This window comes from Rousettus aegyptiacus, unplaced genomic scaffold (assembly GCF_014176215.1).
Source record: "Rousettus aegyptiacus isolate mRouAeg1 unplaced genomic scaffold, mRouAeg1.p scaffold_m13_p_2, whole genome shotgun sequence".
In the NCBI taxonomy this organism is placed as follows: domain Eukaryota; kingdom Metazoa; phylum Chordata; class Mammalia; order Chiroptera; family Pteropodidae; genus Rousettus; species Rousettus aegyptiacus.
The window spans coordinates 5,590,588-5,878,945 of NW_023416295.1; the positions used below are offsets into that span (position 1 = coordinate 5,590,588).

Genomic DNA, 288,358 nt, shown 5'->3' on the forward strand with positions numbered 1-288,358 from the left:
CACTGGGGCATAAAGCCAAAGACCATGAAAACTGTGTCCAGCAGCGGGTGAGGAGCGCGGGGGCGCCCAGAGGGTGCACCGCTCACCGGAGGGGCCCCGACACTCCGTCAGGTCTGCTGCTAACTGCTGACCGACGGTGAGCAGGTCTGCCGATATTTTGGGAGCCTCAGTTTCCCCACCTGTAAAATGTCTATGGACACCTGTGACGATCCCGTGAGGCCGTGCCCCGTACCCAATTGTGGGAAACGTTCCATAAATGGAGCTACAGCTTTGGGGAGAAGGACTTGAGAGGAAACTGCAAAATTTTGTATTTGATTCTTTCTATATTTCGACATGCCTCTCTTTTTTTCTCACATCGAGACGATATTACTTTAATAATTAGAGAAATAAAACTTAACTATCTCAAAGTCTTTAAATTTGTATTTAGGGAAAGGCTGGCTTAAAATTTGCATACTTTAGGCAAGAAATCTTTCAAACCAGACTGAAAAGGAAGGGAGATTTAACCCTGCCACACTGTTTCAAACGTCAAGATAATTTTTTCTTTTTTTAAAAACGGTGTATTTTTATACCATTCTTATTATCCTTCCGAATATTTCCCGTGTTATACCTTTGCCATCTGTGAGCATTTTCACGTAGTTCTCCTCCTTACGTCCTATTCCGTGCCGCTCTATTTTTTGAGCCTAATTCCATTTTCCCTCCACGGGTCCGAGTAGCCTCCATCGTAATTATTTGCAGTGGCGCCAGCGCATGCCACCAGACTGATGTGATACACTGCGGTGCTTCACGCCTCTCCGTCGCGCCTCGCTGATAATGCACCTGGCGCTAAGAGCTCTGCTGGGCACAGGGGGTCAGAGGTCAGCCGGAACGGGTTCCTGCTCGTGGGAAGATCGCAGAGAAAGGGGCTGGTCAGTCAGTGGACGGGGCTGGGGAGCAGTCAGATGAGTCGCGCTGCCGATGCTTTTCTCACAGATGCAAAGCAGCTTTTTACACGGTCTAGTGAGGTCGCCTTCTTTTAATAGTATTTGATTCAAATGATCCCTTCCCCCGCTTTGCTATTCTGATCGTGATGTTTTTATCATGGTTGTAGCAGTTATTTTTAAATTATGGTGAAATACACATACCATAAAAATGACCATCATGACCATTTTTAAATGCAACCCTACTACATTCGAAGAAGGAACAACTGAGAGAAACCAGTAAAAACTACTCAGGTGAACACTGGAAGCTGTTCCAGGCAGTGGTTAAGTGGCAGAGGGTCAGCCTTAGATCACCTGGGAGGTGCCCAGGTGATCTAAGGCTATCATAGGGTCACGGGACCGAGAAGCCAGGGTTGGAGGAGCTAATTGTGCAGACTCAGGATGGCTGGCCAGCTTCACCACGCGGGGCCTCGAAGCTGATGGGCAGTCAGGTCAAGCTGCAGGCTGGGGACAGCTAGGGTGAGCTGACTACGAGTAAAGGGAGAGAAAGGTCTAGGCAGCAGGGCTCAGGAATCTATAACCTTCCAACTCTAGGGTAGCCAGAAAAGGGCCCCATCCTTGAGCAGAGCAGTTTGGTCATGTGTATCAAAACCCTTATTGTGTGGGTTAATTTTATGTGTCAGCCTGGCTGGGCTATGGTGCCCAGATGTTTGTTCAAATGTTATTCTGGATGTTTCTGTGCAGCTGTTTTTTTTTTTTTTTTTGGGGGGGGGCGGGGTGAGATTAACATTTAGATAGGTGGACTTTAAATAAAGCAGATTGTCCTCCGCAATGCGGTTGGGCCTCATCCAATCAGTTGAAGGCCTGAACAGAAAAAGACTGCCCCTGGATTTGAATTTCAACTTTTCCCTGAGTCTGCAGCCTGCTGGCTCACCCTACAGATTTTGGACTATCCAAGACTCTGCGATCATGCGAGCAGCTTCCTTAAAATAAATCTCTCTCTCTATGTACATGCGTCCTCTCAGTTCCCTTTCTCTGGAGAACTCTAATACACCTTAAAAGCCAGTCCCTTCTTTACCCTAGGACATGATCTTCGTTTGGCCAGGGTAGTGTTGTCGCTGGGGAAATGGCATCCTCGGACAGCAGAGGCTCCCTCTGGCTGGCTCCTCCCCCTGGCATCGGAGGAAGTGGTCCTAGGTAGAGCACCAGGGAGCTACCCTTTGGCGTGGCAGAGCCCGCCGCCCATGAGGTTCTCCAGACCTCCCCGGGGCTAGTGCAGGAGTTGGAAGTGTTGACCGAGGATGCTGGCCACTGTCATTAAACTCTGCAGTGGCAATGGTGTCCCTCTGGAAAGGACACCGTGAGACATAGAGGTGGATGGCTGGTGGTGAGGGTCAGCTTGGCCCTGAGTGGCCCAGGGCCCCCACCGCTCCAGAATGGCGAGGTCAGCAGCCTGGGCAGCCAGGCGCCAGAGCCAGGAATGGCGAGGAGGCCAGATTAAGGCAGAGCAGAACAATCACGTGGACAGGAAGTTCAGGATGGCAGTCGACCTATGGCTTAGAGAAAGTAATTTGCTGCAGGAACACATGGTGCTGGCTACTAAAAAAAAAAAGAAAAAGGGAAATTTCAATATATGTGTAGATCGGGAGGTGCCCTGAGAGATAGGCAATCATTCGTTAAGGGGCCACCCCCTTATAGGGTCCCCGTTTGCCAAAAGGAACTCTGTGCTGGAGGGGAGGAGTGATAAACGGCTCCTGGAGCTATTATATCTTTACTTGTGTTTGGAAATGCGGCTGAGTCATAACTCCAAGGCTGGGCACTGCCCGCGGCTGAGGCCCCTGTGTCCCCTCCGCTCTTGGGAGCCACCCTTTGTGTTAAGGCACACACGGAAGAGGATTCTGTTCCCCAGGGTTCATTGCTGGCTCCCCATTATTGCCGTGGCTATTTCCTCTGGGCAGTGATAAAACCGGGAACAGGGTGGGAGCTGGGGGCCGGGGCGCGCACGTGCCAGAGGAAGGCAAGGCTGAAACACCTGCAGAGCTCGCACACGTCGGTGTCAGTACAAACACGTGGGTCTCCCGGCCCGATTCCCTGGCCTCCCTGTCCTGGTTTGTAGTTTCTTTTGGCTGGATGCACCGTGTGTGTCATCGTGAGCGGCCATACATCCTTTTGGGACAAATGTGTGTGTGTGTGTGGGGGGCGGGGTAAAGGCCTATGAGGAGACACATGCGAAAACTCTTCCTTGTTTCATAAACCCTGCTCGAGAGTCATTCCCTGTCTGCGGCAGGACAGAACCTCTCATGCCGTCCGCTTCTGAGCCCAGCCTGGGACTGGGCTGGCATCTAGTGTGGCAGGGGAGCTCTGACTGAGGAGCCTACAACGTGCCTGTCCTCGGGCCACCAGGAGGGAGCGTCAGTCAGGCGAATGCGCCCCTGTCCCCCCACCCCCACCCCGCCCCCCAGATGGGCTCCTCCTCTCCGTGGACCCCGTGCCGGGGCTCCTCAGCACACAGCAGGTAGGCTCACGGGCGTGGGTGGGGCAAGGCCACGTGACCCTCGGGGCAGTTCGGTCCCTCACCCTCCCAGTGGCGATGGCTGGAAAACAACCCCTGCGCATTGCGGGGTGCGAGTCGGCACCTCCAGATCTGGACTGACAGATTTCACGTGACAGACCTCGCCTCGGTCCTTCTCGGGATAAATGCCTTTTTTTTTTTTTTTTTTTAATAACTACATTTTTAAGGCTTGGTTAACAGTATTCTCCAGCTACTCAATGCTAAAGATTCTCAGAGGCAGGAAGAATAAAAAAGAAAAGGCAAACTCAGCCACGGGGAGGTGGGGAGGTCTGGCCCTTTTAGTCCCCGGCTTCCGGGAAGGCAATTTCACAGCAAGACCGGTTGCTGGAAGCCACTGGGGTGAAGCCGAAGCTGCAATTAACCTTGAGCCATCTCAAAATAAGGGCTGAAGCATGAGGCAATCATTTAATTTACCGTTTACCCAAACCCGCAGCTCCGAACAGTCGAGCGATGCCCACCCGGCCGACTCGTCGCCAACCTGCCCCCGCCCAGGCCGTGCAGAGAGCCACGCTCTCACCTTTCCTCCCAGTGATTCATCCAACAAATACTTTGAAAGCCTGCTCCAGGCCAGGAGTGGGGACACGGGCCCTGGAATGCGGCCGTGTGGCTGGACGTTGGGGTCAGGCAGGAGGGGTACTTAGCTGAGACCTAGAGCAACCCAGTTAGGAAAACATCCTCCCGGCGAGGGTGACAGCCGGTGGGGGGCGGGGGCAGACGACAGCCGCATACTGCTCCCTCTTTCCATCCTCCTCCTTCTCGAACAGAGGCCCCGTACCCCGAACTTAAAAAAGAGTTGAATTCACGTGACTGGTGTTGAGGAGAGAGTATCCATCGGTTTAATTAACCCCGAGGGTACATTTGTGCCCAGCGGAGGCTTGCATGGCCGACCCGGTAACCCCATTTGTGGTAACAAGGGGGCATATTTCTAAGGAAAGAGCCTTTGGGGGCCCCTGTCTGCTATGAAAACAGTTATTCCTGAGGGGAGAGGGTTGTCCCTAGTGATGAGCATTTACAGGAAGGAGAAGGAGTGGCCCCAGGCCCGGAAGGGCAGGTTGGCCTGGCTGAGCCTCAGGATTGGATCGGTTCAGCCCCGGGAGCCAGGAGCAAGGGCAGGGGCAGCGAGGGTCAGCCTCGGCCCTGGCCTGCCCTCCGAGGTCTCTCATTTTGAGTGCCCCCCCGCCCGGCCTCAAGAGAAGCCCTGACTCAGCCCATTAGCCCGTGGGCGCTTCCGGTCCCAGAGCTCACCTTCAGCCACTGTGAGAGGGAAGAGGCCCAGGTAGGGTGTAGGTGGGTCAGGGGTTGGGCTGGAGGAGACGAGATGCCCAGCCCCTCCAGGCCCCCAGCCGCTGGCTCACCTCGCCATCTTCTGTACCCTCTGTCCAGTAGAGGCACCCAAGACTGGCCACCCACCCAGCCGGTCCCCAAGTCCTTCTGGCTCAGCCTCACACCGCCCTGCTGCCCCCCGGTACCCCCACCCCGCCCCCCATCTCTTGCTAACAGCAGTCTCTGGAAAGGACGGTGTCAGGAATGCTGAGTGCAACTCAGGGGGCGGCTTTGGCACTTCCCCCCCCCCCCGCCCCCCACTCTCTCTCTGCCGGGGCCTCTGCCTGGTCTCGGCGGCACTGGCAGCTCCGGGGGTTCCTGTGGCCTCTAGAACTCAGCAGAGATTCCTGTTTCTGTGCGGTTTCCATCGGCAGGAGCCTGTGGGAAGGGCAGTAAGGCCCAGGGAAGGGAAGGGCCCGCGGGCTGGTTCCTCTGACCTCTCTACACAGTGAGGGAAAGACATCTGAGGGAGTAGGGGTGCAGGGGTGTGGCTTCGGGCCCGGGCCCTGGAATGCCCCTACCCCCACCTCCGTACCCAGCTCCCCAAGGCCCTGCAGCTGAGGTGTGGGCCCGCTCGGCCAGTGGCTTGCTTGGGGCTCACGCATGAAAGACTTCCCTAGTCTGCAAAAAGGTGGGACACAGAAGGCCAGACCAGCCACCACGGCGCAGTCCTCTGATTCGGGGACTCCGAGGGTGTCAGCCGCATCGGGCACGGTGCCAGCCCCGTGTTTTGCTGCAGGAGGGTGGCTTCTCTGTCTTGAACGCTCTGCCTTCTGGGGACTGTGTGGCCAGGAAGAGCTGGTGGGGGCAGCTGGGGTGCCTGGCGCTCGGGAGGCGGGCCGGGTCTGAAACCGGTCAGGCCTCTCTCCCCGAGGAGGTTTCCTGGATCTGAAAGGTCATGGGAAAGGCCCCTTCTAGATTCTAAAGACCCGAGCGATCCATCAAGGCCAGTCTGTGGCATTTGGTGCCAAGGAAGAAGAAACAATTTTTTTTTCCTGCTTGGCAGGTCCAGTTTCTGTTTTAGGAAGCTGATATCTGAGCCAAACCATTTTACTAACTTCCTTCCCTATCTCTTTCTCCTCCGCCCTACCTTCTCCACAGCAAACTGCTAAGATAGGACACGGTCCTCAAGTCATCCTGAGTCACACATCCCCTCAAACACCTTCACCCAACAGTTCTCGAAACTAGTTCCTTAAATGTGTGTACGAGTTTCCTCTCTTAGTCTGACAACTGATACTTCTCAGGTAGCAGGTCCCCCTCCCTTGGGCTCTGAGGTTATCAGATGTGGTGGCTGCATTCCCCTGGGTATTTTGACACCTCACCTCTGGTCCCAGCAATATACTACTGTGCTTCCTTGCCAGGGGCTGGGCCTCAGACAAGGAGCCTTCGCAGGATACCCCGTCCCTGCCCGGGGCTTAGGACGCCTCCTTTGGCTGGCTAGGGGCCCCGAGGGGAGCAGGCGAGGCTCTCCCTGATGTCAGGCTGGCAACTGCTCTGCAGACTCCCTGTCCACGGAGGCTGGAGAGAGGGAGAGAGAACTCCGTCGACGTCAGGACGGGAACCTCTGCGAGGATGCCCTTCACTGCGCTGGGCCGCAGAGCCCAGAACGGTGCGCACCGCAGGCCAGCCCGACAGGTCCCAGGGGCTTACAGACGGACGGGGACCCGCTTCCCTGTGCGCCCTGGGAACTTTCAGGGGAGCGGCTTGGTGTGGGGCACAGTGGGCACGCCCTGGCTGGAGCTCACCCTGCACAGGGAGGCGCGCGCAGCCTGTCGCCTGCCCTGGCCCGCCTCTGCCTCTCGGGGTGTGTGCGTGCTTGTGCGCGTGTGCGCGTGTGTGCGTGCGTGTGTGTGTAAGCCAACAACACAGGGACTCGTCTCCCTGGGCCACTGCTCGGCCCCCCACACAAGAGCACGATGGCACTGAAAAATGGTGTTTTTGAAATTCGTATTCAATGGGGTGTCTTGTATTTTTATTTTGCTCCATCCGGCAACCCCCGAGGTGGGGTTCTCTTCATGCTGAGCTGCCCTGGGCGCCGTCAGGCCGGACTCCCTCAGGCCACCCACAGGGGCAGGAAGTGCCCAGTTCCTAACTAGCGGCGCTTGAGCTGATGCCACGGTCAGGGACCAGGCCACCAGGTCGTCCTGGAGACCTTCGCGGGGAAGTGACCCGAGAAGTTCCAGATGACGCTGCCCAGGAGCGCTGCGCGGGGCCTGGGGACGGGCGACTTTGTATTTCAGGCGATGCAAACCCCTTCTTCTCCGCCCGCCCTTCTCTTTCTTCTCTTCCTGTAGCCAAAGGTGCCCGCGTCGCGGTCTGGATTCTTCGCTGCTTCCTTCATCCAAGCTCTTCCCAGTTCTTTCCCTTACAACCTCTCGCTAGCACCTTTGCAACGTGGCCTCTGCTTTATCTGAAAGACTCTTGCCCGTGGGTTTCCTCGAACTTGTACCGAGGGACCCGGCTTTGGCGTCCAGACAATTCTCTCTCGGCCTACGCGCGGAATCTGTTTCTGGTGGGAAACCCACTGGGTGGCTGTACTTATAGAGTCCATACTGAGAACTGAGTCTGGAACGAGACGTCCAACCCTCTCTGATCTGTTCTGCAACTGGCCAGCTTGTCTGTGCTCCCTCTGCCCGGCGGGCTTATACAACAAGGGCCAGGAGAGAAAGCCTGGGTGTGCCAAACGATAACTGAGCGGAATCACATTACATAAATCCCATTACGGTTCGCGGTGTTGCACAATGGCCCCGGGAGCAGGCAGGCGTCCAGGATCAGGGCTTTCCTAGGTGGTGGGGGGTGGGGGATAGGTGGGAAAGCCTCTCCCTCACCTCTCAGCCCCGCCCCAGCTAAGCCAAGCTCTCCTGAGCCGCCCTGGGGTCTTGGTTTAGTCACCCAACAGCGGTCACCCTTCCTCCACTCCGGGCAGCACTGCAGACTTGCAGAGGTCTTGCCACCAAAAACCAGACCCCCTGGAAGGAGCCAGGAGGAGGAGGGCGGCCGCGTGTGTGCACCTGAGGCCTCCGGGGGGACAGACTCCTGTTTTTCCCATCTGTTAATTCATTTCAGACGCAGCTGGGCATTTGAACACCAAGGTCCACCGAGGAGGCATGGGATTTTGATCTCCAAGAGAGTCTTGATCGATGGGGAAATGAGAATAACTTTCCTCAGGCCAGCGTCTTGCAAAATCCTGTCGCATTCTTGGCGTGCCCCCACACCCTGCGGGGAACGATCTCCTTTTGGCACTGTGGGGCTGAGTCCTGTGCTGAAAGAGAACGTCCTTTTCTGACTCTGCGTTCAACTCACCAAACGGTCTGAAGATCCCACAGGTTTCCCGCCCTGAGTGTTACCCTTAGTGTTGACCGAATGCACAGGTGTGAAGGTGGCTTCCTGAACAAACGTGCCGTGCAGGTCACGGTGCCGGGCTCCCGCGGGGTCTCGAGGTGGGGCACCGACCCCCAGCCCGAGTGAAGGCCAGGAAGCCAGACTCAGCAGCAAGCCATGGGTGTGTGAGGGGACCCGGGGGGAGCAGGGGTGGGGTCAGGATGAAACGCGGGGGGCGAGGTGAGCAGGAGCACAGGGGCGGAGGAAAGGGCCCGGGAAGCTGCACCGCGTGGCCAGAAGGGTCAAGAAAAGTGAGACCAGGCTCTCGCCTGGGAGAAGACGAACCAGAAGACGGTGGGGATCAGGATGGCCGCCCGGCCCGCCCTGCCCTCCCCGCCCCTTGCTCATCAGCCGTGGCGCTTGTTATCGGCTGAGCCCAGTGTCGGCATGGCGGCGTTCCAAGCCCCCCAGCCGAGGCCTGCTGCTGCCCGTCCTCACGCAGGGGCCGGGTGGGAAGAGGGACAGACAGCGGTGGAGCCACCGCCGGGGGAGCTGACGCTGGCCCGGGGACATCGGTCCCGGGGTGGCTGAAAGCGGGTAGAAGGAAGAACAGAATCTACACCAGAAGTGGGATCGATGCTCGTGAAGTGACCTAGTCAAGCCGTTAACGCGGAGCCCTGGCTTCTCCGGGGGGGAGACCGTCTGTTACGTCAAAGGATTTTACTAAGAACCGAGGGCGCGGACCTGAGGCTGACGGCCGGCCTGGCGGGGCGTGGGGAGAGAGGTCATCGCTTGGTCTCTGGCAGGTGGAGTGAGGGCGGGCGGCGGGGTTCGTGTACGGGAGGGGGTCGACGGGCGGCGGAGGCGCCCTGGCCAGGCCCGAGCAGACGGGAGCAGGCAGGACAATGGGACGCACAGGACGTGGTCTCAGCATTCGGCGCGGGCGCAGTGGGGCACCGACAACACGACTTGCCGCCTCCGCCGGGACAGGCGCCGGGAGCTGCGGGTGGCCGTCAGGCTGCGTCCCGGCTGGGTGTCCACTGTCGACGTTGGAGGACCCGGAGTCGGCCGGGGCCTTGACCCCGTCAGGGCTAAAACCGCTTGTTCTTGAAAGTGACGTCGACGTCGCCGGCAAGAACGTCGGCTGCTGCTCGGCCCTTCCACCCCACGACGCGTCGGAAGCCTCCGCCTGGCCGACACGCGCGTGATAAATCTTCCCCAAAGACAGGCTCGCACTTAAAATCGGTGCAAGGCAGAGGGCCGCCCTGGTGGCCATTTCGGTAAAACTAGGATGTCGTGGAAGTTGCCCTAAATGCAACTCTTGGGAGGTCCAGGCCTACAGAACTTGAAACCACGTTTAACTCAACGGCATTGGGTCGAACCGGCAAAAACCGCGAGGCCACCTAAACCCTCCGCCTGGCAACAGAGCGCTTTGCACACATTGAACCGATCGCCTTTCGGTGACGGAGTGTTAATGTCCAACAAGATACGTGTGAAACAACAAATGACTGAAGTCGGCAGAACCCCTAAAACTGCTCCCCATCGAGTCACCCTCCCCCCCGAGTCCCGAGCAGCCTGGCTTTCCTCTCGCTCCGCGCCCGACGGGCCTGCTGCTCTGAACCGGGTTTAGGCGCGTTTGGATCCAGTCGTGAGCAGACGGCGGAGTTCTCAGATGTTTTTCATGCTGCCGTCTGACCTGCTCCTCTGTTACTTTTCCTATTTGAATAGGGATTAGAGTCTTATCTGGCCTGCTCATATCCTTTTAATTTCCTCTTGAAAATTAAAAAAAAAAAAAAACCACTTTGTACATTTCTGATGCAAGGCATACATATTTTTTCTGGCATCTGAAAAATACTTTCACCGCCCCACCCCGACCCCGCCCCTTGCCCCCGCCCCTTGGTCGAAATGCGTTTGGAAACGACCCCCACAGTAGTTTCTGGTCCTCGCGGCACACCTGACAAGCGGCTGACCCCGCTCGGCACCGAGGGTCGGGGTACCGAACCGCGGTCAGAGATCACAATCGTTTTGAGATTCCTACTCTGAAATCTCACAGGAAACACGGCTTTTCCCAGTCGGAAATCTTGCCCCAAGAGCTTGCAGACGCGAGCGGGGGGGGGGGGGGGGGACTCGGTGTCAGGTCTGCAAGCCGGGGTCAGGTCTGGCCACGTGAGCGAGCGCAGGCCGGGGTTCGGGGGTGGTGGCCGAGCTCGGGGGTTTCCCAGGAGCAGGTGGGAGCCGGGCCCTTTCCGGGTTCGTTGCTGCGGCTGCCGCACTGGATTCTAGGCATCGGCAGACCAGGAGCTGGCCCGCACGCCGCTGCCGCTCCTGCGGGAAGAGGAGGCACCGGGCTCGCCCCGCCTGCAGCCTGAAAGGCGGGCGTGGGGCAGGGATGGGCCGCAGCTGTTTCCCGCACGTCGGGCCGTCTGGGGGGAAGCCGGATGGTCTTCCGGGCTGGGAGGAAATGAAAAGCAGCCGTCAGTGCAGATGCCCAGGAGAAGTTTGACCGTGCAAACACAGAAAGTGAAAGCACCTGAAATTCTTTTGTTAAACCAAGATTGGCAGACCTGAAACCTTTTGAGGGCACTGGCAGAAACCGGAAGTACCCTTACCTGGCTCTGTTAGCGCTTACGAATTTACAGCGACACGCGGCTTAGAATCTAAGACACAATTCCCTCTCATGGCTCCGAGTGACATGGGAGCATGACATCTCAAGCAAACAAGTTAAGGCGCCCTTCTGCTCTTCACCCCAAGGAGGAAGCAGATTGGCGAAGGAATGAATCTATCGGAGACCTGGGGCGCGTAGCAGGAACAGGACTGGGGGAGCTCGTTTTCTACGCTCCTGCCTAAACGGGGGGGGGGGGGGCGGGGGGGGGGCACCCGGCTCAGTGGAGATGTGGACCCAGGGGGCGGAGAGAGACTCACGCATCCAGCAGGCGTGAACGGGGTGTCTCGCCGCGCCGGACCCCGGCTCAGGCGTCAGGGACGCGGCCCGGGCGAGCACATCCCGGAGAGGCAGGCGGCTGCTGCCCTGGTCAGCCTTTGCAACTGACCCAGAAGGCTCTCCCGTCGTGCGGACACCAGTCGTCTGCCTAGCAAGGACTCGGCGGGGGGGCGCGCCGCGGCAAGCATGTGCCCCCCCTTCCTGAGACTGAGACCTACGAAATGGTCGTTCTTGAATGTCAGTCCCAGTAGGGAAGACAAGCTGCCACCTAACCGGCCGGGGGGGCGGGGGCGGGAAACACTGCGTGTGCGTGTGTCTGTCTGCCTGTCTGTCTGTCTGCAGTGTGTCTCTCAGTCTGGGGCCAAAAGAGGGAAAACGTCCCCTCGGAGGTAACACCGTGAGCAAGGTCAGGAGGCAGAACAAAGTATTACTTATACTGCATTGTTACTGCAAGATTTAAGGCGCCGCAGGAAAATGCAGGGAACAGGGTGTCCTGAGAAGCTTCCAGAGGTTGCAGGGAGGGGTCAACTGGAAGGACCCCGAGGGCAGGGTTTGATTGGGTTTTATCCCTAAGGATAACAGGAGTCACAGAAATGACATTCCGTGACGTGGGGGAAGGGTCACTCTGGCTACGGTCGTGGAGGGTGGACCGCGGCAGGGAGAAGCAGGAGTCTCTCCCGGGCCGGGCGCGGGGAGGTGGACGCAAGGCCAAGGGAGGAGAGCAGGTGGAGGGGACAGGGCTCGGCGGTCCAGGGGTGGGATTCCGGCTCGGGGGTTTGGGGTAAACGCCATTCCCTGAAGCAGGGGCTCAGAGGACGGTGGCGGTCATCTGGGAAGCGCTGAACTAGGGGTGCTGTGGCGACACATCCGGTGCCTTTGGGGGGCGAGTCTGGGCTGTAGCTGGAGACGTGGGCGTCAGCAGGGTGTAAAGGAGCCCAGAGACCAAGCAGGCTGGGCCCAGGCCTCGAACAGGGCCTGCAGAACACGGCGTCAGGAGGGCGGGGGGCGAGAGTCAGGGGGCCAGCCCACCGTAGCAGCAGACGTGGAGGTGGGACGGCCACCAGGAGGGCGAGTGAAGTGCCGGACGCAGCCAGGGGAGCAGCTGGAGCGGGAGGACACGGGAAGACACGGGAGCCCAGGCCCCCCGAGGCCGGAGACGGAGCGGAAGTGATGCAGCAACCTTGGGACCGGGCGGGAGGCGGGAGGAGCGGGGATCCAGAGTCCACAGAGCAGAGCGGGAGGCCGAGTGAGGATCGGACGGGAAGAGGAGGGGCGGGGGAGGGGAGCACACACGGGGTGTGGGGGCGAGGGCGGCCCGCGCGCTGCAGGGGGGCCACTGCTTGTGCTTTCCCCCTTTCTTTCTTGACTATAAAACCAGTGTTTATCACGAGAAGTTAGAAAAGTACGTGGACTGTATAGACTGTCCTGCCCTCCCAATGCCTAGCCACGCCAGTATTAACAGTTGATATCTTTTTAGAAAATGAATATACTATACACACACACACACACACACACACACACACACACACACTTGGGATCCTTGTAAGTGGCCAGCAAGCTAATTTATAATTTGCTTTTGCTTTTCATTTAGCGATACATCGTGAGGCTCTTCCTGTACATTCGATATTCTCCTAAAACATCATTTTCAATACCGTTTTACATGGATATATACTTAGGTAATCAGTCTCCTACTTTGGGAATTTCCTATTTTATCAATAACGTGGTGATAAATACCTGTGTGTGTGTGTGTGTGTGTGTGTGTACATATATGCGAAATTCTGATTCCTTCTCAGTAGAAAATCCTAGAAGTGAGGTCACCGACTCCAAAAGCACTAGTGTCTAGAATGTGTGCAGTGCGTATTGTCAGGGTGTCCCCGAGATCACGAGGGTCTCGATTCATCGACACCCCTGCAACCCCGAGTTCCAGGAGGGTGCTGGTGGCGCACTGAGTCACGTGAACTCCTCGAAGAGGCTGACCTGAGAACCCGGGGAGTTCACTTCCTGCTGCCCTGGACTCCGCCATCAGCCACTGGCCACGTCGCACCCGCTGTCGCCGGCCCCCACGGGGAGCTCGCTCTGGGTGCTCGAGGGCAGGAGTCACGTCTCGGTAATTTCTGCGCCCCTCGCGATCGGCACACCACGCGGTGCACAGTGACATACACACTTCTGGACTGGAGGGAGACGGCGGAGGGTAAATGGTCCCTCGTTACGGGAAAATGAGGGACCACTGCCACAATTGGGGGGCAGCCGCATGCGCTGCCCAGTCATGAAAAAAGTCGTCGTCTTCTACAAAGTAGAACGTCTGACTAAAGAACTAACTGTGGCCACTGGTTAGATCTTATGTTGATTAGATTCCCCGTATCCTTATCTCTGATTAAGACACCCTCATGTCAATGCTGCCCTCTGTGAAGCCAGCGTTTTAAAATTTTAAAAAGATTTTTTAAATGATGTCTTGGTATCTTCTTTCTCATGCCAAACAAGATGAATTTTATCAGTTTCTATAACTACTTCCATTAAAAAATATGTTATATTTATAAACTAGATTTACTAGTAGTTGACAGTTGGCTATATTCTGGATAAAAAAAACAACAACAAAAACCTTCACAAAATCCCTTGGATATAAGTGATATTTTGGGGACAATTTGTGAATATTAATATTCTACATATTATTAAATTGTTAACTTTCTTAGGTGTGCTACTGTGGTTAGATACAGGATGTTCTTATTCTTAGATGTATGCTGAAAATCTGCAATCTGTTTTCAAACAGTTCAGCAAAAGAATTATCGACATGTGGGTCAATTATATAGTAGGCGCATAGGAAGCGAGAGCGTGAGCGAGCGTGAGCGAGCGTGAGTGTGCATGTGCGAGCGTGAGTGTGCAAAGGCGGCAAAATGCTAACAGTTGGAAGCTCTTCATTGTCATATGCTTTTGACTCTTCTGTAGGTTAAAAAATGCTGGTCATAGGTATAAGAGAAAAAAGCATGACATTAGTTTGTACATTAGGAATTAAAAATAAAAACCTTGAAATATGCAGTATATGATGGCTAGTTTTGAAACCAAATCCAACATCTCGGAGCACTGACCCACGCATGGCATGAACCTGGAAAAGGTGGGCGGCAGAACTTGGCAAGATCTGGGCGCTGGGGGCCCCCCGCACCCCCAGCGTCCGCGCGGGGAGCTTCACAGGGCAGGCGCTGCTGTGATTTCTTTGCTGCTGTATCCCCTGCACCTGGCTGTTCACTGTACATCACTGTGGAGTAAAAACTGGAAACAACCAAACTGCCCAGCCACAGGGGATGACTAAGTAAAATACAGCATAGTAATTTGAAATAGTTTATGGCCAACGTGTGTTGGAGGAAGAAATGTAGGCTTGTTGGCCGCCCTCTCTAACCTCCGTTCTCATCTGTTTCTCTCCAGCGTTCTCTCTAGACAGGGGAAGAGGCCGCTCGGACCATGAAGAGGCTGTCTCCTGCCCACGCTGGCCTGCCCGGCCTCCAGGTCCCCAGGGAGGCCAGAGGATCTGGGTAAGCCGGCAAAAGTTATATTTATGTAAACAGGGCAAAAGAAGGCTATGGAGAATGAAGAAGGCTTGGCAACTAAAAATGCTTACAGTCGCTTTAAAAATTCATCTAATCGTAAGTTGATTTGATGTCTTGACCTGTGAGACTCCATCCCAACAAAGAGTCTGGTGCTATGGTAGGCGCTGCAGAAATGCTCCTTCTGGCCCTTTCTTTTGGAATTACACAGGCCCGCATGTGGCTTCTCCTGGAGAAACAGCCCCGGAGAGCCTGAAATGCAACCACTTACTTCACGTTTTTGGAAGAAGAAACCTGGGTGGGCAGCGGGAGACTCAACCTACCTTCAAACATCTCCGAAAGATAAACGATAAAGAGATAAATGCTTTTCAATACGAACGCTTTATTGCGAAAATGTAAACACATACACCTTACACTGCAGTTAATCAAGCTTAAGAAAATACAACCCAGCCTCCGTTAGCCCGAACTTACACTGGGTACCCGTTCCTGTGGCCGCCAGGGGTGACAGGCCGGCGCAGGGGCTCGGCGCCACTCCACTGCACGCTGGCCGGCCCCTTCCGCCTTGTCTTGCCCGTGTTGGTCATGATCTGGGGGCAGGAAAGAGGAAACAAGATGCAGAAGTCACCTATCAGATGACCGCATTTGAAAAATGAATCTATGGAGTAAGAGCCTTTGCTAACGAATGAGGAAGGATCAGGACATGGGTGATTCGGATACACAGAAGTTTTGAGGGAGAGCCCTTTAGGTTCTCATATTATACCATTTAGCACTATAAATTCAAGAAAGAAATCAAATCATGGGAAAAAGAGACGAGACTAGTTTGATACAGTAACATCACATCTCTAGAGAGGACCGACTTTTGAAAGTGAGATGGGGAAAAAGACAAACAAATTTGGTTTCCTGAATAATTAACATTGCCACATGCATAGTGAGTAAAAGATAAGCCGAATCAACAGGCAGACGACAGAGAAGAAATATTTGCAGCGAATTTAACAGATCAAAGGTTAAAATTTTTATTACATAAGGTGCTCGTATAACTCAATAAGTAAAACACTAAATAGGTAATTGAGCAAAGAATTCAAATAGCCAAGTCATGAAATAACAAGTATTACCAGAAAATAGAGAAAAGTATCAACCTTATAAGTGAGGGACAGAGTGAAGAAATAAAATGGAGTACTAAAATCGAGAAGGCTGAGGCCTGAGGAAAAGATTCTATTCTTGTTTTAACCAGCCTGGGAACTTAAACGTTTGAACTTCCCAGTCCGACGTCAATGCCTGGATCCACCTCAGACCTCCAGATAACCCCGATTACCCTCCGAAGGACTGAGGGAGCATGTTCACGGAGCCAGACCACTGGTCGTTCAGAGGATTACATCTCGGACCAACCCCAAGGCTAACAATGCAGGTCTGAGTCTTCTCAAGAATGTGCTTTTTTCTGGTGAAACCCTCAGCTTTTCTTTCTTCTTTGGAACACTCTGGGAATTGCCTAGTTCTGTTTCTGGTTTGCAAACCCTAAGACCCTTAAAAAAATCTTTTTCACTTATTTCTAGCCAAAGACTGCTGACTCTTTTTTGAGTTTGCTCGACACAGGTAATTAGAAACTACAATTTTACCAAAAAGGAATCATCATTCTTCGATTATTAAATAAGCAGCAGTTAAAGAAATGATCCCATCCACTGCTGGCAGTAGTTCAAAACAGTAGTGGCATGTGAATTTCAGAAAGCTCTTTTGGAAAGTAATTGGCATTTTATATCGAGTTGCAAGCATGTTCATATCCTTGGGTGTCAATCCTAGTGAAAGAATCCAAAATATGAAAAATGTTAAATAAAGTTGCTTGTTACAAAATTATAGAGTAAAACTAGAACAATCTAACTGTCTAGTAATAGGGGAATAATTAAGTAAAACATAGCATATTCATCTGAAATATTATAGAGCCATTTACAATGATAAAGACTAGTTTAGAAAAACAAAACGAAAGAAAAATGTTTACTTAAAACAGTAAATAAAAGTGAAGTGATAATCCTAAACATAAATGATGCTTTCGATTATGCTAAAAGTACACAAAAAGAGTGGGAAGATTTTGCGAGACACTAAAATGATTACGGTCGCCGCAGAGGATAATAGAAGCAAGAACAATTTACTCTGTGTGCTTCTGAGGGCTGGAGGAGGAGGAAAGGACCAGTTTCCTGTGGCAAAGATCACAGGCCTGACCGGTGCTGAGGGGAGTGGGCGGCTGGGCCCAACCCCCACCGCTAGGGGGTGTGGGGTGGGGAGCGTGAAGGGAGAAAGACCGGAGGTGAGAGAAGGCGGGGGGGGGGGGTGCTCTCCCCTCTCGGAGGGAGTGGGACGTGAGCTTTCCACGCAAGAACTCACACACAGGCCCTGGGGAAGGGTCCCGAGTGAAGGGAGGCAAGCGTGCAGGGCTCTGCACGTGGCCCGTGGCCCGTGGCCCGTGGCCCGTGGCAGGCCCGGCGTCTCAGAGCAGCCACTTTCCAGAGGGCGTTTCCTGTCCACCGTACAACCTGCTGCCCTCACAGGGAGAGCCATGGTGTGGCTCATGGGGTCTCTGGGCCCCTCGGTTGCAAAAGAGCTTGTCTAGGCTGGAAAGATCTGAAGCAGTATCTGGTCCAACGACTTGCTGTCTAAGCTGAGTTCCGTAGATATGCTTCGGGGATGCTGGGAGAAAGAAGAGAAAGGGTTCCTGGCATCTACCTTACTCATCCAGGGAACTCGGCTTTTACCTGTGTTCCAGATGGAGATTGTGTTTGAAAGAAGGTTCTGCCACTAAAAAAAAATGCAGCATATTTAACTGCAATTTAAAAAATGCAGTACATGATACAGCTGATTGTAATTTATTTGGTAGTGAAAGATGGTCAACACATGTCAATTTAGGTAAAAAATGTTTCCCATTTCCTAGTTTCTTCGTATTAGTAAATCGCTTAAAGAAATTATGACATTATAAAACAGCATGAATATTACAGCAGTGTCTGGTTATTCTTCAGCTTTCAGGTTATTCTGTGTACGTGCATGTGTGTGTGTGTGCATGTGCATGTGCACGTGCGTGTGTGCATGCAGGCGTGTGCACATGTGTGCGCCCCTGTGTGCATGTGTCCATGTGTGTGCATGCGGGGGTGCGTGTGCACGTGCATGTGCACATGTGCGTGCGTGCGGGCGGCCGTGTGCACGCGTGCGTGTGTGTGCGTGGATGTGTGCGTGCAGGAGTGTGCATGTGTGTGCTTGTGTGCATGTGGGTGTGTGCGTGCGTGTGCGCGCGTGTACACCTGAAGGCTGAAGCAGACACTGCTGGCTGTCTCCCCAACAGTCACTCTCTTTCTTGACCAGCAATACTCTGATTTTGTTGGCACAAAATGCGTCTACTTTAAAGCACGCACTCTCCCAGACACCCGTGCAGCTGGGAGCCTTGTTCAGACCAGCGAAAAGTAAGTGGAGGTCCCGAGAGGGCGCTTTGGAGGGGGCGGCGCTGGCTGGCCTGCATCTTTGCTCCCTTCCCGACTTCGTCGGGAATTTGTGCCGGGAGCCGCGTCCATCATCTGGTGATCATGAGGCTCCTGTGGATGAAGGGCTGACGCAGGAAGGCAGAACCGCCTCACCTCGGGGCTCAGGAAACTACAGCTCCGAGGCCCAGCAGGGGCCCTGGCAAGGCCTTCACTGTGGTTTTGTAAACAGTCGGCTATTTTAACTGTAAACACTTAATGCTACTGTTTCTTCCCACTCCGACTCCCTCCCGCTGTTCCTTTCTATGTGACCGAAAACTAAATGGGAGGCCAAAGGAAATTTCTAATCTGTCAATAAGAAGAAAATTTGATCCGATATGTTACAGGAAGGACTGACTTATTTTCTTTTCTGCCTGCATAGAAAAACTACAAAGTCATCATATATGTAAAGACAACCGAAGGACAAAAAATATGCGAAAAAAATCTACAAAGTGTGCTGAGCAGCTAGTTTACAAAACCATTACTTTCTGTTTGTGGTATCTGCCAGTTATTAAAATTTGAATTTGACTGTGGTTGGTTTTCTCAGTGTCATTCTAAATGAAGTATTCGCTTTTATACCTACCTTTGTATTCCTTTATTTTAAAGAATGCCTCCCAAACCCCATGAACTGGGGGTCCCACAAAACCTAGATTTCCCCTCCTTACTGATAAGGCAGGATCCTCTGCTATTTGCTTCCCCTTCTACAAAATGCAGTTGTGACAGCATTTACCCACGGCTGTTGGGAGGATTCCGTTAAATGGACTCAGACGTGTGAAGGAGCCAGCACAGGGCTTGTCCATGACACGTGCGGAGCTAAAGTCATGCCTATTACCTCTGTTAAAGGCAACTGCAAATAAGTTTAAGCTTTAAAACAAAAAAAACTGAGATTGAAACAAAAAACTATGATTAAATATCTCTACGCCCTTTTAACTAACACGACGAAGACATTTAAATCAGGGCATTCTTCTTAGGAAGAATTAAACGATTATTCGGCACAACATGGGTGATATTTAAAAATTCAGAAACGACCAAGCAAGGAGAAGGTGGTGAGATCGCCCGTCCTCATCTGCTGGTGATCAAAGGCTGAAGAAACGAGGCATGCTGCTTGGCACGGGAATCATGAGCGAGCAGTGCGTTTGACCGAGGTATTGACGCGCTCGTGCGAGCTAAGGAGCAGCGACTCGTGCTCTCGTCCCAAGCCCTCTGAGGTCCCTCCGGTCCTCGGCATTTGTGCGGCCTGGCTCGGCAGCGTAGCGGAGCTGTGTGCTGGCACCGGGTGGCGAGGGCCGCAGCGTGGCTTTGCGGGGAGTGGGTGGCTGCGAATGCTCAGCAGGCGGCAAGCTCCGGGGCCCGGGAACCCTGGGGTCGGCCTCCCGCCACCCCTGAGCACCCTGGGGGGCCTCCCCTGCCCCACTGCTTACCTCCGCTCCCACCCCCGAGCCAGCAGTTTTTCAGTCATTGGTGTGGACAATAACCGATTCCCGAGGTTACGGGAAGGCAGTCTGGGGCAGGGCCTGGACTATCCGGAACCCGCATTTGGTGGCCGGGGACTCTCGGAAGCCCTGGGCCAGCTCTGACGTCACAGGACAACACCTGCTGCCCCCTTACCACTCCCTAGTCAACAGGATGTGATCTGTCTTCTTGAGCGAACTCCTTGAAGGCAGCATCCTGCTGTGTCTTAGGCAGATAACGTCCATTCCAAAAAACTTGAGTATGATTTTCTGATATGATGTTTCAAAAAGTCAACATCTTTGGACGGATATCGAAGAATCCACAATCTGTGCCTAGTAGAATACGTTAGAATGGGAGGCAGGAATCGTGATCCGGGGCGTGTGATCTCCAGTGAAACGCCTTCTAGTTTTGGCCGGCTGTACCGTTGGGCAGACGCAGTCATGCAGACGTGAGCTGACGGCCCTTGCACGCGCCACTGCAGCCAAAGGCGTCCTCTCCTGGCCGGCTGGCAGCTCCCTCCTGACTCGCCCTTCCGTCTTCCGCAGGCGGGCAGTGACCCGTGGCTCGCAGAATTCTGATTCTGACCCCGTCACGGACGTGTGGCCCCGCAGGCCTTCAGATGCGCGAACGCTCCTCCCTTCCGTTTTCCGTGGCGCTGTGTCCTCCTGTTCCCCTCGAGCCTCTCCGACTCCATCTTCTGTCCTCGGGGACCCCTCTCCTTCCGCCCTCCCCCGACATGCTGGCTCCGCCCTCTGTGCTCAGCCCCCCCAACTCTCTCCTTCGCCCTCTGCTTCAGTGGGCAATGTCATCTGCTCTGATGGTTTCGGCCGTCACCCATGTGCGGATGACTCCCGAATCCACCGCAGTCTCCTTTCTAATGGATAAGGCGCACAGAAATTTGGAAGCTGGACGGGGAAGTGATGCCTGGGAAGGCTGGGCAGACGAGGTACGATGAAGGCCCCCGACGAGTGCCTTTCAGTTATATTCTAACCCCTCTTCTGTTCGCCAGCAGGCCTATTTGTAACAGGTGGCTAGGGCCACCGTACATTTCAGGCCTACTGGAAGCAAACTGGCTGACACGGGACTTCTCATACACACAGTATCGTAACGGACAAACCGAACCCTACGTGTTACTGCAAATAACCATCAACGGTCCAGCTCCGCGCGGCCTTCCAGCCCCGACCCGCTTCACGTGGTACTCACCCCCAGGTACTCCGTGGTCAGAAGCTTCTCTCCCGAGAGTTCTCCGAGCTGGGGCTGGATCAGTTCGTCTTTGTCCAGGTCAGCCTCCATGCTGTCATGGTCCTCCTGTTTCAAAGGAGACAGTGGTGAAAGCTCTGGACCCCCTGCCACGAGTTCCCTGCCACGAGGCGAGAAGGCCTTGGCCCGACCTCAGCAACTCGTGGGTCCGCGTGCCCAAAGTCTGCCCCTTGTTTGTGACCTCTCCACGAAGGCAGCAGGGAGCATGGCGGCCCACTTCCTGGGGAGCTGGGGGCCGGGCGGACACGTCCATGGCACCAATGGGAGAAGGTTCAATGGCACGCGGCAGCCCAGCCCACCCCAAGGCTCGGGATTTCTCCCTCGCTGTGTTCAAGGCACCACGTGACCAACCGAATCGGTACGTCTACAAATAACTATTAAGCGCCTTCTTGTGCACAGGCCTTACAGGAGGCACGAAACTCTAGGCTAGGCTCGCTTGTCTCAAGTGGCTTACAGTCAACAAGTAAGAAGACTCAGCAAAAAGAGGAGAGTTGTTTGGCTTTGGGGGACATGGGGACATGGGTGGACCTGTTTTCCCTATTCTTCCCAATTAAGTACAACCCAAAATGCTGGACATAAGCATAAGAGGCCCTGAAAGATGCAGAGAAGGAGGCAGGTCAGGGTGCACCAGGCACAGCGGTGGAAAGTGCTGAGTCCCCTGGGCTTTCTTTTTGCCTTACAGTTTCCAGACTTATAGCTGAAGAGGCCAGCAGCCCAGAAACGTGAGTGGTAAAGACGAAAAATGTTCCCCAGAAGTCTGGCCCCTCAGGGAGCCAAAGGCCTGGGGAAGGGGGAGCCTAGCATGACAGACCTTTTAGAAAATAACCAAACACCATGGAAATCATTGTCGCTTCACCCCCGACCCCACCAGTGAGGGGCGCAGGGAGCCTAGACGTCTACCCTCACCAGGTTATGACGAGGCACCCCAACGCTCTCAGCTGGGGTGACATCAGAGGACAATTAAGGAGGGGGAATTTCACCCTTGCTGGGAGGTGATGAGGACCGACTGCCACCCCGAGGTGAGAATGGAGACCACATGGAGGGCAGAGACTGCCACCCCCACTTGGCAGTAACAAGATGTGCCCCTCTCCACGATGGGACGGTGTCAGAGGGGGCCTCTGGAGAGTCAAGACTTTTACTACTGCTTGCCGTGATCCCGTGGCGTCGGGGAGGCCATGCGGGGAGCAGCAACGAGGCATTCCTACCCCTTCTGGGCAGGGAGGTATTAGTGGGGGCCCAGTAGGGACCCTGAACTCCCACCCCTGCCCTGAAGAAACAGGAGCTCCTCCCTCCTCCCACCACTGCTGGGCATCGACAGAGGACAGGGGGGAACCTGGACCCCACCCCCACCTGGCTGCAATGCGAGGGGCCCTGAGCCCTGCCAGAGCAGTGTCAGAAAAAGCATCTGAAACCAGGTTTAACTAAGATCGAAAGTCTCCTAACAACACCCAAAATATCAGGGGGGCCAGGGAGCTCTAAAAGTTACTGAAAAGCCTCATTAGATGCCAACACCAAGACAACAGAGAGGCCACCTGACAGATCTTAAAGCAGCCATCAAGAAAATGCTTCAACGAGCAATTGCGAAGAAACCAAATTTAGACACATTAAAAATAGAAAGTTTCAACATAGAAAAAGAAGAACAAAACCCCCTGAAACATGCAAATGGAAGGAAGTAATAAAGAGCAGAAATTAACGACAAGGAAAACAACACAATAGAGACGGAAATTTGTCAAGCCTCTAGCGAGACTGACACCCCCCCCCCCCTCAAAACGAAGACACAATGACTAATACTGGGAATGAAACAGGACATATCACTGCAGACCCTGTGGGTATCAAAAAGGTAATAAGGAGTTACTACAAGTGTACACACATAAATTTGACAATTAGATAAAAACACACATTATTACATGCCTCTGAATGTGAAATAGAGAATTTGAGTAGTCCTAAAACTATTAAGGAAATTAAATTCGTAATTTTAAAATTTACTAAAAAGAAATCTCCAGGCTCAAATGGTTTTACTGGAGAATTCTTCCAAACTTTTATAAAAGTGACACCAATTCTACACAACGTCTTCGACAAAACAGAAGAGGAAGGATTATTTTTTAATTCATTTTATGAAGCTGGTATTACTCTGGTACCACAAACCAGGCACAAACACAGTACCATAAAAAGAGAAATACAGAAAAATATCTTTCATGAATAAAGATGCAAAAATCCTTAACAATTAAGTTAAAAGGAAAGGCAAAAAAATCCTTAACAAAATATTAGCAAATAGAACAGAGCAATGGATCAGTATGTTGAAAGAATTAAATGCCATGACCATGTGTGGTTTGTTCTAGTGATGTAAATCTGGTTAAATATTTAAAATTTAATCATTATAACCCACAAGATTAACAGGTTTATGAAGAAAAGAACCACACGATCATATTAATAAATGTCGAAAACACATGGAAAAATTCAACATTCATGACAAAAACTCTCAAAAAATTAGGAATAGAGTGGTACTTCATAACACCTACGAAAAAACTACAGCTCACATACTTGATGGTGAAAGACCGGATGATTCCCCCACTGCGATCAGGAACAAGGCAAGGATTTCCACTCTCACCATTCTTTTTTCAATACAGCACTAGAAGTTCTAGCCAGAGCAATAAGACAAAAAAAAAAAAAAAAAAAAGGGAAATAAAAGCATGTAGGGTCAGAAAGGAAGAAACAGAACTGTCTCTCTTTGCAGAGGACATGACTGTCTGTCACGCAGATAATCGCAGGGAATTGACGCCCCAAACTCTTAGGACTAATAACTGAGTTCGGCTAGGTCACAGGATACAAGGCAAACATACAAAAATCAATCTCTATATGCTAGCAATGAACTTAAATTAAGACACTGAAATTAAAAATACAGTAGCATTTACAATTGCTCACAAAAATGAAAACAGAACTACTTAGGAATAAATCCAATAAAACGTATAGAATTCGTATGCTGATTATTACAAAACGCTAATAAAAGAAATCAAAGAGGAAAGAAATGTATGGAAAGACACACCTTGTTCATGAATTGGAAGATTTAACATAGTTAAGATATTGATTCTCCCGAAATTGATATATTAGTTTAATGTAATTTCTATCAAAATCCCAGCAAGATTTTTCAATAGATATATAAAAAATTGTTCAAAAATTTATATAGAAAGGCCAAAGAAACTAGACTAGCTAAGACAATTTTGAAAAAAAAAAAAAAAAAAGGAATAAGATGGAAGAAATCACTCCACCTAATTTCAAGACTTCATACAGGCAGATAGACGTATAATCAATGGAACATAATAGAGAACTTCAAAACAGACCCACGCAAATATGTTCAATCGATTCTTGACAAAGCAATTCAATGCAGAAAGGGCCGCCTTTTCAACGAATAGGGTGAGGGCAATTGGACATACATTGGAGGGCAGGAGAAATGAACCTCTATCTAATTCTCGCATCTAATACAAAAATTAACTCAACATAAATCATGGACTTAAATGTAAAGTTATCAAGTTGTTAGAAAATGTAGGAGAAAATCTTCAGGATCCGTGGGGAGGCAAAGGGTTCTTAATTCTTGACACCAAAAGCACAATCCATAAAAGGAAAAATTCGATAAACTGCATTTTAGCGAAACCTAAAAAATCTTTTGCTCTGTGAAAAGCCCTGTTAAGAGGATGAAAATTAAAGTTCTAGACGGGGAGAAAATATTTGGAAACCACATATCTGACAAAGGACTAGTCTCTAATTACATAAAAAGTATAAAGAACTCTCAAAACTCAACAGTAAACAACCCAAACGATATAATTAGCCAATGGGCTAAGACATGAAGAGGCATTTCACGAAAGACGATGTATGGACGGGAAATAGGCACACGAAAACGTTTAACATCACCAGCCTTCAGGGAAGCGCAGAGAAACTGGGTCACTAACACGCAGCTAGTGGGAACACAAAACTGGCACCGCCACTCAGGAAAGTAGGTGCATGTTTCGGTTTCTTAAGAAAGCGAAACATGTACCTACTATACACAACCCAGCAATTACGCCATTGGGCGTTTACCTCAGGGGAATGGAGACCTGTCACACAAACATCTGTATGCAAACGGTCACAGCGGCTTTATTCACGATATCCAGAAACTGGTAACAACGGACGCCCTTTCACGGGAGATGGTCAAACAAACTGGTCCGGCCACACCGCATACGACCGATACACACAATCTCCAGTGAGTTACGTTGTGTGAAGAAAGCCGGCCCTCAACGGTTATGGGCTACGAGATTCCATTTATGTGCCATTCTTGAAACGACGGACTGTGGACACGGAGAACAGATTAGTAGTTGCCCGGGGTTAAGGAGGAAATGGGGGCGGGAGGGCAGTGGGTTCGGCTGTAAAAGGGATCCCTGGGGTGATGGAAGTCTTCTGGATCTTGAATGGACCCAAGTTGCCCTCCTGGCTATGATATTATAGTACAGTTTTGCAACACGATAGCATCAGATGGAACTGGGTAATGGGTACATGGGACTTTTCTGTATCATTTCTAACAATGTGAATCTACAATGACCGCAAAATAAAACGTTTCAAATACAAAAAAAGAGGTGTTAAGAACAAAATAACAGTGTGTAGGAGATGTCACGAGTCTGTGTATAATCGAACACATGTGGTACGGGACCCGAGGCACTCTTTCCCGCCCCCTGCTAGGACTTTGAGATCACAACGTCCTTTGCGGATTAAATGAGAAAGGTCAGTAAAAATCAGGCGGGACCTGGTTGGTGAGGAGGGAGCTGGCTGTGGAAGCGAGGAAGGGGGAGGGATGGGCGGGCCCTGCAGGCAGCGGGCAGTCCGAGTGCTGGCCCGGTCTCCAGCCATCACGCCTTGGTGGCAATGGTCCCTGAGTTTGTCTAACCAATCCTTCCCGATACCTTGACCACTCAACAACCTGTAACCTGTAATTTCGCTCCTCTAAACCTGCCAACAGGAAGAGGAAGCTCTACTCTGTAAATGTGAGTATCCGCCCTGTATTTTCCAACCAATTTCTAGTTATTCCGGATGCCCCAGTCTTTTGTGAAGTTGATTTAGCTGAGTCCGAAGGCTCCAACTTCCAGGAGGACCGCCGCCGCTGGGTAGGGCTGGTGCAGGGGGTGCCGCCCGGCCCTTCGGGGCCTTTTTAGGGTACAGACGGTCAGCATCGCCTGCTATCAGTTGGTGGTGTGCTCCCAGGATGGGCTGTCTTAAGAAAAGAGGATGTGACTTACTCTAGGTGGTCCCTGAAGGCAGGCCAGACCAGCAGACTGAGAGGCAGGTTCCAGACCAACCCAGAGCCTCTTCTGACAACCAGCCTGTCCTCCTGGTGGGACAAGCTGCTGAGGAGCTGCTATTGCCGCCATCTGGGAGCAGTCACGTGACACCCTCCTGTCACAGAACCTCGAGGAGCCCACCTGACACGTCCACGGCACTTCGCATCTCCCCTCTCATAATGACTCAGTGGATCCTTTCATCATCCCGATTTTGTCTGAGGTGGAAACCGAGCCTGAGAGAAGGGACAAGTCCACCGTGACAGCCAGGCCCTGGGGCTTGGGGCGGCCCCTTTCTGCCCAGCTCTCTTTGGCTCAGCCACTTGGGGCCTCGCAGAGAAGCCCGTGTCTGAGGAGGTTCGGGCTGCACTGACTGGGGTCTTCTGAGGTCCGAGGGTCCCCGGGGCCTGGTTGAGACCGAGGTGCAGAGGAAGGCCAGAGCGGCATGCTGCGGTCCGCGGGCCCCTTCCTCTCTCCTCCCGTCCTGTCGGATCACAAGTGGAGAATCTACTCTTGTGCTACCCGGAACACCGGCTTCACGGTCAACCTAACCCCTCGTCCTGCTCCCCCCTCCACAGCCGGGGCGGCCGCCTTCTCCTTCTGCGGCTTCACCTGAGCGGGCAGCTCTGCCAAGTGCGCGCCTACCCACCATCCTGAAGTTTCACTCGGGGTCCCTTAGAGGCGACGCCATCTGTGAGGCCCCACCTGAGGTCAGCTCTGGGACAGCGAGGTTAAGATTTACACCGCGGCCCCGGCTTAGAGTTCAGTGCGCTAAAATACCAACCCCTTAGTGATCGAGTAGTGTGTGCAGGACATATTATCACAGGAAAGGGGCTGCCCCCTGTGAACAAAGGCAGCGGGCTCTGTGGTCAGAGTGAGTGGCAGGGCGCTCTGGGCAGTGGGGTAGTATTTCAGCTCCTTTCCAGGGGGTGAAGCCTTAGAGGCACCAGCTGGAAATGGGCAAATGAATGATAATTTCACGGAGGAACGGGTGATACACCACTTCCCTGCCAGGATGGAAGATAAAACGCCAGGAAACAAAGCAAATGACCACATTCCATTTCAGCGAGAGAAATAAATGGTCTGTGGCAACCCTCAGCCGACACTGGGGGAAGTATTTCTTCACCCTGGATGACAGGTACATATGCAAGACACTTGCCTGCAAACCAAGCTATACATATGCAAACCACAAGCAAAAGCCTGTTTAGTGACTTGTTCAAAACAAGTTAGTTAAGAGATGCACTGAAATATTTATTCAATTATTTTTTTTTTAGTTAAAACAAGTTGAAGTTGTTTTTTTATTAAAAGTACTTTATAGTTAAATGTATTGGTAATCGATAGGCCTTCCCTAACCTCCAAAACACAGGTCAGGTTCTGCATTTGGTCCGTAACCGACACAACCCTTCAACCGAAGTCAACCTGCAGGCGCAGGCCACCCCGTCTCCACCTGGAGGATCTCTGCTGGCGAAACCAGGCGAAGGCTGCTGGTGTGCTCGGGGAGGGGGCGCTGACGTAAAATGCACACACTGAGAACGGACTCGAGACGCACTCATTTTAAACGGCCCTTCTTGGTTAAGAAAGCTTGGCGCGGAGGCCCTTCTCTGGGCACATGTGATTCCCGTCAGTGCCGAGGTTTCTCGGCGCGGCAAGAGGGATCACCTCGCTGACTCCTTGGAAATCGTGACTGACTGATGACGGACGTTTCTTAAGTTCTCTGACTTTACAAAGCCATGTACTGGATAGCTATAAACTAGTCACCGTCATGGTTTGCCCGGGAAACGCTAATATTGGTGAAAAGGCAATGAGGGTGTCGTTAGCACCCCCGAAATGTGAGGAGCAAAAAAGCAAAGCGAGCTGTACTGGGCGAGCTGGAAAGTGTGATTTACGGACGAGGAGCGAGGGCCTGACTGCCAGCAAGGCCCGGGGAGCCGCGCAGAGGGAGACGCAGCGGGGTGCAGATGCCACGGGACGTGGCGGGTGGGAAGGGAGAGCGGGGAGCCCGCCGAGAACGCAGGCGCCTGTCTCCCTGTGTCGGCCGGTGCCAAGTGGCCTAGAACGACGGAGCACGTAGGAGATCTTTCTGACACGGCAAATCCAGGGCGCGTTCGGTGGTAACTCCCGGCTGCGCCGTCCCGTCCGGGAGGCGGGCGACGGCTTTCCACGCACTTCCCTCGATTCAAGTGGGGAGACTTCCACTCGGCTCGCGCAAGTGCGTGCAGCCGAGGGGGGTGACGAGTCCCAGCGCCAGCGGCCCGGCGTGAGGACGTGAGGACGGAGCACTGGCCCTCCGCGTCACTCGCTTGTCCGGGCTGCCTGGGAATGCCACACGAAACGTATTTTGAAAGCTACTTTGTGAAGCAAGGAGGTGATGGATAAGGAAATGCTTTAAGAGTAAATGCCTCATTGGGGTGGGTTTTTAAATACCATTGTTGGAAGGAATTTTACTAAAATTACTGGTCTTTATGTGCTTTAGCAGAATGCATCAGATTACCATGGCAGAGCTTACTGATAAGTGATTATTTCAAGAAATTAAGAATGCCTCCTAAAAAAGGCACTTGAGCCGAGATGAACTTAGATGTTCTGCTATGAAGCTTCCCCATAGCAGCCTGGTGACCTTACGACCCTACAAGATTCTTAACTAGAGGCTTTAGATACATAATACTCCAGACGAACCAGATTCTAAGCAATTGGCCTGAAAACAAAACTAAGGTGAACTACTAAATGCATTTGAAAACTCAGATTCGTACAGATATAATGCAGAGGGCAGAATGTATTCAAGTGGTTTTACATATGACAAGTGAAAGTATCGAGTGCGTTTTCCACTTGAAATAACTGTAAGACTTCTACCAGCAGTTTAAATTTGAGACGCCTTAGAACACTGAATTGTAAATCCCACTCTTTGTAAAAACAGGGGAAAAAAACACTCCACCGGGGAGAGAGAGGGTGGACCAGGTGACCAGGCAGGCAGAGTGGCCGACATGCTCCCTCCCCCAGGGGAGTAGGCCCGTCCCCTTTGTGCGGCTTTCTGGGACTGCGTGCCCAGGGCTGAGGATGGAGCCGGTGCCGACTCCCTGAGGCTGCAGCGTGATGCTCAGAAGTTGTTCTAGCCAGCAGCTGCCCCATTCGCGAAACGCACGGGGTAGCGAGGCTGGCCTGCCGACCAGCCCCGTCAGTGACTAACCGCACGACAGAAACCCGAAGGCGTGAGGGCTTTACTTCCTCGAGCTTCTGACCCACTGCCTGTACTGCTCCATTTGCTTCCTTTTTTCTGAAGTCTAAGTGCAAACAGCAAGGTACATGGCAAAGACTTCAAAGCCGCTCTATGAAAAGCCGAGCTCATTAAGATACGGAAAACGCAGAATCGGAGGAGACATGGAGGCTCCGTGGGACCAGAAGTGACAGATGGTAGAAGGTTTCTGTGGGACAGAGAGAGGAAGACGACATTATAACAGTGTCCAGACACTGTGCCTCATACGGGCCGGAGGACCTCGGCCACCCTGAATCGTGGTCCCTTCTGAACAGGGGTCACATGAGCGTGATCAGGGGACGGGGCTCAGGGGTTCAAAAGACCCAAGGACCAAGTCTGGGTGTGTCCCCTACCCCAGAGTGGGTTGGGGTGGGGCTGGCTAGCAAGAAACCACCACGGGAGCGAGAACAGGAAACACACCCTGACATGATGAAGGTATTTTCTTCCTGGCCAGCAAGACCGTCACGAGGAAAAAACTATTATTCAATAAACCACGTATATTTTGAAAGAATGCTTAGATGGACTTCAAAGTCCTCACAAGTTCTTTATGAAACAGATTTGAAAAGTAAGAATTTGTCAGTGTTTCTTAAGCTCCTGGGGAGGGAGTTGAGGATTAGGGTGGAAGGAATTTAAATTCGGTTTTTCAGGAAAAACCTCGCAGGCCAGCTGTTATCGGAGGGTGCCCTGGGAACAGCCTCCATCTCTTCCTTCTACCTGCAGAGGGTCCGGCTTCCCTTCTCCCTGCTTCCCACCCCCAGCTCCATCCTGGCCGCGCACTGGCCTTGGCCCCAGCCCTGGCCGGCACGCCAGGTGCCTCTGCGCCAGAAGCCTGTGGTTCGCATCCCCCTCCGCTGCCTCTAGGTTACGGTGATGATGAGAAACTCAGCGCTAACATGCACCGAGGCCGTGCTAGCACAGTACAGGGGTCATTTCGTTCTGTCCTCACAGTCACCTGACTAAATGGGTATTTGTATTCTTACTTTACAGATGAGAACACTGAGGCCCGAAGAGGTTAACCGACTTGCCCAAGGCCACACAGTTACTACGGGGTGGGGCGGGACTCGCTCTCACCCAAGCAGTCTGATCACTGGACCATTTTCTCGGTATTTACATGCAACCGCTCATCCTTTCGACATTCAGCAAGTATTTGTCATTTCCTAGGGTCTCCGGGGGCTGTACAGGGATCTGCTCTCTGTCGCCTTGGACTTGGAACGAGGACACAGCACACGTGATCACACACATACATGACGTGAGACGAGAATTTGGTCCGAGACCCCAGCGAGCTGCAACGGGCTGGCCTGCCGAGGAGCTGTCCATCAGGGACGAAGGCCGCGTCCCAGCCCTGCTGTTGGCGGCCGCCCCGCTGTCCCGGATTAGACCAGTCTGCGCAGCTCCGGGAGAAGGAGCGAGTGGACACTTCTGCACGGACAGAAAGGAGGCAAAGGGGACTATCGTTTTTTTGTGTGTCTGTTCCGTGCTGCAGATTAACCAATTCATCTCCAAATCAATGTTATGATTATTTAATCCTCATTTTTATAGATGAAGAAACAGCTAGTGACATGAAAGAAAATACAGAGGTAGACCGGGGTCTCGCCGAGTGGGGCTTCGGGTGCCGCCGGGGGCAATTTAACTTCATTAGGTGGTGGTGGGGAGCATGGAAATGTTTTTAAAAGCATCACGCGAGAGCCTGTGTAAGGGGTTCAGCCCCCTTGGGGAGCGATTCGGCAGAGTCCAGTACAGATGAGACCCTGGCGCCCCGCGACTCGGCAATTCAAGGTCCAGGCGGGGACCTCAGAGAAGCGCTCCCCGTGTTCACAAGGAGACGCGGGCAGAGGAGCTCCTGGCCGCACCGTGAAGAACAGGCGCGACTTGCCGCCTCTCACAAAGGAACGGGTAGAACGCAGCGACCGACCGCTGTTATGCGGGCGACCTCGGCGACCTTGGTTGGGCCCGAGTATCGGTATGAATACATCTCTGACATGCGATGCTGAGTGAAAACGGCAACCCAGCGCGTGAGTCATGCAGTATGGAGCCATTTATGTAAGACGATGAGCTAAAAGACAAAGTGTATATTGTATGTGGAGGCATCGAGGTGTTAGAAAAGCGCAGAACCCCCTGTGGAACGTGCGCCGGCTTCAGGACAGCGACTGATTCTGGGGACGGAGGGGGGCCGCAGAGGGACGGAGGCGCGGATCCAGCGCTTGTTTTATCGTTTTCCGAATTTTCTGGAATTTAGAAATTAAGCTTGCGTCCCTGCGTGACCCGAGCTCTGCTTGAGGACGATGGTCTGGTGGCCACGTGCAGGACAGGCTGGGGAGGGAACGGACTGCGGCCGGGCAACCAGGAGAGAGGGGAGACGAGGCATAAGCCAGGGTGCGGAGCCCAAAAGGAAATGAAGGGGGAGACGGAAGCGACTTTCAGGATGACGAGCCACGGTCGGGAGGGCAGGGAGAAGGGACAGTCGCAGATCGCCGCGCGGGTCAGAGGTGGGTGCCTGGGGCGCGCAGGCGCCTGACTGGCCTCGCGGTCTGGGCCGGCGCCCACCTGCAAGCCGGAGCCGCTTCCTGAACGCGTCCCGTGTCAGACACTGAGCTGAGCGCTCGCGGCGCTACTCACGGCAGGGAGGGACCGGCCCGTTTAGAGAAACCGAGGCTCGTACGTGGCAGAGTCAGGACCCAGCTGGGGTCCCTGATTCTAAGGGGGTGATGTTTGGCTGAGGTCAGAGGCCTCCTCGGCCTAGAAGTTCCCGAGGTCCACAGGCGACCTGGTCCCAGTGCTGCAGGGCACGGTTCACATCCTGGAATGACGAGGCCCGTCGGGGACTTACCGAATTCGCCGGCAGGTTTATTTTTCACTGTGAAACAGCAAATTGGCCCTCTGAGTGATTATCACTTAATACAAAAGGAGCGACAATGTCTCTTCTCACTTCATACCTTCTTACAGCTTCCAGAAGCTAGCGACCTTCCTCCCAGAGGCCCCAGGCGACCTGACCTTGACTGTCTCCTTGACCCCACATCCTGCTTCACTTCCGGCTGCTCCTAGACCTCTCCCCAGCACGCTCTGCCTCAGGGCCTCACGTGTGCCGCCTCGGCCACCACGTGCTCACTCCCTCATGCCCTCCCCTACTTTGTCCTTCAAGGCACACGCCACCATTGGACGTACTATGTTTCTATTTCCTCCTTTGTTGAAGGTCTGCTTTCTTCCGACGGAATATCGGTTTTGCTTATTGCCGTATCTCCAGGGCCTAGAACAGTGCCTGACCCCGACGGCTTCCGGTATGAGGAACACGAGTGGGTCAGGCGGGTCCCCTCTCCAGAAATCAAGAAACACGATGTGACAAATTCATTAAAAACGATCATTTCAGGACACTTGCAGGGAACTTGAGAAGCGTCTGCACATTGGGAAAGCACTACCACGATCGGGCCAGCATGGTGCGTCGTGGTCTACCTGCCTGGGGGAGTTCCCTTCTGTTTCGGGCAGTAAAACTCACAGCTTTACTGGCTGAAGGTGCAGCCCGGGCAGAGGACAAGTGACAGGGCAGCTAGAAACGAAGGGGGTATCGGGACGCAAGAGAGCCCTCCAAGGACCGAGGTAACAAAACCCACCACCTCGGACCCTAAAAATCCCACCACCTCTGACCCTAAGGCCCAGACGCTCGCAGAAACCCCAAGGGGCCCGCAGGACATTGCACGCTTGGGGAAACTTGCAAACGTTCTGTACCTTTACATGCATTCCTCAAACTACACGCAGCTCAAGGGGCGGGAGGAGGAAACCTTCCTGGCTTGAGGTATGTAAACCTAATCTCTGTCCAGATCTCTGACAGACTGTGAAACTACACAGGGAGACCCACAGGGCGGGATCCGGCAGAGACACCTTGGCTGCCAGACGCAGTGGGGAGAGAGATTTCACAGTTAAGAGACCAGGCGAGCGAACTGCTTACCAAGACGGGGGAACACAGCATGACCCGGAATCACTGTGGCGTTCTCTGCGAGGCCCGCGTTTCAAACGAGCACTGCTAGGCAGGGCGGAGGAACGGAAGAGTGTGATGAGCCTCAGGAAAGGCCAAAGCAGCCAGCAGGACCAGCTCTGAGTGGGCCCAGATGCTGCACTGAGCAGACAGAGACACTTCAAAAACAGAGACTTCAAACTACCAAATTGTTCAAAGCTTTAAAGAAAAATTGTACTCAACGGTTAACAGAAAACATACTAAAAATGAGTGAAAAACAGGAAATCTCAACGGGGAAATGGACGCTAGAAAAAGAAACCACACGGAAATTCTAGAGCTGAAAGGACAAGAACTGAGATGAAAAAAAGTCAGTAGATGTGCTCATGTGCTCGGCAGATGCGAGACGGCAGAAGCATCGGTTAACCGGAAGATGGATCGATAGACAGTAACGGGCTCAAGGAACAGAGAGAGGACGCATTGAAGAAAAATCTTCAGAACAAGCCTCAGAGGTCTTTCTGACAACATCAAGTATTGTAATATATGTATAATTGGATTTCAAGGAGGAGAGGAGAGGGAGAGGAAGGGGCAAAAAAAATACTTGAATAAATAATATAAGAACACTTCCTGAATCTGGTGAAAAACTGTAACTTATAGACCCAAGAAGCTCAATGAATCCTAAAAACGATATATACAAAGAAATCCACACTTAGGCATTGCATAAGCAAACTGCTGAGAGCCAAAGATAAGGAGAGAAGCTTAAAAAGAAAAAAAAAAATACCTACCACATACAAGGAAACAGTGATAAGTGATAAATAATAGCTGAATTCTTATCAAAAACAATGGAAGCCAAAAGACAGTGGAGTGACATGTTCGGAGTGTGAAGGAGAAAAGCCCGTTGACCAAGAGGCCCGTCTCCAGTGAAAACGACCAGTGAAAGCATCCTTCAGGCGTGAAAGCGAGAGAGACAGTTCTAGATTTTTAAAGAGTGAGAGCATTTGATTGTTACTAGACCTAAATTACCAGAAATGCTAAAAGCGGTGTTTCGGGCAAAAGGGGTCCGACCTCGGATGACGACTTCACACAGGAAGGAACGGAGAGCGCCGGACACGGCCGCCGCGTGGGTGGACACGCAGAGACGGTCTTCGCCCGAGTCTCCTAAAGGCGTGTGGCTATGCAAAGCGCGGGCGCACGGCGCTGGCTTGATAACAAATACAGACGCCGTGTAAAGGGCCACGGGAGCACGAAGGCGGAACAGAAATGCGGTGTCTTCTGTTTTCCCAGAAACGAATCAGTGGCAACTCGAAGCGGACTGTGGCGAGTAAAGGACACGTCCCTAGAACCAACTTAGAAAAAAAGAAAAAGGCAAATACGGCTAAAAAGCCGAGGATTTAAAATGGTGCGGTAAAAATATTTGTTGACTACCAAAGAAAGAACAGAAGAACAGACAGATGAGATACACAGAAAACGGCAAATGGCAGAATTAAACTCAACCACGTTGACAATCACACTAAATGTGAATGGTTGTTAAACGAATTTGAAAAAGAACAATGTTGGAGGACTCGTATTTCGAAATGTACTCTAAAGCTCTAACAGTCAAGATCGCGTGCCGGCAGCATCGAGACGGACCTGTAGGTCACGTGAGGAGAAACGAGAGTCCAGAAATACGGGCTTACGTTTCTGCTGAATTAGTTTCTTTACGGAGGCACGAATGTGACAAAGTAATTCAATGGATCGAAGCACGGTCTTTTCAACAAGTGGTACTGGGGCAACTGGATATTCACATGCAAAAAGATAAATTTAGATCCTTACCTCATACCATAGACGGAAATTAACTAAAAATGATCCTAAAACTAAATTAAGCGCTAAACATATAAAACCCTCAGAGGGAAACCTAGGAGAGAATCTTTGCAATGTTGGTTTGGGCCGATGGTTTTCAGCTAGGGGTGATTTTGCCTCCCAGGGGACATTTAGCTATGTCTGGAAACAGTTTTGGTTGTCACAACTTTGGAGTGGGGTGGATACTACCGGCATCCAGTGGGTAGAGGCTGAGGATGCTGTTGAACATCTCATAATTCACAGAAAAATCTGGCCCGAAATGCCAATAGTGCCACAGCTGATAAACTCTGGGTTGGTCCGAGGGTTCTGAGATACAACAACAAAAGCACGAGCCATAAAAGAAAAAAAAGAAGATATATAAGACTTCATCCAAATAGAACACTTTTGAGCTTCAGAAAACACCATTAAGAAAATGAGAAAGCAAGGCACAAATTGGGAGAAAATGTTTGCAAACCACATATCAGAACAAGGACTGGTGTCGGGGACATCTGAAGAACTCTCACGACTCAATAATGAGACGACAAACAATCCCAGTTCAAAAAGTGGGCAAAATACTTGAGTAGATATTTCACCACAGAAGGTACACAAATAGCTAGTGTTACGGGTTGAAACTGTGTAACCCGAAAAGATATGTTGAAGTCCTGATCCCCAGTGCCTCGGAAGGTGACCTCGACTGGAATAAGGTTTTTGCAGATGTAATTAGTTAAGATGAGCTCATACTGGAGTCAGGTGAGGGCTCAATCTAATAGGACTGGTGTCCTTATAAGAAGAGGATGCAAAGACATATTAGGTGAGAAGGCCATGTGACAAGAGAGGCAGAGCCTGGAGTCACACAGGGGCCAGCCGAGGTCTGCCGAGGATGGCCAGCAGCCCCAGGGGCTACGAGAAAGGCATGGGACAGGTTCTCTCCTAGTGCACTAAGGCAGGTTCTCTCCTAGTGCACTAAGGTCCTGCCCACACCTGGATTTTGGACTTCTAGCTTCCAGAACTGTGAGACAATAAATCTCAATTGTTTTAAGCCCCCCAGTTCGTAGCGCTTTGTTACAAGAACCCTAGAAATCTAACACGGCCTGCAAACATATAAAAAGATGCTCGACATCATTCGTTGTTAGAGAAACACAAGTTTAAAACACAACGTAATATCACTTGACACCTACCAGGACAGCTCGAACTAAAACAGACAACAACAAGCTTCAGAGAAGATGTGGATAAACTGGCTCCTTCAGTTCCTGGTGGAAATGTAAAAATAGGTAGAGCCCCTTTGGAAAAGAATTTATGCATTTCTTTAAAAGTTGAACATAAATTTGCTCTACCCGCCTCCCCAGGAATTCCACTGCTGGGTAACTAACCCAAGGGAAACGAAAATGAACGAACACAAAGACTTGCGCTTAAGTGTTCATAGCCGCGCTGTTTAAAACAGTCAAAAAAAAAAATACAAAAAACAAAAAAACCCGGAAACGATGCACATTGTTTCAACCAGTGAACGGACAAAAAGTGGTTTATCCACATGAGGGACTAATACTCAGCAATAAAGAGAAATGGACAACTGTTACATGCTCCGACACGGTTAATCCTCAAAAACATCATACCCAGCGAAAGCTACCAGATGCAAAAGACTACGTACCATGCGAAAATGGTCAGAAGACAAAGACCTAGAGAGAGAACAGATTTCTCACTGCTTCGGGCCCGGTGGGCAAGGGAAGGGCCGGCAGGGGACCGGCTATGACGGGTGTAAGGGACCTTTCCAAAGCGAGGGGAATGAACCATGTGCAACTCTGCACGTGCATGAACATCACGGAAACGCACACTTAAAACAGGTGCATTTTATGGTATGTAAATTATACCTCAAAGAAACTGCTCACATGTGTAAGAACACTACATAAACACTCCAGTCAAAGGCAGAGATTGTCGGAACAGATAAAAACAAACAAACAAACAAAAAGCAGTCCAGCTGTCTGCTGTCTACAAGAGAAGCACTTTGAATTCAACAGACACAGACAGGTTGACAGTGAAAGAATGGAAAAAGATATACCGAGCCATGAATATGCAGTAAGCATAGGAGAGCTGGAGGGGCTGTATTAACGGCAGACACCGGGAACGTGACCGAGGCACGGAGGACATTTCCTAACGATACAGGGTCGACATTGGGGTGACAGAACAATTACAAATATACATGCCGAGAACACAGGAACTCCGAAACAGAGGGAGCGAAGCCGACAGAGCTGGAAGGAGAAGGAAGCGCATCTGCAATCACAGTCGGAAGTGTTTGTCATTCCTCTCTCAGCAACTGCTGGAACGAGGAAACAGACATCGGTAAGGACATGGAGGAGTCCCTGGCCCATGACAGGTGCTCGAGAAACATCTTAAATGGATGAGCTCCCGCTAAATCAGTTTGGTAAGATTCTTCTAGCATGATCGACCTGGGTCAAGTAGGAGGAAACAAACAAACAAAAAAGGCGCTGCCGACCGAGCACGGACCGCGCGCCCCCTGCACTCTCTCAGGCTTTACCCGGGTCATGTCATTCGCCTCTTACCTGGATGTTAGAAAAAAATAAAGCTGCTGAAACTCAAAGCGAGGGTAGACCCTGGTAAGGGATTCCGATTGAAATAGGTGCTTGGCCTTTGCCCCTTGGCAAGGTTGACATGGTAACGGGTATCTATTTAGATGGCTAGAACTCTAACTTCAAGTGGAGAAAACATCTTTCTTAGTTTTCTGTCTTTTTTTTGCGGGGGGGGGGGGGGGAGGTGGGGAACCACAGAATGTTATTTTGTTTTGCATGCAAAGGTTATCTTAAAATGCTGTCTTCTGAGATGACTCTCGTGGTGTGGTGGCTTCACAGCCACGGGCCCTCCCCAGCCAGCACCCTTTGGCAGTGTGGTCGGCCGGCTTCCTACCCCCTTCCATCTGGGCTGGTCGTGACTCTGACTAATAGGATGTGGCAGAAGTGAGGCCCTGACACTTCCTGGGGCCTCGGCCTCAAGGGGCCTGAGGGGGTTCTCAGAAACTCAGTGACGATGGTGCTGTGAAAATACCCAGGACACCCGCCAGAGGCCAGAGGCCACATGCAAGAGGCTCTGCTGCCGGCATCAACTGCCGGACCCTGACAGAGGCCACCGTGGACCTTCCCGCCCACCTGACCTCCGGCCAGATGCAGCCACAGGAGTGGGTCTGGGTGAAGCCAGCTGAGGACCCTGCCCAGCTGACACAGAGAATGGGGAGGAAGAGATTTGCTTTTTTAAGCCACCAAGATGTGGGGTGGTTTCTATCAGTGGGCAAAGGCTAAGTGGTACACACACAGGCATCGCCCTGAGCAAATGAGCCAGACACATCCTGTGTGATTCTATTGACACAAATTTCAAGAACAGGACGAGAACTTAAGGGGCGGGGGGGCTCCGGAGATGCGGGCTCTGATGACCTGGCGGCGCTCCTGCAGCCCTGTGCACGCTGGGAGGAGCCTCTGGGGCATGACGAGGTGCCTCTGCCTGCTGCGCTCCTTTGGAGCAGCTCTCTGCAGAGAGGCGCTCTCGGGGCTGCTGCGCAAGGAAGGGCCCGCCACGCGCCTTGACTCGGTGCCCCCCCGTCAACAACCAGCGTGGGCCGTGACGGCTCGGGAGCGGGCGCTGTCCCTGCCCTCGTGGCACCTGTGGTCCGGTTCACTAGTGGAGAATAAAAGGCAGTGCGAAGAAACAGCAGCTAAAAAAAAGATGAATCGATCATGACAGAGAAAATCAAAATGCCAAAAAGTAGCGCACGATCGGCTGCTGAATGAACCGCGTCGACTCATCCTCTGCGGCTGTCGCCCACGCAGCCGCGCTAGCTTTCGCTTTGCTTCCGGTTTGTCCTCTTTCGGGTGCACTCACTCGGCTTCTCCCTCTGAAGGTCTGACTTACACCTCTGTGACTGCTCTTGGCAGCAGATCGCGGCTGAAGTCCCACACATCGCCACGACCCACAGCTGCATATGAATGTCTGTTTTGTAACAGAAAACTGCTTGCTGTCTGATACGGCGGGCATATTCGATATTTTACATATCGTGTGGCGCACGGAATTTAGATACGAACTGGCTCAGTTTGAGTCCTTGCAAGTCACGGTGGCGTAAGCGAGGGCCTCGCTCACCGCCCGGAGCACGGATGTCTTCACTCCTGAAGACAGAAAGGACGGCAGGCCACGTCCTCCTCCGGAGACTAAGACGTCAAGCATTTCAGCTCTGAGCTCCACGTCATGGCGATTTGACTGGGTGAGCGGAAACAGGTTTATTACATAAAAGTTGTAAAATGAAATGAGGTAGAATGCACTGAAGTACAACGAATAGGTCAAAATTAGAAATATATATGTCTCACTCCAAAAAAGTACTATTATTCCAAAAATCTGTGATAACAGGAAAAAGCCACGCACTGCTTTGGTATTTATTTAAAAAAAAAAAATTAGATAAGATTGCTGTAGAGCATTGGCCAACCATTTCTGCATCTGTTCCCATGGAAACCGATGTTGGACAAATAAGGTTTGTGAATGCCTGAGAATCATGAGATGTCTCCGAGACCTCACCTTGTTTTGAGCCACCCGACGTCTGTTTCCATAGAAACTAGAGTGGAAACGGGGGCAGTGGCCATGAGTCAGCCTGTTGGGTAGCTCATTGAAGCCAAGGTCAGACTGCACAGGAGCAGTGTTGTAGAAATAAATGAATTTAGAAAAAAAAAGCAAAAGCCTTAATTGGTAACAGTTGTTTTTTTATGGACTTGGTTAAATAATGGAAAGGCCCAGCAGGCAACACAGACATAAGGCAGACGATTCTTTGCCAATTAGGTAACGGAATTAAAAGTGAATCCTCACGGTGCCAAGCAAGCTGACCACAGCGGGGCTGGGCGGAGGTGACAAAGTGCCCTTGGTGCTTCGTCCACGTACCTGAGGCAGCTTCGGGTGGGGTGGACCAGCTCACAGGTTACATATGAAGGTGGCCGAAGAGGAAGGAGGCCATGGCCCGAGCACTCGACAGCAAGCCTTGGTCTGTGGGCTGCTCGGGCACTGGGGGAAGCCGGTCAGGAGCCGACTGGGTTCTAGGCCCCAGCAGCTTCCGCTCCGGCCAGACGAGAGTACGTGCTGCCCGCGTACAATCAAGCCCCCTCCAAGCCTGTGTCCCCCGTTTCTGTTAAAGGCATCACCATCCTGCCAGCTTTCTAGGGTCCGAGGTTCCAGCCTTCGGTTCCTAATGACACGCCCTGTTAGCTACCTGTCCCTGCCGGTTTTACCTCCGGAGTGGGCCCTGCCATAGGCGAAGTGAGCCATCCTTGCTTGGCGTCAGGCCCGCGCTCTTGGCTCATGCCGCCCCGGCCGGGGTGCCCGCCCCGCCGCCGCTGAGATCTGGAACCTCGCAGCTCAAACACTCTCTTACAGGCTAAGGGTTAAAATAAAACTTCCTTTGGAAAGAGCTTCGGCCTTTATCAGCTGGAGGCCGAAGGGGAAGGGGCTCAATGTGAATCTCGTCACCAGATGACAAGGTACGAGGATGGCAGTAGCTGTCCCGGCCTGGCACCCGGGCAGAGCAATGAGGGCGTGAAGGAAGCGGGAACCATCACAGGGACGGTCCCAGGCCGTGCGAGGTCCCCGGAGCTGCTACATGCGTGCAGAGCCCATTTCAGAGGGGAAAGGGGGACGAGGCTAGAAGGTCGGCGGGGCCAGGCTGTGGAGCCTCGTGGATGAACTGTGTCTTTTACTTTCTCTATTTTGACGCTTTGACATCTCAAGCCTTCCTGACCGTGGAGGCCTATCTGTCCCAGGTTGGCCAGTTCCTAGAGATAATAACTCACCGGGGAGCACACCTTTCAAATGCAAACCAACCAGTCCAGAGTCCACCCTCTAACCAGCAGACTCACAGTCTAGGCCATTGTCCGCCAGCCCCAGTCAGCTAGGGACAGCCCCTATGCCCAGAGCCCTGAGGCTATTCAAACTCCCAGCGTAAACCAGCTTAGCCTGTCCTGCCCTCTCTTGCCCCGGACACCAATGTGGCACAGGCTCTTGGCCACCTAGCCCTTCTCTCTCTGCCTCCTGACCCTGGCGCTTCCCTGCAGAGCCCCCAGGGTGTGGGCCCCCAGGGTGTGGCCACCCATGCCTCTCAGGAACCAGAAGTAACAAACTCTCTTTCCAAAGACAATTAATTGTCTTCTGACCTGTGAGCCTACTGAACCTTGATTTCTATTAAGACGCTCTACTGTGAAATACCCAAGGCCACATTCTGACCTGAAGCTCCTCCGCGGGTGCTTCCGCCCAGGCCCCTGGCAGATGGGGCGCCAGGTGCAGAAACACGGGCACTCGATGTGGCTCCCCACGGCCGGCCATGGTGGGCCTGAGGCTGACGACAGTGGTGAAGTCGATGACGATGGAGAATCGCGGTGCTGACAGTGGGCGCTAACATTCGGCAGGGGCTCACAATGTCCCCGGGGACAGGGCCGAGTGCCTGGATGCAAATCATCCCTTAGTGATGCCAGACGGACTTCACAGAGGCCAGGATCGTTCCACTGCCCGAGGCTGCCCTTTCTTTGGACACTGTTTCTACCCAGGGCCTTATATTGCTAAACGCCTCTAAAGAGACCATTATATTAAGTTGCACCTTGAAAAATCAATGATGTGGAATTTTTTTTTTTTTTTAAAGGAACAAGACTCAGTTCCCTGCTTTCTACATTGATGCTTTAGGGAAATATGGTTAAAAAAAATAAAAAGTCTGGCCTTCCTGTGTCACACACAGGCAACCACACGAGAGGGTCACTGGGGTCGCTGACTGCAGCCACCTCGGGGGTCGATCCGCCAGTCACCCTCCTCGCTGCACCAGCTCTGCTCCCTCGGGTGAACATGTGCGTGTCACGCTGGGCCCCGCGGGGCGGGTGGAGGCGGAACGGACAAGAAAAAACGAAATGAAACGAATTCCAGCCCCAGGAGAAGGTGAAAAACCCTCTTACCCGTTAGATGAACTCCGAGTGCATTTTCATACCCAGGCTCATAAACGCTGTAGAGAACACAACCGTAAACCGATGGTTCTCCAAGGGTGAACCTGGGGGACCTGGAGGCTCGAGACCCACTCAGGGGGTCCGTAAAGTCTAAACTATGTTCGCAAAACTATGTTATTTTATATACCACGTGTATTTACCATAGTTATAAGTACGAAATTATTTTAATGTATTTAATTACATTATTTTTCACTCTTTCTTATGATACAGTGACGTTTTCTAGAGGCTACATGTGATGATATATCACTCTGATAGCTAGTTTAATGTATGTTTGAATATTCTTGTGTTCTCTAGATTTTCATAACTAAGTTTGCTCTCAGTACATCTATTTCGTTTAGATCTACTATAACAGATAGGCTTCTTTCTCGCCCAATAAATTGTTATTTTGAAATCTTGAAGTTTTCCTTTTCCTATGTAGCAAGTGACTAAAAGTACACTTACTGTTTTATTTTTAGAATTAAAAAAACAAAACAAAACTTAGTCCTAAGTTTAAAAATTTTCTCTAAAACTTTAAAAACGTAAGACTCGTTTATTCTAAAATAAAAGATAAAAGAAAATTTGTTTATAATATCTTTTCTCATATTTTTAAGGATGGATCACTTGCTTCAAAAACAGAGCTTGGAGGACTCACTTTCTCCACTTGTATAAGCTGCTGATGTGGAAAGATGCTGAAAAAAATGAAACGGACTTATCAGAAAGTTCTCTGACTCATGGAAGGGAGGAATCTATTCAGGGGAGAAAGTGCAAATAAGGAATGTAAATATGACGGAAGCTATCTTCCTCTCAGTTTTATAGACGTCAATAATTTATCTTAATGGGTCTTATGTAACAGTACATATTTGAATAATATTATATGCCAGTTAATTTGAGGTATAATTTTGAGATCAATTATTCACTATCTAAAGAAAAAGGATTCAAGTATTTTAAACATAGACGTGATGAATTCTTCAAAAGTGAAAAATGGAGAATTTGTTGTAACCTTTCAAACTAGATTTAAAAGCCACTGAAGCTGCCTGATGGGTATACGAGAACTCTCTGTATTATTTTTTTCTGTAAATCCTAAATTATCGTGCCCTACCAAAAAAAAAAAAACCATTAAAAAAAACAAAGCCACTGGAGAACCTCGAAGGGTGAGTTAGTGTCATGCCTTGAAGAAACACGCACAGCTTGTACAGTTGATGCCGCTGAGTGCCGGCTGGACGGAGAGTTAGAAAAAGAAATTACAGCATGCTACCTTCCGATAACACAGTAGCCTGCTGGATAAAGACCAAGCGGCGGACGCGGGTGCTGAGTTAATAGCTCATCTGCAGAGGTGTGCCTGGCCTTGCTCTTCCCGTCGTCGTACTCATCCGGCATCCACAGTGACTCGTTATCACTGTTCTTTTATGGAAATGCTTGGCAACCAAACACGAGCCAGGCTGGCTGAGCTACTTATCGCCGCGGCTTTCCTGGCTTATGCCGGAACAGTGGCGCTGACCTCCGCACCAACGGCACAAAGGCGGGGAAGGGTGAGCCCGCTGGTGCCCGCGCATCAGTTAGGGCGATGCCGCCGGGCTCCAGGGGCAGGCGCGGTGTTCTCCACTGCCGCCAGGGAGGGGGGTGACAGGCGAAGCCGACAGACAGAGGGGTGAGAGGAAGGTGACAGATGCAGGAAGATAGCTGAGAGAAGGAGCAGGAATTAACTTTTTTCAGTCTCGACTCTTGTGGCCCATGTTTAAAAAACATTCTGTGGAACAAAACGGGACGTATGCGAAGGTTATCTGGAGGAAAAGCATTCCTGAATTATCTGAGCTGCAAGCTGAACGAGGCACTTTTTCCAAAGAACACCACATGGCGATGAGAGAAAGTGGATGTGAGGATTCCACAATTTTCTAATGCAGACATTACAGAGATTTGCAAAAATAAAATACAATGCTGCTATTGTTTTTAGATTCTTTCTAATTTAGCAAATATTTATAAGCTAAATACGCATTAATTTTTAAGAGTGCAAAAGTGTCCTGAAACCAAAAATCTGAGAACAGTTACTTTGAACCTTAAACATTATATATATTTTCTATGCCTAGAATAGACTACATGTAAAATTTAGCATTAAAGGAAACCTTAGAACGAAAATCCCAGAGGCTATAAAAGAAAAACCAACATAATTCAATATAGTTATCTTTTTAAAATTTTTTAAGATTTAAGGCAAAAGATTTTATAAGGATCAAGTCAATAAATATATCTTTAAAATATCTGCAATGGAGGTGAAAAAGGGTTACTATCTACATTATACAGAGAATTCAGGCAAATCGATGTGAAGAGACAAATACATTTAAAGGGAGAAGGGATGCGAATAGGAAATTGCAGCATAGGAAATCCGAATCTCCCACAAAGCAAACACAAAGACATTCAAACTCCCTACTCAGTGGAGATGCAAAATCAAAATGAAGCGGAGACAGCTCTTTCCCGCCACGAGGCTGGCAGAAAGAACACGAGCGCGCTCTCTGAGCATTCGGAAGTTCCGCAGCACTTCCTGTTTCTAGCACAGTCACGAACCTATCATTTATTCTCTATTATTTGCTGACTGCTTGTGTGTTCCTCCTAAGAGACAAAGCAGCGCAGTGGCCGACAGTGTGGACGGCCGAGCGGGACCGCCGGGGGTCGACTCCCGGTGCCATCACTTACTTAGCTGTGTGACCTTGGCAAGTGATCTTTTCCCCCTCGGTTTCCCCACCTGTGAGACGAGGCTCACAGCGGCACCTACCGAGGGCTGTGGTGAGGAGCAGATGAGTGAAGACGTGCAGGGTGCCCAGAGCAGCGCCTGGCACTTGGCGCTGCTCCACCCACATGGGCAGCGCGACTGGGCTGTTATCAGCTCGCCCATCTGGATTTTAAACCATCGCTACCCTTGCGTTTCTTCCGCCTACCTTCCCCATTACTTCCTGGAACAGTGTTATTTCAAGATCTTTAGATATTTGTTGGATAAATAAATGAATGACTCTTAGATGTGAGACGTCCCTGGAGAAGGAAATTGCTGAGCCTGATTGTCATTTAACATGGCAACGGGCAAGTCAAAGTCCATGGCTGATTTCACCTGGCATTTAAGACTATTTTGTTAAGGGGAGAGACTATGTGTCTTGAAATCAGGCCTCTAGAATAGTACAGGGAGGCCTTCCCTCTCCACTTAACGAAGATGAGCCAGACACAGAGGACACAGTCTTAGGCGGTAATAAGCAAACTTGAGTCATTTGAGGTGAGGACATTATCTCGGGGCTCCAGAGCCTTGTGACGCACCATCAGCCCTTTGGGAACACACGACATATATTCGACATGAAAATAAATTGTGTCAAACAACACGTTTCTTCACAGCACCAGAGGAGATGCGCTGGAACCCTTCACTTGTCGCTGTCACTTGCCCGTCCTCTTGTGTGTCCTGCGCAAGCTGATCTAATGACGGTTTTATCTCTCCGGAGGTTTTCAGGGGTCTGCAGCCCGGCAGAAGACGAGGACACCTGCCCGGGGCCATCTTCCCCCTCCTCCGGCCCTGCACGCTCCGCTTCCCCCCCTCAGCTGGAGCCCTCCCAGCAGCACTTCACTTACACGCTCAGGTCTCCCTCAAACCCAAAAACGGCACAAAGCAAAACAAAACGGCACAAAGCAAAAACGCCCTGGTCAGCTGCCATCCAACCCTCTTCTCTTGCTCTTTGCCAGATTTGTGGGGAGAGCTGCCTGCGCTGGTCGGCTCCACCCCATTCCCTCGCGCCCCACGCTCTCTGCACCCACCCCGGCGTCTGCCCCCGTAGTCTACAGAAACGCCCAGCACCGGCTCCGCCCTCTCGGCCACGCGTCGTTCGTAAGGATGTTGTGTGTATGTGTGCATCTTTCTGAAACAGACTCATACTGTTCACATTACTTTTCAATTTCCTTTTTCCATGTGACATTATATCCTGGACAGTCTCCGAGTTAGGAGAAAAAAAACCAAAACACTTACAATTTTAACTTTGGCATGTAAATAAATGTACGCGTATTCAGACATAATTAAGTGCTAACAAGCGGAAAAAGTCATTACGTTTTTTAGAAATCAGAGGAGACAGTGAGGTTTTGCGCCTGGGGGTCCCCTTGCGGGTTTCCAGGGAGGCGGCCAGGGCACAGGTGTCAGCCCGGGCAGCACGAAGCAAATGAGGCCGGGCGGCCTCTGGCCTCGGCCGGCTGAGCCGTCGGGTCTGCAGAGGCACCGAGCAGCCAACCGAAAACGACGGCTCCACTATCTCTGTTTTGGGTCTAAATAGTGAATTTTAAAAGGATTTTACATTGCTAAGCAAGATGACGTGTGACTCTGAGACCCGAGAGTAACTGTGCCGCCTCTTTCCGAGTCGGCACTTCGGGAGGTGACGCCCACGTTCCAACAACAGTGCCACTAGCTCAAACAATTTTTGGAAAATCTCCTTTAGTCTGAGCATCTTTCACTGTCTTGTTTCACTGTGATTTTAAAAGGCAGTTTTAAAAGCAACACCTGGCCTCGGAGAAAGCTGAGTGAAACCCAGACAAGCTCAGCCTGCCTGGGGAGCCCTTGCTGACCCCTGCCGCGTACCACCGGGGTCATGAGGGAGGGCGTCCAGGACCTGCCGACCTGAGTTCATCACCAAAAGTCAAGCTATGGCCCCAGATGGCAGATCCTCTCCCTAGGACTTCCCAGCTACACCCCTTCTAGGACATGAAGGTGGCCTCTCGTGCAGTGCTCAGAAGACTGGGTCAGGAGCGGCGGTGGGGGGTGGGGGGGGTGGGGAGTGGGTCTCTCCAGATGTTGGCAAACGATGGCCCCCCCGGGCCAAGAGGCCTGTTTTGGGAAGTCCCATAAGCTAAGAACTATTTTCGCATTTTCAAATACTTGAAAAAAAATTTTAGCGACACATAAAAATCACATGAAATTCAAGTTCTTAGCGTCCATAAAGTTTCATGGCAATACAGCCATTTTCATCTATTTATGTACTGCCGATGGCCACTCTGCATTGAAATGGCAGATTTCTGGGACTGAAACAGACTGTGTGGCCCGCAAAGCCTAAAACATTTACGATCTTTTACAGAAAAAGCCTGCCGATTCCTGTTCTACACCAGATTTTACCGCCATTGACTCTCTGGTGAGCTCAGGCTGTCTCCTCCCCTCTCTGGGTCCACTGCTGTGGGCCCGCAGGCCCGTCTGGGGTCCAGAAGGCGCTTGTCAGACAGGGCTGTGAGCGAGGACACTTGCTGGAGCCAACTACGGCCCACGAAGAAAGTGGCAGGTGGGGGGCGGGGGGGAGGGCTCCCCGAGGAGGGCCGTTCGCTGGCAGATGTTGGCACCGCTGTCCGTTTGGCGGAGGGCTCTTCAATGAGCCATCTCCCCCATGGACAGGAACCTTTTAAATGGCTAGACCACAAGTCCAAAAAAAAATACAGCTTCCAGCATCCACTCCCCACGGAGTAGGAGGGACGCAAATCACTGATCACCACAGAGAACCAGACAGCACAGCGCGTATGTCTTTTCTAGATCTCAGGGAAAAAAAAACAATGAAAAGAAGAGGCTTCTCATCTGAAAGTCCACCTACAGCCTAGGAGTCACCATTCTTCACGCCATTTCAGGAGACTCACATGTGTGACTTCTGAACCTTCAGGCTCTAGATAACCACCAGCTAGCAGAGTTTCCCCAGCCGAGGAAACCCATATCAAAAAGATGCAAATAACAGTGAAGTGGTTAGTTCCCCCAGCTCAGAAACGAGCCCCTGGCAGGGAGCCTGCCGCCCAGTGTCACCACCCCTGAGGAAGACAGCTGGCGGCTCATGTCCCTTCAAAACACAACTCTCAGGTCTGAAGAACGGTTATCTTTCAACCTGCCACAAATTCCGAGTGCCACACAGTGTGGCCTCCCAGGTTGGCTGCAGCACCCCAGCCAAGGCGCAGCAAACGGTCCCTCAGACACAGCCACCCACAGTTCCCCCGGCCTGACCCTCCTGCCACTGGGGTCTAACTGTGGTCCCACGGCCTGGCTGCTCTGCTCATGAGCCCTGAGCAGGACGCTGAGACCACTGACCCCGGAGAGGACTGGAAGCTTCCACGCCTTCCCTCCTGGAGCCCGGCCGCTGACCGGTGAGAAGTCCAGGCCGGACCCCTGAACGAGCAGCGCTCGCGTGGCTCACGTGGCCAGAGGCTGCGCCGTGGAGGGCGTGAGGCCGGCCCGGCCCGGGAAAGCGGCCACGCGACTCCCCGAGTGAGCCCAGCAGAAAACCACCCAGCTGAGCGCTGGCCAACCTACGGAACTGTAAAAAAATAATGTGGCAGGGATCGAAATCCCCGTTTCCGGAGTGACTTTTCAAGGTAAGGGCGAGACTCAGAATCGTTGGGCACAAGTTCCCCATGTGGCATCAAGAGCCACCAACTTACTTCATCATCTTCGTCTTCGTCATCGTCAGATTCGAGAACTGCATCCAGTAGCTCTTCTATTAGAAAAAAAAAAGAAACAAAATAAACAAAATAAACCCAATAAATAGCTGCAAAAACAGCCGGGAGACTTGGTCAACGAAACCCCTGAGCCGCTGCAGACGTGTGGAACACGCTGACGAGAGCTGGGCTCCCACAGAACGAGCGTGCTCCCGTGCCGTTCCCGCCAGTTCCGTGTCATCCTAAGCACTTTTAAGTAGCGCCCTCCAATTGTCATCAAAACACGCTAGGAGCAGCATGAGAGAAATTAAAAGCCAACGTGCGATTCCAGAGGAATGGGAGGAAAGTGAGCTCGCGCGGCGGCCAGGCACCGTGTCCCACACCGCCCCGTGCTGTTCCGCTTCACCCCTACGGCGATGTTGCCGGCTCTGACCTCCATTTTCTAGCCAAGAGCAAATGGAGAGGAAAAGGGACTTGTTTATGGTCACGCAGCCAGGAAATGACCGGATCGAGATTCAAACCGAATCTACTTTTAAATCCCATGATTTTTCCACAGAGGACGGGGGCGGTGGGGCCGTGCCAGCCACAGTCCCTGGAGGCCGCTGCGGTTCACCGCTAGAGCGCCGGAGTCCACGCGGATGCTCTGATCACACTCACCGCTTCCGGATGATCGGCGTTCACTCCTGAACGCACGGCTCCTGGCTCGTCCGGCTGCCTCTGCCCCCCACTGCACTGGCCTGAGTCCTTGGGGACGGAGCACCCCACACCCTTTTTGCACCTGCCTTATTGGAACCCTTGTTTCTTGAACAGTTGACATGAAAGTGAAGAAAGCGGGAGAGAAGAGGAAAGAGGGAGCCACGTCGGGAGCAGGAGGACGAGGACACCGAAGACCCTTCTTGAAGAGGCCGGTGGCAGATTCGCCTACGCGTAATTACATCCCCGCACCATGTCCTAGACAAGGCCACACGGAGACCCCAGGACGCCGCCGAACCTCAACGCAGCCTTCCGTCTAAAGGGAAAGGCTCCCCTGCCACGGCAGGACTCCGACTTCTGTCCCCAGCTGCTAGGGGCTCGCGTGGCTCCACGCCCATCATGAGCCACGCCGCTGCCATGGACTCTATTTGGCCAAGAAAGCCGCTCTGCAGACAGGAGGACGTTCTGTCCTTCTGCACCTGGGCCGAAGCCTGATCACCTCGCTTCCGTTCCCCACTGCACCCTCGGTAAAGGGCTTTCAAGCAAGTAGCTTTGCAATATGGAGATGCTGCTAAACTCACCAGAGACAAACCTTCCATTTCTTTCCGCGTCTTAAGACACTTCGAGGGCCACCGGCTAGTGCAGCTGCTCTCCCCTCCCTCGAGCCTGCTCGCTCCCACTCATCCTGTCCTGTGAACTGGAGTACCCTATAAACCTCGGCTCCTCCTCTCCAGGATGACGGGGACATGAGCTTGGTCCCCAAGCCGTTCCTGGAGTTGTGGCACCCCACAAGGTGTGCCACACTGACATCTCGCATCGACAGCCCTGCCTTTCCTGAGGGCCCAGCGGGTGAGGCCGGCTCTGCCCTGCTCCTGCCCAGTGACCTGCCAGACCTCCCTGTCCTCTCCTCAGTTACTGGTGAGTGTCCGCTGGTCCCCTAGCTGAGCACTAAGGTTACTGATGAACTTCCCGTGGCTGCTGGTGGCTGCTCGCCTCTGCCTGTCACATTACGGGGCTGGAGTCTCCCCTTCACCTGAGCAGCCCGACCCGCCTGTGGGTTGGGTCCCTAGGTAGCCAGAGGTCCTGCACTTGGAGAGGGTTGAGCTGGGCCTGAATATACGAAAACCCACGTATGTGTTTTCGTGTTCGCTAAAAGATCAGTGCTCTAAATACAGATGGCGGCAATGCCACTTCACGTATCTTAAACTAGCAAACGGCTAACTCCTACTCTGCTATTAATTTCCGCCCGAGGACAAAGACGGGACTGGACAGAAACTGTCCAGCTCTCCCTGCTCCAGGTCCCATCGCGATGCTGGTGGGTTGATGTTGACTTGATGCTGATGACGCTTATGCTAAGGTATTTGTGTGTGTATCTCTGTTCCTCCATCCAAACAAACGTTCGGTGACTTTCTAGTTCTGTTTCAAAGTAGCAGACTCCTGGGTATTCACCTCTGGGCCCTACCATTGTCTTGTGGATACAGAATAACTTAGATACTTGAGATTAAAAAAAGAAATACTTCAGATACTCTTTATTTAAATTGGAACTCACTGAGCTAAGCAGGTATTTCCTAAGCCTTTCCTGAATACACAAGGCTTAAAGCCTTAGCTCTGCCCAGCTAACTTCTTTGCCAAAGCACGTCCCCCTACAGAAATGTAAACTGACCCCCCGCCCCCACATTCTTTGGCATGCTGCTCCGAGGGCCAGTTTTATGTAAGAGAAAGAGATATTTTGTAGCCAGAGAGCGATGGGGCCTCGCCCTGCCTCTTGGCTGCCAGGGAGGTGGGCACACTGACAGGGAAATGGAGGTGGCGAGCCTCGATAAGACTGAAACAGAGTCGGCCTCGAAGAAGGGCCCAAGTGCGAGCCTGCAGTTGCAGAGGGCCCCTGGCTCACGAGGGAGGTGTCAGCAGAGCTGGGGGCCATGGAACAGAAGGGGAGCATCTCTTCTCCGCATCGCCCATCCTCCCAGATGGCAGTCCAGCCAGAGGAGGTTGGGGAGCAGCCCCCGCAGGACGGAGAGCAAGGTTTTATTTCTCTTAATTTTGAATATGCCCGCCCCGCAGAATGGGGGTTCAGAGTCAGAAACTATGTTGTTGAAAATAAGGTTCTATTCTTTGCCCACCTGAATTTGGGGTGAATTATACTGGCTCCAGAAAAAGCAGAAGGAAGGACATTCGAAGGAAAATGGGCCCCGAGTCTGAGGGGGACGAGTCTCCCAGCTGCCTCCTGGGGACCAGGCGCCCCCGTGACGTCTGCGGTCTGCTCCCCAATTTTCGCATCCGTCCCAGGCTACAGGTGGTATCGCCTGGAAGCTTCACACACTATTTACTCCCAGGGTTCCCCCAGAGCTTCTGGTTTAATTGAGGTGAGGATTTCCAAAGCTCCCAGGGGACCGCCCTGTGTAGCTCGGCCGTGAACCATGAGCTGGAAGGGCCGCCTTCGGGCTTCTGGCCCCTTCTGCCTGGCCCTGGTCAAGCTGCTGGCGTGGGGTCATGGCAGAGATCAAGAGACTGATGAGCTGCCTTTGTGTGCGGGACAGGATCTGCACACCTGGATTTTCAGAGACGTGGACTGCTGGGTGTCGGAGAACGGCAGGGAGGAGGGCGTGAGGGACGAGCTTGGCCCTGGACGCTGGCGGTGCCGCGTGCCTCTGGCATGTGCATGAGTCAGGTTCAAGGTGTGAGGAGTCCACAGAAAAAGCGAGGAGCTTCCCCACCACCCCCGGTTCCTATCCAAGGCTTCTCATACTAGCCTTTCCTGCTTATTAGGGCCTATGGGTTGCCATGGTAACAGAGGAAGCCGAACAGAACGGGGATCACATCCTCCCATGCTGTCGGTTGGCAACACAAGTTCTTCTGGAGGGAATGAACGAAGGCTGGAGGATGACAACATTGCTCATGGCGGTGCTAGAAAGGCTGGCCTCTGCCCCCCTTATGTGATCTAGGACCCCGCAGAGGACACTTCCAAGGTGGGAGATTCGGACGGGAAGCTGCGTGAAGGGAACTCGCGTTGGAGGAGGGCTTCTGTGACTGCCTGGGAACTCCTTCTGCTGACCACGAGCCCAGAGCGGGATGAGAGATTGTCTGTCTCGGGACGATCCGGCCTTAACTGCCTGGCTGAGCCTGTGTCTACGGGTTCACCTGGGCCTCTGGAATGAATTCCAAGACGTGGCAACCCCCTCTACGAAAGCTCGCTGTCTTTCCGGCACGTGTGAAAGAGTCAAAAGGTAGACCACAGATTCTTGCCTCACACAAACCTGAGTTCAGCTGCTTGATGATAAACTCGATCTGGCGGGCCGTCTCGGCGCTGCCTTCTCTGAGGAAGCAGCGAAGGATGTCTTCCATTCCCTAGGGCGTCGGAGAGAGGAGCCATTAATACCTCAGTGGTTTTTTGGGGGGCTGACAACAGTTCCGTGGGGTGCTTTCAGCTAATCCCTCCAAAATACTTTCTTATACAAGCACGATAAAAATCCCTTGGCTCAATACTAAACATTCCTTTTCTTCTCTTTATAATTCACAGTGAAATTATTTTCTTATTGATTATCTGACCTAATTATAACATATTTAGGAAAAAAACTTACAAAAGTTTACATAAGCATGCCCGTTACATGGTAGAGTTCTTCTCTGCATCAATGAGCAGTTTTGGCAATATGTTTTTTTTTTTTTGGTGGGGTGTGGAGGGTAATTTTTTTGCTGTGTTTTCCCTCGATTTCTACACTGCCTTCTGGATTTTAGGGCCAAATATGGCCTTTGAAAAGTAAAACCGTATGTTCGGAGAAGTAAATGAGGAAATAAAACCTCAGTTGAAACAGTCATCATTCTATTTCTACCAAAAGAATCATAAAGCCACTGCGCTGTGCATTATTTACTTCCTTATAAAATACCGACATCGTAATTTTCAGTACCAACTAACTCTAACGGAATTCCAGGGGAACGTCGAGGTTAGCACCCATTTCCCCCTCTTCCTCCTTCCCTGCAGGGTCTGAATGCATGTGTATGGCTGGAGGGGAGGAGTCCTTCTCGCCACCATGAAGGAGAAGCATTATCTAATAATGACCCCACAGGCCAGCGGCAGAATCCACCGGTGCAGCCAGGAAATGGATGCAGCGACAGGGGCCCCTGGCCGCGGGGAGCCTAGAGCTGGTGCCGGGACCTTCCCATTCTACGAGCCAACACGTCCCTGCTTCGCGAAGGCCGGGCTGGACTCGACAGCTCTGAAACGGAATCGAAGACACGCAGCTCTGAACGTGGTGAGTTTTCCTTCACCTAAAGCAGAGCGTTGTCGCCTTCTGGAAAGGTTGCGTCTAGACTGTAATTCTAGCTCCCCTGGGAATGAACAGTGTGACTCTGGTCAGATTACGTAACCCCTCCCAGCTGATTTCCTCAACTACCAGACGAGGATGACAACTGGAATGAACACGAGATTAAAACAAATAATGAAGTCTATAACCGGGCGTGGGCTCCGTAGATGTATACACTTGTCAAATGCATCGAACTGAACTGGTAGGGCGAATGCATGTCCCTGAGTGCACATTACACCTAAAAGCAGCAGACCAAGCATGGCTGGTAGTATCACCTCCACCAGCTGTTTGCTGTTCCGTTTGGTCACTACCAGAACGTGTGCAGTGGTTTGACTGTCCGGCTTCTCCCTGCCGCCACAATTCCTCCGGGAATCCCGGAGGTGAATTTAAGTGATGATTTTCTCCATTTCATCGTTTTCCAGCTAAGCTTCTGCTACTACGAAATCCATAAGCGTTCTCCAAACTCTAAATTTAAATGAGTCATTAAAAAAGGAAAAGAAAAGAATGTCTACAACTTTCCAAAAATAAACCTGCTGGGAACTCTCTGAAACTGGTGCGTAATCACTGAGGAGCTAGGGATCCCCTGAGAACCAGATTCTCATCAGAAAATCGCAAACGTGTATCTGGCCTGTGACGTCGGGGAGTTCGTGCGCTCCCAGAAAGCCGCTGCGCGGAGCCGGGGCTGCTCTGCTCTGTGGCGGGGATGGGGCCGACACACGCGTCCGGGGCGTTTCTTACCATCGCTCTCGCCTCCTCACGGATGGCTGGGATGGAGAGGATGCTGTACAGCGCTCCGTTCACGTACGGCTGTATCTGTAGATTGGAGGGAGAAAACGCGGTCATTTGCAAGTTCTCAAACACTATACCGCTGCGTGATCAAACGCCCTTGAGGACACTGGCTAACGAGGAGAGAGTGTCCCCGTCCTCACAGCTCTCTGAATGCCAGGCATCTCCCCCTGCACGCCCCAGGGACAGCCACGACGAGGAGTTTGGAAGCAAATTCACCACTCCCTCGCAGAGCTCACTCCTGCTGCATTTTATGGCCTGATTCGTGCCACCCTGGTCACTCGGGCTCGACGCTCTGGAGCCATCACAGATCCGCTCTCCTTTCGCTCTCCTTTGTGGGGTCTCCAGGCTCTTGGACAGGAAACTTTCTCTTCCAGACACACTGCCACTGTCTTTGTGCAGACGACACATCCACAACCGAGGCTCCATCGCATCTCCAAAGGAGTCCCAGCCCCTGATGTCCCAGCCTTTAATCCGAGCCTCGCATGACGGCCAAAATTCCACGACATGGGCCAAGTGAGGCCACTGCCCGCCTTGGACGCCGTCCGCGGAGTCCCCCTGGACAGTCCTTCCCCCTCAGGTCAGCGCGTGGGACCCCTCGGGGTTTGGCTTCTATCACTTCCCTCCGCTCCTCCGTCCCCGCCGCCATGGAGCTCACACCGCGGGGTCACCCCACGCCACTCTGTGACAGGCCGGGGCCCTGGTCCTGGCGGCGTCCCCCTGGGGAGCTATGATCTGGAGCTCCCTGCAGACTCACCTGGGAGGGAGCCTCTCCCGACCTGACAGGGCTCTGCTCTGCTCCTGCGCGGCCGGCCCTCCCCGCGGCACGGTTTTACATGTCTATGTCCACGCCCCCCTCCCCATGACGACCTCTTCAAGGACAGGACCCACGCTTGCCTCGGACAGGCACCCCCAACCCCAGGCCCGCCCGGGACGTGGTGCGTGAGGGCGCTCGACACACGGGGCTGAACTTTATCACTTTTCAGTTTTTCTAAACTCATGGGCAAAGAAGGGCACCTGATAGTCATTTTTATTTTTGTTTTCCTGACTACTAGAGAAACAAAACATCTTTTTGGGTTTTTAGGCCATCAAAACGTACTATTCTGTAAATTGCCCGTTCACATATAGCCTTTACTCTTTTTTCCTCTTTTCTTTTTTGCTTCGATTTGACTTTTACTTATTAATTTATAGGAGTTCTTCACATATTAGGGCTAGCAGACTTTTGACTTTGGTTATGGCATCTATTTCCATACAAAAAAACTTAATGTTTGTATCATCAAACACGTGCGTCTTCCCGTTGTGGCTTCTACACTTTGTCTGGCACAGGATACGTGCTGTAGCATTTATTTGTGCAGCAAACACATTCGTAGGCTCTAAAACACACATAGGTAGATTTTCCAGCTCTTTTTCAAAGCGACTGCAAGGGCCGGATGGCTAATGGCGAGATGGGAACCCTCTGGTCTCACCTGGTCCCCACACGCGAAACCAGCCTTTCCCGTTAGAGAGGAATGCGCGCCCCACAGGCTGCAGCCGAATGCACAGACTTCTTCAGGTCTAGGAGTAAGTAGTTAAGCGCTCCCTGGTTTTAAAATACAAACGCGGCCCGGGTCGCCAGGAAAGCGCGATGTGGAAGAAATGAACAGGCTGGGGGCGTCTGTCCGAACCCGGAACAGACGCGTGGAAACCGAGCGCTTCGCTTGGCCCAGCGGTGCTCGGTCCCGTCCTGCGAAGACGGCCCTGCGGCTGAGCTGGCAAAGGGGTCGGATTTTCGTGGAGGCTTTGGCTCTGGGGGCCAAGCGATGCCACAGTTTGTGCAAAGGCGTTTGCAGGGAGCGGGTGAGCAACAGCGCATATCGTTTATTAGTTTTGTTAGTTGACCCAGACCTCTTTTATTTAAAAAGGACTTGAGACCTGTAAGCTAAAAAACTTAAGAGAATCACACCACCACTGGGGAGGACATCGCGCCCGCGGGAGCTGGAACAGCCCCTCCGGTGGACGTTTTCCAGGACTCGGCCCGAGACTGAAGTACGGGCTGGGCCCGCCGAGAGGAGTGTCGAGGCACGCGGGGAAGTGCGGGGATGTCCCCGAGGACCGCCGTGGCCGCAGAGCTGGAGGCAGCCAGAGTGGAACCCCCAGGGGAGCAGATAAACGAAATGGGGGGGTGGCCTGCGAACAGGGGCCCGTTTGGCAGCAGTGAGAGTTCAGGGACTAAGTGCAAAGAAAGCAACGGAGAAAGGTCCTAACGACGCTTCGGAAAGGGGAAGAAATGTAACGAGCGCTAGAGCGCGACACTAGTTACACGAATTAAGCACACACACACAGCATTAAACACACGTTCAGGCTGTGCACGTGTCCACGGCACACGTGAAACACGACGGGGGCGTGTCACCGAGGAGGGAGGAATGAGAGGTGCCGGGCGGGAAGGGTAACGGACCAGAGGGAGCTGGCAGGGGCGCGAGGGCGGCGTGCCCGCGAGCGAGCACTGGAACAACGACCTTCTGCTTCTGCGGGCTAGGATTCGGACACAGGAGAGCTCGGATGTAGCTTCCTTCCGCGAACACCCCGGGGAGGGAGGGCGCACCAGCCCCCGGCCCCGCCCCCGGCCCCGCCCCCGGCCCCGCCCCCGCCCCCGGCCCCCGGCCCCCGGCGCTGGCTGAGTACCTACCTCGTGGTTTTCATGGCCCAGCAGATCCGAAAGAACCTTCAGCACGAGGCCGGCTGCCTTGGCACACATGTTCTTCCCTTAAGAAAAACAAAAACAAAAACCATGACATGTCCAAACTCAACGGCACAGTTTCAAGTCAGGCCGACTTGAATACAAATCTGGGCTCCTCTGGCTTATGAGCTATGTGACCTTAAGTGAGATGCGTAAGCAGTTTGGGCCCCGTTTTCTTCCTCTGGGGTTCGCCTGGAGATTATTTATTTGCATCCACCTCAAAGGGGAATGCAGAAATAAATCACTCGGTATAGGCTGGCACACTCCAAGGGCCCAGCAAGCGGGGGCGGCCATTCGTATTCGGGCAGAGCACAGAGCTGTTCACCGCCGTGAGCGCGCCGTGAATCACAGAGCAACGTTCTGCCTCTCAGGGGCCCAGACCATCATCGTCGAAATCACATGGGTATTCTCAGCAATCGAAACATCATTATAACACTCACTGCAAATCAACTGATCATAATAGGAAAAGCTGACTGTAATCGAACAACTGTTTTAAAGTTGGCTGATTTGCGCGGGCTATTTTTTTAAAAAGAAGATTCAAATAGTCGTTCGCTCAGTCAACAACACATAGGTGCTTCAGATTACAAAGCTTCCGAGGGTGATAACTCACACCCCTGAGCAATTTACCCAGGTAACCTTCTCCCAGCACTGGGGCTGCTCAGACTGGGGTCAGCCGCAGGCTGGACTTGGCACCTCCTCTAAAGAAGCCTCTCCCATCCCAGGTACCACGTCGTTTAGATGGGACAGAACCTGTAGGCAAGCTAAAATCACTGCCTCCACCGACCAGGCACACAAATGACTTGTGCTGTCCGCCTCTGGGGCTGGAGTGGGGACAACCGCGGTGACCAAGGGCAGGCAGCACGGGTCCAACTCCCTGCTCCGCCACCCCCGCGAGCCTCTCAAATCTCGGGACTATACCTCTCTGTCTTCGAATGCGAGCGATCAGAATTCTAAGCTTCCCACTTTTGAAGAATGTAATAAAGATGAAAAAATAAATAAAAAACTAATTTAATTTCCTCTTAATGCAGGTGCTACATACATCTATGGAAAACTCTCTTCCTGAGTCCGGGATGGTATTTTGGCTTCAGGGATTTGACAGCTTTCTACCTGGCTGGAAATGCTTTCTCTACGAAGGAAACGAAAGGTGAGCCCCATCGGGCTCGTCGTGGGTAACCCGGATTTGAGGTCGGGACCGCGTCCCCTCCCCCGCACCCAGGGGAGGGGACATGGGGGCGGGAGGCTGTGAGACCTGCACTCCGGAGGCAGAGGTTCATGAGCAAAGCCGCCGAGTACTCCAGCGTGTAGTCAGACAGGCAGTCGGGGTCTTTCAGAGTGTCGACCAGCCAGAGGACGAGGCCGTCTCGAATCATGGCTGTCTGCAGCGGACGCCTAGGGTGAAACGGCCTACAGTGAGTTAAGGCTGGCGGGAAAAGGTCCATTCAAGAGGCCGCAGCGTGCCAGAAAAGACAGAGCGCACAGGAAACACGGACCCGGAGGAACGGTTTGCTGTCGGACCCCCACGGCTGAAACGACAACGAAAAACTCCTCACCTTCGACGACCACGGTTAGGGTTTAAAGGAAGAGAACGCAGGAAGGAGGCCTCCCACTTTGAAAGTCTCCATTTCGATATTTAACATCGGCGGAGTATTACTTCAAATATTTAATAAGCATTTATGCACAGCTTTCGGTCTGCTTAACCCAGGAAGTAGCCACAGGAAGGGTTCACCGACAGAGTTTTACTCAACGCCAGTCTATTTATAATCCAGCTTAGGTACTTTGAGTTGTGTAAAAATAAAGAAAGAAAAATGAAAAACCCGGCTCGACATCATTTTGATGCGGATCTCTAGAAGAATAATGCGGCGACCTGGGTAACGCAATTTACACGTCCAGGTATGACGTCTTAACGAAATCCGACGCCTCGTCGGAGTGTGTCGTGTGCCCGTCGTCAGGCCAGCCTTGGGGACTGACGAGACCTACGTGCGGGGTCACCATGGGGAGTCGCCTGCACCTCTGAAAACCCAGACCCCACGGAGGAAGCACCGCTGCACGTGTCCTGGTGACCAGGGTCTGACGGAGACACGGCCCCCTGGGTGGGACCTGCCCGTCCTGTTTCTAAGTCCTGGACCTCCGGACCAGGGCCACTGAGGAGGCTACTGCGAAGACTGTGCTTTTCTGGTCAGCCTGGTCGCTTTCAGTGTCACTTGTACAGACCCTGGAACGCTGCAGAAACAGGCAGCCCGTTTCCAGGACAGAAAGCTTAAACGACTGTTCGGAGGAAACGAAAAAACTGGCAGTGACTATCTGCGTTTCTAGGCAGAAGCATTTTCTCACCGTAGCTTATCTCTGTTACTTCGCTGTCACTGCGGAATTTCTAAAAAATTTTCCAAATACGGTCACTATCACACTATGTTATCTTTATAAACAAGCAAAAATGTTCAGATAATTGGAGGAAGTAATAACTCTTGGAGATGACATAATTCTTTTCAGTGCAGAGTCAGAACAAGAAATCTTCATTGGCAAATAGTGGACACGAAATACCTACAACTTCCCATCACTAAACGTACGAGGCACCCATGGAATGTGTCCCTTGGCAGGCTCCGGGCGGTTAGGGAGAGCCAGCCACATCTGACGGGAAGAACGTGTGTTCAGAAGAGGACTGAGGGCTCCAGGCGCTAGAACTCCCCACGAAGTCGGAGCGGGAGCAGGGCCGTGAGGGAACACAGCTCCCGGACAGCAGGCCAGGACGACAGGCGACCGTGTCCACACAGAGGCCCGTGTGCACACGCTCAGGGCGGCAGAACACATGATGGCCAAAAAGCGGGAACAGCCCAGACACCCACCACCTGCCGAATGGGCGAGCAGGGTGCGGCTGCGACCCGGCGGAACCTCAAAGCCACCGTGCCGAGCGAACGGAGCCGGTCGCCAGAGGACACGCGTATCTGATTCCATGTACGTCGCATGTCCAGGACAGGCAGGTGGCCAGAGAGCGGGGTGGCGGCGCCCTGGGGCCCTCGGAAGGAGGGGCGACAGCGGGCAGGACGTGTCTTTTAGTGGTGATGGACATGTCTGAAGATTAGACTGTGGTGGCGGTTGCACAACTCTGTAAATACGCTAAAAATCCTTCGGCTGTACACCTAAAAGGTGAATTTTGTGGTATGTGAAGTACACCACAATAAAGCTATCCACTAAAAAAAAAAAAAAAAAAAAAAGAATAGCAAGCCCTCTGGGAGGGCGCCAGACCTGGTTCGGGAAGGGGCGCCTGGTCTTACATTTCTGAAGGGGAGCAGGTCCCCGGTCAGGACAGGGCCAAGGCTGAGACCACGGGGTGTGTCGCGGGACGTGTGGAGAGACACCTGCAGGCTCCGGCCCCGTGGCCTGGGACGCACACTATGCGGCACCTGGCTGGCACCAGGCGACGCTCTTAAAATATCTTCCTCCAACCAAAGCAGCTTGAGCAGCGCCGTTCAGGGGACCGGAGATGAGCTTTCTAGCCCTATTTTGGAAAGTCACCCAGCCCGTCCTCACTGTTGGCTGAAAAACATCATCTGCCTTTTGAGCTGTCATTGGGACTATATAAGAACGCAGTAGAGGCGTGTAAAAACCCCAAATTAATTTCAAGGAGCCACCACCGCGACCTACTGCGCAGCCAGCACCTGAGACTGAGCTTCTGCAGGGCCCCGAGGACGTTCTCCCGCGTGGCGGTGTCCCGGTCCTCCTCCCTCAGCCGCTCCTCCAGCATCCGCAGCATCTTCGTGCTCTGGGCGACGTAGAGCCGACCTAGCGACACGACCGGACGCGAGCAGGTCAGAGAGGGAAAGAACCGAGCTCGAGTTCAGTTCAGGCCCCCGAACCACGTTCTGTGAAAATTCTGCACGTAACACGTGTAGATTCTCTCTGATTTCAGGTTCTAAAAAGCTTATTCAAACATATTTCTTCTGTAGAGTTGGTCATTTTCTATCAACTGTCTAATGGACAGAAACCACTCTTCTTGTATCTAAACATAATTCATCACTATGTCCTTGTGGGGAGCACTGTCCTTTGTTGACCTGAAATCTTAAACCCCAAAACCAGGTCTATGAGGAGCAGGAGGGTGGGAACCTGTGGGTGTGTTAAGGGTGGAAAATTTTCAAATGGCCAACTTCTGCTTCCATTGTTTAATGTTAAACAGGGTGTAGTTATCCTGTGTAAAGATACGCCAATGGCCGGCCTCAGCTTCTGTAAATGTGCTTGCTTGCTGGAGGGGGTTTTGGGGCTTTTTAAGCGATCCCCTCTAGAGGCTCAGGACTGATCTCTTCTAACCCTGCTTGGTAGAGAGTCAGTCACGCCGGCTCACAATTCATTTCAATTGGCTCCGTGGGTCTTAGATTTGATCGTACCATACAACAGGTGACAAGCCTGTTACTGTTCGCCAAGGCCACCAAGGCCACCAAGTGGTGCTTTCCAGACACACTCGCTCCTTCTAGATGTGCCCAAGGCCTGGAGAAGCAGCTGGGGCCCTACCCAGAACCCTGTGGTAAGCCTTGAATTGTCACCAGCCTGTTCCTGACTGGTGTCTTGATATAGATGATGCTAATTTCAGACATAAATGTCAACAGTGTCATGTGAATGGTCCCTGGCGTGTGTCCTGGCTTGTGATAAATGTTTGCTAGATGGTTGGGAAAATGACATGTGAATGAAAGAACAAACTTTTGGAGCATTAAGTGTCATAATGTGAAAACCCCTTTTATTCCTGGTAAAAAGAGCTCAAACAAATGAGAACTTACAGAGGATAATGGCACTTTGTAAAATCGTTTTGAACTCAGTAATGGTGGTATATTAACTTTGGAATTTTCAGATCCTCTTGATTTAAGAGGTTACAGTCTTTTGAATAAAATGGTGCAGTGTTTATTGGGATCAGCTTTAATTATTTCCCCAGCCTCATTTTGCCTTAAGTGGAAAATACCAGAAAATGCATTACCTGTTATACACTTAAGAGCAAGTTAAAAAGCACTATGTTACAAAACCAGAAACCTTATAAAACAAAATCAGAAGGCTTACAAAAGAGACCTCAAAAACGCAAACGTTTGCTACGACATAAACTATATCAGTAAGACAACCTCCAATTTTCACACACGCACACAAACAAATCCTCAGATACATTTTAAACAGGAATAAATTGAGGAAATATAGCATCTCTAAGGCACTCAAGGAAGAACACCCATTTTCAAAGGAAAAAAAAAAAAAACCCGCACGAGGAGGACCTAGCTCTGCCCCCCGAGGACAGGACGAGCCGGGGCCTTACCTCCCGCCAGGGACGCGAAGGCGTTGACGAGCCTGGCCATGTACTGCCGCACCACCTCGCTCCTCGAGTGCAGCAGCTGGAGCACGCTCCTCTGTGGAGAGAGGCGTCCGAGGAGGAAAAACGAGGCAGTTAAAGAAAAGCGAGCGACCGAACGCATCCCCTCCCCGGCTGCGGCGTCCTCCTCCTCCGCGCGAATTCCTCAGGGGTGAAACAAACGGACCGAAACCCATCGGTTCATCTGGAAATCTTGATTTCCAAATGATTTTTTTTTTTTCAGAGAGTCAGTAAGCACCAGTTATTATTCAAACTTCTGAATTGAAAGAATCCTACAAAGCATTAGGACAGTGACTGACAGGAAAGCAGCAGTACCGTTTGCCGCGACTGTTGCCGCCGATGTTTTGCGGGTTAGAACGATGGATCCAACACACGCGTCTAATTTTGCTCCCTGCAAACCATGGTTCAGGATGACACACATTCTCAGGGTCAGAGAGACCAGCACGAGAAACCATGAGAACACAGGTTTGGAAGCGGGAATGCAGATGGCAAGAGACGGAGCAGACCCAAGAATGTCACGTGGGCAATGGGCAGTGACCGGATTTACATCGCCTGAGCAGAAGGCTCAAGGACGGGGGGCCGGCAGGCACAGGCGGCCGGGGCCTCTACGCCAAAGTAGGGGGAAGTGCCTGCGTGCAGCAGGAGCGCTGAGCAGAGGCGCCCGGTCCCGGCCCCCTGCCCGCCTCCCAGAACCCTGCCGGCCAGACCCTTACCCTTTAGGAAGGAGATAAGATGACTCTTCTTGGAGGAAAATGACCAGTCCATGGGGAAGAGCTACAGACCCTGCAATCGGCAGCTCCTCCAGGTAGCCCACCTGGCTCGCCCTCAGTGGAGGCCTGCGGAGACAGGCCCCACCTGCACGCTCAGAACTTCTGGCGGCTTTGCAGTCCCAGGAGATAGCCAAGGTCTGCCAGCAACCCAAGGGGAGTTTCTGACATGGCAAGCAGGGCCAAAACAAACCATGTGTGGGGTGGGGGTGGGGGAGCAAACTTGGAGGAAAATGAGACTGTGCAGGAATAAGAAAACTAAACCTAAACAAAAATTCGTCACTGACATCCTCAGAGATGTAAGAAGCTATATAGTATCCATGAAACAACAGAATGCTACCAAAAAAAAAGGAGAAAGAAATGAGAAATTCAACAGAATGGTTGAAAAGTAAAGATTGAGAAAACCTCTCGGAAAGTACAGCAAAAAGAAAAATTTGGAAAACATGAGATCAAAGGTAAGAAAAATTAGAGAACCAGTTCAAGAGGTCCTATACATGGGAAGAGCGATCAGAGCGAGGAAATCATCAACAAATTGCTCAAGAAAAGTTCCCAGAACCAAAGCTGTCACACTGAAAGGGCTCGAAACAGTGACTCAAAACACGCCTCATGAAAGACATCGCTGGGAACTTTATTAACATGGGCGACAAAGAGAAGATTCGACATGCTTCTAGAGAGAAAAACGGGTCACATACGGAGCGATTAGAATGGCTTTGAACTTCCCAACAGAAATACTGAAACCTAGAGACAACGGAGCGATATTCCCAAAATTCTGAAGGAGAATTCTGTCCAGCCTAGAATTCTCTACAAAGAATAAAATAATTTTCAGACATACAGTCTTGAAAAATACACTCCCCACCCATCCTTTCTCTGCAAGCTATTAACTAGAGAACGTGTTCCCTCGACCGAGAGAGTGAGGCAAGAAAGGAAACCGTATGGGCCCCACAAAGAGGTACAGCTCAGGAGCGGGGTGGAGGGAATTCGCAGAAGTCTGGTGAGGAGAGATGTCTGCGTGGCAGCTGTGCACCAGACGGAGAGGGCTGCCAGCCCGGGCTGAACTGCGCTGACTCAAGGCAGTGACATATTGAAGGCTGCTGTCCCCAAGATGCCTAATGTCACGGCATCGTCTTTATGCAGCTAAAATGTTTATTGAGATACAGCATCCATACAGAAAACTGCACTGATCCTAAGTGCACAGCTCAATGAGTTTTCGCAGAGTGAACATGCAGGTGACCAGTAACCAGATGAAGAAACAACATTCTGGGCCCCACGAGCCTTTTTTGGGGTCCCCTTCCGAACCCTGGGAAAGAGCTGGCCTGGCTTCTAACACTACAGGTTAGTTTTGTCTGTCTCTGAGTTCTTTTCTAGGTGAAACCACACGGTATGCTTTAAGTCTGACTTTTTCATTTAACACTACGTTTGTGAGATTCGCCCATGTTGTGTATTGTGTGTTTTTTCTCATTGTTTAGTGTATACCATTTTACAAATACATCACGGGTAATTTATCCATTCTGCTGTTGGCGGACATTTGTGTCTTGGTTGCCGTGAGCAGTGCTGCTGGGAACATTCCCGTGCATCTTTAGGGGGCGCAGGGGCACAGGTCTGTTGGGGTTACACTTCAGAGCGGTTTTGCTGGGATGCAGAGTAGGCGCTTTCGGTAAATACTGCCGGTGTTCCGAAGCGGTAAACCGTGTAACATATTTAAACAGGGTACAGAATTCCTGGCTGAGGGGAGCCCAGACTTTTATCTGTACTGGGATAGCCTTGACCATGTGCTGACGAGGTTCCAGCTCCCCGTCCCACACTCTGCTGTGGGGGTCAGCTGTGGGCAGTCTTTTCACCCCACAGAAGTGTTCTCGTGTGCTCAGCTCCTGAGAACTAGAAGTTCTCATACCAGATGAGCCTAAAAACCAAAATTACAGAGCAGCTCACCACTCCCCTCAACCCTACATACATATTGCTGCCCAATAACTGGTACCTGGCCGATGTTTTCGGCCCTGCCAGATGCTCTGTGTGTCCCAGGACCCTCTCCTGGCCTTGACTACCAATGTCCCGGAGGGGATCACTAGCCCAGGGAAGCTACGTCCCATTAGGAGCCAGTGATTTTGTTCATGTCATCTCCTGGGTGCCTTCATTGACGTGGAAGGGGCCAGCGTCCTTTTCATGGAGAACAAGGTTTGTGCTTGCTACTCAGTAACCACTGCCTCACTCAGGGCACACGCGCAGCTGGGGGAACTATAAAGAAAAGCAAGGCACTGACTCAGAGAAGAGTCAGGACATGTACAGCCCTGTTCGGTGCAGCGTTAGTCACGACAACCGAAAGGCAGAGGCGCCAAGAGCAGCGTTCATTGACGGATGAATGGACAACGAACTGTGGGAGATGCGTGTAGTGGAATATTATCCGGCCTGAAAAAGCAAGGCCCTTCTGACACATGCTACGACACGGATGAACTTTAAGGACATCATGCTACGAGAAATAAACCCTGTCACCGAAATATGGCATGACTGCACTTATGGGAGGCACCTGGGGTAGTGGAAGTCAGAGAGGCGGAGAGAAGGGGGGGCAGGGCGGGGAGGGGGGAGCAGCTGCGTGGTGACTGCAGTTTGCGTTCTGCAAGGTGAGCAGGAGTCTGGGGACCTGCGGCAGGACGATGTGACTGTGCCCGGCACGCCTGGCCGTGCACCTAAACGTGGGCGAGGCGGTATATTCGATTTTAGGTGTACTTCCCCACAAAAAAAGTCGGGATGACGGAAGGAAAGGGGGTGCAACCTAGAAGCCCCGAGTTACTGTTTCTGTTTCCTAGTCCGAGTGGTGGAAACGTGGCTATTTTAGTATTACTCTTTAAACTGGTCATGTATTTTTCTCCACTCCTCTGTGTGAGTGATCTCTCTCCCAACCAACCGAAAACGTGATTCTAGATGAGGTGAAATTCCTTAAATTTAAGGAACCGTGTCTTCGTGTAACTGCATATATTATGCTAAATAGGCAAGACTGTCAAGTGTGAAAAATGTGTTATCACAGCACCTCCAGCCGCCCGAAACAAAAATGATCAGTAACGCGAAAACGCTCAATTCACTGCAATTTGATTAGATTCGATTCTCAAACAGTGATTCTCAAAGTGTGGTCAGGGACCAGCAGTATCAGTGTCACCTGAAAAAAAACTTGTTGGCGATGCTGATCCTCAGGCCCCTGGACCCAATGAATGAAAAATGCAGGGAGCAGGCGTCCGCGTGCTCGTGAGCTCTCTGGGATAGTGCTGCAGGCCGACAACCACTCAGCCAGGTGAACGCGCCAACTAGCTCAATTTCCTGACTGGAACGGCCAATTTATTTTGGCGTCCTGGTGATACGGCATCCACGTGACACAAGGAGTCTGCCTGCTCTGCAGATTCTGACATCTTAAGATCATTCGAGCTCTTTCCTTATTAAAAAAAATAAACCATGGCAATGAAAAATAATGACTTGAAGAAGAAATGACTTCGTCAATGGTTATAGAGATTTGAGCGTTTGGACAAATACATATCACAAAACCTAACACACCTTTCATTAAAGGAACATTATTTTTTATATACAACCAAGAAAGAAGAAAACACTGCCAATTAAATTATATTGCAAACACTGACTGCAAGACACATTCTGATTTCAGAAATGCGAAGATGGGGGGGGCATGTATCTTAGAGTCAATGAGATACAGTATTTCAGAAAGAATAAGTATTGAATTTACTCTTTGAATGTGAGTTTCTAAGTCATGCAATATATTATCCAGCTGCTGGCTTCAATGCCATCACAAACACAAAGAGAAAAAAGGAAAAGAAAAGAAGTCAAGAATTTGAGAGACTATTTTTCAAAATTAACACAATTTTTCTTACGGGAACAGTAAGACTACATTCAGAGACTAAAGCGGCCACTCAGAACTGCGGACTGTTACCACCCGGGGGCGCAGCAGGTTAACCCGAATCCGCTCCGGCGGGGAACGGTCCCATCCGTGATCTGAAAGGCACTGACACCCCCCTCGGTGCCCACGGTGAAGCTCAACAACAGGGAGAGAACTGTTAGACGATTTGGGGTAAATACCCATCTGAGATGATGAAACGCAGGGTCTGCATTATACATGCCAGATCTCGAGCCTCCCGCCCAGCGAAGCCTGGTGCCGACAGCAGGTAAGGGAGGTGGGCAGCGCGGAGAACGGCCGTGTCCTGGGCCCCGTGCTGGGCCCTGGGTTAAGTGCTCGTCACATGTGCCCACATGCAATCACGACACCTCCCTGAGGCAGGGGCTGGCTCCCCCTGAGACGGGGACCTCCCTGAGACTGCGTGACTTGCTTAAGGCCGCTGGCTACCGGGTGCTTGCAAAGAGGTTTGAACCTGGCTCATCTCACTGCAAATCCCACGCTCTCCCCGACAGACCTGTCTGGTCCAAAGCTGTATACAAATCCAGCAGGCCCAGGTGGGAAAAAAAACCCCAAAAGACCAGAATCTGTTTATCTATCTTGCCCATCGTAAATCATGCTGATTTTTCAGGACTCACAGTGAGCTGGGGGATGAGGAGAAGATTTGGGAATTTGAGCAAAAAAAAAAAAAAAGGCAGGAAAGAGCTCAGAGTGGAATCGAGCAGTCTCCTTTGCTCAGGACTCTGTTGGAAGTGAAAAGCGGGCCAACGTCCAGCGCGAAGAGCAGATCTCGGGAGCTGACAGAAGCTCAAGGTGGATGTAGCCACGATCGCCAAACTGAAAACGAGCAGACATGAAGGCCCCCTCCCGCCCCATCCGCTAAGCTCGGTCCCTAGAAATGGGGTCCGTCTCTCCCCGACCTGGCTGTGGCTGTGACAGTCCAAGAGGTCGTTGCTGACGTAGGCCTGCAGCACGGTCTCCCTCTGCTCGCCGGGGTGGGAGGTGGTCAGGCGCTGGAGAGAAGACAAGCAAAACCAGTCAGTGCGAACGCGGCGGAAACGTCCGCGGAGCGGGCGTGTTTTCTAAACAGCGGCACCAGAGACCACACGTTCGAGCGAACAAGGTAAGTAACATCCCCGGGGGCTGGTTAAGCAGCCGACCAGTCCATCGATAAGACATTACGATGTGTGCGTCCACATGGGTGACGTGGGGGAGGCAGGAGTCAGTTTACAAGTACGAACTCTCCAGGGAGGGAAGTGGCTGGGTGCCTGGACTGTGAGCGCGCAGACAAGGGAGAGAGAGCTCACCGACGCCTGATCCAAGAAGGGGGTCAGAGTCGGCCCCTGAAGGATGAGCAGACCCGCCGGCCAGAGTCCATGGGGCCCTGAGTGTGGTGAGGGACGTGTGGGCCGGCTCAGGGAGCTGTAGAAATGCAGGATGCGTTTGTGCTGAGCTCGACGGGTAGGGCGCAAGGCAGCTTGTAGAGGGCTTTGAAGGAACACCATGCCAACGACCAGACTGCACCCTAGAGGGACTGGCACAGCAATACTGTGTGTGTGCGGGGGGGGGGGGGGGGCTGAGTAGAATTTTGTAGATTTTGAAAAGGCTGTTACGTAAGTCAGAATTTACTTCATGCCTGTAGGTCGAGAAGAAAAACGTTGCATGGGAAGCATGTGAAGTGGTTTGTGCTTATGCGTGCGGGTGTGTACAAGTGTGAGTTAGGATATAAGAAAGCCAGGTAACTAATGTGAGTGAATGTCCCTGCTTTCCAGGAAAAGCTTACTCCATAAAGGTCCCTGACACTGCAGGCCCTGCTCTGGCCAAGGAGAGGCTGCCTGTGTGGAGGAGTGTGTGAAGGGAACAGGGAGGCCAGCGGGCCCCCCGGAAGTGAGAGGAGGCCTCCAGAGGCAGCTGGCGCTGACAGACGGGACCCACGGGGCCAAGGAGGGAGGCCGTGAGGAGAGAGGGGACTCTCTGTATGTTTTTTGTTTGTTTGTTTGTTTTTAGGCAAGGCAACTCTTGGTTGACCTCACAGTTTGCAAGGACCTTGTCAGCTTACAATCCCTTATTTTTTATTTTTTACACCTGTAGCACCTGGTCTTCCTAGGTGGTCTCCCATCCGAGCACTGACCAGGCCCGGCCCTGCTCAGCTTCCGAGATCAGACGGGGTCGAGCTTGTTCAGGGTGGCGCGGACTATATTAAAGGAGGGTGGTGCCAGGAGTGTCACACCTTTGGGGTACGGTCCTCCTGTTGAGTTCACTAAGGTCAGGTCAGGTGGGGAAAGGGAAGGGGCTGGAGTGGGGGCATTGGGGATGGACACAGAGAAAATCATTAGAGACATATTTACTTTTCCCAATTATTCTGTGACCATGTCATTCATCAGCCAAGGAATACCCGGTCTCACCAGGAGGCTCAGCGGCATGGCATGGACTGACCGGAGGTGCTGGGTGGACGAATTAAGAGCCAAAGACATGCGTTTGGTAATTCAAGCAGGGAGAAGCGAACACTCGGGGTAGGGACTGGCCCCTGGAGGTCGCTCAGGCCGCCCCACCGCTCTGCTCCGCCCACGCCAACGAAGCCAGAGCGGACCTCACCCCCCGACCACGGCCTGGCCACAGCGTCCTCAGAGCGCTCACGCCACAGGGCCCGGTCCAGGAAGCACTGCTAACACCGGAAGGGCAAGCCGGGTGTCTCCTTTTTCTACCCGGAGACGGGGCAAGTGCTCGAAGGCATTTAGATGCCGACGTACCCTGAAGTTTGGGGACCTGTGAAGGAGTCTGACGCTACTCCAGGCTGGGTCAGAATGGACTGCTCGGTTAAGGAGCCAACCAGCGTCGGCTGAGGCCTGCGGCTCTCGGAGCTGAGGGGGTTCCCAGGGCCTTTCAGGGAGTCTACGTGGTCACAATTATTGTCACAGTCCTTGTAAGCTGTGATTCGTCTTTTTCATGGTCACGCTCTCAGAGACTATGGGAAGGGTGGTGACACTGTGACCAATCGAATATACTGTGACAAGTGCAGGAACAGATCCAAGACTCCAGTTGTTCTCCATGAAGCTGGACATGAAAAAAATTTTAAAAAATGTAAAACAATACCACTCTTCTGATTTTTTTTTTTTTGCTTTGAAAATAGTTTTTTTTTTTTTTTAATTAAAAATGGGTCATTTATGTTACATTCTGGGTTTATTATTGCACATTCTTAACGACTTAATAAATATATTTTAAAAATTTTTCTCGGTTTTCATTTTTAACATAGTAAATGCTGGTAGTGTGAACTCATGTAAACTAAAGCTTTTTGGGGTCATCAGTAACTTCTGGTCTGGGACCAAAAGTCTTGAGAGTCACGGACTTAACCGTGGTCAATCTGAAGACTGGGAAGGACAGCAACAGCTTGGCCTAGGCTTTATTTTCCTACAGACTTGCCAACAGGTTTCCAGCCCGCCGTGGCCCGTCTGTGAGCCGTCTGTGAGCCCCAAATGCAGAGCGCTCCGTGGGGGGGTGTCCTGTGGGGACGACTCCACACAGGACGTCATAAGGAGGCGGCTCGTGCCCAGAAAGGGCCAGAAGACGGGGAGTCTCCGGGGCCTCAAAACCGCTTGTGTGACATCCCTGGGCGAAGGCAGTGGCAAAGGTGACGTCAGTAGAGGAGTTTTTGTTTTTTGTTTTTTTTTTAAAGGGACAAGTCCGTCTTCTGAGGTTTTTACCTTTAGCTCTTGGTGTCAGCAAGCAGGAGGAAGGAAGATTTTTAGCAGACAGGCTGAAAGATACAAGCCGGGCAGCCGGTCCAGTAAAACCAGCGCGGTCGTCTGTTTTCTTAACGTCGAGGGAAAGGTACGTACCCAGCGCAGAGCCTGCAGCAGGAAGGCTTTCAGGCGGTCGCTCCCCCAAATCAGATCCTTCTTCAGTTTCTCATAGTCCAAGGAGGGCAGTAACGGGACATCCTTCGACTTCCTGCTCAGCAACACGGGTTCCAGGAGGAAGAAAAGGGCGGAAGAGCAAGGTCATTATACCTCGTGAGCGTCAGGGCACCCGACCGAGAGCCCCGCGGGCAGACGGACCGGCGGGGGCCCGGCCGTCGCCTCTGGGCGCCCTGGGTTAGGGCCAGGCCCGCACAGAGAACGCCGGGTTCCCGGCGCGCCTGCCCAGTGCCCGCTCGCTCGGCTCTGCCTTTTGCTCCGTGAACTCGGGTTCTGTGTAGCGCTCTCCCGAAGCGGGGACGCCCTGCCCACACAGGTCTACGGGGACGCCCTGCCCACGGCTGTGTGCGCAGCGGTCACACCGGGCACCACGGCCCCGCGCGCAGCTGTCACCCTGGGCACCACGTCTGTGTGTGCAGTGTGTCACACCGGGTGCCATGTCCCCGTGCGGGGCACCACGTCCCCCTGCGCGGTGTGTCACACCGGGCACCACGGCCCCATGCGCAGCTGTCAGCACTGGTAAGGCTGAGAACACAAATTCCTGTGAATCTACGATTGTTTCAAAATAAACTAAAAATCAAAACAAAAAAACGATCCTTCTAATACTGTGTAGAGAATACTAATACTCCCTGCGCGATAATAAATGGGGATTCCTGAAGAGTGGGCGAAAAGACTAAGGATGGAGGATTCCATCTGATTTTAAAGGTGAAGTAGAAACTGAGATAACACCTCCAGGAGGCAGGAATTTGGGTACTTTAAATTTTCTTCTTCATATGTTTCTACAGCATTCAAATTTTCTGTAACGAGCATGTATTACATAGGAAAAATCACGTGCCAGTTTCTTAAATCTTAGTTTTTAAAAGACAAAATGAGATCCTCTTACAAGGCAGGGAAGAAAAGGCCAGAAAAGAGGGCAACAAACCAGACCTCAGGGACCACCGGTGGGGAGGAGCGTCTTCTAATTTACATATCATACGGTAAACCCGCGTACATGGGCACGCTGATTATCCTGACACCTTTCTTCCTGAGGCAGACACTACCGCGAGTTTAGACACTAATACGGACACTGTTTAAAATTCCAATGATAAATAACTGGCCCGTGTTCTTCAAAAGTGTCAAGACCATGAAAGACTAAGACTGAAGAACGATTTCGAATGAAAGGAAACAAAGAGATGATGACGAAACTGACACACGATCCTGGGTGGAATTCTGGACTTGGCAAAGGACACGCTAGGACGACCGGTAACGACGAGAATGGCGTCCACAGATTAGACGGCCCCGGATCAGCATTAATGATTTTGATAACTGCCCTGAGCTCGTGTAAATTATTAACACTGGGGGCCCTAGGTGACGGGCATAGGGAAATTCTCTGGACTATTTTTGCAACTCTGGAAGTATTTCAAAATTTAAAAACTGTTTGTAATTTAAAATTTAAACAGGCTCTTGTTCTAGACCTAAACAGTTCCACCTGTAGGGCCAAGTCTGATAACACTCTATATAGCTCAGGTGCTTCTTGGTGAGGAAGAAACCCTGTCATATTTGGGCTATTTTACTTGCCAATAATGGCAATACTACCAACGAAATTTACTGCCACCTTCGCTGCTCGACAGCCCTTCATTTCTGGGGCCCGGCCACTCCCCCGCTGTCCAAGAAGACACCACCTTTGTCCTCTTAACCCCCTCCGGCAACTTTACTCTCCCTTTGCTCTCCCTCTGCAGGTGACCTTGCCTCTTATGTCACTGGGAAGAGCGTTAGCAAACGCCCAGAGAGTTTATCAAATTCTCACCGCTGTGCTAGGTGCTTTTTACACATTAACTCATTTTAACCTTTACAACTATCCTATAATACAGTTACTATCATTGTTCTCATTCTACAATGGAGGCTCGGAGAAGTCATATAAAAGTCTAAAGTCACAGAACTGGGGGCAGAGGGCTGGATTTTGACCCCAGCAGCTTGTGCTCATATGCGCTACATTACACGACCACTGTCCAGAGAATAAAGTGCGGGGCAGGCCCGAGGGGGGAGGAAGGTCGCATCCGCCTCAGGTGTCCGCGTAATCTCACAGCCCCACCCCCAAACCTGGCTCGGAGAGCCACCGGGACCCACCCTGGTCCCCGTGCCCAGGCCAAAGGTTCCCCCCTTCCTCGCCGTTGCAACACACATGGCTGATGGAGTCTGTACGCATCAGATACCCTCATGGTGACAACCTGCTCGGGCATTCACAGAGCCACCCCGTGCCCAGTCACGGTGCGAGCCCGCAGGGGACGTCACATTCAGGCACTGCGACGTTGCTGACTGCCCTGCGTAGCAGATAAAATTGATTTCTAGAGAATAAAATAGGATCTATTCAAAAGTTTTTTCCATTTGAGGCTATCTCACCAAAATAAATAGAATTAACATTAAAAGATACTTCTACTTTAACAATAGCACTTATAATTTACTGGTTTTTCCTTGAATGTCCACATGGAGCTCTAGCTAATCAAAGGCATTCCTCTACGCTAGGTTGTTAAGATGAACGCGGACTAAGGTTACTTTGAATTCCAGTTTAACCCACAGCTGTTTCCCACAATAAAAACTCCGAAGAGCAATTACTTACATGGGCGCCAAGGAGGCTCTTAACATGGTCGAGGCCTGGGGGGGCGAGGGGAGAGGGGCAGAAGAAAACAGACCGCGTTAGACATGACGGCAAGGCCTCCGGGCTGCATCCCTGTAACGGCACAAATTCAACAGATGCGCAAAGTTTGTGACCGACTGTGATTCTCCAACCGTAGTGACAGACGCTTTAAAAATTAGCCAAATCAAGGTCGGCCAATACACTACTCATGCATTTCCCGAGCCGGCCATTCCTGGTTCGTGGCTATTCTACCCCAAGGGACACTTTATAAAAAAACGGTGAGTTCTCCCCCTCCGAACTCCCAGAGGCACTTAAAGTTGCTATTACCGGCAATAGTGTATTAAACATGGACTAAAATGGCAACAGCCAAACGCTGTGTGTTGCGCTCGTTTGGAGAGATTCAAATCTACCGTACAGAGATACTTTGAGAAAACGATGGGAACGAATGTGGGCCGCACAGGTGCTACGTGACACTTCAGGCATTGCGGTCACGCTTTCTTTCTGTTTTTTAAAGCTCTCATCTGTTAGAGATGATATTGAATGACCTGCAGGTAAAACGACGTGATGTTTGGAATAGGTTTATAAAGAACTCCAGGGGGGAAAAAAAGGAGAGAAGAAAGTAAACCTCCTTCGTCTGCGGAGTCCCTCCTGGAGGGGCAGGCGGGGGTACTCTGTCCCCTCACTGCCACCGCAGCTTTTGAACGGTCACTATCCACACTCATCACATGGATCCGGGATTATTTTGCAATCATTTCTGTGTCTTTCCCTTTCGGCAGACGCTGGGTTCCATAAGGGCCAGAGATAAGTCGCCCTGGCGTCCCTAGCACCTGCTACAGCCCTTGGACATACGAGGTACTCCAACCACCATCCGTTGAATGAATGAATGGGTGAATGAATGAATGCTGACTTCACAAAGCGGGCACTCCAGAACCCCTGATTTGATAGATCGCCCTGGGTTGATGACCCTGCCCCCCTCCCTCTGCAGTGTGTACAGACCACGGGGACCCCCACCTTGGAGACGTCAAACCCAGCGTTTAAATGGCTCATGACCATGCATGTTTTTATATTTTTAACCTTTGATTATTATTATTATTTTTTAAATTAAAGGAATTACCTACTCCTGGTACTGGTTTGAATAACAAGGCATCCAAAAAATAAGTTTGGAATGTCAACTAAATTATTCACTTAACTCATTAAGAGGACCGAAAATCCAAGATAATGAACCCAGTGAGTCAAATAAGGACGTGGCCATATGAAGATATTAGCATAATATGCATAAAAAATATTTAAAATTAGTGAGATTGGCTAATTCATAATTCCACAAATAAAATTCACCGACACCCCCTTTTTCAGTTAAGAAATGCTTTCTATCTTTTAAAACACTGCTTCTTTTTTGCTAAACTCTGTATCATTCTATTTGCCTTGTGACGAAATTAACTGAAAAGCAGTGATAACTGACCCTTTTGTGAGGACAGCCAATAAGTTCAACATTAATGAGACTTCATTATCTAATCAAGTATTGTAAAAAAGCCTTTAAGAGAGAAGGCGGCTGCGGCAGTTTCATTTATCGGGTGCTCTGTCTGCCCCGTCCCCGCCCGCCACCAGAGACGCGAGGACGGACGAGGCTAAAGTCCTCCTCTCCTCTCGGAGAGCTCGCCACCCACAGGGGAGACCTGAGGACCGAGCGCCTCTGCTCGCCTGCTTCCTCGTCTGAAAAGTCAGGGCAAATGACAGCGCCTGCCTCGCAGGACTGCTACGAAGGTTCGGTTAATCACCACTGGCCTCCCCGTTCTTTACACCCCCGAAGTGCCAGGTCCTGCTAATCCTCCGCCTCGGTCTCTCTCCGGTCTGCCACCTCCGCCAGCCCCCAGGCCAGGGCGCCCAGCGCGCTTCTGACGGCTTCTAATAGTCACGGTGCCTGGTGCCTGGCGACACTTGCTGAGCTCACTGTGGCTTGACCCTCTCCGTCAGGTCCCTCCCCCACCCGCCTTCCACACTCAGCCCAAGGCGGTCTTCCTCAGAGCCAAAGTTGTTCCGGCCACTTCCCTCGCCGCCCCCCCCAGCCCACCCATCCACTCCTGAAGTTGCTCCTCGCACACCCCAATGCTCCAGTCCCTCGGGCCCTGCAGCTCCCCGGGGGCTGTGCCTCTGCCCCCCAGCTCCTCTCCCTGGTGGACCTCTGCCCTCCCTCCAGCCTCCCACATTCTTCCTCCTGCAGAACTGGGGAGACCACTCACAACACTGCCCGCCTCCCGACTCCTCAGAGCCCGGGCAAGCTTGGGCCGCATTCTGTTCGCAGCATTTTCACCGTGTACGGAGTCTACGTTTTTCTCTCCTTCTAGCCGTTTTCACCAACCTCCCCCCCCCCCCCGCCCGGGGACGTTTTGCCCCCAGAGGACATTTGCAATGTCTGGAGACATTTTTGGTAGTCGCACCTGGGGTTGGTGCTACTGGCTTCTAATGGCTAGAGGCCTGGGAAGCTGCTAAGCATCCTACAGAGCACGGGCCAGTCCCCCTGAAAGAGATTTATCTGGCCTAAAAACATCGACACTGCCAAGGCCGAAAAACTGCTTTAGACACGGGTTTGTTTTTTGTTAATCACCTTTTTATCTAATTGAGTTTTAGCCCAGTGCAGAGTAGATACTCAAAAACTCTTTTTCTGAAAGGAACTGACTCACACAAGGGCTTGCATTACAGCTGTGACTCCCGAGGAGAGCCCGCGGGGGCCCCCGCAGCGGGGCAGACGCACCCCCACTGGAGCACCCCGGAAGGCAGCACGGCTTCCGCCGCCTCCGGGCCTCCGTGCGGAGCAACCCCGCCGCAGGGCGGCCGGAGCTGAGAAGGACTGAGCTCCAGTTTGTTATGAAGTCAAGTTCACCTTAACACTGACGGCCAGGTACACACCTGGAGGGCTCGCAGCAGGCTACGGCCACCGCTTCTGTCCCTGGGTGGTGTCATCAACGACAACACCTGGACACTCAGGGGCTGCTCCGATTCGCTGGACTCGGGTTCTACCTAAGTCGCCCCTGCCAGCTGCAGGTGCCGCTCTGTGTGTGGGTGGCGTGGGCGCAAGTCCAACCGGCCAGGAAGGAAAAGCCCGTGAGGAGAGGCTCCGAAACCATGGGTCAGTCAGGGCTGTGGATGGAGGAGCCCCAGGAGGCGTCCCCCGGCGAGGGGGGCCCCGACTGCAGCCCTCGGCTCGGCTGCGGACGCAGGAGGGCTGTGCGTGCAGGCTGCAGGGCTGCGAGAGAAGTGCGAACGGATCCGGAAGCGGAGCCGAGGGGTGGAACGGGAATGGCCGAGGGCCCAAATGTGCCGCTTAGTCCTACAGAAGCTTCTCAGGCCGCCTGCTTCACCGCTCTGAGCGCCTGTGACTGAGCAGGGAGCCAGCAGCACGCGCGCCCGGGGAAGTGCCCGGGGCAGGGCCGCGAGGGCTTCTTGGGGCTTCTGTGACTAGAGCTGAGCCTGGAGGGACGATGGGCATCAGGTCACGGAAGGCTGTGGACTCTCTGCCAAGCACCTGGACCTGAAGCAACGACAGGTATTAGGTGAGGGAGTAACGTGATCGGATGCCTGCGTGCACCTAATCCTTCCCGAAATACGAGGGCGCAAGGAAATAAGGCGCACCCAGAAAAGCCACTCCAGCTCCCGTGTGAATGAGCAATCAAAAAGGCGAGAGCTTTGGGACTGAGACCAGGCGGGAAGTGTTGCTGTGAGCAGGGAGAGCCAGGGGGAGGGAGGAAGCCGCTCAGATCCCCTGACTGCCTGAGCCCTGTGCAAAGGGGAGGGGAGAGACTCGGCGGGGGGGGGGGGGGGGGTTCCAGGCGTTCCCAGGAGTGTCATTCACCAGACAGGAAATACAGGAGGAAAGACCACCTGTCTGGAGTAAAGATGAGACTGAGAAAACGTGTCGTGTTTGTCGGACATTTATGGGGCAAAGGCCAACCAGTGCGGGTTTGGAAGTCAGGGGAGAGGTCTGAGCCTGGTACCGTCACCCTCTGTCGATCACGGCCCTACCGACTGGCGGGATTAAAGGTGGTCCAGCCCTCATGTCACCAGGGACAGTCTGGGTATGTGACAGACCCAGGGAGAGGCGAGCCAGGCCTGTAACTCCCCCTCGACACACGGAGCGCGGGGCTCAGAAAGGCGGCTCCGCTGTGTGGCGGCACCGTGGGCCGAAGGCAGGCTTCTCGCCAAGATGCCTTAAGGAAGCTGCGTAAGGGAGAGTCCAAGGGCCGAAGATGTTGACCTTCAAGCCAGAGCCGTGGTACCTACACAGGAAGCCGCAGGAAGCCTCCCCCAGCGGAGCAATGTCACGGCAGGGTTTCCTGAAGGACGCACCAGGCTGCCCTACAAAGGGGCCCACCCCACCCTCCCAGCCCCTGGGGCTGTTTGTTGCTCACGAAGATGGCTGATCTTGGCAGCAGATGCCTTCTAAGATTCACATATCCTGGACCTGTAACATATTTAGTGCTATCACTCCTGGAAGTACTTTAACTTGCATTTCCAATGAGCTTCACTTGGAGTTATTGAAGAAAAGGAGGATTAATTCCCAAACGAGCTGTTTTTCCAGATAAGGATATATCAAAATGGAAACTCCCCCATCAAATGAATCCACAAACCCACAGGTGCCACTCGGTGGGGCTTGGGGTTCACCCGGGGGGCTGTGCTCAGATTTCCACCTTTAGACTGTTTCTGTATTCATGCGTGCCCAGCACAAACAGGGGGCTAAGAAGAGAAAGAAAGAGCGAGATGCTTTCAAATGCTACTTGGAGCATGCAAAAAAAAAAAAGGATGCTGCATCACTAGAAACAGCAAAAGATTAAAAAGCCACCTAAACGTCTGCTGGAGGACGGGTTACATGTACCACGCTGTTCAGATTAACACTCCAGGTGATGAGGAGAACATAAACATGCCCAAAGGATACGGGAGACCCTGAAAAAGGTGCTGTTAAGAGACAGTCGCAGAACACTGTGCGTAATTCACCTTGATTACGTATGAATTTTAAAGGTCTGGAAGGGTGGACGTGAAAGAGCGTCAACAGGGTCACAGAAAGGAAGGTGAGCTGGGCTGGGCGTCGGGGAGGGAGGGTCCGCGCTCCGCTCCATTCACTACTAAATCGTTACCTATTTTCCAGCGAACACATGTTCACGTATGACTTGTGTCATCTCGGAAAACAAAAAACTCTGAACTCTCGTGCCCTGAGGAAGAAGTTTCTCCTCTTACTCCTAGGAATAGACTCCTGATGGTATAAAAGCAGATTCATCTGCTGATTGGGCAAGGACTGCAGAACAGCAAACCTGAGGTTAGGGCATTGACACACCTAAGGTTAGAGTCACACCCTAAGCTGGGAAGGGGTTACCTGGGAGGATCTCTCCTCAAAAAAAAAAAAAAAAACGAAACCAGTCCCGCCACTATCGATCCTTCCGGGAGGACCCAGACGGGGCTGCCAGCTCGGATGAGGCCTAAGGCCGGCAGATTTCCAGTCACAGCTACGTCAGCATGAACCAGGTAGGATGGAGACACACTCCCTCCCACTCCCGGTGTTCCTTCCAAAGGGCCTCCAGCGGTGTGACCTTTACCTGCCTCGCCCACTCTGGGCAAGGAGCCTGCCCAGGGAGCACAGGCTCGAGCTGCTCCTGGTGCTGGCGGTGGGCTGGCGCTTTGCCGGGAGGGGAGAGTTCTTTAATTCTAGGGTTCAAAAGTAGAAAGCTGTCAGTGTCTGGATGTACCCAAATTCCATCGATAAGCCTCTGAAAGGCTTAAAAAAGAGAATGTTCTGGTCTGAAGATGTACGTTATCTCTTGCAGATAACCACTTGTCATGCTTAAGAAAGAATGTTTCGTTATTCAGACCACCTGGCATCTGCGATCCAGACCACTGGACATCCGGAACATTCTATCCTGAGCCAATCTGCGGGCCAAGAATGCAGGACTGACTTTTTTCAAACATGTGCTTTTTACTGTTAAAACGCTCAGTTTTTCTTTCTCCTCTGGAACATTCTGGGTAGTCCCTTGCTGTGTCTTCAATTTGCAAATCCTAGGACCTTTGAATAAACCGCTGTCATTTTTATTTAAAAAAAAAAAGAAAGAAACCCACCTGCCTACACATAAAATCCGTATTCTCCCACACGAGCTCCGCCAGGCTCAGCAGGGGTATTTTCAGCTACTTTTCCCTTTATCCTTTTGTCCCATTTTTCAACTGGTTTACAACTCAGCAGAAGAGAAGGGAGCTATTTACTGAGCCATTCTGAGTTTTCCACTGTGAAGGAGGTTGCAGAAGGCCAGGTTTTTAACAGCCAGATTTTAAAAACGGTATCAAAAGTACTAAACTTTATAGATACATCAGTGCATGACCCGGCCCCGGCCAAACTCTTTTCTCAGAGTGCAGTAAACAGGAACACTTGAAGTCGAGAGCACCCGCAAGGAGACAAAGATCAAGATCACGCCAGGAAAGAGCCCGGTCTGTTCGCGCCTGTTCATCTCGAAACTGACGGTATTCTGTTTGGACCTGGAGTAGAATGTATTTCCTTCTTGTCTTTCCAAATCCTAAACCCTATCGGTTCGGTCGTGAGACATTCTAACGTCTTCCTACCTTATAAATCTGACGTCATACATCAACTTTAGCCATGCCTACTCAACTGTAATATTCTTTCAGACTTTTATGGTGGTCCCATATCTACTTAGCATCTTGCAGAAAAAAATATTAGGAACAATAAACGGTTATCGGCAGCTTTTACTGCCCATCCCTAAGGCACTGGCTTTGTGCTTAGGTAAACGAAGCCCCTCGCCTCTCCCCTGGCTTCGAAGGCTTGGAATCCGACCCGCAAACCGCAAAGGCACGGTGACGGCTGGGACGGCGCCTCCCGGCAGACGACGCTGATGGGACGAGACGTGCCATGCGCCGTGTCCTGGTCCCTTTTAACCTGCCCCTCATTACGATGCTGTCGGTGTTAAATAAGCCGGATGTATCGCTCCACCAACAGAAAATGGAAATGCGAGGATTCTCCTCCATGCAAGACAGGATGGGATTTTATAACATGAACCCGAAATACACTAAATATTTGCCGATTGTAAAAAAACAGATGGAAGGGAGGGAAGCAAGGAGTGGGTCCACTGGACACAGACCCCGCTGCACTCGTCCCTGCTGACAAGCCATCGCTTCTGGTAGACACGTGCCTCTCCTTGGCTGGCTGGCAGCCACCGCCCAGCACACGCAGGAGCCCACCCAGCCGGACCTCGGGGTGTGGCGTGAAGCCCCTCGTCCCGGAGGGCCCACGAGGAGGTTCCTTTCCTGAAACCCGGATGTTTCTGTGTGCTTCACTGACATTTTAAAAATCCCTGGTTCTCTAAGATTTGCTCACGCCGAAAGCACCGTGGCACGTCCTGACGCACAGACTGCGCTACATACCCCTGCGTGGCCTCGGGGATGGGGTCCAGGATGTTTGCGCGCCACCTGCCCTCACGCCCTTCCTGTGAAGACCCCCGAGGGAGGCCGCCCGCAGGTCTCGGGGCCAGAGCAACCATGCAAAGCAACTGCGTGACCCAGTCGTCTTTAAACGATGTGCTTACACTAGTTTTTAAAAGTTCTCATCGCAATACACCTCGTGGGAAGCCCGGCGACAGTGGAGGGGTCTGTGGGGGGACGTGTAGTGGACTGTGGGCATCTGCTGTACTGTCCTACCTTCTAGGTTGCATGTGTTGTATAACTTCTAGATGCAGCAAGTGTTACATAATAAAATTATGTAACTATTCTCTCTACCGTCATAAGTAAATCACGTGACCTTTTCTGTACAAGCTGCTGCTGAGCTCAGAACAAAACCTGCCACCGCCTCTCCAGGTGGACGGCAACTTACGGCACATGCCGTGGTCCTGGCCTTGGCCTTGGCTCTCTTTTACCAGTCCTATCCTTATTTTCCTTTAACCGCAGTTTTTATTTTTTTCTCACCCCCGTTACGGATGCACTGTCATGCAACCCTGGGGAAGGTTTGGGTGTGGAAGGTGCTGGTTTGCTACAGGCGTGTACTGTGAAGTGGCTCCCACGTCGCCTCACAGTTACCTTGTCCTCCGTGGTGAGGACATCTGAGATCTATTCTCTCAGGGGCGCAGCACCTCACACAGCACAGCCAGCCACAGGCGCCGGGCTGCACGCTGGGCCCCCAGCACGCGCGCGTCCCGTAAGCAGAGCCCTGCACCCGTGAGCAGTACCTCTCCATCTTTCTCACCGCAACCCCCTGGAAACCACCCACCTACTCACTGTTCTCGAGTTCTAAGCACTATTTCGTCTTTATTTTCTCGCTTCTCGTATTCGCGTTTTCTCGTGTTATGACGGTAAGCTGCTTCGGCCCTACTTGAGAATAAAGTAGGGTACGAACACTTTTTAACACTTACAGAGACCCTGACAGGCATGTGTACACCCTCAGGCCCCAGCCCTGACGACGGTGGCCTCTGGGGTGCCTGGCAGCGCCCTCCTCATCAAACACACCGCGCTGCGCCCCCTCAGCCCCTGGGCCAGACAGCAGGGGCTGTGAGCATCAGTGACGTGGGTCCAGGAACTCTGGAAAGTTCCCTGGGAAGCGCGGGGTGCTCATGCGCTGGTCTGGACCCCAGATCCACCCCACAGGACTGTGGACGAGCTGTCATAAGGACACACCACCTGTGCAAGGTTCTGGCCCGAGACTCTAATCACGAAGAAACATCAAACACAGAAGAAGAAATGTTCTATTTTTAAAAGAAGGGAAGGGCTATGTTCTCCTAAAATATCAGTGTGATGAAAGTCAAAGACAGATTAGGGGAATGTTTGGGAGTAAAGGAGGCTAAAGAGTCGGAACAACTCAACGCACAGCCGGACCTCGGGCTGCCGGGGCGGGGACCTAAAGGCACCGAGGACTCAACTCACAAACCCCGAAAGCGCACAGATTAGATAGGAAGGCACACCAACGTTAAATTTACTGACGTCATCTACGGCCACGCCACCCTGAATGCGCTTGATCCCGTCTGATCTTGGAAGCTAAGCAGGGTTGGGGCTGGTTAGTACTTGGATGGGAGACCACCTAGGAAGACCAGGTGCTGTAGGCATAAAAAATAAAAAAAATAAGGGATTGTAGCTGACAAAGACCTTGCAATCTGTGAGGTCAAATTCACTGAAGTCAATAATGACATGATTCTGTAAGATAACGTTCTGATTAAGAAATATTCTGCACTGAAGAACTTAGGGCGAAAGGGCCATAGTGGATATAGTATGTCCTTGAACAGTTCAGAAAACAGACCATGTGTGTAGAGAAAGCAAACAAACAAACAAACAAACGGGGACGCTGCCAACGGCCTGTGAATGCGGGTAAAGCACACACAAGTGTCCTTTGTGCTATTTTTGTAACTTTTCTGTGCTTGAAATTATTCCAAGAGTTAAAAAAGAAAAAAAGAAGCCCCCTTACGTTAGACTATACAATTTCCAATGTGGAGGTTACTTTAAAAATAAAGTTTCATTCGTTTCCTATTGATTTGCTCATTGGTTCCAGCCCTTGGCCCCCCATTGAGCCCCTCCAAAGGGAAGAGCGACCCCCGGCCCCAGGAGGCAGAGCTCACTCTTCAGAACATCTCTCTGTACCTTCTGGGAGTTTACAGACACCTCTGAAATGTCAAGGTCATTTTCTCCTGGTCTTTCATGTTTCCAGTTATTTTACATCGGGGGTGCGGGGTGGGGGAGCAGACCACGGACAGAGCCTCACCGTCCCGGGCCTCGTGAAGTCCACGCTGTGCACCAGGCTCTGCCGCACCTGGTTGCTGAAGAGGCGGGCGCAGACGCTCTGCAGGTACTCCGGCGTGATCTGCAAAGAGGGCGTGAGGATGGGGGTGGTGAGAGGCGCAGCCGGCCCCGGCTGGGGCGCCCCGGCATGTAAGCTCCCTCTCCACAGCTCCCTGCCAGGCGCGGAGGCGAAACTTACTCTGTCGTCAGAACTCTCGGGGTTCCAAGCACTGAGCCCGACAGAAAAAACGGCTCCCGTGACTCCTGGTCTGATGGTGGGGATCGCACTGTAAATTACGTGATTCCCCTGCATGTACTCCCATGGCCACGCACAATAAACTGACTGTAAACCGCCTTGTTGTTGCTAATTCAGGCAATCAAGTCACTGCAGTGCAAAGGACACGGGGCTTAAAATCGGACGATCTGGTCTCAAGCCGTGGACTCCAGAGAAGACCGACAGCTCTGCCTCTCGCCCTCGTGGCTTGAGCGAGCAGCGTCGGCCTCCAGGCCGCGGCGAGGCGGGCGAAAGAGGTCACGGATATGCCCGGCACCCGGCAGCGGCTTGGGAAACGCTTACTGCGCGAGTGACAGAGACATTTTTATAAATTAGCAAGTGCTTGACAGCGCGAGGCTGAATTATTATTCCCATCGACGCCGCTGTATTACGGAGCTTCTCTACCGTCTCTCCTAACTCTCTCGTTAGCGACTGTAATTCGGGATTGACACATGACGTCTAAAGCAGTAATCTGAAATTTTTTGCTTTCCACTTTTTAACAAAAATAATACGTATGCTTAAAATGTCCAAGAGTCAGTGCTGCCGGTCCCCGCCAACCCACCCTGGAGGAGACCGTCGTGAACCGCTGAGCGCCCTCCAGCCTACGCCTGAGTGTCGAAGGGGACTTGATGTCCTCTCCCTCCCCCTCCCTCCCTCTGCCCCATGACAGCAGGACCACTCTTGGGACTGGTGTCTGGAAAGGGCTGGAAGAGCGGGGCTAGTCCCTGACCACCTCTCCACACTCAGGTATAAGCAACCCAGACAAAGAAGGGCCCCATCCCGAGGCTGCGCCTCCTACAGTATCCTGAGCCCATTTCTTCTGTGGATTCCTATGGTATCAAAATTTAAACGTTCCTTTTCACTCTGTATTTGTAACCTTTCCTTTTACACCTGTTCCTTCCCTACAACCTATAAACACGTTCAAATATATTTCATATTTAAAAAAGTATCTTCCCCTTTGTCTGCCCTAGGTCTTCATCTGTCGACCCCCCCCCCAACATTCCTCCTTCACAGCCACGGTCCTCGAAAGGACAGCCCACTCCAGCTGTCTCCCTGCCCTTCGCCCTCTAGGATGCTGTAATCGAACCTCCATCCGCCTCACTCCGCAGACGCTCACATGACAAAGGCCCCGATGCCCTTCTAAATGTCAAAAAAAAAAAAAAACTTAGGCACTTTTCAGTCCTGATTTTCTAGAGTCTTCTGCGGCTTTCGAGGCTTTGGATCAACCCCTCATTCCTGAACGGTTCTTTCCTCTGCCAGCAGAACCACTTCTCTAAGAAGGAAACTGAGTAAAGGGCACGAACACACGGTTGACTAAAACACAAAATATAAACGGCCAATAAACACATGTAAATATATTCAGCCTCCTACATCCTTAAAGAAATACAGATCGAAACATTCAGAATACTAAGTTCTGCTTACCAAACCGGCAGAGATTTCAAAGCATAATCTCGTCTAGTACTGGGAAATGTGTGGAGAAACAGACACGCTGATTGATATACTGCCGGGGGTGGGAGGCGGGCATTGCTGAAATCTTAGGAGAAATGATTTGATAACATATATCAAAACTTTAATGCCCATAACCTAGCAATTCCACTCTCAGTATCTCACCTACATTCAAAGGCCTAGCGTGTGTACAAGAACGCTCACCGTAACGTTTTTTGTTACAGCAAACAAAAAAAATCTCGATGCTCATCATCAGGCTGCTGACCAGCTGGGGTTCGCCCTTACGATGGAATAATGTACGAGCAGTGAAAAGAATGAGGAAAGAGTGCCAAGATGTATCGAAAGTAAAAGAGCAGGTTCCAGAAGAGTGGCGACTCATGGGATCCCAAGTAAGGACGTGTGGGTGGCGTGCACGCGCGTGTTGCGTGCACACACACACCGGCGTACGCACGGAGATGTTCCAAAGTAACACACAGGAAGATGTTGATCTTGACTGTCGATGCAGAGGTGAGGCTAAGCAATTATGATAAAGGTGGCCACTCAAATTAGTGAAGGAAGAAGTAAATAGTTGTGGCTCAAATGGTTATCTTTTCTTGCGGGGGCGGGGAGTAGATTTCTCCCTAACGTCATCTATCAAAATAAATTCTGTACGGATTAAAGATTTAAAGGTCAAGTTAGAACAATTAAAAACTAGGTAACCAAACAACAGAAGAAAAGTAAGGTGAGTGTTTCGGCTCATTCGGGGGGAAAAACTGTTTTAATAACACTGTGAAAAGGCAGAATGGGTAAAGGGAAAAACTAACAGGTTTGACTACATAATCATGTAAACTTTACTAAAATCAAGAAACATTAAATTAAAAAGCCAGCAAGAAACAGGAAAATATTTACAAAAGACGATCTGAGAATGACCCGTGTCTAAATGCCACATCCAGAGCTAAATTCCTGACTCTCCCCTGAGCCTGCCCCACCCAAGCCTCCTCCGTCTCAGCTGGGGGCAGTGCCATCTTTCCGGGGGCTTAGGCCAAACACTCGGAGTCATCCTTGACTGCCACCTCTGTCCCTGTCTCTCCCCAGCTCCCATCCAGCAGGATACACTGCTGGCTCCACCTCCCAGCACACTGGGTGACCACTTCTCCCACGGCCCTGCGACCACCAGACCAGCCGGGCCTCCTCGCACGACTGCAAGACGCTGACCCTGCCGCCGTCCCCGTCTCCGAGGTGACCCTGGCCCCGCCGTAAGCTGTCCTAGAGCAGCGGCCAGGTGGTCCCCTCAGGCACAGCAGGCGAGACCAGGCCCTTCCGCTGTCCTGCTCCCAGGCCGACTAGTAGGACAGGGCCCCTCCTCGCCACGGCCTTGGCCCCCCACGACCTGCTGCGTCCTCGATCCCGCCCAAATGCCCAACAGTAGGGACCTGACACTAAGCGAACTGTGCTTCGCCACACAATGGAAAACTTCTCCCACCACTAAATAAGCGAGGCGTCGTGAAATAATAACAGCCAATGACATCAGCATTAAGGAAAAAGGCAGATTAGAAGACTGTGTGTGACCTGGAGTCCGTTTTTGGAAAACACGTATCTAAGGAATGTAAGCGTGTGGCATGTCAACTAGAGTTTATTACAAGAGTTTATTATATTTTTGAAATTTTCTACGGTACACGTTATCTAGTCGTCATATTTCTGAGGCACCAAAAGAATTTTATGGGTGATGCGATTCCATAAAGCTTCACACGCACAGGCGCAAGGACAAGTGAAGCTGGGGCGATCAGAATGACACGGCGAGACCGCACGGGCGCCCGCCCCCTGGTGGGGACATCGTGCGAAAAGCCGCTGGGCAGAGCGAACGAGGCCCTCGCTGCATTGTTTTTTTAAGAAAGCACCGGACCTGCCATCACATCCATTTTTAAAAGCTGGATTCCACCAAGAGATGTTATTCTACTTTATAATTTTTATGAAGTCAAAGCGCTGGAGTCATTCCTATCCGAGTCGGGGACAGGACAAGGGTGCCCGCGATCACATTATTCAACAATGCCCCACGGTCTTAGTCAGTGAGAAAAACATGTGGTGACATAGAACGAAAAAAGCAAAACAAAAACACCACTATTTAAAGATGGTACGACTGCCCGTCGGAACATGGAGACTCGATCGAGAGATTCCGTCGGATTAGCAGAAAGGCAGCTGGGTCTGGATACGAAATCGACACAGAAGAACCCACAGCTTCCTATCTTACCCGCGGGATGTCGCCCCCTCATTTTTATACTTCTACATAGTATTTTTTTTTTTTTTTGGTATCGATTCATCCTTTGCTAACATCAAGAATGAGGTGGAGAAATAAAGACGAGGTGGGCAACACGTCAGGAAAAGTGGCTAAACTACTGCCGGCAGCGTGAGCAGCAGTGTGGGGGGTGGGTTCAGTCTCCTGGGTGCAGGTCGGCTCTGCGAAACCGGGGCAGGTGTCACGGCTGGGGGGTGCCGGGAATCCCTGTTAACACGGCCCTCGCCCACGCTACAGCTTGGTCTCCAAAAAGACGCGAACGACCGGGGGTCTGGCTTACCATCTTGCCGCTGACCGTGGCCTCCAGGGAGTCCACCAGCTCGGCCGTGACCCCGATGAGGTTGTGGTAGTCCGCCTGGATCTTATTGTACCGCTTCAGGTACGTCATCGACCTACGCTCAGCTTCTATCAGCTGCTGGTGGAGCTGCTGCAACATTTCTAGGAAGACGATTCATATTTATGTTAAAACAAAACAGTTAAAAAACCCCATGAAATACAAAATCATGAATACTATGTCTACGGTCATAAACATTTGGTTGTAACAATGAATTCAGCACTGTTCGTGTTTCACACTTTATTTCATACATTGAATTACAAAGTGCTTTGTAATTGTTGATTTTTTTTTTTTTTATGTCTTTTCTCTGGTAGTTCAACTGAATCATCTCTGGTTTTCCTAACAAAATCTATGCCCTTGAGCGAATCCCATGCAATTTCTTTTTGTTCTTCTCTTTATGAACAAGAAACAAACAACATTTCTTTCTACACTGAGATCACACGATAGTTGAACCAAACCTGCATCGTCTTCTGCTGTTGCCCTATGAGGCCGTTTGGGGACCAGCTCATAACCACAGGACGGTTCTTTGTTTTGAGTAAATGTTGGGGCTGCTCGACCGATGCTGAAGAAAACTAGAATTTAGAAGATTCCAGGCGCTCCTGCTGCCAGTGTGACAAAGCATAAAGCACCCCACTGGGCCTTTGGGAAGGCTCTAGGCTCCTCTCAGAATCCCCGCCACGTCCTCCCATGGGCAGCACTCGATGGCCGAGCCGCGCGGGGCGTCATCGGTATCGACGCGCCTGCCCCGTTCTACTCCGCCCCTTCGCCGGAATGCTACACATTTTGGATGGAAGAAATCCAAGTTCGCTAACCCTCTATTGTCCCAATCTAGGCTCCGTGTAATGTCTAAAGTCTTCGTGTTAGAACATATCTCATGTATACAGAGCGAGGTTTTAAAATTATAAAGATCCAGGCTCGAATCCATACTTTACCACTTGCTTGCTCGGGAACCTGGGGCAAAATATGTAACTTCTCTGATTCTCACTTCTTAACCTATAAAATGGGGGAAGTGATAATGATCTTGAAGAATTATTGTGAGGAATAAATGACAGACATAACCCAAAGTGCCTAGCCTTGAAAAAGTGGCAGAAGGGTTATAAATCCTGAAGCAATGGTATGCAAACTTTGGAATACACCAGAATCGTCCAAAAATAAAGACGATCAAGACTCACTGTCAAAGACAGATTTCGTGGACCCAGGGGCGGGGGGCGGGGCTGAGTATATATATTGTCAACAAACTCCCCCAGTGGCTGACTGACGCATGTCATAGGTTTAAAAGCCACCGTTCTCAGTTGTCTGGCACATTCCTCCTAATTTGTGCCCTAAACAGCTAGGAGGATCGCCCACACTCACACTGTATTTCAAAAACTTGTTTTTTATTGATGTGCAGAAGTAAAATATTTTAACTCTTAAAAACCCAAATATCACACAATAACAAACTATTATTATTTACTATTATCATTTAGCACCCGTGAAATCTCAGTATTGAAAGATAACTTTAAAAAGGAATTTGTACAAATTTAAATCCGGTACTTGAACTTCTGGAGAACATTCCCAGAAATCGTTTCTCAAGCTTCCTAACATTTTCAGGGAGAGGGAATCACTGCCTTCTCCCTACGCTGGGTATTAGGAAAGCTTTCTCATATGTACGAAATTCAACATTCTATAAACTGGAACGTCCAACAATGAAAAGTATACATAATACTGATAATCCCATTTTGTGGTGATAAACATTAGCGAGTATCTGTGTGAACTTTCTCAGCATGTCCCAAGCGGCAGATAAAGAATAAAGAACCAAAACCCATTAGCTGGGTCAAATGACTTCCCAGATCGGTAACGCCAACGTCACCAAAACAGCCCCTCTCTAGAGGGCTCACAGAGGAACTCTTCCCCTCGGAAACTCGCTGGGCAGTGAACTCAGTGTAAGGGGCTGCTTGTGGAACTTCTGCCTTGGGAACTCAGAACTGGTATCGACAACAATTTCAGAGTATTGCGGTACGGCTGAGGGAGAAGAGGGAGAAGAGCCAGCGGCTGAGACGTTCGCGACCGTTTCAGACACACCACTTGGCACAACAGCCCGCTCTCCCGACCTCACCTCGCAGACACCTCGGCTGGCTACAAACAGGAACTGACCGTTACTGTGAGCTATTTGAGTCGCAGCTCAAAACACACACTTTACTTCTGAGCACTGAACAGGACTTGGACTCTTTTTTCTCTCCTGTAAGACGTTCTATGAGACAAGGACATCTGAGCCAAGATGCCGTGGGAGAGCTCGACTTTTAACAGAGATGTTATTTTAATGAGCTTAGTCATGGCAGTGAGGTGCACTGAGATTCTTCACACTTCACAAGTCCAAAGAACTGCACCCCAAGTTTTAAACGAGACACACGCACGACTGAAAGAACGGCAGGGGGGTCACCCCGGCGCGCGGGGGGACAGGCACACAGCGGCGGGCGGGCTCCCGCTCCGAAACTCTCCTCCTCCTTTTAGGTGCATTGCTTTTTTTGTTTCTTTTTTAAAGAGTAGATGAGATTTAATTTTAGAGACCTCTTAGTTGTTCAAGACCAAATGGTACATTTTAAAATATGGAATTGTTTTTCTAAGCTAGTATAAAAACCTAAGATCGACCACTTTGTCTTCACAATAGGATAGATTCTTTCTACTTTATATTCAGATACAAATCGACTTTTGGGTATTTTGCTAATCGACAAATTCTAATGAAGAAAAGTTATGATTTATAACCATAAATGTAGGTCATCATTTTTAAAAATACGATTTTGGGCTCTAAACTCTAGAAAAATCATCAGTCGCTCATTTTCTGATGGGGCCAAATCAATTAATGCCAGAAATGCTAAAAGATACTGTTTCTGTATCTTTTTTTCAGACAGATAGGTGAAAATAATAATCTAACGTGCTGAATTGCCAACCTGTTTTTATTCTAGCACCATTTTTTCATGTTGGAACTTCCTACTCCACGTACTTTCCCCGCCCTCTCAAAAGCTTATGGGAATCCCAAGTGCTCCGTGGTGCAAACCTCTAATCTCCATGGCAACGCAGCAGTGCGGGGGGTGGGGGGTTGTTCCTCAGGTACAGACACAGAGTGTGCCTGCCAGACTCACTCCTGTTTGGCTATCCTAAGAAAACTCAAAATAAGACTTAAAAGAGGCTTGAAAAGCTTGGTCTCCTTGCTGAAATTCAAACGAAAGCTCTGTAGGAAAACACGGGCTCTTCTGTTTGTCCTTCTCCTCCCATGTTTATTTTGTCTGCAGAATTGGGCCACTTATCAGAGACGTAACTGTTCCTGGCAGACAGTTATCCTCAGAAACTGCAGGGTACACTGGGGTGACAGGGGCTGGCGGGTAGCCAGGAACTGGGCAGCAGATCCTCACCCCGTTCCCTTACCCAGCGCCATGGAGTCCAGCGCCCGAATCTGAAAAGGGACTAAGGAGACTGAGTCCAGGACAAAGGCAGTTTTCTGGGACCCAAAGGATGCGGGTGGGGTGGCGGCTTTAACATGTGACTGCAAAGTCTTTGCCCACCTCCCATCAGAGGGTTCGGGCTGTAACCCTCCTCCTCTGGATGGCGGCCGGCCTCAGGAACCGGCTTCTAACAAAGAGAATGCAGCAGAGACAACAATGACTTACTTCCAAGGCTGGGTTAGAAAAGGTGACAGAGCTGCCAATGGCTCTCTCTGTGGACATTGACCCTGGGAACCCCGGAGAGTCCACACAGGTGTTCTAGTCAAGGGCCTTTGCTGAGAACCCAGTTGACAGCCAGCACCAGCCACCAGACTTGTGCACCCAGCTCCGACTGCACCCACGGGACACCCCAAGGGAGAACCGCCTAACTGGGCCGGAGTCCCCACGCCATGCAAGTCGATGATGATGGTGACGACGATGACGTCAAGGAGGAGGAGGAGGAGGAGGAATGGACGCCGTGTTTTATGCCCCTAAGCCCGGGGCAGTCTGCCAGGCGGCTGCAGAGACGGCAGCAGCAGGGCCGGGCGAAGTGCCCCGCTGGGAGCCGCAGGGCAAGACCCACATGCCTGGCCCGGTTCCCGACGCCCACCGTGCTGGCTACGAGAACGCTGGCCCGGGCCCCACGCCAGCCGGGGCCAGGAGCCGGACCAACGCCGCAGGGAGCAGGCCCGGGGGCTGAAGGGACCCCCTGCGACTGATCCTCGGACGGACAGAGCTGTGCTGGGGGCACAGTGACCTCAGAGAGCTCCAAGGCTGCAGCCTGGAGACCCTCGGAACACTCTGTGCTGACCCCGGGAGGCCACGGCTGCACCTCTGCTCCTCCGTGAAGGGCCAGCTGGGCCTGTCCCCACTGAGCTCCAGGAGGGGCTGCACGGCCGGCAGAGCCAGAATGCAGCACTGTTGGGCTGGGGATATCAAAGGCTACAGAGGACGAAAACGAACACGCGAACTCCTCCTCGGAAGCTCCGGAAGGCTCCCGCGTGCCGACGCTAAAGCACGGCTCGCCGTCGGCAACCTGGAAGGCGAGAGCTGAGCCGCCTCCCAACGCTCCGTCTTTAGGAAACTTTACTTCTCTATTAAGAAACGTGGAGAAACTAGGAGGGCAGGACGTTTTGAATCCTGGCTAAGGGCGCTCGCTCGGCTAGGAAAAGGGTAAATGCGCTATTTCACGTGGTGAAACGCCACCTGCTGGGAACCGAGGGTGATGCGCCAACAGGCGCCCAGGCCTGACGCAGTCACACACTTTGCCGCGTAATCCCTTAAGGGGTTTTCATGACGCGGTACCAAAGACGAAACTCAGGCAGAGAGCCCCCCAGCTCTGGACACCAGTTTCATGGTAACTAAAGTTTTTCCCACCTTTCTGAAAAATGAACGGTTCTGGTAAATATCGCTAACCATGGAAAACCATCTGATACTAAACAATTACGAGTGGCATTCCTCCTTTGTAAAAAATGGAAAAGCGTTATGAGAACGGGCACTCCATACTGCCACTGAGATAAGACCCCGTTAGGTGGGTTCGAGGTGAAGGTGAAAGACGAAAATCAACCTTTCCCCGCCCCAGCGAGGCCGCGTCGTAACTAGGCTGCAGCCGTCACGTCGGCAGTGCTGGGATTCTCCGCACTTCACGTCTGTCACCCAACAGGCAAGATGAAGCTAACAATACCAGCCTTCTTGAAAAGTGGGCCTCAAGGAATCACGGATACAAACGATTGCAGAGTACTTCTTAAATATTTAGGCTTTAAAGCCCTCACTTTCCAAGTCTGTGGAACTCTATCTCATTACTTAAAACTTGCATTGGCAAAGTTGCTACTAAAAAGTTTTAATCAAGATGATTTACCTTTGTGACTCTGTCCATTCTCCTTCTGGGATGGAAAAGAAGTTCAGGAAAAGGCACTCGGCGTGCAGTTCCCAGGGTATCTCACGCTGGGGGGCCGGGTCCGAGGAACAGCCCCGGCATGGTGGAAGGAGAATTCTCAGGATGGTGAAGGCCACCTCGTGCCGCCACAAACAGCCAAGACAGTTACTGACTTCCCTACACGTGGACGGCTCGCTTTCAGGCAAATCCTCTTCTCTCCACTCAATCACTTCCGTGAGCGTCCGAGTCCTGTACTATTTCAACGGTCCCCTAACTGGCCTCCTCGCCTAACCCTTCAAAAGACCTTCCCCACTGCTACCGACACATTCTAGTAAAAATGCAAATCTGGCCTCACACCCTTCAACTCTGTAACTTCAATGCTAACGCTTTCGCCGAAGGCCACTGAGATGGGGGTGAGACCGGCTTCGCACGGCGACTCCGGGGCTGGACGGCCTGGGCTGTGACCTCGGCTCCCACGCGCCCGGCCACACGGCTGAAGGCAAGGCAGGCATTTAACCTGTGTTGGGTGGGCTTCTTAATTTTTTAGCTATAGCTTTTTTGAGATGCAATTCACATATTATATAATTCACCCATTTAAAGTGTACATTTCAGTGGTTTTTCAGTATAATCGGAGTTGTGCAACCATCACTATGATCAACTGTAGAACATTTTCATTGCCCTGAAAAAGGAACCCCGTATGCGTTTACGGTCACCCCCGCGCCCCGCCCGCTCCAGCCCTAGGCGACCACTAACCTACTGCCTTATAGACTGGCCTCTCTGGGCCTTTCATACAAATGGAATCGTGCAACGTGCAGCCTTTTGGGTCCGGCTTCCTTTACGTAGCATCGTGTTTTCAAGATTCATACAGGTGATAGCGTGTCTCAGTAAACCATTCCTTTTTTATTGCCAAATAATATTCCGGTGCAGGATATACATTTTGTTTATCCGTTCATCAGTTGAGGGACACTTGGGTTGTTTCCGAATTTTGGCTATTCTGAATAATGCTGCTATGAACGGTCCTGTATGAGCTCCCGCGCATGCTTTTACTTCTCTTGGGTATAAAGCTAGCTAGAGCATACGGTAACTCTATATTTAACTTTTGAGGAAACAACCTGTTTTGAAAGACTATTTAACGAGATGGGGAAACATTCTCTTCATTTGATAAAAATATTAAAAGATACATATACAGGTAGAGGTATCTTCCTTTTTGTAGACATTACAAACTTTTGGTGTACCTATGTATAAAAATGCGTTTATGTTTTCCAAATTTTCTAGAAGGAATATGATCAAATTCAGAATCAGCAATAAAAAAAGAGCGATTAAAAAAAAAAATGTAACCATGACCGTGTTATCCTCCTGCTTAAAACATGCCGAAGGCCCCTGCTCACCTGCGGGACCTGACACGCACCTCCGGCCCCTGCCCACTCCCTGACTTTGTCCCAACCCCGCTCCAGCGGTGCCCAGTTCTTCACGGTTTCCCCCGCAGACTGGCTCGGGGCGTTCGCCTGGGCTGTTCCCTCCACCTGGAGTTCCGAGCCTTCATTCTGTCTGCCTCACAGACTCCTGTTCTATTATTTAAAACCCCAACTTGGCTAAGAGAGCTATGTCTTGGGCTTTTCCTTGGATCCTAGCACAATATTCAACTTAACATATGTGTTGAACTGAACGTGAAAATATATTTCCACGGAACAAGGAAAAGAAAGGAATATTTATAGTTACCTGCTTAATTTCAGTGTATTTGCTTCAAAACACGTTGAACAGGATGAAAGGTGTTTGCAAACTACAATGTGAACAGCTAACTGCTATCAAGCACTTACTATATGCTGGACTATTTTAAGCAAGTTTCATGTATTAATTCAACCTTCATATTATCTTTCCGAAGTGGGTGCTATTATTAATATGATTTAGTATGTAAGTCATTTCTTTAAGTTTAAGCTGGGAAATATTTTTTACAAGAGTATTAAAATAATCCTAAGCCAGGTTGGGAAAGCTCTAATTTCACTAAAAACTGCCATTTTATATGGAACTTTAAGAGGAAAGAAGACTGGCTACGCAAACGTCACGGGTTGCGGGTGGAGGGAACAAAACCGTGAGGTCACAGGAGCAGAGAGAAAAGCTGCAGCCCAGGCCGACTGCGGACAGTCCCCGGGGAGGTGAGGCACTGAAGGCCGAGGCAGCTCAAGAAGAAACGCATCACCGAATCCCAGGGACGAGGGTCCGGTCCGCAGTCCTATGCTTTGGAATTAGAAAGGAAGCAGGTCCTATGTGGTGAAGTGGCCTCGATTTTTCATTAAATTAAACCAAACAGCAATTTTGTCATTCAAAAGGGTATTTCTTGTTATGAAGTAACTTTTGATCCATTCTCATTCAGAATAAAAAAGAGAAAGGCGCCCTTAAAGACTAACTGGGCTCCAGGAAACCAACTCCAGGGGGCGGCGACCTCCGTCCCACCCCAGCTTGGACGGGCTCCCTTTATACCTGTTGCCTGCACTCTGTGCACTTAGCATCCTTCATAACTCTCGAAAGTGTCCAGAGTAGAACTGGATCATGATGATGGCTGCACAACTCTGTATGTTTCCTTAAAATCATTAAATTTTATACTTACAATGGGTAAATGTTATGGTTTGTAAATTATACCTCAATGAAGTTGCTTTTTAAAAAGTCCCAATTTGAAGGACAAGTCATATGATCATTCAAACCATAAGCCGGGGCCTCGAAACCTTAACAGTAGTTGGCTGGCCCTCCAGAAAGGAAAAATTATTCCAAAAAGTTCTTTTCCCAAAAGACAAGCTTTAAAAAAAATTTTTTTCCTACTAAGATAGCTTCTAGGCACGTGATATAAAAATAAGACCCTAGCGCGTCTCAGAAACCCAATGCCAGAGAAGGCAACTCATCATAGGCCTGGGCACAGCCTCCCACAAATGCTTCATTTGCTTCGTGAACATGAATGTGGCACTACCAATTAACCCTGCTCAAGAGGCAGCCCAACGCCAGACGCGGTCTCTGTCTGCTTCGAAAGGATACATACAACGTGAAAAGCTTTGGTGTGTCGCCGGCTTTGAAAACTAAAGCCAGGAACTTTTCCAACTTCGACTTTAAATCTGGAGTCCAAGAATCCTGAAAGGAAAACAAACAAACAAACAAACACAAAACAAAGAAAATAAATAAAAACACGAGGTCACTAAATGCCGGCAGTATCATCAAGTCACGGCCATTCGGGTTAAGGTAACAGTTACTGAAATCAAAAGCGAGCCGTCTTGCCGGTGGTGTGATGCTGTGAAAAAAACCAATTTTAGGACATCTGACCCATTCATTTGTAGAAAGTTCCAGTGCATACAGCAAGAAGAAAGAATAGCGTTCTTTCATAAACGGGAAAAAAGTAAACCTGTGTGTGGTTTGAACATTTCACGTGATTTAAACACAAGCATGACGAGTAACCTGATTAGGCTGACTACCAGAATGAATTCATCACGGTTCAAGCATAGGGGGCACCCGCAGGCACACGCAAGCATCACGAAGCTACTCGGTCTCCCCCAAAAAGGGCCTCATTGCCATAAACCTCATCTAGATAAGAAAAAGACAGTTGCTGTTATTGCACCAAATACTCCATCGTGTCCAGGTTATGAGATACATTTAGCTTGATTTGTCCCCTAAAGTAAATGATCTCAATAGTGCTAATTGAGAAGAAAAAATAATAATGACTTAAGTAGTAAAAGAGAAAAGTGTGACAGGCAGCAATCTTTCTCAGGACAATTATCCTTATAGTCTTCATATAAAAAAAATATCTACTACCCAAACCAAGAAGTTGCACCAAAAAAAGAAGCTATATCACTAAAACTTCATACCCACTGACCTCTGAGCTCCCGTCCCCACCTGCCCCGGGCCTTCTCGCCGTTCCCCGCCCTCTTCCCCTTTGGCGCATAGATTCTGCCCTGCCTCCCACCCACACAGCCTACTTGTCATCTGACTTTCAAAACAACACTGCCGGAAAAGTCATATATTGTAAAAGATTCTGTAATCCCCTGCCACAGCACGATAACTTTATTTATAACGTGTGTGGTGTGGGCTGAAATGTGTCTCCTAAAAGATATGTTGAAGTCCTGATCTCCGCAGACTGGGAGATCACTGGGAGCGGGGTCATTGCAGATGAAATTAGTTCAGATGAGCTTGTACCGGAGTAGGGTGGGCTCTTAATCCAGTGTGACTGGCGTCCTCACACGAAGGGAATTTAGACACAGACACAGAGAGAAGATGCCCATGTAAAGAGCAGAGACTGGAATCACGCTGCCACAGGCCAAGGGACGCCTTCGACTGGAAGAGACGAGGAGGGCTCCTCCCCTAGAAGCCTCGTGGGCAGTGTGGTCCTGACCCGTGGATCTCAGACTTCCGGCCTCCTAAGCTGAGAGATGATGCATTTCTGTTGTGTTAAGCTGCCCGGCATGCGACGCCCCCTTGAGCCACCACTCCAGGCTCTCAGAAAAGAACCACGAGAAAGGACCGCTATGCTGGCCAAGATGGACCAAGAGATCTTAAAAAGCCGAATAAAATGAAACGTTTGGGCTCCCTAGACACACTGTAGTGCAGTCAGTCACCGTCTTTAAAGCCTGAGAAAAATGACAACGTTCCACGATGAAGGAACAGCGATCGGACTGATGGCCAACTCCAAAACAGCCACCGTGATCAAACTTCAGTGTACTAGAAGGAGGAACTGCAAACCTCGTACCCTGAAGCCTGTCTGAGAAAGCAATAAAGATGTCTTCAGACAAACAAGAACTGAAAGAAGAGCTTCTTAACTAAAGAGGATGTTCAAGGAACACACCTAAGGGGAGCAGGAAACGACCCCGGGTGCAAGGTCCTCGCGCGGACGGAGGAGTGAGCAAGAATACTGGCAAATGTAAAGGTCAAGCTAGACGCAAACGGCCTGCAAGAAACGGCACAGACGTCTAAGGTGCGGGGGGAAAGAACCAACGCATTTCGCAATAACAGCACGTGAGCTGGAAAGGGGACAAATGACATTAATGCATTCTAAGGCCCTTTCACTGGTGAGGAAGAGGACAAAGATGTTAACTTTAGATTTTATTATGTGCACGGGCTAAAGGATCGCTGGGGACCACTGGGAGAACCTACGGAGGGGGCAGCAACAGGGGGGACATGGGACGCAAGGGCTCCACGAGCACGGCCGGTCTCCATACTGCGGACCCGCGCTCCGCCTCCCGCCTCCGAAGGGCCGGCGCCCCTCACCCTGGTCCACGCTGCGCCCACACGGCTGTGTCACAATCTTCATAAACGGAATTCTTCGCAGTGGGAGAACTGACTAAAGTCCCCCTTCAACGGTCATCGCCGTCCTGACCATTTTATACTTCACCCTCCTCCGGGAGGAGAAGGCAGTGAAACTAAGTGTGGCCTGAGCCAGCAGACAAGCACAGACTGAACCGGCTACTCTGCAGCGAGCCAGCTGTCCCGGCTCTGCCGGCCACCCGACCTTCGGATTGCCGGCTGCCCTGTGACGGAGGCGGGAACGGACGTGCACTGGGTCTGGAAGAAGAACTACGTCCATGCTCCGTGGCGGTGGGAGAAGCTCCATGCAAATTCTCGGCAACAGTGTAGGCTCTTTAGAAAAAGCAATCTAATCACATCAAAATATTTCAGTCTCTAAATACATTTCAATACTACGCTCAGTAGGACATGTTAATGTTAGTAAATCAACAAAAATTACTGTAATAAGCAAATCTTGTTAATAAATATGCTGAAGTGTTAACTAAAATGAAGTATCATGATGAAAAGAGCTTTGACAAATAGTCTGAAAAAATTAAAAGCACAGCATCAGGTAAATATATGCCAAGTGAGAACTTTAGTACAAATTAAAATATACATGGCCAGCAATTGTATAAAGCACTCTAGCTCTCTTTCAGGCTACTAATTTTTAGTGTGGTTGAATAAATTATCCTCCCAACACCAAAAAAGTGTCCTTGGAATGATTTCAGAGATTAGTATTTTAAAAATATTTATGCCAGTCCAGATTAACAAATCTTGGTACAACCAAAAAAAAAAAATAGCATTTTATGATACAAGAAAGACTTGTTAAAGCAAATTACCCGAATAGTCTTAAAGTATAACATAAGCAAATTTCAGTCTCTTCCGGCATCATTCAGAAGCCAGCAGTGTGAACACGGCGGAGCCACAGTGCTCATCCTGCCAGACACAGGAGGTTCGAGGCTGTCACTCACCTGGAAGAGCTCTTTGAAGGACGGGTGTGCCCTGGGGTTGGGAACAAAGGGCAGGGCATAGAAAGGGAGGAACTCAGTAGTCTGGCTCAGCGCGGCCCCTTTGGTCTCCAGGTAGGTTTTGAAGTAAGAAACCCTTTCATCCAGGTCCTCTTTGTCCTGCGAGGAAGGGAAGACACTCGTCTGAGCTCCCGTGCGTGACGCGGGCAGCCTCCCGCCGGGCCTCGCCAGCACGCTGTCTGCCGTCATTCTAACAGCACCCCCAATGCTCTCCCTCCACGAATAGCATGTTCAATATGCTGCCTTTTCCTCTTTTACCATGTTCTCATATCCTTAGGATTCTTCATAAATATCATTTTTAATGGCAGGACAGAACCTCATCCTGTGGGCCTATCACAATTGATTTAGCCAAATCCCCATTATTAGACATGTACGTTGTTCCCATTCTTCAGAGATGATAAACAGTAGTGAATCTCATGATTCGATTAGGAGAGGTTTCTAGAGCTGGAAACGGAAGTTTCCACACCATATTCTTTCCTTTGTCTCGCCCGCTTCGCTGATTCCCTGTGAAACGCAAGGCCAGTTCCTCCCAGCGTTTCCATTTCCTCCTGGCCTCAGTGGGAGGGCGGGACGAGCTGAGCAGCTCAGCCTGGGGTTTGGCTCAGCCTTGGGGTTTGGCTCAGCCCGGGGTTTGGCGCCTCTCTCCCTGGACCACGTGGCCTGACCAGTGCCGTCCGGCCCCCGCCCCACAGTGTGCACCGGGGAAGCCTGTTCTCATCAGCGCATCTCACTGCGCCTACGTTGTGAAGCCTCTTCTGACCACCAGACTCAAATATGTACATTTACTGATTTTTTTAAAAAAAATCTTATATCAAAACAGAAAAATTAGAAAACGGAAATAAATACAAAGAAAATGAACATTTCCCATGATTGTACCCACACGAGCACTGTGCTCAGGAACAGCTTTTCCAAAATGGCCATTACCTGCTCCCTCCATTGCTGACCGCCCCTTCGGCCTCCGACATTTTAGTAAGTTAACACAGGTCCTTCCGTGTTACAGGAAAGGCCTGGAGAAGCCACCAAACGCATGCACGTGGCCACACGTCAGCTTGGACCCGCTCGCCAGAGCAACCTGCAAAGGCCTCTCTTTTCCTCACGCCTCCGGGCCCGCCCGGAAAAGACCGCGGAAGCTCAATTCGACCTGCCACGCAAAGGGACTTTCACAAATGGGCATATTCCCACTCTTTATGCTTGTGTGTCTCCCCTAATACAAGGACTAACATCCATACCCCTTAGCAAGGATAAGACGGTCATAAAATTAAATGGATGCGCATTTGGAAACCGTAACAGCTAACGTTGTCCCTTAACGAGCCGTTGGGACCAACCCGCAGCACCAGGTGACCTACAGGCCTCCCCACGGGCTGCTTCAGAAGGTAGATGGCGAAGTGGATGTGAAGATAGAACTCCAGCTTCCGGGCGAGGGCGTCGCCATCTCGGAGGGAGCTGGGGACGTGCTCCTCCCACGAAGCGAAGAACGCCTTCTGGTCTCCGCTGTCAAACGCAGCGATGAGGTCCCTCTGCAGAGAAGACACCAGACTGAACCCCGTCAAAGGGGGCGCCCTTTCTCCCCGTGCCCCAAATTCTCACAACCTCCGCAGTATCTCAGAGACCCCACAGACCCCGGGCTTCACTGTAAGGGAAACCAAGGCCCCCCTTCGGACAGAAGGGACAGAAAACTGGGGAGCCGGGGGTTTCGAGCTCCTGGGGCTGAGGTCCCCGCAGACCGGCCCTGGTCTGGGCGTCGTAAGGAACAGACCGGCCCTGGTCTGGGCGTCGTAAGGAACAGCCGAGCCGTTTAAGTCTCTGAAATGGGAGGATTCAGGCACAGGCCAAAGACTGCGGCTGGAGAACTCAGAGGCACGTGACCACAGCGCCCTTGGGACCTGCTGACCCCCCACGGCAGGTGCAAATGGGCCTGACCCAGAGCCCAGCCAGGCCTCAGCGGAGCGGACCTTACGTGCCCGGCAGCTGGCAGCACAGCTGCCAAGTCCCCGGGTCGCCCAAGCGCATACACAGGAAACCAGGCGACCCCGGGCCCGGGAGCTGGGTGCTGCTGCCATCTGCCCCGCCGCTAGGACCATGTCCCCTGAGACGGTGCTGTGGGAGGCGACTGCCGTCCCCCATACAGTGACTGCGCCCTTCAGTTACGGAACAGAGCGGCCCAGGCTGGAGCCGGAGGAGGGACACAGGCTGGGGGCCACGGCGGCCTCGGAGCGGTGCGAGTCTGACCACGCGGGGCAGAGGCGGTCCCCGACGCCCCGTGCATCGACGAAACACAGACTTCTAGAGAAAGGAGGTGGCGCGCGTCATGTCACCCGCCTCCCAGGAGAATGACAACTGACCCGCCACAAATACCTGCCACCTAATTCTGTGGATTTGGGGACAAGTTGAAAGAACTTCCTAATGGTCCAGACCAATGTGGCAGCGGCTGTGAGTCCAGGGGCCTGAGGCTGCGGGGACACTGGGCAGAGGGCACAGGCCCGCCTTGACTCCACGGGCCACTCGATGGTGCCCCCACTCAATGGCCAGGCCACGCGGGGACTCAGGGACCAGGAGCAGGCCGGCAGTGGCTGTGGTCTAACTTCCAGCTACTCAGCAGTCCTCTCAAAGCAAGTGTCAGATCTGTCTTGGACGTAAGTACATTGAAACAAATAAATGAACGTTCTCTTGTCACTGGATGTCGTCACTGGGAACCGACCTAGAACGTTGTTGCTGATGGGATGGAGGCGTCAAACAAGGGCTGAAAGGGCTTTGAAGGTCCTTTCCAACCCTGAGAGTGGCGGACCCATCGTGGGCCTCCCTGTGATAGGACGCTGCCTTGTCGGTACGACTCTTGCTCCCTCCTCCCCAAACCGGCCTGCGATCACCGATCACCGTGAGGGCGAGGACATTGCTGTGTTCACCTCTTCGTCCCAGCGCGTAGAATTAATAACCTACGGCTGCGCAGGACAGGGACCGCGTCTGCCTCAGTTTCCAAGCGCTGCTCGGTTTCCCTTTTCTCTCAAGAAATGTACGCGGAAGATCCTACGTTACCACCCATTTCATAGGGAGGGTACGGAGACTTAAAGAGACGTTAGTGATTCCCCCATTAACGCCTGCGACGTCTACAAGTCACTCTGATCAGGTCACCGGAAAAAAATTACAACAGTCTCAAATGGTAGCATTTTTTGTAAGTTGGGAACATCTTGCTTATCTACAGAGATTTAAAAAAAGTAAAGTGTTACCTGGATTGTCAACGATTTGGAGTCCCGTAAAGAGCCGCCTGCTGTTTTAGATAATGGTTTTCCTTTTATTTTGCATTCTTTTGAAAATGTTTTCAAGGTGTCTTCGAACTCAGCAAAATCTAAATACTGTAAAAAAAAAAAAAAAAGAACATAAATATATATATTTCTCTGTTTTAACATCAACGAAGTAACTGTTTTTGATGTATCTGTACCTGCTCTATATTATCACCAGCTCCTATTGGGGCTAATGGACTGTCACTTCAGAAACAGTAATTTGGGATCCGGCTTAGAATTTACTTATCCATGTACATGCACACTAAAAGCCCAGAAAGACAGTATCATGGAAAACGCTTCTTTACAGAAAATAAGTTTGTCTTCAGAAGGAAAATGTCAGTTGCTACATTTATTATCATTATTAATAGAAAATAAATCAAGTGTGCGCAGCAGTCTGATAAAGGCAGGAGGGACGGGCCCAAGGCCTGGTGGCTTTGGGTCCAGTCGGTCTCTGGGAATTAGGTACTGGGAATGGTGGGACAGGAAATAACACCTGCCCCAGAGAACAGGGGACAAGGGGCAAGGCCGTCGGCGACCTTCGGGCGCGGCACGAGCGATCATCACCCCGAGACGCCCCTCTCCCCTGCAACACATGCTTACGGTAAAAGATTCAAATAGTGTAGAAGTATGAACAGTGAATTTCCCTGCTCCATTCCCGCTAATGGGTTAGAACAGTATCTGGCGCGTGACCGCGGTTCTCCCCACTTCTCCGCCGTCCTTCTCAGTGTGAGTCAGTCACCCTTTCCATGTCCTCCTCCTCTAACTGTGGCTATACCCCTAGCCCTGTCCCCAGGCTCCCGCTGTGACACATTTAAGAACTGATCCACGGTCACGCCAACAAACTCCAGTGCTGCCTCTCCAGGGTGGAGGCCTCGTCCTCGATGCCTACGGGACAGTTTAATCACACAGTAAGACGACAGCACTATGTGCCAGCCCGCATCAACAGCGATAGGGAACAGAAAACGTAAGGCCCGGGTCCTGTCCCTCAAAACGTCCCTAAATGTCCATTAACAGGCACGCCTTAAATAATTACAATGCAGCCACATGATGAATACTCCACAGCATGAAAAAGTGTGAGGATCACAGGAAGATGTTCACACTACAATACTGTTGATAGATAAAGGGCCAGCTACGGAACTATGTGTATGGTACCATCCCATTCTGTAAAGCAAACTACAGATGTGAATATATTTTGACTATACACAGAAAAAAGTCTGGAAAGATACTGTTCTAACCCAGTAGCAGGAATGGAGCAGGGAAATTCACTATTTATACTTCTATACTATTTGAATCTTTTACCATAAGCATGTGCTGCTTTCATTATTTTCTTTAAAAGAATTCTAAAAAGTGGCTTTAAGATTTCAGTTTATTTATGAAAACAAAATAGAAACACTTGAAAAATTATATAATGAGAAACAGATAATTATACTGTAACGACAGAAGAAACATTATGAGGCACCACAGACTTTGTTGCATTGTAAATACGAGCTTTACAAGTTTTCAAGGTCTCTTTGTGACCCATGGTATAACACACCTACCTCTTTCACTAGTCCAAGTAATTCGGATTCATGAGCCAGAATATCCCCCATATTGAAACGTTACTATTAATTCTCACAGCAAAAATCTCTACAAGGCAAAAATATAAAACAAAAGTTTTCATTTCAACCATCTGTGAAATTACACACACACACACACACACACACACACACACACACACAAGGTGGCAATGGTGGGCAGAATAATGGCCCCCAAAGATGTCCATGTCCCAATGCCCAGAATCTATGAACGTGCTGGGTTGAATGGCAAGGGGGGTTTAAGGCTCCAGGTGGACTAAGGGTTGCCAGTCATGACCTTAATGGGGAGAGTCGCCTGGATCACCTGTTGGGCCCAATGTAAGCACAGGGGTCCTTAGAAAGGAAAGCGAGAACCAGAAGACTCAGGATCAGATGCAGGTGAGAAAGACTCCACCAGCCACTTCTGGCACCGAAGATGGAGGAAGGGCCAGGGGCCAAGGAATACAGGCACCTTCTAGAAGCTGGAAAAGGCAAGGAAGAGATTCTCCTCCAGAGTGTCTGGGAAGGACTGAGTCCTACGAACACCTTGATTTTAGCCCAGTCTGAGACACATTTCAGAATGTGACCTTCAGAACTGTAAGATAATAAAACTACATTGTTTCAAGCCATTAAGTTTGTGGTAATTTATTACAGCAGCAGTAGGAAATAAGGTGGCTAAAATCAAAAGTAATTCTTCTATGTAATTAGGAACAGTAATTCTGTATTTAAAATGAATGCAGACAAGGACTAGAGGCTGGTGTAAATGAGAAGGTCATGTATTGCTGGTGAGATTGTGGAAGATAATTTTCCATATTTAGAGTTTTCTAATGTGTTATAATGTGGCGTGTATACTTCAAACAGTCAGGACCACAGGGAGTAGTTAGAACAGAATAAGAGTTTAATGATAAGCTCATTTCATTGAAGGAAGGATCAGCATTGGAATTGATCTATGCAAATAAACACGTCACTGATCCTTTGCTCCGCCTCCAAGTAAAAATATTAAACATTCAGAAAGAGTCTGCGCAATTTTGCTGTTTTCGCCAGCCACTTTTGGTGTGAGTTAGGTTAATCTGGGGGAGGCTTTTCCAGGAGAGGAAACAAGAAGAGGAAACAAGTGTAAGTAACATGGCCAGAGCGCTGAAGCTAAGCCACCTCAATGAGGGGGGCGGGGAGGTGCATGAGGCGGTTGTAGGGCTCATTCCTTCCCGGACACTGGAGGAGAATCTCTTCCTTGCCTTTTCCGGCTTCTAGAAGCTGCCTGTATTCCCTGGCCCCTGGCCCTTCCTCCATCTTCGGTGCCAGAAGTGGCTCTGAAGCCAGCTACAGAACTATGTGTATGGTGCCATCCCATTTTGCAAAGCAAACTACAGAGGTGGAGAGGCAGACAGTGAGCCAGGAGCTACAGTCTTCAAGAGAAAAGACTCTGCCGACAGGTGACGCCTCAAGGAGGGATGGCAAATGGTAGAGCCAATGGCGTGTACTTCAAAGGAGAGGAGAGGAGCAGTGAGAAGCAGGGAGGTCACCTACCTAGCATGCCACCTTCAGGCCTGCCAGACCCAAAAAGTGCGAGGAGAGAGACAGCTACTCTTCGAGGACCACCCATCTGTCCAGGCTTCCCCTGGGCCAGCCCCCTTCCCTCCCCCCGCCCCTGTCTCTCTCTGCTCCCTTCTAGCACTGCCATGCTAGTGCCACCAGCAGTGAACTCCCAGCCATGTCCCCACGCCACATGCTCTTCCTAAGCCCTGCGTCTGGTGTCCTCACCCCACCTCATGGGCAAACTTGATTCCTCACACTTAGTTCAGACTCCGTCTCCCTCAGGAAGTCTTCCATGAACCTTTCCTCTTCCTTCCCCATCGAGGCAATTCTCTCTCCTCTGGGGTACCTCTGTACCCTACATCTACTTCTCCTGTTACACTCATCACCCTGTTCACAAAGGCAGGAAGCGGTGCTCAACCTTGTATCTCCAGAACCAAGCAGAGTGCCTGGCAGGCAGGACAGGTACCCAAGACGTCTGGCAAACAGACGAAACCCAAGCAGAGGGAACAGCTTTGGGAAGGCCCTGGAATAAAACTGTTGTTGAGAACTCAAGCTCGTTCCCTCTCAGGGCCTTTGCACATATTGTTCTCTCTGCCTGTAATGCTTCTCCTCCCCCCCACCCCCACCACGTCCTTTCTTCATCTGACCAACCTCTGTACTTAATAAACGTCACTTCCTCAGAGGAGCTCTTCACCACCATCATTTGAAGACGATTCTGCTCTGATCATGTCAGTGAAGGTAAGCCACTCACTGCTGAGTATTCCATTACTCTGACATTCTTAGAAATTACAGAATTTTCTCTAAACCTTTATATCGTAATAGGTTCATTTACCGAGGGTTTAATTTCTACCAGGCAACTTTCAAAAGGCTTCACGTTAAATTTTCACAATAAACCTAACAGATGAATGTGATTTATATTCTCCTTTTACCGATGAGGCAACTGAGGCTCAGGGAGGTCGAGGTGCTCTCTCAATAACTCAGCTAGTAAGTGACAAAGTCGGAACTTAAATCCAGACATTAACCACTACACTTTGAGTATTTATTACTCAGAGTTTGGACCACCTGAATCAGAACCACCTGCTTGCTGGCGCAAAAGGAAACTTGGAGCACCACCCCGATCTCGCTGAACACCACGGCAGACACGGCGCCCATAAATTGTTTTCAGCAAGCTCTCTAGATGATTTTTACACACATTCAAGTTCGAGAACCACCGATCCACTTTTTGCAGAAACTAGAGAAAACTTCTGTCACTTTTGAGGGCTGCAGCGGCAGCTTCTGACTTTCTACATAACAGAGTTTTTCACTAAGGGTAAGACTATGGGATTTGTCTGGAAGATGGATTTGCATAGCAAGCGTCCTGTTTTTGCTTGGACTGGATGAAACCTGAACTTAACCGGGGTCCTTGGAAAGAGGGTTAGCTGATGGAGATAACGGAAGGGATGGATCTAAAAGTCCCAGGCCTCTCGTTCGCGCCGCCCACTACCCAGCTGGAGGACCCGGGGACCCCTCTAAGTGTGGCCAACTGTGGCAAATACCAGGAGCTACTTGCAGGAAGCAGCTGGGCCTGTCCTCGGCGTGTCCAGGCGGCTGCCTCGGGGCCACGCCGCAGTGAGAGCCCTGGACCCTCGGCGAGAGGGTGGGATGTCTTGCAGCGGCTGCCGAGCGGGCGCATCGGGCTTCTCCTGTGGGGCGAGGGCGAGGGAGAGCCTCGGTCCTCGGGCCCCACAGCCGCCGCTCCCGCGCGGGGAACGCAGGCTCCGGGGTGGCCAGGCCGCTCCCGGAGACGCGCCTACCTGCTGCTCCGCCGCTGGAATCCGCGCCGACGCGGCCCGGCCGCCCTGTCTCCGGCCGTCGCCCCGGCAACCGCCGCCGCCAGCTCAGCGTCACGTGGGGGAGGCGCAGCCAATTACGGGACGCGGTCGGCGCGGAGCATCGTGGGAGGAAAAGTAGGACCCCTGGGAGGTCGCGCGGACGACGTTCCCTGCGGCGGAAGTGGAGCTGGCGGTCGCGGTCCGGTGTCCGCTGGGGGTCGCACCCTGCGCGGCTCCGTCTCCCGCCCTCCCTTCCACGACTTCCCCTTCTGTCTTTTCCACAAACGTTGCGCCTGTCGCTGTTCCTGGCTCTGCGGATGAGCCCGAGGCAGCCTCAGCCCCCGACCTCAAGGGGCTCGTGTCACAGGGAAAGCGGACCCCGCACGAGAAGGTTACAGTCAGTGTAGTGTCTGCGGGAAAGATCTGCCTTAAAGCCCCAGGCGCCAGGATTCCACCCCACTGCAGCAGTTTTCAGGGATTTTAGAGAAATTTTTATTTTCCCTACTTGAGATTTTTTTTTTTTTTTTTTTTAAATAACGGAAATCCTTCTTCTTGCACGTGGTGCTTTGGAACTGAAGTTCACCAGCAACGAACAAACACCTTCCCAACTCTTGGCTGGGGATGTGGCTAGAGATGGGGGGAAAATGCTTCCTTTTTAGACATTGCGGCTCGGTGGTGGGGGCTACCGTCCTTCCATCTCCATGCTTGCAACAAGGTGGAGACGGCCAAGGCCAGAGACAGGAGACAGGGCATGGAGAAGGAAGGTGAGCCTGCCCTTGAAGAGTCCTGAGATGGTCTGTGGCCACCATCTCCTTAGCCCCCAGCCCCGCCAGTGCTCTTTTGAGATCTGAGATTGTCTTCAGAGAAAAGCTGTATTTAGCTGGAAGAGACACCGTGTCCAAGTAATATGTATCGAAAATAATTTCCCTGTTCATAGTAATAAAAGTTAACATTTATTGTCAACTCACTGTGTGCCAGGGATTCCTGGACAAAATACAAGGCACACAGTTAAATTTTAATTTCAGGTAAGTTTTTAGTGTAAGTATATCCCAAGTATTGCTTTATTTTATTGTGCATACGTTACATAATATTATCCTGGATTTATATTTGCTAAGTATTGCGACTCTGCATTCCGATCATTGTGCAAAGTGAATTACGTAGGTTATTTTATTGCGTTCTCATACAACATCTGTGAGGTGGAGAACACTTTCAGGATTTTACAAATTAACAGTGTTTACCTGAGCCCTATGCTCCCAGAAAACAGTGACAGTTAAATCCCCATACCCTTTTGTGTTCTGAGAAGTGGCTTACCAAAAAGAACTGCCCTTCATTGCATGACTTAGATAAGACTCACTGCCCACTCAAGATCGTTAACCTATTTAACCTGGTGTGAGTACAAAGAATACTTCTGTCACAAAGGCAAAACTGCTTAGAGCTGAAGCTTTGTTTGGGCGGTACCCTAATTGATCCTGCTGCCTATGTTCCATGAGTTCAGAGCACTGAACCAGCTGCCTAACCTTCCTGTTTCTTAGGTCTTGCCAAAGCATCCCATTGGCCCTAAATGGGATGTCCTTGTTTGACCACTTCATTTTCCTCAAACTGCCAGTAGGCCCAAGATGACTTTCTAAAATATTTAATAATGAAAAAAATTGAACGTGTGCAAAAGTAGAGAATCATTTAATGAATCCACATAAATCCATCATTCAAATTCTAGGATTATCAAGATATTGCCCTTGGGAAAAACGACACCAAATTCAATTCTTGGAGTACACAGAACATTTCAGGGGAGCAAACCAGCCATGTGCTGGACATTGAAGGGACTAACAGCTCTTCTTTCAGGGAGGGACAAATCTGAGTCTTCTGCAGCCAACAGCCCTCTGTGGGCCGCAGCTCTTGACCACCTTCGGGGTGGGAGGCCATGCATCTCTGTGGTATGCTACATAGCTCTTGAATGAATTCATCTTTGCAGCTGTAACAGGCAACTGCCTGGCCCCTGTCTCTACTGACGGGCAAAGAGCTGAGACCACAAGCAGAGGAAGAGGGTGTAACACCATCCCCCAAGAGAAGGAGCTGGTAAATGGCACCCCCTGAGTTAGGTGAGGCGAAGCCACCTAAATTAAGCTCTGTAAGGCTGACCCGCTCGGACAAACCTAGCAGCCAGCTGGACTGAGCTGTCCCGGAGCTGTGGCAGGAGGAGTTCAGACCAACGGCGTGTCTCTGAGTAAGCACAGGGCCTGGATTTAATCAGCGGGTTGGACAAGGAACATACCGAAGTGCCAGGCATGGATCAAAAGATAAACTGCTGCTAGACGCTGCTTCTGCAAAAAAAAAAAAAAAACATTCCTTCCAGGAAAGTTACAATTTGGTTATTGCCCAAAGCTCACGATGTATGGGGGATTCAGATCCATCTGTCTTCCTGGCCCAGAGTCTACAACAGAGGTGGAGGAGCTGTGTTTTAGTGTCTCCCACGGGCTGCTTGATTTCTTGGAAGGAAGGAGCTGTCAGCAGAGCAGGAAACCAAGGAGGCCTGAAAGTGGGGGAGACCAGAGTTTCATCTTGGCCTTGAGTGCTGTCCTCTCTTTGCTCTGTCCCAGGGATGTGAGTCATGGCCCAGCTTCCAGTAGGTCTATGGCCTGGGCGAAGTTGACAAAAAGACCCAGGCCTTAAAATGGACTTCCAGACTAGCAAATCTGGATCCAAGATCGTTTCAAAACAAGTACACCTTCGTGAGAGATCAGCGGTGCTCATCAGTGGTGTTCTTAGCGACAGACTCAAGGGTTTTTTTTGTTTCTGTTTTTGTTTTTTTTTAGTGAGGAATATCGCTAATTTCTAAGCAAGTTTAAAAAGGCACAATGCAGGCCATGTGATGGGAGCACAGAAGGTGGTACGCTGGCCTCAAATGGATGAGTGGGTACTAAAGTGATTGAATTTGGATGGTTTCCTGGTGGGTCTACACACCTGGAGGACCAGCCAACATGGCACACGTAGAACGTCTTGAGTTATGTGGCCGTCCCTGTGTTTTGGATGAAACGGTCCGGGTGGGACCACTAAGCATGTCCTGGCCTCTCACTGTTGTCTGAGACTAAACACTGGGCCTACGTGTCCCAAACCGACTTCACAATATCATTTATTGCATTCATGGTGGGATCTACATGTGGACTAGAGAGGGGCGTGTATGTGACAAAGTGATAACTGGGCTACTAAATAAATAGTTGGATTAATCTTAATAAGAATAATAGTTCATGACGCTAAAGGTCCACATAGCACCATTAAATCTCCCCTTGTACCCTTCTCCCCACCAATAGAGAATGACCCAAGAGCCTGATCTGCTGAACCTGAGGTCGACGGTAAGATGTTGACTTTCTGCGCGTTGGGATGAAGCTTTGTTCTCCTGACACACAGGAAGCCAAAAGTGAACCTGCGGGCGGTGAGGAGAGAATTTGGAAGGCCTGGCCCGCTGGCTTTCCAAGTGTGGTCCCTAGAGCTGCCGCAGCAGCATCACCTGGCACCTGGGAAAAGCGCATCCTCAGCCCCTCCGAGACCTGAGACCCGCTGAGTCGGAAAGCCTGGGAGTGGGCGCAGCAATCTGGGCGATGGGGCGGGGAGGGAGGCTGATGCTCTGGTGTGGGACCCGCTGGACTGAGGGTCTGCGGGAGAGCCCGGGAGCCTCTGGGGCCCCCAGGCAGGACCTGCCGGAGAGAGGGGGCTCTGGGCGGGCGCGGGAGCGAGCCTCCCTCCCCCCTCCCGCCTCTCCCCCAACGCCCCGCCTGTCTCCCCCTCGCACCCCCGCCCCGGGCCTGGCGCCCCGCGGGGGATAAATCTCTCAGCACGAGCAGCGGGCCGCGCCGCCCGAGGAAGCCGCCCAGACGCTGCGCGCCCGGCGGGCGCGGGGGCCCGGTGGCGCTGGTGGCCGCCGCCGCCCCAAGAAGGAACGAGGCCGGGCGGAGTTTCCACCCAGCGACCCCAAATCGGGACGAACCGGGGGTCTCGGGGAGGGTCTTAAGGCAGCAGCCACCACCCCAGTCCGGGCCGGCCCCGCCGGGGCGGAAGGTCGGCTGCCACCTGGCCCCAGGCGCAGCCCCGCCTGTCGCGGGGCGTCACTTCCAGGAACCCGGACCCCGGCGGTGCCAGCGCAGCGGTCGGAGCGCGGACCGGTTCCCAGAAATCACACGCGCTCTGGAGCGGAGAGATGGTCCCCACCCGGCGGCTCGGGCACCGCTGTTTCCCGGCCATCACTGACCCCCAGGCCACCGCAGCCCCCGGACACCGCCTCCCCGCCCCCCCTCTCCCCCTCCCCGTGCCCTGCCGCGACCCTGGAGAGGAAGTCGGGGCGAAGACTTCGGAATGGCCTCGGGCACAGCCGCGCGGGCCGCCCGCCCCCTTCCTTCCTTGCAGGCTCTCACTGCAAGCTCCCTCCCTTTCGTGGGGGGCCCTGCTGGTTCACTCCCGGCCTCAGCTTCTTACAAAGTCAGACCGGAACTCCTCCGGGGCCAGTAACAGAAGCCCTCTCAAAACAGCTTAAGCCAAAGGACTCTGTTGGCTCCCATCGCAGGGAAGTCAGAGGTGGAACCTGCCCCCCCCCCCCACCAAGACAGAACCGGGGAGCAGGACCCCAGAAACGGACCTCAGTTGCGCACATGTCTCTTTTCTAGGCTCTGTATGGGACCCGGCCTGAAAGTCAGTTCTCGCTGGTGCGCGGCCTGGACCATGTGAGCCCAGATCAGTGGGTGGGAGGGTCCTCCCTAGAGTCTGGGGACCCCATGTCTGATTCCAGTCCTTCCTGAGGAGGCTGCACCCTGACCTTAGCTTTCTAAAACAACTCTGAGTGGGGAGGACTGGGGAATCTCCTTTGTTGAGAATGTTGCAAAGAAGAGTCTTCAATTGGCACTGGCATCCTGGAGGGCAGAGCTGGTTTCATCCCCGCAGGAAGAGAGGAGGATCGCAGATACAAGCCCCAGCTTCCAGCTCTGCGACCCCTTCTTCTCTCCCACTGTAAGGCAGGGGAGTGGCCTGGTTCTCCTTTGACTCTAAGCCTGGACCAGGTCCCAGGAGAGCTGGCCAGGATCTGGGGGGAGGTGCTGAAGCAGGCAGACATGTTGGTGTAGCCTGCAGTATAAGCAGCATCTTGTCCAGGCTCAAATAGTTCTGGTAAATACAGTTAAGTGACCCCCTCCCATGAGTATTCACAGCCCCTGCTTTGAGAAGATCCAAGAAAAAAGCGATCCGATAGAGTCAGCATGGGTCGCTGACAACGAAGGTACCAGGCCGGCCCTGCATACCTACCTGCAGATCTGATGAACAGAAGGAAATAAATGTCCGTCTTATTCAAACTGCTATCACTTTGGCTGTTCAAAGACGTGTGGTCAAATCTAATTCGCACTAATATATAGCTTCTCAGAGCCCCTCGCACCATTCCCTGTGGGGGGCTTCTTGGGTGGGGACACCGAGTTCTCTTTATAGATGGACACGGGGTGAAAATCCGCAAGAATGCCCGGTCGCTGGGGGCTGAGGCAGAGGGGCCGCTGACATCTGCCTGGATGAGCCACACGCATCTGCCGAGTAGCACTTCCGGTGCTGAAACTGGTTTGGGAGAACGGGGTGAAGGCGTCCAGTGATGGGCCTAAGAGGTGGAGCCTTGAGAGGGGTCCTGGGAGTATCAGGAGGCTGGCCGTGGTCCTCGGGGAAGGTGGGGCTGCTGGCTGACCCGCCGCATCTAGGGGTCCTCTGGATGGTGGCGCACATGGTGGCCCTGCTCCCACAGTGTCTGGGCCTTGGTTTGGACCTTGAGCCTTTCGCGTCTAAGCTGTCTGGGTCTTTGCAAAGGCCAGGTCTCAGACCAGGCCAGCCGTGGCCACCCAGCCACCCAGCCAGGCCGTTTGCCATCTCCCCTGACCAGTGCCAAACCCAGAACACGGGTCTGAGGGAAAAGCAAAGACGAGGGACAATTTTCCCTCTCCGGCCCTCCTCCTGTCCTCGGGAGCCCTGGGCTCTGGTCTGTTCTGACTCACATGCTCCAGAACCCTCTGTGCTGTGTAAATGTGTGTGTGCCTGTCTAGAGGGAGGGAACAGAGGCTGTGGCCAGGCAATGTTCCTCACTTGCACTTGAAAGTCTAACTCTAACTTGCTCCCAAGCCTCTAATCAGGCACTCCTGGGGACAGGGGAGGGGGTGGCACAGTGGAGCCCAAGCTGTGGGAGGGGTCCTCTCCCGGGAGGCCCTCGGAGGCCTCCACTTACTCCCTTCCAGGAACCCTGAGGGCTGCAGGCGCCAGCTAGGGGAGCCCATTCATTTTCTCTGCCTGCTCAGCTCTCACATGGCCTTATAGGGTAGGGGCTGTGAGCAGCAAGGCCGAGAGGCCAGGCCTGCTGGGAGGAGCAGGCAGGGAGGGCCCCGAGGGGCTCATGCTGAGGCTGCCTGGCCGCCCTGGGTGCTGAGTCTCTACCTTATTAGACACCCCTTTTATTAACATGTTTTATATTTTCTTTCCTGTTCTAAAATAAAATTCTCAGATACTATAGCCTACTTACCCACTCGACTTACAAATAACCATTATAATGTCCTAACTGTAATAGAAATAAAAGGAAAGCAATTTATTAATTGCCGTAACAAAAGACCACAGACTTTGGGACCCACACGACAGAAATGTACTTTATTGCAGTTCTAGAGGCTGGAAGTCCAAATTCAAGGCGCGGGCAGGGTCGGTTTGCAGACAGCCGGCTTTTCCCTGTGTTCCCACGTGGTTGTCCCTTGCTCTGTGTGTTGGCTGTGTCTTAATCTCCTCTCGTTGAAAGGACACCAGTCATATTGGATGAGCTCCCACTCATACGACTGCATTTTAACTTAGCTACCACTCGAAAGGCCCTTTCTCCATATACAGTCATCTTCTGACATGCTGGAGGTTAGGACTTCAACATACGAATTTTGGGGGGACATAATCAACCCCTAACACCCCTCCTCGGTGGCTCCTCTGGAAGTACTCTTTTGGTATCAAATGCTGAATTCAGCTCCAAGCAGTTCACGTTTTGCTTAAGCAAAGAGAATAACTTACTGCTCATGCAGCTTCATAGTCTGGAGGCAGAGGCACAGCTGGATTCAGGGCTCGCGAGATGCCATTTGGGTCTGCCTCTTAGCTCGGGTTCTCTGGGTTGGTGACAGATTCAGGCTCCACGTGGTGGAAGGCTCAGCGGGAGGCCACGTCAGCATGGAAGAGGGAGTGGTTTTCAGAAGCCGGAACAGATGTCCCAGAATTAGGTCTCGCTGGCTCCTATTGGCCTGACCTGGGCCATGTGCTCTTTCCTGAACCTGTGGCCCTGGCCTGTGGACGGAGGGTCCTAATTCACATCTGGGCTAAGCTGGGGAGGTCACCAGCGTCCTCAAGGAGAAACAGAGGTGCAGACATCAGTTACCAAAAGGAATGCAAATAGTGGCTGGGCTGCAAACGTTTCAGAAGTTCACTAGAGAATGGGTGAAGAAACGTGCTTCTTAGGTCTTCTTGAATATGGTATCAAAGTATGAGCTAAATCTGGTCGTCTCCAAATCTGATTTCCCAGTTTGGGTGGTCCCGTTGGCTTCCCCGTCAGACGCGGCGCTCATCCATTTTCCTTATTCGTGTCAGCTTCGTGGCCAGAGCTGACGTCTTGAACCAGCGGTTTGACAATGTTGAGGGGCTGAGCACAGGTTGTGTGTCCTCGCTTGGGGCTGGACTGGGACCTATCAAGACTCCTTGGCCACATTAAAAATACATTTTTAAGCCACAAAATAAATATAAGGAAGTCTAACAACTTTTTCATTTCCCCCTCCCCTCCCCCCGCAAAGATTATTTAAATTACAAATATACGTTGATCCAATTATTTTAAGAAAAACAGAATTGTTTTTTCCTGGGTCTCTGCTTTGATGGTTCCAGCAGGCATCTGGCCTGCTCCTTGCTTGACCTGGGATGGTGGCCCTCTTGCCTTCCGCTTGCTGCTGGCTGAGGTGCCACTCACCTGAGTTGACACAGTTCCCCTTAGAGCACAGGCAGAGGAGAGGCTGAAGCATCCCCGTTCGGGCCACTGTGGGGACGGCCTGAGGCCTGGAGATGCAAGACTGACCAGATGGCGTCTACTCACACGCACCGTCTGCTTGGGTAATGCGACCTGCACCCATTTCCCTGGGTCACTGTAGGTTGCAGAGCTCAGGCTGGGGGGCCAGGCGGGGTGCCTCCCAGCATGAGTGGCACGTCACGGCTGGCCCTGCTGGCTCTCCTAACCTCTTGGCTCCTCAGTGTGCCAATCACTGGGCTCTGGGAAAGACGGCAAGAAACATCTCACAAAAAATGGGCTGTGGCCAGAGTTCGACACATCCAAAGTCCTTTTCGATGGTGAACAGCAATTGCCGCGCTGCGTGCAGGAGGGCCTGGAGACAGGGAGCCCGGCCGGCCTGGTGCCATGCGTCACGTCTGCTACAGGCAGACCTGTCCGAGGGGCCACGGCAGAATGGCACTCCCACTTCCCGACATCGATTTCATTTCTGGGCACCTCTCCTTTGGGAAATACATTCTGTCTCCAAGTATGTTCACCCTCTATTGGTCCTGAGACTTCCTTCTTCTGAGGAGGGCTTTTGCTGATGGCCGTGCCGTCGGAGGGGTGCTGGGCTCCTCGCTTTCCCTGTGTCCACGCCCCATCTAAAGAGCCCGGGGACTCAGGGCTTCTGGAGGCCACTTTGCGTAGGACAGTGTTTCCCAGTGTGGTTTCAGGGCCATCTGTGTCAGAATCATCCAGGTGCCAGCAGATAAACGTGCTGGATTTCTGAGTGGGGCTCCAGGGCTCCTGAATCACTGCTGTAATGGCTAAACTAGAAGCAAAAGCAAAAACAAAGACAAAAGAAACAGGTTTTGTAGTCAGATGGATCTGGGTTACCGTGTGCCCTTATCTTTTCTAAGCCTCATTTTCTGTAAAATGGGGGTAGAAATATTTACTTCACTATAGATTGTGAGGATTAAAAATGGTAATGTGAATAAAGTGGTAAACAGTGCCTAGCACACAGGAGCTAATTTATGTTTGGCACTACTTATTATCTGTCCACCCATCTATCTGGCCACCTGTCTGTCCATCCTTCCATTGGTCCATTTAATACTTACTGAGCGCCTACAATGAGCCAGGAACTGCTCTAGGCACTAGGAATACAAGTCATCAGAAACAAACCCCTTCTCCCCATGAAGTTTAGATGCTAATAGTGGGAGACAGACAATAAACGAACGTAATAAATGCCATGGAGGAAAAAAAGTCAGGATCAAGGGCATCACCAGCCTCCTCAAGCTAAAGCAATGATTTAATCTGAAACCAATAGATTATTTATCAAACGCTTTGACAGAAACCTTGGGGGATAATTTGGGGCTTGCTGTTAGAGACTGGCTGGGAAATGAAAATCGGATCCACTGGAGAATGGGGAGTCACCTTGCCAAGCAAGGGTCACACCTTGCCCGAGGGCTGCTCGGAGGAGACTGACTGCTGGAGGTGGCATTGAGGTGTAAGTCCACATCCCCACCAAGCTTCTCCTCCAGAAACAAAGAAAGGAACTTGCTTAGGGACCCGTCACCCCCTCTTATTTTGGAGAGGCTAGTCATCCCCCACAGAAGTGGAAAGCCTTGGACATTTGTAAACTTCTTAAATCTTTACGGCATGAATCAGGGCTTCTGAGAGAAGATCATGGCACAAGAGTCAGAAGCCACTCACACCAGGTCATGGGCATACGGCTTGATGGGAAACTCACCATTCGACTCTTTGCCAACTCCCAGCTCTGGGTAATAATGCTCAAGATCTTTGAACGCAATTATCTCCCGGATGCGATTTTATTGTAAATAAATAACTCACCGATTTGGAAAACCGAGTGCTCACACCAAAGAAACTGTACAGATCCCAGCAAAGAGATGAAAAATGCCCGACAGTGGGCTGTGCTGGATTTGAAAATACTGCTCCTGTCAACAGTCCCTCTCCGGAAAGGTATACTGGCCGAGGCACATGGAGGAAGACCAACTTGCAGCAGAGCATGGATGCAGGATAGGCAAAGAAATGCCTCTTGGCCATTCGTTTGTTGCCCGTTGGGATCAAACGAGCCCGGAAAATCAGCCAGAGACCAGCTTGATGAAAAGATGAACTGAAAATACAACTGTAAAAAATGACTCTGTCGAATATCAAGTGTAAATGAGAGATCAGGGCCATACCATTAGGGGTCAAATAAAACGCAGTGAATGCCTACATTAGTGAACAGTCCTTAGCAGGCGCATTTAGTCACTGTGCTGCAGGAGATGAATAAAAAGACATCGGGCCTCTGGAGAAGGCGGCTCCAAGGCAGATAAATTCATTGCCTCGTCCGTGCTCGGGGACTCTGTCCCAGCTGTTCTCTTAGAGCCCAGTCGTGGCTCTCACCATTCTTGACAATCTAGGTAGTCAATGAAGATGTGGTCACATATCATGTGCTAGAGTGATAATGCTGAGTGAGACCAATGAGAAGGAAGATAGGCAAGTCAATGGGGCGACGGAAGATAAAACGGCGGGGGTGGGGGGACCTACTGAGTGCAGGGAAAGCAGGAAGACCTAGTCCAGCTCTGGTAGGAGACACTGGGGAGAGTTTCTCGGAGGAAGTCTCTATGAACTGAGACCTAAAGACCTGGAGAGAGAGGGTAGGGTGAAGAGGAAGGTGCTTCAGGCAGAGAGAATGAATGACATGTGCAAAGGCCAGGAGGCGATGGCAAGCCTGAATTTTTGGAGGAAATGCGAGTAGATCTGAGTGTGACTCGGAGTGGTGAGATGGGAGGCTGTAGAGGCGAGCAGCAACTGAAGCCTTGCAATAGCTTCGTACAACGTATTTGGGCGTTATTCCACGAAGAACCACAGAGCTGATTTTAAGCAGGAGACTGATTTCCATTTTAAAAGATTGGTTTTGGAGAATGGATTAAAGCGGGCCAAGGCTAGAGGCAGATAGACAAGTGCTTGCACTAGGGGCAGTAAACAATGGAGGAAAGGGGTGGATGGACTGCAGAGGTATTTGAGAGGCTAAACATCGAGTCAAGGGCAAAGCCTGGGTTTCTGGTGTGGACCGCCCGATGGAGGTGTTCTCATTAGCCTCAAGGAGAAGTAGAGGCGGCTGGATGTGCTTTGTAAGTGCCCGCGATGCAGCCCAAATGGGGATGCCTAGTGAATGGCTGGAGGTGCATGCCAGGAGCTCAGATGAGGGATTGTGAGGAGTGTGGGTCGGGAGTCACCAGCACAAGGACAGTGAATGACGGTATGGGATGCATGAAATTGCTTGGAGGGTGAGCAGACTGAGAAGACCAAAGGCCAAATTCTGAGAAGGCTAAGGGTTAAAAAGCAGTCCGAGGGAGTGGGACCTGTCAAAGAGCCCAAGAATCCCTGCACAAAGAAAGGCTCAAATACAAATATTTATTGCGTCTTTTAAACGAAAAGGAGGTCATAGACAGGAGGGAAAGACTTGCCAATAGAGGACAATCGGGTGACAGCCAGAGGGAGGGCGGTGAAGGGCTAAAGTAGTACAGGTTAGTTAGTGGTCGATAGAGGGTCTCGGGGATGGGAAGCACGGCGTGGGGAACTCAGACAGTAGTAAGGTAATGGCTGTGTGCGGGGTTAGGGGGAAGGTTATCAATGTGACCACCTCATAAACTGTATAAACATCTAACCGATGTACTGTATACTTAAAAAACTAATTTAAAAAAAAGCTGGCTAAAAAAAAAAATGCTAAAAAAAAAAAAGTTAGAGCCCAAACCACTTATCTGCAGATAGGGAGAAAGGCTGGATTCCAGGTTTAGGTCCAGTCCAAGAAATCAATTTCCTCCCATCTGGGCATCTCAGTGACATTATTTGGTAGTAACTGCTGCCATTCTCCCTTGTTTTTTCTATCGAATGTGTAAATTCTGGCTCCTACCCTGTCTTCATACATGATTTTATTTCATCCAGTTCTATTGATTTCTTTGCTCCTTAAGTTCTCTATGCTATGCATACCCTAGGAAAACTCCTAGGGATAAAAACCATCAGAAAAACATAGTTTCACCATAATCTGATCCAAGTGTCCATTTTACTTTATTTTGTAGCTTGCATTTTTTAAAGGTAGAACCTCAGGATTTTAGAAGATACAAATTCTAAATTGTGTTGCCCACCAGGAACTAGCCCTGACTGCTCCCTGAAATTCAGTCTATTATTTTTGGAAGGAATTCAGTAACGTTGGCCCGAGGCCAGTGGCTGTTACCACCTCTCCCAGACTACTCAATTTTGGACAGTGACATCATTGAGGGACTTCTGTTCTTTAAACATTTCATATATTAAAGGAAATGTTAGAGACGACTCTGTCTGAAATGCAAATGATGCTAAGATTGAACAGGAAGGATATAGCTAATGAGAGTTTAGGAAATGAGATCATCTGATATTGAGGAAACAAGGAATTTATAAAGGAGGGGATACAATAAAATTAACCAGAGTCGAGCCGTCCTCTGGGATCAGTAACCTTAACACCGGGACCTAACAACAAAGCTGTGGTAGATGAATGTGTTAGCATTGATCTATCCAGCAGTTTATTTTCTCTAATGGTTTTTGTTTTTTCAGACTCTTAAGGCTAGATCCTAAATTAAGAAGTGAAAGAGTAAAGGGTGGAACAAGGAACCGTTCATGTATAAACGTTAGAAATTGCCTACTTTAATTTTACACGATCGAAGGCCGAGACACAGAAACCTTACACAACCCCCAGATCTTGCTTATTGCCACATCCAGTAAATCAGAGAGGTTGGTTTCATGTGCTGGGAACACAAGGGGTAGTTGTCAGAATAACAACCCAGCCGGCTTATTTCGAAAGGCCAGCATCCAAGGGTTGTTAATATAAAAATCAAACTTGCACTTGTCAAAACGCATCAAATTGTATATACTTCAAAATTTATTACATTTAAATTATACCTTAATTAAAAAATTATGAAAAAAGGAGAAATAAAAAAAAGGTACATTATCAGATTCTGTGGCTAAATGAAATTAATTTATACGTATTGTCTTTAACAAGGTCAAAAGCAGGAAATGATAAGCAAAACTTATTGGGGAAAAAAAAAAAAAAGCTTCCAAACTGTCTAAACAGACTCCATTTCCCTAGGTTCATTAAAGAGACTTCACCGAGTGATGGGACCCCACACCGTCGATACCATTAAGAAAAATGAAAAGAATTCTTGGAGTGATGAACCAGGGTTGATTTTTTTCTTTCTCATTTTTTTTCTTATGTTTTCCATTACTTTTTAAATACTCTATAAAACAGTCTAACTTTATCATCAATATGAAAGCCATGCATATTCATCCCAGCAATCAAGGATTTAGCTCTTTGGGTTTAGGCATTTTATGGTGGCGGGCGGGGGAAGGGAAAGGGTATTAGACTCATTTCTTTAAAATCCAGGCTGAAAAACAAATAAATAAAAAGTTCTTGTCCATCTGGAGATTTTAATATATTTATTTGAAAACCGAGTTCTGTGAAAGAGCACACTAGTCATACACCTTCTCTTCAAGCAGAGAATCGAGGACAGGGCTCTTCAGGTCGGCACGGATGCGATGGTTCATGCGGTGGACAGGTGTCGGCACGGCCTTCCTCACGGCGTCTGCAGTGCCAGCCTGGGCCCTCTTCCTCAGATGAGCAAGGACATCCTGGGGGCGGGAGGGAAGGGAACATAGGGTCTTTCTTTATTTTAAAAACATTCTTTATTTTTCTTTAAAACTACTAGCTGTTTAAATCTAAAACTAGCCCCTAACTTTGCTTATGGAATCCCAATATGCAAGTTTGTGCTCGGATAGGTTATTTTTCACACTTCTATTGGACTGAATATCCCTTTGAAAACCAAATCTCCAACTAAAAGCTTCTAAGCCATCTCGTAGTTAACTGCCTTGAGGATGTAGTCAGGGGTTTTCAGCAAGACAGTGCGAAAGGCTGAAGGGGGCTAACGTGAGTCAGTTCTGCGGAGGGATGAGTGTGCTCATGGTATTTACACTGCCAGGTGCAAGCTCGGTGAACTTAGGAAACCATCAAGGGCTGAAAGAGAATTTTCAAGATCAAGTTCAGATGGCAGTGAGTTAGTATAAATCTCTCTAAGGTCCAAATTGTCTTTGAGGTTTGAATATATTTTCCTACTGCTGGCAAGGTTTCTGTCTTAATATTATCTCTGACATTGCTGCAAAAGCTTCCACTCATTGCTAGTCAGCGTACAACATTCATGGTGCTAGATTTGCAACCTGACATTTAAATGTATTCTTCTTTTGTGATAATGTAATAAATGATCCTGTTTTTATTTTCTTTAGAGTTGAATAAATTCTTATTTGTCTGATGATGTATTTGTACTAGGGTGGAATTAAGAGAATCTTGATTATACATTTTATATGCATCTTCAAATATGTAATGACCATTCAAAAAATACGGGAAGTATGACAATTTTGTTAAATTAGATTATTCCAATCTTTTGAATCTAAAGATCCCCTTGCAACAATGTTAGAACGCTGGCACAATAACCATCTTTTTCAAGCGAACAAAGCTTTAGGTTATAGTGTAACTGACCCCAAAGTACCTATAAGCACTGTTTCTTATACACATTAGATGTTCCATAGCTTCACTGAATAAATGAATGTAAGGCTTTTAGTGCCAAAATTATTGCCAAAGGAAAGGGAGAGATAAGAATCAGTGAAAAGCCTAGACCTGTGCTACGCAAAGTATAATCTACGGACCAGAGCTGGTCCATGAACTATCCACAACAAGGAGCTTGTATCAAAACGTAAATCGACTCCATCGCTGAGCCGACTGTCAACTTCTGGGGAGAGGGGGAAGCGAGGCTTTTTTGATAAAAGCAGCACCGAGCAGATTCATGTCCTGGGGCGAGCTCTCTCCCTCCTCATGGACTCAGGGAAACGGTGTGCAGACCAGATACTTTGAATAGTACTGGTGGCACACTATAGGGGAGAGAGCCGAGGAAGAAAGGAAGGGTAGCTGGTGGTTATGATTGCACGAAAAGGTCAAAAAAAGGGAGAGTTTTAATACCCTTCAGGTGAGCAGGGATCACGCACAGAAGCAAGGGAAAAGCGAGACAGTGTTCCTACACCAAACAACTGTGTGAAGCATCTGTGAAGCGCTGGCAGAGATTTCCCTTTACGTCCGACTTTGTTCCACACACACCTCTGGTCCTTAATCATCGATATACTCGAATGGTTCTGGGGGTTCTGGCTCTTGTTCCTCCTCTTCGATTTTTGGGCCATGGGCTGCCACAGGTTCTACCAGCTCTTCGATGTCTTCGCTGGTATCCTTCAGGATGATGATGCCTCCAATGGAGAGCTGTCAACACAGAGCAGGGGATGAAGTGCCACAAGCTTCGCTCACGTTCCAGTTACTCCAGAACCTGGAGCGCGTTATTTGTTAAATGACGCCTTAAACCACCTGCATGACGTGGAAGCAAAGAACTGGGACAGAACTACACTGGACTAGGTGAGAGTCAGGAAGCCTGGGCATCTGTACCTGCGTGACACTACACTGGTGACCTAACCAGACTGTTCACCTGTAAGAAGGGGCTAAGATCATCCCGATCTAGTTTTTAAGGCTAGTCTGAGGCCTGAATGAGGAAAGCAATGTCAATGTGCCTTATGAAAGATAAAGGTAACCGTAATCTCTGAAGAGTATTTCCAAACTTAACCAAGTGGCTCTGGGTGTTAGGTACTGTTCTATTTGGATGATGCATCCCAGTTTAAGAACAGTGTTTTCCAGTACTACCCTCAATCTGATTGCAGGGAGAGTGTTTGCTGTCCAAATACGCTGTTCTCATATCATATTGAGTACTACGCTTTGCTACTCAATGTGTGGTCATGGACCACAGCATCATGACCACCTGGGAGCTTGTTAGAAATGCAGAAAACCTGGCCCTATCCTAGATTTACGGAATCTGCATTTTTAACAGGATGTCCAGGTGACTTGTATGCACATTAAAGTTTGCAAAGCACACTAGTCTAATAGACACTTTATTATTTGTAAGAAAGCCATAATTTTGGATGCAAAAGACAATCTATAAAGGAAAAGTCAATTTTTTCTCCAGCAATTTCAGAATGACGGCAAGAACATAGATATCAGAGATTTTTCACTTTAATCTACAAATCCCTGTGATGTAAGACAATGCAGACACAGCAATCCTATTAAGCCCTCTCCCAAACATATTAGCAGAAGGCAAATTCAAACGCTGAACGAGTCACCCATCTCTGGTGTGCTAATCTTATTCTATTTGCTTGCCTGTGTTATAGGAAATGGAAAGTTGCTTCTGTAATTAAATCAATCAATAGTGGCAGGGCACATCTGGAAAAAACATATTTCTACCGAGGCACATTACTGGAAAGGAAAAGAAGCCCAAGAACATTAGTTAAATGGTTCACATGTGTATAAGCATCTCCGCAGTTCAACCTAATCTGATTTTGTACTCATCAGAACTCTGCCCTGCCACGCCGTAAACCCGGTGCGCCTTCGTGAATTTCTAACTACTTTCCTTCTGTCAACACACACATATCCATACGCATTAATCTAGAACTCCTTCCCTTAAAGAGTTTTGCTTTTCTTGAAGGGGAGCCATTTTATGAATGGACCTTGCCTTTACTACCAAGATTCACCCAAGAACAGTTAGAGTATTTGGCCAGTGTCCTAATCCTCTATGGCCTAACAGTTTACTTGCGCCTTTTAAAGGACCAAATGGAAATGAATCTTCTACAAAACCGAAGAAAACACCCATGTTCACAAAAGGACTTCCCACATTTTGGAAACATACGGCTCCAGGTTATAACTGACCTATTTCATGCTTAGGTAGAAGGAAATAATCCAACTCAAATCCTGTAATATAATCAACATACGGAAAGAGCTTTTCCTAGCTGCATGGTTTAGGCTTATTAATATCTTTCTTGTAAGTTAGCAAGTCCATAATCTCTAAACAGAGAATAAGACATATGACATTGTTTTCTGAGCAGGCCAGCGACAACTGAAGACACAGGCTACGGAACATTTCCTGTCGCCAAGCACTCCACATCTCTTTAAGACATCTTTTAAGATGTACAGAAGGCAGAGTGGGAATGCTATCCATTTTCAAAACTATGGTTGCCTTTTTCAAATGCAGTATCTGAGCGAGGGTCCAGTGACGCTGCCAGTGAGGACATGGGAGCGAGTGAGGGGGCGCCCCTTTCTTCACTGCGTACACACAGAGGCAACCTTGTCTTTTTTCTTTGAGATACAATTCATATAACGAATTCTTTTAAAGTACACGGTTCAGTAGTTTTTTATATTCAAAGTTGTGTGACCACTTCCACTGTCTAATTCGAGAACACATTCATCAATCTAAAAGAAACCCTGCGTCCATTAACAGTCATTCTCCACTGCCCCTACTCCCATTCCCTGGCAACCAAATGTATCTTCAGCCTGTAAGGATGTGCCTGTTCCAGACACGTAATATAAACGGAATCATACAGTATGTGGCCTTTTGTGTGTGGCGTTTTCCACTTAGCATAATGTTGTCAAGGTTCACACATGTAGCATGTATTAGTGCTTTCTTTCTTTTTTTGGCTGAACAACATTCCATTGCACGCATTACACTTTGTTTATCCACTTACCAGTTTATAAACATTTGTTTTTAACTTTTCAACTATCATGTATAAAGTTGATATAAATACAAGTGTACAAGTTTGATGTGGACATAGTTTCCATTCTCTTGGGTATATATATACCTAGGAGTGGAGCTGCTGGGTCATATGATGATAGGTCTACACTTAACTTTTTGATGAACTGCCATCTGGCTTCTACAGAATCTGAAACAGTTTCCATTCCCATGGTACTATACAAGGGGTATAGTACCAACTTCCAACATCTGTGCCAACTTTAATCTACAAATCTATCGGTTCTCTTTGATTACAGCCATCCTAGGATGTAGTATCTCCTTGTGGTTTTGATTTACATTCCCCTAATGACCAATGAGGTGGAGCATCTTTTCGTGTGTTTATTGGCTATTTGTATAACTTCTTTGGAGAAGGGTCTATTAAAAATCCTTCGCCCATTCTAAAAATAGGTTGTCTTTTGTTGAGTTATATGAGTTTTTAAAATGTATTTTGGATATGCCTCTGATCAGATATATGATTTGGAAATATTTTCTCCTATTCTGTAGATTACCTTTTTCACTTTTTTGGGAGTATGTGACTTTTGCAAACACAGACATTTTTAATTTGATAGTTTATCTTTTTTTTTTTTTCCTGCTTGTGCCTTAGATGTCATATATAAGAAAACGCCAGCTGATTCCAGGTCACAAAGTTTTTACACATGTATGTTATTTTCTAAAGGTTTTATAGTTTTAGCTCTTACATTTAAGTCTGATCCATTTGCAGTTAATTTTTATATATATGAGGTAGGGGGTCCAACTTAATTCTTTTGCAGGTGAATATCCGGTTGTTCCAGCACCGTTTCTTGGCCATCCTCATTGAATGGTCTTAGCATTCTTGCCAAAAATCAACTGACTATAAATGCATGGGTTTATTTCTGGACTCTCAACTTCATCCCACTGATCTATATGTGTATTCTTATACCAGTGCCACACAGTCTTGATTACTGTAGCTTTATAAGTTTTGAAATTAAGAAGTGCTGTTCTTCCAACTTCGTTCTTTTTTCAAAATTGTTTTGGCTATTCTGGGTCCCCTGTGTTTCCATATGAATTTGAGGATCAGCTGGCTAATTTCTGTGAAGTCAGCTGGGATTTTGTTAAGGACTATGCTGAATCTGTAGATCAAATTGGGGAGTACTGCCATCTTAATAATATCAAACCTTCCAGTCCATGAACATTGATTATTGGTCTGTAGTTTTCTTTCTTGTGAGACCTTTGCCTGGTTTACTATCAGATTAACACTTGCCTCAGCGAGTGAGTCAGGCAGTGTGCCAGAGGAGTTGCACTTCCCTGAAAATCTTGTGCTCCACATATCCATCCGTCCTTCCCTCCCTCCTTCCATCTTCTTTCCTTTTTGCTTGCTCAGTTTAGGTAAAAGTTTGTCAATTTTGTTGATCTTTTAAAAGAATCAGCTTTTGGTTTTGTTGATTTTCCCTATTGTTTTCCTATTCTCTAGGTAATTAATTTCTGCTCTAATCTTTTTGTTGAATTTTGGTTTACTTTGCACTTCTAGTTTGTTAAGGTGGAGGCCGTCATTTTTTGAGGTCTTATTTATTTAATATCTTTTAAAATATAGGCGTTTGCAGCTCCACATTCCCCTCCTAGCACCGCATTCGCAGAATCCCGTAAGTTTTGGCATGTTGTTTTCGTTTTCATTCCCCTCAAAAAATTTTCTAATACTCCATGTGAATTCTTCCTTGACCCACTGGTTATTTAGAAGTGCTGTTTCTTTCCACACGTTTGTGATTTCCCCACCTTTCCTTCTGATATTGCTAATTTCATTCCACTGTGGTTGGAGAATAAAGTTTGACTTCAATTCCCTTAAAGTTACTGAGACTTGTTTAGTTGGTTTACATTACTATTCAAGTCTTTTTCTGCCTAGTTATTTTGTTATTGAAACTGGGGTACTGAAGCCTCCAACTATTATTGTCTATTTCTCACAATTGTTTGCTTCATGTATTTCGGGGCTCTGTTATTAGGTGCATATGTTTATAATTATTATATTTTCTTTTCCAGTGTACTATTTTAATTCCCTCTTGTTTCTTTTAGTCGATTTTTTGAGTTATTTTCTTAGTGGTTGCCTTAGGGGTTACAATTAACATCTTAATCTAATTTGAAAAACAGCAACTTAATTTCAATAGTGTAAAAAACTTCACTCCAATATAGCTGTTTTCCGACTCCTTTGTGTTACTGTGTTATGGACTGAATGTGTCTTCCTCTAATTTATGTTACAATAATAACCCCTAAAGAGGTATTATTAGGAGGTAGGATTTAGGAGGCAATTAGGTCATGAGGGTGAAGCCCTCATGAACAGAATTAGTGCCCTCACGCAGCAGTCCCGGGGACAGGTTTCATGGAAGACACTTTTTCCATGGACTGGGGGCAGGCGGGTGGTGATGGTTTCAGGATGATTCAAGTGCATTACATTTATTATGCACTTTATTTCTATTGTTATCGTTACACTGTAATATATAATGAAATAATTTCACAACTCACCGTAATGCAGGGAGCCTTGTTTTCCTGCAACTAGACGGTCCCTTTTAAGGGCGATGGGAGACAGTGACACCCGATGTGTGTTGCTTAGTCCAGCCTACTCTGTAATCTCATTTTAGTTGCTGTCACTGCAGAAAACCCTGCTTCACAAAGACAGGGTACTGGAAATGCAAGCAGGCTTTTCAGTGCTTTTGTGGCAATCTCAGGATATTCCGCCTTGACTTTAATCCAGAATGTATGGAGATCTGAAGTTGCCTCGAACATATTTTTAAGGCCACCGTCATTTGTGATCTCAAGCAGCTGATCCTCTTCTAGCATGGACAAAGTCGGTTCACCTGGCTTATTCATAAATGGGTGGTGGATTCATCCCTTCCCAGTTTGGGGGTCTTTTGTGCTTGGGAAGTAGTGCTCAAACTCTTTTGAAAGCTGAGCTAGGTGATCATGCACCAGTTGGGAGAAAGGCCCAGGCTCAGTCTCTTTTAAAATCTCTGCTAATGTTTGAAACATGTCAAAAGTCCCAATGTTCACTTGTCGCCCTCATAATTCCAAGTTGGCTTTGAATGCAGCTGCTTTATCCGCTGACTAGAACACAACTGTCCTTCCCTGACGTGACAGATTGCGTTGGTTAAGCAGGTTGAATATGTCACACGATTAAGCAAGTTTTGCGACCTTGAAGTGTGGGGCCAGTGGTGACTGTTTTTCTAAAAGAAATCTCTGGAAAGGCTCTCATCACTCAAAAACTCTGGCCAGTGATCAGTTTAGAAAGCCTCCTTAGTTCTGCGTATAAAAGACGTGTGTGCTCTGCGTCCATCTCCCCACAGAGCTGCACGAGCAGATGTGAGTTTAGGGCATGCACTTTAATGTGCTTGATAATTTTAATCACATCCTGCAAAACGTTATATTCAGGTGACATTTTTCGGCTAGCCAGCATTTCTCTATGGATGACACAGTGTGTAGACTCAGATTCAGAAGTGACCTCTTTGACCCCTGTAGTGAAACCAGAAAGCCATCCGGTCACGGCAGACGCTCTGTCCATGCGTGTACTGACACAAAATGACCAATTAAGTTTTCCTGATATGCAATCATGCAAAGACTTGAAGAATTCTGCAGCTGTGCAGTTGGCTGGCAACAAAAGTGCTCATAACATATCCTCATGCACATCATCCTGAAAAACAGAGCGTATAAAAACAAGCATTGTTGCCTTGCTGTCGACATCAGCAGATTCATCAACCTGGATTGCAAACCATGGTGACTCATTAATCCTCTCTAACAATGTCTTCTATTTTATCATTCATCTAGTTATGGCGCTAGCCGAAAGAGGAACACGTGCCACCTTCTGAACTGCAGCCCCTACTGAAAGTTCATGACAAATGTCCTTAGCAGTGGGCGAGATCAACTCTTCACCAACAGTAAAGGGCTTCCTAGCTTTAGCAAAGCAGCCACTAAGAATGATGCTCTCAGTGCAGCCGCCTATGATGAAGTGGTGGCCTTCAATCATTGCTTCTGTTCTTCATGTTCAGGTTTTTATTTTTTGAAAAAACTTCAAAGGCTTGTATTTTAACGCAGGGTGCTTGGTCTCCATGTGGTGAAGCGTTGTGAAGGTTTCATGGCTTTGCTGGATAGCCAGTGGTCACATATTATACAAACTGGGCTTGGGGAAGTGCATCACCTGTTGCCATGAACCAGTCATTTCAGCAGGACTCCTGATATCTTCTTTTAAATGCAGCTCTTTGTTGGCAGTCTCAGCGTCTTCCACTGTCTCATCGTCGGGTCTTTCCCACTTTCAAAGAAGCCTTCCAGGGACGTCTGTTTTTTACCCATTTTGGCTAGGGTTAGCTGTGGGCTTACTAAACTGTGACTGTGACGAGTATGTGGGCCTGCGGACTAAAATGAGTGTCGGATTCTGACTTAAGGCCTCCCACCAGATGCAACTGTACAACTTGCCACATAAAGGCTGCCACCAGATATGGATTGCCACTTGGCACTCACGCTGATAGTGTTTTGATATGAGTCTGCAAGCAACTGATTTATTACGGTCTCTGTTAGTCAAACCTCGCTGCTAATGTTAACCTGTCTTTGCATCCGCTCCCCAGCGCCAGCATCGCCGCCTGGATCCCTCGCACGTGCCGTTCACAACGAGGCTGGTGCTCCTATGAGAATCTAATGCCTGAGGATCCGGGGTGGAGCTGAGACAGTGACGGTAGCACTGGGGAGCGGCTGCAAATACGATGAAGCTTCTTTGCTCAACTGCCTGCCACTCACCTCCCGCTGTGCGGCCTGGTTCCTAACAGTGCTGGTCTGAGACCAGCGGTTGGGGTCCCTGCCTTATAAGAACAGACGTGAAGAGAACTTGCTTCCTCTCTCTCCGCTCTCTGTCATGTGAGGAAGAGGGCTACATGTAAACTAGGGTGAGGGCCTTTACTCGAAACCTGATTATACTGGCACCCCGATCTTGTATTTCAATCTTCTAGAACCATGAGAAATAAATGCTTGCTGTTTAAGGCACCCAGTCTTAAATAGTAGGTGGCAATTTGCTATAGCAGCCAGAACCAAGACACACTGGAATGCAAATTACATTTTTATGCAGTGTGTACACATCAGCACCAATTTATAATTGCTTTATACAGTCGTCTTTTAAATCTGTTAGGAGAAAAAAGAACTACAAACAAAAACACATTTACATTATCTTTTATATTTATCTGTACAGTTATATATACCAGTGCTCTTTATTTTTTCATGTGGATTCAAGTTACTGTACAGTGGTGCCCTTTCGTTTTAGCCTGAAGGGTTCACTTTCATATTTCTTGTATAGCAGGTTGGCTAGTGACAAATTCTCTTAGTTTTCATTTGGGGATGTCTTAATTTCGTCTTCATTTTTAAAGGATAATTTTGTTGGCTACAGAATTCTTGGTTGGAGAGTCTTTCAGCACTTTGAATGTCATCTACTGCTTTCTGGCCTCCACGGTTTCTGACGGCAAATCAGCTGTTGATCTTATCGAGGGTCCTGGTACATGATGAATCGTTTCTCTCTTGCTGCTCTCAAGATTCCCTTCTTGTCTTTCAACACTTTGATTCTGATGTGTCTAAATGTTAATCAATGACCCTTGGATTCGTTGAACATCTTGGATATGTACATTTTTATTCGTAAAATATGGGAAGTTTTCAGCCATTATTTCTTCAAATATCCTTCTATTCTTTTCCTTTATTAGGATCTCATTTATCTCACTCTGTGAATGCTGGGATGCTTGACAGTGTTCCACGTGTCTCTGAGGCTGTTCATTTTTCTTCATCCTTTTTTTAGGGTTGTTCCTCAAATGACCTATCTTCAAGTTTGCTCATGTCTGCTCAAATAAGCTACTGAACGCCTCTAATCAATTTTTCATTTCGTTTACTCTATTTTCAACTCAAGAATGTCTATTTGATTATTTTTTATAAGTTCTATCTTTTTAGTGATACTCATGACTTGTTGAAACCTCATTCTCATACTTTCCTTTAGTTCTTTAAACATATTTTAAATAGTTGATTTAGTCTGCCTATTAATTCCAACAAGTAGGTTTCCTCAAAAAGTTTCTATTAATTGCTTTTTTCTCTGTATATGAGCCATATTTTTCTTTGCTTGTTTTGTAATTTTTTGTTGAAACCTTGACACTTAAGTGATATTATGTAGCAACTCTAGAAGTCAGATTCTGCTCCCTTCCCAAGTTTGTTTTGCGACTTTTCTGAACTACTACGGAGTCTGTATTTTCTGTTGTATGTCACCACTGAAGTTTCTCAGTGGCCAAGTATTGACTGGACAGGGATTCCTTAAACCCCAGAACAAATAAGTCTCCCAGTCAGTGCTGGCGGGCTCTGTGTGTGTTGGGACTCACGTTCAATAGCCGGCCAGGTAGTTGGCAAATTTTCATTTCTTGCTTGCACAGAGGCAGTCTTTTGACTCATAGATGGGACAAGCTTCCTGTTTAGTTTCTTGTCCTTTTGCAGCTTCCTCTGACTTATTTTGAGCAAAGGCTTAAAGATCATTCAATTTCCATCTAAGACATACCAATCTCCTCATATGGCCTCATGACATGGAGCATATAATTTGCTGTCTTTAGTTCTTCATAACTGTTGAAAACACACTGGATGTTTAAAGTACTCACTAGTTGTATATACTACTATATATCTGTTCTGAGTATATCCCGCTTCGACTGTCAGGAACAGTTTCTAGAAGCTGTTGGAATATATTCTCTGTAAATATTCCACTCAGATGCACTGGGTTGCAGATTAGACAGTGACTACATTTAAAGTATCCACTGGTGGTGCTATCAATTCAATGCTATAGACCAAGTAGTGTTAATATCCTAGTAATGCAAGATTAATAGGAGGCGGGAGAAGATCTTCAAACTATTCCCTCCCTCCTGGCCTGACTGCCTGCTACTTAAAGCTATCCGGTGACGTATCACTACCACTGAGTACTGAGAAATTACCATATGCCAAACATTGTTTTAGGTGTTTTATATATAATGACCTATTTAATCTTCACAGCTCCTTTCCTAGGGGCTCCGTATGCAGCACCATCATGCCAATTTTACAGATGAAGAAACTGAAACATGAAGAGATTAAACAACTTGTCTTGGTCACACAGTTAAGAAATGACAGAGCTGGAATTTAAACTCAGTTCGGCCCTATTTAAGCTCTTTACCACTAAACACAGCCATCTTCTAACTCCTGCTCTCTCCTGTAGCTGATAATCTAGTCAGGTAAGACCCTGGCTCATAAGTGTATGTAAGAGTTGCCTTCCACTCACCACCATCGGAGACCACCTTCAAGTTGATGAGAAAGGGTTTACTTTTCTATAAGGATCTAGAAATCTCATCTATGAAACAGTCTACATTAGAATAAATTAAATGGCATGATGATCCTTTTCTAATTATAAAAGTCAATGCTCTAAGTGCCTGTGTATTAACTGCATTTTCTTGTTTAATCTTTGCCAAATCCCTATGAGTTAAGGAAGATAATTCTTATTTTACAGTAGAGGAAATTGAGAGAGGTTTAGCTCCTGACCTAAAGTCACACAGACTGTAAATGGAAGAATCAGGACGCAAACTCAAGATGTCTGACTCCAGAGTCTATGCTCCTAATTGCCATGCTATATGGGGAGCTTTTATGGCATAAGCCTCTGGTAGATGAAGGATATTTGCAGGGTTACACAAACGAAGAAAAGCTCCCCCATATCTATACGGAATGGAAGAAATGTTCTCTTTTTTGCTAAGAGATTTATTAGTACTAAAGAGCTTTCCCCAGTGTTTTGGAGATTTATGCTTTTCTGTCGATATTCCATCACCCTATGGATTAATGTCCCACGGGTATATAGCTGAGGGCCACAGGTAACTCACTGGTTTGAAAGGCTGGTATCTGCAGGTCTCTGGCATGGTGAGGACCTTGAGCTGGGCAGGCATAGCTCGGGCCGGGTTATCCAATAACTGGAAATTGGGCTCGGGTTCTTTTTTCTTCTCTTTTTCTTCCTTTTTCTCTGCCTCATCCTAGAAAAGATTGAAAAATAGCCCAATAAAGGTTCAGTCTGTTCTACATCACTGAATAATGTTTGATAAGTTTACTCAGCAACTATTAGGTACAAAAGGGAGTTAGGATTAGCTATCACGGTTTAGTTTAGGAGGTACAACTAAAGTAATATCAGACTAAGAGGAGGGAGAGGGTAACTCTGCTTAGAGGTGAAAATGGTATTTAACTTGGTTTAAAAGAATGAGGTTTTTCTGCCAGCAGAGATCAGCAGAGTCTATTTAAGAAAATGAACTATTTCCATTGCCATTTCCTCCAAAAACTCATTCCTGATTTGTACCATGAAATATTCTATTCTTCCCACAAATGAATATAATTTCTAAAGTCTCTTCCAATTAAAATTATATGAGTCTCTATGCTTGGAAAAAGAAAATTATTTAAAGAAAGCCAAGAGCAAGGTATAATAATGCTCAAGAATCAATACCATGACAGAGACAGATAAATCAACCCATACGACCACCAAGTTATTACCCACCACTTCCATTTTTTCCTCCTCTTTTTTTTCTTTTTCTTTTTCCTTCTTTTTAGCCTTGGCAGTAATAGATAACACAGCTGTGGAAACCTAAAGGAAGTAAACAGAGTAAATTGTTGTCAATCCCTTATCTACATACCAATGTACAAGTCCAAGGAGAATATAGTCCTACAATCCCATTCTATTTCCTGGAAGTACATATCACAAAGAACAAAATAACCAAGAAACAAATGAGAAAAGCAAGCAGGACATTTATTCACAAAATTTACTATTTGGTCATCAGGTAAAGCTTTAGTTCCTGGAGGCTTGTGTCCAACAGAGCTCTAATTTTTTTTTGATCTGAAGCTTACCTTGGTTGTGAATTTGCTATTATGAACTTTTGAGACAGAGTTCTAGGTGCTTTGCACTTTTTTACTTTACAGGAAAAGCACTAGAAAACAAAAAAATTCCCTCCAAATCTGGTCGTAAAGATACTCTCACTGGACTAGATGCCCTACACCCAGGCACATAATGGTAATACATAGCGGGCGAGTGATTAGCCTGGAATTACCCTCCTTGATGGGTCTCATTGAAACCAAAGGTGAAACAGGGACTTTGAAAGGCTGCATAGTATTGGGATAAACTGACTTTGTTTCAGACCCAAAAGCGGAGGGTCTGAATCATAGCTGATGAAACAAGATGATGTCATCAAATGATATTTATCACCTACCACCCTCAAATTAGGCCAATTACATGCTATCCCTACTTACACACAAATGTACAGCAAATAATCAAGGATAACTGGCTAATATGAAACATTATCTTGGGAGAAGGAACCATTCTTCTAAACACGAGGTGTTTCCTGTAGGGTCATTTTACTGAGAAAACTTCAGGGGCAAGTGCAGCTCTCTAAGTCACCACGGTTTGATTTCACACATAACAACACGTGTCAGACATTATTGGTAGAGTATAAATTGGTTACATCTATTTTGAAAGGAAATATAGTTAATACTTATGAAAAGAAATAATGTACATTACTTTTGATCAAGCAATTCCACATCTAAGGTCCCAAGCTATAGATATATATATGATAAAGACTCTTATTCCAGTTTCATTTTTAACAGTGTAAAATTAGAAATAGAAATAATTTTAAATGTCCATCAGATAAGGAACTGGTAAGACAAATGGTGGTATACACATAAAGAGATTACTCTGCAGCTTTGGAAAAAAATAAGATCCATATATAATGAAAATTTTAAAGATAAATTGTTTAAGTAAAAACAATAAGATGCAAAACAATATGTAGAGAATAATTCAATTTGTGGAATAAAAAGTATTGATATGTGCAGAGAAAACATTTGGATTCACAAATTGTGATTCCTTCAACATGGCACTTGAATGCCTAGGAGAGACAGAGTTTTTACTTTACATTCTTGTGTAATATTAGATTTTTACCATAAGAAGGATTACTTAAAAAAAAAAAAAGCCTAATTTAAAATATAAAAATATTTAAAACAAACCCAAGTAAAAGACTAAGCATCTCCTATACATAAGTAGAAATTCTGCTCAAAGGAAGAAGTAACCTACCTTTTCCTTTTCTTTTTCTTTTGGTACTTCCAGAGGGGCAGGATACGCAAATGTGGATGGTTTACAGTTTGATTTATACTGAACTTTAGGCATCTGAAGAAAATAAAAGAATTTCCCCCCTCCATTAAAATAATCAAAATCAAGATTTAAGTATTACATGCTTTCAACAAGCTGATAAATGCAAATAGAAGCCAGAAGTTTCAATCTAGGCTAAATTTTCAACTACAGCCTATTCATTTATGTTATTCCTCCCTTAAAGGCATTTGTCTTCTTTCAGTGAATTAGTTTTGTGGTGCTGCTTTATTGAACTACCTGCGGTTCCCTATACTTGCCTGAAGCTCTGTGCCTTTGAACAGGCATCCCTTGTAGCTCATCTTTACAGACCATGCGCCCTGTTTCAGTGGGTTAAGTCTCACTCATGGTGTGAGCATCAGAGATCATCAGCTGTTCCTTCCTTTGTAAAGAGTTATCTGATTATCCACCAGCCTGCATACCTAACTTCCATGTCCCTTCCATGCACCACAACAACAATATAAATTTGTATATGGTTTCTACATCATATATTCACACCTTACAAGAGTCTAACATGAGCCTAATGGAAAAGTCTTCATCACATACTGACCAGGTTTAAAGTTCTCTAGTCTGAACTTTTCTGTTTACTCAGTTTGTATGGAAAAGAATGGTAATAAGCATCACATACACTAGGACAAGAAATCTTGTCTTTCTATCCACTTTCATTGTAAAGAATGGAAACAGAGATCATAAAATTGTGCGGCAGAGGAAAAGAGTCCCTCAAGATGATACAGAATGTTTAACCACAATGTTAAAGGTTAGGGACTGGAAAATCAAGATTTTTTATTCTGAGATATAGAACTACTCAATATTTACAATTGTGAGTAGTTTAATACTGACACACTTAAAAGATAATTTGCTTGACAGCTATACTGAAAGAAATCAATTCAATGAAATACTCAATCTTTATCAGCCATTTTTCTGGCCTAAAATTTCTGCACTCTGAAAACTTCTAACAGAACATTTTAACAACAGTGACAATCAGATGTAGGAGTTACTTAAGGGTTAAAAGACCTCTGACAGGATGGAAGAGCAAGCTGAATCGTCAGGCCACATGACTGAAAGAGACTTAAGCATAAATCTCTTAAAAAGAAAAAAAAGGATAGTTTAATGCCTGAGGTTGTGTCACCTTAGCCCTCGACATATGTGACTAGTTTCTTCCTGTCAGATTCCCTGGCTCCTTGCTGTTGGCCTTATTTTCTGCCACTGCCAAAGGGAGACCCTCTCATTATGTTTCCCCTTCGGTGCTAATACTTTCTTCCATTACACACTCTAGCATCAGATAACTCTGAACCGTGTCCCTGTCTCAAACCTTCATCCTTATTAAGATTTCATGTGTGCTCCTCCTTCTTTGCCCAGATTATTGCAATAGCATTGCAATGCATTTCCACTGACACCAGAATGATGTTTTTAGAATGCAAACCTCATGTTCCTCAACAGCTCCCACAGATGTTTAGCATTAAATGAAGCTAGAGTAATCTATAATGCCTTTTCAGGCCTTCCTATTCTGCCCCTTCTCTCACCACTCCCTCTTGATTGATTTACCCGGGGTTACAAAGTTAGCACGGAGACCTGATTTTCAAAACTTCCACCAACACATTCCACTCAACAAGGTGATGACTTAATGTGAAGGGGAAACACGTTATTGATGAGATGCCACTTCATCTTTAAAATTTCATGAAAATCCCTGTAAGTGGGTGGTAAACAGAATATAGTAAAGGAGATACACTATAAAACTGAGGTCTCACAAACATACCTTTAAGTCCTTGTTAAGGCCAATCACACAGGTAGGGGTATAAGCCAGTGACAGGAAGTGTGAAAGAGGAAACCAGAACCAGAACTGGGTAAAGACAAGGACACCAACCACAGAAGGCATATGGGTGTGCCCCGTCCTGGACTGCAAGGAGATTGTGACATTATGACCACCTGTAGAAAAAGGAGAAATGATGACTATAAATCCAGTAGCTCAATAATAAAGATTTCTAAGTACTGCACTAAAGAAGCATGTGGTGATTATTTTAAGAGTACAGTTCATAAAATCTAATATGGAGTTCCTGAAATTTGTTAGGTAGTGAGCAATTTAAGGTCTCTAAAACTGGAAGTATTTTAACTGGACTCAGGGTAAATCTAGGTCTTTCTATATAGGTAGATATTTTTCAAAAACTAAACCTGAGATGTCAAAACTGTATGCTAAATTAAATATTAATCTATATTATACATTGGCTTTTAATGTACTAATAAAAAATAAAATTTCAATACACATTATATTTGCAAACAAAAGCAAAGAGGCAAGAGATAGATTGTCTGCTTAGTTTCACTCTTCTTGTTTTAAACACATCTGAATGCAGGCAGCTCCAACATTAACTAGCCTTATGACCTTGGACAAATCACTTTACCTCCAAAAATCTTTTTCCTCTTTGGCAAAATGAAGGTTTGAACTTGAACACTTGAACTAGAGCACTACCACTAACAAAAGAAAAATTTTAGTCTTCAATCCTGATTCAATTGAAATTATTTTGAGGAAGCATAATACATAAAACAATGAAAGCACAGCTAATTTTAATCAGAAGTTTGGGCTGTTGAGAGGGTATGTGGCTTGGAACCTGACCTGTTCAGCTACCTCTTGCCACATCCCCTAGATTATCCCTTGAGGGAGTACAGATTCAAGCATAAGTTAGACAGCTGGGCCTTTGTAAGACTGAGATTCTAGGAGGCTATTAGGGGTTGCAGACTGGAAAGCCTTTAGGAACCAGCCAGGTAAATGAATGCAAAAACTTGGGCTGGAAGCAACCTGGCAAGTTCACGTCCTATTTAAAGAAGACATGTTACTAGGGATGTAGGTCTAGAGTCATAAGGAAATCTTGTTTTTAAAAGTAGAATCGAAGACTTGAGTCTGAATTTTGAACAAAATTTTGCTAGGCAGACAAAACAAAGCATGTGTTTAGGTCAGATCTAACCCATGGGCTACTAGGTTGTTGCCTTTCGTCTCTATGGTAACGGTGTCAGTGCTGAACCCCAGAACTCTGAGATACAAATCTTTTAGTTTCCATACTAAAACTATACAATGGGACTTGTCTGTGCCTAGTCACCATCCTAATATTTCCAATTTTGGATTACTTCTGCTCACATTTCACTTCCCTTAACCTCTCAATCTCAGTATCTCACGGATGCCTTCACATTTTGCAGGAAGTGCGTACCAGCTTTACTCAACCAAAGAGCGTTTAAAGTTTTTATAAGAATCAGGGTTCTACTATTCAACCAAAGAATCTAGATTTTTTAATTGCTTTGCTATGGATATCTAAGATTTTAACTGGAAAAAAATCAGGCACATTTTGTTTCTCCAACAAAAATGAGTTATATACATTTATTATCTGCTTGTATTCGTCCCTCCTTTAGCCTTTGCATTCACTGAATGTTTACTATATACTGAGAATTTTGAATAAAATACTAAAAAGGATCCCAAGGAGCCTCCAGTCTATTAGAGAAGACAGATAACTAGATAATTAAAATAAGGCATAAAAGTATTATGATGTAAACCCGGGTACTACTGGGAACATACAATTAAGCCTGGTACTTAACCCCGGGTAGAGACTGGCTGGGGCAGAAGAGGAGGAGGAAAGGTTTCTTAGAGAATGTGATATTTGATCTAAGTTTTGAAGCTAAATTTCTTTTTATTTTAATGAAACCTATTTTCTTCAGACTTAGAAACTAAACTAGCCTCTTGTTCTATTATAAAACAAAGAAGAGTTTTTCCTATTGGTAATGTTTACAGTTTTACAAACTTCAATCATAAGCCTTAATCTTCAGCTTTTCTCCCTGAAGAGATCAAATCATTGTGTGAGTTCTCATAACTTCACCGATCGATGCCTTTGAAGTTGTCCTCTCCAGATTTTCTCAATTACCACCAACTTCTGAGAGATAGACCGCAAGACTATACATTTTTCTAATGCAATTGCAGCACAGTTTTGTAGGGTAGGATATTAAAGTAAAATGGGGGTAAGAGAATAACTTTATACTCATACTAGTGAACACGACAGTACAGACTTTTATGAACTAACCACTAAAATACTGAATGCAAGAGCCAATATAATAGAGAAATAGAGAAATGCAATGGAAGTATCAAACTTGATGGGACCATGACAAATAAATAAACACTTGTAAAATAAAGAGTTGGAAGGAGACAGGGGCTGAAAGAAGAAGGAAGGAGGGGAAAACAGAGAGAACTTCTAGTAAAGGTGGCCGAATAAAGCTGAAACGGAATTCTCCTCCCCTAATTCTAGCAAAAACTCTAACACAATGAAAACTAGCAAGAAACTGTAGTTGACTAAATGAACACATAAAGGGTTGTAGTCTGAAACTACAAACTCTGAAAAGTGGCAGCTAAAAGGAAAAAAGATTGTGGAATAGTAAAATGTCATTCCTAAATCCTATTCAAAATCTAATTATCGAAAGTGGCCAATCTGTAAAGTCTCTATACTATATGATTCTAGGAAAAACTAAAGCTATAGAGACAATAAAATGATCGGTGGTTGCCAGGGGATAGCAGGTAGGGAGGGAAGGATGAAAATGTGGAACACAGAATTTTTAGGGCAGTGAAACTACTCTGTATGACACTGTAATGGTGGATACATATTATTATGCATTTGTCAAAACCCATACAGACTGATGCTGAATATAAACTAAGGACTGATAAAATCCAGCCAATTAAATGTCAAGCGTTAGTACAGCACCCAGGAAAAAGAAGTAGCAATGAAAGAAATGGTGGTAAGCACTGAATCCATTTAAATATAAAATTAAGACTAAACTGTGAGAACTAGGACTTTACGAGCGAATGTGAATGTTATAAACCATGACAATGTGAACATAATATAAAAATACCGAAAGGTGGTAAGGAAGGAGGAGAGAGAAGCTATGGCACATCAATTTCTGTGTTGTTTATACACAGGAGAGAATACCATCGAGAAGTGAAATGGTTTACTTTATCTAAAGTAACTAGAGAATATTTTTCTTATTTACATATAGCTGCGAGGAACTGTGTTTACGAAGAGAGAAAAACAAAATTGTATCTAACACTAAAAATCTAAGCAGAAAACTCTCAACTTCTTGGAAAATTAAAACGAAATACCCCACTATACAAGTGGATTAAAAGAGAATATTTGCCTCGAAGGCTTAGAAAAGAGCACTGGTGTCCTAAGATAAGAAAAAGCAAACAAAAGGTCCGAGCAAAAATAATTAGAGGAAGAAAGAGCAGCATATAAACAAACAAAAAGAGAACTCTCTAGCAAATCCAATAAGAAAAAGAAAAAAATAAAACAAATTAGAAAGAAGATTTAAAAAAAGACCATATAAAAGAGATTATCTAAAATTACTAAACAAGGACACCAAAAACCTTGATATGGTTAAAAAACACAGCAAGTAGAAAACCTAAAGTTATTTAACAAAATAAACTTAAATGCAGATGGCTAATAAATTTGAGAAAATGTTCATCTAATAATAGAACTACTATGAAGACCTTGAGATAATATTCTTTACCTTTTAAATTAACAAATATTAATAAAAAAGATTATATTTTACACGGCGAAGGTAGTGTAAGAACAGGAACCACATACTGGCATAATGAAATACGCTTGTTCTCTTCTACCCTACTGTCACCAGCAACAACAGTTAAGAAGTATGTCAAACGGACTTCAAGCCCAAGGAACTAAGGCACACCGTTCCACCGTGGAAGGGCAGCCCCTTTCTTCTGAAATAAACCACGCTGTAGTGGTGAAGAGCATGAATTCAGAAGCCAGACAGCCCAGTGCGCTATGCATTTATTAGGCAAATATTCCAGGTATCTTATTTTAGGATGACTTGGTTGCTGGAATTTGTCTCAAACATATTTTTTTCCTCGAAAACTCTCCAATGTCAACTGTTTAAAACTAATGTATGTTAATAAAATTACAGGAAAAAAACCAGCCACCACTCTCTGAATACTAAGAGACAGGCACCATTCTAATGGGTTTACATGTATCTTTAATCTTCCCAACACCATGCGGTAGACTTGATAAGACAGGAAAACAGCCAGAAAGGGGGAAATAACTTCTTAAGGTTATATAGCTAGTACCGTAAAGCAGGGGTCCTCAGACCCCAGGCCGCGGATCAGTATGGGTCCACGGCCTGTTAGGCATTGGGCTGCAGAGCAGGAGGTGAGCACCAGGAAAGCGAGCAAAGTTGCATCTGTATTTGCGGCTGCTCCCCAGTGCTACCAACACCACCTCAGCTCTGCCTCAGCTCCTCAGGCATTAGGAGCAAAGGTTCTTGGTGCCAAAAAGTTTGGGGATCACTGCTGTAAAGGGACTGGAATTCAAACCCTAACAGTCTACACTCTTAGCAACTCTACCAAATTATTTCTATGAACGGTAGGCTCCAAATTTTCTCCAGGTATAATTTACCCCAGATTCAATTTCTACCACATCATGCAGTTAATTCACTGGATCTAGTTTAAATAGAAGACTTAAAACAGAAGACTTAAAAACATTTACCTGCGTCCAATATTCCCTGGGCCAGAATAGCGCCAAACTTGGCCATGACATCATCATGTTTATCATTGATGACTTTGGAATACAGCTGTCTGAACTGATTCACCTGAAGGAACAAGAAAAAGAATTATAGTCTAATTCTCTTCATTTGCTGTGTCATTTTAGGGTAAGGAATGGGTTGCTCAATTGGTAATGAAACTTGACTTCTGAATTTCATGACATTCAACAGGAGAGGGATACGGACCAGATTTGAATGCAACACAGTTCATGGTTGAAATCACGGTGTTAAGATTTTTCTGGTATGGGAGCACCAGCTCTGTTTTCAATCCTCATTCCACAGTGGATGATTCAGACTCGAGGAAATGTTGAACGCAATTTCGCATGCCACCACTGTTAGCCAGGAGGCTTAAATAGTTCAAGGGAACAGTAAGGCTTTCATGGCACTGTGAATTACAGCTATTCTGCTCACCGTCGACCTTACAGATTTCTTTACAGGCACGGTCCTTCACGTTTACCTTAAAGTAAACTACCCTTCAGTGAAATCGTGTGAAGTATGTTTTGGATTGAGTGTATTCATTTATCCACATTTTCATTATGCGTACAAATTTTTTGAGGACATGACACAATAATTACTCTTATCAAAGGGAACAAACCAAAATGAAACATGTGCTGACTCATTTAGGATGGGATTACTGGTAATTTTTGTTTGCTTCTTTATTCTTTTCTGCATTTTCTAAAATTAATATATACTGCTTTTACAATTAGAAAATACTATTTATGAAATACACATTCTTAACACATTTGTGATTCCTTTAAAACTATTTTTATGTTTCTTCTACATCTTACACTTCTGTTTTCCCACCAGTGCTTTTCAAATGGTAGGCACCCAGGAAGAAGTCTGCTTGTTCAAGAAGCACCTGGAGCTCCCCAAATCTGCCAAAAGCAGAAAATATTGAATTTGAGTTCCCTAATGTGATGTCTTTACATGCATTAAATATTCCTTCAGACTCTCTTCCCCCCTTCATTCATTTTGGTCTAGCATTTCATATTATGATATAGTGCAGAATCAGAACCCCCTGGCTTATAAATACCTCTGCTCTAGTAAGATGTTTGGGTAAGTTATTTAGCTTTTGAGTCTCAATTTTTCATCTCTACAGATCACAAAACTACCTTACATGACTGTTGTACGGATTATATGAGGTAACATGTATGTAAAGTGTAAAAAGTATTTTATATAGAGTTCAATAAGCATATATTTTGTATATAGTTCGATATGTAGTTCAATGGCTATATTACCACGTCAAGGCAGAATCCTACTAGTCCTCTGATTATTTTGGCAACCTAAATGCTGCTAACAAAATTATGTTCCTTAAACATGGTTCTCATTTTCATTCATAGGCAGCAACAGAATGTGATGGAAAAAACTAAGAACTCTGCCACCACTCAGCATATAAGCATTAGTATGATATTTACTTCTCTAGCTCTTATTTTTTCTAACTATAAAACCCAGCATGATTAGATCATCACAAAATTCTCTTCTAGTTTTAAAAATTCTAAGGTTTGATGCTTTTATTCTGGTTCAACAGGTCAAATTCCTTTGATTCTGAACTTATTTTAGATGAACACTTAATTAATTACCTTTTATAGGCTAGAAATTTTATGTGCTAAAAGATTTATGAAATATTTCAAGATCTTATAAAAATAAACAATGGACAAAGCACTGTATATACAATACAAAGAATTTAAATATAAAATTGCATCTAAAACAACAGGCAAACATTCAATGAAATTGAAAAGTGGATTAAAAAAAATTGATGCTAATATCTAATGGGCTCGCCTAATTAATATTGTTTACTACTTTAAAAAGTTAGTTTTTAATCATTAGACATTTTTTCTTCACATTTTATTACTTATGTAGCAGTAACTTATATCTCATTATTATGAATCTTCATAAAAAATTATTAGTTTAGGTTAGGATAGTATCTTAAATTTGGAAGTCAACTTTGAGATCATCTGGTGTAATACTCCACTCTACAAATGTGAAAACGGAAGTAAGACAGGGGAAATGACTGGCTTGCTTGCGGTCACAAATGACTAACTGCAATCGTGACCAGAATCATGATTTTCTGACTCAATTTCATTGTTATGAATAGTATGCTCCTCACATAAAACAGTAGAATTTGGAGGAGAAAAATCATATTAATTTCCTGTTTTATATTATGATAATCTCACAGAAGAGACAATTAAATTTTAAGCGACTCTATGATCCAAGCATTCTGTTCTGCATGATTATTTAAAACCTGCCTTCTCCAAATTCATGCATTTTTAACTTGCCATGTTTTTAACTCTATATCTTACACTGCTGGGGGAAAAACATACTCTTATATGTCAGAGAGAAAAATAAAGAACGGGGAGAAGGAAATCAAGTTCCTTGGAGTCATTTCTGATGGTGCTCACAGGCCATCTATGTCTTGCTCTTTCTGTTTTCCTGAACGCAGAACTGTGGGATCAGTTTTTGAGGTTCAGGCTTTTTTTTTTCTTTTTCTGTGACATGACATCTGCTCTTATGAGTTGAATCATAGGTCTCTATTTCTATGAAGTTCTTGGGGCCAGAAGAATTTTGGAATTCAGAATTTAGAAAGTTAACATGGTGCATACACCACATCTTATGCAATACTCTCAGTGGACTGCGGGGGCAATATCCCATAACCGAACGAGTTACTATTTCTGAAGCAGCAAAATGACTGAATAGTAACACTAAATGGATAAAAGTTATAAATGAGTTCACATTGGGTCAGGTTCTGCAGCTGCATGAGTCCTTAAAAACAAACTTCCTTTAGTTTTCAGAGCTTTTTGGATTTTGGAATTGCAGGTAAAGGGCAATACACGTATGTAATTTCTTTGTGGCTAGCTCTCAAATCTCTTTCTTTTCCTATGTTCTCATCTTATGTCCGAACTCAACATGCCTAAGATGAGAATTTTAGATATTCCCATCAACACTATCAAGATTTCCCCATTAGCAATATCCCAAATAATATTTTTAGCTCCCTTCTCAATTTTATTAGTATTATTTTGTTCATAGTAGTTGCTTGCAGCCCTTTATATTACCAAGTCCCTATCTTAAGGTAATGGTAAGGAAATATAAATCACTACTTACAAATGTGTTATGCTGTAAAATATCACCATGTAATATAAGATTTCATGTTTATAATTTCATCTTATAAAGGTTCACATATTTCACTACGGAAATACTTCTAGGTTACCATGATGGTTCACAAAAGCCTAATCTACTCAAGCTATGATTTCAGAACTGCAAAACCGTATTCATCTTGGCCAAATATGATCCCACTGTCAAAAAGCGCATCTTGTTTGTGGTGGGAGAAGCTTCCTTGCCGCAGACCGCAGGCCAGTATTAGGCGAGGAGGAGCACAAGATCCTGTTCTTACACTATAATATTTTTATCTGATTCTATATATGATACTTACTATGTACATGTCCTAAATACCTACTAAAGGTAGATTTCATTTAATAAAAACAAAAAACAAAAAAACAAGAGGTAAGTCCTTCATAAGGAGTACAGTTGGATTCTCTAGAGAAAATAGCTCCAAGGACCTATTCTAGTTAATGTCCAAAGGACACGATTCTAGTTAAATCGTTTGGAACCCCTGGTCTAAGGGCTTTCTAAACTGTGTTTGTAACTGCCCAGGGGTATATGCGTGTTCCTGGGTTTATGTTTGTGAGAGTGAGTGAGCACAAAACTGCCAAGAAAAGCAAAAATGTAGTGGAGTTACCTAAACTAAGACAACAATATGTAGAGCTAGGTGTTAAGACAACATTCTGTAAAAGGATGTGATGTGTATTATGATTATATAAAAACATTTCCTTTGGAAATTTCCATTGTAAATCTCACAAAATATCTGAAAAAAATGTCCCTTTTGGATTCTTTCAAGAGGGACTATAATCTTGATGAAATTAATACCTAACTTTTGATTTCGAAGCATTCCACTTTATTTCATGGACTAATATACAACTTTGTGACAAGTGTTCTGTAGCCTTGAGAAATTCTTTTCAAGCTTCACAGCTTTTTCTTCTCAGTAAAATGTCACATACCGCCCCAAAAGAATGTCAGTGTTCTCATATTAGCCATTATCAGATAAGAGATGACAGAAACTATGGTTCACAAAGCTCTTTATCATGTGCTTAATAGCAGAAAACAATGAAACAGAACTTAAACTTTAAGAATTCATGTGCCGAATAACAACATCACTCTAAGGGACAGCGTTTTCTAAAAGAACATTTGATTTTTATATTGTCGAACACAGTTTTGCTTTTGTAGTCAGTGGGGATACACACTTGACTTTCTCCACCAAGTCTATATTAATAGCAAAGGCTACCAGCCATAACAACATTTCGGCATTCTTAATTAATACCCAACATTCTGACACAAGATGGAAGTGTGTCCCACGTATTCACATCAGCCAAGACTTGGTTCAACAATATTTTATGAAATGATTTAATAATACTAATGATTTAAACTGCTGTATATTTTTTAGAACAAATTACACAGCCTACCCCACCCCACCCTCGTTCCAAAGGATGCTGCCATTGTTGGTGTAGAGTTTATGACTGTAAAATCATTGAAATCTTAGAGCAGAGGATAGGAAGTTGGTAAAACATTTATCTTGTTCACAATACAAATAACATGAAACTGACACGTGAAGTCAAAGTGAATAAATATCTATATATTACCATTAGGGGAAGTGCACTCCATAGCCTAAATTTCCTTCTTGAATGCCATTACTCTCAGTTGGATAACCTCCAACTGAAAATGACCAGAAGATCAAAAACAAAAATAAAAGATGCAAAAGCTACTCATAATATAACTGTTATATTTAAAAACGAAAACTAAAAAGAAATGTGGTCTGTTTGAAAAAATGTTTGTTATAGAAGACAGAATAACATTATTAAAGCAGGAAGAGATGTCTGATTCTATCTTTGCAATAATACAATTTTTCGAAGTTTTAATGATTTTGACACAGAGGAGAGGAACGCTGAATAAAAGAAACAAAACTGATAGCGACTGCTTAGAAACTGAAATTTATTAAGTAAAGTTCCATAAAATGAGAACAAATAATCAATCTACTTTGCTGAAAATGAGGATGTTCTACACCTGCTCGATGAGGCAGAAGACAGTGTGCCAATGTTTTTTTCTGTTGTCAATTTCTTGACTGCTTCTCATATAGGAGCAGAATACAAGGCTGTTAATTACCCTAATTTTAAGTTAAGAATGAAAAGATATCCCAACGCAATCCATAGATTCAATGCAATCCCTATCACAACACCAATGGCATTTGTTCGAGCTAGAACAAATAATCCTAAAATTTATATGGAACCTTTAATAAAAGACCCAGAATAGCCACAGCAATCTTGAGAAAGAACAACAAAGTTGGAGGTATCACACTACATGATATCAAACTATACTATAAGCCTACAGTAATCAAAACGGCATGGTACTGGCATAGAAACAGATACACTGATCGATGATACAGAATAGAGAGCCCAGAAGCAAATCCATGGCTATACACTCACGTAATATGTGACAAAGGAGGCAAGAATATACAGTGGGGTAAAGACAGTCTCTTCAATAAATGGTGTTGGGAAAAATGGACAGATGCATGCAAAAAAAAAAAAAAAAGAAACTGGACCACCTTCTTATATCATATGCAAGAACAGACTCCAAATGGATTAAAGACTTAAACATAAGACCTGAAACTATAAAACTCATGGAAGAAAATATAGGCAGTAATCTCTCTGATACTGCTACTAGTAACGTCTTTTTGGACAACTCCTCAGGCAAGAGAAATGAAAGGAAAAATAAGCAAATGGGACGACATCAAACTAAAAAGTTTTTGCACAGCAAAGGAAACCATCATAAAAATGAAAAAACAACCAACCAACTGAATGGGAGAAGATATTTGCTTATGATACGTCGGATAAGAGGTTAATTTCCAAAATATATTAAAAACTCATACAACTCAACAACAGAAAAACAAACAATTCTATTAAAAAATGGGCAGAAGATCTGAACAGATATTTCTCCAAAGAGGAAATACAGATGGCCAATAGATATCTGAAAAGATGCTCAAGATCACTAATCATCAGAGAAATACAAATTGTTTTAGCAATGAGATACGACCTCACACCGGTCAGAATGGCTGTCGTCAATAAGTCAAAAAATAACAAGTGCTGGCGAGGATGTGGAGAAGAGGGAATCCCCATACACTGTTGGTGGGATTGCAAACTGGTATAGCCACTATGGAAAACAGTCTGGAGGTATCTCGAAAAATTAAAAATGGATATACCTTTTGATCCAGTAATTACCCAAAGAAAACCAAAACAATAATTTGTAAATATCTATGCATCCCTATGTTCATGGCAGCACTATTCACAATAGCCAAGATATGGGAGCAACTGAAATGCCCATCAACAGACAATTGGATAAAGAAATTATGGTTCACATATACAATGGAATACTACTCAGTCATTAAAGAAAATGAAATCTTACCATTCATAACAGCATGGATGGACTTAGAGGTTATTATGCTGAATGAAATAAGTCAGACAGAGAAAGATAAATACCATATGATTTCACTGATATGTGGAATCTAAGAAACAAAAGAGCAAACTAATCAAAAACAGACTCACAAATATAGAGGACAATCTGGTGATGGCCAGAGGGGAGGGAGGTTGGGGAGGCTGATAGAATGGGGTTAAAGGTTAAAGAAGTACAAATTAGTAGTCGATAGATGGACACAGGGATGGGGAGCATAGCATAGGGAATGCAGTTAGCAGTAATGTAACGGCTAGGTTTAGAGCCAGGGGAGAGAAACAGCAATCAGGGAGATAGTTTTATAAACTATGTAAATGTCTAACCAATGTACTGTATACATAAAACTACTAATAAAATTTTAAAAAACCCAAAAGATCTGAAATTATTGAATAAGCTGTTGCATTTATTTAATGTATCGAACATAGTAATTTTTAGTACAAGTAAATAAGATCTATACATTTTCTATTTCCCAACAAATGAGAAGTTTTAGCTTAGGTGTCAAGTAAGATACATTAGATATTAAACTCTAACATGAGGTCACAGATTGCCATGAGGAGATTTTAAAATAACTGTCTAGAAATCTGTTAAGAGAGTCATCTGCTGGCCATACACGCGGCATGGACTGTAGCAGAATATGTGAAGAGGATTTCTATGGGGGAAAGCTGGGCTATTAGTCTTTCCCCCGCACTCCAAGTCTAGAGATGGGCTTCAGAGGCACCACCTGGAACGCTGAACACGATCGGTGGTCACGGCGCACTGACGTCTGGCACATAAAATAAAAGGCAGTAGCTAGCACTGAGGCACGAGCAGAGAGGGAGAGTAGCAGGCAGGAAGAGAGGATGAGAGAGACAGAGGGAGGGGCAGGCAAAGCTGCACTGAGAGCCTATTACACCCCCTCCTACAAGATGGGCAAAATATGCAGGAGGATTTCTTTGGATAGATGTTGGTCAAGAGGGAAAGAAAGCTGTCCTGGAGCCATCTGAAACTCTGACCATGAGATCACCCAGGAGGGGTGATCTCATGGTCAGACTATAAAACGGTGACTATACACCGTTTTATTACCACGAAAGGATGGATCAAAGAAGTTGTGGACTGCCTACCTCAAAGGAACAAGTTATCCCACTGAATAAACTTTAAAAGGACAGTAGGAGGCAAAAATTAAAGTCTATTTTTATAATTTCATCAATACGTGAATTCTAATTTTTCAAACATGGCTATATAGTTGAATTAACGAAGTGACCATAAATCTGTAAAAAAAATACATTTAAAGTTTTACCATCCTCATACCTCTTTACTTCCTATGAGGTCAGTGTTTACCATATTTGAGGTAAAAATGTCCTCAAAAGAAGATAAGTTACTAAAAAAGCCTGGCCGGCTCTGTTGCAGAGGATGGCTTTGCTCACCTTTGGACAAGTAATTTCGGTTTGCTGGATCATGATGAGCGCTGAGGCTATGAGGGCTCCCTGCCGCACGTAGTTCACAGGGTCGTTTGTCATTGGTTCTAGCAAATTAATTGCTTCCTGAAATCATAAAAACAAACAAACAAAAAACAGCCTTAAATAAAGTTGATATAGTTGGATTTTCAAGTTAGTCTGTCATTCTAAGTCAGTATTTTCATCGCACTGTAATAACAAGTTAATTTAAGACTAACTAGATGTAATAGTTCAGAACTGAGTATACTTTTAGTTTCAATATAGTTGATGGTAAGTGAAAAGGAACCTTGTAGAACACGAGTGCTCCTGTCTTGAGGTAAAAAGAGGTCAAAAAAAGAGAAAATGAGGTTAATGTTAGGTTATCAAAGATATTTCTTATATTTCTCAAATATCTTTTGTTCCAAGACCAAGGAAAAGAAGAATAAACTGAATTCCTTCTTTTTTGGGGAAAATGACTTTAGACTTCTTTACATGTGGATTTACACTCATGTACAGCTTACAATGAGGACCCATTGAGAGAAATGAGTAGTTAGTTAGGTGACTCTGTCATGCGAACATCACAGAGAGCACTTACACAGACGTAGACAGTATAGCCTGCTACTGTAACTGTATGTGCTACACTTTCACACAACAGTGCTGTAGGTTTGTGTACAACAGCATCACCACAAACACATGAACGCGTAATATGCTGCACTAATCTAATGTTACTATGGTTACCGTATTGCTAAATGATAGGAATTTTTCAGCTCCATTATAATCCTATAGACGGAAAAACTATTATTCGGTGCATGACTGTATTTGTTTTTAAAAATCAGAGCCAATAACAGGTAATAACAATACCAGATAAGTGTTCTCTTTCTCCCCACTTCGCTTAAAAATGTAATGACAATCTGCAGAGGTGTTTTTTCAAACATTATTCACATACTGTCAATAATGTTTATAAAGTAGTTATGATAAAAATATAACCAAATTTCCAACCTGTAAGTTAAAAGACACTAACTTGGTCTTTGAGGTATGTGATATAACATCAAAGATATATTTTAGAAGAGATATTTTAGGTTTTAAGAAATAAAAATAATCAAATCACCAAACTTCAGTCAGATAGGTATTGATATGTAGATACAAACTAACTAGAAATAGAGCGGACTTGTTTAGCATGAGTAATACAACTTTTTCACTGAATTAACTTGTCAGATACTGTGTAAAGAACATTTGCTTCTCAATATCATATTGACTTTAGAATAATCTGTAAAGAAAAAATATCTAATTTACATGTAACTTATGAGGCCTGCTATAAATGTCTAGTAAAGATCTGAGAGGGGAAATACTTAGTAAAACATCCAACTATATTTCTCCTTTGGAACAGATGTGCCCCAGAAAATAATGAAGGCCAATTCCTATAAACTGCATTTTATATACCTAATGACATTTCTAATAAAACTGAAGATACATTCTCATGTAAAAATTTCTCACCCAAGAGAAATGAAAACATTTTAAAAACAAAAGTCTGTGAGGGCGGAGACCACGTCCAACTTATTCACCATCATATCCTCACATGATCTTCACTCCGTCATTCGCTTGACAGATTATTTACTGAAAGTTTACCATGTGCCAGGTCTGACTTCGGGTTCCAGCACTGAATACTGTTCTCAGGCTCTTTACATTTCAGTGAAGAGGAGACAGACAATAAATAAAACAGGTGTAAAAATATGTTAGGTGGTGATAAGTGCTATGAAGAGAAATAAAGCAGGGTAAGGAGGAAGAACGAGAATATTGGAAGGGGATGTCTCCATAAATTTTTATGCAATTCTTACCAGATGTAGTAAAAAATGCCTATTTCAAATTCCTAGCTTCAATTATGTTTTATGCGATTAGAAAAAAATATTTTTATATAATACTAATACCCTTTTTAGAGAAAACATTAAGCAAATTAAAACTTAATTCCTGGAATCAATCAATAAACTGACAAATATGCTGTGTTTTATTTCAGTTTGACAAGAGATGATAAAGTGACTCCTTCCCTCTGATGTGACACACTGGAACACAATCGCGTTCTCTCTCTCTCTCTCTCACACACACACGCACACACAGTGGCTGCCCTTTTAAAAGAAAAGTTCACCAAGATGTGCGCATGTGTGCTGTAAAAAGTAAATGTGATGATTATGTTATTGCTGTGAACCAAAAATACTTGTTTCTTAAGCAATAGCGCAGCACTTCTTTATGTATCTCCAGATGAACCGTTCTTCAAATCATCAGCTTGCTGAACCCAGCTCCGTCAGTTTTGAGGACTTAACAAATATCAAGTTGCCTATTGCTAGGAAGCAGAAAACAGAACAGGCAAATGGCAGTTCAGTGATTTGCTTAAAACAAAACAAAGCAAATCAAACTGAGTTGATTTTGGTGGCCTCAGATGAGAACCTTGATTTCTACAATACGAATTATGCAAATTAAACGTGTAAAATAACCGTGTAAAATGACCAGACTAGTTCTTTAAAGAAAGACAATACTTTATCGCCTTCTTCTTTTCTCTTCTTTTTAAAAAGAAATCAACGCTTTCAAAAAGGACGTCGACAGCACTGTTTCCATGACAGCCCCCCATGCAATGTGCTGGTGTGTTCTTAAAGGGCTTTGAGCCATCCAGCACAGTGAAGCAAGGAAGTTCTGGGGAGCTTTGTGAGGCAAGTCAAGTCTTACAGATCACACCACACTTGTGTTTTTACAGCTGTTCCATAAACTTTTCTGTGAGGGAAAACGACCTGGCGCCAGGAAAGAACCGAGACACTGGCTCTGGACTGCACCTTGTTTCCTGTACCAGCACAGCAGATGCCCAGGGCCATGGCTGCTCCGTACCGCACGTGAGGATTGTAACTCTCCGACAGCAACGAAACGACGCTGGGGCACTGTTCAGGGGTCCTGACAGGAAACAGAAGAGGCGAAGACGAGGTCACATGCTAACGTGTTTTAAATTAAGATAGAACTTTAACCAATTGTTTTAAAGTTTTGGGAAACAACAGTTGTATTTAACACAGAAACTGCAGAATTAAAAATCTAGAGAATTCTATCATTTAATATTAGAAATCTATCTTCGGTGTTCAGAGATATGCAGAGAAAGGGGAATGCAGCAGATTCCTTAACCACAGCCCTGCGTCACAGCACTACAGCCGTTCCCTGTGCCTCCTCCACACTGGGGAACAGTCGTGGGGGTTTGGGGGACTCACTCTGTTCATATCCATTCTTGTAATTTCCTGCTTAGTCTGTGTTTTGTTTCAGAAAACAAAGTCATTCTAGGAGGTTTAAATCTCCCAGAGATTTTAATACTGTGGCTGAATATTAAACTGGTAAACAAGCCTTGGTAATAAGGAAATTCTGATTTTTGCCTTAAGCTATTATTTTTGTGTGAATGAGAAAGAACAGAGAAGTTGGTCTTTTCTCATTAACAACTACAGCAACAACAAAATAGGACAACCCTGACTAATGAAGTATCTGACCTCTAAAACAGGGATCCCCTGGGCCCTGGACAGGTACTGGTCCATAGCCTGTTGGGAACCAGGCCACACAGCAGGCGAGCAGTGAGCCAGCAGGCGAAGCTTCATCTGTGTCTGCAGCCACTCCCCAGCATAAGCATCACTGCCTCAGCTCCCCCTCAGATCGTCAGCATTACGTTCTCATAGGAGCACTGGTACCTGGTGCTAAGAAGGTTGGGGACTGCTGCTCTAGAAGACTACCCTGCTAGAGTGGTTACCCTCGACGGGTAGCAGGATGGGAGCAGAAGGGGGAGTAGAGAGAGTTTATGGGAGGCTAGTTATGATCTTGAACTGGGTATCAGTTACATAACTGTGTTCGGCTGTGAAAATTCATCAAGTTGTAGGCTTATGACTATGAGCATGTTTTTGCATGTATATTATAATTCAACAAAATATTTTTTAAAAGCCTATCTATATATTACATTTCAGTAGTTTTCTTTAACACTATTGTTATGAATGAAAGCAGTTATTACTTAGAGACCTATTCAAATCTATAATTCAATGTAGAAATTGTCCCCTAGCCTCAAAATCCATCAGTGGTAAATTCAAATTTCAAATGCAGTAGAGCCAGCCAAGTTTATGCAAGTGGAATTCTACTACAAGGGAAGCTTGGATGATCTCCCCTTACAAGAGAGTCCATCACTCTTTCTTAAAAATGTTCTCAGTTTGACTAAGTTTCCTAGTATGAATAATCTGGAAATAACACTGCTGGCAACAACACGGAAAAAACGGTTTGGTGTTGTGAAAAAAGCAATACACTATCAGACAGAAGATCCGGGTTCTAGTCCCAGCTTTGCTAATTTCTTAGTACATGATAAACAAATCACTTACATTTTCTTTTCTGTAATTAGAGAACTTTTCTTGACTATTTTGCAGGAAAAATATAAAAAACAAACGAGCAAATAACTGAAAATATGGTAATAACATAAATGCTTCAGTTACTATGTACTGAGATAAATAATAAATTATATAAGAGGAAGCCACGGAGTCAAAAACCCATGTTTAAGCACCTACTCTGTCTGTAAATAGCTGGGGTAATTTAGCCAAGGTTCAATTAACCAAACACTCTGGGGTCCCTTTCCATGTCTGAAGAAACAACGAATGGGAACAGAAGTCCCCTAAGGTCTGCTCCACTTCACAATTCTATGACTTTTAAAAACGAACCTGTTGCCAAAGGTTTTAAATCGATTTTCATTACTACTGGATATTTCTTCAATGAGAACTATTCCTATGAAATTTAAGGTAATATTATGCCAAAGAGACTACTGGAGAGTTAGTCTGCAAACTGTACCTGACAGCACCATCATTTAACTTTCGTTTTTCACTCCTGTCAGCCTCAGAACTTAATGCTCTGTCCATAATCTGATACTCAAATCCTCTAACGAAGTCAAGCGTTCTGCCACCTAATTAATTACAAACACCACTCGAGATCGTACATGTCTCAAGGGCCAAGGGCTGAGACTGTCGTCTATGTTTTTATTTCCTGTAAATTATTAACACAGTGCTAGGTATTAAAGATAAAATAACTATTATTACTTAGTAAAATACAAAAGGAGCCAAACTAAATTTATATTTAGAGACTTAAACCAATAGGTATTTTCTACTAGGTTCAGGGCCTAATGGTTAACCACTGGGAAAAATATCAAGCCTTTCACGGTTCCTCTTCCCCCTAGGTTTATAATTCAGCTAGATAATCAAAAAAGAGAATTAACTAGTACCTGTGAGTGTTACTTCATAAGGGCTAACTAACTCAATGTCTTTAAATTTTATGTGCTTTCAAGTTCCCAGTAGGGAGACCACAGATAGGTCTAGGGAAGACTTACTTAAAAAAAAATGAAACACACACTGAAATAGGTAACTAATATCTGATATGTAGTTTCAATAAAGTTTCTTGGCTTATAGCTAAGAGTCATCTTGCCAGTGTTGTTATTTGTACGGACCCTCCACGGAGCAGGAATTGTGCATGAGAATATGCAGCCGTCACTGTGACATCACCCGACCGTAAACTGCACATACGAATTCCTCTCTTTCAACACACTGGCTGTTAACTACTGTTTATTGAATACTTTCTGCAACCTCAGCATTAAGTCATATTAATAAATCATGATGCTTTCAAGAATATGGTGTCTTTTTTCTAGTCTACATTAACTAGAGGAGAAAAATATAGCGGTATAAATGTGGGCGGAAACATGGGGTCTATCACAGTGGGGATTTGGTGAGGCTATAAAACTCAGAGAAGTCCCTCGGAAGAATTATGAAATCTATCATTCTCATTAGGTAAGTGTCACAGGATTAACAGGATTAACGACACAGGACTCAAGAATGTACCACCCCCTGCCCTTTAATTCCCTTTATTCCCTACCAACAGACTCCAAATAATCTGAGCAGCATCCTTAATTTTGAGGTTCCTACTGAATGTCATTAACTATATACACCACAAACACCTCAATCAACATGCAGAATTGCATGTGGAAAGAGGAATGACGGGCACACGCCCCCTAACCTGCTTCTCCCACCACGACCGTTCAGCTGGGACCCAGGACGCTCACATCTTCAATCGTTTTATTCTCTCACTCCTCACATCTAGTCTGCTACCATGTCAAGCGAAACCCTTAACTCTTGCTTGTTTCCGTTGCCTGTTTCAGGCCCTGATCATCTCTCACTGGAAATAACACCGCGATTCCTTAGATTATGTCTCTGCCACCTCTCTCTCTCCCATCTTCAGTTTGCTATGGTGGAAAACACACAGGCTTGGAATCAGAAAGACCTGCATTCCAATTCTAGTGCAGCCATTCGTTATAGAGTGGCATCGCTAAATCTGTTGGAGCCTTAATTACTTTATCTATAAAAATGATATCTAGTCTACCTTGTTCACGCTGGAGAGAGTTGGTGGTGTGGCATAGTAGAATACTATACTATAATCGCTGAAATCTACACCATAACCACAAATTACCTCTAGATCAGAACCAGAAATTTGACTATTAGAATGCTTTAGTTTGGGCTCTTATTTTTAAAAAGGTGAGGTACCTCATGCCCCAAAGTTCATTCAAAACAATACAGAGCAAGTTGGATATTAAACCTAGAGAGCAGGTTACATTAAGCGTTCTGACGTCCAGATTTCCTCGCCATCTTTAATGGCGCACAGAACACTTACCCACTTGCCACTCAGCCACAGCCAAGGCAGGATGCGCCAGGGAAAACTGACTTAGAGCAAACAGCTTATCCTAAATGTATCTTAAAACTTCATTTATTTTATGATCCCCCACTGTTAAAAAAGTAATATACTTAGAATAGAGCACTAACAATTTTATGAGATTTAGGAAAAAATAAATTTGCCAGGGAACATAAACACTGGCAGCTTAATGTAGTGCTTTACCTAAAGATTATTACAGGCTGTGGGGGTTATAAATTTGAAAGCGCACAAAAAAATTCTTATAAGTTTCTCAGTCAAATAACAGTTTCAACTCTGACACATTCTTCAGGAAAGTGTTAAGACAAGGAATGACAAATTCTCTAATAAATTAGCTTAGACATTCGACTTCTTCAAGGGTACAATAACACCATAATATTCTGTTTCTTCGATTTTTCAGCAGTCGGCTCCAAAAGCACAAAAGAATCTAAGCAATGACTAGAATGAAAACATTCACTGAAAGCAAAACTTCTGCACATTAATCTTCATCTAGACATATATAGATACACACACACACACATAGTGTATGTTATCTCTAAAAATTTTTAAAGTAACAGTTAATTAATAAATAATAAAAATCACCTCATCGCCATTTTGCAACATGGAATGAATGGACCGCAGCATAATTATTAATGAACGTTAACATCACGAAAAGAGACACAACTAGATCTCATGCGCACTGCCAGTTCTGCCCCTCCAAATAGGAGAGAGGGAAGAGAGAAAATAAACCTGAATGTGACCAGGCCTCTAGATCCAACTATCAATTTACAGAAAATATAGAAGACCAAAAAAACCATTCTATCACATACAGGGATGTGATCAGCAAAATCTACACTGTGGGAGACTTGACGTAATGACTTGGTTTCTGCAACACGTAAATTGCAAGGAAGGAAAAAGAGAAAGGGGGGAAGAAGGGAGAGTGAGGGGCCGAGCAAGGCGAGAGATGGAGAAAAACGTGTGAACTAAAAGAAAGCACACCAAATCTTTAATTCTATCAGGCTTACCTTCAGTCACTTTAGATAATTCTGACACTCCTTAAATCTTAGCTCTTAAAATATTTCTTAGATAATATCACAAAATAACTCCTATAGTTTGTTATATACCTCTGGATTAGCACTTAAAACTATTTTTGTAGTTTTTATACCATTGTTTTATTTTTTATTTTTATTTTTTTTAAATCTAGTGGTTCGATCCAAATTCCATTAGTTGTATAAAGGAACAAAATTTTGTACTTACAGTATTAAAAATCACATTTTTAATATCTGTAGTCGATCTCAGCTATCTTTTTTTCCCTACTGCCAACCAAAGTTGCTCTGAAATTTTAAAATCTGCCTGTTTTTCACACTATATCCTACCACAAATTTTTACAATTAAATTTATTGGGGTGACATTGGTTAATAAAATTTATATAGGTTTCATATCTACGATTATATAATCAAACATTTAAATGACTAATTTCTGATGAGTAATAAAAGCTCATCTCTATGTCTCCATAAACATATTTAGAAAAATAAATGTCTAGAAATGATTAAGTAACAGGAAAAATAGTGCATTTTACTTTATTAGGTTGAGGGGAGGTAGAAACCAAGGAATTCAATACTTGGGAAACCATTTTATTAGCACAGAATGTGTTATCTATGACTCAGTCATTTCACATATTTGTTTTGATATGCTGAATTTAAAAGTATATTTATTCAGACAAAAAAAAAAGTGAATACCATTAGAGGTTAAAAAGAGAAAGGAGATATACTTTTTTAGATTTTTTTTTTCATCACACCATAAAAATAGATGCAGAAATATATCCATTATCAGGAAAATAACTAAGAAAAGTTTTGTTTCCCAAACATATTTTTGCCTCATGAAACACTGTAGTAGTTTACTTTATTAGTTTAGTATTTACTATCTACTACATGAAAAGTACCACAAGAAAAACAAAACCACATAGATCCTGCCCTAAACTTTACAGATTTATTCCTACCTTTAATATTTCCTTTATATCATCTTACTAAACTTTAGAAAACTAAAAACTAGTATAGTTTTAGATAAGGTTTTAGTATATTTTCAAATAGATGAATTTTTCTCAGGTGCTGCCAAATGGAGTGGAAATATCTCAAAGAAGCGAGAAGAAAGTAGATTTATGAGATTTACACAAAGAAATTACTACTTCACTGTAATAAGAAATATGGCTCTTAAAAATCTCAAACTGCATTCGTGGGCCTAGAGGAAGCTGTAACATTTGAAAAGTCAGAGCATCAATAGCACGCGCATTCCCTTCAAACCAGCAAACCAAGAAGCCTTGGAGTGTGAGTGGGCTGCCATCGGCTTGTAGACTATTAAAGGACTTTATGGGCATTTCCTTAATTTTATAAAAATGAACAAAATATACTACAATTCTCAGAAAGTTTAATTCACTTGATATTTAAATAAGTGTTCTGATGATGAAAGTCCACTTCTAACACCTGATTACAGTGATTACTGAAGACCTGCAGCATTGAGCAAATCTACACCAAAGATATTTGGGTCCTTTATGAGCAACATATTTCCAAGTATAAGAATGCCTTTGATTAAAAACATCATCATTCATGACATTAAACAGTAATACAGTTTCACTGATATTTTAAAAAAAAATATTATTATTATTTTTGTTCTTGACAAAAGCAGATACAGTATAAGCAGCTCTCTGGCAATAACCAGGCAATAATGACCAGGCACAAACTGTCAGAATCAATTTTTATAGAACGCTAGAATCCAGTGAAAAACTTACAACCAGGGGAAAACTTAATGAAGAAACCTGCTTGCTGCATTGTTTAAGAGAAGGTCATGACATTTTGAGCTGTCCACCTACACCTCCATTCCCCGGACTGGCCGGTGGCAGTGAAGGCGGCAGTGGGTTCCTGGTGCCAGGTGCTAGTGAGAAGCAGCAACACAGACCTGTTCTCGCAGAACGTGGTTGGATGTTTTAACCTGTCTGGCAGCTCCCTGAAGTGAAGGACCAGTGCACCAGCCTGCCTTTGTTTCGCCTAACTTAAAGTGCTCCCAGGGCTGAAGCAACTTCCCAGGTGACATTTGGCAAAAACATTTAAAGGCAAAAGTGCGCGCCATAGCAGCCTGGGGCAAGGGATAACCACCAGGACAGGCTATAAACAGACTGCAAAGCCCAGAAAGGAAGAGGCTGGGGAAGGATAATAAGGGTGTTTACAAACTCCCGTGTATACTGAGCCGAGAAGACCACAGGCATACCTGCTCAGGACACATGCTCAGGAGAGGCCTGAGAAGACCCTGGACTTTCACGTGATGCTCTGCATGAGCAGGGAGCGAGGGGAGGACAATGGTACACCAAGCACTGAAGGAGCGCCCCGAACACAGCTGATTTGTGAAGACTGGGAGGGTATTTTTTTCTCTTTCCTTTTTTTTTTCTCCTTTCTTGGCTCTAGGTATTTTAGGAAACTCTGTCAAAACATTAGCTGACCACTGAGCTAATGGAATACAGACTTCAGTGGCCATACATGAGAAAATACAGACTTTATGAAATTACTTTAGAAAAGTCACTGCAAAACTTACAGTCCATGACAAGCAGCAACAACAAACCCTTGGAAAGGGAGAGAATCTGATTTCACGAGTTGCCAAATCATAATACTCAAAATGTTCAGTTTTCAACAAAAAATTATGAGGCATGCCAAGAAATAAAATACAGCTCACTCACAGGAGAAAAAGAAATTAACAGAATTGGTCCCTGAGGAAGCCCAGGTATTGGACTTAAATAAACTACCATAAATATACTTGAAGAGCTAAAGGAAACCATGGGCAAATAACTAAAGGAAATAGGAGAACAATGTCTCATCAAATTGAGAACATCAATAAAGAAGTAGAAATTATAAAAAGAAACAAAAAGAAATTATAAAACTGAAAAGTACAGTAAGTAAAATAAAAAATTCACTAGAGGTAGAGTTCAACAGCAGAAGTGAGCAGACAGAAGAATAAAAATTAGGTTACTTGAGAACTAAGGTTAGGTTAATTGAGATTATCCAGACTGAGAAGCAGGAAGAGAAAAGAATGAAGAAAAATGAACAGGGTCTATAGGATCTGTGGGACACCATTAAACATACCAACGTATGCATAAGGGAGTTTCAGAGGGAGAGGAAGGGGAGAGAGGGGCAAAAAGAACATTTAAAGAATGGCCAGAAACATTCCAAATTTTGATGGAAGAGTAGAAACTTAGCAAATTCCAAGTGGGACAAACTCAAAGAGATCAGTGAACAAAAATGACAAAGACTAACTACATTCTAGTATGAGACAGACGGTAAGCAATAAAGTCAGTTAAAAGGTGAAGTACTAAGGAGAACAAAAATAGTAAACCAAATACGGGGTACTGGAAGAGCCGGGAGGGCACCCTGCAGTTATTCATTAGGGCAGTCAGGGTGCACTTCGGTGATAAGGTGCTATTTAAGAAAAGAAAGAAAAGCAGTGATAGAGGGAGCCAAGTGGGTAGCTGGAGGAGTGGTGTATTATTAGGCAGAGGAAACAGTTCATACAATGGCCTTTTGGTGGAACAATGTTCGCCATGTTTGAGGAGCAGCAAAGAAGCCAACGGTCTGAGTGTAATGGAGAAAGGAAAGAGTACAAACAGGGCCAGATCATGCAGGGCTTCAGAGGAACTTTGGCTTTTACTGTAAGTCAAATCGAGGGCCACTAGGGGAAATAAAATATGGCGCACTCACGGGAAAATGATGATGAGCAAAGAAATGATATAATCTGATGCGTTTAAAAAAGGGTCATTTTGAAAAAAAAAGGGGGGGTCATTTTGGCTATTCTATTGAGAATAGAGGAAAAAGGTAGAAGAAAGACCAGTGAAGAGGCTACCTCAGAAATGCAGCCACGATACAGTGGTGACATGGATATGGTGGTAATAGTGGATGTTGAAGGAAAAAAGTTTGAGTTTGGTTATATATATTGAAGGCAGAACTAGCAAGATTTCCTGATGGATAAAACATAGGTTGTGAGAGGAGACTGGGAGGCTGCACCTGTCTTTAATCGACATAAAGAAACCAACAGAACAGATTTGGAGGGAGAGAGCAGAAGTTCAGTTTTGGACATTTTGAGTTTGAGATTTTTCTTTTTGGCATCTAAGGGAAATACTGAGTAGGAAATTGAACATAAGAGTCTGGAGTTTGAAGAAAAGGTCTAGGCTACACATACAAATTTGGGAGTTACTATATATAGAGAGAGTATTTAAAGCCATAAATGTGTACGGGATCGCCAAGGGCAAGTGCAAGAGAGGTCCACAAACGAGTGTCAGAGCAGGTTACAGCAACCTTTTTACAAATGCAGAGAGCTTAAAACTCAGAAATTGGTTTGTCTGCAGTCTTCTAATCTTTAGGTGTGTTGCTTTTCTCATTTCATGACCACAGAAGAATAGTCATTAGGCTGGAGAAGTGTTTTAGGAGCTTTCTTCAGCAAGTCGATGGAAACCATACCATAGGGTGAATGAAAGAACATCGTGAAGAGGAAGAGGAAGTTAACATAGGACAGGAAATGGTGTGTGTGTGTGGGGGGGGGTCTGAATATTAAGATGGCAAAATCAGAGAATAGATTCTATAAGACAGACAGAGAACCAGGATGGTCTCTGAAGACAAGAAAAGATACAAGTTTTAAGGAGAAAAGCTTAGTCAATGGTGCCAAATATCGCACAAACAAAATCAATAACTGGTGTTTTTTAGGGGCTTTCTAAGAGTTGTTTTAGTAGAATTTTGGGGATAAAAAACTGATAAGGGTTACAGACTAGGTGGGGAGTAAGAAAAGGATAGGCAATTCTTTAAAGAAGTTTGATAACAATGGAAAGAGACTTAAGGGATAAGGAAAGGTTTTATTTTTCATTAATTGGAAACCTGAGCATGACCGCAAGAAAGAAGTTAGAGCTGAGGAATTGAATATTCAAGGCATGGATTTTTTTGTGTGAAAAAGAAGATAATTTATTTAGCAAGACTGCAAAGAATATAATAGAGCTGGAATCAAAAACTTGTGAGGAAGTTAGCTTTGGAAAAGGGGAATGACAACATGATTCCAAAGAACAGAAAGAATGAAAATGAAGACATTTTGAGAAGAAAGGTGAAATGCAATAGAGCTTTCAAATTGGTCTTTCCTTAAAATAAGAAGTAAATTTAGTCATCACTGGAAAATGAGTGAAGGAGTCTAAGAAAATCAGATTAAGTTTGGAATAGCTATTCTTATAGTTTTAGCTCTTTGGCTGATATTGCATCAAAGAGAATGAAAAAGAAAGGAAAAAAAAAAAAGCCAAAAAAATATTTAAGCTGCACTGTGGGCCCTGCTGAAGTGAGCTAGTCTTAGCTCTACCGTGTCTCTGTTATAATTATCAATGTACTTATTTATATCCCCACAAGATTATAAATTACATAAGAACAGAAAATTGTTTCTTGTTCATCACTTTATTCCACAAGTAAATAGAACTCAACAAATACTTCACAAATGAATGAATATGTAATGGACATGATCCAAATATTGTTAAAAATTTCTTAACGGCTGCTGTTTGATAGATAAGACTGAGAGGTAAAAAATGCCCTTGGATGATATTTAAGTTGTCTTCCTAGGCCTAGAGAAGATATTACACTGCCCTTTTAAGTCAACGATAGAATTGGTTTAAATAAATTTAAAAGGCATTGAGGATAAAATTCAGTATTTTAGAAAGAATGCACCAATCAGGTGTTTTGGTTATGGTCAGATTAGAGTCTGAATCTGACCTGTAGGCTACTTTAATAAGAATTAATTTATTTGAAGTTCTTGGTAAATGACATTCTACATAAACGAAGTTTTCAGATATTTGAAATGTCATTCTACCATTAAGAATCATACTTTTGTTATTTATATTATTTTAAAAGAAAATCTTTCAAAAAAATGCACGTCACATATTCCTGCATCCAAAACGAAGCTCAATAAAGATGATTAACCTTTCCTTGAAAATGCGGGAGTAACCACGATGCTATCAATTGCAACACATTAGTTGTGGATGCTGAGTTAGATGAGAGCTATGAGCCTCTATTGTGAGTACACCTATGCTTTTTAATTCCTGTCTCTTCAGTTGATTCTGTTTTCTATTATCAAAGTGCTTGTCCACCTTCCAATTTGTTACTCCGCTCTGGAGTAGGCAGGGAAATAGGTGTTAAACTGTCTCAAGAGTAAACGTATCACCGAATATTTTCTTGCACTATTTAGATTTGCTACCATGTGCAAATGTTATTTTCATTGAAGAGGAGAAGACATAGTTTTGAAACGGTGTGTGTGTAGAGCAAAAAAAATCTGGAGTGGAGACTTACAGGCTGCCTTCTATCTAATATGCATGAGGTTTTAGAGCACAGGCTTAGTTATCTGCCATCTGAGATATTTGTCTGCCCTTTTATTTCTTTTTCTTTTTTTATTATTATTTTTTTATTATTATTTAGCTTTCGTCCTGATTCTCATCTATGCTTCTAATAAGGTTGTTAAAATAAGTAGTTGTTCTAACTAGTTATGTTTCTTAGCCATTAAACTAATTTCAAAATACAAAAATAAATCTAATGAGTACCACTTTTAACTACTTTAAGATTTTTTTTAAAAAGTGAGTGAATGGGGGTGAGAAGGGTTACTATTGGCAAAATATTAAAATCCTATGGTTAGTATTTTGTAATATAGTTAATGTATATTTTTAAAAATTTTTATCTATAAACACAAATCAATGAAGGTTTATTTCATACAAGTCTTTTCATTGACTATAATGGTGCTGCTATTTTCAATATGATCTTGTTTGTTTTGCAGACCCCTATCTGTCTGCATAAGCTGACACTAAATTCTGATTTCATAAAAGCAATATTTTAAAATATTTCCATATTTTTAAAGAGAAATTCTGGCACATTAAAATTCATCTGGTTGTTGAGTATTATTTTATTTGTTTTCACCCAAAATTCTTAGCAAATATTTTTTCTAAAATACTGAATTTTGAGTTAAAACGCTGAATAATATCTGAAGTGCTTAGTGGAACTGAAATGAACCAAATATTTTCCAATCATTTTCACACAAGCTAAGAAATATAAATTTGAAACAGAAAAAGGGTACAAATGCTACTGGTGACCTAGAAGTAATTAAATAATTTGAATATATGAGTGATCTATGGTAATCTTTAAAAAGGAAACTGTGAGAATGCTGAAGTTCTAGTACTAAGCTAGTCTAACAGTTTAGAGAAAACTTAGATAACATAGCTTTTAAGATTTTTATACGAATTTTCTAAAATAAGGCAGAAATATATTTTCATTACATATTATATACTTTCTCCAATAACCCTGTGGAAAAAAACTGCCATTGAACCAACTCCTAAATTCAGGGGCCATCTGTTTAAAAACGAGCAATGAAAAAATTTCTGCTAAAACCTATGTATACATGCAGAATTCAGACCGTTCTGTGCTCTTCTATATAAGGCTGCAACCAGAGCGAATTAGTTATGTTCCACAGCAAAGGCACAAAAGCCAGATAAGAATCTTGTTTCACTGCTAAATATTAGAACTCCGAAAATCCCTATAAGGCTCACAGGGCAGAATCTTCACAAAATGAAAGCTCTAAAATCTCTAGACTGTATCTTATTTTTTCTCAAATGGGTAAAACAGCTAAAAGGACAGAGTTCATTACAATCCCCCTGGTATTAAAGAGAGCTCTTAAGACTATAACTTGAATAAGGGTCACGAACTGGTTCAGCATATTTCACTAGTGGTTTTATGAATTATAATGAATGATGCTACACTCTAAAAATGAATGTATCAAAGAGGAAATAACCTCCTTGGCATGCTTACAGCTATACAACACATTAGTTTCATTACTTTCAAGTGCCAGGGCTGGAGGCTCAGAATAAGTCAATGGGAAGAGGACTTCGGTCACAGCAGCAAGCAGGTCTACTACGCAGATGAGGGAAACAAGCAAATAAGACGTAAGTAACAAATAAATAGAATTAATCTAAAGGTATTTTTTCTTTCTTCAAAAATTCTGCTATCATAATCTTTCATTTCTATTTAGTGGTTTAAAAACCAAAATGAAAAATTTACCAATGTTAAAGGGGAAATTTTTAATATGGGATTTATAGATTTCATGAATAAATGGTTTAATCTTCCTCTTAGTGCCCCCTCCTTCCCAAGGAAACTGGGAAAGATAAAGAAAAAAAATTACTACACAAACAAAAAACTGGTTCAAATCTGGCATAAAGTGATAAATTTGGAATACCTGTTGTAGAAACATGCTTTCTACTAAAAACAATTATTTGGATCCTAGTAATACCTACTTTTTCCCCCTTCTTTCAAACTAAAGGCATCCTAAAATGTTTTATTAAAATGGCTTTATATCTGTATTAAGATAAACCTGGTAAAACAAAACCCAATTACAAATAAGGGTTGCTAGCTGGTAAACCATTTGTTCAGATCTTAGGTGGGCTGGGAGCGTTTCTAGGTGTGTGGCCAGTGTGTACCAAAAAGTCCTATGCAGAACTATTTAGCACTTTGATGTTTCTAAAGTAAAGGTAAAAAGATATTCAAGGGCCAAGAAACGTCTCATGTCTGTTTCATTAATGGAGATATATCAGGAATATGTTCATGGGAACTGGCTGCACTCTCACAAAGGCAGAAGAAATCCATTGAGAAGGCAGAGACTACTAATTCCAATTGTTTTTAAAATTATTTTTGAAAATAAATAAAACAATGCAATCCACGTATTTCATATTAAGGGGAATTCTCTGGCATTCAAATTCGGACACAACTCTACCACTATAAAAAAAAAATGAGAAACTAATAAAATAGTCTTTTTTTTACAGCTATCGGATTCTTTCACCAGGTCATCTGAAATCTGAGCCTCTGCAGAATACACAACACTGGTCCTTCCTTACCTACAGACATGGACGGATGCATGTATGCTCTCATTTCAGAGAATCTGAGATTTTTTTTAAAAGGAAAGAGCCAACTTTGGCTTTGAGTATTTGGCATGGGTACAATGCCTTAAAAAAGCAGATGACCAGCTTAGTTACTGATCATGCTGACCAATGTCTGGAATCGGATCAAATCGCAGAAAAACGGCGAATGGCTTTCTTCTATCGAATATCTGAACAAAGCACAATTCCTGAGCACATTTTGCAGAGCTCATTTGATCACTTAATCTCTTCTAACTGGTCTGGATTACAGACAGGATCGATACCAGAGGACATGAAACAGACTGGCGAGGAACAGGGGAATAAACCGCGCTGGGCAGCTCTTCTGATGCTCGTGGTGATAATACCCACAATTGGTGGAAACATCCTTGTTATTCTAGCCGTTTCACTGGAGAAAAAGCTGCAATATGCTACCAATTATTTTCTAATGTCCCTGGCAGTGGCTGATTTGCTGGTTGGATTGTTTGTGATGCCGATTGCCCTCTTGACAATAATGTTTGGTAAGTATTTCACTTTGTTCCCTGTCATCAAATCACAGAAGTATGATATATTACCAGAGAAATGAATGCACATTTAATCTTTAAAGATGGACCTGGACTATTTAAACGCAACAGTGAGTAAAGAGTTCATTTTTCATCATGTTCTATGGTTTAGAGTTAAAGAGCAAAATATAATTTCGTAGAAACAATTCTATTTCCTTCTCATCCATCTAATAAAATAATTTAAAAAGCCATCCAAGTTAGCAATATTCATAGATTCTGTATACATTACCTAAAAATATAGTGAAGAACAGACCTATATTTTAACTTTCCCATTAATATTTTCTTTTGGCAAAGCAATAGCTAGGACACTTCTGTAACGGTTATGTGCTAGGTTAATTATTAATGATAAGGTCTTTGAATCACTAAATTGCAATTTAAATCACTAAACTCCAATTTTAAATTGGAATTGTTCTAAAATTCTTGTTTTAGCCCTTTATAGTTTGTGTTCTTTTGGCTTAAACCCAATTCTTACACATGTGTCATTTTAAGAAAAAATTATGTTTAGTTGCTGAAGGAAATGGTCTGGCTCAGAGCATCTCAAGAGATGATCCATCTGTTTAATTTTCATGATTTCTGACCACCCATGTCCTTGATATATGTAAGAGGAATCAGACTTGCAGTTATTAAATAAGTGACCAATACCTGAGTTATTACAATAAAAAAACATAGTTTGAAATACAAATTTTAGTTTGTTCTAATAAAAAAGACATTAAAATAATGTCTGTAGTTTCTGTCCCATGCACATATCTTAGCTACAGAAAGAGTACACACGAATAAATTTGCTGATGACTTATGAGGGTTCCTAAGAGGCCAAGAGCACAAAGAGGATATTTAACTTATTTGATGCTTGACACAACTGATATTCTATTCATTAAATACTTAAGAAAAATGATTATTTATAGCAGGGTTTCTTTGAATTATGTTTACATGGTGAAGATAGAAATACTATGGTTACTACAAGTAAAATTTATTTAACCAGAATGCATATTAGGAGGTGAAAAAAACTACCATTCAACTCTTATATTTAGGTTGAAATGTTATATTTTTATAAGTAATTTTAGAAATATCTAAAATTAAGCACTTGATCCTCCAAATATAACTGAATGGTGATGGATTGAAACTTCCCATTCTAAATCAAGATTTAAATTCTGTGGCAGAGCAAGCAGTAATAAATAAGGTTCTACTGGCTTAATACACTCTGATCATTAATACCTTCTATCTATTCTCCCTTTTAAAAATGTATAAACTTTTGAATAATCTAGTGCTTCTCATAACCAAAAATAAATGGATGCTACACTAGAACTCTCATATATGTATAAAAAGCATAGTTAAAATTCACCTTTAGTAAAAAGGCATACTTTCACGACAAATTAAAAGTTAAAACATGTTTTCGAGCCCTTCTTGAAGTACAGCTTTAAGGTCAACTGCACGCAGGCGCGCTTGCTACCGCAGGCAGGAAGATACACACACTGATTTTATACTGGGGACATGGCCGATTGTTTCTAAGCAGGAATGTTTTAACAGCCAAGCTAGTTGGCTAGTTTCTGTCAAACAATACCAGTACATTTATGAGTGCTTTCTCCATGCCAGAGATGGTTTAAAAACGTTACACGTATTATTCCATTTACTCTTCAAAGCAACTCTATAAAAATAGTATTATTATCATCATCATTTTATAAAAGGGCATAAAAATAAATGGCAGAGACATAATTTGAACCCAAGAGAACTGACTTAAAATTCACACTTAGTCTCTATTACTCTTTCCCAAATGAAATGAGAAATTATTCCAACCAAAAAAGTTAAGTATGACAAACAGCCAACATTTATATCTTAAATAATTCTAACAAAATGGCCAAAAAAATTTTCTCTATGGACAAAGGCAGAACCCAACAATGTTTAAAGCTCTATTTCATAATACATGATACAGAATAACTGGGTCTTAGTCAATATTGTATGAATTCTTTGGAGGACTGCCAGACCTCTTATCTGAAGAAGATATCAGACTTAGGCCCATGTATGAAGTTGCTGAACCTTGCCTGGGAGACAAACAGAAACACACATAACTGAATGACAATTCTACCACCCGTTATGCATAGGTGTATTTAAAGCATATAAGGCTTCATCTTAAACAGGAAAAAATTGTGCTACTAATACTTTAAGGTAAATAATAAACTGTCTATAAACCAAGACTCATCTAAGCCTTGTTTTGCTTCTATAATGATCAGTCTGTAATTATTGCGGGTATCCTTAGAAATGCTATTATTCAAATCTTATTGAAATTAAATTCTTCTTTGAATTTGGAACTGGGTGGAGGAAAGAGGTAGAAAATGGGATTTGTTTTTCAGAGAAATTTGGTGTGCTTTCTTTTTGAGGACAACAAATGCTACATAATTTTAATGTTTTCTCACTTCTGTATTAGCTTTTAAAAAGGTTAAATTTAGAGCCCCAGAATAGCAGAATTTAGTTCAAGTATATGATAACTTATTTCCCTCAGACTACCTCTTAGATATACTTTTTTTTAATGTAAATCTGTAACTTCCATTTTAAATAATATATTAAGTTCTTTTGGAAATAAATGCTTAAAACAGAGTGAAACTCCTAATAAAAACAACAAATAAAGTTTTGGAATAGTTAACCTATCTCACCATACCAACTTAACCTTTTACAGTTACTCTCAATAGTAAGAAACTTTTCTGACCTTGAGCCTATCAAATTAACATTAACTGAAAAGATAATTTTAGAATAAAAGTACTTAGACTAGGAAACTCCCTTTGTAAACTGAGAATGTTTAGAATTGTTTTTAAATAGTATAAACTCTTAGATTACCTGAATCTAGTTAAATAAGTTAAGTACTATGTCTAATCCAGAGGTTTTCTTTTTTAACTAAAGGTCTGTATCGTTTATTATACTTCCAGTGACCGGAGTGAATAACGGGATATGGAAGGATAATAATCCACTTTTCCTCAGGATAACCCGAAACCATTCCTTATGCTTGCAAACTATATTCAAGAACTATTTCTGTCAAAAAAAAAAAAAAAATCCACAAAACATCCTCAAATCATTTCACCAAATGAGTTTGCTGTAAACAAGGTTTATACCAAATCCCTGGCCTCAATGAGATTCCTGTTCTAATACTCCTTTTGCACATTAAATCGCTTCCTCCACATGGTAAAATGTTTTCTTCCTACACAACAGCAGTTGAAAAATAAAATTTACTGGAATAGCAAGGCTGAGTTCTAGGTGCAACACCGTGTAAAATTTTAAAAGATCACAAAAGGAACAAAATGGGCATAGGCCAAAATAATGCTAAACTACTGCTGACTTGGAAAAAGGGTTACAATCATTATACAGAAAATGTATTTAAAAGATATCACTTATGGAAATATATTTAATATTACTGATTCCATTATCTGAAGTTAAGCATTAGCTTGTGGAGGTCGAGTCTTAACATTTCAGATGAATAACAAAAAGGTTAAAAAATATGTATCTCTTTAAAGAGAAACTGCAGATTGAAGGTTGCCATTTTGCAGAAGATATGTTTCTGTTCTGTTTTCCTTTCTTTCAGAGGCTATGTGGCCCCTCCCACTGGTTCTATGCCCTGCCTGGTTATTTCTGGATGTTCTTTTTTCTACTGCATCCATTATGCATCTCTGCGCCATTTCAGTGGATCGTTATATAGCCATCAAAAAGCCAATCCAGGCCAATCAATGTAACTCACGAGCCACAGCGTTCATCAAGATCACAGTGGTGTGGTTAATTTCAATAGGTATGTGGGGAACGTCAGGGTGTGGGGAGGTGTATACAGCCTTTGGTTCCACTTGGCCAGGAGAATTCCAGGCCTGGTAGGCCACGAAACTCAGCACAGGAGGTCAAGGCAGTTTACTGATAAACCAACACAAGCTCCTTATGCCATTTCTTTCATCATAAAGCTCCTAAACCATACTATCAGCAAAAAATGTGAAAAAGCAGAAAGAACCATCTTCATAGTGTGTACTGAGATATCTTCCTACTTTGATTTTAACACGCATAAAGACTAAGCCTGAAAAGTTTTCATACTGGTCAACAGACCATTAAGATCTAGGTAGCACACAGAATCCCATAATAATATTAAAATAATAAAAAAAGAAATGCATCTTAAATCACATCTAAGAAGATAAATAGGAAAAGAAAAAAAAAACAAACATTTTGTATGCAGGTATCAAAGATCATAAATTCATCTTGGAAGCAAATATGTCTTCATACTAAAGGTATTAAGTGCTTAAGTGCTTTCAAAATGTTTAATTAGAAGTTTTAAGAGAGATATAAATGATGTTCAGAAATAATTTAGAGAAAAAAATCATATTTCTTCTAAATTGTTAATGACTCTGGGCCTATCTTTAATATGCAGACGGCTGCTATAATACAGTATCTTAGCATGAAGTAGAGCATAAATAACTCGAATCTCTTATAAGTTAGTATCAGAAAAACAGATTCGCAACTACTATGATCACTCATAGTCTGACCAGCAGATTCACTTCTTCATAGTAAAAAAAATATTCAAAGAGGAAAAAAAAAAATCAAGAGAGCCCTAGAAGGCTAAAAGGAAAGCAAGAAAAAGATGTGGCTTCCCTCTAATCAGTATAAGAACACAAGGGCAAAAATAACAAGACACTGAAATTGACCTTTATATTCCTGAAATGATACCAGGGCCAAAACTCTTGAAAAGTCTGGAGGTAAAAGTAAGGGGTGTTACTACTGTGGCTTGGGAAGAAAGAAAGTGGGGTCAAGGAAAAGTCTATTCGGAATGGAGAGATTTTCAAACAGCGAGAGGAGGCTAGTTTGGGAAGCAGAGGCTGACTGATAGAGCGGAAGAGGCCACCCAAAAGAAGCTGCAGAAAGGGCATGGAAGACAGTGGGTAACAATCACCAAAGTTTAAAGTGGAGAGGAACTTACTTTTGGTAAGTTCACTGCAATGGGGAAGAGAAAAAGGGAGATAGTGATGGGGTACGGTGGGGAGAACAGGCAATGGCAGGGAGAAAACAGGAGAAATGGATCTTTAAGAACTAAAAAATCAGAAAGTGTGAAATGTGATTAAGCCAACAAATAAATAGCCTGTTGGCAGATATGGTACCTCAATTAAGGCTAGATAACATAAATTTATAAATTGATCAATTTTTTATCGAATACCTATTATGTGCTGGGTACTAAGAATACAAGGATGAATAAAAAAAATTTTTTTGCACTCAAGAAAGGCAAATATATAAATTAGACTAATACTAAGTTTAAGAATGCAGGAATAAAAGAATAAAAAGGTGACCTCAGATTTATAGCTTTGGAAAGGATCTCACAGGTCTGTTTCCTTTTAGAGATGAGAAAAAAAAACCCTAGGGGTTTTAAAATAGTTGGCTTAAAGACTCTTACAGTTTTTCAGTACCAAAGCCAAGTTCAGCGATCTTTCCATCACCCTTTGTCTTGCAGACCAATGACAATTTAGCAATTTTATTTAAAAAAAAAAAAAAAAAGCCGAGAATGGGGTTTGTTCAGTTTTTAAATTCATCAAAGTGCTGAAAAGAGCTCACTTTCTTCTTCTGGATTTATAGTTATCCTAGATAACACCTGGCAACAGTAAGGTATGAAAGGAAATTAAGGTAAGGATATACAAAAATAGCAGTGAAAACTGAAATGTTACTGACCAACAGCTGGTTGAGAAGGTAATATGAGCCTTGATGGAATTAATGGAATGTGAAAACAGAGAAAAATGGACTAGAGGTCAAAATGACAGTAAAGAGTTCTATAGAAATGAAGAGTAGTAGCAGGACAAGAAAGGGAAATATCAGAGTTCACGATTTTAGAGGATAGTTTTAAGTGAATTTATAATGGATGGCTTCGGGAATCCATATAATCATAGAGTTGAGGAGTTCAAGAAATAAGAAGTTAAGGTGTCAAGAGGGTCATTAGTAGGACGAAATCATGGAAGATGACAGCAATGGAACAGTGCAGAGGAGGACTATAGCGAGGTGCTACTAAGCAACATGGGCAACCGGCCTGGAGGCTGGCCGATGGTAGAAGTAGATTAAATAGACTTTAACAGGGGAAGTGTTTTGGGGGAAAGAACAATGGAATGATTATCTGGAATTAAGAGGGTAGAGCAAGAGTCAGCCAACTTTTTCTGTAAAGGGCAAGATAGTAAATATTTTGGGATTGCAGGCTCTATATGGTTTCTGTTACAACTACTCAACTCTGCAGTAGAACAAAAGCAACCATTGAGAACACACTAACACAGGAGTATGGCCGTGTTCCAGTAAAATTTTATTTACAAGAACAGAAGGCAGGCCAGATTTAGCCCTCAAGTTGTTGTTTGCTGACCCCTAGTGTAGAACAGAAAGTGTACAGAAATCTTTCTGGTGGTGTTCCTGGGGAAAAGCAGAAAAAGCAGTGGCCTCCACTACAAAGGGTCTGAGGAGAACATTCTTGTCAAGGACTCCTGAGCTACCATAAAAAGGCCGTGTAGATAACGAAGTACTTTTAGATTCATAAAACAACACAAGGATTCTATAAGTTTCTAAAGATTAATTCAGACTTATTTTTAAATACCTGCTATTTCAAAGGGAAAGGATTTAGGCTAACTCTTGTGTTACTTATCTTCCTAGTAAGCTACCTCACTCACTCAGCGAGATCATATTTAAATATTTACTTCATGGTATTTAAAATATTAGAAAGTTAGTATGAGGAATTCAGTCTTGAAAATATATTTCATGATTCACATGCTCTCAAAATTGTAAGTAGCATTAACACGAACCTCTTCGTTTTCCCTAAGAAGGAAAAGATTAAAAGACATTCATAAACATCAAAAGATAAAACTGTCAAATGAAACTATGTAACCTCTCAGATAATAGCTATCTACTCAGAATTAAGATATTGCACAAATGTACTCTGAAGTCTCTTAGATCAACTATACTGGATATAAAGATAAAGCAGATTCTCTTATGAATTCCTTTTCCTTAACCTGGGATAGATCAAGACACAAAAACAGATTATGGGAAATGGAGAATAAATGAATACACGCTCTGCCATTTCATGAATATACTAGTTTCAGGGAAGCCTTAATTACAAACCTGAAATTACTAACAGATTGCTGTTTAAAAACAGCAGGTATGCCTAATTATGCTCTATTTGCCAAATATTCCTTCCACTGATTAAGTGCTAAGACAGATTCTGCATTGTGGGTACCAGGAATTACAATACACTAACCATATAAAGTCACTAAAATAACTCTTAAAGGACCTAATCTAAGAGTCGAAGGTCATAAAATTAACTCAGTTTGTCCTGTTTCCTCCTCCTTAGGCATTGCGCTTCCAGTCCCTATTAAAGGGATAGGAACTGACGTGGGAAACTCAAATAACGTCACTTGTGGGCTGACCAAAGAACGTTTCGGCAATTTCATGCTCTTTGGCTCACTAGTTTCCTTCTTTATACCTCTGGCAATCATGATTGTCACCTACTTTCTCACCATCCATACTTTACAAAAGAAAGCTTACTTGGTCAAAAACAAGCCACCTCAATGCTTAACATGGCTGACTGTGTCTACAGTGTTCCAAAAGGATGAAACACCTTGCTCATCGCCTGAAAAGGTGGCAATGCTGAACGGTTCTCACAAGGACAAAATTCTGCCCAACCCAAGAGGTGACATACTTATGCGAAGAATGTCTACAGTAGGAAAAAAGTCACTGCAGACCATTTCCAATGAACAAAGAGCCTCCAAGGTTCTAGGAATTGTGTTTTTCCTCTTTTTGCTGATGTGGTGCCCCTTTTTTATTACAAATGTAACTTTAGTTTTATGTGATTCCTGCAACCAGACTACTCTCACAATGCTCCTGGAGATATTCGTGTGGATAGGCTACGTTTCTTCAGGGGTGAATCCTCTGGTCTACACTCTCTTCAACAAGACATTCAGGGACGCATTTGGCCGATACATCACCTGTAATTACCGGGCCACGAGATCAGTAAAAACTCTTCAAAAATGCGCCAGTAATATCTACTTCCGGAATCAAATGGCAGAGAACTCTAAGTTTTTCATAAAACATGGAAGGAGAAATGGGATTAATCCTGCCATGTACCAGAGCCCAATGAGGCTCCGAAGTTCAACCATGCAGTCTTCTTCAATCATTCTACTAGACACACTCCTTCTTACCGAAAATGAAGGTGACAAAACTGAAGAGCAAGTCAGTTATGTATAGAAGGAATGGCACAGTTTTCATTAACTAATATAAAGATGAATAAGATGATGAAGATATAAGTGTACCAAGAATTATATAAAGAACTTACGTATCAAATCATCTCTTTAAACTAAGAGTTATGTATTAAGATTGCCCAATTTTGTTTATTTGTAAAAAATTACTCAATGAACAAAGTCATTTTGTACAGCTACAAATTAAAACAATCCAGCACTGTGGTTAAATGTTAAGGTGGTCAAATGAAATAAAATTAAATACATCAATAAACTTTAGGCTTAAAAAAAAAACCAATGTCATCATATGAATCTATTTAGTTCCAAATAGTATGCAAAGCTATGTTGCGAATAAAACAAACAAATACTAATCTTTTCTTTGACACCTTAAAAGCGTAAGGCATAACACAGAACAGTGATAGGAACAGAGGACTAAAGTACATAAAATAACGATCACACTGGAGACACAGTCTGGCTTAAATGTAATTATCACTGCTTTGACCAAAAAACTGTCTTGATGGAAGGGGTAGGGCGAACAGTAGTTGGGTATCACACAAAATAGGATCTTCGAAGTAGAGCTGTTTGTTAAATGGTTGGTACCAGGCATCTACTCAGCAGAGGTGGGTGTACTGGAGGAGGAGGAGAAAGCAAATGAAATCCCTGTGGGGTACCGAATCTCACGTTCCTTAAAGAACACATGCTAACTGGAGAAATGGGACCTCAGTCCAGAAACCTAAATGTAAATGATCTCATAAACTGAGATCATGGCTGCCCTAGCTTGCCCAAAGATTTGTTTGAACTTCGGGCACAAAATTTTCCATTCACCCTTTGGTAATTTCATTTCACAGTGCTAGATCTGGGAATAAATTCAATCTGTGTCACTTAATAACTACCTGAATTTACAGAAGACACTAAATTTCTCTGAGCTTTGGTTTCCTCATCTACCCTTCGTAGGGTTCTAATGAGGGTGAGTATATGTGGGTACTTTGTAAATGGTGGACAATTCTACTCACTTTTCATATTTTGTTTTTATTCTACTTCCATAAATAGTGAACAAATTTAGGCTGAGGGGATCTGCTGTAAAGACAGGCCATATCTTAGCTTCTCCTTTTCGGGCTGACTCATTCTCATGTTTCAACCTATTGCTCTATTGCTGTCCTTCTCCACACAACTCAGCTTAAGAAAATTACTTTAAGAAACATGTTGGCTATGGAGAAGCTCAGCCTAAGTGAACCAGGTACATATTTGCCAAATGCAGTACCTTCTTCTAGAACATGGTTCTAATATATAGATCTTACAGGCTCTATGCCATCTGCCACAAAGAGCTTATCATACAACTTTAATTTCTAAATCACCCAAGCTTTAGGCATTTTCCCCCACTAGTCTAAGATTTTCCAGCAGCGCTGAGGTGGGCTATCTCAAATAAGAGGCAAAATAATTTAGGTTCCTAAAAAAGAAAAAAAATTTTCTATTTTGGTTCTGTCTCTAATATGATAGGTTTGGCATACGTTAATATTTATATTGTTGCCAAGTCACATGAGATTAAGTCCAGGTATCACTCTAACAATATCCCAAACTTCACGAATCTGAAGACACATATAATTGTTCAGGAAATCTAAATACTAGAAATGGCAATCACACTGCCAAAGCTCTACCCCTAGACAATCTAGAAGGACTACCTTCCCACATGCTCTGTACTCCGAAACTGTGTATGTGCTTAAACAAATGCACACTTACAAAATTAACTATAAGACCTTTAAACTATTTAGCTTCAATTTCTGAAAGATAATTTCTTTGCTTAGTTAGCTGAGAGATCTTTCTATAATGAAAGGATTCTAGTATTTCCAAAGATTCTAGAAAATGAAATACAACTCCAATATAAATATTCCTGAAAACGTACAACAAAGAACAAAATTTTTACCACTTTGATATGTTACTCATATTACTATTTCAGAACACTTTTAGTCTAACTTTCAAAGGGAATAGATCGTACCTCTTTAGAATAATTTTTGGGAAAAAAACCTTTCATTCTATTCCTTATTTATTGTTAATTAATAGAGAAGAAAAAACAAAGGTATAGAAAAAAGGATGAAAGAGACAAAGAAAGTTACAGCACCTAAAACATAACACAAAGATACTGAGGCAGAAACCGAACCCCATACAGAGACATATATCAAATTGATATATAATTGTAGATGAAGATATTGTAAAGATAATTCATGCATTTGGTGGTAACTAGTTGATTCCTAGGGTTTCTTCAGATTCTAAGGAAAATGATGCAACACTTTCACATTCGAGGAACTAGTTCTTTTTGTGTGTGTGTGTGGCCTAAAAAATACCTCCATCGAGAATCGCTCACCTAGCAAAATCTATCTATAATCTGAAAGCATATTAATGTATACATTGAAAATTATTCAGTTTCATACTGTAACAGCTTAATTCATATAGCAAGGATGACTAAATCTCCAAGATTGTCTAACTTTAAAAAAGGTCTATGTCAGATCAACTTGTTCACCATTATAGCAATGTTATTTCAACAAGTATGTAAAGACCAATGCTTCTTTTAACTTTATTTCCCTTTCCAATGTCAAGTTAAATTAATTTAGATTCTGATAAATTCCAATTGAGTTTCAATTCCACGCACAGTATTGTACAAAGAAATGTTACAATAAAATCTGCTGAGTAGACTGATAACAATGTGCCCCCAAATTACCTATTTATTAGGTCGAAAATATACTAGGTTCACTTCAACCAGGCAAGAATGCTTTTAATTTTCTATTTTTATCAGACACATCATGAACAAACAATCCACAAGTATCAGGAGAAAAACAGTGAAAATTTTACAACTCCCTGGACTATCCTAAGAATAAAAATAATATAATTTCCCACAAAGACAATTTCATATTAGTTGCTGAAGTACAAATATGTGTTTACTGATATGTTTGCAGTATTTGTGTCCAATAAGTACACTTAAAAAGATGTTAAAAAAGTTATGAAGAAATAAATCATTAAGACATGTTTTAGGAAGGCCAATGGTCTGTACTATTTTTAAAGCAACATCTAAAAGATAGTAAATGATGACATATCAAAAAACATTTACTATTCTTAGAAGACAGGACAGAAACTTTCCAAATGTTAAAATTAATGAGAAAATTTGAGAAAAAAATGTTCTACTAGGGCCACCCGGGCAGACGGCGCTCCGATGGAAGGGAATGGTGCAGAAAGCACTGATCTGTCACGGGAACTGTTCTGGAATTTCAGTTCCATCATTTAGCTCTGTGACAACGGGAAATTTCATTAATCATTTTGGAATTTAATTTTCTCTTTTTTAAAAATGAGACTATTGGTTAATTTCTAAGTTTTTTTTTTTCACCTTTAAAACTTCTCACTCCAGGAAAATGGGTCTAATCTAAAATGTAGAGAACTTGGTTTTAACTGTAGCTCCTGAGACAAGCTGATTACATTTAATTTTCTTCATCTGTAACGTAAGTTTGAGCGAAAACTATCTCCAAAGTCTTTTGCAGATTCTACTTCTTATAGAATGGTCCCTTAGAATTAACGAGCACACGAACAACACAGCTGGATCTGACTATCTAGGTAGAGATCTCAGCAAAGCCCGAAAACAACTCCAGGGAGACATCTGCTGCTGAAACTGGGAATTTAGCATATGTGTGAGCTACAGAAAACACAAGGGTAGAAATGAATTTTGATCATTAGAGAGCAAAGCCCTGTCGAGGTAAAAAGGAAAAAAAAAGTTTTCAATTAGCCCATTAAATTCCTATGTAGATGAATGTGCACACTAGGCCACTGATATATATGATATGAAATATAAAGTCACTAATAGGAAGAATTAATAGCTAACAATGAAAAAAAACAAAACAAAGAGACTATGAGTAGGATTCTTTACATGAGCCAAGTTACTAAGAGTATACCTAGAAGATATACTTTCCATACTAAAATTATCTAGCTCCCTAATATGAATTAAAGATTAATTTAGATGGCAATATTAAAAAATTTTTTTCAATTGTGTCTAAACTTGAGCAAAAATTATGGAAAGGTGAGGACCAGAGTGTGGCTAAAATAATATGCCAAAGATTACAGGAAGGAACCAGAGCTATTCGACTTCTATTTTGCTTCCATCTTTTTTCTCAGGTGAAGGATTTTTAGATGAAAGAAAATAAAAATGTTGTGAAGACTGATAAAAATGCAAAATAGGTGAAGAATGACTGCCTTAAATGAGTTCACATCTCTAAGCGAAATGAATAACCTACATGAAAAAGAACCTGTCAATGTAGTTATGAAACCGCTACTGATAAATTTGAGGAAAAACAGAAAATGACAAAGGTACAAAAGGACTGTAAGTGGTTAAATATTCTGACTTTCAGAAAAATACTTTTCAAGAAATAAGATTTAAGAAATTAAGTGTGGAGTCTATTGTAGATCTTTTCTGGGGAAAAAAAAACAATATACGTAGGTTTTTGTCAGATCTTAGAAAAAGAGTCAAGGAACACTTGACACTTCTGTGGACTTACTGAAAAACAATAACCCACCAATCGCATATTGTTTTGGAGGCACCGAACTAGGTCTGTGTAAACGCTGTTATTAGGATGTAGTGAAGGCTCTGGAGTGTCTTTGTGAACAAGGTGGATAAACCAGGGTTAGAGGATAATACAGTGAACATTTGTATTTGGTTGAACAACCTCATTCAACAAAACCGAATGGTATAAGGAGAAACCAATTAGCATGCCATATAAGCCTGTGCTTCGCTCTTTTTTATCAAGTAGTTCTTATCCACAATAGGAAGAAAATATTTTACAGCCTGTAGTAAATGGATAACTTCCTGTCTGAAATATTATGGATAAGATCCCATAACCAGTTCACAGTGAATGTCCAATAAATATTTGTTGAATTATATTACAATCTTTGTAACAAAGGTTCACTTACAAGAACATGGGGTAGAAAATCCATACAAGAGATTAGAATTTAAAGGACATGAGACACTTGACTCATCTAACACGTACCTTGGAAATGTATTTTATTGTGTAATTTCATCACAAAAAAGCTATAACAAGCAATGTCCAAAAATAGCTAAAAGTACTTCTAATTTTTCTGTTATATTTTAAGATAAAATACCTTAGCTAACAAAAACAAAATCAAAAACACAACAGCATTAAGATCAGAGCTAAGCAGAAAGTGAGAACTACTGAAAAAGTACTACTATCCCTACCACCACTATCACCACTTCCACTACTAACACACACTGAAATAGCACTGCCAGACACCGTCCTAAAGGTTTTGATATTAATTCACTTCGCTGTCGAAAATCACTCTTCTCAAGTAGGTATTATTATCATACCCATTTTACAGATGAGGAATCTGAGGCTCAAGGACGCTAAGTAACAATCTGAAAGACTCAGCTAATAAGTCATGGAGCCAGAATTCAACCCAAGCAGTATGTCCTCTTCATCAAAACTATGCCATACTGCCAAAGGCATCTCCGAATCTCCAAGTCCAAACTAGTTTTTTTCAAATCTGCAAATGTTTCGCCTTTTTCCATTTAAACAAACCTTGTACTCTCATTAAAAAGCTTCAAGAACTCTATAAATCTGAGTGACAGAATCTCATTTGAATCACCACTATAGATGGAAAGAGGAATACTGAAGGTATTATTTGGATTTTAAAAATTAAGTGAATAAGTAGAAATGGTATGAAAACACAAAGATAAATAATAATTATATTACTACTTCTCAAATAGGTTCTCATAATCCCAAGACATGTGTGGTTCTTTTTCAATTGCACGGTATTAATCTAATTGTTAAACGGTCCTCACTCTGGACCTAGATCTATCCCTCATATATTTTAGTTTGTTTAGTTAATGACTATAAAAAAATAGAATATAAATAGAATCAGAAGTTAGAAATTATTACCTGAACAGAATGAACCCAAGTGATTCTACAGCTGCCCTCCTGACATCGTCATTAACATCGCTTACCTAAGAAAAATAGTAAAGGATGATTACATTATACCTGCACGCCATTGCTACACTGATGAGGCCCAAATCATTCAAATGCAAATTAGACCTCATTCATATGTTATTCCTTTATTAGAATGTCTTTCTCCAATTTAGAAGAACTCATCTGAGAATTTCTTCATTTCAGGGCTTAGAAGCCTTTAAAACTTGGTAATGTTTAAGGCTACTTTTAAAGACTATTTCTGTTGCATTATAGCTGTTTTGGGCTACAATGAAAATCTTCAATATTATTTTCGAAAAACGTTATGTCCAAGCAATGTACAGACGTTCAGAAGGTACCACATTCTGCTTTGATAAAAGATAAACTACTAATAAATACTGTGGGATGTGAACACCTCTGGGAAGGAGGAGTTAATGATGGTTTTAAAACCTTTCTGCAAGAGAAGATGACTTTGGGTTTACCTTTCCCTAGCACCGTAACAGTGGAAACCTACTGAGTTAAGACATATATGGAATGCCTGCTGTGTTACCAGGCAACGTTATTTATTGTTGGTAGGCTATATCGGGATTAGGACAATAAGTGGAAAAAGCCTGTTGGAAAACATGGGCATTGACTTTCCTGTGCAATGTGTCTCTTGGAATAGAGCACGTCCCTCGGGGAGTACCTCAAAGTTAAGTTTACAGGCTGTACAAAGTGGTTCCTACTGTTCATTAGATATCCCAATCCCAGGGCAGCTGCACACACTCATGTAGTCTTGTCCCGTACGATAAGGGTGTACCTTGGAATAGTGTTTCAGAAGTCTCACCTGAATGACTTTAAGGACTTTCATTCATACTGACATACTGTTGTCCTGTCCTAAATCCTTCTGAAAAATTGAGTGAATCTGGTGCTAGCTTATGGCTGATTGTGTCCTGTGAATGAGAATCCAAACCCGAGACCACTGGTGGTGGTCACGTGGTGTGGGCGCTGCACTCACCTAGACACTTAGAGTCCACCTGCAAATTTGCCCTTCCAGCCCATCCCCAAGAAAGGTCGGAGTACTTACAGCAACATGTAGCAGGCGTCGAATAGCTTTGTTGTTACCTGAGCCACAATAAGCCATGGCTACAGTATACATTCCAGACCTTCGAAGAATTGGGTCCTAAGAAAGAATAACTCGACATCAATCATCAGCTTATCATTGCAAAAAGTAACTTCTACAGTCTAACAAGCATAGGTGCATCCATTAGGAGAGTTTGTTTTAGGAAATAATGAATTCGAGAACTCTTTTGTGGTTAGTAATTTCTAAATGAATGGGAAAATAAAAGACTCTAATACGGGAGGAGTTTACTGCTTATAATTCTCAGTATTGTGTGCATCATGCCTTTCCTGCCTCACACTTTCTAGGAAGTATAAACTCAAACTCAATACCAATACTTATTGCCTTGTGACACTCAACTTCCATTTGTCAAATGGACAACAGAGAAGCTCACTTCTAATTCCACATTCTAACTTGTTTTTTTACATTTATCATTTAGCTCTAGGGCACCGAGTGCCGAATGAAAGAGACATGGAATCTGATGTTTGAGCAAAATCATGAGTAGTTTTATCAATAAACTCTAGCAGTGGTTCTTTTCATGAGAATATAGAGGATAATATTACCACTGACTATCATAACCAATACTATTGTAAAAACAAAACAAAAAGCAATGGAAACAAAAACTCACCCAAGTTGAGTGTGTATAGAGATTGGAACTATTTTTTAATGGAAAAACATAGAAGTGAACTTTATCTTTTCAAATGAATATGAAATCATTACAAAAACATTATTTCTAAAAAATCAACTTGCAAATTTCTGAACTTTTCTTGACCTGCTTATCTGAAAGTCATTGAAGTCTTCGTTAAATTTAAAATTCTCAAATTACTCCTGATCGCCTCTTCTAATCAGTGTTTTTTTTTTTTCCAAGTCCATTAGGCTTTATACATCTTGTGAATTTTGTCAACAAATGTAGCTAGGTTTTCAGGGCACAGAAATAGTTTCCAGTGAAGGTAAGTGTTTCTGTAAATGGTGGCAAATAACGGCAAGGTGAGGGAATGCAGAGAGAAGATAAATTCACCTTATCACGGCAGAGAGATTCAATGAGAGCATCAGCCTCTTCCATCCTTCCGTACATTACTAACGCAATGCCAACTGCGAGACCGCGAAGAATCTTCTCATGCTGAGTCTCTTGTGCGTAGCCAACCATGTCCTCAATAGCCTGAGCATTTTTAGAGCCCAGCATAACCAAACCTAGGGCCAGGCCAGCTGCTTCCCCTAATGCGTAAAAAGTAAAACATTAAAGAGTATGTAAAGTCGTAAAAGGGGTCAAATATGTGGTGACAGAAAGAAATCTAACTATGGGTGGTGAACATACAATGCAAAATATATATGACTTACTGTTGAATTGTACACTTGGAACTTACTGGATTTCATTAGTCAATATCATCATAATATTAAATAAATAAATAGCTAGCATGTAAAGTCAATAAAACCTGTCCTATTGGAAGTGGTACCTATTAACATAGACTATCAAAATAATCATCAGCTTCCTATAGCATTTTTTTAAACTATCTGGCAAAAAGGAGGGTATTTTATGTGGAAGTACATTCCTGTATTTATAGGTATTTTCCTTTTAAATCTTGACTGAAGGCACCATCAAATTCTACAGTGATTTCGAAAGAGATATTATGACATTTTTTTCTACATTATCACCACGCAGTATAGATAACCCTAAGATGAAAGTAGATCACACTAATAAATTTCTATTTGCAAATATCAAAAATACAGAGACACACACAAGGATATACAATTTTTAAAAGCCTACTCATTACAAAACATATTTTAATGAGTTTTACAAATGGGAAAAGATCCCCACCCTCTTCAAGTATAGAAATCCATTAGGTTTTTAAGAGGCTATAATAGGTAGAAAATAAACATTACAGTTACGTTAATTAACACGAAAATTTGTTGCCTGTAGAAAGAATCGCTTACCTGTCACAGCATCATCCTGATAAAGGTTTGTTTTCAGCAAATCATACACATCCTGGCGTGCGGTCCCCATGGCAGCCAAACCAAGGCCTAGACTGCCACCGTGTCGAACGATCTAGGGGAAAAGCATGGGCTCCACTGATTTGGTACACTGTACTTGAAATCCAAGCTTTCATTCTGATTACAAAATATATTCTGATATTAAACATATAGAGCAGTAGGCCTAGTGAGACTGAGCAAGGAATGTGATATTCAGAAGGCCAGTGGTAACCTAGGCAATTTCAGTTTCAAAAGAATGGTGCTTGCTAATGCAAAATAATAGTGAGTTGAGAAGTGAATAAAAGAAAGTGGAGACTACAGCTCTCTTTCAATAAGGTTAATAAGAAAGATAACTACGGGAAGAAGCAAGTGTCAAGGAAAGCTTTTTTGGACAGCTGAGACCTGAATATGCTTATGGGATAAGGAGAAGGAGGCAGCACAGAGGGAGGCTGAAGAGGAGAAAGGGCATCTAATGGATGGACCGTGGTTGTGAATAAGGTGGGAGAAAGTGGGGTCAAGAGCAAAAGTTGGTCTTTACTTGAAGAGGGACACTTTAGTGGTCATCTGTCACCTTTAAATGCACAGTATCCTTTTACTGGTGACAACAGCCCAATCTTACTTGGGAATACTCCTTGGTGGGTCATTTAAGAAGCTCCCACCTTCCTCTAGCCAAAGTGTGGGCCTATGACCTAAGACAGGCCAATCACATGCTCCTTCTTTAAGTGGAATGACCTACAAACAAATGTGTTTCGAATCCATTTATCCTGACGGTAGGGATCTGAATAGACAAGTCCATTAGTTCCTGTTACCTAGATCCCTAGAGCTGTCCTGGTTCTTAACCCCTGTGGGGACTGGTTCATCAGTCTCTCCTTTAACTTATAAGCTATTTCCAATAAACTCCTTGTTTAGGTTAATTAGAGTTTTTGTTGCTGGCAACCAAAAAGCTTTGCCTGATAAGAAAATTTTTATCAGAGACCAGAAAAAAATGAAGTAAAGGTATGTGTAGATAAACACGCGACCCATGGACAGGGGCCTTATTAGCTGAGACAGATCGTCCTGCTGGCCTCAACCACTGAAGTCCGAGGACAGTTTTCTGGCTCACTCAGCTACTCTAACAGCTTTCTGAAGAGTTTACTCTAACATAAAAATGCAAGTCTAAAATCCTATTCCAAAGTTACTTAAAATAAGACAGAGTACTTACAAGTTTTTTCAAAACTTCTACATTTAAAAAATTATCAACAATCAAAACAGGCAAGAATTCTGACTCCCAAGAGAGTATATGCAATTTCTTTGGACCCTAGCTTCCTGTAAAATGGTGAGATTAGACTAAATGATCACTAAGGACATTTAGTTATAACACGGCAAGATTCTACAGTGTGGGAATACAAAGTGTTTTACAAATACCTGGCACTTTATTTTGCTTGTCACAAGGTTTAAAGGACTAAGAAGTACAATTTAATCTTAAAGGAAAAGAGATTACCTTTTTAAAAAAATTTTCTATGAGAACAGTACTGTTTTGGGAATTCTTAAATCCCACAAAATTTCTATTCACTAAAACAATTTGGCAAATATAATGTTTTCCTGAACTCTCTAGTAATGGAAATTTAGTTTCCCATGCTAACACTTACATCGTTGCTGGCATTCTTAAGCTGGTTAAGCAGATAGTCAATTATATCACCACCATGATTGGCATGAATGAGACCTAATGCATAGAGACCTCCACCTTCTTGATAGGCTGATCCTGGAGAAGTGTCCTTGGGAAGATATGTTGCCATTAACTGTAATGCTTCCTTCTCATGACCCTGTAAATTGGAGCCACAACAAAAGTGTCACTAAGAGAAAAATAAGATAAAAAAGACCTAACATTTTCTATGATTATTGCTTTTCCCTAGAATGTTCACTTGCTGAAATATGAGGAAGTGGGTGGGGTTCTCTCCTACACAACTTTATCACTCAAAAGAGAGAACAGCCTTTAAAATACCTGATCATATCCTGCTTAGAAACAAATGCTTCAATTTCTTCCCTCATTTTATAACATTTTCTCATTCATCTTACACTATACAAATAACTAATTTTACTTCGTCCTTTAAGAAATAATCTTCATAGGAAAAGGATTTCCACCTTTTATTAAAAACAAATACATATATATATATTTTAATATCTTACTTTATCCTTCCCTATAAGGGGATTGACCTAACAAAATGTACTTGTCAATAAATTATAGTAAACTTTTGTTCTTAACCCCAGAAAAATTGCTCTATTCTGATGCTTGCTCACACTGATCAGCATCTATTACCTTATGAATTACACCCAAACTGGCTGTAGCTGTAAATTTTGCCCAGTTCGTGGCTCTGGCCAACCACTCCAAGTTATCTCTGTAAGAAGAGAAAATGTAGCAATACCGTTGAAACAAATTCCATGAAGTTTTTTATAACACTAAAGTCAAAGCATTAAAAATTTACCTTGAACTATTACGAATCATTTCATTTTATGAATCTCAAATTATTGCTGATTCTATTTTACCTCCTGAATTCTTCTTAATATTTTGAAGACTTTTTTTTTTAAATGATACATAATTCCACTATGAACAAAAGCAAAATTATACTAAATTTCTGAGCTTAATATATTTCATTCAAAGCCGATACTTCGGTCAACTAATAAATAAAATTAATTTTATCTTAAAACAAGCAGGCAAATCAATAAAAAATATATAAAACATCAAAAATATAACTTAAAATTCAGGACTGGAAGGCAGGGAGTGGAAGCTTTCCACATCCATGTAACAATGTCCAAAGAGTCTCTGTTAAAGATGATTTAAAACAAAGTGGAAACCTTCGCGCATATTTACCTAAGAAACTGGTCACTGGTAGTCCCACAATGCATAAAAGAGTTTGCTATAACGGTTGCTGTGTGACATACAGAATTCCGTACTGCATCCTACAAAAACAAATACAATTTTTTTTTTTTATCATTGGCAAAGTATTCCATGCATGTACAAGTTAGCATGTGAACTCACAGAGGCCCTGTTTTGTGGTGAAACATGAATAAATTCAAACTATCTTTAAAATATGAATCTTGAATATTTCTCTATAAAGATTAACTAACCAGTTTATATAAATAAGCAAGTCAAATTCAGCTTTATGTCTGGTGTTGAGGTTAATAGTAGATTTAGGTAGGTTAATTTATGTAGTTGGATTTCTAGTTTTCAGTTTCTGGATAGTTTAACTTGCAACTTCTCTTCAGCATCTTGCCCGAGGTCCCCAAGGTGTTGGGGTAACCTGAGGAATTACCAAAGTAATTTTGTTTATTTATTTATTTTTATTTTGAATTATGTCAAGAGTTTATTAAGGGAATTTATACAGGAGGCAGTTCTTGAGCAGCAAGATGTCAGTGATATTCTCCACCAATTTTGTTTATTTTTAATGAGACTATATTATAAAGGTCAGTTTCAAATAATTGTCATAAATGCAAATTATGTAACTATCTTTTTGCCATTTGTAAAAACTGTACTGAAAGTTTAGAGAAACATTACATGTGCTTCAATCAAATGTTTAGTAATAGAATAGTATATATGGATTTTAAAAAAGAATAACTTTGGGAAAGGGTACTAGGTAAAGGAGACAAGGAGGAAGATTTTTCATGCTATATATTTTCATATTAAAACATTTCTGAAGCAGATGAATATATTACCTGTTCAAAAATTAAAACATGAACAATTGTGATCAATATCTCGAAAGGTTACAATAATAAGGTAAGAACCTCTGCTCTCAAGTTTGTAGTTCAGTAGGAAAAGACACATAAACTATATTAATGTTGGCTGTACTATCTGTCCAAATGCTACTAAACTTTCCAATGAGAGACTAGAACAAAAACAGGAGCTCAATTAACTCCCCTTTTCAACAGTTAAATATAAGTTTCTTCCATTGTTATTTTTACAAAAGCTTACTTCCTTAATCAGTAATAAAATTGTCATAAATGCAACAAAGTGTTCAATAACAAATAAATATAATTATATTCAACAAAGAAATAAATATAAGAAAAAAAGCCTTCTTTATAGATTAATTTCCTACCTTTGTATTTTTTAGAATCATGAGATCTGTGTTATTGTTTCGTATTAAAAACTGCAGATGTAACTCAATAGCCATTTCACCGCTTAAAATTTTAATCATTTTCAAAGTCTGGTCCTTGGGCTCTGGAGTCTGACAAAACAAACACAGAATGCAAATTCATATATCACTGCAATCCACAAAGCCAACTTTAACAGCCCCAAAGCCGTGAGACTGAGTTCATACACACAACCACACTCATATTTTAATAGGATCTAGAAAACTCATGTATCACTTATTTTAGAGAAAGAATTATTTATTTATTAAATGCCACTGAGATATGATAGCAGCTTGACAGAAGAATGAAATTCATTCTGAACTTGATGCTAATGTAAAATATTTTAATATTAGAAAAAAAAAAAGCTGTAAAATAACTAATTTCTGATGGTATGCAAAGAAAACTATTCTATACAGAGCCAATTTATACCTTAGGTGAGGAGCCCTTAATCCAAGCTGAGAAAAACCGAAAGCACCTTTAGTAAACACATATATGATCTCATGACCAAGCCATCAACACAACTAACTACCCATCTGGGTGAAGAACGGCTGAAGTTTATATACCTGAGCAACAAAAACCAAGAGTCCTTGTGGAGGAAACTTTTATGTTCAAGAGACCAATGCTCTAACACTTACTCAACTCTTCCACATACCTCGAACGTTGAAAAGCAACAAAGACAACCAAAATGCCCCTCTCTAGGATAAGTGGCCATTTATACAGAGGCTACACATTTTTCTCTCCCTGTGACAGGTAATTCAGAGTTATCAGGGACAGAGCTCATTCTTTAGTAAGGAGCTAAGGATTTGATTTCTTCTAAGTTAAGTGCTTTCTGGGACCAGTCTTTAAACTTTTACTTTTTACAGAAAATTAATTTTTATAAAACAACTTTGGTATCAAACCTAAAAACTTCCTTAAAACATCCTTAAAAACAAGTGTGCAACACTCTAAAGCAATTTATAATATCCTGTGGGAATGTACGTTAAATGGCAATCTCAACTTCAAAACCTCAACTTACCGCAGCTTCTGGTGTCTTTCCTACTGGCACACTGCCTGTCTTCTCTTCTGTTTCCATTGAGTCACTAAAATGAAGAGAATCAGTGTTACCGATCTGATAAATCTTTTCTGAATAGGACATGTGGGTGACCTGTTATCAAACTGTAGATCTAAATCATGTTCAAATTAAATATTTTACAAGGAAGAAAATGTTTAATTACTTCATAAGCATTGCCGTCAAGAAACAGAAAAGATTCTAATAAGATGGAGGCAGACCAGTTATTGAATTTCCTCCAAATACATTCATAAAAACACACAAAGCAACTACCTAGGTTAGCAAAATGCATGGACAATAAATACAATATAACTAGGTGACAAGGTTCTCCCCTGAACTACCCAAACACAGTCAGGTGGAGACACCACCAACAGCTACAAGACCAACTGGAAGTTAAGCAGTCGGGGCCCCAACAACTTTTAAAACTAACCAGTGGTTGTCTCAGGGGCAGGGGTTTGACGTCGAAAGGCACAAGGGAAATCTCTGGGATAATAATAGAGGTGATAGTTACATGAGTGTTTATGTTACCAGAACTCACTGACCTGTATAATTATGATGTATTTGTTATTCAATTAAAAGAATTAAAGAGCTGAAAAGGATTCAAAAGAAATTGACAAATAAAAACGATGGCAAAGAAAACACAACTTATACAGAACAAGAGACCCCGCAGAAGAAAAAGCAAGAGGAAACAAAACAAATACTAAAAGCTAAAATTCTAGAAAACCTTACTGAGGCAGGAACGTTTTTGGTGTTTTTGAGGACCAGTAAGATGGCCAGTGAGATCTGAAGGTGGTAAGAAAGTAAAGAGAGGTGAGGTGAGGGGTAAGGAGAGGACAGACCATGTACAGTCTTGTAGGTCATCTTTAAGACATAATTTTATATGACGTGTTTTATGTTTCTGAGGATAACTTTCACCACTACATGGACAACTTTAAAAGGAAAAAAATGCAGGCACGACAAAGACATACTTAAGTTAAACATTTTAAAAAGTGGCTTAAATGTGTAACAAAATATAGGAAAATAAAATCTAATGCTGTATCACCTGATATGTATATAGTTCTAATAAAAGCACAAAAACCTGAAAATGTCTCATTTCCAAATATCTAACTCAAGTACCTAAAATCTAGCCCACCTACCGCATCTGAGATTTTTAATTTATTTAATTAAGTATCATACACGCTGTCAGGCAGGCCCTCCCCATCGGAATATCAGTTCCATTTCTTTCCAGAAGAGGTCCATTTCTTGTTTTCCTTAATGTGCTCAGCAAAGTGCAAAAGGAAATAGCCTTAAGAAGACTTCACGATCTTTGAAAGCTAATGGCAAAATTTATTCTTAAAATATGCAAACTATGAACATTCTACCTATTCTCAAAATGAAGAAGATTGTTCAATTATTTCTGATGCAGAAAAAGATACTGATACCTGTCCTTCTCTGATCCTGGAACAGTACCCGTATTGGTGGATCCAGGCACAGAAGCAATAGGGGTGCCAACAGTTCGAAGATTCTGGATTACAGATGACAAAAACTGCTGGCTAGCACTTTCGTACAAGTCAAAGCAAATCTGATACGCCATGAGAAGGTTGTCTTCCTTTACCAGTTTTTCTAAAATATCACTCACAGCCTGGGGATCATCTAAGAAAATTAAGCACTGAAATGCAGATAAAGAATAATTACATAACAATCAAAAACTCTGTCTACGAGATACTTAGAATGACAGTCAACATATAGAAAACCTTAAAATATGAGCATAGGCAAACTGCGGCAGACTAACCAGCTAGTTGAGCGCTCCAATTCTGATCCTGGCACTAGAGATAGTTTTCCTGAAAATAACATCTGCCTTCCGAAGAAAATCCTTACAAATTATAGTCACAGGTCCTATGTGCCTGGCAATGAACAGTATTCAACAACTGGTTGGCGAATAAATCTTGGCTTCTTTAAATCTTACCCATAATTTACATTTAAGAGCTCCTTAACATGTAATTTCTGCTTTACCATAAACTGTAGGGGTAATTCATTCATTGTATTGTGCTGGGCCATGAGGTATTAAAAAGACCATTCTGAAGCATTTCTCTAATTATTCTTATGCTCTACCATATGTTTTAACAAAATTATACAATAATGTTAGAATTTTCCTTTTAAAAATTAAAATTGTTCTCTTTCAGTAGCAAATAACTGAGTTTTAAAATGAACACATAATCAAAGTTATTACAAAAAAAGAATAAGGAATAATAGAAACAAATGACCAATAATAGAGAAAGGCAAAGTACATCCATTGAATGACCACTACACAGTAAAGAATGAGTTAGAACATGAAAAATGGTAAATTGAAGGACATATATTAATTGATATAGTTAGTATTTTTTTAAATGTAAAATTTTTAAAGGGACAAGGAATAAAACTAAAAGAAATAAAATTACCTCTAAGAAATAAAACTGAAATACAAAGAGGGCAGAGGACTACTGTTTTTCGTATAAAAATTTAAAAACTATAAAAGACTATTAAGAAGCAAACAAAACTCCAGAAACCTTTATAGAGAAAACTGAAAGGGAATACACTAAAATGTTAAGTTCACTTTGGGTGATATAAAGGGGATATTTTTCTTCCAGTTTTTTCCGTTTCAAATTTGCTTTAAGAAGCATTTAAAAAAATAACATTAAAAAAAGCATTAAAAATGATGTATTGATCTAAATTTTAAAAACGTATAGAGGATGAACACACATAATGAGAACACATTTAACTAACAAAATGTGTGATAAAATGCTGTTTTAAGCAGAATATGAAAATTTATACAGTGATGATTGTTATAAAAAAACAACCAAAGTGTACTTACTGTCAATAAAATACAATGTAGTCACTGAGAAGAATGCAGTAGCTGGACATGTGTTAATAACAATTGGTGGAAAAACATTTAGGCATAATTTTGGAGAAAAGGTCCAAAAGAAAAGATACATTTCATTTTATATATTTTTTGTACTGTCTAAAAAAAAATAATGTGCAAACAAATTCATACAAGAAAAGAGATAAAAAAAATTATGCCCAAATGTTTTGGTTCTCTTTGGGTAATAAAACTAAAGATAATATTTTCACTTGAAATTCTTTTTTGAATGATATAACTTTTCTTCTACCTTTTAACCTTCATTTCCAAAATTTCCTTAAATGCTTGGATTATTTTCAAAAGAAAAAAAGAATACATAGAAAGAATGCATTATAACAAAAAAGCTTTTACTTCTGTGACATTGTGTTTTGTACAGGTAAAAATATATGTAAACTACATACCTCATCTCCACAGGGCTGTTGTGAAGGTCAACCGAGATATACATATGAAACCATTATAGTAACGTGATGTAATAAAAAGTAATATGATGTAATGTGGTGAGGCACAGCCCAACAGTACAGTGTAAAGTAATGGAATGGAATGTAATTACCTGACAAACATTGATAAAATCAGGTTTCTCCAAGTTCATGTAAATTTTAACTAGAACTCTTAGTACTTTATTCCGAAACTGTTTATTCTGCATTAAAGACATGCACAGCTTGAGGCTATAAGCCAGCATTCCTGGGACATCATTCTGAAAGAAATATTTTAAAGACACATCATTATCTGATTACTGAAGCATCATGTTTATTTAGAAATCCAATTATTTAATCTATATCCTTTAGTCATTCCAAATATTTAAACCCTTTAAACAATAAAAACTTTAAAAACTGTAACCATTTTAGACGTAAATCTTAGAAGGAAATTACATATTTCCCTGTCTTCATGAACAAATGGACTGAAAACATTGTATGTATAGTGATCATCCAAGAACATCACTATCTGAACACAGTATGCTATAACAGAGTGATGCTATTAATCATCCTAAAAAGATATAACTGTCCATATACTAAGGGGCTATGTTTTTCAATGATGTCTCCTGAAGTCTTTCTGCCTCCAATCTTGCCACTGGACTCCCTCATGACTTACTGCCTATACTCTCTGGCCAGGAAGATGAAGTGACAGAGCTGTTGTTATTCAGCTCTGAGTGACTCAAGTTTTGAGTGCTGTCACTTCTGGCTGGTGGAAATTTCTATTACAGACTATGTACACTTACCTTATGACTCTCCAAAGCATGTCCAGTGTTTGAGATACCAACCTATAAAAGCCCTTCGCTGTAAACAGACACACTGAAGAGCTACAGGAGTGTTTCTCAAATAGTGAGTCATGACCCATCGGTGTATGATGAAATCGACTTACTGGAACTAGCACTTTTTAAAATGAAGTACGATTTAAAAATGTCAGTTACAAGTAGCAAAAAATAGGTATTATTTCGCAAAACTTAAGTTATGTTTATACGCATATGTATATTGGGATGCAAAGATGCATTTCTTACTCTGCTTTATTCTTTTAAAACATTTATCACCCTTTAATTATTTGCCTGGCTGCCTACTGCTCCAATGGATTGTTCCATTTGGGGAGGGACTGTTAGTACTGCATCTCCAGTGCCTATAAGAGTATCTGGCACATAGCAGGCACTCAAAAAAATATTTGTTGAATGAACGAAAACAAGTATTTTCATTCTATTCATAGCATACAGACAAGCAGAGGCTACAACTACACAAAAATAAAACAAAGTTAAACAAGGGCCATTCTATCACACTGGGTGATTCATTCGCTGACTCATTTAAACATATCTTACCACAGCTACTAAACACTGCCTGAGGCTTTGGGGACATAGTGGTGAATAAAGTAAAACGACCTGTCCTTACGGAGGTTATAATCTCGTGGGAAAGACAGATGTTAACTATCTTATAATACAATTAATTACTATAGTGGTAAACACTACGTAAAAAATATAGGAGGGCGCCAAGGGATTCACGAAAGAACTGGACCTAGTCTTTGCAGTAGGCGTTGAGGAGGGTGTGGGTGGTGGGGGCTGATGGAAGAATCTGTAAACAAGTGACAGTTGAGCTGAACTCTGAATCTTGAACAGGAATAAAGCAGGTAAAGAAAAAAAAAGAAATATTTTTGCAAGAGGCAATATTTTTGGCAAAGGGAACAAGGCAGCGTACACCTGGCAGCTGACGGGGAGTCAAAATGGCTGGAATGCAGAGAACCGGCTCATGGAAACGGACAGGTGGTGAGGCAGCAAAGTGGGCACGCGGATCACTGTCCACTGCACTCGGTCTTGCACCTTTCTGACCACTCTGGCTGGTGACAGAACTGTCACAGTCTCGTTTGCAGTTTAAGCCACGATAAACACATTAATATAGCAGTTTATCAATATGATCTTCTTAAAAAGGGCAGGGCAATCAATGCAACTTCCCCATTCAAGACCTCAAAGGAATAAATGCAGTAACATAAAAGCATACATTCGATGAACACAAAACACAGCCAAGGTTCATGTATAAATTATAAAAATAAAACATCAGCCCAAAGAACACCTTATTATTTCTAAACTAGATTTTCTTTTCACACCCATGAAATTGTTCTAATAATCTGCTTTGCTGATTCTCTAACAATAACAATCTCTAAAACCAAATGATCTACCTACCGACTCCAGTATAGTCTTTTCAAAGACGTCCAATCTTCGTGTCTCCAGAGCAATGCCGATAGCCTGCTTATACTTGTGATCATCCAGACATCGCTGGAACATTTTATTCACAATGCCTTCCAATCTCTGGTCAATTGGTTTTTTTTCTCCTTCAGGTAAATCTGCATTTTCCACACATTGTTTGGTGTAGTGATCAATGCATTTTGCTAAGGAGAAAATAAAATAACACTGATCACCTTGTAAATTAGGCTAAACTACCAGAAAGGACAATGCCTACAGTTATAAAAAATTTACGGAATGACTATAGAGTAATAAAAAACAAATTTCGAAATTTTTAAATGCTAGAAGTTATACATTCCATCCAATGTTGGTTCCTTCATAACAATTATACTGGAGGACTATACACTAATTCTAATATTATTTGAAACATTTTTATCTTATTACTTTGACCAAAATTATATTACTCAACATGACTAAGTTGCTTATTTAACAGAATTGGCTACAAATAGCTGCTGTTTCACTTTCAAAAAAGAAACACTTGCCTTCAATGAGGACATTAAACAGGACCTATTGTAGCAATCATCACATGGCAATAAATTATTAGACTTCTTCACATTAATGAAATTATTAGCTCCTTGAGAGAAAAGACCATGTGAAAATCATCTCTGTGGAGTAATGGTAAAATGACCTGAAATGTGCCACAGGTTCTAAAGACAATTCCAAAGATTTCCAAAAACCTTTCCGGCAACTCTACCACGTCAACTGAAATAGCCACTGTCTCAATGTGAGGTGTGGGTGGAGGCTATTCGCACACCCCTGCCCCTGGGAGTCTGAAAATTCATGCAATGGTATATGTGCACAATGTGACTTTCACATTTCACCATGATTTGGGTGCCAATAGCAGACTAGATGACAAATACTTAAGTTTACAACTTACATTACTTTGCAATCGCACCTTAAACTTTTAGGAAAAACCAAAAGTGGGAATTTCTCTAAGCCTTCTTCCCCCTTCATACGGAAGATAAACAGCCACCCACCATTAAATATACATTCAACTGACATATACAATAATTATCCTCTCTATAACTCATTGGCTTGTCACTCTCCCCTTCAAAGGGTACAAAAACGGCTGCAAATAGAGCCCAGGGAACAGGAATGATTTGAACGAGCATAAAGAACTGCTGGCCCACTCGATGGCCTGTGTTAAATAGGTCTACATTTTGGAGGAAGCACAGGACTTTTATAAACTGGAATATACCACATTCGGGGGTCATTTAGGTAGAATTACGCAGGTGTAGGTACAGTTAATAAGAACAAAGTGGCAGTCACAAAGTAGACCTTAAACAATTCTGGTTCCAGAAAGTTTTTATCAGGCTTTAATATAAGCTTTTGAAACAAATGTGGTTAATTGAGAAAAAATGATCTCTACCCCATTAAAGAGGAACCTCAAATTTATAGAATTTAGGGAGTTTTCCTTAGATTATAAGTGAGAGGGAAAAATGTACTTTCTACTTTTAAATTTGTGCTCTCATTTAGCAGGTTTCTGTCATAACTATATCTCAGAATCATTCCCAGCAAAAGTCTTACCATAACTGGGAGATGATTTACTAGTCTTGAATTTTCAGACTGTATCGTTTATGATATTAAGACACTAGGAAGCCGTTCCCAAATTATATTTTGTGTATCCTCTCAAAAATCTCTGTTGTTAAGAGAAAATCCGTTCTAACAGCTCCTGTAAATCTAGAAGGGTGAACCCTACTTCTACATAGAGAAAAGCAAACAGAACTTGCCTGTTAATCAACAAACACTTTCTACAAGCTACGATGATAAACAATTTAGAGATAGGGAAGGTATCTACTATTACCTCATAGCTCTTTAGGAACCAATGGTCCTGTTGAAAAGCATGATTTCTAAAATGATAGCATTGCAAGCACTTGCAGATCACTTTTGGAAAAAATTATCAATATGCACAAAAAGCCCTTCGAATAAGAAAAAAGAGACGTGTATTCCGCCACCCATTTCTAACCTAATGTAGGAAAGTGCTCTGGTTTCAAATGATATGGTCTACTCTTTACAACCCTCTGTTCTTTCCATAGGGGTCACAGATGCAAACCCCAATTTAGTGAGCCCCTAAGAGCAATAAAATACCTGCAACCGTTTCATACCATCACAGCGAAAACTTGAACGTAGAAAATCCTACTTAGAACTTCAGGGACATTTGAAAGTACCCCTTTGGACAACCTTGCACAGCATTTCCCAATTTCTGAAAGACAACATTAACTTCCTCCTTTTAAGGGTTCAGATGAATAATGCAGCTCTCCTCTTAATCGGCAATTCAAAAAGTATCTATACTGTATATTCTTGACAGCAAACACACCCTTGGGCTCTGTGTAACTAGACCTAAAGCCTGATATTCATAACGACATGTCTGAAGGGTATGCTGTCCCTTCTTTAATCTGCAAGATCCGAAGTTTTCAAACACTTTTAAAAAATATGAAATCTTTGAACAAAATCTTACATAGTTGGTTCAGCTTACAAGATAGAAAGCAAGAAGTCTTCCCCGTGTGCTACTCCCTCACCTCAAAAATAAATAAATGAGAACACAATGGTTACTAGTAGAAACAGTGTGGATTCTGGGTTTTACATTCTGACACTCCTATTTAATAGCCATGTGTGTTTATCATCTTGAAACCCAAGTTTTCTCATTTGTTAAAAAAAAGGTTAGTTCTTTCCTCACACAGCAGCTGTGGAATAAACCATAGTGTGAAGCATGACTGGTATAGTGCCTAGCAAAATGGAGAAACTCAATAACGGAGAAACTCAAATATATTAGAAATAACTCTATAAAGTGCTATCATTTGTTACTAATAATAATTTGAGTTAATTTTCCACGATAGTATGCTCATTGGGCTAGAGATAACCATTATCACTGAGATGTCTATCATCGTGTTGAGTTAGCTGTTTCTGAATAATAGATTCAATCATAAAATATTTTGTGAGATGTTACAGTTCATGTCAAAAAATAATAAAGCACAGAATTGGAAATTAGATCTGAAAACTCAGCCTGCATAAAACTATTGTGGAAAGCTTAATGAACTTCCAATTAAAATGAAATTTGGCAACATCAAAAAGTAACTCAGGGGAAAAAATGCTATATGCACTAGAGCAAGAAAGCAGCTGACAATATAAAGCTTTAGCACATGGAAGATAATTACCTATAATAGTCTCCACATATTCAGAGTTATCATTGACATTGAAGAGGTCACCTGCTCCAAGTGCATAATTCAGAGACTCCTCAAAAGCCCCCAGGTGATAAAATACTTTAGATGCCACTAGGGCCGCAAACTGCCGACTCCGGAAACCTTCATCTTCATACAAAACTTCTCTGAAAGAATAGGAAGTATAGGCCTAGTTCAAACTGTGGTTTTCCTTAAATATCCCAAATCTAAATATTCAAGCCACAATTTAGCAGCAGTAAATTTCTAAATGAATTTATAAACCATAAGACCCATATCCACATATAATTAAAGCTAATCTACCTTATTCCAATTTATAGAAATAAAGTAATTTCTTACATTTTGTCTACAGACTCAGAAATTTCAGCCCAGAAGTCATTGACAACTGCATTCAATTTGTGTAGTGCAAATTCCTGTAGAAGATAAAATCAAAATTCAATTTTCAGACAGACTTTCCATTACACTGCTTTAAAATAAAGTTTCCAATAAACCAATGGCCAAATTCTGTCATATTTACTAAAACTTTTAATCTATGATTTATATTTTCTCTTGAGTTCACACATTTCCTGTTTCCAATCACCAAACATCAGACTAGCCATATAACAACACCATTCCTTATAATGCTTTTCTTCTTTGAATATACAAGGTTGACTTCAGGTGGCTAGTTTGATTATAAATAAATTCAAGTATCTAGAGCCACTTGAAGTACACTTCAAATTTTTGTCAAATGAAAATAATTTTAAAGAATGTGCCTCATAAAAAACAATTTTTTTGTGCTGTTGATAAAGAAACTGAGGGGTAGCGGGTATTCAGGTCCCTTATTGAGGTTTATTTACCTTAGCTTTGTTAAACTATAGGGACAATCAACTGCTGTTGGTGTAATACTGTCCTCTGGGAACTAGATTTCAATGACTGGGTATAGGCTGATCAGGATGGCTATTTTAAATGATGGAAGATACACAGATATCATTAAATTAAAAGAGCTTCACAGTATTCATACTAAGCCCAGTTAATTTTTCTTCGACTCATACCTTAAGCTGTGGTTCTTCTTCATCCAGAAGAGAAATAATTCCAGCTATAAGACAAAAAGTGTATCATAATTATGAAATATATACTAAGATAGAAATTTAAAATATATGATAGTTGGAAAAAATATAGAGGAATGATTACTTTTCTTTAAAACTGTAAAGGTTTATATTCTGAAGTTTAAAAATTAACTATGTTATCAAACCCTCATGACGTCATGTAAATCACATAGTTGAAAATGTTTGCCCCTGAGGATTTGGAAGGGGAAAGATGAGTGGGAGACTATTGCTTTAAAGCTTTTTAGCATAATTTTTCTTTATGTGCCTATATTGTTAAAAAAAAAAAAAAAAAAACAAAAAACAAAAACAGCACCACCACAAATCCCACTCAGTCTCACATCTCCCTCCAGCAATCACCTATTTCTCCATTTCCTTTCCTAGTCAAGTCTCTAGAAAAACTTAACAGTCAGTATATGTTGACCTCTTATTCACTATGTTCTTAGTGCCTAGCAGATAAATGAATGAATAAACTGATGATCCCACACCTGAACCATGATGCAAGCCTGTTTAGCACCAGGGACAGATCCTAAACCAATGCAAGCCAAAGGACAGGAAACAAGGAGACAAGGGTTTGGAGCAGAAACTGATAAGTAATGCAGCAAACGTAACAAATGATAGTAACAAATACACACTATCCTATCATCACAGAGTCTCTGGGTAGGACCTAAAAATCATTACTCCTGCCACATTTGAAGGGTTTAAATTCTATTAGATTCCTACCAAATGCTTTTTCAGTCTCTATTTAAAATACTCTAGGGACTGATTTATTGATTTGATTAGTTGACTAATTTTTTCATTCAAGACATACTTTTGAACTTCTGCCATCTGCTAGGCAATGTTCCAAGAATTATGAAAACACCAAGTTTCCCACCTCAAATTCTACCAGAGAGAGAAAGACAGTAACCAGACAAGTAAACAAAGTAATTATGGGACTGTGATGAAGGGAGGGGACAGCTAAAGTGGAGAAAGGGACGTTTAAATGAAACGATCAGAAAAGACTAACATCCAAACGAGGACCGGAGATTGAAAAGCCAAGGGAAAACTTGAGGGAGAGGAGTTAGAAAGAAGGAACAGAATGTGCAGGGGCCCTGAGGTAGGGGGAGAAATCGACGTAGTCAAGGTATGGAAAGATGACCAGTATGATTAGGGTGTAGTGAGAGAGGAATAGTACCAATAGAGGCAGGAATCAAACTATGAAGTATTTTCTTAAGGTTCTGGATTTCACTCTTAACACAATGAAAAGCACTGGAAGATTTTAAGCAATGAAATATTCCATGATTAAGGTTTTAAAAAGAATACTCCGACTACAACAAAAAGAATACACTGTTTGGAAGTAACAGTGGAGAAACAAAGTCCGAAGGCTGTTCCGGTAACCCAAGCCAGGGACAAAGATAAGGTTTGGGCTAAGAAGCAGTGGATAGATTTGAAATAGAATGAGGCCTTCATTTATAGGTGGCAAAAAAACTTAGTGCTTATTTTATCTGTAAAGAGCTCTGACTGGTAAAGCGCTTCCTTAAATTAAAATTCACCTCCCAATCACTTCTAGCTCTTGGAAACAAATGTCTAATTCCAAGCACAGGCAACAACTTTTCAAATCTTTGAAAATGACTACTATGTCTCTCAGCATCTCCACCAATTTCTTGAAGCAATTCTCATAAAAATATGGTTTTGAGCTCCTTAGAAGTTACAGTCTTCTGATCACCCATTGTTTACAAAACACTTGTGGGACAAATGTAGAGAAAATAAGACGAGAAAAGAGTGTGTAAGAAGGCAAGAAAAAAAGCACCAAGGCTGTGGACAGCTATAAGCAAATAAATCTAGTGTTTGTGTGTGTGTGTGGGGGGGGTTGTTCAAAGTCGCCACTTGAACTTGATTTCTATAGATGAGCCCATTTCAAATGTCATCGCATTAATCTACAATGGTTAAATAAGGGTATGAAACCTGCTCTGCACACCCATCAGTTCCTTCTCCAATGAAGGGTATTTACAGAGCACCTAAGCTCTGAATCGTACGCAGGTTGCTTCTCAGCATAATAACATCTTCACGGAGTGTCATCATCACCGAACACGAAAGTTCTACGGGCGCTTTAACTGAATATCCTTGAAGAAGACCCAGAACCGACACGCTTCAAATATAATTTCAGCCTTCACACTAAGGAGAATGGAGCTGATGATGCACTTGGCCAGTAGTTAGGCTGCCTCACTGTCCCGCCGCACCGGGAGGCCGTTCCAGCCCAACCACCTGCGAGGAAGGACGGGGATCGGATGGCCCCGCACGGCCCATTTCAGGAGGAAGAGAATTAAGAAAAACCCCTCGGCGTCCGAGGGGGTCTCCGGAAGCCCCTGGGGTCCGGGCGCGGGGGTGTGGCTGGAGAGGGGCGCCGAGGTGGCCGACCCGGCGCATTAACCGCGAGCCGGAGGGGATCGCGGGGCCCGCAGAGAGGCCCAGCCAGACTGTCCGCCCCCGGACCGGGACTGGGTTTGGGGCAACGAGCGGCCGCGCAGGCCGGCGCTGCGCCGGGAGGTGCCCAGTCACCGGCCCTGACTCAGCTAAAAGCCGGCGCGGCGGCTCCTCCCTTTCGGCGCCGGCTGCGGCAGCACTCACCGGCTGACGTGATCATGGCTGCGCCCTGCACTCGCTCGCCCGCTCGCTCGCCGTGTCGGCTCCGCAGTGTATCTGTCAGCTCGGGACCCGCTCGCTGCGCCGCGCCTCCCCACTGCCCCCGTGCCCAGCTCAGTCACTCGCTTGCTCAGGCCGCCGGCTCACTGCTCGCCCAGGACCCCGCCCGCCCCGGGGCTGCCCACCGCCCCGCCTGCCGACCGGCGCGAGCTCTCCGCGGGCCTGCGTTTTCTGCGCCGCCACTGTTGCCCCGGCTTTCGCGGAACCGGTGCACAGAGAACTCCATTGTTTTCTCTAACCATCCTCGAGGACAGAGCTCCCACGGGGTGGGGACACTCGTCTGTATCTGGAATCAGGCTTCAAAATGGCCACCCCCAAAGCGAGGCCCCCCAGCATCACCCGCCATTGCTGAAAGTGTGGAGAGGAGGTGCGAGCGGTGCGCGCAGCGCCACCTGCTGCGTGGGAGGTCTCGCTGCAGCGCCCACTCCGCCAAGCCTTTGGGGGGTGAGGATGGGGCAAAGAGCGTTTTCTGAAAAAGGTGATAATAACAAAACAAAACAAAAAACACTTTTGAACAGCGTCCGTCTTCAAAAGAATTTTTCACAGAAATTCTTTATTATGATGAATACATAAGTAATCGTTGCTTTACTATAAAGTTGAGCAATGGAAGTTGTTATTTGGAAGTCAATACCGTACATTTACATGATTTAAAAATCGGAAGTATAAAAAGATATAGAAAAGTGTTCCAAAGGGGGTAAAAAGTCTTCCATTCTGGCCGTCCATCTGCCCATTCTTCTCTCCGCACCCTTACCCGCCCCCCGCCCAGCAACGCGTTCTTGGTTTTTAACATATCTTTAGAAACTTGAAATGGCAGTTTCGCTGCCATTTGCAGTCTTACACCAGCTTCGGTAGTCAATTTACTTCAACAATACCACCGTGTCAGGTGCTCAATAAACATCTGTTGGATGAATGAACTCAGGGTCAGTCATTTAGTGGCACTCATACCTGGAACTCATACCTATGCCTCTGAAACCCGTCCTCTCCAAGACCAAAACGAGCTCTATTTTCCAGGAGGCAGTAAACGAGATCTATGACGTAGTACCACCAATGTACCGAGTGCCTTGTTCATAAACAAAGCCCTCCAACTTTAGGAGTGACACAAACCGTCTCAAAGCCCAAATGAGGACAGCTGCGGGCTCACAAAGCTGTGGGCTGCGCGGGGGCCCTGGTCAGGGCGAAGGGAGGAAACGGCGGCCCCGCGCCTCCTTTGCCGGGGCGCCCACCGCCCCCAGACCCGCGCGGCGCCCTCTAGTGGTCACAATGCTCCGCAGAAGGCGGGGAACTCGGGAAGGGGCGTGCGCGCTGTGACCACCCACACCAGCCTTTGGACATTTAAACCCCGGGTCTTAGTGGAGCTCGCTCCAACTGTCAAGAATCGGGCTGATTGCTTTCTGAGCTGCAGGGTAATGACGTGAGAAGGGCAGGCGTCGGAGCCAGGAGACCCCAAAGCAAATCATGCTCTGACAATTCGCAGCGCTGTGGCCATGTGGTCACTCTAGCCCTGCTGTCGAAAGGAGTGGGGGGGTCCACCTACCTGGCAGGGATACTGTAAGGGGACGTGCTCTCATCAAGGGCCCGGAAGAGAGCAGTATTCAGTAAACCTCAGATCTCGTCACCGGGACTGGGCAGGAGGCTGGTGGTTGCTACGTTAGGCACGCGCCACATGCTGTTAGAATAAAAGCATTTATTCATGAGAGCAGAAACGCGAAACGCAGCCGGTGACACGAGCTTCCTCTGGGTGGGCGCTTGGTTGGAGGGACGCTCCTGGCCGGGGCTGGAACTGCCTGGGTGTACTGAGCCAAGGAAGGACTCAGAAAGCCATGGAGACGCTAGACTTTCCTCACTTAAGGGTGGTGACCAGGAGGGCAACCGGACTAGGTGATCCTGAAAGCCACTGTGGTCCCCTCGCCGAGAGCTGGCATCGACCAGCCAGCTCTGGGCAAGTGGCCAGGGACGGGAGGAGCTACAATGAACCCCCGAGACAGGTCTCCCGCACATGTCCCGTGTTCCAGACCCTCTCCAGCCACTACGAGAGGTGCTAACAAGCACTAGAAACGCGGCTCCTGCAACCCAGGAAGTGATTTTAATGTTATTTCATTGAAATTTAAAGACTGATACTGAATTCCGTTATAGGAAAAATTTTGAGTATATTTGAAACGACTCGAGGATGTGAATCTATTTTTTCAACTATAAATTTAACAAAATCTAACAATAGACCAAGTACTTTGAATAAAAATTTAATACCTGAATTGGACTGGAGGTATAAAATTCTCACAGGATTCCAAAGATGTAAAACGTCATTAATTTTTTATATATATATTTACAGTTGAAATAGCATTTTGGACATATTGGGCTGAATAAAATGTATCAGTAAAATTAATTTCACCTGTTTCTTTTTATGTTTTTCCAATGTGGCTACTAGATAATCTCACGTAAAGCTACCCATGTGACTGGCAGTATTGGATTTCTCCTGGGCTGGGCTGGGGGCTGGTCTAGTCCCACCCCAGGTCTTGCTCTCTCTGACCTCCCCCTCAGGCCCAGCCCTTTGGCCTGCTTCTCAGGCTTGCCTGCTCTTTGGTGCTGGCAAGTGCTGGGCCAGACCAGACCCTGGGGGGGCAGAGGCTGAAGGGGAGGCCCACTCCTGTCAGGGAGCAAGGGGGCTGGGAAGAGGATACCCTGGCAGCCAGGAGTTCTGGAGAGAGCAGTATACCTGGGGTGGTAGGTGGTCAGGGTCAGAGAAGTCTGGGGTTGGGGTAATGGTCTAAGGCAACACCCTGCGCTGAGAAGAGCTTGGTAAACAGTGAGGGAGAGGAGGAACTCGCAGCAACAAGACAGAGACCCAGTTTCTACCACCAAGACTCAAAATGAGGGCTTGGTCACAAGGACTAAGCTAAGCACCTAATTACTCCATGAGTTCAGAGCAGGACAGCAACAAGCCGGACTTAGATGTAAAATCTGAACTCCTACGTGAGGGCCTCTGAATCTCACGGTCAAGGGACAGGCAGTTGGGTCTGCATTTGCAGTAGGAGCCCCAGCTAGAGCTGGAGGGTTCAGGGAAGAAGCCAGACGGTCAAAATCCTGGTCCCACGGCAGCCCCCCATGCCCAGGCTGGCTTTGGACCTGAGCTGTCCCACACCCTGGTCCCTCTGACCCACAGCGTGGCCTGGTGGGGTAGGCTCTGTTCCCTATTGGGCTCTGGCTCAGGGACCAAAGGCATCTGAGGGATTCATATGGGACCTTGGGCATCCACCCCACCTTGTACTCCATTTCCCCTTAAACTCCAAGATTACACAAGTGGCGGGCTGCCCAGGCCAAATTCCATGTTCCTCTCAATCCTTGATTCACTAACACACAAAGCCAGGTCAGAAGGGGACATGCAGCCATGGGTACAAAACAACGAGCGGCCCTCCCCTGTGCTGACTGTGTGCGACCCAGGCCTCCGGACCACAGGGCCCCGCCCTGCAGCGTGGCCCGGCTGCACTTGGATGTACAGACCACTTTCAGGTCAACATGGCTGTCGTCGCCCTTCCCCAGTGGGTTGGGTCCCGGTTCTCTGTCCAGGGTAAGAAAGGCTTGTTCAGATCACAGGTTTGGGGGCCTCAGCCCTTAGCCCCTTTGCAGATTTGCCTTGCTTTTGGTTTGACATCCAAGGGACTCCTCTTGTGTGGTAAGTCTTGGAGACAAATACTTTGAGAGGAGAGAAACTGTGACACAAATATTCTAAAGGGCTCTCTAAGATGCGCTCAAGGCTGTTTTATCTTACTGAATGTGTGTGTGTGTGTGTGTGTGTGTGTGCACACAAATACCGCTCCCCCCCCCCCATTAAATACCCAGCTAAATGCTACCTTTTAAAAAATCTCTTATTAAATATTTACTTTCCAACCCCAGCCAATAAGACTGGGGCAGGACTGGGGGACTTTCAGGCCAGACTATTCTAGAAGTTCCCACCATTCGCCCAAATGGCCCCCTCCCACGAGCTCTTGCAAGGAACACCTTATGAGGATAAAGGGGAAGATTCATTCTGTTTTCGATTAGACAGCAATGAGGTACTAGTAGGTTTTATTAGATACAAGGAATTATCAATTCAAGTCAGAAGCAGTACAACTACTGCCATATTAGAAAGACAAGTACCCAAGAGTCCAGACTGTGACCTGACTGGGGAGCCCTCGCCAGCGGCTCCTGCTCCCACTGACCTAATCCAGGGCCTCCACTCTCAGAGAGGCCCGTGCGATCTTCATGCCTTGGTATAGTCCTTGGGGGAGAGACCCATTACCAAGGTCATCCCCACCAGCACCTAATTCTTCTGTCTGCAGGAAAAGGATGGCACTTATCTTAGCCATGACTCCAGGAAGCCAAGGTGGGCCCGGAAGGATCCTAGTCCTGTCTTTGTCGATTAGGAGGGAAACCCAAATCTCAGTAAAGAAAAACCTCCTCTCTTCACCTGTTCATAGGAAATACTGAAAGTAATGCAAAACGTGTAAATCCCCCTTTACATCAGAGACTTGCAAACTCAAATGCCCACCAGGACCAGGACCAGGACCAGGAAGGGGGTACATGGATGAGAGGGGTTCAAGTAGGGGAGTGGGAATCCAGAAAAATAGAGGTGAAAGCTTGTCCCACTTTCCACCTAGAAAACACATAGTTTTTTTTGTGTGTGTGTATGTGTAGTCTCCCAACTTTCAAATATTGGCAACAAACTCATTAATAATGTTTTTAAACACAACGGAGGCTGCTGCCTTATAACTTTTGCCTTAGAAAATCTCCTACCTTAAAAAATAACTCCCTTCCCCCACCAAATAATAAAATTGTAACCAAATCATTGCAAAGAAATTAATGGATAAATAGAAAAATATAGCAGCTTCGAAGATATCAGTCTCCTGTTCTAAACCAAAATCAACAGCAATTCACTGAGTCCATTCTTCTGTAGGAGTCAGCTGAGTCCTTCTACCAATGACTTAGCGTTGCATTATGAAAACACCTGCTGCCAGCCTGCTCTGAGTAAGATAGCATCCGACCTACCCTCACACTAACAGGAATTACGCTCCCCATTATAGAGGATAAACTTGAGACGTAGAGCAGAGAGGGCTCCTCTTAACACGACAGAGCCCCTCGCCACAGAAGAGCTCCCATTCCACATTTTGGCACCATCATTGAGAGAGCCGGAATAACTAAAAGAAGTTACGCAGCGCTTGGCAGAACGCTGCGTAAATAGTAGGCACAACTGTATGTCTGCTGTGAATCATGCATGAACGGACGAATTTAGCTACTTCCCTTAGTACGTCCTACGACGGAAGAATCAGGAGCTGTCCTTGCCATTCCAAAGACTGGATTTCTCCAGGGAAAGGCAAGAAAGACAAAGGAGGTAATGCAGAGTTCCCTCTCTGAGTGAACAGATGGCCTTCCTGGCTTTTAAGGGAACATCATCAACCCTGTCTGACTCATAAACAGAGAAAAAAGGATTCGGGAACTCGGCACTTCTGGGCTATGTTGGCTTTGATCCTGGTTTAGGATTTGAGATTGAGAGCGATTCCTATGCCCTTGTATTAATCCATACCCTAATTTTCCGTTTGGTGCCGTGGGCAGTTCGCGGCATCCTTGTTCTCAAAGGACTTGGCACAGAAAGTCAGTGTTAACATGAAGAAGAAAGAGGCCTTTCTTCTCATGGATTTGCAAGGCTATTTCTGTCCTGGGCCTGCAGCACATAGGGCATCTTGGCTCTGGCCCCACAGGCCCCCAGGCGGTGGCGGTGCAGTCTTTATTCTGGCTTGCTTGGGAGCCAAGGTCCTAGGAAGCCCAACCTCCTCTGCTCTGGGGACTCTTCCTAGACTATGACAGGGAGAAGAGACTGGCTCAGTTAGAGTTTCTCAAACGTGCCATGACTGGCATTTTGAGTGGAATAATTCTATCCTGTTGGAGATTGTCCTACACAATGTGAGATGCCCACTAAATGCCAGGGGCACCCACTATCGCAGGGACTCTCCCAACACACACACACTCACACGTTTCCAGTGCCGCCCAGAGGTGTAGCCAGACCCCTGGTTGAGTGACAGGTCTAAGACCCGCCCCCCTCTCATCTGATGACTTCTGGTCCAGAGTTCTTTCCGGCTGCTCTTGAAATGATGGATGCTCACGCAAACAACCACAGGAAGCCATAGCACCGCAGAGCCTCAGAGTAACAGCCATCTGACTCAATGGCATAGAGAAACTGAGGCCCAGAGAGAAGAAACAACCTCACCGTGACCAGAGAGTGACCAAATGCCAAGTGGGATGATATGTTTTCCTGGGTCCAGCTTAGCTTAGTAGGTCCTGCTGCCTCGCTAGTGACTGTCAGTGTGGCAACCCCCAGCAGGTGGGCCCTCCGTAGTTATTGCCGCCCCGAGGTCAACATGCAGGCATGGGGGCTCAGTGAGAAGGAGCCAGGCCCCCAGTCTGCAGGTTAGAGCTGGGGCAGCCCAGGGGTCCAGACTTCACCTCGAGGGCCAGGGGGTTCAGCGGGAGGGTGGACGACTCCATCGCAGCCTCTCGACCCCTTTTCAGGATCCTCACAGTCTCCGTTGGGAAATATGGCTGTGAGTGCCAGCTCCTCCTCGGGGTCCTGGGAGGAATCTGGAACACAGGAGGGGGAATCGCTCAATCAGAAGGTAAAGTTTATGAGTGGGGACGTGAAGAAGGAAAGGGAGGGAGCTGGCCCCAGTGGCTATCTACTTCAAAAACGCGACAAAATACGTATCAAAAACCTTAAAAAGGTACATACCCTTTGACCCAGCAATTCCACTTCTAGGATTTTATCCTAAGGAAATAATTAGGAATAATTAGTGGAACTGCTGCAGACATCTCGCTACTAGCCTAAGGATTAAGCAGCAGAAAGAACGAGGGTCCTCGATGGGGTCGCTGGGCCCCTGAATCAGCCCTGAAACTGACTGACCTCCAGAGTATCTTTTAGGTGAGAGAACGAATGTCCTTGTTGCTTACGCTAGTTTGAGTCATGGCTTCTTTACCCGTAACTGAAACCAGTTATACCCTGATTTGATGTCGAACATAATAAACTGTTGAATAAACTGTAGCTCGCCCACATGATGGGATTCAGGCATTAAAAATGATGTCTAAAATTCCATGGAACTAGACACATACACACTTAAGTACAGGTAAAGTTGGGGGAATCCGAATAAGATTTGTGGATTGTTTCAATGTCAATGTCCCGGTTGTGATATCATCCTATAGTTTTGCAAATGTTACCATGGGGGAAACTGGGTGAAGTGAACACAGGAGCTCATGTGACTCTACGATTACCTCAAAAAAAATAAAATAAATAAACGAAGTTGTTGACATATAATTATTGCCGTGGAATATCGCATAGTCGCAACATATTCTTGATGAAGAAAGCAGATTCCAAAATAATAGGTGTAACTGTTTGTATGTAAGTATGTGCAATTCTACATTATCATATATTATAAATGCATATATACAATCTATTGAAGCAATTTGCATTTTAATATTCATTTTTCCAGGAGAGTAAACAATTTGTAATATGTTACAGAGGCTAGTTATCTAAGATTTACATTAAATGGTCCTATTCCTTTGCTTGGTGATGGGGAGGCTGAAATGAACATTTTTGCAACTAAATAGCTGCTGCAGGTGATTTACATATTATATAGAAGTAAACTGATTAAAATTTAAATAGCACAAGGAGATATAGACAGACAGGATGATCTACCCCAAAATATGGATTCGTAGCTGTCTTTGAGGGATGAAATTAAGTGAATGATTTTTTTTTAATATATATATTTGTGTTCCGTTCCTTCTTTTGTATTGTTTGAGCTTTCGACTGTGATAGCCCGAATTCTGAGATGGCCCCAAGCATCCCAGCCCTTGGCGTATCACTCCTCCCGCATGAGCCCCCCTCCTTGGAGTGAGGGTGGGCACCGTACAGGACAAAGGTCATGGAGAGTCAGAGTCAGCCCTGCGATAATGTCACATTATAGGAGGCTGGAGAGCCCCCTGCTGATCCGAGGAGCAGCTGCTATGTGGTAAGAGGGCCTGTGAGGGACCTGAGGGGACGCTTGGAGCTGACGGCCAGCAAGAAGGCAGGGAGCGCGGTCCTGCAGCGGCAAAGAAAGGGATTCTGCCAACGACCCTGCACCCCGTGAACTTGGAGGAGGCCCCAGGCTGCAGGAAGGAACGCGGCTCCGTGAGCCCCTGAACAGAAGGCCCAGCTCCGCCACCCCTGGCTCCCGACTCTCAGAAAGTGCGACAGAACAAACGGGCGTTGTTTTAAGCTGTTGAATGTGTGGTAATTTGTTCCTCAGCAATAGAAGACTGATCGCGTCAACTAATAATTTCTTTTTTAAAAGGGGGCACGATAAAATGTCATTTTAAAGCACTGCTCGTTGTTTCTGTCACAAAGCTATACTGTTCAGCACACTTTAGGGGTGGGGGTGGGTGGGTCAGGCATATCCAGCTGGTTACAACCTGCTGCCCCCAGGACAGTCACGCGCCGCATAACGACAACACGTTCTGGCCAACGATGGGCCGTATGTATGAAGGTGGTCCCATTAGGTTATAATGCAGCTGAAAAATTCCCATCACCTGTGGTGATGCTGCTGCAGGTAAACCTACTGTGCTATCGGTCATGCAAAAGCATGCAGTACATGACACTTGATAATAATAATACTAAAGAACTACGTTACCGGCTTATGTATTTACTATACACTGCTTGTCATCATTATTCTAGAATATATTCTTTCTACTTGTAAAAAAATGTTTGCTGTGGAATAGCATGCCACGTTTCGCCGGCAGCAACAATTGTATCATTTTTCTCTTGTGCTCGATTTAACCCCGTGTTGTTTTGTCCAGTGGCGTGCGGTACAGGTTTGTAGCTTAGGAGCAGCAGGCTGTACTGGATGGCCCAGGTGTGGAGTAGGCTAGACCAGCTAGGTCTGTGCGAGAGCACTCTGATGTTCCCACGACGATGAGATCACGTAAGATGCATTTCTTAGAACGTGTCCTCAAGGGTAGGCAGCGAACGACTGCACTTCCTACCTGAGTCAACGCCCGTGGCCCTCACGGAGCTGTCGTTCCTTTTCCCTTCTCCCTCACCTCCATTTAGCTGCCAGATGATTCTACCCTAGAAATGGGTCCTGGGCGGACGAGCTCCTTTCTCTCCAATACTGCCTGCCCCTTTGGGTCCAGGATGCCCATCGTCCCTCCTGGGACTATGCCGTCCCCTCCTAGCGGGCCTCTGCCTCTGGCTGCTCCTTGCTCCTACGGTCCAGTCATGTCTCTAATACACCTCTAAACTCCACACCTCTGCTCAGAAATCGCCCAGGATGTACTCTTCTTGAGAGATGCGGGTCCAGGGCCCCGATTCGGTCCCACTGTCTTCCGTAGCCACGACCCTCACCAATGTCCTTCTGTACCTCGCCCCTGGCACTCCTGACAGGGGGCCCTTTTCTGAGGGTGACATCGTGCTGTCAAGTTCATGGTGATCCCTCTTCAAATCTTGCCATTTCTGCCTAAGAAGATCCTCCGGCCCCCACTCAAATGTCACTTGCTGCATGAGACCATGCGTCTGGCTGGTTCCGTGTGCCCCACCACATGTGTGGCCGATACCTTCGTTGCGGCCCTGCCCACACTGTTTCGCTAAGCGGAAAATCCTGGGGCTAGAGCCCGGCTGACCGAGCCTGTGTGCCGGCTGTCTGATGGCGGGGGCATTGCCCATTGCTCACCCCTGCACCCCACACACGGCAAGCGCTCCGTGGATACAGGTCCACTTCCTCTCTAAGATCCCTATGTACACGTGACTACTCCCACAATCCCAAGCACCCAGCCCTCAGGGTCCAGGCCAGGAAGCTGACATACTCACCTTGAGCTGGGACACTGGGGGAGGTGGCCTCCGGGTCCTTCCCCCGGCTCCAAGGACCCCAGGAAAAGCAGGCCAGCAGCGCGGGGAGGCCTGGTCTCTCCCAGGCTCCTTCCACTAAAAGAACACAAAGTCCCAGAGGCAGCAGGTCAGAGGCTGTTTGACTCCACTGGGAGATTTTCTGGTCAGCAAACCAAGAGCTTCAACTGTCAACTAGCCTAGTTTCAACTATCTGATTAAAAAATGAAAACCAAATGAAGATTCTGATTTGCAAAGGGGAGTAGGGGTTTTGCACTTAAAAATAAAAAGCAAAAAAAAGATTGCTTTATATATATATATATCATTTCATCCTCACAAAAACCGTATGGTATAGGAACCACGTTGGGGAAACTACAGTAATACAGTAGCAAGAATGACATGAAATGTGTTACAATTACAAAGCGCCAATGAAAATGTTGAAGGAGGAGCAATTTCCCCGATTTTTCATTTAAACTATTCCGTAATAGGAATAGATTTAATCTTTTTTGATAATCACACACAAAACGGTTGCAGGTTGATTCCAGTTTCCTCATTATAGTACTACCTAAGTTATCTGAGATCACCTGAGAGCCCCGACATCTGGAATAAGGCAACAGACTTTCGAAAGAAGACTCCAGGCAGCCAAACACACAGGAAATCCTTTTTCATATTTTTTTACTTGGGTCCTATTTATTCGTAATTTGCACCCAGTTCTAAAAGACTGGATTCGTAGTTTTTCAACCCAAAGGCAGCTGGATTAGGCCTAAATTGGGTAAAAGGGCATGCCAAGAGGCAGGCAACCTAAAAGTATAAGAATAGTCATGAGGCAGTGACAAAAGAGACTGAAAAACTTAAAAGAGCCACATGCAATTGCTAGCAAGACCTTAGCGACAGGAATGCACGGTACTGCCCGCTGCAAAAGCCTGGCAGGAACGAGGGGACAGCGAGTTATAATTACACGCACGATGCCTAGTCACTAATGAAAGGTTCATGGTCTTCAGTATGTTTTTAGAAAAGTAGAAATGGGATCGATTCCTTTGCGAAGTGTAAGATTTTCATTAAGCGTTAGTGTTTTAAAGGAGGCAGCTTCGGCATGCCGGGCATGTGTCGGGGAAACGGCGATTAAACTCACAAGGGAGTGTGACAAAACCACGTGGTAAAGAGATTAGAGAGCAGAAATGGGTTCTGGGATTTCACTTTCGAACATGCAAAAAAAAAAAAAAATGAGGGAGGAGGATCAGGGAAGGCTTCCTGGAGGAGGAAATCCAGGTCCGAACGATGAGATGGGATTAGTCAGGCCAAGAGGAGGGATGAAAGAAAAAGGCTTTTCATTCTGAGGTGACTGTGATGTGTGCAAAAGCCTAAGAGGCCAGATCAAATCTGGCTCTGGGGAATGAAAAGTTGTCCCTCCAGGGTGGGAGAAAGCTAAGAGACTAAGGGCTCAGAGACTTTTCTAGGCAACAGCTCATTAGGGGGCAGATATATTTCCCCCATGGGGCCAGGTCAAGGAAGAGGCTGGCATCAACAATGGGAAGGACGATCTACCTCGGCATTCCCTGAGTCTTTCAGGATGACGGCTGTGCAGTTTTAAAGCTAGTGGGCTTCCACAGACTCAATTGAAAGAGACTGTGGGCGTGGGGGGAAGGTTGGGGCAGGATCCGCAGCTGAGAGGGACGGCCTTCACCCAGGCAAGCCAGGCTGGCAGGCGGGTCTGTGACATTTGTGACCTCGGAGTTCTCCTCGCTAGAAAAGCCGCACCCCATCTCCCCTCCTACGCCCCCTGCCCGCAAGTCTGGCGCCTCCCGGTGGCTCCGTAACACACCAGTGAGGCAGAGCGCAACCTGTCTCCCTTATCTCTTTAGCAGGAAGAACTGGGCGAGGCTGGAGGGGAGGCTGGAGGGCTTGGGGAAGGGCGGGTACGGGGGTGGGGCGGGGGGGGGGCAGGAAGTGCAAGAAACGCTCCTGCATTTTCCAGCTTTGCCAGATCCGGCCGTACTTCTTGTGCGTATTTGAACCCCGGGACACTGGGAAAGTTCCCGTAACACCTTGTGTACAGGATGGAAAAGAGTCTGACCCCGCTACTGATGGGAGCAAAAAAAAAAACCAAAAAAGACCCTCACTCCCCTCCCCACATTTAGGAGAATGCGAAGGGAAGGGAGGCCCAGCAGCGGCCGCACAACCTGGGCGGGTAGCCAGAGGGACGAGAACGTTCGGTGCCCTCAGGCCCTCACACCCTCTCCCCACACCCCCAAGTCCCCGCGTCTTTCCTCGCCTTCTCCCTTCGCCCCTGCGGCGCTTCCAGCCTGAGCCTCCACTGCCGAATCCCGAGCTGCGCAACGTCCCGGCGGCTCCGCGCACCGCCGACCCCCTCCCCCGAGTCCCGAGTCTGTCTTCCTCCCGCCTCGCGACTTGCGCAACCCAAGGCTCTCGCGTCTCCTCCCCCTCCGGCTCCTTCCCCCCGCCCCCCCCGGCTCCTCCCCCGAGCTCCCAGATGCCCAGCCCAGTCCAACCGTCTCCACCAACGAACCTCCCCAGCCTTCGGTCCCCGCGGCCTTCCTTAGCCCGTTTATCTCCTGTGCATTCAGGATCCTCCCGCGACACGCGATCCCTTGCCCAGGGCCAGCCTCGCGCTAGCTGGGGGGCCTCGTGTTAGGCACCTCTTTTCTCTGGGCCTCAGTTTACCTCGGTGCATTGTGTGTGTGTGGGGGGGCTGGCCTAAAGAGATCCACCTTGGGGGCCCTCCCGCAGCCGCTGCCCGCCCACGCACTCCCGGCTCTTGCGCCCCTCACCTGGTCGCGCAGGTCCTGCTGCTTGCAGGACTCTGCAGGCCGCCGCCTGGACGGCCAGACTGGAGGCGGGGTGGCCGGGGCGGTAGACGGCCGCCTGCACCGGGCCTCCCGCCTGCTGGCCGAACACCGTGCGCAGCAGCGCCTCCAGGAGCCGCAGTCCCGGCGCCGCCGCGTCCTCGGGCCCGGCCTCGGCCACTAGCACCCCGACCAGAGCTGCGCCGGCCCGCCGCCGGTCGCGCACGTCCCGCAGCATCTCCCGCAGGCGGCGCCGCGGCTCCCGGGACGCCAGCGACGACGCGCGGCACAGCACGAAGACGAGCGGCGAGTGGATGGCGCGCGCCCTGGCCGTCCCGGGCGCCCACTGCGCCCCTCGCGCCCGGGGCCCCGCGCCCTCGGCCGCAGCAGCGCTCGGCTTGCCGGCGGCTGGGTCGGGCGGGAACACGGCGCGGGCGAAGTCCCGCAGCAGCGTGCGGCTCTGCTCGCGCTCCCACAGCTCGCCCACCAGCAGCACCTGCCCGCGGCCGCCCGCCGCCTCCACCAGCGCCTGGAAGGGCAGCTCCGCGGGGCGCGCGGGCCCGGCCGCCAGCGCCTCCAGCTCGCGCTCCATGCCTGCCGCCACCAGCTCTCTGCAGCCGCCGCAACCTTGCCCGCGGCTGCGGCCCTTTCCGGGCGGCGGCGCCGCGGCCGGAGAGGACACGCCCCCGAGGGCTGCGCCTGGCCCGACCCCCGGCCCGCGGCCGGCCTCTCAGCGCGCCAACCGCGAGCTGCGCTGCGGGCAGGGGCTTCCTCCCCGAGCCCTCTAGGGGTGGCGCATCCCAGAGTCCCTGTGACAGAAACTTGGCGGGGTGGAATGAGCCCCGCGTTTGCTCATTCATCCATGCATCCACCCACACACCCAGACAGCCAACAAATACTTATTGAGCACCTACTAGGTGCAGGGCAGCAGATGGGGGAGGAAGACAGAAAATTATCATGTGAACAAATATACCCTCACGAGTCAGGTGGTTTTGAGACCTGGAGCAGTTATGTCTGAGGGATCCACATGGTTTGGGACAGGAACTTTCAGGCTCAGGACCTGCCCCTGACCGCCGTTTTGCAGTGGTGGTGGGGGAGAAGGGGGTGCATGGAAGGGGGAACAGAAAACAGGGGAAGCAGGGGGTTCTTCTGGTACTTTGTAGCTTTCTTCTTGGGCTTCCAGTATTTAAGGAAAACGAATCGAGGGCTCATTATTTCAACAAATACTTATTACCTTTAGGGCGGTAGCGTTGGCACTGGGGGTAAAAACCAAGACGGCAGGGGTACGGCTCCCTATGGAGCAGAAAATCGGGGTGCGGGCAAACCTGGGGCACTGATGGTGCTCGATGCGGAGGGGGGTACAGGAGGATGTCAGCAGGCCATGTCGGAAGCAGGAATACATTTCCTTTCATTCCAAGAGTCTAGGTCAGCTTTGTCCAGCAGAACATTCCGGGACGATGGCGGAGTTTTGTACTATCTGCGATGTCTACCGCAGTAACCACCAGCCGCCCGTGGCTACTACTGAGCACTCAGCTAGTGCAACTGAGGCACTTGCATTTTCATTTTATGCGATTTTAACTAAATATAAATAGCTGCATGTGTTTAGTGGTTGCCTCACTGGACAGCGCTGGTCAAGGCTCTTGACCTCCCCTCTGTTACACAGCAGAGAACGCCTTTGGGTCAAGAACGTGTTAGACTCAGCTCTGTCCTTCACCATCTCGCCCCCAATCTGCTCTCCTAGTTACTCTGTTTCCTGATCCCTACAATTATGCTGAGCCATCTCCTCCTGGAGAGTTCGTATAACCATTCGATAAAACAAAACTTGTTCGAGCACCTACTGCATGCAAGCCGTGGGGATTCAAAGATGCACAAGCAGCTCTGTCCTACGTCCAATCAATCGTCCAGCAGTAGTTTTGGCCAATGTTTGGGGGAAGGACCCCATATCTTTGTTGAGGTGCTAGTTAATATGACCTCTTGCTTCCGTGTATTGTCTGCCCAAGGCAGAGATGCAGAGACTTGGGTAGAAGAAAAAGCCCAAGATTTGGGGCAAGCAGCCCTGGGCTGGAATCAGGGTTGAGTCCCAGCGCCAGCTCAGTGATTCCGTCACTCGGTCTGTGAGTCGGTCTGTGAGTCTTGTATCACATCTGTATTCAAGGCAGCTGGGTAGCAGAGGGCTAAGGAAGGCACAAATATAAGACCGACTTGAGATTCCTTAACACCAGCACTGGATTTAAGAAAACAGTTGAATAATATTTTTAGAGTATCACAAGAAAGAACTTTGAAGCTAGGTTTGGAGTTCTAGCCAAATCGTCAGGTGTTCGAAGGATCAGCAGGTTCATCATACAGAAAGAACTCCCTCTTCGAAAACCTGGAGAAAGCACTCCAACAAGAAGAGAACCCAATACAATAGGCGTGCTCCACAGTATCAAGCAGGCGGATTACATCGCTCATTTGGATCAGTCCTGTCTGGGACTGGAGCAGCGCAGTGCCAGGAAAACCCAGCCTGGGTGAGCACAGGCTGAGCGGGTGGCAGAGCCGGCGTGGGAGTCCTGCCGAGCGAATGCAAAGGGAATGGACCCCGCCGAGGTCACCTCTTGGAGGAAGACGCAGCAGCTGACTAGGGGAAGAACTCTCAGATGTGCTGTTATTTTCGTACTATCTTACAAGGCGTGTCTAAAGCCAACATGCTCTGCCTCTGTCTTTAATCTCTGGCTCTAAATGTCCAGGTAACAATTCCAAACTTTCCAGTTATGGGGGTAGTGGATGGACCAGAGCGGGCGTGGGGGTGGGGGGGGTGGGGTGTTAAACAAAGGTTAGAGTCCAGGGCCAGTGAAGTTTACCTTTATCTGAGTTATTTACATGGCAAAGGTTCAGGTATTAAATTAACAGGAAACTACAAAGACTTTAAAAAAAAAAAGGCCCTATGCCAAGAATATTCCTTCCTCCTCTCTGTCCATGCCCTAGAAAATATCATAATACAAACAAAGTTTTTCTTATTTCTCTGGTTTTCAATGGTGATACAAAGTGCAACTAGGATTTCTGAAACAATTTGCTCCATGTTCTTCCAAACAGAACCTGGGAGGAAGGGGGACAGGAAATGCTGATTTGGAAAACAAGGACTAATCTTCCTTTCCCTCCCCTTCTCTTCCTTTCTCTCCCCTCCCCTCCTATTCTCTCCCTTCCCCTTTCTTTCTCTTTCCTTCCCTTCCCCCGCCCCACCTTTGCCTTTTTCTCTTTTCCATCACTTTTTCATCTCTTCTTCTTCTCTCTCTCTTTCTTTTTTTTTTCTGCCACATTCTACCTTAAGACAATTGTTCTGAGAGCTGCAAGGAATATGGAATTGGGTGAGACCTTATGGCTTTCTGGGGAGAAAGACCTTTAATGTGAGGAAGACCCTGGAGGGGAAGGAGGTCGATGAGGAGCCCCCAGGACCCACGGAGGAAGGAGGCTGGGGCGGGAGGAGGTTTGGCAGGAAGTTGGAAGACTGGGTCTGACAAGGGGCTGTGAGTTCTCCGTGAAGCAGCGCCTCGGCCCTGTCCTGGCTGCTGGGTGACCACGCAGGGCCCCACTGTGCTAGCACTTGGTTTCCGTTTTTGAGGCAGTAAAATTTTCTCTTCTTTTTTTTTTTTTCCAGGTTCTTTGGCTGTTCTAATAATTAAGTTGACATAAGACAAATTAACAAGAGAAAAACAAACATAATTACATGTGCAGGAGAGCCCAGAGAAGAGACGAGGCGAGGCTCGAGGCCGTCAGGCAGTTGAGGCTAATAAACCATCCTGAGCTTAGGAAAGGGACGGTGGCCTGGGGCTCCATGGGGGAGGCGAGCTGGTCACAGGAAGATAAGAAGAGCAGATGTTTGGCAATCAGAAGTTTCCCCCATCATGTAGATTTTTTTCAGATAAAAAAAGTTATCTCTGGTAATAGCTCTCTTGCTGATGCAGCCCTCTATCCAAATTCTTTCAGGCATTTAAGGGGGAGATAAAGTTTTCCCTGAGTCTGCTAGATGGCCTTCGGCTCAAAATAATCCACATGCCAAAATGACATTTCCTGGGGTGGCGTATTCTCTTCCTTTTCATCGTCTACCTGGCCAGGGCTGGTTCCTGTCGGGGGCACTGGGAATGCAGATGTCCGTGACCGCTGGCATTTACATGGGGGTCAAGCATCTCAGTTTCATCTGAACTTCAGGGGTCTAATGAAGGTTTGTTAAGAAGGCCAGGAGGAAGCGCCGTGAGTCACAGGCACTGAATTAAGCCCCCTACTATACCCCTGCTGGGCCTGGGATGGATCAGCTGTGTTAGGAGGGGAGGTAGTCAAGCCCCCAGGACATACCTGTACTGGCCTCCATCGGCAAAACCCTATGCTCACATCACGTTTGAGCCATCCTACCCCATCCCTCCCCACCATCCCCTGACAGGCACAGAGTAGAGGACCTGGGAGAAATGACTGCAAGAGCCTCGTGGGAAGTGGGGGGCCGGCCAGCTCTGCTTAGCATCCAGGAGCAGGAGACAGGCTCTCCTGAGCAGAAACAACACTTCGGCATTTTTAGCCCAGGGTCATGTTGGCCAAATGCAACCTCAGCATACAGCCTCTGAGAGAGGTTTGTTTGCCCCTGTCATCCTGCCCATGGCCTCTAGGTGACTCCGTGCCGACCTGGCAGCATCTAAGCTCACGCAGGGAGGGGAGCAGCGCCTGACCTGTGCTGTAAGGACATGTGGTGGTGACCTTGAAGCTGCTCAGCTTGATCCTCTTTTAAAATCTGCCTGGTTGGATGAAGTTAGAGCCTGAGAATGAGTCTCCCCAGCCACAGCCTCGCGGAAGAACAGCGCTGGCCCAGGGTACCCAGGAAGTGGCCCTGTTCTCAAAGAGCTGACTGGGGCCGTTGCGTCCCCCAGGAGATGAATGTACCAAGGTCACCCAACCGGTGGAGGAAATGGTCTGCTGTCCATTCCCTCCGTCTGCACTGGCCAGACGGGCGAGCTACATGGGGCTGTAAGAGTAATCACCCCCTGCCCCATGCACATCTTCGGCCGGTTCACAGTGATGCTAACACCTGTGCTTCCTCCTGGGACACGGTGCTCCTTTGGAGTTGCTATTTATTGGGGGCGCGGAAGAGGAATCCAAGCGAAGCGTCCCTATTCCTCAGCCTTCTTTCCCCTTTGCCCTCCCTTCCTGCCGTAAAAGCCCTTACTATTTGGGTCACAGAGCCAGTGTGGGGATTCTGCCTGATGTTTAGGGTATCTATTCAAACTCTACACCCAGGCATTGGAGACGTAACAGGTTCAGGACTCCACTGGTCCAACTATGAACAGGACTCCAGTCAGAGCTCCATTTACCACCCGGCCCGGAGGTGTCCTGGTCCCCCAGGTGTTAATGTTAGTTTAGCGCTAATGTCCCAAATTTCCTAAAAGTTCTGATTGGTTCCTTCCCCAGGGCACAATTCCCCTGATCCATGTCCGATCCCCGGCGGGAAAAGCAAGAGTAAGACAAACAGAATATATGTTTGATGTTATCGCATGGTCTTTTCTAAAGGGGCTGTGAATTAAATTTCTCCATTTAATTCAAGGGGCTAGGAACTGAGACATCAGAGAAGTCACCGTCCCCTGGGATCTTCTACTGAAACCAGGGAGACTATTTTAATGACAATATCCCCCCCACCCCAAGTAACATTCTGCTCGGGACTCTGGCCTGGTATCATTGCTGCTGGTTCCTCAGAATCATGCTATTGGACTCCTGTCTCTGCTGCAGCCACTGTGAATTTTCTCTGGTTGACCACAGGGCCTTTGCATCACTTCTTCACAGTCCAAAGCCCCTGCCAGGAGCACCTAATTGGCGAAGTTCAGATCATATGACCATGTGCAGTACCTATAAAGAAGCTGGGAGAGAGAATATTTGGTTTCCCTTTGGCTTATAGAGAGGAATAACTAAGAGCGAGCCTTGGCCTTTTGCCTGCCGTAAAGGCTGGGCTGCCACAGTGTTGCGATTTTTATCTTCATTCTTTGTTTATCTATGTGGTTGGGTTTTCTTTCTTTTCCTTCCTTCCTTCCTGTTCTTTCTTTTTTAAATTGACATATAATCAACATATAACATTATATTAGTTTCGGGTGTATAACATAATGATTTGATATTTGTATATATTGCAAAATGATCACCACAGTAAATCTAGTTAACATCCGTCACCATATATAGTTATAATTTTTTCTTATATAACGAGAATTTATTGTATGTATAATTTTTAAAAAGGAGTCTGACGTTTTGCATATTTTTCAACGAACCAGTTCTAAAGTTACAATTATCATTCATGTTTCGGTGACAGGGAGCATAAAAAATGGTTCTTGAACCTGGAAAGGTCACGAATACTAGCCTGAGAATTTGGGGCCTCAGCCATTTGTGAGTGAGAGGGTGACTCTGAAGTGTGGCCTGCCTGGGTCTTCCCTGGCCCTGCTGGAGTTGGGGGTGGGGGTGGGGCGGGGGAGAGGGCGGGGGGTGGGGGGGAGGGCGAATCCGGTGGCCTCTGTTCAAGTTCCTGGATTGTTCAAGCTCCTGTTCAAGCAGATTGTTAATCCTGCTCCCAGCTCAGCTGCTTGTTCAAACGTTGGAGTCTGCGCTTAACCAGCAACATAGAATATTCTGGGTCCTTGTCACATTGGAGCCACAACCTCAAGCTCATTCTTGTTTGACATTTAGCAAATATTTGCTTGAATTAAGCAACATTTTGGAAGACTGGGCCGAACGGCAGGCACGCAGTGATTCATGCATGAAAGTTCTGGTCCTTGTTAGCATTTGTTTTGGGATTGAATACTACCTCTTGGACGATCGCAGGGTTTCGCCTCTGGTAGGATTGTTTGGACCCACATTGAGTCATGCCATTGGCTTGAAGAAGGGAGACTATTAACACCCAACCCATGACACTCGTGATTTTTATTTATCATAAGAATGTTTTTAGAGCCTTGTTCACTATATTACACAGGCTGTTTAGATGAAAATGCATGAAAGAAATTACTTTCTGGTCTTAGAATTAAATACCAGATTTGTTTTTATCTAATGGGCACTGTGAGTAATACAGCTGGTCTTGTTCTTTTCTTTGCATGGGCTATGAGGAAGCTCGGAGTCAAATCGTGACCCATATCTAGTAAGTGCAGAGGAGTTTCATGGTCATTTCGTGTATTAATTGTATCCCTGGCTTCAATTTCTCCTAACCTATGTTTTTCTTCTTTCTGATGTCCTCCGTGACTTTTAAGTAAAGTATTACACTGATGTATTTTGTAAGCAAGCTTACATGTTTTTTCCTTTATTTTTTGGTCAGGACAAGGTAAACATATACACATAGAATCTTTTAAATGTTATATTTTCACTTGGACTCTAATACTGAGAGCTCTGTGCCATTCTCTAATCTGAGGAGCTCAGGGATTTTATTGGGTTTGAAGTTTTTACTTCAGCCTTAGAGAATAATCATTTTGTCACCACTCCCGTGATGACTGTGGTAGAAGAAATTTTCATCCCTTTGCATTCTTTCGAAGCTGCTCTTCTTCATCTGATGTTTGCTGGATACCTGACATAGTCATTATGAACTTGTCTTTATTCTCCGGATAGTGGAATGGGATTCAGAGACTCATATCCTCTTGCGGTTTTATAATCCTCTAAAAAGAATTCTAAGAATTTCAAGTTTTTAAGCTTTTTGTTTTGTTTCATTTTTTTTTGTTTGTTTTTGTTTTTCTATTTGGACATGGATCTGGGACAGCTTAATATCAAAAAGTCACAAGTTTGTCTTAGAGGCAAATTTGAGGTGACCAGTCTGCACTCAGCGAAACTCAGTGGAGCCTCCAGCTTGCTTGGACACCAGCAGGTACAATGTGGACCTAAAAACTCAGCGTTTGCTCATGGGAAAATTCACATATTCATTAAGGTGTAATTCTGAAGGCAGCAATCACGACTCTGTTCTCAGCATGTTTCTTGTAAAAAAAAAAAAAAAGCTTATTATTAGCAACCCTCCGGGTTTTTAATGAAGTGCTTGTTATAGTCAACTGTTTTTTGCTGAGTCTCCTATGTGTAAATCACAGATTTACATCCTGGAGTATAGCAAGGTTCCAATGTGGCCTTTCCTAACTGGGCAGGTCGTGGAGGGTGGTCACGCCCCAGGCATGTAACTTCATTGGTAAGAGGTTTATCTTTGCCTTAAATGAACCCTGCCTATTGTTTATGTGGATCTAGGTTAATACGTCTTTGAAAATGCCTCTTTTCAGACCCCTCAAGGGAAACCATCCTCAAGAGAGCACGTATTAACTATGCTTCGTTCCCACCTCCATACATTCCCTCCTGATTTCGACGTGCGTAAAACAGCGGCAAACTGTCCTCCTCAGGAAGCGTTTTTCTCAGTCTGTGGAGATCTTGCTTCCAGGTGCATCCTAGGTTTGACTCAAATGCAATCTTGCAAAAATTCTTTACAAGTGTGGGCATTCTTCAGATGACACAAACTAGCCACGGTCCCTCCTCCGTGCTCCTACCATAGCGCATTTGCACAAATGGCCTCGCACAGTACGGGTGGTTTTGATACCTGCTTTCGTCACTCGAGCATACATTCCGGATATCCTCTCCTATCGACGCCTATGGACCGACGCTGTCATTTCGAAAAGCCAAATAGTGTTATAATGCATACGATTGACCATACTTTACTTTAACAAGTGCCCTAAGGTTGTGGACGTTCATGCAACCATAAAAAGCATTTCTGTGCACAACTTCGCACATACAGACCAGACTTCAGGATGCTCTTAAACCATCCTCGGACGTACCAACACCGGCCCCAAGTCGCCCATCATCTCCCTGCGAGTTCAACGAGTTCAGCTGCACCTGGGTCGTCTTTAGGTGTTTTAAGTGCTTTTGGACCACACTAATCCTATGCCAAATCGGCATATGTTGGGGTGGCATATCCCGCCACCCCTCACAGCCCTGGGCGCTGTTGGCAACCATCTATATAACCACAGGGAGAGCCTGTCTCAGCATGAAGCCGACTTGATGGAAGGCAGAGTAGGGAGAAAGAAAGGAATGAGATCTTTAGAGGAAGCCCACCCCAAAGCCTTCTCTACCTGTAGACTTTACGGGTCATCATGAGCCATGGTTTCCTTTATTGCCTACGTCAGACGGCACTAGGCCCCCTTTTCCCTGGAAATAAGTCTGACTGATAATCACCGTCACTATCCACTGAGTTTTACCATGAGCCAGCGCTGTGGTGAGCCCCACGGGGCCTCATTTGATTAACTGCGAAGCAGATGACGGGCCCCCAGGCAGCTGTTGACAATGAGATATCATGTGGGAAGATTTCCATGGGACGTGGGAAGAACAGGGAGTGATGACGTCATGACATCCCATATAACCAGTCAACATGTCCCATTTTAACCAAGCGATCTCTCGGTCAGGGGCGGGAAAGGTAGTGAGAGGAGAGGAAGACGCCGGTCTTTTTCAGTTATCGCAGCTTGAATCTCATCTGACGCTTGAGCTGGGGGGGGTGCCCCCTCCTCCAGGGAGAGCCTCTGGGGGAGGGAGGGCCACCCCAGGAAACCTGGCTGAAGGTTGAGCAAGAGGGGCGGGGGACCTAGTGTTTGAGATTCCGAGGTAGGAGCTGGGGGAGGGGTGGGTAGGCGTGAGTGGGGACAGAAACACAGGCTTGAAATGCCCAGTGCTTATGGACACGAGTCACCTCAGTGGGGTCCGTTCCACTGGGGAGGGCCCGAGGCCAGAGCCTCCTGGGTGTATGGTGATGGAGGGAGCAGGCAGACCCAGGGCCCCCGGAGTGGGGAGGGCTGGGACATGCGGAGGCTTTGCAGGTCACTGGATCTGAGCTTCTGAAGGGCAGCAACTCTGTCTTGCCGAGCCCGCAGTCATCAAGGACTAATTAGGCACTAGAGCAGGGCCGTGCTGAACAAAAGACTGAAGGAGGCAAGGCCAAGGTGGGGGTGGGGTGCAGACAGCGAAAGTGGGGGCTTCACTCTGTCACACCCCCCATGAGGTGAGGCCCGAGAAACTGGGCTCCCACCTTGCGTGGCCGAGCCTGACTTCACGGCTGCAGATTCTGCTTTCTGGCTTGTTCAGAAGTTTCTCCTTGAAACACAAATGTTATTTTTAAGGAGCCTCCTGCCCAGAGAAATCTTGATCGGCTCAGCTGCTCTCAGAATGTGCAACTTTAAAGCCTGTGAAAAGAATCCACTTCTGAGGAATTTGTATTTTCAGAAAGCTTTCAGGAGAGGGCCAAGCCATGGAGCCTGTGAATAAAGTTTTTCTGTGTTTGCTGCCCCACGTGAGCAGTACAGGGGGAGTAAGAGAAAGGAGGCACATTGCATTCCCCTGCTTCCACTCCCTCAGCTGGGGCTGAGGGCGTGTGGGGGGGGTGGGGGGGTGGGGGAGGGTGAAGGGGTAGACACCTTTGCCAAGAGCCAGGGAGGATTCTGGGATGTGTGTGTTGAGTCGCCTCTCCCCTGCAGGTTTCTGGGGAGCTGGTTTGCATGAGGTAAACATGCAACCTGATACCCAGTTCCAAGGGCCATTGTCCCATGCTCTGCTGCCTCCTCTTGCCTTGTGGGGGGGAGAGGGGCAGAGTAGCTGCAGGGGAGGAAGACACTTTCCTCTCCCCTCCAGGTTCTTCCAGCTTGTCTAATCGTCAGATAGACGTGAGACAGATCAACAAGAGAAAAGTGACTAAATTTAATTACACACATACATATGGGAACCCCACAAACATGAGAGTCAGAGGCCCCACAGACACGAGAGAGTCAGAGACAGAAAAGGAACATGAGATATTTAGGACAGTCAGAGCTAAGGATGAGGAAAGGCCCCTGGGGCTTCAGAGGGGAGGAAGGTCAATTGCAGGACAATGCGAAGGGCAGATGTTCCGTCATTAGAAGTTTGCCCTGCCCTACAGATAGCTCATATAGAGTCATTTCTAATAACTCTTATTATGGGCAAAGATCCAAATTTAAATTCTTTAAGGGAGAAGTAAAATTTTCTCATGAGCCCGCAGCATCTAGATTGCCTTTAGCTCAAAATAATCTACATGCCGAAGTAGCATATCTTGGGGACGCCTGTTCTGAACCTCATCATAGCCCAATGGACAGGAGTGGAGGTGGCTGAGCCTGGCTGTTTGGCGTTTGCGTGGAATTCAGCCCCACACTCAGATAGGCTTCTTTTCCGTCCCTTCTTGCTCCAGCGGGGACCTGTGGTGGCTTCAATGGTCACCTCACCGTGTGGTGTGCCGATGCTCCCTTTGGCCCTCCCACAGGAGCCCTGGGACCTGTGAAGCCCCTTCCCAATCCTTGCTGCAGGTCCTACGTGTGTACCCAGGATCAAAGAGCTGAGGAGTCTAGACGTGTGACTTCAAGATGTGCCTGGATGCCACTGGCATGCATGGGACATCATTTCAAGTGAGTTGATTCTAAGACCAGCCTATACGCGACGCCAAAAAATTACCCTTGGTTTTATTTCTGATAGTAACTAAGCAAACAAATAATGAAATAGACAACAAACCAGTAGAACAAAATGTCTCCACATGTGGCCTCCTTCCCCTCGAAAGGCGTTACACTACACCCCACTTTCTTCCTCTCTCTCTCTCTCTCTTTTCTTTCCTCTCTCCCTCTCTCTTCTCCCTTTCTTCCTTTCTTTCGATCTAAACAGAATATCGACCTTCTATGTGGCAGGCACTGTTCTAGGAGCTGGTGATAGTTTAGCAAACAATGCAATCAAGATGTCCCTGGCCAGTAGAGCTGACAGGCCAGGGGAAGGAGACAGGGGACAAATGACCACCAGCAGCAAGACGCAGCTGACGATGTATTGGAAGCCACGGGGCAGAGAAGCCCGGTGGGGGTGAGCAGCTTGAAGCAGGCCGGTCAGAGATGACCTCGTCGAGCAAAGGACATTTGAGCAAAGAGCTAAAGGCAAATGTAGAAGCAGGAAAACATCTTCTCCTTGTACCCTTCCCAAAGGACAAAAGACGGACTAATAATAGAAAAGCATACACACTTATTCAACGTGAACTTTCTGTGACACCGGACCCTTCTTTACGAGGCAGTGAAGACCTGAGGAGGCTGCTCAGCTCGAGGGTTTTTACGGCAGTTTGATGACCGGAAAGTTGCAGGGAAATGTGGCATGGCAGAAGGGTGCCCCTTTCCTCTGCACATGGGGGGCGCCTCTCACGGGAGGGTCTCATGACCTGCTTCAAGGGACGGTCACAGAGTCCTTCCTATACCTGCTGCTTCTCAAGCTCCTTCCGCTGAAGGTAGCCCCGGGCTGTCTGGGGAAGAGCGTGCCGGCGCGGAGGCCCAGCGGGACGGCGCCTGGCACTGGTGAGAAACGGCGGGGAGGTGTGCGTGTGCCTGCAGTGGGGAGGTCGGGCCGCACAGAAAACGCAGTTAGAGAGGGACGGGGGGCCTTCTAAAGACCCAGCTTTTGCCCCGAGGTAGAGATTCTCGCTGGAGGGTTTTTAAAAATTCTTTCTTCTGGCAAATTCCAAGAACACAGAAACAGATTCTCTCCTTGACCTATCTCTCGTCGGGCTCCTCTGGGCCTCGACCTTAGTCCCTGTCCTTGGCCCGCTTCATCCAGTCTCCGCCGGAATCCCGTTGGGTCAGTTTAGCCAGAATCCTCTCTCCTCCGTATCTGATCAAATTCCTCAGTGCTCACGGCTGCCTTAGCTAAGCGTTCTACTAAGTCAGTGGAGCCGGGGTCCTGCCCTTCCCCCCATGTTTCCTTAGTAGTTTTCAATCTACTTCCCCTCCTTGCTCCTTGCGTGTAAATTCCCACTTACTCTTGTCCTTGGGACGGAGGTCGGTGCGGTACTGCGGTCTCTCTTCCTCTACTGCACTAGTTCCTGAGTAACTTCGCCTCCACTGCCTAACTTCTGTCTGGCTCTGGGGTCCTTTGACAATATACAAGTCGAGAGAAGAGCATGTGCCAATCGCCCAGCTTCCAGAGTGACCAGCTCACGGCCAGTTCGTCTCGTCTGTACCCTGTCTCCTGCCTCCCTGACATCACGTCAATTCAGCCGTAAGTATTGCCATGTGGACTCGAACGAGGATGACTTTTAAGCCTAACCACACAGTCATTTCCACGCCTAAAAGTTTACCATAATTCCTTAATATCGTCACATTTTCTGTCATTAGGTCATTAGAGGTTTCGTTTTGTTTTGCAGTGGAGAGACACGTTCGAGATGGTCAGATCGTGCGGCATGTCTGTCGCCCTCACAGTCTGGTGCCAGAGGGACAGATGGTGCAGCCACTTTAGAAGCCGGAGCAGCAGCTTCTCACCAAGCTATAAGCATATGCCCACTTTAGGGTCCGGCAATCCCTTCCCTAGGTATTTCCCAAAGAGACATGAAAACTCCGGTCTGCAAAAAGAATTCTACAAACTTATTCACGACCACTTTATTCAAAGATCTCCCGATGAGAAACGATCTGAATGACCATTAACAGGCAAGTAGATAAAACACGTGTGACATGGTCACACAAGGAACGATCACTTAGAAAGAAAAAAAGGAATAAACTATTGATACATACAGGAATAGGAATGAGGTTCAAAACATCTTGTTGCGTGAAAGAAGCCGGACACAAGGGTGCATGGTGGTTGATTCCACGTGCGTGGATTTCTAGAGCAGGTAAAACCACGTGTCTACGGTGATGGAAACCAAACGAATGGTTGCTTGGGGGGAGGGGTACGGATATTGATTATAGGGGGGCTGGTAGGTGGGGAGATTTGGGGTTGAGTCTTGGAAGTCTTGGGTTGTGTGTGGGAGGTTTGAAGAAAGAAGAGTCTTGGGGAAAGTGAGGTGTGATTCAATCCCGGCCAGCGCTGAGGCCCACTTGGAGTTCAAGGTCATTAATTGAGAGATTCCTGAGGTTGGGCTTCCCCAAGTTCAGCTGCACGGCACATGTGCGCAGGACACAGAGAACTAGATTTAAGCAGGGTGTGGTTTCGCCAAGTGAAGATGGAGATGGGTAAGGGAGCTGGAGTTTCTTACAACAAATTAATTCCTAATCCCATCAGAACAAAAAGGCTGTTGTTTCCAGAAAAAGCAACATCCCAAATATGGACAAAATGCTAATCACCAAAGGTACAAAATGGACCGCAAATGGTCTTCCATGCCACTTCTCCGTCAGCGCTGTCCAGGGGCTCCCCCGGCGGCCTCCTGGGAGCTGAGTGCTCTTTGAGCAGCCGTAGCCTTGGGAATCCTCCGTGTACCTTACCTCGTGAAGATGGCTCAGCAGCACATTAAAAGCCCCCTCTGCCACACCCGAAGAAGAGAGGACCATAAAACAGGACTAACCCCAGTGCCGTCTGCAGCAGACTGCAATCCACACAATGTCAGGGTGTAATTGGAGTCCTCGGAACATGGTACAGACGGTTCACTCTGGACCATTAGAGGTGGGCAGGCGAGAGGCCTGGGGCAAAAAGAGTGGGGGTGGGCGGGGGGTGGGGCAGAGAGAAGAAAGGGATGAAGGAAAAATACAGTCCTAGGGGTTCAGCTTCTGTGTAGGGGCTGGTCAACTGGTCAACCCAGACCCTTCATCCTGACTCCAGTAGACATGGGCTTTCTCGCTCATTTATTTGACATATTCCTTACCTGGGATCAGTCACCCCAGACTTGACTAGAACTTCTTAGCTCTCAGGCTGCTGGAGGAGTCTGAGCCTGGATCCTTTGCTTCAGCCGTGCAGATGGGACCAACCAGCCCTCTTCCCTGGACACTCTCCTTCTTGGCAGCCAACGATGCTACACTCCCCGCAAGGAGGTGCCTCAGGCTTCTCAGAACCAGCCCTTTTGCCAGCTCGTGGCTCGGTTCCTCCTGGCTTCGGCCAAGAATGCATCTCGGGATGTTGACGGGGGCACTTTGCCAGTTCAAATCCCTGCTCCCAGTCTCCGCGACTGGGTGTGTGAGGTGTGATAATGTATATTAGCAACATATTATGAATGTATATGCTGTCCCTGTATATATAGAGGAGTTGCCTGGGGACAGAGGGTCTTCTTGAGTCTACTAGGGAAGTCAGAACTTGTGTCAGCAGCGTGAAAAGCTGCCGTAACCCCTATGGGTTACCAGTGGCCTCAGGTCTGGTTTACCGCCCTGCCCTGCATGGCACTGTCCCTGGGTCCCGGCCAGGAGATGGAGGAGGCTGCACTTAGGCATTCCACCTGAGTCCTATGACTGGATTTGTTAGTTCAGTTCTCTGGATGCTGGTTATTCACTCTGTCTGTAACCCACCGGGCTCCGTGGCTAGTAGGAGATCGTCCTCTGGAGGTCAGGGTGGAAAGGATGGGGACCACGGCCGTATCTGAAAAGCTCAGGAGCTTTCAACTCGTTCTAGGCTCCTGGCACCAGTGAGCTGGGTGGCAGCTGCAGAAGAATGGGGCATCCTTGGCTCTGCCTTTTGCCCCTAATGCCCTCATCCCGTATACCTCTCCCACCCTTGGATGGACTGCTCCAGTGGGACCGACCTGACTTTCTCAAAAACAGCCAACCTGTGGTCTGGAGACCATGTTCAGAGCCAAGGTCCGAGTCCAGCCTGGTGAAGATGTGGACCTGTTATAGGACCAGCCTCAGCCAAGCTGTCCCCAAACTCACAGCAGTGGCAGCTTTAGTGATTGCACTGTATTCTTTCTAGCTTTAAACTTTCTTCATGACGAGTCCTGTGGGTCCCCGTCTCCTCGGCCACATCTCCGGCCCCTTTCATGCTGACCTGCAGGACGGAACCACAACGTGACTCCGCTCCATCTGAACGTCAGCGTCCTTCCTGGGGAGAGGGCTTTTATTCGTTTAAAGGCACCCTCTCCCAATCTATCAGTGCTGTTAGGAAAGAAAACCCTGGGAATAGGGTTGGGGGGGTGGCGGTGGGCTCCAGGTTCCCAGTTACTGGCCTGGCTCACCTGCCCAATCGCACCTGCGCTGTTGCAGATGACCAGATCGCTGCCTCCCCAAGCGCCGACCGGCGGGTTCCTGGCTTGGCCAGCTCTGAGAGGCGCAGCAGACCACACGGGCATGGCTCTGTGCGCTTGCTTCCTTGAGTTCAGGGTGTCCCCACCTGTTTCCACCCCCTCTCTCTTTTACTTCGCTTCCTGGTGCATTCTGGAACCCCAACCTCCGCCATCTGCATTTCTTTGCTTGGGGCTTCCTTTCCAGAACGGCCAAAAGTGTGGGGGAATTAATCACCTCCCTCCCAGCAGCCCTTACTGATGACTGAGAGGACGGGCTTGTAAATCTCTCCCCTCCATCCCTGGAATTTCTCTGAGGGGCGTGTTCCGTTCCCCAGCGGTGCCCCAGAAGGATTAGACGTCAGCTGCTCTCTGCGGCCCCTGCGTCTGTCCTGACTGTCCTTCCTGCCCTGTTTCACACCCCTCCCCCCTCCTGGGGTTTCCTGGGATCACCTTGAACTAAGATCTCTGCCTGGGCTGCTCAGGAACTAGATATCAAAACCTACCAGGCTCTGGCTGGGTATAGCGAAGTCACTGGGACACACCACAGGCTGTGAGCCATGCCTCGCCCTGCTCCTGCACCCCACCCACACCCCCATTCCTGCCCCCGCCCCCGCCCCGGGCGCCGGCTGAGCTGAATGAAGCCAAGTCCCTGAGCGCTCCTGGGCACAGGGCCGCTCTGCTCCAAGGCGCAGGCCTGGGAAGGAGCCAGCACATTCCTCCCATTCCCAGCAACGGGATGCAAGTTCCGTGTCAGGTACTGAATCAGATCGTGTAATTCCTGCTTCCGGAATGGGAAAATCCGAAAGTTTGTTCTGTGCGTGCAGAGACCGTCGCCCCCTCTTAGCTCTGAGGCCCCCCGCCCCACCGTGGGAACGCAGGGCACAATCCCACCCAGGTTCACCTGGGCTTGCAAAGTCATCAAGGCCTCCCCCCTCTCCACAGCCCCGCCCCCCCCCCGCCCCTTTGCCGAATCTAACTTTTGTGTCTCGCTAAAATACATTAAAGAAACGGAATTTTTTTTTTTTTTGTTCTATTTGGGGACAAGAGAGATCCTTGATGGAAACTGGATCTGTAAGAAAAATAAGGATAAAGCCATTAGATCACACGACGCTCCGTGACCCCAGAATCCTGGTGGCTTTCCAGTTTTATGACCTCATGGGCGAGGGTTAAGCAGCGAAGATCCTCTGGTGGAAAAATTAATTATTTGGAATTTGAACTCCTTCCGCTCTCGTGTACACTTTCCCTTTCGTCCAGACACAGCTGCAGGAGACCGTTCTTTCCCTTGAGGCCGTAATGCGCTTATGCCAAGTGCCTGGCATGCTCTTGGCTCGGTCGGTGTTGGCACGTTCTCTGCCCTCAGGGCCACCAACAGCTGAGACGGAACCTCACTCCCTAAAAGCTAGGGAGCTTTTACTCCATTCATTCATGCCCAAAAGGAGAGGGGAAACAGCCCCTTGCTTTTAGCTGATGTGATGTTGAGAGAGAGAGAGAGAGGCTCATTACACTTTCGGAAAGAAAATTCTAGAACTATCTTTTCCCAGAGGATAGGCTTTGAAACTGTCATCAGATGGTTCATCACTCTCTGGATTGAGAAGGACGCCAAACTGCCCGTTTTCCTTCTGGAGGATTCTAAGAGCTGAGCTTATGAACCTCACGATGACTCAGTGCATCCCCACAAGGCACCCGCTACCCCACGCACAGCCTCAGTGTGGCTTTCAGTGACTAAAGCACATCTCCAGCCTCCAGGTCGACAGGTCTGTGCATTGAGGGTCATCCTGCACTGGCCACCACGTCACCTTCTGGAACACACTTGCCTATTGTGGTGGGTGCTGCTGGCTAGCTGCTTCCCCCCAATCCACTCTCACTTCTTCCCTGACAGGGGACCCCATTTGGTTTGGCTGCCCCCTTCCTTTGCCCAGCCTTATCATGGAGGGAAGTGACTTGAGCCTCAGCCCTGGGGGTAAAGTGTGGGGACAGATCTATCTATATTGGTCTGATCCGGCCATGATAATTCAATGCTCTACGTTATTAAGCTTGCTGAAGAATGGGCATGAGACCCCATTCAGGGGCTTTCACCCCAATGGGAGGCCGAGTATGCAGGGGAGGGGGCTCCTGGGAAGAGTTTCTTAACTCAAGAAGGGACACACGGAGGCGGCGTCTCTGGCTTCCTTCTGGCTGTCAGGGTGTGAGGACATGATTCTGGAAGCTCCTCCAGCGCCCGTCTGGTCTGCCCGTGAGCGGGACCAGCCCGCCCTCTGCCGAGGGTGCAGTGCCGAAAGCTGCAGAATCCCTCCCCGGGCCTCTGATATTGTTATGTGAGATAATCTCCTAATTGCCATTTTGACTTAGGTTCTCTGAAATTTGCAGCAACTCATAATCCATTTCTCAAATCAAGTCTTAAAACGCCTGGTGGCATTTGGAAACCTACCAATTCACAAGTGCTGGACTTTGCCTCCGCCCACCCCCCCACCCTGAGACAGTGGCTGTTGAAGAGGAATCCATTGCAGCCGGTCCGCCTCCAGAACCCACCCACGCTCACACCGGCGGGCCCTGCTGTCAGGGGTCTCCGGGACACAATGCTGTAACTCGGGTGCAGTGTCCATGTCGCAAGTCAGCACCGTCCACCCAAGCCCTGTGATCGGGCCCGCGCCTCTGCACAGCCCCTCGTGGAACCCCCACAGCCTTCACCCTTGGAGGTAGTTATTATCACCCCCCTTTAGAGATGACGCTAACTCTCCCGGGAGCTAAATTACACACCCCTAACACTCAGCTCCCGGGCCACGGAGTCTAGACTGGAACCTGGACGCTGATCCCAAAGCCAGCGTCTTCCCAATCACCACCAAGACGCTAACGGTAACGAGACCGGCCAGCCGGCTAGCTCCGTCGTCCTCTAAGCAACTTATCTCATCCTCCCAACAATCTCAAGAGGAAGGTACTACGATTTTCCCTATGTACAGATGAGGAAATCAAGGCTCTCAACTGCTATGGCATTTCGTGAAGCTTCCACTCTTCCACGAATGCCCTTTGATCAGGGAGCAGCGCCCTGGGCAGCCGCTGAGCTCTCCCTGGGCTGTAGTTTCTAGGCTGAGGTTTGAAGCACTTTGAGCACCTGCTCCCACCAAGCACCCTACTCCTGCGGGCCATTCCCTGGCCACTCCTGTGGCTGATGGAGGTCTGGGGATGGGCTTAAAGGGGCCATTAACCCCTCACCGCCCCCCATCATCACTTGTCAGGCATTCACTGTGGGCGGACTTGACAATGGGGCAATCGTGGGTGTTCTCGGTGCCCGCCCAGATCCCCCTTTCTGGGCTGGGGCTTCCATTGTCCAGCTCCAATTGTGAATGTTGATTACTAAAGACTTAGAGCTGCCCGCTTCCCCCAAGGATGACGTGTCCTTGGCCAAATGGGACCACAAAGACATGTACTCCCTACTCCCACCCCTGCTGTCAATGCCTGAATGACGGAGCAGCTGGAAAAGCCAACCCTCTTGTCTCAAGGTAGGACCAGCTCTCTGGCATAATTCATGCTGCAGAGCTCCTGAGGGGTCCGGCTGAGGCTGGACTTGAGCCGAGACCCTGTCCTTGCCCAGCTCCCTCCCCTGCCCTCTCTCGCCTCCTTCTCTCCCCTTTTTCTCAATAAATCCCAATCTCAGCTTTGGGGAGCCCAGCCTGAGACGGAGGAGGATGGAAGAGGCCGTGTGAGGTATGCCCTCCGCCTCAAGGATCCTGCAACGTGGTTCTGGAAACAGGCCACAGACGTACAAAGAAGTCCACCCACCATACCCGATGGACTAGGCTGGAGAAAACAGTGATTGAACAGATGGGAGAAGTCCCTGGAGGTGCAGTGAGGGAGAAAGGCTTCCCGGAAGAGACAGAACTAGGCCACGAAGGGTAGGTAGGACTTGAAATGTTGGGGAAGAGGAAAAGCTTTGTGGGCAGGAGGCAAGTCCGTCGGAAAGGCCCCGCGATGGGTAGGAAGCTCGGCTCCCGTCTCTCCCATCTCCTCCTGTCTGGTATTTGTGGCTAGAGGAACTATCGCAGGTCAGTGGGGGGGGGGGGGGCGGGGGGGGGGTTGGGGAACTCCGTTCTGACAATCCCGATGGGTCTAGCGTTGTCCAAGAGCATTATCAAGGCTGCTCCAGAGAGCCACGCCAGCCTCCAAGGCTGGGGAGGACTCACTCATTTCTCGAGCTGAGAGGCTTAGGGGGCTTGGGCCACCTGTAAAGACCTCCCCGTTTTGGAGAAGGTTCAGACACCCCAGCAGCCCCGTGCTGCAGGGCGAGTCAGTAGGCCTGAGGACGACTTCTGCGAAGGGCAGAGGGCAGGAAGGGAGTCCACATACCTGCCGGACCGTGAGCCTGGGGCTTTGTTCACAAGGACTCAATGGTGTAATAAGCAGCTCCCAGGGCTCCCAGAGCCACTGCCACAGTCCCGAGAGCTTGGAGCACGCGCATTTCGATTAACGGTGTGTTTTCTCGCAGGTCTTCTGTAAATCAAAGCAGAAAGCCAGCAGGTTGGGGGAAGTCGGGCTTCAGTGCCTGTCTACAGAAAAGTGGAAATCGTGGGGTCCCCTGAGGATTTCAGGGAAAACCATCTCCCCCATACTGGCTCTCTCAAGGGGACACAACTCCTCCACCTCTTTTGTTAAAACCCCACCGCAAGACCCCCAGGATCTGAGGATGGGCTGGCCCGGGATGCCAGCTCCCCCAGACACCCAGGGAGCAGGTCACAAAGGCAGCGAAGGCCGTGCTGTTCCGTGCCCGGTGCTTGGCTAAACGCCTCACACCCAAAGTTCCCTCGAGCCTTACGTCAACCCTGTGAGAGAGGTTTTCTCATGTGGCTCCATTTGGGGGATCGAGAATCTGAGGCAATGCATATTACACCCACCGCAAAGGCAAGGAAAATATACGATTATGAGAAAATAAAAATACATGATTTCGGGAATGCGATATCTATTTTGACGAAAATCCTATTAAAGTCGGGATTCTTATTTCACGTGAATGTGCATTTTACATTTGCATGAGCCAACATTTCACTCCACTGAGAAAATGGGAAGCTTATGGGAGCAGGTGCTAAAATTTGAACAGAATTAAGACTCTGTGTCTTCCCTGGGCCGGACTGGACTCCTGCCCATTTCCTCATCCTCAGCCTTGTTTTCCCCTGGAATGCTCTCCCTTTAAAATAAGCCACAGAGACTCCTCAGGTCCTTCTGGACTCAGATATGATTGGGATGAGAGTCTTCCTGGACCCCCTCTTAAGAGCGAGCACCTCCTTTCCTACGGCTCTCTGAACATGCCCTGGAGGACATGGATCACCTCTGGCTCGCATCTTGGCTTCTAAATGCACATGTCACAGCTTACCGTGCAGGCTGTGCAGTTTTTAAGGGTCAAGTTCCCTGTTCTGGTTTCCGCCATAGTGTCTAGTAGCCTATGCAGAGAGGAAGTTTTCCTACTGGCACGAATCTGTGGCACGACTTGGCACGAGATGGGTAGAAATACCAAGTGTTTTAGGAGGACGGCTGCTAACGGAGAGTGGTGGGCAGGCCCCTCCTGGATGGGACTTACCAGGCTGTAGAGTATTTTCTAGCTCTGGGCATGTTCTCTCAACACGCCTGGGTATCTGTTTGTTTCTCTCCGTATATCTGAGAGCGAGCGCTTTTCAAGGATGGACAGGGAGGGGATCTGGCGAGGGAGGGGCTGGGACGAGGAGCAGGAGGAAGATGGAGGATGGGGGGCTGGCTCTGCTCCTGGGTTGGGGGTTGGAGAGGCCCACGTGGAAGGCCACTTCCCTTGAGTGCAGGTGGGGCCGTTTTGGGCCCAGAGGTAGGGGGCGGGCAGAGGCCCCTCTGTCAGCCCTCGCACCCCTGGAAAAGTGGGGTAACAGCTTCAGCACAGTGACAGAGGTCTTCCCATGTAAAGGTGGCAACCCAGGTTTCCCCCGGTGGTTTCATGGAAGAGGAAGCAGATACGTTGCATGGGGGCAATGTCCCCTGTGGGGGCTGCTAGAATGGCCTGAGACCCTCGGAAGGGGCGGAGGTCAGGCTATCACCAGGAGCACCTGTGAGTTACAATCAGTATCCGTCACTAAATTCCGGGGAAATTCATATGCAGATAGGAACTCAAGCTCCCAGCTATGGTATGGGCCAGCGGCCAACTAGCCAAACAGACCATTTAATTACAGAGCTTCTGAGTGACGTGGAATTTATGAACGGCTGTGAGGGCTTGTACTCCAAGGAAGAGGGGGTGCCTAAGGGGAAAAGAAAAGTGGCCCCCCCGAAGAAGAAATTTCCGATTAAGGAAGAAAATCAGCACCTCTTTATGAAGACGGGTCCCCCGTGGGGCGTGTCAGGTCGGAAGGGGCTGGCGGCCAACCCCAGGACAGGGCCGCCCAGAGGGAGGGCCTTGGCTTTTGGCCTTGGACTCCCCAAGGGAGAGTCCACACGACTGCTAATACGGTCTGGTCAGGACAAAGCCCGGCCATGGGACCCGAGCGCCCCGAGGGTCCAGCCCCACGAGCCAGAACCTGTAGAAGGTGAGGAGGTTTGGGAATCCTCTCCCGGGCATGGTCGGCCAGGCCCGAGGCAGAAGGACATCGAAGATGCGGCTGTGGCACAGGCCCAGACGACGCCAGCAAGCAGAGCTGCCAGGGCAAGTGGTGCAGGAGCAGTAGGGGTGCGGGCTTGCCCGAGTCAGAGGCCCTGGGTGGACAGAAAAGGAGACGCATGAGGGACAGGCTGCCTCCAGGGGGCCGGGGCGGGGTGGGGCGGCGGGGGAGCCCGGAAGACCCAGGAGAGAAACTAACTGTGTGAAACTGGTCGTTCTACAGACCCGGTGCTACCCGGGAATCAGCATCAAAATAATAATGACGTGACAGCTAACGCCCGTGGAGGCGCCATACTTCACATCATCGCCATCCATCTCACGGCTAGAACAATCCCCGTGAAGAGCTATGCCGCTAGTCTTGTGTTGACAGGTGAGAAAACTGAGGCTCAAAGGATGTAAGGACGTGCGTGCGGCCTCCTAGCAAGCAGACTGGCGAAGCGGGCCTCCGCCCGGGACTTCTCCCTCCCTCCCAGCACGGTGCTCTCGGCAGACCTCGCAGGACGTGGCGGCAGCAGCCGACGGCCCGCCCCGAGAGAGGTGGCACCGATTCCTGCACCCACGTGTCCTTCTTCTGGGGTTCACGGACTCATGCGGAAGACAGCTGCTGCTCCAGTTTACAGGCCTCGAAAGACTTCCCCAGGCCTGTCTCCACTTCCGTCCTCCCGAGTTGTGGGTCCCAACAGGACGTGGAGGTGGCTCTGCTGTGGCACGAGAGGACTTCTGCAGGCAGAACGCCCTCTTCGTGAGGCTTCTTCCGTCTGGGCCTCTTCACGGAGCCACACAATCGTCCAGCCAAAGCTCCACGAAGCCGGCGATCACCCTCGGCGGACTCAGGACACTACCCGCTGAGACCTGCCCACGATGGGCGCTTTTCCTGAACTGGGGAAGGAAGAGATTCTAACGGCAAGACTTACTTCTTTTCTTTTTTTTAGTGAATTTAAAAAAAAATGAACATATCATTTCCACATCATAAGATTCACCCCTTTAACGCGTTCAGTGGTTTTTAGTATATTCGCAAAGATGCGCAACCATCCTCACTACCCGATTCCAGAATACTTCCGTTTCCTCCAGAAGGGACTCGGTTGACTCCTTAGCATTCGCTGCCTGCTCCCCGCTCCCCGCAGTGCCTGGCAATAGATTTGCCTCTTCTGGACCTTTCGCGAACAGAATCGTATCGCGTGTGGGCTTTTGGGGGGCCTGGCTTCTTTCACTTAGCCCAACGTGTCTGAGCTTCGTCCGTGCCGTGGCAGGTGTCGGCACATCATCTCTGTTCATCGCCGAATCGTGTGTCATCGCACGGTGGCGGGTGATGTTTACCCATTCGCCAGTCGATGGACGTGGACTTGTTTCCACTTTTTGGCTATAGTGAGTAACGCTGCCGTGAACATTCGCGTACACGTCTTCGCGTGGACGTACGTTTTTAATTCTCCTGGGTATGTACCCAGGGGTGGAGCTGCCGGGTCCTCTGGTCCCTCTTGTCTATCCCTTTGAGGAACTGCCATACTCTCCCGCAGCAGGGCACTGTTTCACATTCTCTCTGGCAGCGTGTGAAGGTTCCGGTCTCTCCACGGCCTCACCGACACTTGTTACTGTCCGTCTTTTGATCATAGTCGTTCTGGTGGAAGACTCGTACTTCCTAGAGCGACAATATTTTCTGCACGCTAACTATGTGGATTTTAGAAAGCCGGAGCCTTTATTTAAAGGCCCTCATCCCTTATCTCCAACATTCCTCCCCAAAGAGAGAAAAGTCCTTCGGTAGAAGGAGAGTAGGCGTCCACGATAACCACTGACGAGCCACCGCCATTTCCTGCTTTGCCTCCTTACCAAGCAGAACTCTCCCGGGGCGAGTCACGAAAAGATTTGGGAATAGCCGTGCACCCTACAAGATAGCTGTTCCGAAGGCCATAGTCCAGGTACGTGTAGCTCAGTAGATGATGATCATAATACACACAATTTACAGTATAACAGCCGAAACCATTTCTATATGTTAAGAACAGATTGATTCCCAGTCACAGAAATACGGTGTCGTGGCAATCCCTTAGATATCATGTTTCACTCACAGCTCTCACTCAGGTCCACACCGTCCCAGAGGGATACTCTGTGGCCTGGGGAGTGTGGCCTGCTCAGGGCCAACACAGCCACGGCCACTGGCCCCGGGGCAGATCCAGGAGAAGCTCAGAGAAAGGTGTTTTTCCTCCAGGGGAGACCACCAGATCTCTTGGGATTGGAAGGTCAGGGCTGCAGTTAAGAGCGAGGATTCCGGAGCGAGTTAGACTGAGGTTCCCCGCTCAGCGCTACCAGCACCTGCTTGAGAGAGAACTGTTTGATCTCTTTGGGCTTCAGTTTTCCCATCTATAGAACGAAGACGATGATACTAATATGCCCTTCACGGGATTGTTAAGTGAGAAAATTAACCTAGACGGCTGACCCGAATGCTGGGTATGTAGTAAATGTTGGTGATAAGAGTTAGCTATCGCCATTATTAGGAGTGGTAGTGTTAACCAGTTCACCTGAATCCCTCTTGAATTCCCTCTCCACAATCCAATGCTCATTCGGACTCTGGTTCCCCAAGAAGATAGGGGACCCCTTTTCCCAGACAGCCATTCCATTGTCGGACAGAGCTAATCGTTGGAGGGTTTTTTTTAATGAAAAAATTAAAAATCTGCCTGTCGATAGTATCTCCTCCCATGGTAAGGTTGCCAGATTTAGCACACAAAAATACAGGACGCCCATGAAATATGTGGGACACACTTACACTAAAAAACTTAAAAATGATTTGTCGTTTATCTGAAATTCAAATTTAACCGGGTGTCCTTTGTTTTACCTGGCAAGCCTGGGCCCTTAGACAACTGAGGACAACATGGAACACGCCTACTCACGTTCTCCACCTGACAGATTTCCTCCAGTTCCTTTAACCAAATCTCACACACCAAATGGCCCTTGCCTCCCCCTACTCCTCTCATCCCACGACAACCTGGACTTTCTTCTGTGGACCAGACAGCAGGTATCCTTTACAGCACACAGGCAAAGCCTGATGAGGCCAGAATAAAGCAGTATGACCACCTTCCTTGTCCTAAACCATATAATTCTATTAATGCATCCTTGGTTTTCATTTTTGTGCAGCCACGTGGCACTTCTGATCCCTAACGAGCTAATATTATCACTGAGCCACGCTAAGTGTTAATATATACCGGTGACTGCCCTTTTCAGTGAGACTCAGCATGGCGAGGCATTACAAACCCCAGGAATCCTGGTCTCTTGAATAAAGACAAAGCCAAAATCCTCACCCTCCACAAGCACAGCTCCAGAAAACACACATTGACCATGCATCACCACTCTGTAAGAACCGGCTTCCGGGGTCACCCTGGGACTCTGGCAGCAGAGAGTCTAGAACTATTGAGTTAAAAGCCTGCCCACCTGTTTTCTTGGCTCCTGGGGACGGTTTTGTGCCAGGCTTCTGACACGGCAGGCCCCGAGCCGACTGGCTGCTTTCAGGACGTGGGAGAGTCTGGGACTCAGGCGACTGTGGGGTGGATCCGGAGCTGGGCTCCTGAGAGGTGGATGCAGAGCTGGGCTGCTGAGGGGCGGGTGCAGAGCTGGGCTGCTGAGGGGCGGGTGCAGAGGTGGTCTGCTGAGGGGCGGGTGCAGAGCTGGGCTGCTGAGGGGCGGGTGCACAGCTGGGCTGCTGAGGGGTGGATGCAGAGGTGGATTCAGAGCTACCATGCTGCGAGTTGGAGCCACGGCGTCTGGCCTCTGTCTTCTTCCTTTTGCCCTTCTTCATGGTGGGCCCTCCCGATCTAAACGTGGAACTACATGGAGCTGCCTGATGTCCTGGCTCCCTCCTGGAGGGGCCGTCTGCCCCTACCCTGGGGAAGGCTCTGGTCTCCGGCTGCTCCCAGGCCCCACAAAGAAAAGTCATCCACACCCCTCCTATGAGGTCACAAAAGCCAGGTGGTCCTATGGCAGTGCGCTGGGGACAGTCTTCTCTGCTGACGCCAGCCTGCTGTCCTCTCTCCTCTCTGGCTACTGGGATGGGCAGAGGGCAGCTGCTGGACCCCTCGTGGGCCTGGGTTAAGCCTGGCCCTGGGGCCTGTGACAACCTGGAACCCCACGATTTTGCGACTGGAATGTCTTCTTCAGGCACTTTGCTGGTGTGTCCCTGGGTCCCCGCGTGCTATCAGTTTGCTCTAAGACACCCCGGCTGTGACGCTCAGCTCTGTCACCGGTTTCCACATACCAAAAACCCCACCAACCCCCCCCCCCAAAAAAAAAAACTACTTCACCATACATTCTGTGATTCGTAGGTAACTTTACTAAAGATCTGTGGATCCACAGAAAGCCCAGGGCCCCCAACCGTCTCGGCTGTCTCCCCCAGATTATTTTACATAGAGCAGCTCCCCTGTCTTCCAAAGCCTGCCCTCCCCGAATGCGGAAGGGGCTGGGGGAGGGATCCCCAACTTTGATAAGAACCCTTGCATTTGGCAAAAGAATTTCCCTAAAATCATAACAGCTGTTTGGAAAACCACACCTCTCTCAAACTCATCACGCTACCCACGATAGACGACTTCTCAAACCCCAACTCATCAGGCCAGTTAGGGGGCGATGAATCTTTCTCGAAATTAACAATGCGATTTTTCCTTTTAGGATGGGAGAGAAAACAGCGTTTTTAAAAGACAGCCTTAATCTTCAGGTTTTGACTACAACATAAAATGTGTCCACATTAGAAGACGCTACTTAGTTTAACGCAGCACAAAGCCGGGTGAGTATCCTACTGTTAACCCCTCTGTCTAGGGGTGACACTCCTGCTCTAGGATCAGATTTAGGGCACACTTGGCTAGGAAGAACGACTACACGAGGCCAGGCCTGATGCGAACTATGCAATGACAGGAAGTACCTTAGGGATTCTAGAGCATGAAAAGACCTTGCTGGTTCTCTTTGCAGAGGAGACACTGAGCTTCAAAGGTAAATCACCTTTCCAAAGCCACACAGCTGGCCGGCAGCATGGATGGGCTAGATGCCTGTCACAGGCTCCCTCTTTTCAAGACTCTGGAAAGCAGTAGGGAATCAGATACTTACACAGGCCCTGAAGTCAATGAATTAAAGCATCTCTGGAGTGAGAGGATGGAAGGGGAAAAAGGCGCGAAGGACCAGAAGTGAAAGGAAGCTCAGATCTAGAAAGCTAGATTGATAAAGTTGGATGGAATTCAGTTGCACCTCAGCGTGTGGAGGTTCCGGGCGGCGGCCGGGGGTGGGGTGAGAGGTGGGGTGAGGCTACCGGAAGGTGGTAAGTCCCTGAAGTCAAGAGCAACGATTCCCGTGGGCACTTACTTTAGAATCAAGACGGGGACCCAGGCAGGAACCTGGTCAGGTTTAGCAGGCGGGTCAACATCTCCTAAGGCGCTTATGTCTGCGAAATTAGATTTCCAGGCACCAATGGGCTTTTGACGGAAGGCTTCAACCTGGTTTAAATCAGGCTTGCTCAGCCTCAGCTCTAATGACGTTTTAAGTCCGATAACTCTTGGCCGTCCTGTGCATCGTAGGAAGGTTAGCAGCATCCCTGGCCTCTGCCCACGAGATGCCAGTAGCAACTACCTCTCCTTTCAAGTTGTGTCGACCTAAATATCCACACACAGCTCACTGTCCCAGGCTTATCGACCACCTTAAAGCTATCCATGTCTAGCTCTAGCCAACCATGAGCAGCAGAGGTCTGGTGAACACGCCTCACTTTCCTGTATTCATAGAAGCCCTTCCCCCACCCCCCACCCTCAAGCCCCTCTCCCTCTCTCTCAGACCTCTTCCCATCATCATGATCCATCTCACGTGGACCCATGGCCTCATAAAGCCTTTCTTTGAATCCCCGACTAGAAGCCGTCTCTCCCTCTCTGGGCCCAGACCCCATTCTGCATGGCATTTGAGTGACCTCTCCCCTCGTCTTCTTTCTCATTCCCCACTCCCAGGCGTGGAGATGCAAAGGGCCGAAGTCCAGAGAAAGGGCTCGACGCAGGTTCCTTGAAGGCGAGGGTATGAAGACAGAGAAAGCGGGAAGCTGTGGAAGCAAGGGTCGGCGTGGGCGATGCCGGACAAGGCATTGCAGAGACTGCGCGGCTAAGGAGTTGCTGTCCAGGGTGGACTGGAGGAGTTTTCTGGCCTTGGCTGAGGATGACCGATGGAACGGCCCATAGCCGAGGGGCTTTCCTAACCAGGCATGGCGGCTATGGAAACATCTCACGGACTATTTAGGAAAGCGAGAATAATAAGCCTAAGGTACCGACCAGAAGGTCCCTGGTGGTCTGGCCCTCTGGATGTGTCCTGGGCCCCCAGAACAAGCATGTCGACATTTATCCATCTTAGAGCTGGATGGTACCCTCAGACCCCACCCGGCTGTCGGCCCTACCAGTCACGAGGGCAACCAGTCCACGAAGGAGACAACTTGTTCTGGTCGCCAGTGGGGGAGGGTGGCAGAGTCTGGAGTAACTGAGGCTTTGGACCCTCCCCGACCCCAGCACTTCCTTCATCCCCACCACTGCGGGGGGGGGGGGGGGTATGGGGGTGCTTCTACAGACAGAAGGCACTTGGTGCTCATTTAAGAGCCCTCTGGTCTGGACCCTTAGACCCAGAGACTAAGTCCCTGGGGCCACAGGGTAGAAACGGCCTCAGGGGCTGTACATGAGAATTCTGCAGCCAGGCCAGCCACTCTGAAGCAGAGCCTTCCCGAGAGAGCTGTCGTGAGGATTAGACGTGAAAAAACTGTTAGAACAGTGCCTGGCTCACAATCGGCGTGCTTTTATTATTATTATGGTTCCCTTGGAGGCGGAGCCTGAGGAACCAAGCTTGGACGCGGAGAGGAGGGGGCGGGCCCTGGGCCTGCGAAGTCTCAAATTTGTACCTTACAGAAGCCTGATTCTGAGGCGTGAGCAAGGGGACAACGGGTGGGTTGGGTGGGTGGGAAGGGTAACTTTACAAATTAAGTTAATTCGAACGCTTTTGACCTGAGACTGACCCAGTGAGCAGACCTGGGGCAAGAAATCTGGTTCATCTTCACCCCCAAACTAAGTAAGCGGAGGCACTAGGCGAGGGACCGTGACATCAGGGACTTGTCTGCTCCTGGGACCAGCAGAGTCAGGCCTCCCTCCGTACATAAAGTTCCCCACGGGGGGGATGCCCGCGGCCGCTGGCGCTCCCACCCCTCGCCTTCGGGCTCCTCACCATCCGTCTGAGTCCCTTGATCCACTACGGGGACGCAGGCCCGTGTCGCGACCTTGGGCGCTTGGCCGGCGGCGCGCTGGAAGTCCAGGATGCCCTCGGGGCGACAGGGGCTGAACACGGCGGTGTGCACCTCCACGGCGGGGCGGCGCGCCGCGAAGACGCCGCGGAGCAGGGCCTCCATGCGGCGGCGCGCCTCGGCCTCCTCGTCGCGCAGCGGCTGCACCACGATGCCGACGAGCGCCGCGGGCGGGCAGCGGTGGCGCGCGCGCACCTGCTGCAGGAGCAGCTGCAGCCGCGGCAGCTGCGAGCGCAGCGCGGACGCGCGGCACAGCACGAGCAGCAGCCGCGCGCCCGGCTCGCGCGGCGCCGGCGGCTGCGGCGGGTCCCGGGCTGGCGGCGCCGCGTCCTCCGCCCCCGCGGAGTCTGGCTGCGCGGCCGCCGCCTCCTGCTCGCGCTCGCGCGGTTTCTCAGCCTTGTGCTTGCCGCGCGGCCACTGCCGGGTGGAGCGCTTGGATTTGGCGGCCGGACAGTCGGCGCTGTCGGAGGGGCTGTCGCTGGAGCGCTTGGGCCGCCGCCTGGAGGAGTCGCTGGAGCTGCTGTGGCCGCTTGTGGCTCGGATGGATGAAGGCCCGGTGGGCCGGTTTATCGGGGTCTGCTCCAGAATGTCCTGCAGGGTCAGGGCGCACTCATCACGCTTCCAGAACTCGCTCAGTATCAGCACCTGGCCGTGGCCCTCGATGGCCCGGGCTGGAGCCTGTTGCTGCGGCTCGGCCTCCCCATCCCGCGGGGCCCCGGAGGGCTGGTCCCCAGGCTCCATATCTGATCCCGGCCCCTTGTACCTCTGGGCCCAGGCCTCTGTCGGACATGGGAAAAGCTGCCCTTCCCCGGAGCATGTCACAATACCCCTGTGCCCTACCTCTTCCTGTCGCGACCAAGGCTCCCCTCCCACTATTCTTCAGAAATCTTCCAACTCGGGCAAGTTGCTGATGCGTGCTGCCGTCCGGCGTCTGTGGTGTTTCTCCATCATTTTGCGCGTCTTCGGTGTCAAAAGGGCAAACCCTTTTATCCTATGGATGGACCATTATGCCCAAGCCTCCAAGTAAAATGGGCTTTTGTGGGACCAGGGCCTTTAAAAAGCAGTGGACCTGAATGCGTGGAACATCTGACCAGCAGTGAAAATCAAGGATGCTGGTCCCAGCTGGCTGCAGCCTGGGAGGCAGGTGTTACCCAGGCTTAGCCCGCTGCCTTCTGGGTGATCCAAAAGCCGGAAGCCAGAGTCCTGGGCTGGTGTAAACGGATGGGGTTGCAGGACACAGTCTGGGGCCCCCTCTTCTATGGGTTTGCATTCGAAAAACCCAGTCTCGCCCTGCTGCGTTTCTCCCTTACTTCACCCACAGGGCATTTCACCGCTGACACTTCTGGTCACCACACGTGTGGGGGTTTTCCCCGCCCCGCATCAACCGATTTTGTGACACCAGCCAGGCGTCCTACAGTTTAACCCAATTCTGACACTATCTACCCGGAGAAAGTGTCAGTCCCACAAGACCGCCCTCCCTTTCAGACACCAGTCACACGTCCGCGTTGTTTCTGTAGTTCTCACCCACACGCCAGAAACTGGAGGCTCCCACGACCCCCTCCTCGGGATGGATTAACTTGCTGGAGCGGCTCATGGATCTTGGAAACAGTTTACTGTTTACCAGTTTCGTGTGAAAGGAGATGATAAAGGATACAGATGAACTTGCAGATGGAAGAGACCCTTATGTGCGAAGGGGCGCGGAGCTTCCATGGGAGCACACGGCTCTCCCCACACCTGTGGTCGCCCACCTGGAAGGTCTCCAAACCCCACACTGTCGGGATCTTAGTGGAGGCTTCCTCCCATAGCTACAAGAGATGGTTAACTCCATTTCTAGGCCCTCTCTCCTCTCTGGAGGTTAGGGAGTGCCCAGGACAGCCGAAGTAACTGGGAACTCAGTGGTGGGGAAAATTTTTCCTTTTGTTAATTTTTTTTTTTTAAATGAGCTTTACCAGGCAGTTTAAAATTATTTTGAAAAATATAAAAATTAATGACTCTGACAAGCAAGGTGTCCATCAGAATCATGCTGAAAACTCCAGGATCCCCAGGCCAGGGAGCGTGGGAAGGGCCAGGTAAAATGCAAGAGGAACTTATTGGCAGAAGGCCATTAAGTGGGGTCCTTCTATGTGCTGGGTGTTTATAGATGTCATCTTTGCTGCAGCCCAGCCGTGGAGAGGGCATCGTCGCCAAGGTACGGATGCATGAGCTGAGGCTCCGAGAGGTTCACGTGTCCAAATTCAATCATTCAGTGCTAAGTCTGGGATCTAAACCCGGGCCTGACTGGCTGCAAATTGCAGGCGACCACCCGGACCCAGTAAATGCCACAATGACCTGAGGCTGAGAGGTGGGGCTGACTCTGTCACACCAGCTTCTGGAGGCTAAAGCATTAGCCTGGGATGGGCGACGGGGGAGACAGGGAGAGAAGGGAAAAGGTGGGTGAAGGTGCAGAGAACACCTGGGACAAGCCCCCCTCACACTCTTTTTTTAAGTTGTTGGGTTGCAAAGCTTTCTGGGTACAGTTTCAAGGGCACAGTGAGAAAAGGTTGGGCATTTCTATTCTAACCAAACGACTAACTTTTCCTTCCTTCCTTTGAAGGTTTGTAACTTCCGGACTAAAAAAATTATAAAATTGAACGTTTTCATAGTGAAGGGATATTGAAAAGAAAAGATTCTGGAAAGAGGGGAAAATAGGCTTTTTTCGCTATTTCAAATCTCACGAAAGCTCATATTTCCAGCTTTGGAAAGTGAGGACGGTCCTGCTCAGACAAAGCGTTGACTCCAGAGCTTCATAAACTGAATCGTGTTACGGGCGCTTTGAACTCATTCTGAAATTTTATTTAATGATTTAAAAGAGGTGCTATGTGCATGTGGCTTGGTAAAAGAAGACATTGTGGCTTCTATTTCACTCCCTTGGATCACTCTCTCTCCAGGGGACGCATCGTGAGGACACTCACGCAGCCCTGCGGAGGGGTCCACGTGAAAGGAACTGAGGCCTCCTGCCAGCAGCCACCAAGGGACCCGACTTAGAAACTTCCAGCCCTAGCCAATCTTTCAGAGGAGGATCGAAGCCTTCGCTGAAATCTCGACTGCAGCGTTATGAGAGACCCCACACTGGGCTACTCAGCGAAGCTAGCTGCTCATTCATTTTTCGGCCCTGAGAAAGGGTGTGAGATAATATTGTCTTACGCCACTAAGTTCTGGAGTAATTTGTTACACAGCAATAGACGAGTGATATGACCACCATCTCTCATCCCTGCCCCACCCATCGTAGAAACTCCGCTTCATAGAGAAACGGACTCTTGGAGGTTATATGATTAATTACTCTAGGTCTGTGGTAGGTGGTGTAATGGCCCCCAAAGGTGCCCATGCCCTAACGCATGCAACCTATGTTAGGTTAACATAGGTAAAGGTAAATCAAGGTTTCAGATGCAATTATGATGGGTAATCCCTGACCTTAAAATAGGGAGATTATCCTGGATTATCTAGGTAGGTCTAATATAACCACCAGGGTCCTAAAAAGAGAGGCAGAGGGGTGAGCTGGAGGGAGATATGATTACAGAAGCTCAGAGCATTGGCTTCAAGGATGGCGGAAAGGGGCCATGAGCCCAGGGATGCGGGCAGCCCCTAGAAACTGGAAAAGGCAAGGAAGCTGTCAGTCGGCTCAGGCTGTGGTAACAAAATGCCACAAACTGGATGACTTGGTAATGACAGAAATTTATTTCTCATAGTTCTGAAGGCCAGGAGTTCTAGGATCAAGGCCAGGGCAGTTTCGGCGTCTGGCCGGGGCCCACCTCCGGGATTACAGACAGCTGTCTTCTTACTGTGGCGGAAGGGACAAGGGATCTTTCTGGCGTCTCTTTTGTACGGGCACTAATCCCATTTATGAGGGCTCCACCCTCATGACACAGTCACCTCCCAAAGGTCCCACTTCCAAATAGGCTTCAACGTGCGTGCGAATTTGGGGGGACACAAACATTCAGTCTGCAGCAGAAATGGATTTCCCCCTCGAGCTTTTGGAAAAGAACACAGGTTTGGCAGGCACGTTGATTCTAACCCAATGAGAGCTACGCCAGACTTTCAACCTCCAGAACTGTCAGATAACGAATTTGGATTGCTTCAAGCTGCTAAAGGTATGGAAATTTGCAGCAAGAAGAAATGCTACAGGGTCATATAGCCAGAAAGTGGCAGAGCAAAGGTTCAAGTCTGCTCCACCTGACCGGAAGCCCACACTGTCCCCTGGGATGCTGTCGGCTGAACTACACGAGCGGGAGGTGTGAGAGCCGTGTTTCTGTGGGGAGAGGGCAGGCAGACCAGCCTGGCTGCAGGTCAGATCTAGTAAATTCAACAAGGAGGCCCCTAGACTGAGGTGGCTGGCTCTAAAGCAACCCTAAATGCAGGCCTGTAAATGCCTCAGGGTTACGAAATCAAAACGCTACGGACAACCAATCACAAACAGCTAACTAGGCTTGAAGCTGTAGTCAGTCAAATTCTTTCCTTTCCCGGTTTCAGCACCTTCTCTGTATGTCTTTCTCCCGACTCCTATGGGCTGAGCACGCCTAACTGCTTCCAGTTTAGGGCTGTCCAATTCGAGTTGATTTTTGTTCAAATAAACTCTTAAACATTTCAATTTGCCTCCGTTTATCTTTTAACAGACTCTAACGGTGCAGCACTATCTCCTCCAAAGTGGACAGTCGCACCCTTTCCTTCCACGTAAAAGCACCCATCATTTGGTCATTTAGTCAGTGGCATATAGGTTTTGAGTGCCTGTGACGTACAAGCATTGAGCATGTTCCACGAGGATGTGACGGTGTGGTGGTGATGAGGGAAGTTTCTGGCCCAGGCAGAGGTTGCCATCCAGTGGAGAAATGAAAGATGAATCCTCACGATAACCCTACCACGACTACCAGCCCCATTTTACCTTCAGAGTCGGTGGCTGAGCAGCCACTGGGCCGTGACCACGGGCACGAAGCTATGGAGTGAGGAGTTCTGGGGAAGGCGTTCGACCTCACGGTCTAACCCCTGAGCTGGATCCGAGTGCTTCTCCGAGCAAAGTCCTTCCTGCCTCTCGCTCGCTGGTCTTGCAGATCGCAGCTCAGCACCTGCTAAGGAGAGCTACGTACGGTCTGCAGCATGGCGGAGGAAAAGGAGCCCACTGGCAGAAACTGCTGAAACCAGAGGAGGCTCAGGGCAGTTTGGGTCCCCCCAAAGAATAGGGGATCAGGAAACTATAATTATCTCCAGATGTCTGCAAGTCTTACCTTACATCGGCATGGAAAACTGGGCCATAAGAGAACATTGGATGCCATGGAAAGATATTCAAGGTGTGTGGTTAAATGGAGAAATTGAGTTGCAAAATAGTTTACCTTACAGATACCCCCCTTTTTTGGTAAATTATGTACGTATAAGGATGACCAAAAAAAGCTGTGTAAATACACTTCCACGTTTTAACTAGAGTGTAATTAGGTTATGGGTATAGAGTTGCCAGATTTAGCAAATAATAATATAGACCATCCGGTTAACTTTGAATTTGAGATAAACTGCGAATGATTTTTTTTTAGAACAAGCATGTCCCATGCAATTATTTCTTGTTTATCCAGAACCTGAATTTAACTGGATGTCCTGTATTTTATCTGCCAACATGACACGGGGATTTTTCTTTTCGTTTACTTGTGTCTTTTTAATGATAAATGTACTAACGTTTTGTTTTTTAAAATGTTTTATTTTTCGATAAACTTTTTATCTTTCCGTTACCATTGACATACGATATTAGTTTCAGGTGTACAACATAGTAATTAGACAGTTATATAACTTACTCCCATAAGTCAAGAACCCATCTGATACCACACATAGTTATTACAATATGATGGACTATATTCCCTAAAGTGTACAATACTTTTGAAATAAAAAGGGGAGCCAAGCGGAGTCCTGCTTTGTGTAAGGGGGGTCAGTTAGATGTGTGCAAGGTGGATTCCTGGGTTTCCCGGCCATGTCGGGCAAAGTAGAAAAACAGATCTGCCCTCCCAGGGGGGCCCTGACCTGGGAGCGATTCTCGGCACTGGCTGAGCGATGGGCACCACTAGGTGGCGCTGCTGGGCCGCAGATTTTCGACGCCAGGGAACGCGGCAGAAGAGGGACAGAGCAGCAGTGCCTCCTTTAGGTTCCAGGTGGCGCTGGGCCCTGGGGGAGTCCCCAGGACAAGGCCAGGGCGGAGGAAGAGCTGGGTGCAAGATAGGAACTCTACGTTCAAAGCACACCCCATGTCCCTTTCTTCTGCAAAGCTCCGGACTGCTGTGACTGTGGACGAGTCTGCCACCTGTGCCCTCCTGTGTGTCCTGGACATCTCCTTGTTGACACGGCTCACATTCCTGCAGGGGCTGAAAGGACACCCAACCGAAGAGACTCCAGGATAGGGGCAGGCAAGGGAGGGTCCAACTGCCAAAGAGAGAGAAACGAGGTAATGGGCACGTGTGTGGAGACGCCCAGAAACTGTACATTGCCCTGCAGCTGAGCTCGTGTGCGCGCCTCGGCACAGCACGTGCTGAACAGAGGAGAAGTTCAGTAAATGTTGTTCATCCAATCGGCAAGTACTCTGAGCCCCTCTCTGTGCCAGGCGCTGGGCTAGGCTCTGGGGATGAAGTCCCTGCCCTCCAGAAGCTTATGTTTTGGTGGGAGAGAGACAAACAATAAACAGATAGTGCGATACTATAATTTCGCTTGGTGTTAAACTCTAGAAGAAAATACAGCAAGGTAATGGGGTCCGATCTAAGGCTTGCTTTCCGCCTGGTCCAGGCTGACAGTGATGCAGGGGAGGGGGGAGCAGGAGAAGGGAGCAGGGAGCATCATTTCCACTGTCTGGGCACAGCCAGCAGCTCTCGATGCCATCAAGAGGGGCTCTTGGGGAAAACATAATTCTGGGAGCTGCTGAAGTGGTGTGATCCACCTGGCTGGAAAGAGAAAGTTCCAGGAAGCAGGAGTTCACGTCCCCGAGGCCTCTTAGGGTAGAACAGGGCAAGGGAGAACCTTGGGGTCAGCCCAGCCTAGAAAGGAGTGGACAGAGCCCCCAGAGGGTTTCATCGTGGCAGAGGTAGAGGAATACGATGGCTAATTTTAAGTGTTGAATTGGCTGGGCTGCAATGCCCATATATTTTGATCAATTATTCTAGATGAAAAGGCAGCTTTTGAATGGGCTTAAACATTTAAATGGTTAAACGTTGAGGAGAGCAGATTGCTCTCCATAAGGTGGGTGGGCCCCATCCCATTAGTTGAAGGTCTTAAGAAAAAGATCGAACTCCCTGGAGAGAGAGTAAATTCTCCCAGCAGACTGTCTTTGGACTCCAATTGTAAAATCAACTCTTTCCTGGGTCTCTAGCTTGCTGGCTTACTCTGCAGATTTTGGGCTTGCCTGCCTGCAGAATCGTGTGAACTAATTCCTGAGAAGAACAATGAATTGCCACTTAGGAAAACCAACTATAAAATTTGGAGATGAAGAAATAAAAAAGGGAAATCTTGGTAATGCATTTTTCTCTCTTGCTTTCTCCACCCCCGTTTACAAACTAGATCCGCCTCCCTACCTACCTACAGTGCAAGGGAACAAGCTGAGTTTTGCATCTGAGCCTCAAGGTCTGGCTCTTGGTCCTCAAATGGTTTCTTTGAGGGTGATTTTGGCTGGAACGATTTTAGCTTCTTGTGCTGACTTTTGAATTTCCCACTCATTACTCCCTGTGAATCTGGGACTTCACAGAACAAGTTCAAGGTTGTCGTGCCAAAGCCATTAGCAGGATTACTTGCCAAATGAGTGTTCTCATAAGCCTAGTGTCTCACACGAAGTGAGCAGCCAGCAAATGCTTGTTGAGGGTTCATACAAAGTCAATATCCAAGGTCATAGAGTCTAAGGGAGGGTAAGCTGGGGCCTGGGTGGCTGGCAAAGGGACCTCAAAGCAGGGGCTTAGAAATGGGCCCTGAGAGGGGGTATCATTTGCATAGCTAGGAAGGGGTTTGGGGCCCACCAGCATTTCCCAGAATGCCTTCTGTTTTCTTGCCAAGAAGCAGCGGGAGCCTGAGGGAGCGATGGGTTTCACCGTGCAGTTCTAGAATGAGTGGCCCTCACCACAAGGCGCTAGCGCCGAGTCAGAAAGAAAGAGCTTAACCACTGACTCCCTACCGCCCTGCCACCCCACCGGAGGTCTGTGAAAGTCTCATCCTGTAGTGGGTTGAATGGTGGCCCCCCCCCCCAAAAAAAGATATGTCCACATTGCAATTCTTGGGACCTGCAAATATGACTTTATTTGGGGGGGGGGAGGGGAAGATCTTTTGTGGACATAGTTGGGGATCTTGAGAAGAAGAGACCTGTGGGGATCATTATCCGGATGGACCCTAAATTCAATGACAAGTGTCCTTATAAGAGACACACAGACAGAAGAGGAGAAGGCCATGTGAAAACGGAGACAGGTATTGGAGCGATGCAGCCACCAGCCAGGGGACACCCGGAGCCACCGGAAGCTGAAGACGCAAGGGACGGAACCTCCCCTGGAGCTCCTGGCGGGAGGGGACCCTGCTGACACCTTGACTTTGGACTTTCGGCCTTCCGAGTGGTGAGAGAAAAAGCCTCTGTTGTCGTGAGCCACCAGGTTTGTGGCCATCTGCCGCTGGAGCCCCAGGAAGTTAACACACGCCGAGCCCTCATTTTCTGCTCATTCCCAGGAGTTCGCACTTGAGGACTCTGGTCCTACCCGTGCCCTGTTTCGCCCTGTCGGCTCTGCTCCATGCCCACCTGGTGGTGAGGCCTAGTCCTGGCATCTTGTTCTGTGTAGAATGCACTTGGAGCAAGAATTTCTTGTCACCCATGCTGCCTAGAATCTGCTGCCGAGAACGAAGAAAAGCGAGGTACGACGAGATCGCACAAGATCGAAGGCCTTCTGTCCTCGTGTGTCCTCCCGGGAGTGGCGGGGGTTTCTGGAGAAGGGGGGCAGCCTCTGGCCGCCTGGGGCTGCTGTGACGACCGACAGACCACAGCACATGTTGCGCAGTGGCCCACATGTCTGTCACCTCCGTCCAGTGCGGGCCTCTTCAAGGATATCCTGGCAAAGGCCACCGCCATCTATCCAGTTGTACAAGCAGAATCCTGGGGGCGTCCCTTTTCTCATCGCCCCCCGAAATCCACGCTGTCCTCAGAGCCCACTGATAGTACCTCCAGCTTGTCACTCAGATGTCACCTTAGCAGTTTTCCCCTTTTCCAGCTCCGTTTGCCACATTTGCTTTCTCTTTCTCTCTTCCTCTCTCTGAATATCCAGTTGACCCAATAGTTTTAGCAGTCATGGATGGATGAGATAAAGGATGAGATAAAGCGAACCCTGCGATAAAGTGCAAACAGGGACAAAACAAACTGATCATATGTGAAGCCACAGAGAGAGAGAGAGAACAGATCCCTAATGAGATCTGTTCTCAGAACAAAAATAACTGCAAAAAAAAATCTTATACTGCACTGAGAAGGTGTATTGTCAGTAATAATATAGTCTGAATCAAATACTGCAATGGAGTTTACAAAAGGGTGGTTTCGGCTTCTTTTAATCCTTCCACATTCTCTAGCTGGCATTTTCTATGAGAATTTCCCCCATCCCCACTCCCCCCCCCCTTAAAAATCACTGTGGATTCATGGATTTTAAAACATGAGTTATAACCGAATACTATCCACTCATTTTGACATTCACACTGTCCTTACAAGAAGCAGAGGAGTCCCCAGGCCAGCTCCCAAATCCTGGGCATGGCATTGCATTTAACTCTGTTTACCTTTTTGCTTTCAGACACAACAAGATATCCCAGGCTCACGTTTTACATTTTCAGCCCCAGACCTCAGGCTAACCATTTTCCCACAGAGTCTTGGTTCCCTGAGTGGTAAACAATACATAAAAATCAAGAACTTGGTTTGATACGTGCTCTTTGAAGTTGTTTGTCCCAGGCCAACCAGTGAACAGGAACAGAGAACTCATTTGGAAAACAATCGTGAGTTCACACTGATATTTCCATCTCGAATTCAACATTATGGGGTTTTTCTTTAACTTCTTACAAGCATCTTTTTTTCTCTTACGGTAAAATATGTATTCACTTATACATTACTATATTATGCGTGAAAGAGTTTCACAATTATAAGACCATATTATTACTAACAGTACACCTTCTCAGTGCAGGATAAGATATTTTTTTGCAGTTATTTTTGTTCTGAGAACAGATCTCATTAGGGATCTGTTCTCTCTCTCTGTGGTTTCACATATAATCAGTTTGTTTTGTCCCTGTTTGCACTCTATCGTAGGGTTCGCTTTATCTCATCCTTTTAAAATGCAATTTTACTTTTTGAATACATAAAAGATTTGTGTGGGTCAAAGTTACGCTATTCCCTCCCACCTCCATAATTAGTTTCTGTTTTACTTCCTGTACGCCTTTACATGAAAATAACACACACACACACACACACACACACACACACACACACACTTTCTCATTGTCTCTTTTTTCTTATACAAAAACCAGTATAATGTTTCCTCTTTTTCACATTACCCTGAACGTTGTTACCCATGTGAATGGACCTCTGGGAGCTCAGTTCCGTTTCCTCCTGTTTCAGAACATTCCTCTTTTGGAATTCATTCGCGGTTGGATTTTGATGCTGAGCCTCTAGGGGGACCAGTGATAGGCCCTCAGTGGCAAGGCATTGGGGTTACCTGGGTCCTCCTAGGGCGGGCACGACCTCCAGCTTCCAAGAGCAAGGAGAAGGCAGTAGGAGGAAGGTCCAAATGAGGACGAAGGCTGAGCTGTGGACTGACCTCTGCCGTCTGGCTTCCCGCTCCCCCCCCCCCCCCCCCCCCGCCCAGGGTCTCTCGGGGTGTGCTTGGCTCTGGAGACCGGTTTTGGACGGTTTTGGATAGAGGCCAGGGTGGGGGCTGTGACTTTGGAGGACGGTGAAATGTCGCAAGGGAGAAGCCGTTTCTGAGACAAATACTTGTCTTCGTCAAAGTACATACTTGGAAAAAAATTGAGGTAAAATGTCACATAACATAAAATTCGACACTTTAACCATTTTAAAGTGTACATCGAGTGGTTTTAGCACATTCGCAATGTTGCGTAACCGCATTTTCACTGCCCCCAAAGGAAATCCTCATACGCGTTACGCAACCGCTCACCTTGTCCCCTCACCCCGGCTCTGGCCCTTTGGGAAGGTGCTTTCTGTCACTGTGGATGTGCCTGTTCCTGACATTTCAGGTAAATGGGATCCTCGACCATACGCCTTTTGCAGCTGGCTTCTTTCGCTCGGCGTAATGTTTTCGAGGGTCCCCCGTGCTGCAGAAGTGTCGGTATTTCGTTCCTTTTTGTGTCCGTTGGGGGAATATAGTACAGTTCCTTTAGCCATTGATCAGCGGGGGCGGGGCTGCTTGCAGGTGGGGCTCCGTCCGCCTTCGGCCGCCCACCGTGAACGGTGTCTCCGCGAACATTCTTATTATACAAGTCTCTGTTTGAACACCCGTTTTCCCTTCTTTTGGGTGTCTGCCCAGGAGTGGAATTGTCAGGCTGTATGGTCGTTTTTTACGTTTAACCCTTCGAAGGACCACAGAGCTGTTTCCCACAGCAGCTACTGTACCACTTCTCGCCCGCAATGTAGGAGGAGGGTCTAGTTCCTCCGGGCCCACGCCAACCCTTGCCGTTTTCTGTGCTTTCGATTACCGCTGTCTCAGCGAGTTTGAAGTGGGCAGAGCACAGACTTCTTGACACAGGCTTGAAGATGACCTGCTGCGTGCTCTCAAGTTGCCCTTTGGTCTCATGGGGCTATGTAAAGCTCCTGTTTTCCTGCATATCATCAGTCTTTGTCCTCTTTACACAGAGTTGGTGTCCCCAGGAATTCACAGCTATAGGAGGAGATTCCTGTGTGTGCTGAGCATGATGTGAGCTAAATGCTTGCAAAAAACTTCAAAGAGACCAATTTTTCCAGCATATGGCCACACTCACAATATACTGTGGGAGTACAGAAAAATAGAGGCGGTTATCAACTTGGGGGAAGGGTGTGAAATACTTCATGAGACAGGCAACCTTTAGGATTCTTTTTAAAGTAACATACAGTCCTGTGGTGAAGGTGACCCGACCCAGGCCCGGGGCATCCAGGCCTCCTGAGAAAACCACATGAATACTGGGAATTACCTTTCTCACTGCCAGACCCGCCAGGGGAATTTTTCAGCCAGGCACCTTACTGTGCTGATCAGGGCTTTATGGGCCCTGGGGGCGGAGACCTCAGCCAGTCAGAGGCCGAGACCAGCGAGGGTGAGAATTATCACTTCCTGAATAGAAAAAACACTCAGAGGAACATGAGTCCTCACTGTAGCCAAGAATCAAATCAGGTTCTTTCCCCATCCCTTGGCCTCAAGCGCCCCATAAACTCCTGCAAAATCCAAGGCACTGCACGTGGAGTTTAGGTGGGGAAGGCCAAGGTAGGTTTCCTTACGGATGGCTAATGATTTTAATGATGGCAATTTTTCAGAGTTGACAGCCAAGCAGATATTAATAACATTCATTTAAAAATCCAGATTTGATCTCATGTTAGCCTCATGCCAAGTAAAGCACCACTAAGGTTTAGAAATGAAAAACTACTACCCGGTAAATCAGGAAAGGCCGAACAGATGAGGGGGTGTTTGTGGGGGACCCATCTTAAAGGATGGATGGCATTAAGATGGAAGAGGATGGGAGAGGCAGGTAAAGGTATGTCCATGTACACGTATGGAAGGCTAAGCTTGGACACCAAAGGCGAGTGTCCCAGAGTAGAATGGACTTCTGGGGTAAAATCGTAGAACTGAAATGTGCCCTCAAATTTTATTTTAAAAGTTTAGTGGCCAAATTTTAAAAGTTTGAGGTTAATGAACAGGAATAATTATTTCTTGGCACTGTTAATTGTTCTATACTTACTCTACCAAATATTTGCCAGATTAAGGACACTTTCAACTGAGGTAGGTGGATATTTTTCAACTGAGGTCAGAGTAGTATATTTTGGGGACACCTGGGTTACCCAGGACAGTCACATTTACCCCTGGGGTCCAGGTATAGTTATTAAAATCATCCCCTTTCACAACTAGTGTCCTAGTTTGGACAATAAATTATATTGTCACTCTACTTATCATGGATTATTATTATTGTTTATTTTTAAAATTGTGGTAAAATATATGTGACATGAAATTTACCATTTCATTTTTAAGTATACAGTTTGATCACATTAAATATATTCTCATTGTTGTACAACCATCACCACCATTCATCTCCAGAACTCTTTCATCTTGCAAAACTGAAATTTTGTTCTCATTAAACATTAATTCCCCATTCCTTCCTCTGCCCCTAGACCCTGGAAATTAGCATTATACTTTCTGTTTCTGTGAATTTGACTTTTCTAGGTCCCACTTAGAACTGTAATCATATAATATTTGTCTTTTCGTGACTGGCTTATTTCACTTAGCATAATGTTTTTAGGATTCATCATATTGAGCATGTGTCAGAGTTTCATTTTTTTTTAAGGCTGAATAATATTTCATTGTGTATATAGAGATATAGATAGGTACACACACTACGCTTTGTTTCTCTATTCATCTGTAGATGGATGCTCAGGTTGCTTCCACCTTTTGGCGTTGAATAACACTGCTGTGAACGTGGGTGTACAAATTATCTGTTGTGTCTCTGCTTTCAATTTCAGAATTAGAATTGCTAAGTAATATGGTGATTCTATTTTTAATTCTTTGAGGAACTGGCATACTGTTTCTATAGTGGCTGTACTATTTTACATTCCCACCAGCAAGGCAAAAGGGTTCCAATTTTATCCTCGCCAACACATTATTTTCTTTCTTCCCTTTTTTTTTTTTTAATTTTAAGTATAGGCATTCTAATGGTGCGAAGTGGTATTTCACTATGGTTTTGATTGCATTTCCCTAATAATTATGATATGGAGCATCTTTTCATATCCTCCTTTTTCCATTTGTATATTTTCTTTGGAGAAATGCCTACTCACGTCCTCCTGTTTCTGAATCAGGTTCGTTTATTTTTATTTTTATTTTTTTGAGTTTTAGCAATTCTCTATATACTCTGAATATTAATCCCTTATCAAATATGTCATGGATTTTATTTTGCGTGATTTTGAAACTTTCCTTTTTAGTAAATTGTGAAATCTAAAGAATCCCCAAATTGAACTTTTGCTTGGATGGCTCATAGTTTAAATGTATAATTGAACTGGACTAAAAATTAGATAGCCATCTTAAAAGTTATTTAGTCTAATGTTACACTTGCAAGTAAACCAAGCAATTTTATAAAGATTCAAATCGTGAGAAAATTTAATTTCTATTACTCTGCTTAATATTCTCATCTAAATCTTTACATTATGTGTTGCAATATGTGTTTTTCTTAAAGTTATCTAGTGAACACATTCTTTTTTAACTATCAATCTACTCCCTGATTTATCTGTTGGGAAGCTCTTAATAACTGTTTTAGTATCTAAAATAAATACCTTTCATAATCATCATTAATTTTTGTAGCATACCACACCAGTAATTAATATCATTTTCACCGTAGAATCCCCCTGTGAAATCATCCAGGCCTAGTGCTTTCTTTTTTGAAAGGTTATTAATTATGGACTCCATTTCTTTGAATAGACCTATTCAGATAATCTATTTGTTCTTGTGTGAGTTTTGGTAGACTGTGCCTTAAAGGAATTGATTCGTTTCATCTGAATTATCACATTCATGGGTATAGAATTGTTCATAACATTCCTTCATTATCCTTTAAATGTCCATGGGATCAGTAGTGACTGCCTCTCTTTCTTTACCGATAGTAGTAATTTGTGTCTTCTCTCTTTGCTTAACCTAGCTAGAGGTTTATTAGTTTTATTGATTTTTTTCCCCCCAGCCAAGAACCAACTTTTGGTTTTGTCGATTTTCTCTATTAATTTCATGTTTTCAATTTCATTGATTTCTGCTCCAATTTTACCATTTCTTTCCTTTGGCTTGCTTTGAGTTTATATTGCTCTGTTTCCTTTTCAAGTGGAAGCTTAGATTGTTAATTTTTGATCTTTTATTTTTCCTAATATGTGCTTTCAGTGCTACAAATTCCCTCTAAGCACTGCTTTTGCTGCACTACACAAATTTTTATAATTTTTATTTTCATTTTCATTTAAAATATTTAAAAATATTCTCAAAATATTTTTTCTTTCGAAACTTCTTTGAATTATATGTCATTCAAAAATGTGTTGCTTAATCTTCAAATATCTTGGGATTTTACGGCTATTTTTCGTTATTAATTTCTAGTTTAATTCCATTATGGTCTGAGAACATAATTTTTGTGACTTCTATCCTTTTTAACCTTGTTTAGATCTGTTTTATGACCCAGAATATGAAGAACATTCCATGTGATCTCGAGGAGAATGTGTATTCTGTTGTTGTTGGGCGAAGTATTTTATAAATGCCAATTAGAACCAGTTGATTGATGGTACAGTGCAGATCAACACCATCCTCGCTGATTTTCTGCCAGCTGGATCTGTCAACTACTAATAGAAGGATGCTGAAGTCTTCAACTATAATAGTGGATTTGTCTATTTCTCCTTGCATTTCTATCCGTTTTTGCCTTTCATATTTTGGCACTCCGTTGTACACTTTGAGATTGTTGTGTATTCTTGTAGAATTGGTCTCTTTGTTATTGTGTAATGCTCCTCTGGATTTCTGATAACTTTCTTCTAAAGTCTGCTCTATCTGAAATTAATATAACTACCCTGATTTCTTTTGATTACTTTGCATGGTTACTCCACCCCTTTATTTTCCTCCATCCCTTTACTTTTTTTTTTTTTAAAAAAAGGTTTTTCTTTTTAATTGTGGTAAAATACAAATAACATAAAATTTACCATTTTAACGATTTTAAGCATACATTTCAATTGTATTAAGTACATTTATGTTGTTGGGCAACTATAACCATCATCGATCTCCAGAACTTTTTACATCTCGCAAAACTGAAACTCTGTACTCATTGAACCCTAACTCCTCAACCCACCTCCTGGAAACCACCATGCTACTTTCTGTCTCTATGAATCTGACTACTCTAGATGCATCGAATATGTGGAATCACACGGTATTTATCTTTTTGTGACTGGCTTCACCAAGCATAATGTCCTCAGTGTTCTTTTAGTTTTAATCTATCTATATCTTTATATTTAAAATGGTTTACTTGTAGATAACATGTAGTTGGCTCTTATTTTTGTATCTACTATGATAGTCTCTGTCTTTTAATTGGTCTATTTATACCATTCACATTGAAAATAATTATTGCTACAGTTGGCATAGCATATGCCATGTTTGTAATTGTTCCTATTTATTGAACTTGTTATTTATCTTTTTAAAAATATTCTTCCACTTCTTTCTACTTTCTTAGGTTTTAATTGAGCATTTAAAACGATTCCATTTTCTCTCCTCTCAGCGCATCAATTACATTTCTTTTAGTGGTTGTCCTCGAGTTTGTAATAGACATTTATAAGGAATCCGAATTCACTTTCGAATAACACTGTATTGTCTCACCAGTAATCTAATTCCTCCCTCCCATCTCTTGTAACATTCATGCCATTCGCTTCACTTATCCATAATCTGTAATCACCTCAGACATTACTGTTATTATTACTCTGAAGAAAAAATTATCTATTAGATCAATTTGGAATAAGAAAACTAAAAAAAAAAAATTTACTTTCATCTATCCCTTCTCTCTTCCCTTTTTTTTTTTTTTAAATATAAGTCTGTGTCATTTTCCTTTTTACTGAAAAACTCTTTCTAACATTTATAGCAAGGCGTATATACTGGCAACAAATTCCCTCAGTTTTTTTCTGTCTGAGATAGTTCTTAATCCTCCTTCACTTTTGAAGGATAATTCCATTCTATACACATAGTAGATTGGTGATTTTCTCTTTCAATACTTTATTCTCTTTTTGGGAGTATGGTTTCAGACAAGAAATCCAACATAATTCTTATTCTTGTTCCTCTATAAGTAAGATTTTTTTACCCTCTGGCTTTGCATTTAAGATTTTCTCTTTGTCTTTGGCCTTCTGGTTTTTGGGCACTTTGAATATGATATTCTTAGGTATTATTTGCTTGTTCTCTGCTCTTCCTGAATTTGTAGTTTTGTGTCTGTCATTAATTCTGAAAAAAAATCTAAGTCATTATTATTTCAAATATTTCTTCTGTTCCTTTCTCTCTTTCTTCTCTTTCTGATATTCCCATTATGCATATGCTATATCTTTTTCAATTGTCATTTTATTCTTGGACATTATGTCATATTTTCTCCATTCTTTTTTCTCTTTGCATTTCAGTTTTAATTTCTAGCATTTTCTTTTGATTCTTTCTTACAGTTTACATCTTTCTGTTTTCATTACCCATCTGTTTTGGATGTATCTGTCTACTCTTTCTATTAACAATTGAATAATTCAAAATCTGTGTTATATCTGATTCTGGTTATGATGACTGCTTTGTTTCCTCAGACTGAGTATTTTGTTGGCTTTTAGAATGTTTTGTAATTTTTTGTTGAGGCCTGGATTTTGTTGATTGTTAATCAGGCTTTTAGTGTGAGATTTTGTGTTACCTGGACTAGGATCTAGACTATGTTTAATTGCTGTAGCTGTAGGTGTCAGGAATTTTAGTTTCCTCATTTTCTTTTTTTCATGCTCTGTTGTTTTTGATTTTCCCTAAGAACTGCATCTTTTAAATAGAGTATGTACCTTACAAGTTCTCTCAATTGTAATTTTCTTTTATTCTACTGGAGTCTGTTGATGTGGTGGTAATTGTAGTGGATTGAATAGTGACCCCCAAAATTCTTGTTCACCCAGAGCCTCAGAATGTGACCTTATTTGAAAATAGGGTCTTTGCAGATGTGATTAGTTGTGTTAACAAGGTCATAGTGCCTTAAGGTGAGCCCTAAATCCAAAGACTGATGTCCTCATAAAAGGAGGGGAAGATACACACAGAAAGAAGGCCATGTGAAGATAAAGGGAGAGATTGGAGAGATTGCCAAAAAAGGCCATGGATTTCCTGCAAACACCAGAAACTTGGAAGAGGCAAGAAAGACTTCTTCCCTAGTGCTTTCAGAGAGAACGTGCCCTTCCCCTACCCAACACCTTGATTTTGGACTTCTAGGCTCTGGAACTGTGAGAGAATACATTTCTATTGTTTAAGCCACCCAGTTTCTGGCAGTTCGTTATGGCAACACTAGGAAATTAATACAGTAAGGTTATGGGGAAAGTGAAGGTTTATAATCTCATGATTAAATCTTGGTGGGCCTGAGATCCTAGGCCTGCCTTCCAAAACATTTCTTGGGCTTTCTTTTTCTCCCTTCATATGAGACTGGAAGTCTGGGCTGGGCTGGAGCTGTCTCATGCAACTTCTTCCAGGGAAGATAAGGCTCTGATAAGCAGTTTCTCTTGTGGCAAGCTTTGTTAAGGAGTACAGATCTCTCTGAGCTTTCAAAAATGATTACATTTCCTCTGAGCCTATTTGCTTTTCTCCTCCCCTTCCCTGAAGCATGGAGATTTTTTCCCTGACCTTCGCAGTGAGACCCTGGTGGGGCTCCTGGAGGTAATCTGTGGGGCCTCCCTAAGACCGGAGCTCCAGAATTTTTAAAATTCAAGCTAGTTCACACTCAGCCTCCAGCAATTCATCAAACCCTTTCACGGTTCCTACCAGTTGCTGGCTCCAATGGTGGCTTCTGCTTTCGGTGAGTTGTGATCCTCTGTCTTCCTCAGTCTCTCCGGATTTCAGGTGGTGATTTGCCCTGTTGCCTCAGTTCTCCAATGGATCTAAGAAAAGTCATTGATTTTCAGTTTGTTCAGCTTTTTTTTTCTTGTGAGGATGGAGGTAAGGGCTTCCGAACTCTTTACTGGTTGCAGCTGTCTTATTGTGGCTTTGTGTTATTCAGTATGATACTGTAGTTTTCTACTGGGATTCGATCTCCTTTAAAGGCATTGTTTCTTCTCAGCTGAAGACTGTAGGGAAAACACATGGAGTGACGAAAACGAGAAACATGAAATCTCTCAGAACAATGACTTTCTGGTCTATGATTCTGACTTCCCTTCTAGAAATATTTTGAAACCTCAATAACCGATGCTGTATTTGATCTTGGCAGATGATAATCATTCCTCTTACTCTGCCACCAAGCATTTCTTATCTTGTCCTCCTCAAAAAATTGTTTCTTGTATGTTTCCTTGTCTTGTCGTTACTTTCCAAACACTCTGAGGTCCAAGACTCAGTAAGTCTTCTCTGTCCTTGAAGCAGGCTGAAGTCTTGCACAAAGCCAGCCTGTGATTAAGACTCTGGAAAAAAGGACTGTTAGTTGAAGTGGATTCTTTCACCCAGTTGGTTTGGTGTAGTATGTATCATAAATATCACCAAATGGTCACTCACTGGCCTATAAGCCTAGGCATGCATGTGTCTATCCTGTGAGCTGGCTCTAAAAGGGACAGATGACTCCTAGCAAGAGCCTTTCTGAATATGACAACTAAAAATTTTCCCAAACCATTAATGCATGTTCATCGTAGAAAATTTGGGAAATACAGATAAGTGTACAGAGGAACATAAAAATGATCCATAATCCCAGAGGCACTATTTTGGTACAATTCCTGTGGCCTTTTTACTATACGTTACTTATGCTCAGGGTTATTATTGTTGCAATCATTCTTTATGTATACAAAAAGGAATATCACAGTGGAATGTGGCTGAGCAGGAACATAGCCTTTTTGGTTCAAATCTGTCACTTACTGGATGACCTTGGGTACATCATTTCTCTGCATTTAGGTTTCCTCATCTGCAAAGTAAGACTGCTCGACTGGTTGGGAATAATGAACCGATCTGGTGTAGGGAAAGCACTTACTACAGTGCTAGGAAGAAAGCGCTCAGTCCATGGAGCAGTTGGAGGGAGAGAAGGCGAGGAGAAGGAAGTGGGGCGCACACCTGCGCATGCTTACCAGTGAACTTCCGGTGAGAGATTCCCGGCCGGCTTAAATGTGATTTATGACAGTTAAAAACCCAGGTTTCAGCTGGTCTTCACAGAAGAATGCCAGCTAATAAATAAAGAAGAAAGGATAGCATTGGATAGTTACCATTTTGTAAAGACGCCCAAAATAACTAATTCAGTTAATATCATCAATGGATGGCGAAGCCATGGGTATAAGGTCGCTGGGTAGAGGATATTGACACAGTATCAAAGTATCACTTTGCAGATTATGTATTAATTACAGTGGAGAGACCTGACAGATGTCACTTTAACTAAATGATCAAAATTCAATTCATAAATAATGGAATAAACTGATATTATGTGTCTCCTGATGTGATATATTAGGAAGGAAGAACACAGTATCACTTACATAGTATTCTTGCCAAGGCATAGTCTGAATTGCATCATGAGGAAGTAATTAGGCAGAGAGATTGAGGAATATTCCATAAGACTCTTAAAAAAATGTCAATATCATAAAAGACAAAAAAGGTTGGGGGACAGCTCTAGATGAAAATATATCAAACAGTCAAACATAGTGTGTGAACCTTGATTGGGTGCAGGATAATAATTTTTTTAAAAGGCTATACAGACATTTTGGAGATTGCTGGGGAAATTTGAATAAGGACTGTCTATTAGATAATATTATTGTGCCCGTGTTAAATTTCTTGGGTGAAAAGATGGTTTGTGGTTGTAAAAGAGAATGTCCTTCTTTTAGTAGATGTAGGTGAAGTATTTAGAGGTAAAAGTGACCTTATGTCTGCAACTTACTTTCAAATGGTTCTACAAAAAAAGGTGTATATAAACACAGGTGCGTGTGTGTGTGTGTGTGTGTGTGTGTGTAATTGGTAAAGGGTAAATGACTATTTGTTCAATTTTCGACTTTTCTGCAATTTTAATATTTAAAAAAATTAAAATCGGATGGATGCAAGGACAAGACCTCCCACTGGCCTAGACATTGGGACTCCCTCCTAAGGAGACTTAGAACACTTCTGGCTTAAAGACAGTGACATAATCTTTTCTGGCTATATTTTACTTAAGGTTTCTTTACAGATATCTGGTCTACCAAAGGGAAGTGTAATCGTCCTCTACACTTGCATTGCATTTCATTTCGCTTTACAGTTCTAAGAAAATTTTCACTGAGCTGATAGTTCATAGGCCCCTGAGAGATACTTCTAATGTGCTACTAAGTTTAGACATGGGATAGTCCTGAACGGGCTCAAGAGAAAGTGCAGTGAGAAAGTCCCCAGATTTAGGCCATGAGAATTTCACAATTATATAAGGAGAACAAGAAGTGTGAAAGCCACTTTTCTTGAGAAACATCTGATCCGTGGTCACACATGCCCATAACCAGAGCTCAGATCTATTGTCACACGGAGGAAGTAGGGAGTTAAGATTGTTTTTTGCTAGGTGATCCCTAAAGGAATAACATGTTACCATTAGATGCCTGACAGTGTGGTATGGTTTGCATTGTTTTATATAATCTCAGTAGTGGACCATGAATTATTCTTTCCTTTGCCACTCAAAGCAGATGGAGATGACCATTTCACAGAGAAAATGAATAGATTGGGATGCCAGCTCTTGGTGACTAGGGAAATTACTGTCCCATAGTAAATGGGTAAGAAGAGGGGGAGGGGAGTTGTTCAAAAGATAAATCCATTCTTAAATGCAATTGCATTAAGTGATGGCACATAAGTTTCTTTTCACTTGCCAATTCCAATTGTTTGATGCGGACTGCCTGGAGCACCCTGTTAGGAAAGATTCCTGACTCAGGGAGAAAGAGTGTAGTAATTGATTAGTGATGTCTCCGTTATGGTTTTTTTGAAGGAGTCCAATGGCATTCGTGCCTCATTTGCCATCTTTGCATTTCCAACACAAACCAAACCGAACCCCTGAAAAACACTAAACCTTTCAAAAACATTTATTAAAGTATCGATTCTAACAATAGCTAATATTTATTAAGTACTTACAATTGGCCGGATAGTAATCTAAGTGCTTTGTGTGTATTAATTCATTTAATCCCCACAACAACTTGGTGAGGTAAATACAATTATCATCCCCATGTTACAGACAAGGAACTGAAGTCATCTTCAGGTCTTTGCTCACCTTCTCAGTACAGCCTTTTCTGGCTGTCGTATTTGAAATTTCAACCCTGTTCCCATCACTTCCAATCTCCCTTCCCTGTTTGAATTTTCTCTTTGGTACCTGTCACCACCCGACCTTCTGTATATGTTAGTTACTTGTATATTGTCTGTGTCTCCCACTGGAACGTAAGCTCCAGAGGGCAGGGATTTTTGTTTATTTTGTTTACTGTGCTGTGTCTAGAAACTTTTGTAAGACACTGCTTGGCACTTGGTTGGTGCTTAATGAATACTTGTGGAATGAGAGAATGAGGCACAAATACATTACCGAAGGTCACACGGCTATCTGGGGGTGAAAGGTGGGTGAGTGGGTGGGTCTCAGTTATGTCTTCCTGTTGGGAAGCTGAAAAGGATGCCAAAACCCTAGAAACTACAGAGGATCTGAGGTTTACAGACCCTGAGAGTAAAACGGACAGGGAGCAGCCGGTCTTGCAGCTGGAGAGGCTTCCTAACTGATGGAGTAGCTGCACCTTCGGAAAGGCGTGAGGTAATTGCAGCTGTTGGGATGGAGACAAAGGACCAAACCTGCCTTCCAGGCAGGTACCCAGAGCCACAGTCACACTCCTATTCGCAAGGGAATTTTTTGTGTCAAGAGCGACCAGGAGGGGAGATGTCGGTGCACAGAAAATACTGGGAAGTTTTTGACAGTGACGTGGAAAGAAGGAAAAGAAGACTGTTGTCTGAAAGCTAAGCTTTAAAATCAACAGATAATAAAGCGTAAGAGCGTTAAACCAAGTCCCCTTGAGGGGACACACTGGCTCCTGAGCAAGAGCAGAAAAACACTGCAAAGGGACTCTCAGGGATGGGACTCTGGTCATACTCTGTCAGGGGCTGGGGTTGGGGAGCCAAGCCCAAGTACACACACACACCCCGCCTGGTGCTCGGGGCAGCTCTTGTGGACACGGCTGTGGGGCTATGAAACATTCGAGTCACGGAACTTGCTCAGAACTTGCCTTCTGGTTATGGTTTGGTTTCCTGGGTGACTTGGCTCTCAAGTGAGATAAAAAGCCCATGAGCTTTCAGCCTTGGGAGCTGTGGTTCTCAGAATGAGCCTGGCTAACATGAGCTGGCTCTGCGAGACCCACCTATTGGATTTCTGAGCCTCCAAGTAGATTCCTACTTATCACGTTCGTGGTCTCTGACAAAGTCCATGCTGAGCATATACACCCCGGATGTTTCCACCCAGCCTCCTGGCCGGTCCTGCCTTTTAATGCCCTTTTTTTATAATCTCAGGGACCCAGGATGTGCAGACTTTTCCTAGGTTCTCCTCTCCTGATAGTGTCTGGGAAGCTATTTTAGTTTCTGTGCCTTCTACAGCAAAGGGCCACATATTCAGTGGCTTAAAATGACACCGATTTGTGCTTACAGTTCTGTAGGTTAGAAGTCCAGCGTAGGTCTTGGTGGGCTAAAATCAAGGTAGAGGGAGGGCGGCATTCCTTCTGGAGGTTCCAGGGACGAACCTATTTCCGTGCCTTTTCCAGCTTCCAGAGACTTCTCTGTCCACAGTCCTTGGCTCGTGGCCCCTTCCTTCATCCTCAAAGCCGGCAACGGTGACTTGGGCCCTTCTCGCACAGCATGCCTCTGACTTTCTCTTCTGCCTCCTCCTTCATCATTCCTGTGATTGCCTTGGGCCCACTTGAATAATCCACTACAATCTCCCTGTTTTTAGGGCAGCTGCTAGCAACCTTAATTCCATTTGTAACCTCGGTTCCCCTCACCGTGTAACTTAACATATTCACATGATCTGGGGATTAGCACGTGGACATCCTTGAGGAAGCCATTGTCCTGCCCACCTCAGAAGCCCTGAGGAATGCTCCAGGATCCACAAAACCTTCCTTATGGCTGCGGGTCACCTTAGTCAGCGTCTCTCCTTCCTTACCTCTCGCCGCCTCAGAACTAGGTTCTCTGGGGTGCACAGTCTCCCTGCTTCACTGCACCCCAAGTGTGGGCCCAGGCATCACCCTAATACACTGAGGCCAAGTTGAAACAGGATGAAACCGTCATTGTCACAACTGGCACCTGAAGTCCTCCTACTCAGGGAAACTTCTCAACAACTGTCAGAGAGGAAGGTGAGATTTAAGGATGTGGGTGTTGGCACAAACCTGGGCCACAACTCAGAGGCTTCGAGTGCTCCGTGGGAGGTAGGAGGAGAGGAAGGAGAGTTGGGACATCAGTGGGGTGAGGGGAGCTTACTGGGAGGAGGCTGGGAGCCATGTGGGGGAGGCCTGAGGCGGTTCCGCTAGGACAGGCTGGCCATGGGCCATTTGCCTGTGGCGATGACTGACTGACAAGCCGAAGGTTGTGTTTCTGTGATGTATATCCTCTTGTTGTCTTGTGGCCTCCAGGACACTCATGACTACCTGTGGGCAGGAGGTCTGGATGGAACTCTGGAGAGAAGCCGACAGGCATGGTGGTGGCCAGGGTGCCATGGAGCTGTCAGCCATCCCTGCCCTGAGAGCTCGCAGAAAACCTGGGGAGCCCGGGCTGTCCTCGGTTCATGCAACGGGACACCCCAGGGAGGGCTTCGTCCTTCTCCAGCCCCTCGAGGCCCAGATGCACCAATCTCGTCTAGAGCTCAAGGGTAGTGAGGCTCCAGCTGGCTTTCGGATCTCATAGCCAAGACCTTTTAATCATCTGTTACGAAAGGCTTGGGGATAACAGGATGACGTTCCAAACCAGAGGACGCTCGACTCGCCGCGGCCGCCAGATTGGCCCGCGCCCGGTGCCCAAGCCGCACGCCCCAGGCTCCCTCCCCTTCGTACTCCCGGGCCTCCTGCTCGCTGGTTGATTTGCCTTTGACCACGTGGATTCTGTGTGAGGTCCAGTAACCCCTCCCTCCCCAGTTTCATCTTCTCTGGGCCCAAAGAAAGGAAAACACTGCTTCTTCTAGTTCTTGATTCTCAGGATCCCGGGCAACTCCAAGTTGCTACCGGCACCACGTGGAGGTGATGGCTTACATCCCTCTGGGTCAAGACTTTTGATCTGTGTTGCCAACTTGCCTTCTAGAAACCACCTAAGGACGTCCTTTTCCCTGGACTTCTGCCAGCTCTAAGGATTACCGTTTAATAAATCTCTGCCAATCGAATATGAAAAAAAAAACCCTCGTTTTCATTTTCGGTTCTTTGATTACGTGTGAAGAAGACATGTTTTTGAAACACGCACATTACTTCTTTTGAATGGGATGAGTAATAACGAAAAGCATATTTCGAATGTCACTCAGTGTCTGTTTAGATATGAGGAAGGAACGTCAATTCATATGAAGAAGGGAAGGTGTTCTTCTGTGTACAACTTCTGTTATGAGAGTTGAGGCTGGGGGAGGGGAAAGGAGACAGACAGTCGGAAAGCTAGGGAGAGGGGAGAGGGGAGGACGAAAGAAATAAAAGCCAGGGAGGGGCCTTGACTGGGAGACAGGGCAGTGGGCGTCGGGTGAAGCGAGCCCTACGCAGCTGACTCTGCACTCAGGCCAGCGGTTCTCAAACTATGTGACCTCAGCACCCCTTTACATGATTAAAAATTATTAACGATCCCCAAACGGTTCTATTTATGTAGATGATCTATATCGGTATTTACCTAATTAGAAATGAAAACAAAAATCTTAAAATATTTACATAAATAACATTTTTTTATGAAAAATATATTTTCTAAAACAAAAGAAATGAGTGAGAAGAAAAGGCATTATTTTTACAGTTTTGCAAAACTCTCCGATGTCTGGTTCATTAAAAGGTGGCTAGCCTGTCCTCTCTGCCTCTGCATTCAATCTGCTGTGGTACCGCATGCCGTGTAGCCTCTGGAAAACTCCACTCCATACTCATGAGAAGCCAAGTGTGGAAAAGGCGAATAACATATTAGTATCATAAGAATAGCTTTGACCTTGTGGACTCCCTAACAGTATCCCAGGAACCCTTCAGGGGTGCCTGGACAATAGTTTGAGAATCACTGATTTAGGCAGGGGGAATCGATATCTAGCAATATGTCAAAGGCTGTCAAAACATTAATGCCCTTTGACACGGTGGTTTCTCCTTAGGGAGTATATTTTAAAAGAATAATCTCCAAAGAATGAAAACTGTTTAAATGACCTACAATTGGAGAATGGTTAAGTAAATGCTGGTATATACGCTTAATGGAATATTTGGTGGTTTAGAATTATAATTATGAAGATTATGTGCTTGCATGGAAAGACTACATATCTCTTAGTGAAAAATGCATATTATAATAAAACAAACTTTTCGCTATGCCCACCAATCTTGGGAGAGTGGATGCCTGGTGCCAAAACCTTGAAGGGAGTAAGGAAAAGTCAAATCTGTCTGATGTACAGGTGAGGGATGATGAGTGTTTTTTTTTTATTTTTTGGTCCATGTTTATTTTGTCATTTGCTTTTTTTTTTTTTTTTGCAACAAGATAAAACAAAAATAAGCACTTTCTAATCTGTCTTGTTCCCCTGGGTCAGTGTGGCCGGGTGGGCGCAGAGAGCAGTGTCACCTGGGGCCCCGGAGCCGGGACATAAAGGGTGGGCACTCAGGGGCGGGGACCTGGTGTTTCAGCTCATTCTGCGGCGGCACGAAAGCCTTTGGCTAAGCAGCTGTCGGAGAAGACTTTTGGGCAGACGGCAGAAGACCAGCCGTGGCATGAGGGTTTCGCTTCACATCGAGGAGGAGGAAGCTGGTGGGGACGACTGCGGACCCGCACCCCTGGGAGAGGACCAAGGCCCCGGGGCCAGCCCGTGTCTACCGCAGTCGGGCGAGGGCAGCGGGAAGGCCGCCAGCGCAGGACGGGTCTCGGTCGGGAGGGAGTGAGGACTTCGGGGCCCGACGGGGAATTTATCGGGATGCTGAAGCTGCTTGGGCTGAAAGACTGGGACACAGAGTCTGTGCGGGCAGAGCCAGGGCGAGGCCTGGATTTCAGGAAGCCACACTGGTAGCTGCGTGCAGGTCGCGTAGGACACGGAGGAGACCAGGTGGGTTGAACAGAGTGGTACTTCAAAGACAGCACTGAGGTCCTCAGGTTCAGCCAGACTCATCGTTAGTGGGAGAGGAATGGGGAGTGTAAAATGGGTTCTATTCCCCTGAGCTGAGAATTCGACCCGATCACTAATCACACCTCGCGATGCAGATGTGATCTTCGACAGCCGTGCACACACTCGCCGATTGTGACCTCGCCCTTCACTTTGCATCAGGGTTGGCTGCCTTCTGTCCAACGTGCAGCTGACTGAGGATGGTGGACTCGGCCCAGAAGATAATTTCCCCCTACTGGAATCAATGCTTGTATTTTTTCATTTTCCATTCACAGTCACAAAACAATAAGGACTAACCTCAGTACAATGCCCCAGGACTAGGAAAACCGAATGGGACAGACCAAGAGAAGCAGATGCACGCACAGCTGTCGGCTGCCGGGCAGATTCTCCAGATAATAGTTCAAAATGTCTATTTGACAGCTAACTGTTCTCTCTGGATTGCGTGTGCGAAGGGTGGGGGGTGTCCCTCTGTATTGTAACCAAGGCGATGGGGCTGTTGAAAAGTTGCATACATACACCAAAGCCAAATATGGAAAAGCTGACAATAGGTTAGGTCGAGCCAAGTTTAGCGTAAATGTATAATTTTCATTTACTTTTTGGGGTTCGCTAGAATATCGTGTGGCTAAGACGTTCTGCTCTCCAGTTCGGAGGTATGTCTCAAAGAGCCACTGTGTAGAGTCCTAAAGAATGTCACCGAGCGTCCCAATGCCATGGTCCCACATAGCTCAGGAGGTCCCCAAGGGTCCGCCGGGCCAGGCCTGCGTGCTCCCATCTCTGCCAGGGGCGGGATTAGGATGAGAGGGACTCGTCTCGCCCGTAGTCGCCCGCCCCAGCTGCCATAATCAACTCCTGCCGACCTGCTTTTACGAATCTCTTCCCCGCATGCTCACCACTGGCTTCGCAACATCCCAGCCTGATACTACTTAGAGGTGCATCTCTCCTGTCGAGCGCATTTTTTAATGCAGCCTCCATGCTGTCGCCATAGCTAACAAATTCGAAAGTCAGTTTTCACCGCCCTCTACCACCCGATCCATAGTCATTTCCCCAATTGTTTCAGAAGTGTCTTTTTTTTTTTTTTGCGTTTTTTTTAAGTCTCCCCCCTCCCCCTTTGTTCCCCCATGTCATTGGTTTGTCGCGGAAACTGAGTCCTTTGCAAGTACATTTTTAATGCACAGCAAATAAGTCATTGAACTCCCTTTCCCAGCGCTCCCCCTGAAAACGCGCTCCACGCAGAGGTGAGCTGCCCACCTGAACTCGCTTTCTCCCTCCCAATCTCTTTTTCGAACCCCATGCCCGCACCCAGCCTTCCCCCAGCTTAGTCGGCGGGCTTTCCTCTCCCACCGCACTGTGTCCTCCCTGCTTATCTCATGACCGGGATTCGTTGTCACGAAGCAGAGCCTGGCCTGAGCCAGCAGACACACTTCCTTCCCCGAGGCTGGTGGCAGAAGGAGGCGGCTCCGGCAGCAAGGGGCCCACACCTGCTCCTGTTTTCCAGAGGAGGACATGGGGGCATCGTCATCTGTTTAGATCTCTGCCTTCCTCACCGGGCGGTTGGGGATGCATCGTAATTTGTCATTGTACCCGCACGGTCCAGTGCAGTGCCTGTCACTTGAGGGCATCTATAAGACCAGACGAGGCACCTCATGGTTTCCCACGACCCTCTGCAGGCATGCAGGGGTCAGCCCGGCGCTCCCACGCCAGGCTGGGCCGCTGGGATCTCTGGGAGGCTCGGCTCGCCGCCCCGCCCTCGCCTCCACCTGGGCCAGGGGGACGGCCCTGCCACCCTCCTCGCTTTCTGACCCCCACATCCCAGCCTGGGGCTCTGTCACACTCTCCCTGTGACGCCCTCACTGCGGGGATGCCCAGAGCCCCTTCTCAGTGACCCACCAGTATCTCGGGGTGTTCGCAAGGGAGCCGGTGATAACGAGGGCAAGTGTGGAGGGGAGGGGAGGGCGGGACAGCCAAGAGCTGGCGGAATAGTGGGTGGCGGCCCCAGGGCCCTGGAGGCGTTGGAATGGAGCACTGGAGCGACCCCGCGAAGGTGGCCCGCGGCGAGAGGAGGCAGAGGCGGGCGAGCCGGTGTCCTAGGGAATGAGCCGTTGGTGGCTTGAGGGGGTTCAGGCTTTCTTGGGCATTTGCTCGGAAACAATGCAGCATCTAGAGGAGGATACGCGAGGGTTGGCCCAACTCGCAAGGTGAGTCCGCCGAGACCCCAGCAACCCAGATTCATGAACCCACGTTGTCGAGCTCATGGAAGTTCTAGGAAGCATCATTCAGCCGCTCGTGGGAGGGGTGTGGACTTGCTCCTTCCCGTTCCAGCCTTCCTGAGTCTGGTGTCCAGCGTTAGCTAATTTCCGTCATTATCCTAGGAAGTCTTCTTGAGGTCCCTCCTGGGACCCTGGGACCCAGAGAGCATGAGTATTACTGGCTGAGCGACGAGAGGTGAAGGTTGTCTTCACAGAGAGGTTTCCTACCTGACTGCTGTCACTGGGCCTTCTCCCAGGCCGCGGAGAGGAAGCCTGGGAGAGCAGAAGCCGCCCTGGGGCCTTGTGCCTGGCTCAGGGCGTCCGGGCACACAGCCCCAGGAGGACTGACCTCTCCAGGCTCTTGCTTCCTGAGCAGCACGCCATTGCTACCTCTGTCGCCTGCAGACAAGCATGGTTACCCCTGTTCATTCTAGGAAATTCCTGAGCTCAGCCTCCTCCCAGGCACCAAGCTCAGGGACTGGCTGAGCCCCTCGACCCTCCACGGACGCGCTGCTGGGGTAGGATGCATGTGCCCAGGACGAATGGGCACCTCTGGAGCACCAGGCTCTCAGGCAGTCCCTGGGCAGGGAGCCAGCCAGGAGGCTGTCCCACGGCCCGCAGATGGGGCCTAACACGGGCTGACTCAGATGGAGAGGGGCCGCTGCTTGGTTCCGGCCCAAGCACTGCCTCTGAGGTTCTCCATCTAGAGTCCGATTTGCCTATGAGCATGGTTGTGCTGCAAGCAGGGTTTCCTGGTCTCTCTCTCTCTCTCTCTCTCTCTCTTTAGAATTCTCTGTTTCTGAGGTCACAAGGACAAATCCTAAGGGAACAGAGGCAGACAACTCAGATTCCAGAACCCCAGGCCTGGGTCCGGCTCTCACCCTGTGCATTGGCAAAGATGAAGAAAAAGCAGCCCTACTATTTTCTTGACACCCCGACCCCACCTCCTTCCCCTCCGCCTTCACCTGCCTCCTCCCCCTTACCTGCTCCCATCCACCCCTGCCTTCAGCAGGCCCCCACTCTGGGCCCTCACTCGGCCAGGCTCCCATCTCTCGCCAGCAGGTCCCCTCTTCACCTCGGAGCCCGCAAGCCCTACCGAGCCTGCAGGCCCCCCAGGGTCCCCTGCTCCCCCTGCTCGGCTAGTCCCCCTTCCTCTGCCCCCCTTGGCCCTGTCCGCCTGGCCTCCTTCTCCGCTCTTCACTCTTCCTTTGCCCTTGACCTCCCTTCTGGCCCTTCCCTGGCCTCCGGCCACCTGGGCAGACTGCTCACCTGCCGCTACTCCCCTCTCGCCCAGTCACCTTCTCCCGCCATCTCTCCTCCCTTGGACCATCCCGTAAACTGTCCCCAGGGCCTTGTGTACCTGCCAGTTGGCACCCGGACCTCTCAAAACTTCGTTCATCAGGCACCTGCTGGGGGCAAGGAGCAGCCCGTGGTGGGCGGCTGTAGGGCGGGCTGGTTTCCCCTCCAGCACTCCAGGAAGCCCCCGTCTTCACAGTGAGTTCTCAGCCACCTGGGGGCCTGGCGTTTGCCACCTGGGGGTCCCTCTTGGGGACTGGTCCATGGGCCAAAGAAAATGTAACAAGCTCCTCTACGTCTGCGCTCAGGCCCCTCCAGGCTCTCCGAGCCGCCATTGGAAGGGGGTGGCAGGGCTTGGTGGACTCAGGACATCTTTCTCTGCAGGCCCTGTCCCTTCCACATGGCAAAGCACAGCCCCCCTCATTCAGGAGGAGCAACTGTGCCCTGTGCCCGGTACACATCCCGCTCCCCAAACCAGTCTCCCCAAGAGACAGTGACTAGGGACCCTCCGGGAAAGCAGAGGGCTCTAGGGGGGCCTGGCAGTGGGAGGAGGGGTGGAGTCCCGCGGTATGCGGCGGGCATGGAAGCGGAGGGGGTCTGGACCCCTCAGGGGAAAAGCATCCTCTTCATGGCGGTCCGGGGCACTCAGAGGGCAGCTCCTTGATTCTGCAGATGTGCCTGGCCACCCGCGTCCGGCTGGACCAGACTGTGCTCCTGCAGCCCCCCGGGGGCCGCCATGGGCTCCAGGAGGTGTGGGGGAGAGCTGCAGCTGGAGGCGGAGGCGTCTGGAGGGGCCTCTTTGGGCTTCGGGGCCTCCATCCCGTCCTCGACTCCCTCCCCTGCAGGCCCCGGTGCAGCCAGCGCCACGCCTGTTTCCCGCCTGGGACAGAAGCAAGGAAAGACCAGACCAGCCAGAAATGGGGGCACCCACGTTTATACTCTTCCATCTGCCCAGTGGGGCCAGGCCGCTCAAGATGGGGCGGCCACAAATCGGCAGCATGTCCCCCTAGGAAGGTAAGTCTCGCAAGTGCTGACTGAGTGTGGGGACCATTGACCCCTGAAAATGCAGCCGGCACAGGCTCCCTGTCCCGTCCCGTCCTGGGAGGCGTCCTAGCTGGCTCTCCTGACCATGGCCTGGTGCGGACAGGGCCAGAATTCTCCTCTCTTTTAGCCCCCGTAGACGTCTCAGTCTTGATAACCGCCTTCCTGTGGGGTGAGTTCCCGCTCTGAAGACACCCCCTGCGACTGGCGACTGGCGACTGGCCCATTTGTAGGCCCGGGGAGTGGACCCTTCCTGCTGATGGCCTTGAGTTTTCAAATGATTATGAAGTGAACGTGGTCCCCAATCCTGAGCTCTGACTTCTAATGTCAAGGGCAGGTGGGGAGACTGGCAAGAGTTTGAGGAGCCCTGCCACAAGACCCTTCCCGAGTGGTTAGCCCCCTTCCTCTGTCCCTCCATCTGCTCCATGGGTAGGTTCTACCCCCAGTGGAGCCTGTGCTGAGCCCTGGTCCAGGCACAGGCCAAAGCCAGGTTAAGAACCTGCTTCTGGAGTCTCCAGTTCCCTAGGCCATTTGCATCCCCCAGGCTCAGCATGGCAGGCCTCCAGGGGTGCCACCCAGATCGAGGGTGGGAGGACTGGCTCTGTTTGGGGACACCTCGCTGCTGCAGTCTGGGTGGGGAGGACTCATGGCAGGGACCTTACTCTCAGAATGAGGGTCTGCCCTGCCGACCATGCCCAACTTCTAGACTCACCGCTTCACCTGACTGTGACCGCTAAACTCCTTCTATCCATTTCCTCTGTCTGTCTCTCTGTCTCTCTCTCTAAACACACACACACACACACACACACACACACACACACACACACACACACACAGCAGTTCTCCAAATCAGATATGGGTCACCTTTGTTCTAGACTAAACACTTGTCTGTATCCCTGGTCCCTCCCTCTTCTTGATGGAGTAAATGGACATGTTTGGGTCTCTGTTATTGCCAGAGACCCACAAACACCTGCATTTGGGGGCCAAGGGGCTGTCTGGCCTCCTGCTCGGTGCCCTGGAAGATAACTGTATGAATGACCTTGGAGTCAGTGGTACGAATCTCGGACTTTGGTGGCCTTGGGGAACTGGGCAGCCTGCAGGATACAGTCTTTTCAAGGTACAGAAGTGGACGGATTCTATGAACATGGGCCTGGACCACGCACATCCTCTCTGGTTTGGAGACGTCTCTGGAAAGCATCTGAGGTTCCAAGTCAGCTCACCCCTGAGGACACTCATCTCTCTATGACCTGTAGTACCCCGGGCACCAGCATCTCAGACAGGGCTGACTTAGCACAGAGTCATGCAATGTCCACCCAAGTAAGGAAACCAGTGACCCAGACCTGTCCCCTGGAGCCCCCCAGACCCCAGCCTGAGGCGAAGGTAAGACCGGATTCTGGGGGCTTGGCCTAGGCCAAGCCTGCGGGCAATGGAGACGTCTGGGGAAGAAGGCCGTGGGGAGGCCTCGTTGTTGGCCAGTCCCATTGCTCTCCGTCTTGCAAACTTGCCCTTTTAAGTGAGTCCTTGGTGCTACCCGCGTCTGACCCACAGGCAGGGAGGTGGTAGCTATGTCAGAGCTAACTTTCCTTCCCCAGTGCTACTTGGGGGTGACATTTAATGAGCCCTTAAGAAAGGCCAGCCCTCTTAGCATAACCGGAAGTTGTTTACCGAGACCCAGACCGTAAGAGATGCAGCTGGAGTCAAGTTTCCGTAAACAAATGATTGGACTTGGAGGCTTTATTTCTTCCCACCCAGAATGGCATCTTGCAGTTTTCCGAGGGGATTATAAAAGAGTCAGGGTGACGAGACACCGTGAAGAGCTTACGGCTGCCCCAGTGCCTCAGAGGGCAGCCGGTGTGTGTGTGAGTTGGGGGGGGGGCGGGGCAGAGCCTCCTCCATGCCCTGCCCTTTGCCTGCTGCTTGGGGTCCCAGCGAGTTTCATATTTTTCAAAGCTGGGAGAATCAAACTAAATCTTCACTCTCCTCCTGATATGTCCCCAGCACCAGTTAAGCCACCCCAGCCTTTCCTTCAAGTGAGATGCCATCCGGAAACAGCAAATATTTCCTAAAGCAATTAAAAATATTTGTTAAACCATTTCACGGAAAAACGGCAAAAGACCAGGGTGTGCGGAGCTGGCTCAACCATCTCTTGGTTATCTGGTTACTGAAAGAGAACTTTGATTGTCCTTCTTAGGTATTTTAGGAGTAAATGGCATTACCTGATCTTTTTTTGCAAGGAAAATTGATTCCGTAGAAAGCCTATCTCGACAGCTTCACTCCCTCGAGGGGCGGTTCAGAAGGTTCTGGCTTGGCCAGCTTTTTACATGAGGTTTTATATGATCCCCCACCCCCAGCCCCAATTATTAGTATGAGAATGAGTAACCAAATTTTAAAGGATTCGAACTTTTTGATCTCCTTGGTAAATTTTCTCTCTTCTAGTTGGTGATTCCAATAGTATCTGTGCTGCAGAGTTTATACATTTCGAAAGATTAGCATTAACATTCTCCTAGATAAGGCTTTTGCCATGTGATTTTTTTTTTTTCCCGAATGAGCCAGGGCAAGACTCCTTTCAATGGCTTACATTTTTACCCAGAATCCACACATTACTATAGTTGCAAGTTATTTTATACTCCATTTTTATTTAATGTTTCCAGTATAGGCCATAAGGCCCAAACTAAAATCAGGGCCACCTCATTCAAGGAAACCAATTTAAAATTTGTTAAGTTTGTGTTTAATTTGTTAATATGTATTTTAAAATTTATTAGTAAACTTAGGAGACTTAGGGAGGCAAACGGAAGACTAGCGAAACCTTTTTTTGACACAGGTCTAGCTCGGTCTGGACCAAAAGAGTCACTACTTATATTCCTTTACACCTAAGCATAAGAATCACCATAAATATTGATTACTTGCCGCTTAGCTTCCAGCCAAACTGCTTTAATAAGCTCATGATAACTTGAGTGATAACTCAAATAAGATTCTAGTAATTTGCTTTGGTATTATGACAAGCTTCGACGAATGTGTTTGTGGGGATCGCCATGGGCTCAAAGGTTTTTTTTATAGATAGTTGGTTCCCATGAACTGAAATCCACTTCTCTGATGCTCTCCTGGGCCTCCGAACCACTCCGGTAGGTACGACCTCTACAGGCGTTGCCGCTGTCAGCAAGATGCTCTCGGTGACCCCTTCCGAGATTCGGTACCGACCACTGGCTCACTGTCAAGGTCTCTTCTTCGATCATTGGCCTGAACTTCTTTCGGCTCTTGGGACCTGTGGCTCCGCCGCCCCTGACCAGCTCCGTTCCGACTTCATCGGTTCCAGTCTTTCTACCGACACTTTTTACAGTCCTGCCCCCTCCCCCGAGTTTGCTCCTTGATCGTTTTCTCGCACCCCGCATTCATTCCTCCAGACCCGCAAGCTTCCTCGCCTCTCCCTACACCAATGACTCCCCACCCGGTCTCGCCATCGGGGTGGCATCTTGTCTGGGACTCCAAATCCTCGGGTCCGCAATGGAGCCACTTCCCTCCCAACCCGGCCTGGGTAGCGTCCGCTTTCGAATTCCTCCATCACCCATCCAGTCGCGGTTTCAGAAACGTTGGAGTCGCAGTTGACACCATGTTGTTTCTTCTCTCGCTCAACTTCGTTCGGTCCCCTGGTCCATCGCTTACCCTCCCGGTCAGTCCTGGAATCCACTGTTCCTTCTTTCTGTCTCCTCCACCCTCGGGTCAGGCAGCATCTCCTCCGAGACGTCTAAAGAATGTTTTCTCTGCCTTTGTATCCCAAATGCTGTGGACCCGGTGGGTCCTCAATAAATGTTTGTTATTGAACTGCAACATAATACTGAAGTTGGATTTTCCTGACATGGCAAATTAGCAAAGTGTCAAACTTAATAAATTTGGCTCGTTCAGATTTCTTTCTTGAGTTTACAAAATTCCATTCTGCTTCTATGAGGATGCTGTTAAGTGTCCGAGGCAGTAACTTACTCTCTGTGGCTGGGAAAGAGAATTCCCCACAACGCGGCTTCCCTCGCCCGCTAGCATTTTCTTTCCGGTGTGTTTCCCGTTAATGTGTCAAATGCTCATTTATTAGCATAGTTGCGATCATAGTAAAAAAATTCCATCCAAATGTATTTTCTTAAAGTTATATTATAGCTTATGTATTATTCCACATAGCTAAAGCATACGATTTAATTCTTTCGTGCAGGATACGCCATAATTAACCAAATGTTCCAGTTTCATAAGCAGTATGGTTTTCATTCCTTGTATATCATTCTCCATAGCATTTATTCCTAAGTTATTTTTATCATGTTTGGGACTCTTTGAAAACCTTTTAGATCAATGACTTTTCACTTTGCATCCCCAAGTGGTCGGGAGACCGGGAGGCTTCACCTGGCCCACGGGCCTTGATGAGTCTGAGGATTTTGCCATTTAGCAGAAAGGCGAGCCCAGGTTTGCTGGCACCTGGCTCCGTCCCCTCTAGGTGCCTCTCTTGAACAACCTGCCACCATCTTTCCTACCGAAGGCTGTTGGAGAGTGTGGGAGGCCAGGACTGCGGCCAGGGCGAGGGACGGGAGCTGCATCGGCTCTGTGGGTGGTTCGGGGCTGTGGCTGTCGGAGTGTGTGTCTGTATGGTGTTCTGACCTTGATCTCCCTACGCATTTGTGTGATTCGTCTGTGTCGTAAACACCTGTGTCTTTGGGTGTGAGTGTGTCTCTGTGAGAGTGTCTGTGTGGGTGTGTGGGGTGCATGAGCGTGTATGTGTGTAAAGGTCCGAATGTGTTTCTGGGTTAGGACATGTCTTGGGTGGGTACACGTGTGTGTCTGTACATGTCCACGTAAGTGCACATCTGTGTGTGTGTGTGTGTGTGTGTGTGTACGCACTTACATCTGAGGGTGGGTGTGCTCACAGTTCTGGCTGTGAGCCCGTGAAGGTCTGAGGAAAGACCACAACACACAACAGAACCATTCTGGGACCGAGTTAGTTGGGCAAAGCACCCTTTCCGGTAAGGTGGTCTATTACCCATTTGAGGCCCCGTAGCAGCCGGCTAAGAAGGAGAAAATAATGAACAGAAAAGTCATCTTTCGCTGGCTGGGCCCCTCACCCAGACAGGAGGCTGGGCTGGGGCTGGGGCGCACGCTCCAGTTTCCTGAGACTGGCCAACCTGTGTAACCCGAAGCCCCTTCTCTGTTGCAGACCAAGTGGCTGGAGGTAACACCCGGCCCCTTTGTCTGACCATGGCCTGGGAGCCTTTTCTTGGAAATGTGGTCACCGTGGTGTTGAGATTGGGGTCCCTTGCCCGCCATTCTGAGGGAGAGAGGAAAAGTACCGGCCCCTCTGCCCCCAGGTGTGTGCTCTCAGGCCCAGGTGCCTCTGCAGTGAAGGGGCCCGTCTGTGCTCATTTGTCCAGGTGGAGGAAAGCGGGGACCCGTGTTCCTCCTGAGAGCCAGAGAGCTCTGTGCATCTGGGGTGCAGGGAGCTGGAAGCAGGAACTTGGGCCAAAAACCTAGCAGGAGGATGCCCTTCCCGGGCTGGTGGAGTCAGGAAGCGAAACCCTCAGAATGAAGAGAGGGGCCAGTCCCCAGAGCTCTGCGCCTCATCCTGTCTAGTTATAAGTGTCCCAGGAATCCCTACAGCCTTGGGCACCCAGGACAGCTGGCCGCCCAGCCTCCACTCCGGCCAGCAAACTGGGGCCCCCTGCGGGGAAGCCCCTGAAGTGACCGGAGTGCATCCTGTTGTGGGGTGTGGGGGCCCAGTTGGGGGCGGGGGCGCCTGGGGATTTGCTTGCCACGCCCTCGGGTTGGCCAGGGCTGGGGTTTCCGGCTGCAGCGGGGGCTTGCGCTCACCTTCCCTGGCACCAAGAGCTCCGGGTTGGGGGCTTTCGGACGCATGAGATCCGGCTTGTTTACAGCTCTCGGGTCACCTCGCATTTGGTCTCCAGAACTACGCCCCCCGAGGTCCTGGAGCAGACAAAGCTGCCGGAGCCGGGGCTGAGAGTGTGGCTGGGGGCCCGCGACTATTTAATTTGTATTTAATTTGCGCTAATTCGCTGCTGCTGGTGAGAGACTTACAGGGAGGGCCTGGCTCCGCGCCAGCCAGCCGAGGATTTGCGATTCCAGTGTGGGGGCTGGGCTAGCAGCCGCCCAGGTTCTGCCACCCAAGGGGGGAGGTGATCAGCCCTTTGTATTAAAGGGTGCGGAGAAGCAGCAGCCAGGGGTGCACCCCGTGGAAGCAATCGAATCTGTTAGCTCCAAAAGGGAGAGTTTGTAAGACGGACAAGGAACGCACCTGACCGCAGGTGACGCTATGGGCAGGCAAAGCAGGTGGGGGCAAGTTGGGGCTGGCCCCGCACCTCTGGGGTAACGGGCTGCAGCCGTAGGCGTAGGCGTGACCTTGGAAACCTAAGTCAGGGGCTTCTGAGACTGAGCTTGGGTAGGGAGGGTCTAGTAACGCCTCCCCTAAGGACCCAGGTCCCCGCCTCCGCTCCCCACTTCCTGCGAGCTTTCATCCCCACCCCCGCCCTCGCCGGGCCTCCCCACCTTACAGTAGGGCTTCAGTCCTCCTGCTGCCTGAGCCTTTGCTCTGCCAAAGGGACCCCCAGTCTCTGTCTCCTGGGGAGGCTGAAGTGTCGCACTCCTGAAGCTCCCAGAGGTCTGGGTGCCCACAGGCAGGGGGGACACCAGGCCTGGGGACCATTTGCAGGATGGCACAAGGGGCGGGGGAGATGGGGGGGGGGAGGTGATTGGGCAGGAACGGAGTAGGGGCAGGGGAGCTGGAGGGCCGGAGGCCAGAGAAAGGCCAGAAGGGAGGTCAAGGGCAAAGGAAGAGTGAAGAGCAGAGAGAGAGAGGCCAGGCAGACAGGGCCAAGGGGGGCAGAAGAAGGGGGACTGGCAGGGCAGGGTGAGCAGGGCACCCTAGGGGGCCTGTGGGGGCGGGAGGCCTTGCTGGCTCCAAGGTGAGGAGGGGCCCGCTGGTAAGAGGTGGGAGCCTGGATGGGCGAGGAAGGTGAGCAGGAGGAGGGCCAGGTGGGGCCTGCAGAAGGCAGGGGTGGAGCGGCAGGTAAGGGGGCGGAGGCAGGGGGAGGGGGAGGGGCAGCGGGGAGGGGGAGGGGCAGGGGTGGGGGCGGAGCATCTGGCTATAGTTGGGCGCAGAGTGAGAGCTGGACCGGACCGGACCGTGGGGTTCTGGAATCTGCCCCTGTCCCCTCAGACCTGAGGATCAGATGATTCTAGAGAGTAGGATCTCTAAAAGACCCGCTTGCCGCACGACCGCGCCTGCTGTAAGGAGGAGGAGCCTGAGGCTCCCACGGGAGCCGTCGGAAGTAGCGTTTGGGCCAGAACCGGGTGGCTTTCTCACAGGAAGCTGTTAGGTGACGGGATCGGCGAATGGGACGAGCAGGCCTGGGTGAGACTGGAGGACCGGACCAGGCACGGGACCGGGCGGGAGATCGGTGGCAGAGGGAATGCGGCAGCTGGGCTGTCCTTCCTGAGTTCGGAACTTCGACGGTGGCGCGTAGCGGAGGCCTCTGTGCTTTCGTCTTGGAAATGTCCACGCGCAGGTTCCGTTTACAAGAGGTGTAGACCCAATCGTTTTTAATAAACACTGAAACGTTTTCCTCCCGTGACAACTTTCCCTCGTGTAATATTATGTGCATCGCGAAACGGAAGTTAATGTGCCTTTGCAGAAATACCTGTGATTTTTAAACTACATAATACAATTAAGACTTTTGGTCACCGAACGGTATCCATCCAATTTGTGAGTAATTTTCTACCTTCAAAACCAACAACAAGTAGGAAATGGAGTTGTGACATCCTCTAGCATTTTCTCTGCCCCATGGGGACACCGCTCAGAAACAGCAGTGACAACGTGATGGGCAGGTTAGGTGGGAAGGGCTGCAGGTGGGAGACGAGCTTCTCTACGCAGCAGAAACACCCTATGTTGGTTGGAGGCAGACAGCGCCGCGTTGAGAACAAGGAGCCAGAACTTCATGCTCCATCAGCCAGGTTTCCTCTGTCACGATGGGGACAAAGTGTCTGTGGATGATGGGGGTGGGGCAGGCTTAAGAAGTGGAGGAGGCTGGGATGGGACTGACCTCGCACCCGGGAAGGAGGCTGGCATGCCAAGACCGCCAACTTAACTGTCTCCTTTTGCCCCATCGGAGGGTTTCACACTGGCTCGGTGGCCTGGGGGTGGAGTAGAGGACCGACCCAGGCTGGGGACGAACTGGGCAGTGGCGAGGCGAAGGGTGGAGGGGCAGGGCACCACCCATGGGGTGTGGAGGGAGGGCCAGAAAGAGAGGGGCGCTTTCTGGGGCTGAGGGACTCCACCATGTGCCTGTGGGGCCCGGGGGCGGGGGGGACGGGGAACCAAGGGTAGGGTGCGAAAGTAGGGCAGGTCCCACTGTGACAGCAGAACATGGAAATAAAGAGGTAGGTAAAGGAGCCGTAACGGTTGGGGCCTCGGAGTCAGGCTTCTTAAAAACTGGGTCACCTCGGGCAAATCGTTTCACCTCTCGAGGGCTCTGTTTCCACACCCCAAGTCGGGGCGCTCATGGGCCCTGCCCCATGGAGCTCCGTGGGTATCCGATGAGGCGATGCAGGTGTGTGTGCACCGCCGGGCCCAGCAGGTGCAAATCTGGTCTCGTGGGGCGATCGCGGGCCCAGCGCCAGCCACGCCCAGTGCCCTGGTGCTCGCGTGAGCCTGTGACTCGCCTTCGCCTCATCTGCGAATGAGGCTGATGGTGCCGTACGCCTCGCAGGTTGTTTGGGGAATGAACTGACTCTATTCATTAAGTGTTTGGGCCACCAGCTGACGCTCAGGACTCGCGATGTAAATGGCGGAGGGTGCCTGCCGTTCCTGTCCTTCAGGAAGCCTGAGCTGGGGCGGGCTGTGACCGGGAAGGTATCTGATGACAGTTCAGGGCAGAGGGGGATGACTCTGGGGGTCCAGCGTCATGAGAGCCGGAGTGCTGGCCTCACACGCAGAGCGGCGTGGGGAGGCGTCTCAGCTCTAAAAAACCTTTTCTATCCTCCAACCCTGTATACATATAAAATCGAAATTAGTTCAAAAGATTAACAGGAAGAAAGCGAGTACCGTCCCGACGCTAGCCGTGGAGGGCTGAAGATATGCTCCTTCGCTCCTTGTTAAAGCACTCACGCACAGGAACCGAAGGACACACACTCACACTCCAATGCCCGAATTCCAGGCAGCAGGACGAAGATGAAGATGTGTGTGGTGGGGGAGGGGTGGGAAGGAGTAAGTGGGGAGAAAACGTTCATGATAAATAAGAAGGACAGACATTTAATAACTAAAATGTGAAAGGTAATACTAAGCTCCCGACGGACACGTGGGCTAGAAAGACACAGTCCGTGCAACAGTAAATAAGAAGAGAAATATTCCCAAAGGGTCCACCATGCCCCCGACCCCACCACGTCTCCAGGAAATACTGGTAGCTGTAACCTCCAGCAGGTGTCAAAGGGCTAGAGGCAGAGGAGAAGCCCCAGGGGCCCAGGCAGGAGAGGGGCAGGGGCCCTGGCTGCCAGGCAGAGGGGGGAAGGCAGGATGCTCCCGGAATGGTCCAGCCCAGGACTCTGCTCCCCGTGAAGCCAGACCTTGAGGGGGCCTGGGAGAAGCTGGACGAGACAAGCCAGACAAGACACCTGGGGCGTCTACCTAGATTCCTGAGGGGGTTCAGAGGCTCCCATGAAGAGCTGGTCCCGCTTATGTAAATCACAGGCCCTTTCCTTTCCCGCGTTCAGCAGGAGAGGGAGTTGGGGCGTCCATCTTTTCCAGAACCTGTGGAATTTGACAGCCTCGGGGGCGAGGGGTACCCTCTGCCTGCTGCGGGAGCTCGGGGTCCGGCTTGAAGATGGCCTTCGTGTGACTCCCGCATGCTCGGGGGACCCCAGGCCACAAGGAAGCCCTCGGTGGTGAAAGGCAGGGCGAGTGTGGAGAGCAGATAGCTCTGAAAAAATCACTAGAGTCACAACGGGAACTGAAGGAAAGCTGACACCCAGATGTCTGAGTATCTAGAACTTTCTTAACCTCGGGATGACATTTCCAGTGAGAGCTGGAGGGGAAGTGTGGGAGGGGAAGGGAAAGGTGAACCCTAAAGGGTTGCTGCCTCCTCGAGCCTCTCAACTCTGCCACCTTGGTACCAGGCTTCGGGCCCTCGGTGTGGTCAGCTGCCCACCTTCGAGGAGGCTGGCCGCTGCAGACTCCGCTCCGAGGATGCGGCGGTCACCGCGGGCTACTCGGGGGCGGGGCGAGGGCGAGCTTCGGGGATTGGGTTCAGATCCCAGGAAAGGGCCTCCTTTGTGTTCCGGTGGAGTCAGCCGGCTAACTGCATAGGTCCTGCTTGGGGACGGAACCGTAACAGAACCTGGAGTTTGGGGGTCAGAGGGCGTGCGGGGCTGGACCTGTCTGCTTCTCCCCGGCTCTTCACCCTCGGCTTCTCCTCCTCTCCCCCGCTGAGGCTTCCTCTTGCTTCTGGGCCCCGGCCCCATCAGTGGTCTCCTCCGAATCATCAGGTACACGTGCTCGAAGGGTGTCTGACCCCTGTTGCTGCACAAAAACGGTGTTTTTGAAACGGGGGCGTCTGCTGTCGTCTGTCTTGACCTCCACTGCCTGGAGGAGAGAAGCTCATCAGCAGATACCTGTGCCCTGTGAGCTGCGTGGGGGGGACCACTGAACCCCGCCTGCTGAGGCTCTCACTGAGTCAGGCTGCCTCAGATGAGGCAGCCCATCTCTCGGACACCCCAAAACCCCTCCCTGTCCTAATTCCTTCGTGTCACTGCTGTTAGCCCTCACCCCACCCTGCCCTTGCCTCCTGAGCCGGTCTGTCCTGCGTCCAGTCCCTGAACTGCCCCGTCCCGCCGTAGCTGGCCCTGACTTAGGCGAATGCCAGAAGAAAGGTACCATGCTATATCCGGTTTCTCTTTTACTGGACGGCTTTCTGCATGACATTCCCGCCCAGCGCATTTGTTCCCTGGGACCCCGAGCACACCTGCCCCCGGGCCTGTCTGGCCCTCAAGCCTCAGCTCTCGCCATTCCCCCAATATCCTGACCCTTAGCTACACAGAGGCCCTTGGACGCCGCACAATGCCAAGCTCCTTCCTCCTCGAGTCTGCACTAGGCTGTTCTCTTTTCCTCCATCTTCCTCCCTCCCTCACCTGTCCCTTACCCTCCCCACCCCCACCCCATTTCCTGAGCTGCTAACCCTACAGGCTCTGGGCCAGCAGCGTCTCCCTGAAGTGCCTCTCCTGGGACAAGCCTGCCCCTCTGGAGGGGACTCTCTGTGAGCGGATGGAAGGAGCCTCAGGAGAAGGTGTGGGGAGCTCGGGGGCTGCTTTTTGGCAAACACAGTCAGGGCTGGAGCTCAGGCGCTGCCCAGGAACGCTGCCCCCCCACACACACACATTCAGGGCTGCCCCGCTTCCCCAACGGGCAGCAGACAGGGACCCCCCCCAGGCTCCCAAAGCCTCTGGTTTGTTCTGGATGATGATGAGGGTAGGGAGGACCAGGGAGCCTGCTTCTGTGAGGTTTAAGGTGAAACTTCTTAGAAAAAAGTCTTCGTATTTAAGAATCCGCAGGTCTGTGGCGGGGGAGGGGGAGGGGAGAAGCCGGACGGACAGGCCAGAGCGTGGGCAAGTCCCTGCCTGGCTTCTCCCTCTGTGAGCCAGGGGACACAGCCCTGTGAGTCCCTCTGACCACACAGGCCCCTACTGGGGTCCACTGTTATGGAGGTCATTAGCTAAACTCTTCCGAAAGGGAGAGGGGAAGGTCACTTGTATGCTGGGCAGCCCACGCGGGACTCAATCTTTTGCGTCAGAAGGGGAAATAAGAACACATTTGTGTACGTGTCGGTACAAAAACTCTGGGAGAGGCTGCCCTTGGTGGTGCCCTGCAGGGCGGGCGGGCGCTGGATGTGGGGACAGTGGTGAGCAGAGGCATTTTACTGGATGTGTCCATATAAGTATTTGAATCGAGGCATATTCAGAATTTAAATAAAAAGCAACGGCAATAAAACAGAGACATAGTCATTTTTTTAAGCAGATGCTAGCCAGAAGGGGAGGCAGGTGAGGCTCCCTCTGAGGAGGGGCTGAGGGGGAATGGCTCTGCAGGCTCCTCAGGGCTGACCCCTTCCTGGGCCCCGCAGCCCCGGACACCGGACACCCTTGTGTCCC

At 47.0% G+C, this 288,358-nt stretch overlaps 5 protein-coding genes, 1 long non-coding RNA gene and 1 pseudogene across 15 annotated transcripts; 3 read left to right on the forward strand and 4 right to left on the reverse strand.

Moving 5' to 3' along the window:
• Positions 1–10,250: 10,250 nt before the first annotated feature.
• On the reverse strand, positions 10,251–107,552 carry ARMC9 (armadillo repeat containing 9). Of its 9 annotated transcripts, none has more exons than XM_036236482.1 (22): positions 107,397–107,552; positions 104,053–104,140; positions 102,461–102,586; positions 100,583–100,753; positions 99,180–99,335; positions 95,977–96,069; positions 92,935–92,959; positions 87,565–87,722; positions 83,276–83,374; positions 73,531–73,565; positions 70,857–70,968; positions 67,941–68,033; positions 62,314–62,404; positions 60,686–60,809; positions 58,282–58,421; positions 56,982–57,058; positions 54,269–54,343; positions 52,487–52,577; positions 48,540–48,595; positions 20,760–20,864; positions 15,082–15,197; positions 10,251–10,584 (listed from the first exon to the last, which is right to left on the reverse strand). In XM_036236482.1, exons 2-22 carry the CDS (start codon positions 104,101–104,103, stop codon positions 10,413–10,415), a joined length of 2,166 nt encoding a protein of 721 aa, XP_036092375.1. In that variant the 5' UTR covers positions 104,104–104,140; positions 107,397–107,552; the 3' UTR covers positions 10,251–10,412. The 9 variants fall into 9 exon arrangements, with proteins under 9 accessions (XP_036092375.1, XP_036092371.1, XP_036092373.1 ...); XM_036236478.1 differs by having other exon boundaries at positions 100,562–100,753; XM_036236480.1 differs by lacking the exon at positions 107,397–107,552 and adding an exon at positions 107,153–107,371 and having other exon boundaries at positions 100,562–100,753.
• On the forward strand, positions 38,170–46,160 carry LOC107504980. The gene is made up of 2 exons (XR_001595584.2): positions 38,170–39,382; positions 42,734–46,160. It is a non-coding gene; the product is annotated as an uncharacterized LOC107504980 (long non-coding RNA).
• Positions 82,507–82,625, forward strand: LOC118614332 (annotated as a pseudogene).
• A 13,316-nt stretch (positions 107,553–120,868) lies between the features above and the next one.
• Positions 120,869–202,003, reverse strand: PSMD1 (proteasome 26S subunit, non-ATPase 1). Of its 2 annotated transcripts, XM_016134691.2 has the most exons (25): positions 201,849–202,003; positions 199,191–199,234; positions 198,499–198,572; positions 198,139–198,308; positions 194,924–195,129; positions 192,818–192,961; positions 190,814–191,040; positions 189,360–189,423; positions 188,311–188,439; positions 187,089–187,177; positions 186,537–186,615; positions 185,869–186,042; positions 184,205–184,316; positions 183,291–183,487; positions 182,240–182,335; positions 181,150–181,214; positions 152,609–152,723; positions 149,781–149,897; positions 141,771–141,873; positions 137,003–137,172; positions 135,175–135,267; positions 133,612–133,698; positions 132,953–133,099; positions 122,591–122,746; positions 120,869–121,077 (listed from the first exon to the last, which is right to left on the reverse strand). In XM_016134691.2, exons 1-24 carry the CDS (start codon positions 201,862–201,864, stop codon positions 122,600–122,602), a joined length of 2,865 nt encoding a protein of 954 aa, XP_015990177.1. In that variant the 5' UTR covers positions 201,865–202,003; the 3' UTR covers positions 120,869–121,077; positions 122,591–122,599. The 2 variants fall into 2 exon arrangements, with proteins under 2 accessions (XP_015990177.1, XP_015990178.1); XM_016134692.2 differs by lacking the exons at positions 198,139–198,308; positions 199,191–199,234; positions 201,849–202,003 and having other exon boundaries at positions 198,499–198,565.
• On the forward strand, positions 166,598–175,506 carry HTR2B (5-hydroxytryptamine receptor 2B). The gene is made up of 3 exons (XM_016134693.2): positions 166,598–166,973; positions 170,581–170,781; positions 174,340–175,506. The coding sequence occupies exons 1-3, from the start codon at positions 166,625–166,627 to the stop codon at positions 175,230–175,232; spliced, it is 1,443 nt and encodes a 480-aa protein (XP_015990179.2). The 5' UTR covers positions 166,598–166,624; the 3' UTR covers positions 175,233–175,506.
• A 3,962-nt stretch (positions 202,004–205,965) lies between the features above and the next one.
• On the reverse strand, positions 205,966–215,253 carry CUNH2orf72 (chromosome unknown C2orf72 homolog). Its single transcript, XM_016134690.2, has 3 exons — positions 214,590–215,253; positions 211,786–211,899; positions 205,966–208,529 (listed from the first exon to the last, which is right to left on the reverse strand). Exons 1-3 carry the CDS (start codon positions 215,194–215,196, stop codon positions 208,360–208,362), a joined length of 891 nt encoding a protein of 296 aa, XP_015990176.2. The 5' UTR covers positions 215,197–215,253; the 3' UTR covers positions 205,966–208,359.
• Positions 215,254–227,977: 12,724 nt separating this feature from the next.
• On the reverse strand, positions 227,978–245,381 carry SPATA3 (spermatogenesis associated 3). Its single transcript, XM_036237748.1, is given in 4 exon segments — positions 227,978–230,312; positions 234,889–235,032; positions 237,069–237,243; positions 244,355–245,381. Coding segments are annotated over 3 exon segments (1,308 nt in total). The 3' UTR covers positions 227,978–230,312; positions 234,889–234,926.
• Positions 245,382–288,358: the final 42,977 nt, after the last annotated feature.

Coding starts and splice junctions, on each gene's coding strand:
- HTR2B (XM_016134693.2), top strand. CDS start 166,625: ATGGCTTTCTTCTATCGAATATCTGAACAAAGCACAATTCCTGAGCAC. Junction 166,974..170,580: donor CCTCTTGACAATAATGTTTG/GTAAGTATTTCA, acceptor CCTTTCTTTCAG/AGGCTATGTGGCCCCTCCCA. Junction 170,782..174,339: donor GGTGTGGTTAATTTCAATAG/GTATGTGGGGAA, acceptor CCTCCTCCTTAG/GCATTGCGCTTCCAGTCCCT.
- ARMC9 (XM_036236478.1), bottom strand. CDS start 104,103: ATGGGGGATATTCTGGCTCATGAATCCGAATTACTTGGACTAGTGAAA. Junction 96,070..99,179: donor CCTTCAAAGAGCTCTTCCAG/GTGAGTGACAGC, acceptor TTTTCCTTTCAG/GATTCTTGGACTCCAGATTT. Junction 70,969..73,530: donor AGAGCCTCCTTGGCGCCCAT/GTAAGTAATTGC, acceptor GTTGCTGAGCAG/GAAGTCGAAGGATGTCCCGT.
- CUNH2orf72 (XM_016134690.2), bottom strand. CDS start 215,196: ATGGAGCGCGAGCTGGAGGCGCTGGCGGCCGGGCCCGCGCGCCCCGCG. Junction 211,900..214,589: donor AGCAGGACCTGCGCGACCAG/GTGAGGGGCGCA, acceptor GTGTTCTTTTAG/TGGAAGGAGCCTGGGAGAGA. Junction 208,530..211,785: donor CCCCAGTGTCCCAGCTCAAG/GTGAGTATGTCA, acceptor CCTGTGTTCCAG/ATTCCTCCCAGGACCCCGAG.
- PSMD1 (XM_016134691.2), bottom strand. Junction 186,043..186,536: donor GTTTGGGTGTAATTCATAAG/GTAATAGATGCT, acceptor TCCAATTTACAG/GGTCATGAGAAGGAAGCATT. Junction 133,699..135,174: donor AAGAAAAAGAAAAGGAAAAG/GTAGGTTACTTC, acceptor TACTTCCTTTAG/GTTTCCACAGCTGTGTTATC.